The 254,079-nt window shown below is 49.9% G+C and overlaps 4 protein-coding genes across 13 annotated transcripts; 1 reads left to right on the top strand and 3 right to left on the bottom strand.

Annotated features, from left to right (window-relative positions):
* Positions 1 to 1,393: 1,393 nt before the first annotated feature.
* Positions 1,394 to 112,558, bottom strand: INPP5D (inositol polyphosphate-5-phosphatase D). 2 transcript variants are annotated; one of them, XM_032355203.1, is made up of 27 exons: positions 112,205 to 112,558; positions 96,321 to 96,384; positions 65,536 to 65,686; positions 63,220 to 63,391; positions 59,384 to 59,524; positions 50,006 to 50,093; positions 45,725 to 45,805; positions 45,488 to 45,559; positions 44,352 to 44,475; positions 37,218 to 37,324; positions 34,755 to 34,857; positions 32,588 to 32,784; positions 32,015 to 32,132; positions 28,674 to 28,770; positions 28,049 to 28,187; positions 26,665 to 26,773; positions 26,401 to 26,489; positions 22,682 to 22,763; positions 19,921 to 20,010; positions 17,275 to 17,388; positions 15,937 to 16,019; positions 13,330 to 13,417; positions 10,855 to 11,004; positions 9,265 to 9,361; positions 7,538 to 7,804; positions 3,342 to 3,948; positions 1,394 to 2,517 (listed from the first exon to the last, which is right to left on the bottom strand). In XM_032355203.1, the coding sequence occupies exons 1-27, from the start codon at positions 112,336 to 112,338 to the stop codon at positions 2,515 to 2,517; spliced, it is 3,567 nt and encodes a 1,188-aa protein (XP_032211094.1). In that variant the 5' UTR covers positions 112,339 to 112,558; the 3' UTR covers positions 1,394 to 2,514. The 2 variants fall into 2 exon arrangements, with proteins under 2 accessions (XP_032211094.1, XP_032211095.1); XM_032355204.1 differs by lacking the exon at positions 7,538 to 7,804 and having other exon boundaries at positions 112,205 to 112,449.
* A 14,180-nt stretch (positions 112,559 to 126,738) lies between these two features.
* On the bottom strand, positions 126,739 to 195,965 carry NEU2 (neuraminidase 2). Of its 8 annotated transcripts, none has more exons than XM_032355196.1 (3): positions 195,834 to 195,965; positions 131,356 to 131,560; positions 126,739 to 130,045 (listed from the first exon to the last, which is right to left on the bottom strand). In XM_032355196.1, exons 2-3 carry the CDS (start codon positions 131,554 to 131,556, stop codon positions 129,107 to 129,109), a joined length of 1,140 nt encoding a protein of 379 aa, XP_032211087.1. In that variant the 5' UTR covers positions 131,557 to 131,560; positions 195,834 to 195,965; the 3' UTR covers positions 126,739 to 129,106. The 8 variants fall into 8 exon arrangements, with proteins under 8 accessions (XP_032211087.1, XP_032211089.1, XP_032211090.1 ...); XM_032355198.1 differs by lacking the exon at positions 195,834 to 195,965 and adding an exon at positions 154,029 to 154,307; XM_032355199.1 differs by lacking the exon at positions 195,834 to 195,965 and adding an exon at positions 154,029 to 154,307 and having other exon boundaries at positions 131,356 to 131,532.
* NGEF (neuronal guanine nucleotide exchange factor) lies at positions 146,317 to 244,580 on the top strand. 2 transcript variants are annotated; one of them, XM_032355191.1, is made up of 15 exons: positions 146,317 to 146,494; positions 173,524 to 173,857; positions 177,003 to 177,117; positions 209,243 to 209,385; positions 215,294 to 215,607; positions 232,963 to 233,123; positions 234,352 to 234,504; positions 235,729 to 235,858; positions 238,002 to 238,076; positions 239,876 to 239,965; positions 240,977 to 241,140; positions 241,408 to 241,563; positions 242,251 to 242,330; positions 243,031 to 243,135; positions 243,611 to 244,580. In XM_032355191.1, the coding sequence occupies exons 2-15, from the start codon at positions 173,590 to 173,592 to the stop codon at positions 243,799 to 243,801; spliced, it is 2,145 nt and encodes a 714-aa protein (XP_032211082.1). In that variant the 5' UTR covers positions 146,317 to 146,494; positions 173,524 to 173,589; the 3' UTR covers positions 243,802 to 244,580. The 2 variants fall into 2 exon arrangements, with proteins under 2 accessions (XP_032211082.1, XP_032211083.1); XM_032355192.1 differs by lacking the exons at positions 146,317 to 146,494; positions 173,524 to 173,857; positions 177,003 to 177,117 and adding an exon at positions 208,219 to 208,520.
* Positions 244,581 to 246,446: 1,866 nt separating this feature from the next.
* SNORC (secondary ossification center associated regulator of chondrocyte maturation) lies at positions 246,447 to 253,229 on the bottom strand. The gene is made up of 3 exons (XM_032355202.1): positions 252,941 to 253,229; positions 246,694 to 246,876; positions 246,447 to 246,607 (listed from the first exon to the last, which is right to left on the bottom strand). The coding sequence occupies exons 1-3, from the start codon at positions 253,167 to 253,169 to the stop codon at positions 246,498 to 246,500; spliced, it is 522 nt and encodes a 173-aa protein (XP_032211093.1). The 5' UTR covers positions 253,170 to 253,229; the 3' UTR covers positions 246,447 to 246,497.
* Positions 253,230 to 254,079: the final 850 nt, after the last annotated feature.

Raw genomic sequence — 254,079 nt, 5'->3', positions numbered from 1 at the left:
AATGGTGGGGAGGGTCTGGACATCCATTTCAGGTGGGGGCCTTAGCTCCAGGTTTATACTCTTCCTGGGAGCGGGCCGCTGCTGGTAGCCCCCCCTCCACGCCGTTCTGGCAGCCAGTGGGTTCCCCAGGAGCCCCAGGTATCATGCCCAGGTCTTCAGCCACGGGGTGATGCTTACAGGGTGGGGAGTTTGACCAAAAGGCTGTCTGGGTGTCTTCCATTGTCCTTCTACCCCAGTCCTTAGCCTAGCGAGTCAGCAGGCAGGTAGCTGTTGTTTCTGTGAGGAGCAGAAAGTGTGCCTGTGGGGTGCGGGGGGGGGGGTGTCCCACCTGAGTGCAGCGAGAGGGGGCAGTCGCAGTGGGGTCCCTGCTGCAGGGCCACGAATAGCTTGTAGCTTGTTCCGTGGCTGCTAAGAACATCACTCCCTCGAGCTCTGCCTCGAGTCCAGGCCAGGCGTCCGTGAAGCTGAGCAGAAGCTGAGTGGGCTGAGGTGGTGGGGACAGCAGCCCGGGCCAAAGCACCCTGGAGGTGGGGCCCAGCAGCCCCCACACTGGCCCTCTGGGTGCAGGCTGCTCCTGGGCCCATGGGCAGTAGGAGTCACTCTTGAATGCTGGGAGCTGGAGACCCACAACGTGGGTGTTGTTTACATGTGTTTATTGTCTCCAGAGCAAAGCAGCGAACACTTCATATAAACGCCAGGAGGAACGTGTGCTGAGGACAGCAGGTGGTGATGGTGGTGTGTGCGTGGGACGGGCGTGATTACATCAGCGGAAGTTGGCTGGCCACACAGTGCCTTAGAGTCCACGATGCTGTGTGGCCTTTACTGCTGTTCCGGGTCTATGCCAACTCCTTTTTTTTTTTAAAAGATTTTATTTATTTGGGGCACCTGGGTGGCTCAGTGAGTTAAGCCTCTGCCTTTGGCTCAGGTCATGATCTCGGGGTCCTGGGATCGAGCCCCGCATCAGGCTCTCTGCTCAGCAGGGAGCCTGCCTGCCTGCTTGTGATCTCTCTCTGTCAAATAAATGAGTGGAATCTTTAAAAAAAAAAAAAAGATTTTATTTATTTGACAGAGAAAGCAAGAGAGGGAACATAGCAGGGGGAGTGGGAGAGGGAGAAGCAGGCTTCCCACTGAACAGGGAGCTGGACTTGGGACTTGGTCCCCGGACCCTGGGATCATGACCCAAGCCAAGGGCAAACTCTTAACGACTGAGCTACCCAGGCACCACCAATGCCAACTTCTAACTGGCCCTACAGAGTCCCCTCTAGTCAGAGGACCAATCAGCCCATCACCACCACAAACCCCAACCTTTTCCTCCCCTGCCTGCCTCTGCAGGCCCAACAGCCTAAGTGTCTGTGGCTGAATGTCAGGAAAAAAATGCCACATACCTGGGAGCTGGTTGAGAAAGGCACATTTATTGGTCACGCAGACAGACACACATGGGGATGTGGGGTGCGTACCCATTTTCCTGCACTCACACTTCTGGATTTGGTTTCCTATGCTAATTCTGTATGTCAAAAAGCAACACGAGAAAAGACATTGCCAATCTACTCTCCTAGTAACCAAGGAAGTGGGGCCAAAAGCCACGGAGTTTAGAAAGAAATGCCTGCACTGTTCTGAGAGCTGGAACCGAGAGGCCTATCTCCCCGAAAGCCTCGCTTTCAGGAGCGACAGCAGAGACTTTTCTATGAGCACATTAAGTGTTGGGGTGTTTGGCTCCAACCGTGGCCTGGTGATGGCTGCCCCCCTCGAGGAGGGCCTGGGAGCCTCTAGCATGAGTCAAAGCCGGATCTCTCCCCTGGAGCAGGAGCTGATTTTCCTTCTTCCAGCTAAAGAACTGAGAAGACAGGGAGAGAGCCCTTCTCTCTGCACCAGCTCTGCTACAGCCCTGGGGCTTTAGCTAAAGCAGCTGGCATCACTGAAGCTAGACAAGGCCAGGTTTGTTGTACCCTAAGTTAACCACTCACTCAGCTCCCTAGAGCCCGAGCCCTGTTTCACTCCAGGAAGGCACTGGCCTTCATTTTTAATGCTTTGTCCAAACCGCTCAGGACACACACGTTCTGAACTGGGCGTCCGGAAAGTGGTTTTGGTTGGCTGAAGAAGATCAGCTCGTGTTTGTAAAGCACTTAACACAGTACCTGGCACGTGGTGAGCGTTCCAGACACATAGCAGTTATTATTATTAATATTATTATTATTGTTTTATATCTCCACCTGCGAATCAGCGCTTTAGTTCCGTTCTTCAAAATGATGACCGGAACAAGGCTCATGGGTCCCAAGTACCAAGATCAAGCTAGGGGCCCAGGTCCACTTTCCCTTCCACCCTTAGCACTTGGTGCCAAGTTTTGCAGTCAGGGCATTCTGTTGGCTACACAGAAGCTAGGCCCTCTCCTGAAAATTAGGAAGCCCTGCACCGGAAGCTAGGTAGGAGGAGCCAACAGGGGGTCCTAGGAGAAGGTCTGAGTGGCTTCACGCTGTTCCTCTGGGTTCCGGTCTTAGTGGCAGCTCACCAGGGTCTTTACTGTGGGACAAGAACAGAAGACGGTCAGTGCCAAATTCTCCAGCAGGCCAGACTGAACTAAAGGTGCCTGCGTTCCTACACGTCGTGGGCTAGATCAGGCTTCCTTCCACATGGTGGCGAGAAGAGCCAACACACTGTTCTAAGTGCTTTCCATATATTTCAGTACATACGCACATACATCATATGCATATGTGGTAATTAAAGTACATAGGAGAAATAAAATATGCAATGTAAAACATAATAGTTTATATGTAGGTTATAACATAGTAATAATATATAATGAAATTTCATCCTTCCTATAGACCTATGAGGCAGATTCCGTGAATAACCCTTTTACAGATGAGTAAACCGAGGCTCAAGGCACAGAGCCAGGAGGTGGGAGAGCTGGGTTTCAAACCCAAGACAGTCTGGCTCCAAGGGGGAGTTTGTAAGCACTCTTAGTTTTGCTCAAAAAGAAATCTATTTTATAGGAAGGAAGGGGACGGTGCATCTGAAGTCTCTAAAATGTTGGGAAAATTTTAAGTATTAATGGTAATGATGATAATGCAAGGTATATGATCTGGGCTGTTTACTTAGGGTTCCTAAGTTCCCCAAGTTCCTATAGGGCGGACACCAGAGGGCTCAGAGGGTTTACCCCAGTGCCTCATTTAAGTCTTTCAGTGTAAGAGTAGGGCCTTTGGGGGCAGACAGGTGTAGGTTCAAATCCTGGGATCTGAACAGGGACGTGGCTCTCGTATCACACGCATGCATGCGCCCAGTGCAAGCCCACGGGCCCACGGGGGTGTCCCGCGCACGCGCTCACACGCACATGGCCCCCAGCGCACCTGCATGGCCGCCCGGCCGAGCGGGGCGTCCTCTGGCCGGTGCTTGCCGTGGTGGGGCAGTTCGGCGTTCTCGCGGTAGTCCCGGCCCTTGGAGTGCTGCAGGTGCAGGACCGCAGGGCTCTTGACCGGGAGGGGCGGCCGCTGCGCCAACGGAGGCGGGGGCGGGGCCTGTGAGCTCAGTTCCGACCTGGAGGGCTTGATGGGCCTCTTGGCGGGCACCTGGGCGTGGAGGCTGGCGGGGGCCTTGGCTTTCCCCTGGCTCTTGTCCCCGCCTGCTGGCCGGCCCTCGGCAGAGGACGAGCAGGTGAAGGAGCGGAGCCGGGGCGTTGGGCTGAGGAAGGGCGTGGGCGTCGGTTTGCCTGTCCCCTTGTTGCCCTCGGCCTCCTGGGCTTTGGGGAGCAGGATGCTGGGCGACACGATTCCTGGGTCCGGGCAGGGCAGGGCCTCCTTCCTCAGCATTTTGGGCGATTCCTGCTCTTTTCTGGGAAGCGGCTTAGGGAAAGAACTCACGGACCCATACAGCGGGTTCTCAAACATCTCCGGCTTGGTCAGCTGCGCGTCCTCTGGAGGGGAAGGTTCCGCGGAGTTTTTGCCCACGTCGCAGGACCTGAGGGTGGCAGAGGGGAGACACGGAGAAGCAGCACATTTGACGAACGGCTGCTTTATCCAGAGGGGGTTTTCTTTTGGGGCGATCAGAACGTGTGGAGTCAGAGGGAGGTTGGGGTTGCCCAACTTTGTGATTGGACTGAGTGCCACCGAACTGTTCACTCTTGGGGCGGGGGATGGGCCAGATGGGTGACGGGTATTAAGGAAGGCACTTGTATTGAGCACTGCGTGTTACAGGTAAGGGATGAATCACTAAATGCGACTGCCTGAAACCAATTACACTATCAACTAACTAGAATTTAAATAAAATTTTGAAGGAAAAAAAAAGCATCTAACAGTGATTTTCTTAGAGTTTCATTTAAGAGACTTCTTTCAATTTTGTTACAGGAATTTCACTTCAACTAAACAAAAATAAAAAATGAGAGGAGCAGGTACTGTGTGGCTGAAATGTTGATGATCTCACAGGTAAGCCCACTTCTTGCCTTGACCGTCTCCACCGTAAAAACTGCTGACACCAGAGCACTGGTAAGCAAGGGGGACGTCACTGAAGATTTCACAGGAGAAAGGGGCAAAGGAGCTCACTAACGTGCCCAATACCAAAACCACCTCTTCTGTCCTTGTAGGAGAAGCCTGCCCTCCACAGCCCCTGCTCCTCAAGGCTGCTAAAAGACCTCCTCTCCTGTACTCCCCTCTCCCTGCGGAAGGAATCTGCAGCCTCTATGTTGTCTCTAGCAAATTCCATCCTGACTCCCAGGAGAACAGAAGCCTGCAGGGGACCAGACCCCCTCAGTGACCATCTGTGCTCTGTGAGGGCCCCAGCTCAAGGACCCCCACTTAACAGACACGTCAGAGACCCCTATGTGTGAGCTGCTGCCCCAGGCACAGGAGGGGGTCACGAAGCAGACAATATCTGTGCTCAGGGGCCCCGCGCTCTCAATTCACACGGTGTTCCTCACACAGTCCCCTCCCTGGAGAGCTCCTGGGGACTGTGCTTTCCTTCCTGTCCTCACACAGACTGGGAAAGAAAGAATGGTTGTCATGCTGAGGATCCGAGGGAGCCTGGAGAGAAATGAGCCAGCACCAGGAAGAGAAGCCCGCGGCGAGCCAACAGGCCTGCCTGACACTGGTGGTGCAGGATTTCCAGGCTGCAGCTCAGAGGAGGTAAGAGCTGCTTTGTTTCTGTGGTTCCGGAATTACTGCTGCTCTGATGCAAGGCGATTTCCTGCTGAGCGGATTATAACCAGGAATGGGAAGACGTTTAACTTTCTGGCCAACAGCACAGTCTTCTGGGGGAGTGTTCTGGGTTCTGCTTTCTGCAGAAAAAAGGGAAGCAGGTCCCTGGGGACCCACCGCAGTGTTCGGACAGTGACGCCTCTTATGGATGCAATGTGCGCTGAAACACTGTTGCAAGTTGCTGACCAGCCAAGGCTAATAGACTCTTCAGGGACTAGGCGTGGGCTCAGGGGACAGAGGCGTGATGTCATCCTCACCCAGGTGCCACTGAGAAGAGAGGACGTGGGTGTGGGGGAGGGGAGCCTCAGGGACATGCAAAGGGAGCTTGACTGTTGATTTGGTGTTTTTGCTCATTACTCTTTGGAAAGACCTAGAAGCAGCTATATAACCAGAAATGTTGGGGCCTTTGAACGAAGACTTTGGAAAGCTGTCCCTCCACCTTAGGCCACCCTCTGCGTCCCTGTCTGGATCCTCAGAGACCTTTGTTATGAATTAGTGTAGGGAGGAAAGTGCAAGAAAGTCCAAGTAGCACTGATTAGAAGTTTCTGATGAAAGGAAAGAAGTAGGAAAGGAAAATGCATGGCTTGATTCCTGGCAGCCCAGTGAATGAAACCAGAGGATTAGGGGCAGCGCCAGGAAGAGACCCCGAGGTACAAGCATTTTGGTGATTCCCAAGCTCCTTCTCTGGGAAAAGAGCAGGGAGATGGAAGCAGGTTGTCTCTTCTGTCTGAGAGGGGAACTTCTGTTGCTCCTAGAGAGGGGACGTCTTGGTGGGGGTGGGGGAGACTGGGGTGGGGAAACCACACAGAATTTAAAAAGTCCCTGACCACAGGTAACAAGAAACCAAGTCCCATAGGAGGCCATGGCTGGGGAATGAGTGTACCAATATCCAGGACAGAGTTAATTTTTCTGGTAAAATAGCCCCACTTCTCAGATTCCAGGGTCTTCCTTTCTAAGGTTTCGAACCCCACTCTGGGGCCTCTTGCCTAAGAATTTCCCTGTTCTGAAGCTGTCACCTGTGGAACCAGAGGGGACACATTTCCACCCAGTTCCACGCCATGTGCTTGTCGTGTGCAAGTCATTCAGCACAAAGATACACTGACTTTGGGAAGTTACAAACATTTCACTTCAAGAATCTCCTTGTTCTGGGATGCCTGGGTGGCTCAGTGGGTTAAGCGTCTGCCTTCAGCTCAGATCATGATCCCAGGGTCCTGGGATCGAGTCCCATATCGGGCTCCTTGCTCAGCGAGAAGCCTGCTTCTCCCTCTGCCTGCCGTTCCCTCTGCTTGTGCTCTGTCTCTCTCTCAAATAAACAAATAAAATCTTAAAAAAAAGAAAAGAAAAAAAAGGTGCTCTTGTATATACTCTCTCTCAAATGAATAAATTAAAAAATCTTAAAGAAAGAAAGAAAGAAAGAATGATAGATAGATGTTTGACAATGCTTCCTTCCCTGGCTCCTCAGACAAGACAGACACCAGCACTGAGGAACACAGTTACCTCACAGGAAGCAAGGGCTGGAGCAGTCCCCCTTCAGTCATTCCAAAGACAGAGACCAAGGAATGACAAAGCTAGTGATATCTGGTCCATCTCCTATCACTGTTCATTGGGATCTGCACTTTTAATTTTCCAGTTATGCTGTGCTTACTGGAAAACTCACAGGACTCCCTATCTGGCATTTCCATGAGGTGCTCACAGATGGGTTCACTTGGGACGTGGCCCCTGTGAGAAGGGGCTGTGGCTTTGGCTGCCCGGCCCACCCCCCTACCCCCCAGGCTCTGTCCTAGCCCATGCTGCCCTGACTGGTTCTAGGTACAGGATGACTTTCTCTGGGTTCCTGGCCTTTCCCCAAGTTTCTCAGCCAAACCCCTTCTCCTGCAGGCCAGCTGCTCTCCTGCCCTTCGCACTCCCCCATGGTGGCTGTGTTTTCTGATTGGCCCCACAAGGAGGGACAGAAAGGTTGTAGATGGGAACAGGAGCCTTGCAGCTGAAAAGGCAAAGAAAGGAGGAAATCCCCACCTGTTCCTTGAGAGACTGCATGAAGTTTCACTAGTTACAGAAATGTATTTTCCAATAAATATAGTTTTTATGGGAAGCTGTTTTGTGGCAGGGGGCGGTGGACAATATCTTTAAAATTTCATATTTTTAAAAAAGTCTTTCAAACTTATACCAATAGGGTAGGACATGGAGATTCCCTAGGCATTTCTCGAGTGCCTGCTGTGTTCCAGGCCCTGAAGAGGAGTCGATGGTCACAGTGAACACACAATCCTACTACCCTCATGCAGCTTCTAGTCTAGAGTCCGGTTCCCCGGTGGTGAAAACCCAGAGAAGGGAGAAGGCTTGATGAAGAGGACACTTACCTTGACTCCTGTGTCCTGGGGCAAGGGACCCGCGTTGCTGTCGAGGACGAAAACTTCTTTGGGGATACGGGTGGCTGGGAGGGTGGCGTTGGGGGGCTGTCTCCCCTCCCGGGCCCCAGGGAAGAGTCCTTGAGTGGCTGGTCATAGCTCCAGGCTGTGGGTTGCTGGTCAGGGGACAGGGACTGCTTCATGTGCCCAAAGGGTACCACCCCAATGTAGTTGGGGTTGATGATTTCAGTGATGCTGGAGCTACCGCTTGAAGGGACCCTGGTGGGGAGAGACACCCGAAGTCACACCCCGAAGATTCCTTCCCTCCTCTAGGTCAGCACCATGAGGACAGTGTCCTCTGCGGTCCCTTGGGGCACCCCAGGCCCTCTGCTACTCCTTCACTTTTTGGACAATGGACTGATTGATTCATACAACAGAATAGTTACTGAGTGTCTAGTAAGCAGCAGGCCTCAGGCTGGAAGGGAATATGGGCGTTACCAAGGCAGGCCTGGTCTCTGTTCTCATGGGATGCTTGATGGATAGAGGTTGGCGAGGCCAGGCTGAGTGGAAGTGGAGAGGGCAGGGCAGGGCTGGCGGGTAAATGAAGGGCTCCATCTGGGATATGTCAGCTTGCACATCTGTGTGAGCATCAGAATGGAGATGGCCATGCAGGTATTTGGAGAGGTGAGTGGGAGGTCACAGAAGTCAAGGCTTGAACCTCAAATGTGGGAGGGGGTGATTCAGCCTAACACCGTGGAGGGGATGGCCTGACCACGGCGGAGGTGACAGGAGTTCGGGTGCAAGGGGTAGGGCAGGCATGAGGGAGAGGGCTGGCGGGACAGGTGGTCTGGGGACCCAAAGGAGGGGATGAAGTTGGGCTCTACACTAGTGTTAGGGATTTTGCTTCGGCCAACTGGCACCAGTTGCCCCTAGTTCCCCCTCAGTAGGCAAATTGCCATGGAGTCTGTGACCCCGCCATCTGGCTTGATTCTAGGGCTTGGGACCACATCGGTGAGCCGAGGTGACCCTGCTGTTGGGGACTGCTGTCCCCTAGGCATAGAGACTTTAATGTCTGCATTATTTCCAGTGAGGCTCTGTCAAGAGCAACCTGGGTGCATTTTCCTCAATGATTTTTTTCATTGTAACAGGATGGGGTTCCTTGACCACAGAGTCATGCCTGCTGCGGTCTCTGGTCCCCAGAAGACACAGGAGCCATTCCCTCCCTTCAGCCATTCCCTCCTTCAGTGTCTTCCTGCTAGGCTGAGGGTGCCTAAGTTAGGGCTGCACCAACTTTGCCTCGGTTTCTCCAGAATCTGACACACACCAAAGGCTCAGCCAATGTCAATGAACTGTTCTTTTTTTTTTTTTTAAAAGAGACAGTGAGAGCAGGGGAGGGGCAGAGGGAGAGAGGATCTTAAGCAGATGCCACGCCCAGCGCAGAGCCCAACGTGGGGCTCCATCTGTCCTCAGGATCATGACCTGAGCTGCAATCAAGAGTCAGACGCTCAACTGACTGAGCCACACCACGTGGGCGCCTCCTGAACTCCTTTCTGATATGGAAGCATCTCCCAGGTCTCGTACAGGCACACCTGCATCCCTGGAGCTGGGCGTCCGGGGCCCGAGCTTCCGTTCCCTCTTCGTCCTTGGTTTCTCTGCACTCCATTCACCCTCTCCTGGGTCCTGGGCCCACAAAACCATGCTAGTTTGCAGCGAAACCCTGGCCGATCCCCCTGTATTACCTGTTGGCTGGTTCCCACTGCTTCATGGGGTCGTGGCTGGTGAGGCTCTTCAGGGACTTTGGCCCACTGGATTCATCTCGCTCAGTCTTCACAAAGTCTGCAAAGAAAGAGCCAGGAAAGAGCCCCTGAGGCCTTGTTCCTAGTTTGGGCAGGATGGCAGCCGAAGCTGGACAGTGACTAACGGCTGGCAGGGGGGTGGGCTAAGCAAGATCCTGAGGCCTCACACTCATTCGGTGATTGGCTTGTTATGCCTGCCATGGTTGCAGAGGGAGGAGAGCTGGCATGTGACCCAGAGTTATCATTTAATGGGACATTTTCAGCTTGTTGGTGTCACAAGGGATAGGCGAATATTTCTTGGTGGATCCGAATAAAACCAAGAGAAGCAGGGGCTCTGGCAGAGCATTTGATACCAAAGCCCATCCAGTTTGAAGGGAGGGCAAGGAATCTGGAGCAGACTCCTCACAGAGCATGAAGGCTGATGCGAGGCTTGATCTAATGACAACCCTGAGTTCGTGACCTAAGCTGCAACCAAGGGTCAGATGCTTAACCAACTGTGCCCCACCAGGCGCCCCTCAAGCAGAGAGGTTTTAATTCACAGATACAACTGCAGACAGCATGTTCATTTCTGAGTCTTAAAATTTTAGGCAGGATCCTCAGAAAATTAAATTTGAGTCTAAACACTTCCTCATGTTCCCTATTAGTAGGGTCTCCGCTTTAAGATTCCCCAGAGGATCCGCAATGGTTCTTATCTAAGAGATGAGGCATCTACACCTGCCTACTGGGAATCAGCAGGGTCTCCCCTGGGGACAGACAGGAGCTGACTTCCCCAAGGCTGGGATTTCACGGGGGGTAAGGAAACATCTCCAATGAGTATTTATTCCCGAGTGTGGCTGCACCGGTGTCATTTCTGAGAGCCACGACGGACACCTCCTCCCAATGGCTAGCAGAAGGAAGCAGGTGTCGTTTTGCGGGACACACAGATTTGAGGTCAAGTCAGAAGAGGTGCTGGGGGGCTGGTTGGTGTGTTTGATGTGTGAAACAGCCTAGAAGGCCCAGAAGCCCTGGGAAACACCATGAGGGCAGGGTGTGTACAAGTATGTACATGTGTGTGAGCTGCACAGCACATGGGCATGAAGAAGAACAGGGGCCACACAGGATATTCTGGAAATTCTCAATCTCAGCTGTAGCCAGCGCCTTCGCCTATAGCCTAGAAAAAGCTATTTGGGATCGGGCAGGTTTCCTGTGTCATCTTAGTCCTCCGGTGGAGGCGCTAACAGGGAACGACAAGGCCTAAGAGCTTAATCAAAGACGAGAGAGAGCCTGGAACATTCACAAACTTCACATCCTATCAGATGGAAGGTGACTGGGGTCCGGGAAGGATGATGTGCAGATGGTGGGGCGGTGTGGTTCTACAGGGAAATTCTGGAATCAACCCAGAATTGGGCCAGATCGCCTCTCATAGCCCTTCCGATGGTAGATTTCTGCTCTGAGGCCACAGCAGAGAGAACAGTCAATGGCTGGGCTGAGAGACAATTCATTTCACCCCAGCAGCACTGAAGAGGGAGCTGGGGGGTGGTCGTGCCTACTTACCATACAGCTTCTCCCTCATCTTGCCTTGGGAGGTCTGCAGCTTAATCTCCCCCCGGAAGTGGCCCGTCATCTCTCCATGGTGGGTGAGGGGTGTGTAGATGGGGAGCTGAGTTTCCGTGGCCTCTAACCGTAGAGCGATGCAGCCCTCTCCTGGGGAGGTGGGCACAAGGGTCACATCAAGAGCCTGCCTTTTCACAAGAGAACCTGCATTCTGCCTATAAATTTAACTCCCTCACCCCAAGATGATCCTTTGAAACAATGTCCAAGGCAGGGATTATCGAATTAACCTCTTGGAACAACTTGGGAAAACATTTCAAACCTTACAGTGAAATGAACTACATGTGGATTAGTTGATGTAAAAAAAAAAAAAAAAAAAAATTAATCATAGAAAATCCAGCAGAAAAGCAGACTTAACTACTAATCTGATTGCGGGAAGGGAATGATAACTTCCCAGGGTTTGAAGCAATGTAAGAAATGGCAAAACAGACCGACAGATAAGAAGATACAAAAGCTTAAAACTTCTGCACAGAGGAAAAAAGGAAAATGGGAGAGACTGACGGCTTCACAAAGAGGGTGTTTTACCTGAAGCCCACAAGGAACGTCTCAAAATCAAATCCCAGCAGATAACTGGGCACGTATCCCAAGTAGGCATTTCACACAAAAACAATTCTAGGTTGATTTCAATACATGGAAATGAATTCAGTCTTCCCAGCCATCCAAAATGCAAATGAAGGCAGCACTCAGGGACTCTCTCACGGATAGGAAATAAGCAAAAAGTGGAAGGAAAGAAGATACCCAGTGCCAGCAAGGATCTGGGGACCCCTAACCACTTGGACATGGCAAGGTCACCATGGCAGGACACAGCCTTTACGGCAATAGGTTGGATACCGAGTGTCAAGAATCACCAGTCTCTCTATACCCTTTGACCCAGCACACATGGGAACTTATCCTCAAAAAACGCTCCAAAAGAACTAAAGCTGTAGCTGAAGGGGGATCACAAATGCTCACAAAGATCCATCTCAGCTTTAGTGATAACACAAACAGAAACAGCCAGAAGAAAGCCCATGGAATATTAGGAAGCCATTAAATGCCGCCATCATGGAGGCTGTGTGGGAGGAAGATCCTGGAAAATGTGTCTCACCCAACCTGTCTCTCATTGGGTGAGGGAAGCAGAATAGAAAACGGAATCCCTAAGATGGTTATAAATATAGAAATCTATGTATGCCTCTGTATGAGGAAGTATTAGACCAAAATAAAAATGGTGGCTGTAAGTAGGGGATGAGACCGTGGGTTGACCTTTTTACTGTTATTATTAGGATATGCTGTTTATATGAACACCAGGGTAAAAAAACAGGGAGAAGAGAGTTTTTAAACAAGAAAACGGAACCATCCTTCCTGTGTGCCTGTGGCCTGCCACCAAAGCTTTAAACACCTTGACTCTACACAGATCCCTTCTGCCTGGGCACAACAGACAGACTCTCCCCAGCCAAGGCCAGTGCAATTCCCAGGCTCAGAGACCCTGTTCCCGGTGCTGACCAGGAGAGGGTGAAGGGCAGGATTCTGGAGCTGGGCTGCCTGGGTTCCAGTCCAAGGCCACCTCAGTGGCCATATGACCTTGGCCAAGTCACTTCATTTCCTCACCTGTGCAATGAGTGTAGCAACTGTACTTGTATCCCTTTTATCCCTGTATGGCTTTTGGCAGAGCCTGAACAGTGGGTAGCCAACACACACGGCACCTTTTGTGTCTACAGCCTTCTCCCATGTCCTGGCTTCCCTGAATCAGCATTAAGCACCTTCAAATTCTTCCACCCTCCCCAGACCCAGATTCACATTCTTGCCTGTCTTATGCAAGGAGCTGCTCCACCTGGCACCTGCCTCCAGCCACTCTCTGGCCACCTGCTCCTCTCACCCTTGTGTTCTAGTCACAATGAATGTATTACGTTCCAGGGTAAACCTGACACTGGGCTGGAGCCAGGGACCGGCTGAAGACAATGTCACAGAAGATGATGTCTCTTTAGTAGGATGATTGGTGTCTGCCCAGGAGGGGCCCTGAGCAATGCCAGGCAGACCTGGGTTCAAACTAGGGCTCAGGCAATTACTTCTACTCCTGTGGCCTTGAGCAAGTCCCTTAACCTCTACGAGCCTCATTTTACCCTACTGATTGGGAGACTAGTATCTGCTTTACAAGACCTTGTCAGGATCAAATAATCCTCAAATAATCCGCACCTGGCCACAAATCTGACACAGGAAAGACCCAATAAACAAGAGGTGTCGTGGCTGCTGGCTCTTCCTCCCAGAAGCCTGCGGGGCAGGAAGGGTGACTGACTAGTACCTGTCCCTCTGGCAGTGGGAGAGGAAAGGCACGAGAGCAGGATGGTGGGATTTCCGTGATGGAGAGGCCACCGTCCCCCTACATCACAGGCCACCAGCTGAGAGCAGGTGCAGCGCTGACAGCACCTGTCCGGGGACCCTTACCGTAGGATTCGTCGCTGTCGGAAGACTTAATGCTAATCAGGATATGCTGGTCCAGCAGGTACTCGGGGTCAGAGATGATGGGCTTCAGCTGCACAGGGAAGGCCACAGGGTTAGAGCTGCCTGCTGGGGGACGGGAAGGGAGAGGCTGCCAGCCCAGATGAGGGGCGCGCCTGAGCAAACAGGACTGCAGGTGTGCTTAGTAATCAAATTTGAATTTCTGCTTTCCATGTCCAAGATAGTAGGAAGGAACCACATCCACCCTCCCCAGGATGCAGGGTTCACTTCTTCCCTGTCTCCCTCCAATCATACTGCACCCTAGGAGAGAACTGGACCCCAGGTGTACCCCACCCCACTACTTCCCTCTCCTCCTTTCCCCTCCCTTGCATACCCCAGCATCATGGGGGCGGGGGCCAGGCTAACAAGAAAGAGGTAATGGGACCAGGAAGTGGGTCCAAATGCACCCCACTCCCCACCCTAGGTGGCACTGTAGGCTGTACACAAGGCCTGCCCTCCATCTGGACTGCAGGGGAGCTCCTGGGGTGTCCTGCAGGCTGCTGGAGGGTGGCTCAGCAAATGACAGGCACAGATCCTGGGTTCCAACCCTGCCCCCTCCTCCTGTGGCAGCGAGGGACGGCTAGCTCCCAGTTGCCCTGCCGGTCTGGCTCAGGCAGGGCACGTTTGTGTCAGGTTTTGCACAGGGGAGAACCCGAACCTCAGCAGCGTAGGGCCACACCTGTGCAAGCACAGAGAGGAGCTTCATGTGTGCACTATCCCCTAAGGCTGGTCCTCTCACTGACAGGGATGCTGAGGAGCCTGATGAAGAGGCCATACGCTGCCCCAGGCTGGCCCTTCCTTCCCATCCAGATGCTGAGAGATCCCTTGTGCCAGCCTCTGGGTGCCCTGTTGCCAGACGGGACAGACTCTATCTCCATTCCAAAAGTTCTAGAACAAATGACTGGAAATCACCGTGGGTGCTTGTGGGCACTCTCAGGTTCCTGAGCCACAGCAAACGCTCAGTTCACTGACTTGTAGTAATGGCTGGCTCCAAGTTAGACCCCGGGCTGGACGCTGCAGAGGCAGGAAAGGCTGCCCTCTCAGGCAGCAGCAGGAGCAGGCTGGCGGATATCTGACCAGAGAAGGTCTGTGAGGGACGCGGTTACCATAGTGGGAGTGAGGGTAGAGGGAAGGGAGCCCTGGTGGGACTAGAGAGGGCACAGAGAGGATGCCATCAGGAGACGGACTTGTGGAGGATTAGGGAGCGGGAGCGGGAGCAGGTGAAGACCTGGAAGCACATGAAGCAGGAGTGAGGAGGGGGCCTGGATGCTGAGGAGCCTGGGCTTGTTTCATGTTAACAAAGCTGGGAGTTTACCAGATAAAGAGGGGGATGCCAGGATCAGACGGGCATTCTAGAAAGATCCATCAGGCTTCGGGATGCCTCAGCAAGAAGGCAGGCGGGATGGAGACCTCCTGAGAGAAAGCACTGGGGTGGAGAGGAGGGACAGAGGCAAGAGGAGTAGCAGGTGTAGGCAGCGGTGAGGCTGTGGGTCAGAGGTTCCTTAGAGTCCCCTGAACCAGACCGGGATACATGCGCAATGTGGACGGGGAGGCTGCCATCTTTCCCAAGTTGACCCAAGGAGCAAACAAGCCATTTGGGGCTGCCAAGAGAGGAGGAATAGAAGGGTTGAGTGGGTGGGTGAGGCGGGATGTCACCTTAGAGCCCAAAGCCGCCAGGTTGCAGGTAACCTAAAAACAGCCCAAGGATGGGGACTTCTGACCTAGGCCCTGGCCTTGTGGAAGACCACATTAGGAGACTCTGCGATGTGGGTATCTGCCTTCTCATGTGTGGCCCAAGCCTGGGTTCCAATCAACAGTGCTACTGTGGGTAGGCCAGCCCCCAAAACTGCCCATGTCCCACCCCAGACTTAGGAGAGGATGGGTCCTTCTACCTGTTTACGGCCATTTTTAAAGCTTCCCTTGGAGGTCCCCTCTAAGGGAACCTTCCAGGAGAGCCCCTGGGACCCCTGGATACGTGACAGATCTGCCTGGCCGTGTCCTTTCATCTCTGTACCCTTTCCTCGCTGTGTGACTGAGAAACAAGGTCCTACTCCACTGTGCACCTAGCACGAACACTCAGGGAGGCCCACCGTCAATTCAACATCACAAAAGCTGTTTGGGATCCCAGGGGGGAAACCATTTTTTCTTTTCAGCAAGAAAGATGAATGTGTTCCCACTAAGGTCTGTCTTTGCGTTTTCGATTCCACCCCCTACCCTCATGGGGTCATGGACACATCAAGTTCTAAGTCCAGTGTTTGGATAGGAGCCAGTGGACTTCCCCCTCTGCCCCTTCACTTGATCCTCCAAGCTGGGGCTGAGCAGGTAAAAGGGTCAGGGTCCCAGAGCCCAGGGCCTGTGTCTGTCACTGCAGCTGTGTGATGGTGAACCGCCTCGCTGGGATCTGCCTCAGTTTCCTTCTTTGAAAAGTCACATGGTCGGACAAGCTCATCTCTAGATCTCTTCCGTGATCCATTATGGGAACCGAAATCCATTTAGGAATATTGGGGCCCATGGGGCCAAGCTCTGCCTGGCTACATCCTGTTGTTGATTTACCTTTGGAAGGGTCTCGCCAAACTTCACCACCAACTCTCCTTCACTTCCTTCTTCATTTTCTCCCTCCTGACTCTTGACGAAACCTGTCAGAGGACAAGAGGGCTGGTTTTCAGAGAACAGAGCAAGAGCCAGACAGAAAAGCCTCCTGGGGTCGCCCCACCCAGACCAGGGGAGATAGTCTCACTCTTCTATCTATAGGGGCCACTCCTGTTTGGGAGTCAGGCTTGCGGGGGACTCTGTTTTGGTGCAGGGGATGGTCATTTGCCAATATGGTTGAATTATTTTTAGGAAAATCTAAGAGATTCCCCTCCTTTTCAGCTCTTTTTTTTGCAACAAACCAGGCAACAAAGAAATCATCACATCACAGGCAGAGATTAGGAAACATGACAGCTCGTCCCACGCCACTCAAGATAGCAGCCTTTTGAAATGCTAATTTGAGCTTCCTAATATGCTGTTTCCATAGAAATGTATGCAAATGTCTTGATAGTTTATTAAAAACACCCGCATGAAAATCCATCATTTTTGGAAGTGCCTTGCCCCTGCTTGGTGACCGGGACCCTAGAAACTTCACGGAAAAGGTGGGTCTGTTGCCAAGACTGAGCCCGGGCTGGGTGGGAGGAGCCAGGGGAGGGGAGGGGGCAATCCATCTGGATTTCTGGAAGGAGTCGTTATCCCATCACAAAATACCTCCTTGGGTGGCGTTGATTTGGCCCTGCACCCCCACCTCCAGACCATCTCAGCAAAGGGAGCTGGAAACCACACAGATCTCGCCATGGAACAGCTTTAGACAATATGCCTACAAATGTCACCCAGAAAGGGTGTTTGCTAAACACAGTTTGTGCTAACTGCTGCTGGCTGGGAGGAGGCTGTCCATCTCGAGCTCGTTTGGGGACACCCCAGACAAGCTGAGAAAGCTGCCCTGTCCTGCAGGAAAGAGCAGAGGACCCCAGGGCAAGAACAGGCCCCCCAGTGGCCTCCTCATGCTCTGGACCTTCGCCCAGGATCCTCTGGTTGGGTCAGAGCCCCAGTTGTGGCGGGGGGACCCCCAAATGGGTTACACTCTGTCCTGAGGGGCAAGGAGAGGATCCAGTGTCTCAGTCACCTAGACAGGTCCACGCGACAGTGGCTGTCCCTGTCTCTGAGGCTGCAAGGGCAGCATCACGGGCCAAGGGGGATGCCCCCTAGTAACTGAACCCCTGAGCACTCTCCCCCAGGCCCCCCACAAGCCCATCTGTAAATCCTTCCCAGAGAGAGAGACGTGGTGCAATGCACTGTCGATGAAAAGGCACTTACAAGAGTCCTGTCTGCCCGGCCAACGGCAGCTCAAGGCCCACTTACTCTCTAAGCAGCTCGAGTGGAACTCCAGGTAGAATTTGGTCTGGGACTTGGTCTTCAGCGTGGCGAAGCACCTGAGAAACTCAATCTGCCCTTGGCTGTCGACAGTGCCGGGGCCTGGAGTGGGTGACAAAGAGATTTGGCTCCACGATGTGCCCAGACATGGAGCATTTCCAATCAGCCCTCAACACCAGGCTCCGGGGAAGGCAAGGTCTGGGTGAAGGCGAGGTTTTCCCTGAATCCCACTACCCACCCTGAGCATCCCTGATGATGGGAACGTCCAGGCCGCGGAAAGCTGGGTGGGGAGAGTGTTCAGGGAGCCAGGAGCCCGACTCTCAGCTTTGCCGCTGAACAGCAGGGGCCCTGGCAATGCCCTTAACCTCTGTGCCTCAGTGTCCCCATTTGTTCTGCCTGAGAGAACTTGTAAAAAGGCTCAGTGCCTTAATACCTAAATCTGTCTCGTTTCTAAGTTCAGGTAGCAAGGGATACCGGCTCTTCCTTCCTCAGGCCGACTTCCCTCCACTGCTCACTTACCCCCCTTCCCACCCTTGTGTCTGGCCCGTCGTGGCATTCGCTGACAGGATGCATTGGCGAGGCCTTGAGCAAGTTCTGGCCTTCCAGGTAAACTTCGAGCCACACGACCGCCAAGACAGACGTTCCCGTCCCCTCTCCCACCCAGCCTTTCCTTCTTTCCTTTCTTCTCCTTTTTCCCAGCTTTATTGAGGAGGAGCTGGCAAATGTAATTGTACATATTTACAGTGTACAACGTGATGATTTGACACACATGTACACTGTGAAATGCTTACCAAGATCAAGATAATTAACACATCCGTCACCCACATAATTAACTGGGGTTTTTTTTGCCTTTTTTTTTTTTTTTTGGTGTGGTGAGAATGCTTAAGATCTGCCTTTAGCAATCTCAAGTGTATGATATTGTATTACTATTATTATTACCCAGGGTCATCATGTGGACTATTAGCTCCCCAGAACTGATTTATCTTAGAACTGAAAGTCTGTACCCTTTGACCTACATCTCCCCATTTCCAGCCCCCTCAGCCCTTGGCAACCGCCATTCTCTTCTGTTTCTATGAAATTGGTAGTTTTTTCCAAGATTCCCCATATAAGTGATATACCATACAGCTATGGTATGTTTTCTGTCTGGCTTATTTCACTCAGCTTTCCTCCATTTCCTTAAATCCCACAGCACCTAGGCCGGGTTCCGCTTAGGACGATGTTCAACCAACGCTTGATCCAGGTAATGGGTGTTTGTGAGCACCGTCTGGCGCTGAGTCCCAGTGGAGGGTGGGCAAGCCTGATGTGCTGAAGGTCCTCACTGAGGGTGTGATGACATGAGCCACCCCATTCATGCTGCAGGAGCTCAGAGAAAGGGGAGATGGGTGGGAGCCCAGGGAGAGATGGAAGGTTCTAGAAAGACAGTGCCCAGAGCTAGCACCAGGTGGTGGACTAGGGGTTATGTGGAAAGGAGAGGTCACACTGCCAGAGCAGACATTAGACCCAACAGCATGGGGAAGAGTGTGCTAGAAGACAGTATTCTAGCCTCCCCTCTAACCCTCAGGGCATGAAAGAAACAGCAATACAGGCTTTTCCTGCCTCCACTGCCCCCCCCCCCCCACCAACTGCCCCTCAACCTTCCTCAATTAGCCTGGGCTATCTGCTGAGCACAGAAATGGGGGATGATCAGAGGAGGTGACAACATGGCTCCCCAGTCACCTAGATGGAGGCTGGGCATGCCACAGAGAACACCAGGCCCATGCTGGGACGAGCAGGGCCCGGTGAGCAGGGCTGAGCTAAGTTATTTGAAAACATACCTACAAATCTCAGTATTATTTACTCCAGCATTTCCCAGACTCAGTCATCACATCCCATCCTTACAATGTTTACCATCTCCACCTACCACACACCCACACTAATACTGACTTAATATTTTCTTTAAATAGACTTTTTGAACTTAAGTAAACATATTTAAATAAGAAAGTACATCACAAGACTAAGTGGAAAACCAGCCCTGCTTGCCTTACACAGAAGAGACAAATGTGAAATGTACTACCAATAAATGCATTACTGATAAAGGTTCATCCATGTCCCACCCAGAACTGCCTTTGGGGGCAGACACGCCACACCCTGGACAAACACTCATTTACTCCATTTTAAAGACTGAATTAAGGGACGCCTGGGTGGCTCAGTTGGTTGGACGACTGCCTTCGGCTCAGGTCATGATCCCGGAGTCCCGGGATCGAGTCCCGCATCAGGCGCCCAGCTCCATGGGGAGTCTGCTTCTCCCTCTGACTTTCTCCTCACTCATGCTCTTTCTCACTGTCTCTCTCTCAAATAGATAAATTAAAAAAAAAAAAAAGATTAAAAAAAATAATAATTAAAAAAATAAATAAAGACTGAATTAAAACCGAGGCTTAAAGGCTGACATATTTGCCAAAAAGCCCAAGAACGTGCTCTGCTCCGAAATCGTGATAGGACTCAGAGGCGAGGAGGGCCCCTGGATGGAGTGTGGACTTGCCTGGAATGATGAGCCTCCGTCTATCGGAGACAATGTCCTGCTGCAACAAGAAGGCGGGAGCCCAAGGCCTCCTGTCTTCATGGAGAACCAAGGGACGGATGCTGCCTGCCACTTACCATTCTTGGAGACAAATTGGGAGGTGACTCCTGCCTCAAAAGTGGCGAAAACAGGGCTGTGGTCACTGGTCATGATGTCACTGGTGCTACCTGCAGGGGAGGGAAGGCATTTCTAAGTAGGGAAGGAGAAACCCTTCTGGTCAAACCATGGATGGCAAACTCATGGCAGAAATCAACCTCTGTTGATGGAAGCTTCCAGAAGTTTCACGGTTTTGCACGTTCCCCTGACCTTCCACAACCCCGCTTAAAAGTCTCAGTGGAAGTGTGTGGCACTCTCTCCTCCACAGCAAAAATGTGCCTGAGCTAGTTTTTCCTAGAGACACACGGGTTTTCAAATAGATCATGGGATGTGAACTGTGGACACTTTTCTGGTCTTGGCACTTTGTTGCACTGATAAGCTCATGGCCCAAAGCAGGATGGAAATATAGGTCACCACAATGCCTCCTAGGACTGGGAGAGAGTAGAAGGCGAGAAAGGGTAGACATGGAGTGTAGACATCTCTTTTAAGGACCATGGGGCTTGGAGAGAAGGTAGCAGGGCATATTTGGAGGATGTATGGGAAAGAACGTTCTAGAGATACTGAGTTCTCATAATCGAGCTTATGATGGAGCCATGTGCTTATAACAGAGCCATGTGCTTATAACCGAGCCATGTGAAGACATCTGGCTGGGTACTCAGGGTTGGAGATTTCTCTGTGTTTCACGATGTTAGATGGAAGCAGAAAGGATGTCTGCCACAAGGATGTCTAGGCTCCCCAAGGGAGGCACACGGGATGCAAGGCCAGGCCACACGGACCAGTAAGGGCCAAAGAGAAATAGCAGAGGAGACCAAGAAGGCAGTAAGACAATTGAGATCATTTTCTATAAACCTCCTATTGATCAGCAAGGAAAAGATAAACAACATCCTAGCCTTCAACCAACCAAAGGAGATAGGCAGAAAATTCTAAAAGGAATACAGATGGCTAAGAAACATGGGAAAAAATGCTCACTGGCTCATGACCATCAGAGAGACAACTGAAACATCGAGTCAGAATAAAAGAGAGCAAGAAGAAGGAGAAAAGTGGGGGTCCTGGGGGAGGAGCTGGGGCTGGAGTAGAGGGCCCTCACTCCAGAGGTTAAAACAAGGTTAGCCGGGAGAGGAGGGGGGAGGACATCCCTTCTTGGAGACAGGAGGGCAAAAGGTAGGAGAGGCACCAACCTAAGTCACGTTTGGATGTGGGCAGGAAGAAGTCAGGAGGGTCCAGTGGTGACTGAAACAGGAGAGGGTTGGGGTGGAGGGAGTCCACTGAGGGCGATGTGGCGATGGAAGAGGGGGAGTTCCAGGGAGAAGTAAACAGGTGGACAAGCAGGGTTTTAAAAATGTTCTTAACCACATTTTATGTCAAACATAAAGCACTAGCACTATGGTGCCTGTGCCTTAAAAACTAGGAGGGCAACAGGGACCTTGATGTAACCTCTGTAACCACAGCTTGTACGACGCCTCCCACAGTGAGACTGGGCCTAGCTATGTGACTTCCTTTGGCCAACAGGACATTAGCAAATGTGAGGCAAGCAGAGACTCAAGAAGCTCTTCCACATCTGGGACTTGCAGATGTGGGATCCCTGGGACCCAGAAGAAGCCTGGACTAGTTTGCCGGATGATGAACAACACGTCAAGTTACCACCATCACCCCTGCTGACAGCCAGCCAACCAACCAGCCGGCCAGCCCCTCATCTTGGGGGTAGGGGTGGAGGCTCCTGGCCTGAGTGTCCCCAATTAACAACAAGCAGAACGGAGATGAACAGACCCAAGTTCGACCCAGAGAACTGTAAGATGTCAAGTTTCAGGATTATTTGTTATGCAGCCATAGGTAACTGATACATCCTATTTCTGCCAATCACCATTAAGACCCAAGCTCCTAGTTTACCCCGCTTCCTGAGCTTTGGACATTCATTCCCCGTCTTTCCCAAATTTCTTGCTCACCCCCAACCTATTAAACCCTTCCACTGCATCCTCTAGCATTCAGGGAAATATCACTGGCAAAATTCCCTACATTTTCAGCTTTGCCTTCATGTTCTATACCCAGTCCTTCCTGGAAGACATTGCAGCCTCTTGAGGGAGGGCTGATTTTCTGCTCCCTCCCTCCTAGGTGGGTCCAGAGTGGGAAGGTGTGTCCTCCCTGCTCCTCAATGCCACTTCCAGAGCAATCTCCCTCTGTTTTCCTAAAAACCTTCACTGGGGAGCTTTTGTGAATGCCAAGTTTAGGTTCAAAAGGCAGTAATGGTACAAGCCAGCACCTTCCCCTAAATCTCTGCAGAACGCCTGCTGCAGAAAGCATCTGGTGGAATCTTCCAGAGATGAGAACTGGCAGGACTCATGGAGTTGCAGGATGTGGGAAAGAAAAGCATCACTGAGAAATGGGATGGTTAATGGTGGGAGGGATATGGGCCTTTGTAGGTCCTGAAGGCTGTGGCTAGGGGTTTGGGATACCTTTCCACCTATCTAAAGGTGTGACATTTGTCTTGGAAAGTCACTTCTGGGAGATAGAGCTCAGGTGCTAGGAGAGTACACGTGCATGCATTCCCAGGGTTCTTGTGCTGGTCACTTCTGAGCAGCAGGAGGCATGCACACAAAAAAAGGAATGGATATCAATTCAACTTGGTGGGACCATGGTCACCTCCAGGTCACCTGTCTGGGGTCACTGGGACTTCTCCCATTTTACAGACAGACAGACTGCAGCCCATTAGTTCCGGGCACCCAAACCTCCCAAACTGCTCCTCACCATAGGACTGACACACCACGTGCACCAGTGGGTAAGATTTCCAGAGGACTCGGTCACACCAGGAAGGCAGGTTGTACTTCATCTGTAAATCAAAGTCACGAGATTTGTAAATGCCTGTTAATTCTCTGTATCTGGAAATCAGTGTAAGAAGAGATTGACTTGTAAACCCTGTAATCCTTGAATTCATGTGCTGTTGGGTTATTAGAGATTTGCCCCATAGGTGGCCTTCAACCTGTTTCATTTGCCTTAAGTCCTCAGTCCTGAGAGATTGGGTTGAAAATGCACGTTGTGGGCTTCACCTGGGTCAGTCTGCCCACCCACCCACCTACCTGCCGATCCACCATCCATCCATCCAACCACCATTCATCCACCCATCTGCATATCCACCTATACCTATCCGACCACTCAAGCAATATGTATTAAGACAAGCCCTCTCCAGGGGAGCCTGGGTGGCTCAGTGAGTTAAAGCCTTTGCCTTCAGCTCAGGTCATGATCTCAGGGTCCTGGGATCGAGCCTTGCATTGGGCTCTCTGCTCAGCAGGGAGCCTGCTTCCCCACCCCTTCTCTGCCTACTTGTGATCTCTGTCAAATAAATAAATAAAATCTTAAAAAAAAATAAATGACAAGCCCTCTCCAGGATACAATGGAGAGCAAGATGCTCACTGGGCGTGACAGACAAGGCAAACTGACAATATCCTTTATCCCTTTAAGTTCTAGCTCTTTCTCTTCTGCCTATAAATATAAAGGTACTCATTCTAACAGAGCCTACCCCTCCCATCTCCTGCAGTTACTTTTCTCTTTTTCCCAATTTTCTTTCCAGAATTTCTTTCTAATTTCATTGCCTCTACTTTGGGATCACCCATTTTGTTTTTTAAACTTGAGGTGCAACTTACATATAGTAAAGAGTACTCATTTTAAAATGATACTTAAGTATATACTTAAGTATATAGCTCGAGGAGTTTTGATATTCGTACATACTCATTTAACCCCAACAGAGGAAGAGAAAAATCTCCCGCACCTCAAAGGTTCCCTTGTGTTCCTGTGTCCATACTACCACCTTGCAGAGGTGAACATGATCATGCCTAATGCCTCTCCTGACGCATTCTGTCTAACCTTGAACTTACAAATAGACTCGCTTGGTATATATTGTTTGAGGTCTGGCTTCTTTCACCCATGTTGTTCCCTGAAGTTCACTCGTCATCCAGCTGTGGTTGTATTCCACTGGACGTACACACCGCATTTATCTAGTCTACTATGGATGTTAGTAGGGCTCTTCCCAGTTTTTGGATGTTGTTCACGAAGCAGCAATAAACATACTCATATCTCCCTTTTGGTGAACACAAGTACTAATGCCTCTGGGGCTCCCCCAAAGTGGAATTTTGGGTCCCAGGGTAAGCACACACTGTTGCCATCCTGTTTCTCTTAACACTGCAGTTCTCAGCACTGGCTGCCCTAGGAAATTACGGGCGGAGCTTTGCAGATATGGAAACCATGGCCCACCCTGGGTCTCTTGCATCAGAGCCTTGGGGGATGAGACCTGGGCATCCGTATTTCTGGAAAGCTTCTCCTGGCTCACTTGCACACACTTGGTAAAGAGCCACTCTCATCCACCCCGGGGCTGGATTTCACCCAAGACTACGCAAACTGCTCTTTTAAAGCCCACCCAACCTTCTGGACCACATATCCAGCTCCTTGTGCAGGGCTCATGCACAGGGAACATGTTCTCCTAGACTCACATTACACACGGGCGACCGCTAATCCTGACGGTGTCTCACCCCCTGCTTCTGTGATGCCCAGCTGCGTGGTTCGTTGTTCTGCCCACCACCCACGATAGCACTCATGGCCTGCCTCCTTTGTCATGTCTGCCTCCTCCTCTCACCTCTGAACAGGGACGGCCCCCAAATCTGCCCACAGCCTTTTCCTTTGCCTCTTCCACTCACTTCCTGCCAACGTCACCTACGCCGGGGGTGTCCGTGTTCTGGGCGCACACGACTCCCAAATCTATGACCCAGCCCTGTTGTCTCTCTCTAGCATCACCTCATATTTTCAATTGCCTTCTGGATGTTTCCTCTGAGGTATTCCACCAATATTATACAGTAAGTCTGAAGACAAGCTCTATGTTCTGATTGGCACTTTTGTCCACAGCAATCAGATCTATCAACGCATCCTGCTTTCCTTTGCTTCTGCTTTGTTTGTTCCCAGTTCTGACTCAGGCCCCAGTTTCTCATCAGGACCCAGCACACAGTCTCCTCAGGGGTCCCCGGCACCCTCCTCACCCTCTCCACAGACGCAGACCCACCTTCTCTGCCTATCACTGCTGTGCTGCCAGCCCCAGTAGAACTTTCAGTGGCTTCCCTGTTTTCCAGCCAACAGGTCAAAACCTTACCCTGGCATCTAAGGCCTCCCTCCCCTCAGCTCAGCCTCTATGTCCCCTGATACTCGAGTCAACCTGGACATGCTCTCAGTGTCCCCACATATTCCCATGGACCTGCCCAGATGGTGCCAGAGGACCATAGCCATACAGCAGCCTGTGGACGCCGCCCAAGCAGGTGTCTTGCCCTGGAGGTCTCTCCGTCTCCTTCCTCTACAGCCGACCTGGATCTTCTCTCCTCCTCTGTCTGGTTTTCTCTGTTAGTCCCTGCCTTGTTCTGATATCAACCCCTCGCGGGGCCTGACCCTTCCTCCTGCACGTCTCTGCTTGCCCTGAGCCCTCAGGCAACGGTCTGAACTGTTTTCCATTTCCTTAGGCCTCCAGGAGCCTAAGCTCATCATTCCACACCTCTAAGCCTCAGGGCTTCCTGAGAGTTCCCTAGAATTTCCTACTTCCGTATCTGTTCCAGCAATTCTTCCAACTGGAAACGGATCAGCCCCCTCAGCCTTCATCCTGTCCTCTTATTGATAGCCAAGATGTCCCTCACAGCACCACAAGTGGGCCCTCTTTGAGAAGACTCTCCTGATTTTTCCTTCCCTAATGGTTATATCCTCTTTAGGCTCCTCAGTGCATCTGGAGATCTCATATTCCATCTCTGATTAGTTAGCTGTGTGTTTGTCTCCTCTTTCCTTCTATAAACTCCTTGGGGCTCATCTTTGATCTCCTACCACCCAGGAGAACATCTAGCTCATCACAGGTCATCAGTAAGTACCTGTTGAACAAGAATGAATGAAAGCTTTATGCAGCTTCCCCCCAAACACTGTTCCTTGGAAGCCAAGGAACTTCATAAGGTAATAATTAGTGTTCCATGACTAACTGAGTTTGGCCCAGAAATTTCCATGTGGAGAACCATAATGCTCATAAACCTGTAAAGGCTCTGATAAGTCCTGTGGTCAGGGAGCTTGTTTAATGATGATTTACTTGGCAGATTAGCAAATAGATTTCATCACAGGACTTAAAAAAAAAAAAAAGCTTCAGAACCCAGTTAAAGAAATACTTTAAATCCTCTCAGACTCTTAGACTCTCTGGACAGAAGGGAAATCCTGTATCAGAGTCTAGTGTCTTGCAGTGGGCAAGTGTGGTTGCCTACCCTCTCCTTAGAAAAAGTTTTTTGCTCAGTGATACAAATCGACACGTGATCTCTAATTCCCCTTCTTTTTTTCCTGTGGCCTAGTGGATGAAGATGCCCTTCACATCCTGTTCACCCTCATGGGAACGGACACAAGAGGGGTGATGTGCAGGGGGCTAGAGACGGAGGGCCAAGGCGATGCCTATGAGGAGAACTCACCCCTGTGGCCTTCTGCTTAGTGTAGGCATACTTGTCCCGAGTCAGTCTTTCAAAACGGTAGGTGGGTGCAAACGTGATTTCTTCCTCCTCTGAAAACCAAAAAAAAAACGCTGGTTTCCGCTTTGACTCCCCAAGCTTCACATGGGCGACATTTCTGTCTTCTTCAGGCACAGTCCTTCCCCTCTCCACTGAGGATATTCAGGGAAAAAAGGAGACAGCAATGGCTGGAGGGGGTCCAGGAGCAGAGGGACACACAGTTCTTACCAAAATGCAGGAAGACCTTCTGCTCCTTCCTCTCCATGAGTAGCTGGTCGTGGGACAGGAGGTCTGCATACTGCTGCTGCTTGATCTTCTGGACGATGGTTTCTGCCTCCTGGAGCAAGGAGACGGCCAGGCCCCCAGTGAGAACCCCCTACCCCTGCCGACATTCAAGAGGCCCATTACCACCTGCCGGCCCATCGCCTGGGACCCAGAGCCCCAGAGGCTGCACCAGACCCTGGTCCCGGGGCTGCCCGGCTGGGGCGTCTTAGCACTCAACTATTTTATAAGGAAAACCCTGCAAAAGTCATCAAACATCAAACTTTACCTGTTAGTACAAGTTTTGGCTGGTCTAGATTTGCAGAGGAACCTTTTACTTTTGCTCTGACCTCTAGTATTATTCTTATGAACACTCCACGAGCAGGTAGCTATTTCTATTATTCTCTGTGGGAACTGAGGCAGCTTGCTGTGAGGCCAGGGAAGGATCTCAAATCCCAGCCCCCTGAATCCGTGGGCATCGGCAGGGAGGTGTCGGTGCCCTGGACCCTGCGGTCTCCCCTCTGCTCTGGTAAACACCCTTGGCAGACCTCCTGCTGAGGGAACAGCCACCATAGCCCCACAGACCGTGAAAGGTTGGGATTTGTGGGATCCCTGTCCAGCTCTCTCCCATATACTGCAGGGAGCCTCTAGTGAGGGAGGAAGTGGTGGGGAGGCAAGAGGGGTACAAAGGGCCCTAAGCTCTTCCTCGGTCTCTGCATAGCAGCTGAGGCAGCAGGAGTGAGTGGCAGGCTGCTCAGGGAAACAGGAAGAAAGGGAAATGAGAAGGTCTGGGTTCCAGCCCAACTGTCCATGATCGGCAATTGACCCCAGGCCATTCCTTAGCCTGCCTGTGTCCCAGGGTTCTTGCCCCTCGGTTTCTGCCATCCTCCTTTCTCCCCACACAGGACGCAGAGTGAAGGTTCTACACACCGGTTAGGGATGTACAACCTGTACAACTGCACAGCTCTGCTCCCAGGCCTGTCCACCCTCCCTTCCTGGGAACCCTCTGCTCTCCCTGAGAGAGCAAGGCCATGTCTGTCACATGGGCCTTCGGACTGCGGCTCAGCGGACCATGCCTGGGCACCTGACAATAGCAACGTCTTCCTTAGCTGTCCAGGGACCCGCCATCAAGACAGAAAATTGGGCCAGTCTCCTCAAGTATGTGGGGACCAAGTGTGAACAGAGGTTAACTCTAAAGGCAGGGGTTCAACAACAGAGCGGCATCAGGTCCCAGAGGGGGCACAGTGGCCTCGGCCCGGCTCAGTTTGGGCCCCTGTGTCCCCATGTCCCGAGCTAACTTGAGGGAGCCTCTGTCCCGTGCAGCCCTTGTCCTGGGGGGGCAGCCCCTTACCCAGGTGGGCAGCTCCACGCGGTAGTTCAGGTCCCCGAGCCAGAAGAGGTGGGTGAAGCGGTGAGTGATGTTGAAAGGGCTCAGCTTCTTGTCCCCCAGAGCCAGAAACCGGAGAATGCTCATGTAGTTCTGGTTTCGCCTGTTTCAATGAAGAAGTAGCCACCTAGCATGGGGTGGCTGGTTCCCTACTTCGCCACCATGGTGGGAAGGCGAAGGGAGCCAGCAGCGGGGAGAGGGGGTGGCGGAGATGTAACTCTGGGCCCCTGGTGCAAAGGGACTTTCAGGTGGAAATGAGAGCACAGGACAGGGGCCCCCAGAGCTTCCATTCAGCAGGGAACTGGCATCATGGTTATTCTAGAAAGAGGTCTTCGTGACCAGGCCCAAGGGGCTTTCATCTGTAAGGCTGCCTGGAAGAGGTCTTTCCGTTTAGAAATCATCTAGCAGATCGATGACATAAGAAAGCGTGTGTCCTGTCCTCCCAACAAGATTCACCCACATGAGCGGTGGCTCTTGTGCCATAGGTGCCGGTAAAGCTGGGGCTGCACGTGGCTGTGGCATTTGGGGAGGTGAGGTATCTCTGGGCAGACGAACCTATTACATGCTCTCAGGCAGGGAGCTCCATTACCTGAGTTTCTTCTCACTTCCGGAAGTCAAGTGGCTGTTAACAAATCCCAAGGAGGTTCCGTTGAACATAAACGACACCCCCACGGCTCCCTTGTTCCCTAAAGGGAGAGGGGAAGCAAGAAGTGAGCACAAAAGGCAACTTTGGCCAGGGGCAGGAAATCAAGGTGGAGCACGGTTATTCCTTAAGAGGAGATCGAGAGAAGCGCAACAGCTTCATCTGGAGCGAGACAGAGCAGTGGCAGGGACTCAGGGTGGGGGACATTCCTCCAGGACCAGAAGAAAATGGGGTAAATGGCCTGCATCCTTGGGAGTCCTCTGTGGGGGAAGGATGGAGGCTGCTGGTCTAAGTCATCCTGTTGTCCCCCTCCTGGGGTCTCATCAGTTACCCCACAGGCCAAGCAGGCAGGACCACCGAAAGCAGCCAGAAGCCTGGGGAAGATTTAGACAAGGGAGCCCAGGGCTGGGTGGGCTAATGTCCCCCCAGCTAACCAGGCTCCTGGTGGGACCAAAATCCCCACTGAGACCACCTCTCAGATTCTGAGTTTCAACCTATACTAGATTAGTGGTTCTCCAAGTGTGTTCCCCAAACAGCCACAGCAGCACCTGGGAATGGTTGGGAGGGCAAGTTCTCAGGCCCTACCCTGGACCTGCCGAATCAGAAATTCTGGAGGCGGGGCCCAGGAATGTGGGTGAAACAAGCCCTCTAGGTCAGGGGTAGGCAAACGCTGGCCTGATGCCAGGTGAAGATGATTTTTACATTTTTAAATAGTTGGGGGGAAAAAATCAAAAGAAGGTTTTGTGACACATTACAACGGTATGAAATTCAAATAGGAGCCCATCAATAACATTTTATTGGATCACAGCAACGCCCACAGAGTTAAGTAGTTGCAAGAGAGGCTGCACGACCTGTAGAGCCTGAACTATTTCCTGGCTGGCCTTCTAGAGACAAAACTTGGCAAGCCCTGCTCGAGGACATTCTGACACACACAGAAGTCTGAAAGCCTGCTCTGGTCAACAGCTTGAGCATATGCACTAGGCACTTGAAATGTGGCCGGTCCAAACAGAGGAGGGCTCTAAGCATACAGATGCACCCGAGTTATGACTCAGTTAGAAAAACAGAACATAAGGGGAGCCTGGGTGGTTCAGTGGGTTAAGGCCTCTGCCTTCGGCTCAGGTCATGATCCCAGGGTCCTGGGATCGAGCCCCACATCAGGCTAAAAAAACAACAACAACAACAACAAAAAAAACAGAACATAAAATGGTTAATAATTTTTATATTGAACACCTACTGAAACTGTAATCTTGAATAAATGATGTTTGATTAAATGTTAGGAAAGGACCTCAAAGATCATCCATTCGGTCATCCACCCTCCCTCCTCGGGACTGGGGCCCCTAGCAATGATGGGTGGTCCTGCTCCCCTGTCCTGGGACAGGGGGAGGGGGCCTCACCTTCTGGCTTTCTCTCCATCCTGCAATATGACCTCAGTTTAAATCCCTGCCCACCACTTGGCCACTGGGCCTGGGACAAGTTAAGGAACATCACTGATGCCCCCAGCATCTTGTCTGTGAGTGGGACCAACAATGGTCCTTGCTCTTCCACCCCCACAGGGCATTTCTAGTAAATGGGATAATCTCACAGAGCATTTAGCTCTCAGTGGTGCACATGTATGTTCTCAAGGTCTTGGCTCTTCTAGGGATGATGTCCACCAGCATGAGCCAACCAGTGTTCACTGGGCTCTGTCCCATGTTAACATGGCTGGGAGCCATTTGGAGGGAGGGAGAAGAGGGGAAGAGGGCAGCCCCAGGTTGGGGGAAGGGAGGAGCAGGTACATGGGATGTGAGCGGGCTGCTGCCTGCATAGTTCACTTCTTCAGTGCCTAGCACCGTGCGGGGGCGGGGGGTGGGGGGAGATGACACATGGTCAGCTCGGTCACAATGTCATGAGAATGAGAGCTGGGGGAGCAGCCAGAGGTGAGGTCTGGCTGTGGGGTGGTTTTGTCTTGTACTGGGAGGTCTGAGTACCTTCCATGCTGTTGGAAAGGGGTTGGGGGCAGGCAGGCGGGCAGCCCAGGCAGGCAGCAGCAAGGACAGACAGAGGTTCCTGGGCAGCAGAAGGGTGTGGGCTTTGACAGGGCAGCTCCCGAGACAGGAAGGAAGGGGGCAAGTGGGTGTGGATGCGGGCAGTTTGCGGTTTGTCAGCAGAAAAGCCGAGAGAGTTCTTCACGTTTGACTGCAGCAATTCTTCTGTTTCCTGTTGTCTTGGGGACTCTGTCCTGTCCCTGACTCCAGCCACCAGAAACCATTGGCCTCGCCGTCAACCCCACCCACGGCCTGCATGGTGCACCTGCCCACATACACTCAAGCCTCACATATGCGCTCACAGACTCACACACACGCTCACAGACAGACCTGCACATGTACTCACACACTCACATATATGCTCACAGACACCTGCACATGCACTCAAACTCACATATATGCTCAGACCTGCACGCATACTCACACACATATATGCTCAGACACTTGCACACACACTCAGACTCACACACGTGCTCACAGACCTGCACATGCACTCACACTCACGTGCCCTTAGACAGGCCTGCACACACACACACACAGACCCACACACGCGCTCAGACAGACCTGAATACACACTCACACAGATGCACATGTACTCGGACTCAAACACAGACTCTCATGTACACTCAGACGCAGAGACACGTGAGCCCTCACGCCCAGACAGGCTTGCAGAGACCTCCATGTACACAGACACACATGCTTGGATTTGCATATGCAGACTCGCACACACACACTCACAGAGTCGCACATACAGACGCACAAGCATTTCCACCCACACCCACACAGACTCACACTCAGGCAGTCCAGCCGTCCTCTGCTCGGAGTTCAATTCTCGCGGGTGCCATGATGGGTCCCCCAGCTCCCCGCTAATGCCAGGATTTCCGCATCCATCCTGAGTCGCTCTCTTTCTATACCAGGGTTCCCACGAGCCAGATGGAGCCCCCACCTGTGTCTGTAAGCAAAGCTTTCTGGAATACAGCCACTCGCATTCCCGTTCATGCTCTCTGAAGTTCCTTTTGTGTCGTGGCACGTAGCCCACAAGCCTAGAATATTTACTCTGTGGCCCTTTACAGATTGTCAACTCCTGTCCTAGGTCCTTGATTCTCCCGGTGGAGGTCTGTGGGCCAGCAGTGCTGGTGTGGCCCCAGGGTGGGTTGAGGCTGGGGGAGCCCAACATCTGGGTCACCCAGGACTGAGGGGAGCCCAGGAAGTGAAACCCAGTGACGTTGCAGTGCACAGGAGTGTAGCCCCCTCCCTGCTCACCCAGTGTGTTGGCGATGCCCGTCTTCACGTTGTCAGTGCAGATGTGACTGATACGGTTCTCATGCTCTGGCTTGGCCAGCACCACAATTCGGATATTCCAGAGGGTGTGGATGGCAATCTGGTGGGGATGACAACACAGTCACCCCTGGCCAGGGCACAGTGCCTGACCACAGGGCACGAGATCCCCCCGCCAACTCTGACTCCCAAGATGGAGGACCCCATTTGTAATCCCTAAACTTCAGGGGAGCTTCTAAGGATACCCCGCATCTTAAAGATGAGAGCCAGGACAGGCCACATTTCAATGAAGTAAGGGTGATCTACAAGCAGAGGCAAGGACAGTGATTTTCAGCAACGCCCATAGACCCCCAATCAATTTCAGAAGTCCCAGGCATTCCCCTCCAGCCCTGGAAGGTAGAGATGGTGGTGCTGGGGAATGACCACAGAGCACCCCGGGCCTCTCTGTTAGGTGAGAGCTCACAGGCTGAGCCCACCCTTGCCCCTGAGATGCTCCTGGCCAGCCTCATAGAGCCCACTGCCCCGGGGTCCCACCCAGCGCCCTGGCCAGCGGCTCACTGTTTTAAAAGTCATGCTGGTGATTTCCTGCAGGGAGTGTTTGAGTATCTCCAGCCACTCCTTCTCTCCCAGGGGGTCCTCCTGGGTGCCGATCACATAGATGTCATGGGGGATGTAATCCGCGGAGTCATCCCGTGTCTTTCCCTGCCCCTTGGAGAGAAACCAGGACGTGATCTTCTTGGGAGGGGGGGCGTTACCTTCAACAGCAAAACCCAACACCAAGTGAGTCAAAGGTACATCAGGAGAATTCAAAACACAGGTCGGGGTAAAGCGTGTGGGGCAAGAGGGCCACCCCATCAGAGAAAATCATTTGGGCCACCCCATGAAATGCCAGAGATGGGAGAATTAGGTACTATTATTCCCAGGATGTCAGGAAGGGTCAGAGCACAGTTAAGTTTCTCTTTAAAGAGAACATGAAGTTTCAGAGACTTGAAATACCCAAAGATTCCATACGGTGACTTGAACTAGCTATGTGAGAACATGAGATGTCAAACACCATCCTAGCCTTTGTGGCTGACTGAGTGACCAAGACCCTCCTCCAGGAGTTTATAGCTTGTTGGCAAGGACGCCCCAGCAGGCGGACAGGTTTGAGAGACAACAGGGCTTCCTTGCAAAACAGAGAGATCTCAGCCGCAAACTGAGAGCCGAAGAGACAGGAAGAGCGTGGACACCTCCTCCATTCTCATTTCGAAAAATGAGTCAAAGCAGCTTAATGAAGATAGAGTGAAGGATTTACTTCTAGGGACACCCCTTCAAGGTTGAGTAAACCTCTCCCCCAGAGAGAAAACCTGACGGTGGCCACTCTGCTCGCTCTGCTCCCCACTATGGTTCACAGTGGAGCGAACGCCCTAGGGGCTGGTGGTCTCTGCTTGGGGAGACCCTCCCAGCCACCCAGACAGCGCCTTCCATGCTGTCTTCTGTGTGAAGGGCGCCCCCTCCAGGATGGACTTCACTAGGTCCAGCCAACTCTAAGACCCCCATACTCACAGTGGGAAAAACAAGGGCAGTGTACCCCCGGGGCATGAACCCCTGAGAGGGACAGTTGATAAAATCAGGTGGCCACCAAGAAACACGAGAGGACAGAACAGGATACAGGACCCCAAGAACACCTGGGCATGAGTGCCTGGGGAGGGCTGGTGGCTTGTGGAATCGGGCTCAGGTGCTCTGGTTGACTCTCCACAAGTAGCAAATTACGTTCTCACTTCCAGACCACTCCTTGCCCCCCCTTGAAGGGCTGTGCTCACCCTCTGCCTTGCTGCCGGCTGGCTATCTGCTCTGTGAGAGGGTGGGTGGGCCTGACTCTGCTCTGGACAATGTGAGGTCAGAGGGACACCCAGTTATAATTAAGTTTCGGATAAACAACACACAACTATTAGAAAAGGTATGTCCCGTGCTGTATCCGTTGAACTAAAATTCAAATGAACTAGACATCCTGTATCTACTTATTTTTTTTCTAGTTGAATACTTTCATGAAATAATTACTTAGTATAATTTATATGTAGTGTGATATATCTGGTATGTAAATATATATTAGTATATAAGTATACGGTATATGGTTGGTCCAATATATATTTGGTGTATATTTAGTACTTATTTCTAGCTGAATTGTTACACTATTTGCAAAATTTATATTCAGTACATTTATTAGCATAATACAGATCAGTATATAAATACATGTAGTATACATTTAGCATTATCATTTCTAGCTAGATACCAATCCTCAAAAAACTCTGCTGTTTACATGAAATTCAAATGTAATCTGGCATCATCTCTTTCTCTTTCAATACATCTGGCAACCCCACCCAAGGAGGGAATTCTTTCTTCCAGGCCTGAGGTTCCTTGGAGACCTGCCTAAGGCTGGAAGGTACCCAAGAGCCTCTTCACCTATATATCCAGACTGTACCTAGAACTTTCCAGTTTAGACAGGCAAAGTAACCAAGCCCAGTTGCTACTGGGGTATGAGAATCCCAGAGCTCACTTCTCTTGATTGTTGTCTCAGCAAAAGTATAGAATTCCTTAGAAAGGAGGCTGTGTAGATAGGTTGGGGGGGGCGGTTGGGAGGAAGACAGACGCCCCCACCCACCATTTGCAGATGTTGGAGGCAGCAAAGCAGAACCCAAGAGGTAGTGGTGGGAGGGAGTGGGGGGTGGGGCACATATGGACCTACCCATGTTCCAGGTGCCAATGAAGATGGTGATCATGTCTGGTTCCGGCTGCTCCGAATGTTTATTCTTCATCTGCTGGAGAAGCTGGCAGAAGCCTTCTCTCTTCTAGGATTGAAGGGCAGACAGACTCAGAAAGGCCTCTGCCTCCCTGCACATTACACTCTCAAAGGGCTTGGTCAGCTTCAAGAAAACTGAGAGCAGCGCAAATCAGTACGAACTTGCAGGAGCGCAATCTGGAAAGAGGGTCCGAAGTCTTAAGCAAGTGGCTTCTTTTTGACCTTGCCACTCCTCTGCAAGGATCTGAGCCTAAGAACCACCAGAACACACAAAGGCCCAACCATTTTCACGGGGACTGTCGCATGCACTTTAATACCGAAAAAAACTAGAAACAACCTTAATGTCCAGTCCTAGGAAGCAAGTTAATAATCGTAGCACGGGTCAACCACGTGCCACAATATTGTAGGGTTCACAAGTTTTGATTCAGAAATACCTTCTCAACAAGGACAGATGCCCAAACTATATTGTTAGGAGCAGAAAGCCAGTTGACAAAACAGTATAAATAGTATTATTGCTTTTTTTATTAAAAACACAAACAAGGGGTGCACCTGGGTGGTTCAGTCGGTTAAGCGTCTGACTTTGGCTCAGGTCATGATCTTAGGGTCCCGGGATTCAGCCCCATGTTGGGCGCCCTGCTCAGCATGGAGTCTGCTTCTTCCTCTCCCTCTACCCCTCCCCTCCACTCATGCCCCCCCCCAACTAAATAAAATCTTGAAAGAAAAAAAAGACACCCACTTTTTGCTTATTTGTATTTGTTACTTTTTCACCAATGAGAATAGATTACTTATTTAACTAAAGAACATTTAGATCAAAGAAACCAAAAAGAAGAGAATACAGGGGGGTGCCTGGGTGGCTCAGGGGGTTAAGCCTCTGCCTTCAGCTCAGGTCATGATCTCAGGGTCCTGGGATTGAGCCCCGCATCAGGTTCTCTGCTCAGCAGGGAGCCTGCTTCCCCCCCTCCCCCTGCCTTCCTCTCTACTTGTGCACTCTCTCTCTGTCAAATAAATAAAAAATAAAATCTTAAAATTAAAAAAAAAAAAGGAAGAAGAGAATACATGAAGGCTGTTAGTCTCCTGAATGGTCTTCACCGGGTTGTCCTGGCTACCTGGGCACATGGGGCGGGGGGGCTGGGGGGGGCTGAAGCAGAGCAGCCCTCTCTGAGATGACAGTCAAGGGCAGGCTGACCAAACAAGCACCCACACATTTTAGGTTGTACCATATGAAATTAACAGTTTCGCATCTACGGAGATGGCAATTTCATACGCTTCAACCTAAAAACTGCAAACCTCAGTTAATCAATCCCCTCTGAAGAAACCTGCTCACAAAGATGTTACAATGACAGTCACTACCGACACCGGATGGCTCAAAATGCAGTGCCTCAGTTTACTGCCATGTCTCAATCTTTCTGAGCTGGTAGCAATGGGCAGAATTGGTTTTTGGATCTATGTCCATGTACCCAGAATGATGTCTGGCCAGAGGTTCCTTCTCTCCACCTCCCCCACCACCTGTCTGGCCCCAGCATCTTTGTTTTTCCCAGGCCCTTCTCTGTCATTCCTCCGAGTCCTGCCCACCCCCACCCCGGCCAGTTCTGGGCACCGCCTGGCCTCCTGCTGGCCTCCCAACAGCCTCCATTCCCCCACCCCTGCCACATCATCCATGGTACAGGTGAAAGAAGGAAGGTTCTGGCACTTGATGGGGGCTGTCCCTGTAGGTCTGAGCTGGGAGCCCTTGTCCCTCAGCCTTGCCATGGAGCTATGCCTGGCCAGCTAACACCTGATGTGATGAGAGCCCCTTGTGCACTTCCTGGTGTGAGCCATTTATTAAAGGATAAAGAGTAAGGCCAAGATGGAGGGTCTCGGGCCCTGGTTGGCATGTCAGGGGGGAGTGATCAGATCACAGAGAACACAGCCTCTGGCTATACAGAGACTCAGTGCAATGTCCAAAGACCCCAAGTATTTCCATTGGCCCACACCACCTCCTGCTCCAAGAGCCACTCCTGGTGGGGCATCTCACTCCTGCAGAGTGGGGCAAAAGGTAGCCATGGAAGGAGTGTTGGCTGGTATTCAGATTTAAATCTGAGGTGCCCCAGAGGGCTTGTGTCCAGCCCAGAGAGGCTAAAAAGTCTTCCAGTGGGGATCAGGGCTAGATAAGACACAAGTGATAAAGGATGGACTTTCTCGGGGGCAGACAATGTGGCAGAGGCGGCGGAGGACGGAACTGCAGCTGTTCAAATCCCCACTGACCCAGAACGTGTCCCCTAACTTCCCTGAGACTGGTTTTCCCAGGTGGGAAATGGATGGTGAGAATTGAGCAAGACAAAGTTACAAATTTCTAGGCACAAGCAAGCCTCCAAAGACATGTGTCCCTCACTCCTCTCCAGACCCATTTAAGTAGTTTTCCTCACTTACTTTGGAGTCAGCAAAAACATATTCTTTCCGCAGGGTCTTCTCCTTCTCTGTTTCCACCAAAATCACCAACTTGTTCAGGAACTTCTGAGACTTGATGAGCTGTAGGACTTAAGAGCAATGAAAGTTCATTTACTCATTCATTGACTTATCATCCAATACGTAGTCTATGCTATATTCTGGCACCTGATCATCAACAATCCTGGCTTCCCACCCCCAGAAGAAGACCCAATTTGTGCCTAGTATCCTAGATCCCTTTGTTCCTGGCTGTATTTCCAGAGAAGGGCTCATGCTTGGGAACGGTCGTGCCGGAACAAGCAAGAGGTAGCCTGGCAGAGCAGTGTGAATTTCATCTTCCTCTCTCTCTCCCTTACTTTCTTTTCTTCTCCTCCCCCCACCTCCATTCCTTCCTTCTTTAGCTTTGCTTTTAGTTCATATCTAAATAGTTCATATCTAAATCAAAATTGTTTACTTCTATCAACAATCAAGACTCGGGCTGTTCTACAAGATTTTTTTTTTTTTTTTTTTTACAAACAATAGTATCGTCCCTAGTTCCACCTCTCTCCAATATCCTTCTACGTACAGGCAATTACGTTTAACTCCTATGTCCCCTCTCATTATCCTCTCCTCCTACCAAAATATAATTTCAATCCCTCGATCACCTTCCAATAATAATATCATCATTTTGGTCAGGTTAAGTATTCAGTGTGCTATGATTATGGTAATGCTACTGACAGATAAGCCTGGATTGCTTCTCTTTTCCTACACAACTTTCACTTTTTTCCTGGAGTTAATAATTGCCATGCTTTTACATTGGTCCTAACTATCTTAGCTCGTAACTCTTTTCTGTGTAATCAAGCACTTTCATCAGTTTTACCATCCAGAGCCTCTGGGTCCTCTCTTCTCTGGACTGGTGACCTTTAGGTCTCATGCACAGCCATTACCTTAAGGCCTTCCCTCTTCTTCGTTCAGGAGTTCACCTCTCTCGCACTGGATCCAATTTCTCAGATATCAGGTCTTCTTTCTTGTTTAATGCCCACATTTTGGTAAAGCAACATCTCTAGTAGTTTTCCAAGCAAGGGAAATAGATACCAAATTCTGGAGGCCTTGCAGGCCTGAAAACCTACCCATATACCTCACTGACAGTTTGAAATAATTTTCCTCAGGACCCTTCCTTAGGAAAACTTGCCCCATCTCTACTTTTTGGCATTGCCGCTGAGAAATTCAATGTCATTTTGATCTACCTGTCTGCATAAGAGTTAACCTGGAAAGCCTGTCTGTCATCCTTGGAAAAGATGCTTATAAGGTGGTCGTTGATTAGCCTCTGGGAATTTGGATTTGGGGAGGGTCCACAGCATCTCCTGAACTGATAAGAGCAGCTCAATATCCCTAAACTGTCTATATCAACAGTGTGGTTTATGTTGAACACCTGCTTTCCTCCTGGAAGTCTGGAATTTCAGTATGTGCCATACAGAGGGTGCCTATGTGACCAGTCTCCATGAAGAACGCTGGGTGCCAACACTCTAATGAGCTTCCCTGGTAGACAACATTTCGCATGTGCTGTCACAACTCACTGGGGGAGCAATAAGGCATGCCCCGTGTGACTGCCCTGGGAGAGGTGTCCTGGAAGCCTGTGCTTGATTTCCCCGTGGAATTCCTCCCATGGGCCTTTTCTTTTTGCTGGTTTTGCTTTGCATCCTTTCACTGTAATACATCATCGCTGCATGACTTCATGCCAAGTCCTGGGAGTTCTTGGTGAATCGCTGAAATAGTCTTGGGGAGCCCTGACACAGTCTGTAATCTAACTTTGGAAGATCTTAGGATCTTTTCTTTGACTCCAGTGTGGTAAGACTTTCCAGTGTTGTGTGTGCCTCACAGTGGAACAATTTTCTTCCGTCGTGCTGGGCACTTTGTGGGCCAGTTTCAACTTGGAAACTGGTGTTTGGTTCTGAGTTTCTCTCATTGTTTCCATTTTCTCTTACTGCCTTATTTTGGTATTGGATGTCTTAGACTGGTCTAATTTTAAATAATCTCTTCTCTCCTCTTTTCCCTCTCTTTATCCTTTTGTTGTACCATCTGGAACCCTTCCTCAACTTTATCTGGTCTCCCTTCCATTCTGTTTTTATTTTTAAAAAATTTCTGCTGTAATATTTTAATTTCCCCTTCCCTACCCTCTTCTTCCCCTTTCTTCCTTCCTCCTTCTTCATTTTTATTTTCTTCTCTGAATGCTCCTTTTAAAATAGCATTCTGTTCTTGTTTCACGGTCCAATTTCTTTTAACCTGCATAATTTGCTCCCTCCAATTTTTTTTTTTTTTTTTTTGTCTGTTTCTTTTTTTGCCTTGAGCCTCACTACCCCTCCCAGGCTTCCCTTCAATGTCCGGTGATCCTTGGCTATGTGTTCCAACGGTGACAGTGGGGGTCTGTCAAGTGAGGCTTCGGCCGATGGGTGGTCTCATGGGCTGACTCACAGCGAACCCCCTGGGCTGGTTACATGCTCCAGAGAAGACTTTTCCAACCTTCCGCCTGCAGGGTGTAGGCCTGGCTGGGCGGTGATGAAGGTTATGGTAGGAACCTTCAGAAGTAACCGTTATTTAGTCCTGTTTCCAGTGGGTTCCTCTGTCCTTACCAGGCCTGGTGTCCCCCCAGCCCTTTACCTTCTCCAGAAAACGAACATCCTTGAGTCTAATGAGTGAGGGGAAGCAGAGGGCAGGCTGTGAGGAGTGAGAAAGATCTGGTGGGTCTTTTAAAACAGATTTTCATCCAATCCTGATGTTTATAATCTCACCTTTGCCACCTCTAGGGGCCCCCGACAGTATCAATTCCTGTACCCTTTGTGGGTTCTGTGGTATGAGTCAGGTGTCTCAGTTTTTCCTACTACATGCTTAACATTGAGCCTTTTGGGTTCCTTTAAGTTGGTTATCATTATCCATCTGCTTTTCAGCACTTAGAATTTTGCTGCCATCTCACTCTCTTGGTTCCTCTGAGTTTTGCTTTTAGGAGGGGAACTGACAAGCGTGTATGTTCAACCGCCATCTTGACTGGAAATCTTACCCAAGGGAAATTGCAGGCGTCTTCTGTGCTCAGTAATCCCATCAGCCTTGTCAGCAGCAGTAAATAACCCATGGTGTGATTCCTACTGCTGCCAACCGGGATGCCCTGAGACTCTCCCCAGTCTGCTACTATGAGGCCATGTCTCCTTCCTTCTGAACATCTGTATTTTCCTTGACCTCCATTTGTAGGATTGTGAGGCTGCTTCCAAGATGTGATATCATGCTTGGTGAGGATTAGTATTCTATCAGGGCTGGTTAGGGGCCCACTGGCCCCCACACCCAGCTAAATAAAACTAGAAGCTCTTCGTGGCTCTTTTCCTTGCGACTCTCCATGTCACCCATGAGCGGATATGAGCCGTCAAACCTTCCAGACGTTCCCAATGCCCATGTTTCCCCTTCTCAAGCCACTACCACCTCTTGCCTGATGACTGCAAAGGCCTCCGAATTGATCTGTCTCCCCATTCCCTGCCATAATTTTTTTCTCAGCAGAGTGCCCAGAGTTCATTTTAAAGTGGGATCATACCACTGCCTTGTTTAAAATCTCCTAACAGTGGTTCACTGCTCTTAGAACATTCTCGGGGCTCACCAAGCCCAGGACAGGTGCCCAGTCTCTACATCATCCGTGCTTCGGCCACTCGAGGCTCATTCACATGACAAGCCCGTCCCCATCTCGGAACCTCTGCCCAAGGATTCTTCTGTGGTTTTTGCGTGGCTAGCATCTTCCTGACAGGCAGATGTCGGCTCCAATGGCAGTCCTCCATCACTGTCCTAACATCCTCTCTACATTCCCAGCCTCAAGCTCCCTCACACCCTGACACTTTCCTGGCTCACATTATCTGTGTACTTGGTTATTTTCTCCTTGACTCTTACTTGCACGGGACCTCCCCGAGAGCCAGGACCCTACCTGGCTCATTCGTCTTTGCATCCCCAGGACCTGGCATGTCGTGACCGCTCAGTGAGTGAATACATTATGATTTCCTGATACAGCCACTGGCTTTTCCTCCACATAGAAGACCTCAATGCCAAGCTATTCAAGAACATGGGGACAGGAGCAGGGAAAGGAACTCCCAACACCTGCCATCAAAGATTTCCTCCAGATGACCAGCACTTACAATAACCATGATTGGAAACTGATTGTGTCAGGATGGGCTAATGGCATGATTTATGCCACCAGTGCTCATGAGTCTCTCAGGAATCCATCTGATGGATGTGGACACAGAGGCTCTGAATAGTCACTAATTTAAGGTCACACCATGATCAAGCTGTGAAGGCAGCGATAAATCCAGTTTACCCGGAGCCCCTCGCGCACAAGCACACTGCCTCCAAGGTTGGCTATAAAGAGGGCACCCTGCTCAGTTGGTTAGGTGACTGCCTTTGGCTCAGGTCATGATCCTGGAGTCCTGGGATCAAGTTCTGCTCAGTGGGGGTCTGCTTCTCCCTCTGACCCTCTCCCTTCTCACGTTCTCTCTCTCTCATTCTCTCAAATAAATAAATAAAATCTTAAAAAAAAAAAAAGGGCACCCAAACACATAGCCACTTGGACTGTGTTTCTGCATTGGCCTTGAATTCATTTGTTCATTCATTCATTCATGGATTCATTCAGTATATACTGACTGGTCACATACTATGCCCAAGTGCTGTTCTAGACTCTGGGGACTGATTTAGCAGATAACAAAAAAGATCCACTTCCTGGCCCCATGTATTTGGTGGGGGGGAGCTGGGGATTTATGAGCAACACTGCAAGCGCCTTAGTCCATCGGCAGTCCTTGAGTATGCACCTGCTGAATACCAGGTCCCGTGCTAGGTCTACAGATTGCAGAGCATGTGAGATCAAAACCCGGCCCTTGTGAGGGAGGGAACTTGGGGACAAGTAATCGTGTTCTGATGTGACAGAGGCCATGGCAGAGGGTGAGCTGGGCTCCACAGCCTGGAGAGAGGACAGGAAGCAGGTGGGTGTCGCCTGCAGAGTCTGGGTTGGCAGGATCTGGGCATCCATGCTTCTCTTTCTAAGGGCTTGTGAACCCCCACTGTACAGTGTATCTCGACTCGAGCTGGGGTCTCTCAGGGCACCTCTTCTCCAGCTTGGCTCTTTCACCCATCCCTGATTTGATGGCAAATTTCACACCGTCCAGAATTCCACAAAGGAATATATTCACCCTCCAGGCGGTCAACCCATCATCATTGCTGTCCATTCCATAGAACATCTCCAACTTTTACTTTGGCATTCAGGGCCCTGTCCACATCTGGGACCCCATGCCCTGCTGCTCCTCCCTTTGGGCCACAAGGGACATGGGATTTCCCTAACAAATCTGCTCCAGCACAGGCCATTCTCAGTCCCAGGGTCCTCCCCTAGTTTATGCTTGGTGAACTCCTATTCACCCTTCAAAGCCCTAGACAGAGCCATCTGTGGTGTGAAGCCTCCCTACACACCCCACAACAGAGCTAATCAATCCTCCTTCTAGGCCAACCTCCCATCTGACACACAGTCTAATACATGCTCACAGGTCAACTCTCCCTTCTACGACACTACATCTCTGAGGGGCTCTAACTTAGGGTTGGTCCATGGAAAATACTCCAAAGAGAAAATGTCCATTGAATTAAATTGGCAAGGGTTCACAGTGCTTCCCAGTACCTGGGAGGGATTTCCTGCAGTTCAGAAACCTTGAGCTGGTTAGAGCAGTCAGGCTCTCTGGCACTCTGTCTCCTCATCCTCGGCTTTGGTTTCCTCTTCTCCCCCTTTCAGCTGTAACTCATTCTGTGTGTGACGCGTGAGAGGAAAGCATGGCTCTAAGTGGATCACTCTCAACACACCATCTCTTGGCCCAATGCGGCAGTGGATGAGGGAGCCGTCTCAACACTGATCTCAACTATGCATCAACAGGACAGCTGGTCACTCTCCAGGGTCTACGGACTTCATTCCCTGGTCCCTCCTCGCTGCTCTGTGCTGCCTTACCTTGGAAGGATCATTACAGCGATGATGGTGTTTAATTGAGCACCTACTACCTACTGTGAAGTTTATCTATTTAAGACTCAGGGCTGCCATGACAAGAGTCATCAAGATCCTTTTGACAAGAGTACACTGAGCGTCAGAGACATCTGGGCTCTAGACCAGGGTCACAAGCGGCCAAGCTGGGATATGAGGCTAGACTCTTAACTTCCTCCCTGTGCTATTTACGCTCTTCCCCTCCCTGAATGGAGCTGGTCCCCAGACTCCCTCTCCACCTGCTGCCCTGAGAGCATCCCTCGGACTCTGGGGGCACCGCCCAGATGGGACTTGGCAGCAAGAGGCTGCAAGATGGGCCATGCCCCTGGGGGGTAGACCTCCAGTGCGTGGCCTCTGCCTGGACACTCTGCCAGGGTTCAGGGCTGCGGCAGGACATAGAGGGGTACTCTCATATGCACTAGGTCCTCCACCTCTCACAACAGGCCTAGGAGAAATCCATTATGATGATGATATGATTCCCATTTCACAGATGAGGAAAATGAGGCCCAGAGAGCTTAAGTAACCAGGCCAACATGATCTTGCCAGCCAGTGGCAGAGCCTACGTCTGAACTGGGCAGCCCAGCTGCGAGGGCTACCTGCACGCTTATCCCTGTCTTGTGAGGCCCCAAGGTGGCACTTAGTATCTGGTCTCCCTTCCCGCCCCTCTGGAGGTCCAGCCATACTGGACATTATTTGTAGGGCTCGGCTGTCAAGCCAGTAGCTGCCATCTGAATAGACAACCCAGGTCTGGCGTTCCTGATGGGATGAGGCTGGGGCACGTGAACCTGGGGACTGTGGGTGTCTCCTAGTGGGGAGGCGTGTCGTCACAGAGAACAGCCCCCCAGGGCCACGCCTTTAAGCTCACTTCCCCAGGGTCTGGTGGAAGGAGGCGAAACGTATGGGAAGGCCTCGAGAAGGAGGGGTGTGTGAGGTGGGCCTGAGAGCTGGCTCGGGGTTCCACAGACAGGGTGAGGGGAGGCGGTGAGAGCCTAGCGCAGGGGCGGATGTGGCTGGCAGGACTCCTCCTCCGGCTGTTCTGTGAAGAGCCGGTCCACGAGGAGCAGCACAGCAGGATGAGAGCACCATGGTGGCAGGGGTCTTACTCTTGTTGTGGGGGTAGAACTTGTCCTCGGAACCGTCCTTGCCCTTCTTCATTATCAGCTTCCCAGACTCAACATCGACTTTGAGCTGCAGTTTCTGAGGGATCCCCAGAGACTCCGACTTGACCTGCAAGGAAGAGCGGGGTGGGGAGATGTGGTCATCCTCGCTGTGCGTGGGCTCCGGGGTCCAGCCCGGGAGTCCCCTGCCTGTGTGGCTGGGCGGCCCCTGGCCAGTCCAGCCCTGGCATCCCAGGTGGTGCCATCGGACTTCAACCTCTGAGCATCCCTCACCCCAGAGCCCAAGTCCACGTTTCTACAGGCAGCCCCCCGAGAACCACGGAACTGTGCAAAAGACCCCGGCTATGCCTAGTACACCCATCGCCTGTTCTGCCAACGGGTTTGGAGCAGGGAGCAGGTGAACTACTGGAGAATAAGTCAGTCTCACCTCCATGTGACAACACTCATTCATCTGATGTGCCGTCGACTTCCCAGAAAGGATGTTAGTAACAGATTTCAGCTCCTGGGCATTGTTACAACTAACCATTGAACGTTTACTGATAATAATTAGGAAAAAGACAGTTGTCTAGCAGGCACACTCAGAAGCTGAAGACATAAATATAGAATTATCATCAGGGCCAGAAAGGCCTTTGGGTGGGGGGCATCTTGTCCCGTGTTTCTGAATGTGGGACCAGGGCTAGGCTGCCTACCTACACCAGGATCTCTGTGGATTATTAAGAAAAACAAATTTCTGGGCCTGAGCTAGGAGGTTCTAACTCAGTCACTCTCGGGGAATTCATGGGAATTATATATTTTTCCAACTTCTCCCTTGAGGCACTACTTTGCAGCTAGTTTCAGTGCGGGGGGAGGTGAGGGGGTGCTGTCTGATGTCACTCACTGCGCCCATTTGGAGAAGGACACAGTGTGCAGCATCTTGGGCTGAGAAGGCCTTCTCTGGGGAGCCTCTCCTGAAGGTTGCACAGACCTGTCTGGGTGCCCATTCTCCACCGGTGGCTCTGCCAGCCACCACCCTCAGTGTTGGGCTCCTTGCCCTTGGACAGCTGAGCCAAGATCTGTCCTTCCACAGGGACAAGAATGGTCCCCAGCCTCCAACTGTGGAATACAAGGACACAGCCACTTACCTCAAAGGTGACTGGAGGGATGAGGGAACGCCGGTGGGGAGACTCGGCTCCTTCGTGCAGCAAGGCCTTGACCTGTGGATGTAAACACACAGGGCCCTTCAGGCGGGGAGGGGCAGGGAAGGCAGATTCCTTTGGAGGACAGGGTCAAAGGGAGCCTACAGCCTGTACCCTTGGGCATTGTCTAAGCAAAGAGAGGGCCAAAAAGAAGCCAAGAGAAGCTGCAGGATCCCTCAGTACCTTATCTTCAATGGAGGACAGTAGACTTGTCAGTTGGCTGAGCTTGGCCACCATGTTGACTGGATTGGCCTCACCAGGCACCTGAGGAAAAGGACAAGTAAGGACAGCAGTCACAGAGTGTCAGCCACGGACAGGCGCTCCGCTGGGCCCTTTCCACACTCCAGCTCATTTCGCCCTCTCCGTACTATGATAATTCCCCTTTGCCGACAAGGAAATTAGAGCTACCTATAATCACCTCAAGATTATAATGGCCAAAAAGCAAACCTTCATTTCATCTCCCCTCTTAAACCTGCTTCTCCAACTGCTGCATACCTCATCCACTCAGGTGCTTAAACAAAATTCTAGGATTGGCCTTGATCATGACCTTTGCTCCCCCTTACCTCAATTCCAGTGCTGCTTCTCCTCTACTTCTAAAATACAGCCATCTCACTGCTGGAACCCACCACTGGGAGAAAATTATCCATGCTCCTTGCCCTGCCCTCTAAGACTCTGTATGATAACCCGTCATCCCCAGCCACTCCCATCCTCACCTCTGACCTGCCTGTGGCCTTGACCTTATACTCCCTGAGGAATTCCCAGAGACACGGAGGTCACCTGGGGAGACCACACTAGCAAAAGTAGCCATGAGGGCATCTCTGTCAAACCATCCTGCTTTGTTTCTTATCAGTCACCTTGGTCATGCATTTGTTCATTGTGCCTTCCCTGCTGGAACATGAGCCCTGTGAGAACTGGGACTGTGAGGATGGTGTTCAGTGCTGTGATCTGGGTGCTCGGAACAGCGCCTGGCCAAGAAGGTGCTCGGTCAAGTTCAACCCACACAGGAGTCCCAGAGAGCTGAAGTTACTCGCCTGAGGACACATTGCTAGTGAAAGGCAGAGCAGGACTTGAATCCGTGACTGTCTGGAGACCCGGTCCACAGTCTCAAGCATCTACTCCCAGAACCAGTATTTACAAAGCATCTACTCTGTGACAGGTGAGTGGTCACACATGTGGAATTAAGGACACCATCCCTGCCTTTCAGAAGTTGGAGGATAAAATCAGACATGTGTATGGAACAGAATGAGGGTTATCACCAACCCTGTGAAGTCCCTTTACCCCAGCCCTTGCTTAGAAAATCAGCCAGGCTACACTTGCCTCTGACCTCAAATTTCCACGCCTTCCCCCACCACTTGAAAGTACTACGGGTACCAGCCCCACCGGCTACCACGACCACCCCCAACCACCACCACCATCACCCCTTGCAACTGTCCTAGCTTCGTCAACACTTCAAACACATCAGATTTGCAACACTTTCTCCGATTATTTTGGTTTTGCCCTGCTGCTCAACAAAGCTCACAATCAGCCTGTGCTTATTATCATCGCTTATCATCCATGAGTGAAAAGCCTCGAGGTATGGAAAGGAAGGAGATATGGAATGGAGGGAGAGACATGGGTTGGGGGGGTGGGGGGTGGAACAGACTGGCTGGTCAGCCGTGGGGCAATTCAGGATTCCTTTGCTTTGGGTGGTTTTTCTCATAAAGAATTGAAGAGATCATAGATTCAACCGCTTCTTTTCCCTCTCAGACACTTGGATTAGTGACCCACTTGCCACCTGGGGCAGTCACCCTACAGTTCGAGGCTGGTATCTTGCCCTCTCTTCTGAGTCTGTGTCTTATTATTAACCAAGTGTAAATGAAGTTATTGACAAACAGGGAGCCTGTTCTTGAAACAAAAGTTATTAACATGATGGTGAAGCTTTGCCTGCCGGTCTGTCTCCCGGTGGGAAGAACATACAGAACAGGATGTGTTCTTCCATGACGCCAAGCACGTTTTAAATGCATCCACTCATCTAATCCTCGTGGGAACATTCTTCTAATCCTTGCTTTTCGGAGGGGAAACTGAGTCAGAGTGGTGCGTCAACGTGTCCAAGGTCACACAGCTACTGGAGACCTGAGACGTGAATGTAAATGTAGCCCCGGGTTCTCAGCTGATGGCAATTTTGCCCACCAAAGGGCATTTGACAATGTCTGGAGACATTTCGGGTAGTCACAGCTGAGGGGATGCTAGTGGCATCAAGCCAGTAGAGACAAGGAGGTGTTAACATGCTACGACGCACAGGATAGTCCCCCACCACCAAGAATAATCTGGCCCCAAATGTCACTCAGGTCAAGGCTGAGGACATAATTCACAGCTTAGCCTAGAAGTGAGCGAACTGGCCTGAATGTATGATACCCATAACCGGTCCAGTTATTTTACTTCGGTTTTTAGTTGCCCTTTGAAAGGGAGGATGTGGGTTCCAAGGTTAACGACTCTTTCTCACATGGGGCAGAGCCATGTCTCCCAGCCCTTGAGGTCCGCAGTCATGGTTGATAATGTTGCATTTGCCCCTCCCATCCGTTCTCAAATTCTACACGGGGGCCCGGGGGCCCCAGCCGGTGTCGCCAACCAGAGGGGAAGGGCCACATGTCAGTGGAGTAGGGCAGTCAGTTGCCTCATACAAGCGATTTCAGTCACTGTTTCACAGAACCCTGCGGTGGCAGACACGCTCTGCCCATTCCACAGATGCGGAAAACAAGCACCAGTCGGGGGGTGGGGCCATTACTGCACTCAGCTGTTTCTCATCTTGGGGACAGTGTTCCTTCCTCGACCTCAGGCAGCCTTCCCACTTCCTCCTCTACCTGTGAATTTCTGAAGGCATCAAGAATGACCTCTCTGCGATTTTTTTTATGAGTCAGGGTCTCGTAAGGGAGAGTGGGAACAAGAACCCTTTCTCTCGGTCCGTGTCTATTGAATCCACCTTGTCCCTGCTCAGTCTTGTCACTGAAAGTAAACACCAGCTGGCGGGTTGGCTTAACTCTCTGGGGGCCTCACCCTCTTCTGATCTGTTTCAAAGATGTGGGTGTGTGGTCTTCTGTTCAAACTATTTAAATGTTAGTGTCTGGCAGGGCCCCTGATTTGCCTAGATTTGCTTTTACTTTCCCAGAAATTAACGTCTCATCGTTCACTTCAAGGAAAGCAAAATTACCTTTCCAATTTCTGGGTGACTTTTTAAGTTCACAATAGCACATAGACCTTTTCTCAGTTAAAAAATCTCTAGCAAACAGTCTGGTCAAGGCTGAAGTCCCCTTGGCCTAGCCTCTTCTCCCTCATCCTAGCCCTCCACGTGGTGACCAGAGGAGCCCTTTGGGTTCCAGTCTTTCTGGTCCGATGTCCACACATGTATCATTTATCGACTATTCTGCCATTTGCTTTTTTCTGCCCCCCAGTATGCCTTGGGGAATCTGTCCACATCAGTGTGCCCACCTTAGAACAGAATTCTGGGGCATACTTTAACCAATTCCACATTTGGGTGGTTTCCAAGGTTTTTTGTGTTTTTAGAGACAAAGCCACAATAAACATCTCTGCCCAGTAGACAGCTGTCTACATATAGAACTGCTTGCTTGAAGGATGTGTGCGTTTTAACATTGCCACTGCAGGTGGACAAATGGCTTTTCAGAAAATCTCCCTTTTTAAATTCACTCCCAGCCACAGAGCAGAGTGGTGACCCTATGTGAGTCCCTGACCCCAGAACCCCGAGTCATAAGGTTGAACTTCTTTTCATGTATATATATTGGTCATTCCTATCCCTCTTCAGTAACACAGCCTTTCTTTATAACCTCTCCGCATTTTAAAACTTGGGTTTTTCCTTCATTATTTGGAGGAGGTTTTGTTTTTGTTAACATCTGAATCCTTTGTCCCTTATATCTGTTGCATGTACTCTCTCTGGAGATATGGCTTTTGCTTTTTTTTTTTTTTTTACCTCTCCTGGTGACAACCTCTGGATGCACACAGCTTTGCTCAGTGGATGACTTGGCCTTGGCCCCTGCCAGACTGTGAGCCTTTTGGGGGAGGGGCAGGGAGCACTTTCGCCCTGCTCTTTTTGGGGCAAGAGGCAGGATCAAGCATTTAGGCACCTCACATTCTTCTTTCCCAATAGTTTCCCAGGAGCAGTGATTTTTTTAAAAGGCTCTTCCCGGCTTCCCTATTTAGCACCTACTAGTTTCTGCTGATGGGTGAGTAATTTGAATTTTTTTTCCTTAAATCAAAATCAGGCAGCAGGGAAATGCCTTACCGGAGGAACAGAGTTTTGAGACTCCCAGCCCCCCTCCCCATGTTCTGGTGGTCTAGCCAACTCCGGGCAGGAGAGCACAGCAGAGGTGGGGGCTCCCTTCTGAGCCCTCGCGACTCCTGCTACCTTCTCCCCCACCCCTCACCCCCACCCCGGGTTTATCAGTCTCGTCTTTTCAACCCCGAAGCCTTTACCTGAGGCCGTGGACGGAGGCCTGGGGAGAGCTGCTGGTCAAACAACCTTTGCAGAGACTCCAAGGAGGGGAGGGTCCGGAGGACTTCGCTGGGAGCAGGGGACAAGGTGAAGGTCAAGGATTAGTCAGGACCCAGATGAGGCATCGCAGGCTTTAGCTGGAGGCACGGTCACACCCCATCTGGCAAAGGCAGAGATCCTTCCCAGAAGGACAAGCCCAGGCAAAGATCCCAGGCCTGCCAGTGTTGGCCCACCCCCACCCCAGCCCCCCATCCCAGCCCCCCACTTCTTCCCATCCCCCATCCCGGGCCGAACTGAAGTCATGATGCGTAGACCTGATTTACCTCTGGTTAGCCAGACTCGGAGCCTGCAAGTAATTGGAATCTAGAGTCACGAAACTACTTTGAAATCACTGAGTAAGCCATGGTTCCCGACCTTCGGTGTTTATAAGAATCGCAAACACTTCGGAGTGTTAAAAATGCAAATTTCTGGGCCCCAACCAGATTTGGTCTGGAATCTGCATTTTAAATGTGTGCCCCAGGGGCTTCCAGTGCCGGTGTTCTGAGCATTCTGGTTCAAATCCCCTGCTCACTACTGAGGTGGACACCTGGAGAGATTTTTCAATGTCTAATTCATCCACGACTCCTACACCAGAGCTACCCATTCTTCGTTCCCGTCATATTGGTTTATGCTAGGCAGCAGACAATTTTGAGTTCTATTTCTCACTTAGGATTTCACCCAAAACTTCATGTATTTACCTGCTTAACATTCTGTCGGTTTCCAAATATTCTATTGAGAAAATGTGCCAAAATGAATTGCTAGATATCTGGGTTATTTTGAGATCTTGTTGATTACAAATAAAGACTGCTCTGAACAGATTGTCCCTACAGCTTTTCTTATTTTCAATTACAATTTTATGATGAGTGATGGTGTCCAATCACGGGCCTCAGGTACTGTCTGAGCCTACTCATTTGAGGTAATGTCTGCCTTCTTTCTGTGATCTTCTCCTTTCTCTTTTAGTGGGTGTAACAGTGCATTTCAGTATTGATACATTGACAGAATGTCTTTAATTTATTGTCTTTAAACATTTTTCTACATGGTTGGTTTCTACTATATTTCTCTTTGTATACACTGCTTGTGTCCTTTGTCACTGTCCTGTTGGAAATTTTGTTAGAATTTTTAGACATTGGTATAAACTCAGCACACCGCTTTGCTTTATATTTAATCTAGATGTTGTAAGGATTTTTTCCCCCATTCTGTTATTGTCATCCTAGGCAGGCTGGATCTCATTGTACAATACCTGGTACCTAGGGGTGCCTGAGTGGCTCAGTGGGTTAAAATACCTGGTACCTTTTTATTGTTCAATTTTTCATCTTTTCCTTGGTAATTCTTTGCTTACCTTTGTTAAGAATGTATCATCAGCAATTATTTGCTCATTTTTACGTTGGTTTCTCACTTGCTTTTTTAGAGTTATATATGGCTTTTTCTTGTTGATATTACACATTCATTCTTAATTTCTCATCTAGAATTTTTTTTTATATATATGTAGTGGAATTAATTCATCTTTCTCTGTCTTGCTATTCAATCCCACTCAACAGTGCTCACTCTTTTTTCCATCATTTCCTTGAGTTAGTCCATTGCATAAGCTCTTTTTTTTTTTTTTTTTTTTAAAGTTTTTATTTATTTATTTATTTGACAGAGAGAGATTACAAGTAGGCAGAGAGGCAGAGAGAGAGAGGAGGAAGCAGGCTCCCTGCTGAGCAGAGAGCCCGATGCGGGACTCGATCCCAGGACCCTGAGATCATGACCTGAGCCGAAGGCAGCGGCTTAACCCACTGAGCCACCCAGGCGCCCGCATAAGCTCTTCTTGAGCATGGAAGAATTTGTTTTTAGGCTCTATATCATTCATTTAACCAAAAATCCAGAGCTTCCAGCATGCACCAGGTGTGTCACAGATTTCAGATTTAGGATGTCTCACAGCTTGGGGCCTGGGGGGATGGTGTTACAGCCTTCCGACTTTGAAGGAGGTCACACAAGGCTTTCCCTTTGGGGACCAAGGATGGGGGGCAGGGAGCTGACTTGCGGGGGCGGGGGGAGGGCAACTGGGTTTTGGGTTTCCCCACCCCTTCCGCCAGAGCTCCAGCATCGGTGTACAGTGACACTCCCTTTAAACTGTCATTGTCAGAAAAGAATTCTGGGTTAAAAACAAAAAACCAAAATTCCAAGGCACTAATTCAGAATACACTTTAACATCAAATAGATCTCCCTCACTGTTTTCCTTTTTCAAAATGTTATCTTAAAAACACAAATAGACATACAGAAGCTGAATCCTTAGGGCTTTCTAACAGTGATGCTGGTTTTCTTTGTATTTTTAAGCTTTGTAAATGTTTGAGAAAACTGACTGGCTCCCAGATGTGTCTGGGGGTGTTGGTTAGGGTCAGAATGACAAGTGACACATTGTGACTTCAGCTGGAAGGCTTCAGAAGAACTGGCCTTGTCATACAGAAAGGATTTGTCTGTGGACGTGGAAACCATGAGCAGGGTCCCTGGAAAACCTGTCCAGTATCAGGTCATCAGCTCAAAGGAAGCCAGGGGACCAAGACTGAGAAGGCTGTGGTCCTGGGGTAGGTCACACCCCAGAGACAGTTCATTAGGGACTCAGACCCACTGTCCCAGCCTTCCCAGAGTGAGCATCCCGTCTCTACCCTATTCTCAGCAAGTTGGCTCATTTCCCCAAGCTTCCTATTTCAGTATCCAGCCAGAACATCCAGCACGCCCCAACCCAGAACTCCAGACTCAGAAGTACTGCTCTGACTAGATGTGGTTTTCTTAACTTTTGCCTTCTCTAGTCTTTGCTTCCTTTTCTCATCTTTCTTTGGCAAAAAATTTCCACACAGTGTGAAATTAGGTGATAAAGGGCATCTCTTTTTCTTTTGTTCAAATATTTAATGGAATGACTGTATTATTTCCCTACCAGGTGTAACTGGTTTTACATTGACATCTACTACATTAGTAAGAAGGTACCCTTCTATCCTTTTTTTTTTTTTTTTTTGTAGTTTTTCTAAAAATTAGAAATTACTTTTTTGTGGAGGCCCATGGATGACTCGGTCAGTTAAGCATCTGATTCTTGATCTTGATCTTGACTCAAGTCATGATCTCAGGGTGTGGGATAGAGCCCTGGCTCAGGCTCTGTGCTCCGTAGGGAGTCTGCTGGAGATTCTCCCTCTCCCTCTTCCCCTCCCTTCCTTCTCTAAAAAAAAAAAAAAAAGACTTCTTTTTTCTTTTTAAATCACATATTGTTAGAATGCCTATGCAAATGATTCTTTCATTTTTAAAAAAATATTTTATTTATTTGACAGAGAGAGAGAGAGAGAGCTCACAAGTAGGCAGAGAGGCAGGAAGAGAGAGAGAGGAGGAAGCAGGCACCCCGTTGAGCAGAGAGCCCGATGCTGGGCTCCATCTCAGGACCCTGAGATCAAAACCTGAGCCGAAGGCAGAGGCTTTAACCCACTGAGCCACACAGGTGCCTCAATTCTTTCATCTTTTAATCTACTAAATTATGGTGTTTTCTTTACATTGACTCTTCTTTGAAGTGAGTTCTTAGATAAAGCCTCTATTTTTCTTTCTTTTTTAAGAATGCTTCATGCCCAAGGTGGAGCCCAACACGAGGTTTTAACTCACGACCCTGAGATCAAGCCCTGAGCTAAGATGAAGAGTCAGACACTTATGGGGGGCGCCTAGGTGGCTCAGTGGGTTAAAGCCTCTGCCTTTGGCTCAGGTCATGATCCCAGGGTTCTGGGATCAAGTCCTGCATCGGGCTCTCTGCTCAGCAGGGAGCCTGCTTCTCCCCCGACTCTCTGCCTGCCTCTCTGCCTACTTGTGATCTCTGTCAAATAAATAAATAAATAAATAATCTTAAAACAAAACAAAAAAAAGAGTCAGGCACTTATGGAACCATGGGGTGGTTAAGTGGGTTAAGTGTCTGTCTTTGGATCAGGTCACAATCCTGCAGTCGTGGGATCAAGCCCTGAACAGGGTTCTCTGCTCAGCAGGAAGACTCTTTCCCCTTCTCCCACTCTCCTGCCTGTGTCTGTCAAATAAATAAATAAAATGTTAAAAATAAGTAAACTAAAATTGTAATTGATTTTTTTCCTATTTCTGGTTTTATTTTTACCATCCCAACCCTCCCTCCCCAGCTCTTTTCCTTGCCAGTTGTTGTTATTGTTTATTTGCTCAACAGAGATTTCTTAAAGACTCTGTTCTGTTCACTGCAGTATCTCCAGCCCCTGGAATAGCAGGGGGCGGCATGAATCCAGCGCATGATCTTGGTGCGTGAACACGGAATAAACAAAATGTTTCGGATACTGTGCTGGATGTGGGAACTATCAAGGCAATGAGGACACAGCCCATGATACCTTCAAGAGACTCACAGTCTGGATTTAGGTTGTGTGTTTGACTCATTATTGTCCTCCCTTTTCCATATTGGAGCATCTCAGGCTATGGCTTTTCCTCCAAATCATGCTTTGGCTGCATTGCAGAGTTCTGACGACAAAGGTTTGTTTACTCTGTGCCCCCCCGCCCTCCCAACCTACCCATGTAGGCTCTCCTTGTGTCAGTTCCTCCTTTAATTCAGCTGCTATTCAGGAGGCGATCTAAAAGCATCCAGGTGGTCGGGTGGTTGTGGCTAGTGTTCTTATTTGTTTCTATTTTCGTCACATCGTGTTCTGGGCACATAGAAATGAACACTTTCACTTTGGGTGTATTCATATCCAGCTGCACAGGAACCTGCTGGTTTCTTCTTTTGAAAATCACCAGCACTCTAAGATTTCAGGGGGAAAAAATTCTCGGATCCTCATTCAAGTTAACCCCCTGTGACTAGAACACTTCCACAATTTTTTTTTTTTTTTAATCTGCAAAGACTCGATGTGCACCTGAGTGACACCCAGGTTCAGTTAATCCGAGGTTCGTTGTCTTCTCCTTGGAGATACCTCCTTTGGAATTTATATCATCAGACCGTGGGAATAACATTAAGTATTGTAATTTTTGCTGTCTGTAATTACTTACTTTCTGAAGTCATCTTCCCTTGTGTTTTAGAAACTTTATCGGAAGAGATTTAGATGGTGCTATTTGGTTATTCTGCTAATTGGATCTTTATAAGGCTTCTCAGTACTTGGATTTAGGTCCTTTACAAGTCCAGGGAACTGTTTTCTTATCTATATTCCCCAACAATTATGCATCATTTTTTTCCCTTCTTTCTTGAGAGCCCACCTGCCAAATCTTAGTTGAATCTCTATGCCCTCTTTCCAAAAACTATCCATTTTTTTTTAGTGATACGCATTCTTCACCTGTGCTTAGTTAGCTCTCCGGTGTCTTCTATAGATACCTCTCTGACATTCTGCTCTGTTTTGTGATTTAATTTTCAGATTTGATTTGAAAGCTGTGGTTTGGTTTTTATGGCCTCCAATGAAGTAGTTATAATGCCAGTGAAGTATTTTTGTTTTGAGTTTATTCACCTATTAAAATCTTAACCAAGGGGCGCCTGGTGGCTCAGTCGGTTAACCATCTGACTTTTGGCTTCAGCTCAGGTCATGATCTCAGGGGTCATGAAATCGAGCCCTGCACTGCCTCTGTGCTGGATGAGGAGCCTGTCTGGGATTCTCTCTCTCCCTCGGCTCCCCATCCCTGTTGCATGCCAGAGTGCTGTCAGGAAAAAAATAATCTTAATCCCACTCTCATTAATAGGCAAAGTATTCTCTTCCACACTCGGACATTTTACTTTAGAATTCCACCTGGGGTTCCTCTCATTTCTCTATTTCAAGGGTTACCAAATACTTCCAGACTCTGGGGACCTTGTTCTCTCTTTTTTTTTTCCTCTGGAAAATTCTCTGTCTGGTTCTAGAAAATATAACTCAGGTCCCAAATCTTGGTTAAGCCTTTATGCTGCAGACATTCAGACACACATAACTGGCGTGACATTTGACAGGGGAGGCTCTTGAACTGTTTCTCACTCCTCGGTTCTCTGTGACCTTCCCAACTGGGGACGTTCTTGTTGGACCAGGTGGTCTGAGTGGATGGACCCAGTAACCTCTTCCAGCTCCTTCTCCTGCACCCCACGTCAAAACGTCCAGCCTGGACCCCATCTCCTTTCTCTTTCCCCCTGTGGTGACCTCACCCCACTTGTCTCTCGGCTTAAAGTGCGAACTGCAGGCTGATGAGTCCCAGATGGAGACCCAGGCCTGAGGTCTTGGGGGCTCAAAAGTTCTAGCATAACTTCACGGTTGGTTGGTGGTTCAGTTGCTGGGTTGCCTCAGAGCTCAGACAAAGACCTCCCCCGGCTCCACGTCCTCCCCCTCGACCTCTTGTTTTTTAGTAACTGGCATCATCACCCATTTGGCTGCTTTCACCAAAACCCAGGGTTCACCCTTCATTCCTCTTCCCCAGACCCTATATCCACACAGGCAGCGAGTATGGCCACTCTACCACCCACCCATATGCCAGGTCACACCACACTCAGCACCTGCACGTCCACACACCCTTGGGTCATCACATTTAACTAAGATCTATCAGCCACTCTCCTGTGTCAGGCATTGTCCTCAACCCCGGGACTCAGCAGGAAGCAGAACAGACACAGATCCCTGCCTTCCCTGCTCACGAGCTGCCCACATGTCACAAGTCCCAAGTTCGGAACTGCTCTCCCTGCATTGGATCAGCCTCCTGAAATCCATGCTCCACCGCCAGCTTGGATCATGGCACGATTGTCTAAAATCTCTAGAGTCTCATGAGGTATACATGTGGTGGCTCCTGCTTGACATTGCCAGATAAAACATGGGACACCTAGCTGAATTTGAATTTCAGATAAAGATGGAGCATCTACTAGTATAAGTATATCCCAGCTGCACATGGGATATACTTATCCTAAAAAAAAAAACCCTTTTTGTGATTTATCTAAAACTCAGACTGAACTAAAATTCATCCTGGGTCTGGCCCACTCTATGCCTGCCTCTCCTCAGCCTCTGCTCCTAACACTTTCCTTCCTTTATTACGCTCCAGCCATACAGACTTTCTCTTCTTTGCAGGCTGGCCTCATTCCTGCTTCAGGACCTTTCTTCTTGACATCTGTCTGCTACAGTGCTAGATGGCTAGCTCCCCTTTATCCCCAGGGTCCCAGCTCCAACACCACCTCAGAGAGGCCTCCTTAACCCACAGAGACACTGGGAACCTCCCACCCAATGTCTCTGTCACTTGAGCCTGTTTTATTTTGTCATAATGTTTATTAAAATTATCTTTATTTACAGACAATCTGCTGTTGTGCCCTTCACTAAGACATCTGCTCCAACAAGGTCTAAAAGAACAGAAATCTTGTGCATTGTGTTCACGACTATATCCTAGTACCTAGCACAGAGTTCAGAGGAGGCATACCTATTTGTTAAGTAAATAACTGAAGGAATGAGTGAATGAACTGAACCCCTGTTCCAAACAAAGTAGTTTGAAAACAACAAGTTCATGGTTAGGGATTGGGAGACAGAACTGCCTCTATGTCAGATTTTCTAAAATTCCAGTCCCTAGTTAACCAAGTCTCCAAGCCTGGCTATGCTTTTGCCTATAATGGTGAGGACAGACGGACATTACAGTGTCCCTAATTCTAGCTAGAAGTTAACTCTCCCATAAATAGAGATGTGGAAGAGCAGTAAGACAAAGGAAGCTTTTCCCGGAGCACAGAGAAGTAGGCCACTGGGGAAGCTGCTGTGTCCATAAAATAAGGTGTCCCGATCCAGTAGCACAGGTGGGGGACTGCAGAAGTACCTTGTGAGTGGGGGAGGCCAGTGGAAAGACCAGGAGGGATATTTCCTCCCAAACAAGGAAGCAGCAAAAACAGGACGTCCATCAGAACACAAATAGCTCGTTCTGTCTTCATGAAACTGTTTCTCTTAAAAAGAAAGTGCCATGTGTGTGTGTTTTCCCTCGTGATACATGATTTATAACAACAGCATCAAATGGGAAAATAGCTCTCCAAGGAAATCTCTAAAAATGATGGCTCCAGGTCCAATTGGCTGAGACCGTGTGAGCTGAAAGCCAATTCACTGAAATGAGACCTGACTGGCCAATTCGATGAGTGCTCCATTTACCAAGGAAATTATCTGTTACCAAACGTACGGATTGTGCTTTTGAAGGAGGAAAGTTCAATTGGATTACTGATGATGAAAGATTTGTTTTTGGATATTAACTAAGCCAAGATGGATACGGCTGCAGAGAAACTGACAAGAGAGTTCTGAGGCTGCTGTACATTTATAATAAAACACAACACTTTATATAGTCTGAGAGTCTCACCCACAGAAAATGCTATTTTTCCAACCAAAATGTTGACCCTTCATTTATGATGGGATTTTTTCGGCTCCTTTGGATTTCTCTCAGATGCCTTTTGAATGGGGTTTTCTATTTTCAAGCATTTTTTTTTTTAATACCCTTTATTATTTATTTATTTTTTAAAGATTTTATTTATTTGAGAAAGAGAGAGCACAGCGAGAAAGAGAAAGAGAGAAACACAGCGAGCGAGGCAACACAAACAAGCGAAGTGAGAGAGGAGGAAGCAGACTCCCCACTGAGCAGGTCGCCTGATGCTGGGCTCAATCTCAGGACCCTGAGATCATGACCTAAGCCGAAGGCAGACACTTAACCAACTAAGCCACACAGGCGCCCATTTTTCAAGCATTTACAATAGCCTTCTGTCAGTTCTTCAGATAGCACTGCAGCCTTAATTTTGCCCTTTTCACAATTAAAATGTAAATAAACTTTAAGTTAATCTTAGCTTTCAATAAGGTAAAATGAAAAATTCTAAAAATCTGAAAGACATGGGAATTTCTACCAATTGGTCATTCAGTGAATTCAGCGTCAGAAAACGAAAGTTTTGGTGCATTAGCTCGCTCTACCAAACTGCCATCACGGGCATCAGCCTCCCCGGCAGAACGTCGGCTGCCTTCAATTTATTTCCTCTTGGAGTGCTCATGGACTTGTCCAATGTGCCAGCTGCAGCAAGAAGGCAGACTTACTGCTGGATCTTGAGCAAGTGTAAAAGGGCCAGCCGTGTCCTCCTACTCACCCCCTCCTACAGCAACTGGCCTCAAATTAACTTTAGTTTAAAAAAAAAAGAAAAGAAGAAGAAGAAAAGAAAGCCACAGTTCGAATACCATGAAAACAAAACCTTGCAACAACCACAAAGATTTCTAAGCTCTGCCAACTGCCCAATTATTCTGAGGACATCAGAGGCATCTGGAGAGCTAGGCAGAGGGCAGGGGTCACTCTAATGAGCTGCTTCTCTCACTGAGGCCTGTCCCCCCAACCCTCCACATCCCTGGGGGCCACCTGACCCACAGAGCCATTACCCATAAAGCTCCTTGCACAGGAGCGTGGTCAGTTTCTTCAGATGAGGGAGGCTGCTGGAGCCCGTCTTCACAAAGTCAGAATCCAGGGCAAGCTGAGTGCTTAAATAATCTTGGATGGCTTTAAGATGCTCTTCTGGAAGTCTGAAAATAAAAGAAAGAGAAACATGCCTCTTCTGTGCCTTTGGCCACAAACACCAAAGTGAAAGAAGAAATTTCATTGTCAGTGTCTCCGGCTGAGACACTGTCCTTCAGGAGAACATGGGCATGCTCCCGGATGGCGCCCCTGGTCTCACCGAGGGCTAGAGAATCAGTCCAAGCAAGGTTAAATAAAGGATGGGGGAGGGAGGATGCCTCTTCACCCACCCATAAAGTCTTTTTCCCAAGCCCATACTTAGAAGGAAGAGATACTGGCTAGAAATGCTTATCCTTTTTTTTTTTTTTTTTTTAAGATTTTGTTTATTTTTTAAAAGATTTTATTTATTTATTAATTTGACAGACAGAGATCACAAGTAGGCAGAGAGGCAGGTAGAGAGAGGCGGGAAACAGGCTCCTTGCTGAGCAGGGATCCCGATGTGGGGCTCAATCCCAAGACCCTGGGATCATGACCTGAGCCGAAGGCAGAGGCTTTAACCCACTGAGCCACCCAGGTGCCCCTAAAAATGCTTATCCTTTATGAAGGAGACAAAGCAACTTGAGAAACTGTCAGCAGACTTGTTTCCCTACCTCATTTACTTCTAAAGACAGCATCTGGGGGCTGAGGGATGCTTAGTGGAGAGATGGCAAATGGCTCTAGGTCACATACCAACTCCAGAGTCATGGCCGAAGGCCACCTGGAGCTCTGTGCTGAGGACATTCTGAGCTGTCCTGGGGTCCACGGGGAAGTCTGTGTGGTGAGTGATGGGCTGGGAATATGGTAGTGGGCCCAGGTGCCCTGCCCTTGCTCTCAGGGCTCTGGCTCAGCCCCTTTGGTTCCTGGGTGGGCGAGGCACACACGGGCAGGGCAAGCTCACTGCGCACAGTGGCCCCCAGGGAGGCAGAGCCCAAGCTGGATGGCACCAGGGCTGTCTTGGAGGTCTGATGGTCCCTCTACGTTCTCTTGCCATTTTTTTGTTCCAGGTAACTGTGAGTGAGTCTTTGTTCCTGTAGTGACTGCAGTCACAGTCACAGCAACTATTTCCTGGGCATAACCCTACACTTACTCTGCTAAGCACCTCATGCCCATTTCCCCTTTAATCCCCAAACTAACGTTAGGACGCAGCTGTTATGATCCTTCTTATTTTACAGATGAGCAAACTGAGCCAGAAGGTTGTAGATCTACCTGGGTAAAAAAACTATTACAAGCTTTAAAAGTCTTTGCTCTAGCCTTGACATTTAATCAAGTTGGAGCTGGAGGACACAGGTTTTTTCCCCCAGAGGATCCCTGAAAGAATGAAAAGCTCCTGCTCTCCAGACTGAAAGGGCCATTGACCATTTTGACTTCTTTAGATTGGAAACAGTTTACATGCCCATCACCTTCCTAACACTGAACGTTAATCTACGTTCATTCCGGGTCTTGATGTTCTAAAAATCCAGTTTCTGCCCAAGTCTATTTCTGAAAAGGACAGAGTCGCTCCCATGGTATTAACATACGTATTTTAACAGTTCTAGTGACTATTGACTCTTAACTCTGAGACCACCAGTGGTTGAAGCAGGAAGCTGTCTTTGTTAAGACGTTCATTGTAGGACAGCAGTGACATAAAGATGTGGACTCTGTTCATCAGAGAAGCTTGATTTCCTCCAGCAGTCTTGCCATAACTATTAACTATGACCTAACTGATTAGATGTAATCAACTTGCACAAAAGACCGGGCAGGTTATCTTACAATTAAAAAGAATAATCTAGGGGCCCCTGGGTGGCTCAGTCAGTTAAGCATTTGCCTTCAGCTCAGATCATGATCCCAGGGTCCTGGGATGGACAAACCCCTGCTCCCCTCACCCTGCCATCCCCCAAGCTTCCTGCTCAGTGGGGAGTCTACTTCTCCCTCTGCCCCTCCCCCACTTGTGCAAGTGCACGCACATTCTCTCTTTCTCTTGCTTGCTCACTCTCTCTCTTCAAACACAAGGCAGAATCTGGGCTTGTCAGGACCCAGAGGAGCACTGAGGACAAGCACTGTGTCGCTGCTACCCTTATCCCCGTCACCATGCTCCATTTACTTATGCCAAGCTCTGGCCAGAGGTTTTAGGAGGTTTCCACTGCTGTATATGAGATGAGGAGCCCGAATAGGGAGAGCACACAGGCCCCCACCTGCCCCTGCCCCTGCCCCTCTCATGAGGCTGCACAGAGGCTTGGCTGCCGCCCCAGAGAACCCCTGTCCCTAGAGAGGAGGGATGGTGGGGAGGCAGAAGGAGGGGTCAGACGGGGCCCTAACTGAGCATCCTTGCTTATTTCCTTTGCTCACGCTCTAGAGCACCTACCCCTGGAGAGAGGTGGAAACTCAAGGGAACTCAACAATGGGAAGAGTTGAATAAGGGTTTGTTATTTACATATGTCTATAGGGTAATCATGGCAACACACCCATGTCTTCAAAACATTGGCTGCTTAGCTATTTGATAAATAACCCAAGTATTGCAAGGAGTGTGCATAGAAAAGGACCTGGTGGGCCTAGAGAAGAATCAAAGGATATTCAAAGCAGAATTATAAAAACACCAGGTATCTTAGCAACCAGCTGGCTTGTGTGTACTTTCAGGCATTTCCTTTGTATTTCGCCAAACTGGATGGTAGGAGAGAAGCCCTAAACTGGAGATGTTGCATTAACCACTCCCCCAACCCATTAGGATATTCTCGGTGTGTGTGTGGGGGGGGGGGGGGGGAGGTTGGGTTACTTTTTCTCACAAAGAAAAAACAACTAAAAAAACTTTGTAAATTTTTAATGCACGGAAGTCACTGCATACTAACTTATTAAGTCATGCAACACACATCGGGAGGGCCTACTCTGCCAGGCGATGTGCTCCTGCTCACGGAGCTCCCTTCCGGTTGCAGCCATCCCCCTGCTCCATCTCGTTTTCAGGGCCTGTGGTGTGCAAGACAACTAACACCCCTTCCGGGTGACAGTCCCATGTGCCCCTCTCAGGCCTGCTCAGAGAGAAACAGGAGTACACAGCAAGAAGCTGCCAGACCCCTGGACATGGACCAGCAGGAGCCAGGGTGGGCCTACCTACGGGAGGAGATCCGGAGAGCTCGGGATCAGAGCGAGGAAAACCTAAAGTAGCAGAATGACTGCGTCTCCCATGAAAAAAGGAGCGTGTTGCGGTGTAGACCATAGTCTATACTACACACGGAAATACTGCTCTGGCCTATTTCTGGTGACAAGGAAGGTGGCTCCCCCGGCAGAGATCCCAGAGCAGGACAGGGCTGAGTGGCAGGTACAGGCTACAGTGTAGGCCCCTCTTGGCCTTGGGTCATCTGCCTCAGGAGACCCCATGGCAGTAGAGTAATCTGTAATGGGGAAGGATGACACATGGAGTTCTCAGCAAGCCCCAGGAAGGGGATCCCAGAAGAGGCGGCCCCTAATCACAGAGGCAAGGCCACATCTCTGCAGCCGAGAACTCTAGGTCATTCCAGAACCAGCTCCTGCCAGGCAGAGCAGCTGAGCCAAGCACCCTATGCCCAGGCAGCAGAGGGGTGACCCGGGGCTCCTCAGAGCTAACGTTTGGAGCCTGGGGGCGGGTGGGCAGGTGCTCCAGAACAAGCTGTTCTAGCAAGGAGGTGGCATGCTTGGGAGCGAGCACAGAGGGAGCTGCCCAGGGGTCGTGGCAATGAAGGTCGGCCTTGGAGAGGCCCGCCAGGTGGGAACTCACCCACTGGTGTCCATGCTCTGCAGCCGCTGGAACAGTGTTTCTGAAAGGCTTGGCTTGCTGACCTCGGTGGCTCTCACATTCTCGCTGGAGAGAGGGATGTCTTTGGTCTCACATGGCCCAGCAAATAAAGGGATGTTCCTTGGTGGCAGCTCGGGTGGAGACAGGACACCTTCTACCCAAGGGAAGAGCAATGATGCCATTTGGTCCAAGCACTAGCTTCTCTCAGTAACCCCCACCTACCGAGGGTTCCCTGGTGGAGAGACCCCTCCCCGACCTGCGAGGTCCATCCAGGCCACTGTGCCCAGTCACAGACCCCGTCTGTGCCTGCGCTGTCCCTCACGTCTGCTCTCCTTGACCAGATGGGAAGCCGGCTGAAGGCAGGAACCTCATCTTAGTGGTCTTTGGCCCTGGGGTTTTGTTTGTCCCATGGAGGGGCTCAGAAAACACAGGCCAGCTGGGCTGTTGGCCTTGGACAGGTGGAGCCAGTGGCCCCAGAAGGATGTCCAGCTTTCAGGTTGATGCAGAGGCCCTGGAGGAGGCAGAGGCCCAGTTCCTGAGATGGGGGAGCAAGGGTGGGGAGCAGGCAGGCCGCAGCCACGCTGCTCCCCTCTCTCCCACCCCGGCCTCCCTTTCCTCTGCTTTCCCTCCAGCCTCTGCTGCTCCTTCTCTCCCCGCCAGACCCTAGGAGACAAATAAAGGAAAATGAGGGCCCCCCTTCACACAGAGAACTGAAATAGAAAACAAACAACTTGAATTCGGCCCTGGAGAAGGGACCCCTGCCCGCTTGCCTTCAGACTTCTGTCCTGCACACATGACCAGTGGGTGCTGAGCCTCTTGGGTCCACGACCTCCTGCCCCAGCCTCTTGATACCCCAAATGGCCACGCCAGGGCCCCCACCACAGGGCCGCCTGGGGACATCCTCTTTAGAGGACAAGCTCTTCACCTCCTCCCCTGGCCTGAGGTTCTTGTGATAGCATGAGTGTGTTTTGAGCCCTGTGGGGGCCGGCAGTGCCTTGAGAAGACATGAGCCAAATCAGACCCCTTGAACCAAGGGGCAGGGTGGGGGGTGACAGTCACACTGGTCGAATTAAAGCCGACAGCAGCACCTCCTTTGGGGAAGTGGAGCCAGTAGTCACAAGACTGGGCTTCTCTTCCCAGCCCTTAGGGAAAGTTCGGGGGCTTTCTCCAAACGCCTTCCAGAAAGGCAGCATAGCCAGGCCAGCAGGGGGTGAGGGAGGGGAGAGCATCTCTGCAGCACCAAGACCAAGGCTTGGGCACCTGGGGACAGCTGGGGGACAGGTGGCCACAGCACAGAGCCAGTGAGCGACCCAGGCCCCCACCGCCACACATCAGCTCTGGCTGTTTCGGAGCAGGGATGAGAAGAGGCAGGGGCTGCCTAGGTCCCTCTCAGCCTCCACGGAGCTGTGGTCCTTTTGAAACCCTCTGCCTGGCCCTCATGTCTTCCACACAGAAGCCGGGCCCTCAGTGTTCGCCCTCTGCCCAAGCAGCCGCTGGGCTTCACATCCACTCAGAAGGGGTCTCTGGGAAGGCGGGAGGAAGGTACACCGGGCTGGAGTGGCCCGCAAGGAAGGGAAGGGCAGGCACCAGCCCACGAGGACCTCGGCGTGTCTGGGGGTGACCCTGGGGTGGGGGACCTAACTGTTTCCAGGCCCTGGGATTTAGGAGGAGCCTGACCAGGTGAGGGGCTCAGTTACATATCTCAGGGTTTCTGTTAGGAAGGGAACTTCTGAAGGGAGAAGGCCACCATCAAGGCAGGGGGTCTGGCTATCATACTCTCCTCTGCTGGCCTCTTGTTTAGTTGCTCTGTGGCCCCCACTGTTTTAAGGAGAGACTTGACCCTCACATCCTTTCTAGGGGGCTCTCTTCCCCTTCCAGTTAGGTACAAGCATTTCCTCCTTCATTCTCTTTACAGTGAAATGCAGCTGATGACTTTGGTGAGGACACAGCCACATTTATTGAGCGCTTCTTGTGTGTGAGGCTCTGGGCTCTACATTCGGTGCCTCCCGGGACGAAATCTTGAGAGGTAAGTATTGTGTTTAGTGTCTCTTTAAGAGAAGTCTGTGATTCAGAGGAGTGAAGCAATTTACCTAAGGTCACACAGCTAAGAAGCTGGGGAACAGGAAGTCCAACCCAGGTCTGTCTGACCCCAGAGCCAGCTTTCTTGGCCACCATGTCACCCTCTCTCCCTCTGATAATCAGACCCACTTAATCTACAAGCACTTGTGCTGAAACACCGCAGGACTACCCTCCTCCACCCCGTGCCCCCCTCCCGCCTTCCCTTCCATCTCTTCCTACCCGTCTCCTCCTCTGGCTCATCGCCGGCTTCCTCCTCCTCCAGGGGCACGGGGTACTGCAGGTGGGTCACCAGTCCCATGTTTTCTTTCTTGTAGAACTCGATGAGCTGGTCCAGCTTGGTGAAGAACCTCATGGGGACCCCTTCGGATGCCTGAGGACAGAACCCCAGACTGAAGTACATTTCAACTAGCTGGGACATCACCTAACCACAGAGGCCATCTGCAGCAGAGACCAACAAGGCTGAGGGAGTGACCTCGATCCAGAAAAAGCCCTGGGCTCCTACGCAGTGTCTGTCCACCACACCCACACCCTCCCGTCCTGTAGCCAGCAGCCCAAGGCCAGTCTGCAAAAGGCACAAACAGTTTTAAAGATTCTTTCCTTTTTTTAAAAAAACTCTTATTTTATTTTTACTTATTTAAAGATTTTTATTTGTTTATTTGAGATAGAACAAGAAGCGCATGCAAGCACAGGCAGGGGGAGCAGTAGAGGGAGAGAGAGAGTCCGATGCTGGGCTTGATGCCAGGACCCTGAGATCATGACCTGAGCAGAAGGCAGAGGCTTTAACCCACTGAGCCACCTAGGCACACCCACTTTTTTTTTTTTTTTAAGATTTTATTTATTTACTTGAGAGAGAGAGAGCACACAAGCAGTGGGGAGGGGTAGAGGGAGAGCGAAAAGCAGATTCCCTGCTGAGCAGGGAGCCCACTGTGATGTGGGACTCCATCCCAGGGCCCTGAGCTGAGCTGAAGGCAGACACTTCAGACGCCTAACTGACTAAGCCACCCAGGCTCCCCTCCAGCAAGAAATTCAAGGTGGGTCCTGGCAGCCAGCCCCACCTCACTGAAGCTCCACCCACTGAGGCCCCGCCCCATGGAGGCCCCGCCCACACCAAGGGGGTATCAAATTGCAGGGCAGGACGGGAGAACAGCAAGGAGGAGACTCCCCTCACAGATGATGTACCCTCCAGCTCCTAACCCAACATGCCCCAGAGCCCTGTCCAGTACCTCGCCTGCTTCTCCTTGTGTTCCCTGTCTCAAGGAATGGTACCATCATCTCCCTACTGGCCTTTGCAGAAACCCAGGAGCATCTTGGATCCCTTTGGAGGGACCCATCTGGCACAGAGGGCAAAGTGGGCAGTGTGGCAGGTGTTCTGCCTCACAGAAGAGGATGAGTGGGGTGGCAGCCCTGGGTGGAGGGGAAGTTGTAGCTGGGCTCCAGGGAGGAGCAGTGAGCCTGGGGCAGCTAGATAGGAGAAAAGGATCAGGCTGTTGGTGGGTACAGGGATGGGACAAAAGGACCCCCCCTTCTGGGGAGGGCTTCCCTGGCCTCCGAGGCCAGCGGTTCTGGTCCTCCCACTAAATGCCTGATTCACCTGCTTTATCATCCCAGCCATCTCATCAATGGCAGTTGTACAATTTTATTTTTTCTTGTTTTTTTTTAAAGGGATATCTACACCCCACTTAGGGCTCGAACTCACAACACCAAGATCAAGAATCTCGTGCTCCTCCAACTAAGCCAGCTAGGCGTCCTGGCGGTCATGTAATTTTAAAACGAGTTGAGAAGGTGCCATCATTGGAGCTGGAAGCCAGAAGTCCAACTGCTCCCCTGGGGGCTGCCAGGTGCCTTCTCGCTGAAGGGGCTGGGATGATCACATGTGGGAAAGAAGGCCAACAGGCAAAGAGGATGGGGGTTGGACAGTCCACCAGGTTGGTGAACAAACAGGGTCTGGGCTTAGTGTGGCTGCACCGTCCTGACGTGCCCACTTTCAAGTCAGACACCTGTTGCTCCAGTGTGGTTAGGACTGATGTGAGAGGCTGGGATAGTGCCTTGGTCTGGGTGTCTTCAGGGCTCCAGGTAAGTGGGACTGGGACAGCAAAAGAGGCAGGATGACCCAGGCTGGGACAGACCCAGACATGTGAGAAAGGACCAGGACTCAGACCTGTCCCTGAGCCCCTGTTCCTGGTGGTTAACCCCAAGTTGTAGTGAGGATGCATTTGCCTTCGGAGAGTCCACCTGACTTTCACCTTGACACAAGGCTCTCCACTTGGCCTGTCTCTCCAAGTGTGTCTGTGCGTGCATACGCACAGCACACATGTAAATCTCTACATGAGGCTACATATGTGTGTTTGACTCTGTGGTTTAAGCTATTAGGTAAATGTATAGAGTTTAACAACTTTTAAAAAAAAATTCTTTCCAATAAATTCCTTATTGTCACAAAGCCCCATGTTAAGCAATCTCTTTCAAGTATTATTGAACCAGAAATATTCGAGCAACAGCAGCCAGGCCTTTTAAAAAGTAACCAGAATAGGTTCAAACCCAAAAGTGAGGAGAATAACAAAAATAATTTGACATGACCCAAGATCGATGAATTAATTCCTTTAAAGTAGCTGTGATAAGTATCATCTTGTCAACGAATTTACAGCTCATGGATGACAAGCCATTAGGCATATGGGAAAAGGATATGAAACCATCGAAGAAAGTCAAAGTGAAACAGCTCATGTGTGAGTCTGAAAGAGGGTTCCCAGCCAGGAATGTGTGTTTGAGGCAGCCCATCAGATGTGGGAATTTAAGATACACCAAAACTAAGACCCACGTTATTACATGTGACCTGAATAGCTAAAACAGTTAGCTGAAAAGCTAAAACAGAAAAACTAAAACAGCTAAAACAGGACATGCCATTCGGTGTGGACACCTTTTATTTCAGAGATGTTGAGTGAGAAAAAAGCAGCATCCTGGACTTGATGAAATACATGGTGTCTTAAGCTTGCAGACGAACAGGACCCTTGACCATGAATCCAATCCCTACAGATCCAGCAAGCTGGGAGGTGGGTTGGGGGGGACCTGGGAGCCAGCAGCAGGTGGTGGGCACTGTTAGGAGACAAAGCTGCTGGACCCTGTTTGTGCTTGAACTGTTCACAGAGGCCAGGGAATCAGGGCCTGGACAATAAAGGTTGATTTTAGGGTCCCCAGGTCCCAGGAAGGTAGATGGTGAGGGTTGAGTCCAAACCTCAAGAACGATGGGGCAGCCTGTCTTGGGGGAAGAGGTGGGCAAGTCAGTGCCATGGCCAGTTACTGAAAGGTGCTGCCTGGGGAGGAGTGCCTTCCTGCACCTCCCCCACTGCTCACGAGAGGGATGCACCCAGGAAATTATGGGCTACTCTCCAGAAGGCAGGGTCTACATGTGTAGGTCCCACCTGGAGTGAAGACTCACTGTACACAGGGGGCTCAACAGGCAGCATGTACAGACGCAAAGGAAATGGGGAAGGCAGGGTACCAATTAGACAAACTTAGGGTCTCTTTGACCCTAACTTTCAGGAGCTCTTCTCATCAGTATTTGCTCTTGAAACTAAGATTTGAAGGGGTTTGCAGAGATGCCTATAAGAGCTTATGTTCAAAGCACATTCTAGAATAGAAACAGGAAGAGAAAAAGGTCAGGGTGCCCAAGGTTATATGAGTTCTTGCGGTGGCCCAGGCTTGGGGTGGAGTGAGGGGGTGAGGGGGTAAAGGAGTGGGAGGCTGATGGGGTAAGCAGTGTTTGGACGGGCAGGGAGAGGTCCCACCCGGCCAGGAGAGAAAGGAGAAGCCCAGCAGTGGTGTTCTCATTCCTAAGCTAGACCAAGAAAGGCTCTCTGTTAAGGTGGAGTGGCCAAAGGGGCAGGGTGCGGGGCCAGCAAGGGTGCAGGGCTGCTCAAAGAGCAGCCACACTTGGGGGAGACCTCACAAACCCGGCCAAGTCAATACCAGGAGTAGGGTTTGGGTGTCGGGGCTTCCAAGGAAATGGGGCCTTGACTGTGGCCAGCAGGAACCCTGAGGTCCTTCGGCGTAGGTGTCTGGTCAAGCCCATGTCCACATTACTATGCACCCTGTGGCCAGGGGCCAGCTCTGCTTAGTGCTTTATCCTCGAACGGGGCTGCAGGGCCTGACAGTTGGAGGGTCTCAGCAAGAGTGGCTGGATGGACTTGTGGGGAGTCAGGATGGGAGTCGGGGGAGATGGTCAGAGAGGACCCTATGTAGGTCTGGGACGGGTGATGCAAAGAAACACTGAGGATGGGTGCTGGCAGCCGGGGACCACCCTTGCCATGACCCTGGACCCCAGGCCTCATGGTCCCTTTTCAACAACTTCCAAATGCAAAATGTTGACAAGAAGATTGGTGTATGTATCAGTCCGGTCCTGGCAGGAACCAGATGTCATGTTACACCAGGGGATCTGGGGATCACGTCCTGGGCAGGGTGTAGGGATACCAGTGAGAGAGGAACGGCGTTCCAGAGCCAGCAGCAGCAGAGAGTTACCAGCCTGGGAGCAGCACAGCGGAAGGGCAGACCCTGGAACCCCAGGAGGGCTGTCTGGCAGGAGCTGGGGCCTTCTGTGGCTGCTGGGAGGGGGAACTGGCCACGCTTCCGGGGAAGGGGGGCTGCCCTTCATCCTTAACTGTTGGGGCCTCCAGACTTTGTTCCTCATTCCGTGGCCACTGCCTTCCTGAAGAGATTTATCAAGTCATTTTGAAACAGAGAAACCCTGCAGCCCCATGTCACACTTGCACCGTGAACGTGAGCCCACGCGCTTAGAGACCCTCCCCATGGTAGGGCCTGCGGACAGCTGGATTTCTGCTCTGCAGCTACTCTCCGACCATCAGGAATGAGCTCCTTCTCTCTTTAGTGGATACCTAGAGCACATCATAGACCGCTCGATTTTAAAAAAGCAAGGAGCAGCATTTCCTCTGTTAAGTCTGCCTGTCGACTTAATGATACGTGGGCCCAGAACAATCAGCCTTTTGGGATTTGTGGAATCGACATGAAATTAGGTTCGTCACCAAAAGTCATACAGAAAAAACATGGTAGGGCTTAGTTCATATTGTGAAACAAGAGACCTTTCTCTTTTCCTGTCTCCATCCAGATCTCCAGATGTATGGAAAGATTAGGGTGCTTTCCAGCACTAGCATTTCCACAAAGCCGTTCCCCACCACTCCCAGGGGTGCCTGCCTTCCCACAAGTTTCCAAGTCCAAGAAGGAAAGGGATCCTGCTTGGCTTTGCCTCATACAGTCCTTGAAGCCCCTTCAAGGGCAGTGGCTTGCTCCACTCTGGGAGACGGGTACAGTGCATACAACAGGCCTCACATCAGAAGAATTGAAGGAAGGGCCCTTTCACTCTATCATGTGGCAGCGCGTTCACCCAGGTTCAGAACTCCTGGGGAAGGTCAGAGTGAGGGAAGACGGCTGGCCCCAGTCCCAGCCCCAGGGCTCTGGAAGATACCACCACCAAGGTCTTCACAACAAAGGGAAGCTGAGCGTCTGGTCTATTAGAGGCTCAGGGTTGTGCGCTCTGAGAAATGGGGTGTTTCCAGAAATAGCTGTGACTTTCAGACACCCTGCAGAGGAAGGGCGAGCAGGGCAAGGAGGCCAGAGCACTGGACAGACTCAACTTTCCCAGGGGGCTACTCTAACTTCAGCACTGTCTGGGATCTAAATGGGGAACTGAAAGAGGTCTAGGCACAGGAGGTCAGCAGGGGTGGGGAGGGTGGCGAGGGAGAGCTGAGCGGGAGCTGAGGGGGTTAGGCAGGAAGCCTGCTGTAAGGCACCCTGTCCTCAAGCTTCTGCCAGCCTGTGTTTGAAATGAACAAGTATATACAATCAGGGTGGACATTTTACAAATGATGAAAAAGTATTAAGCAGTGGAAAACAAAAACAAAAACTAACCCATGCTCATTATTCCACTGTGGCAAAGCATTTCAAGTAAGTTCGATGAGGAAGTCACTAGAAGGTCTGAAGCAGGGTGAACATGGCATTTGGGGGCCATGAAGAAATGGCCAGGAGGGCCTTAGGGTGGCCGGTGTCACTGTTTCGATTTTCCTGGGGAGGGTGGAGGAGTATCTGAGAGCTTAGAAGTGGGGGTGGGGACAGAGAGAGATTCAGCCCAGGCCTCTGAGCCTCCCAGACGCAGGACTGCCATGTAACCACTGAGGCACCGTGTTGATAGAACGGGGTCAGGGGTGATATCCAGTTCCCAGGCTCTGTGTTCTAGAACCTCACCTCCCAGCCCCAGAGGCTTGGGAGCTCCTGAGGTCCAGCACTGATGCCCCCTGTCTTGTCCTCTGCACACTGCCAAGGGGACCCACCCCCTTCCGGCCCTGCCTCGGCCCTCCCCTCTCCCTGCCAGCCCCTGAAATGCTTTCCTTGGCTCCCCTTCTGCCCTCGGGTGGTTCTCAATCCTTTCCACCTTCTCCCTCCAAAACCTCTTTCTAAGAACTGCAGACCTCAACTTCGACAAAGAAGGGAGAAGGGGAGAGGCCAGCTCATGGATCTCTTCAGCCTCTGGGGACTTGCAGAGTTGGGATTTTGCTCTAAAGGTGACTTGGAGCCATTGAAGGCAATTCAAAGTGCATATGCGCGTGAGGCGTGTGTGTGTGTGTGTGTGTGTGTGTGTGTGTGTGTGTGTGTGTGACTTAATCAGACATGTATTTTTGGAAATACCATTTTGGCTGTGTGCAGGTCAGGAGAAGTGGAGGTTGCTGGCAACCCGACCCTGCACTGGGGAGGTGCAGTGGAGGGAGAGGGACCAGAGCTGGCCTGAACAGACAGGGAGGGGCCAGGGAGGACACCCCCAGATCTTTGGTTTTAGCGACTTGGTTAATGAGAGAAACAGTAGGGACAGGCAGGTTTGGAAAGTGCTTTGGAGGCCAGCTTGAGATCTAGAAATCTTTCTTCAACTATATGGCCTAGGAGGGACCCCAGGATGTATCTGCATAAAAGCCCATTGGTCTGCCCCTGTTCTTCCCTCCCCTTCTCCTCTTCTCTTCGAAACCTGTTTATTGGTTCGCTTCCTTTCCCTGCTCATCCTCTGAAGGTCATGGGGCTCTGGGGGCAGGGGCCAAGGAGGTGATCAGCAGGCAGAAGATGCAGGTGGGAACTTGGAAGGAGGCCTAACGCAGGGGCCCAGGGGCAGCAGAGCGGGAGACTGGCTAGATCCAGGGAAATGTGCAAATGCAGAGAAATAAGGAGAAACGGGAGCCAGGCTTCATCCTGGGAATGCAGTCAGGCTAGAATGAACTGTCCGTAGTGTCCTATTGGATGGGGACAGATCAGAGGGCAATCAGGTACATTCACCTGTACCCAGGTAAATATGGATGCATGTGTGATCATGCATGTCTGTTCCCCACACGTGTCCTTTCTCTGTCCACTGACAGGAGCCTGGGAGCCAAAACAGATGCCCGGGTTGCCACAAGCACACTCAGAGCTCGGGTCTCGGTTGCTAAAAGCACTTAGCTAAAAAGACCCAGGTTCCTGGGAGAGAAGGCTGATTCCGAGACCTGGCAGGAAAGGGATCTGGTCGGCCTAGAGCATCCACTGGCCGGGGAAAAAAGGAAATGCTCAGAAAATGATGGCAATTATGTGAGCACCATTTGAGCACCAAGATAAATAATAACACTAATTATAATTCACAGAGTAAAGGAGCAGCTGATGAGTCCACCCTGATGTGAACACATGAGAAGGGAACGCTCTCCCTCACAGGAGAACACCGGCTGACAACAACCGTCAAAGGGATGATGGACGTCATCACCGGCCGCCCAGCGTCACAGCAACGGGGACTCAGGCGAGTGTGGACAGATGCTAAAGATGCGGACACCAGCGGGAGCAATGTGGAGAAGTGGGGTGACTATGCATCTCAAAATGTCCCCCCACAAAACGGTCATTTTAAAGGCAAAGATAGGAACTACGCAACCTCGTATTAACTTACCCTTATCTACACGGTGGCTACACAGAAACACTTTTTTGAGCTATCCCCAATAATTAAAACGTTTCAAAAATTAGTTTATGCAACCTAGCTCATTTAATTAAAACACACACAGACACACAAGCATACACACTCCAAGGAGAGAGGCTTCCAAGGCATCTTGCCTAAGAGTGTCAGGTTTTTTAACAAGTGGTATAGAAACGTTCCTGCTGTAGAGACGCCTGGGTGGCTCAGTCAGTTAAGCGACTGCCTTCAGCTCGGGTCATGATCACAGGGTCCTGGGATCAAGTTCTGCATCAAGCTCCTTGCTCAGTGGGGAGCCGGCTTCTCCCTCTGCCTGCTGTTTCCTCTGCTTGTGCTCTCTTGTTCTCTCTGATAAATAAATAAACTTAAAAAAAAAAAAAAAAGCTCCTGGTCTCTATGCTTCTGTTGGTTTCTGTACAAAGACGACATCTTGGAAACATCTTTGATGCTCAGATAACTGTTAATGATACTAACGGACCAAGAATAGAAAGACAACCACAGAAGGTCACACGGCACAAGAGGATGGAGGAGGCAGGGGCGGGGAAGATTGGCTCGAAGTGGTGAGGACACAGCTCCCCACGGTGCGCCCTGTGCCAGGGGCAGGGGAGGGGTCCCTCTGAGGAGGGGACTTCTGGAACCTCTCTGGCGTGATGCCCCACTCCCCAAATGGAAGACACTGAACTGGGCCAGGTACAGTAGATCGAGCATCACAGGTGGGTGCTACTGCTCCATTTTACAGCTGAGAAAACAGAGTCTCAGGTGGTGAGCGACACGGTCGGAAGAGCAGCACCCACGGGAAAGCTTGAGGATGGGAGGTGGTGGGTGGGGACCCATGGACTTTCTAGCTAGACAGGAGGGAGGACACCAGACACAGGGAGCTGCCAGCTCAGGGTGGAACCAGGTGGTTAGCGATTCTCCGATTCTTGGGCAGGCTTCAGCCTCCAGCGGCTCGGTGGGTGGGATGGGTGGTGTGAAACCCGGCGCGAGGGAGGAGCTCGAATCTTGAATCCCGAATCCCAGTGGCAGCAGGCCTGCCCTCCCAGCTGCAGTAGGCGGGGATGGGGGTGGGGAGGCTGGCCTCTCTTATCCGTGGCCACAGTCCTGTCTCTACTAGCCTGCCCCCCGCAGAGTCCCCCAAATCACATGTTTGAGGGTGCAGGAGGCATGAAAGCCAACACTAGGCTTGTTCAGGGTCTCACATGTGCAGAAGGCAATAATGTGGCAGCTACGAGAGGAGGCATGAAGCTCCAAGGAAGAAAAGTGGGGATTGCCAAGCCTGCCCCAGCCCCATACACACCAGCTGTAGCCAGCGGGACGTCAATGCTCCCAGCTCACGTGCTCATGCCATGCCTCACCCCCAGCTCCCCGGCAAGCACCAGGCTGCCCACTGGGCCAGGTCAGCCTGAAACGGGTTGTGGAGTGGGGGGCAGTGTTCTGTTTTACTCCCCGCCGGCAGGCTGGGATCTCCCATCTACCTTGTTCTAACCAGTCCCCCCTTCTTGAAGCTGGGTTCTTTGGCTTTTCTCTTGCCTTGTTTTGGGCAGACTTCCCAGAACAACTTGGCGTGGATTCTGCTCACCGCCAGTCTGCACTTACTTCTAAATCCCTGATGCTCAGAGCCAACATCTCTGTTTCTCAACCCATGCCCCTTCCCTGGGCTTGTACCCCTCCACCCGTCCAGTTCCCCGGTCCTGCCCCTCGGGCTCCTCCTGCCTCCTGCTCTCTCCTGCAGGGGAAAACTCAGATGCCAGATTAACATCCCACCCCCCTACGCCCTCACCCCCACGCTTTATCACTTGTGAGCTGGGATCCCCACTGCGATCTGAGATCGTGAGGTCGCAAATCTCTGCCTTTCACTCTCAGCTATCTGTGCAGTGGAAGCATGCTCCGAGCCCTCCTCACAGACTTAAACGGCTTAGAGAGTGCTTTGAACCTCTCACATCAAAGCAGCTGCAGGCTAGAGGGCAGAGAAACTGACACCTCGAGCTGGTACTGAAATGACAGCTCTAGATGTGCCCTCTGAGGTCTCTCCCGGTGCCACCACCGTGGGAGCCAGGGTGCGGGCAGTGAGAGTGCTCCATCCGCCAGCTTGTGGTCTGGGTGTTTGGATCGTGGCATCCCCATCTGGGGACCGCAAGTCCGCAGTGAAGGCCCTGGGACAGGATGGGTCCCTCGTCGGCAGTCACAGCCGAAAGCTAGACACACGGCACCACACCCAGCATCTCAGTGAGGTTGTCAGGGAAAGCTTTCCCGCTTTCTCCGAGAGCTCACATAAATAGAAGCCTGGGCTTCAGACTTGGGGGGGAAGGAGGACTGGTTCCCTGCTCTCGGGTTCATAGCCACACCCTCATCACAGCACCCCACAACATCTTGCCCTAGCATGTGAAGAATTTACTTCTTTGCCCACTGACGTTGGGTTTGGCCACACAACTTGCTTTGGCCAATGTGGGCCAGTTCTAAGTGCCAGTTCAAAGTGCCAGTTCTAAGCTCAGGGCTTAATGGACAATGTGGGGTTCTGCTCGCCCCCCTGGGTCCTGCAATCTGCCATGAGCTTTGCTGCTGAAGGCTTGACCCTGCAACCTCACCTGATTCTCCTAGAGCCCTAGAGTTGCCTCCCTCTACAGAGATTCAGGAGAGGCGGGGGAGAGCTCTACATTCCCGTGCCCACCAGAGGTGCCAACATGTGCCTGGAGTGTGTGTGCAAAAGCCCAACTCTTTGTCTCCATGCGGGAAAAACCACGAGATGTGACTCATGCTCCAGAGTTCCTCGGAGGGTCAGGCTGGGTCTGAGACTTCGCCTGGCCCGCACCTCTGCTTGGCTGGCCCATCTCTGGCCTGCATCTCCCAGCCCCGTACAGGTTTCTCCTGCGAGCTTTTCTTGAGCGAGTTGCTGGTACTCAAGGTCCAGGTCTGCTTCTGAAAGATCTTGATCTGTGATGCTCAACTGCCCTAAACTGGTCCTCATTCATCTTGAGCCTTCCCTCAACAGCTGATCCAAGAATTCTCCCTCAAGCCCTCTACCCAAGTCCCTCACCAATAGCAAAGAATTTGGACCTCTTCCCCCGCCATCCCCCACTTAATGGAGGAGCTGATCAGACTGGAAGCCCTTCGCTTCCTCTTCCTCCCACAAACACGGCCACCCATGAGGACCACCACACCTGTCTCTGCTTCCTCCCTCCTCTCTTCCCTCGGGCTCAGCACACTCTCAGTGCATAAGCTGCTCCACTTTCTGCACAGACAAGTCCAAAACCCACTCAGGCAATTGGGCCTCTGGTCCTGTGCGCCCCTGAGCCAGCTAGACATAATGCCCTAACAAGACTGAGCATACTCAGAAACTCAGCATTCTGGTGACAAAATGTATTGCGTATTATCTGAGCGCTGAGAATGCAGGCAGGAAGGGACAATATGTTCCGAGCACCCAAACAACTTTCCTTGAGTTTCTGTTCGTCTTCCCATTTTACAGAGGAAGAAACTGAGGCTCAAAAGGGCCAAATGCCTTGCCCTCTAAGTGGCACCACAGGATCTGAGCCATGTCTCGGGTCGCTTACATGAGGTTCTAGGCTCTTGGACTCTGAAAGGGGACTGTCCTCCGATTTTTCTGCCTGTGTGTTCTGGGACCTTTGGTAGGAGGCAAGTCTGTTTTGAACTCCATCCAAAAGACCTTATTTGCTAGTGGATATTATATATCTATAAGCCCTTTCTCCCTCTACTCCTCCTTCAACATCTGTGTTATATAAAGAATCAAGGAGACCATGTTGCTGTTCTGGAGAACATCAGACATAATTCAGGCAAAGTATATGTGTGCTGTCTATGAGCCAGCATTTTCACACTCGCACATATGCCCTCAGGCTCACACGGGGCCACCTATTCACATGGCCATCACAGCTTCGAGGTGGCGGCGATCTGGGTGTGCCCATCACTGGGAGAGTGGAGAGGCAAAGTGCAGTCAAGGTACACATGGGGTGTCCCACAGCAACCAGAAGCAAAGACTTCATGTGTAAGATACAACACGGAAGGATCTTAAAAAGATCCTTTGGTGAAGAAAGTAGAAAGTACATAGAGAGCTATGATATCATTTTGGCAAATTAAAATTGAACAAGAATAACAATGTACATTTGGTAAGAACACATTCAGATAAAAAGACACCCACCCAGGGGTTGTCCTATTCGAGGAAGGGTATGCGAGTGCATAAAGGACAAGAAGGGACCAAAGCAGTGGGTAAGACGATACTGTATAGTGAGAATGCACTGCGGTTTTGATCATGGAGCCTGATAGCAAAAGATGGGTTCTTCCCTGTGTTGTGGCCTTTCTGATTTGACCTGAATTAATTACCCAAATCCCCTGTGTCGCAGTTTTTCTCTTGGTCAAGTGGAGAGGAAGAAGTGGCAAGGGGAAGTAACTGTTAGTTAGAAAGCAAAGGGGCCAGGGGTACCTGGGTGGCTCAGTGGGTTAAAGCCTCTACCTTCGGCTCAGGTCATGATCCCAGGGTCCTGGGATCGAGCCCTGCATCAAGCTCTCTGCTCCGCAGGGAGCCTGCTTCCTCCTCTCTCTCTCTGCCTGCCTTTCTGCCTACTTGTGATCTCTGTCAAATAAATAAATAAAATCTTAAAAAAAAAAAAAAAAAAGCAAAGGGGCCTGTAAGTAAAAAGCACAAAATCTGGATTCTGATGCAAGTGAAGCAGACAGGATGGGAGACACTAGGGAGAGGTGGGGACTGTGGCACATTGGAAAAATGTCCTTTTGAAGGGATCAGCTTCACTTATATCCAATTCTATCCGCATGGGGTAACACAGGCTTAAAGTTGCCAGAACTTCAGAATATTCAAGGGAAGGTAAAAATCCAGACTCTTGGATGAAATCTCAAGATTTTTTAGTGCTTGCAACTCATTTTAAAAACACCCTGCATCAGTTACAAATTCAAATCTTAGCTCCACCACCAAATAGCTGTATGGCCTGGGATATGGCATTTAACTTTCCAATCTAAGCCAATTTCCTTGGCCATAAATGAAGATTCTAAGATCTCCTCGGCCATGCACTGAAATGAGCCAAGCCCAGGGCATGGCTCTGTCAGTAAGAGCCCTTATCATCACGGAAAACCTGCTGTGTTGAATACGCTAATATATTATCAGCTCCTATTTTCCAGGTGGGTAAACTGAAGCTCAGAGGAGTAGAAAATTAAGTAGAACAGTCAGGTAGGGGAAAAAAAAATCTTCCCCAAATGTGATTTGAAAAAAAGGAATGGGTAAAACTGATAAATAAGGTTTTGGGGATTAAAAGAGCTCTACGTAAAGCAGAAGTGCTTAGTAATCTGGCTGACCTCTTTCAAGCCACAGGAGTCTCTAATAAGGACATCCACTGGCACAGACAGAGGTGCTCAGACCTCACGGGGCAGTAACAGGTGCATATTGGTAACACACAGGCCAGGGCTGTGCGGCTGCTGCTGTCTCATGACAGCTGTGCTAACTCATCCTGGCTCAAAACCCAGTTCTTCCGGAGCCCCAGGAGCTGGTTATTCAATGTGCCACTGTGGTGGGAGTCCTGGTGAGAGGTATTTACACCACAGGAATTGGCAAACACTGCAAACCAGGGCGTTGCTTTCTCCCCTGGAGAACTCAGCATCAAATGTTTGCCACTACATGGGGTGCAGCAACACTTACAACTTTGGCAAAATCCTCCCTTTCATTCTGAGAGGCTTCATGTACACGCTTGCCCTTCCCACCACACCGCGAGATGCAACGAAGAATGAGCCCTCTGGTGCCCCCTTTCTGGGGATGAGAGGCTTAGTGCAGTAGATAGTAGGAGACTGGCGGTTCGGGGTAAACACCCTGCTCTGTAGAGGAACTGAAAGTCACCGTTTGCAGGCTCCTGCTGCTCTAAGGAACTGACGGAAGCACCCTTACACCATGGCCTGAAGCCCCAGACAAAAAAGGGGAATGCAGCCATACCTGTTTCAACAGAATCTGAGCCTTCCCCAGGGGAGGAAGCGCACTCTGTGTGGGGACTTGACCATGGGAGGGCAGAGCAGAGGGGACAGCCAGATGCCTGTGGGCAGGTCAGGTGGGCTGTGATTTTCACAGTGGGTCAGGTGGCTTCTTCTGTCATTGACACTTTAGTGAGCTTTGTGTCCATTCCAGGCAAGCTTCTAGATCAGATGACTAACAGCATGATTGTAAGAGGTACCAAAGCAAGCGGCGATCCTGGGAACTAGCAGGAGTTCATCGGGAAAAGACCAAGTCAAGTGAACCTGGTTTTCCTATTTTATGTACACAGAAGGCCTATATATGGTTGCTAGCCTAATGAATTAGTTCACTGGCATCTGATAGCGATCACAGCTCTGCTGCCTGCGGAGGCTAGCCGGGTGGTGTAAGCAAGTGGAACGGGCTGGGACTGAGGCAGGAGGAAGAGATGGGGACTTCGTCCCATCAAAGGGAAATACCACACCTTCCGAAAGGGGGACGCTTACCCTGGGGTGATGCAGGTCTAAGCTGATCACGTCTTTAAATTTTTCAAGGGAGGGGCGCCTGGGTGGCTCAGTGGGTTAAAGCCTCTGCCTTTGGCTTGGGTCATGATCCCCGGGGTCCTGGGATCGAGCCCCGCATCAGCCTCTCTGCTCAGCAGGGAGCCTGCTTCCTCCTCTCTCTCTGCCTGCCTCTCTGCCTACTTGTGATCTCTGTCTGTCAAATAAATAAATAAAATCTTTAAAAAAATTTTTTTTTTCAAGGGACACTAAGAAATTCAGAATGCTTTATAAAAAGTCTAGGAATTTCTAAAAATGCTCTTAGCTGGTTCGTAATTTTTTTTTAAAGATTTTATTTATTCATTTGACAGAGAGAGATCACAAGTAGATGGAGAGGCAGGCAGAGAGAGAGAGAGAGAGGGAAGCAGGCTCTCTGCTGAGCAGAGAGCCCAATGCAGGACTCGATCCCAGGACCCTGAGATCATGACCTGAGCCGAAGGCAGCAGCTTAACCCACTGAGCCATCCAGGCGCCCCTGGTTCATAATTTTTAAAAGCATAATATCATCTAAAAAGAACACAAAATCCAACACGGGGTGGGGTTGTGTACCAGTTTGTGATCTTTGCTATAGTATATATAGTTTCAATAAAGCATTTTCTCATATTCATCCATGATTTTTTTTGGTTGAGATCTGCACGGAGGAAAATGGGCAAGGAGGGGAGTAGGCCACCGATGGTCAACCTGGATATGGCCTCTGGTGCTGCTGGGCTCTCCCTCTCATTTACACCAGTGATTCAAATTAGGATGCAGGAGGTGATCTCACCCATGTGTGGCTACCTCTAAGCTAGCAGGAGTCTGGCTCAATTATGCTGGGTGCTGGACGCAAGCGGGTGGAAGCAGAGGTCTGTGAGGTGGGACAGTGGGTGAGTCAAGTGGAAGGCCCAGTGGGCACTGGCCACCTGGTTTTACCCAACTGCCCGTCTACTCTGCCACTCCAGTTTTGGCCTTGTTTGGTGGATACCCTTCTCCCGGCATTCCTACTGTATTCCTTGTCTTTGATTTGCATGCTCAGAAATCAGAAGCAAGACAACAGCAACCACCATGGCCCCGCCATGGACATCCTTGCGGCTCCCCGCCAGCAGGGGACACCTGAAATGGCTCCCATCCCCCGCAATCGGTCCTCTCAAAAAGAAGAGACGCATTTACATTACTTGCAGACAAGATGGTGTACTCCAATCATGTGGCCTCTCTAAAGACCAAAGAATACATTAAAGAAACAATGAAAACGCACGAGATAATTCAGAAACAGAGATGAGAACAGTCCCCAAGCCCCACGACTTTCCCAGACATCACCAGAGCCTAACCAGAAAACGCCCTGGAAAAGACAGATTCTTCCTGCCAAGGTAACTAAACTCCATCACATGTAAGGATGTAAGATATAAGAACCATACTGAGAAAATATAAAAGACAGCATAAAACAGACATCAAAGGAAATCTAAGAGATATCTGGGTGGCTCTGTCGGTTAAGCATCTGTCTTCAGCTCAGGTCATGATCTTGGGTTCTTGGGATCGAGTCCCCCTTCTGGCTCCCTGCTCAGCCTTGCCTGCCACTCCCCCTGCTTGTGCATATGCTCTCTCTCTCTAACAAATATATAAATAAAATCTTAAAATATATATATATATATATAAAAGGAAATATGAGCAAACAAAAGGGATGCTATGCTCCCAAATGGAAGGACCTGATAGGGCAAGGTTGTAACTTCTTTTCTAATGAATCCATATATTCAGTGTAATTACATACAAGATTTTTTTTTTTAAAGATTTTATTTATTTATTTGACAGACAGAGCTCACAGGTAGTCAGAGAGGCAGGCAGAGAGAGAGAAAAAGGGAAGCAGGCTCCCTGCTGAGCAGAGAGCCTAATGCAGGGCTCAATCCCAAGACCCTGGGATCATGACCTGAGCCAAAGGCAGAGGCTTTAACCCACTGAGCCACCCAGGCACCCCCCCTCCAACAGATTTTTTAAAAGAACTTGCAAGCTGATTACAAAATGTGCCTGGGAAAGAAAATGCATGAAAACCCCCAAGGAATGAAGAGACGAGTGAGCAATGGAACTTAGTCCATCAGATGGGAACACACACGACAAAGCCAGGTAGTAAGGATTTAGTGTGAATTTAGTGTGTGATAAGGTGGTTGTTGTAAAGGATGTTTTAACATATGGTGTGGCTTTCCATTGGGAGGACGGGCGTATAGTTCCTATTTTATAACAAATGTAAAACATAAAGAGATAAAAAGCTTATCATGAAAGTGTTAGGAAAAAAATAACATCTTTCCTGGATAAATAATATTGAGAATAATTCATAAAACTCAGAATCCATAAATGAAAATATTTGACTACATAAACACTGTTAAAATTCCACATGACAAATGAACCATAAACAAAGCTTTAAAACATGACAGGTCAAAATTAACATGCAAAACATATAAAGAGCTTTTTTTTTTAAAACCAGAAAGATTTTTTTTTTTAAAGAGAAAAAACTAGCAAAGACTGTAAATAGGCAAGTTACAGGAAAAGAAATACAAAAGGCCAGTGAACATAGGAAAAAATGTTTATCATGAAGGCAATGTAAAATAAAATACCGAGATTGCATGTTTTGCCCACAGCGTGGTGAAAATTCGAGACCCTGACGATGTCTAGTATTGAGAGGATGTGGGGACATGGTTGGTGGGCCCCAAGTGACATCGGAGGGAGGGCCACTTGGAAGGGGTTTTTGGATGAAGAAGCTGTATGTAGGATGAGAACATGTGTTCCTTCACCCTACTAAGACCGTTTTGAATAGAACTTGCTGCATGTGTCACGGAGGCCTGCACGAGCCCGCTGATTTCGGTGTTGGTTTTTTGTGCTAAGGCAGACACCTTAGGCTCAGGTCATGATCCCTGGGTCCTGCTCCATGGGGAGCCTGCTTTTCCCTTTCCTCCCTGCTGGTGTTCTCTGTTTCTTTCTTTTTCTCTCTCAAATAAAGATAAAAAATCTTAAAAAAAAAAAAAAAAAGAAGAAGAACAGATAAGAAAAAGACAGGAAAATAAGAAAGAAAGGGAACAGGGGCGAGAGAACAGGAACAACTTTTTACACGGGTCTGGACGCCCACGGAAAGGGGCATAAGGAACTAAAGGTAATTAAAAAAAACAAAAACAAAAAACAAAACCAACAACTAACTTCAAAATTATTATTCTATGTGTCTGGGGTTTTATATTGGAATGGATCAGAATGTCTGGAAACTCCACAGAGATAGTGGTCACACAATACTGTGAACCTATGGGATGTCCCAGAATTGCTCATTTGCAAACGGTTCATTTTGTGTTATACACAACCCACCCTGGCTCCCCGCTGCCCGCAGAACAGTCTCCAAAATCCCCAGCCCATCGTCTAGCCCTTCCTCAGTCAGGTCTCAGACTTCCTTTCCCCAGGCTCTGCGGGGACTCCTGGGAGGGACAGGCAGCTACCGCATTTCTGAACCCCAGATTTTCTGAGACGATCCCATTTCCCATCACAATAATTTTAAAATAAAGGCAAGAAGTGAAATATTTAAGAGGAAAATAATTATTATGGAAGTGACACCTCAGCCATGGTTAAAACAATGAAAAACATTTAGACTAGCTTCAACCCAAGTACTTGTCCACATGTGGCCAGTGGCCACCTCATCCCCAGAGCTAGAGAATCTCTTGGGCTCTACCAGCCGGGGCACCAGCACACCACCTATTTCTAGAGCCCAGGAAGCAGCACAGGGCAAACGGGGTAGAGGCAGAAGAAACACCTGTGAGACCATTCTTTGGCCAAAGGGGGTGCGGTCCGAAGCCTTCTCAGGATGGGTAGCAGTAGGGAGATCCAGACGATGGCATGAGGACTCCAAGCCACGATGCTACTATTAACATTATCATTCCTCTCTGCTCCCAGGCAACATTTCCAATAAAATTCATTTTTCATATGAAAAAAATTGAGCTATAACTGACATAACATCATATTAGCTTCCTGGGTACAACATAATGACTTGAGTTAGACAGGTATATATTGCAAAACAATCACCACGACGTGTCTAGTTAACTTCATCAACACGCAGTTACTAAGTATTTTTTCTTTTATCAGAGCTTTTTGCCATCTACCCACTCTTTGAGCAACTTTCAAATATATAATGCCCAATCATTAACTACAGATAGCGTGTTGTACATTACACGCCCAGGACTTACTGATTTTCTAAGTGGATGTCTGTACCTTCCGACCACTTTCACTTTTAAAGGGTACCACAGCGCGCTGAAAATCGTGCCATTTGTCCTAAGTTGACTGGACTTGATGCCGCCCGTTGTCAAATTTTTGCAAACCTCTCCCCTGGATATCAGAGTCGACTTTCAAAAGAATGCTTTCGTGAGTGCTCCAAGGACTTCCCACAAAGTCTTTAAGACTATTTTTGAACTGGCAAGTACGGGACGGGTTCTAAAGTTAAATTTTAGAGAAACCTATTTACATGGACAGTTTCCCCAGAAGCAAGGCTGTGTTCAGTGGCTGGGGATTTTATCTCTACTGAGTATTTTCGGTTTGAACTTCCTCACCCCCACTTACTATTTTGCTAAGAGAAAAAGCAGAGATAATAAATATTGACCTGCAAGAAACCCTCTTAAGGAAAAAAAAAAAAAAAGAGAGAGAGAGAGAGAGGAAAAGAAAAGAAAGAAAAGAAGTTAGCCAGATGGGTAAGGGAGGGAGTGGGCATGGCTGGGCTGTGTGAACTGTGGGGCCTCACGCTCGCTGCTCTCAGATGGAGAGGCTGCTTATTTTCTCATCTCTCTCAAGCCCTGTGATTTATCTTTCTCCTCCTTCCTTGGTGACCATTTGCACCATTGGGGTGGAAGTGTGTTCACGCCTCCCAGCAGGAATACATCCTTTAGGTGGGAAGCGTGGGGTTGGGCTGAGGGATGCAGAGGGCCGGAGTGGGCGTGGGGACCCAGGGGGAGGGTGGTGAGATGGGCATGTGCTCTGTATCCTGGCTCCTTCCGGCTCAAGACGGAAGGGAGGGAGATGGTGGGGGGCAGGGGGTTGCTGCTGGGAGCCCCTAAGTCCTCCTCCACCTCCAGGATTCAGCAGTTGCCTCCAGAATCACCATTTCCTTCTGCTACATGCAAAGAAGGAAGCCCATCTTCTCCTTCTCTATGTCCATTTCCCCTTTTTCTCTCGCCCCAAGCAAAGGTTCTGTATTTAACAAAGCTGCACACTTGGAACTCCTCGCGGTGAAGAATGTAACCATGTGGTTTGTGGTGCTCTTTGGAGATAGACGGTGTCCGTAATCGTGCAAGCTTATCCATACCAAAAACCTGTACCAATCATTATCTTTCAAAACCCTTCATGGCTTCGCTGGATCAGGGGCATTTTCTACCTCCCCTTTGCTGGGAGCTTGGGAGGGATATTTTTATCCTTAATTACACAGTCCTGAGATGATCTTCTTTCTAGCTTGCTTCATTTCTCTTTGTGAAACTCTCGAGGTACTTGTTGGGAGACAGAAATGACAGCTGGCAGACAAGTTCCACATCCTCAGCCTGGAGAGGAGCTGCCTCGGGGAGGTGCAGCCTGGGGCAGCTCCCTGATTGACTCTGCTGCTTGCCCCCACACTCCCCTGCTGCCTTCCCTTAGCCCCAGACCCAGTTCCTGCTGCTTTTGCTGCAGAGTCCGAAATGGCTGCTCCCCTCTCCTAAACCTTGGTCAATGTCATTGTCATAGAAGGCATCGTAAAATTTTAGAACACAAAGGCCTCTGGAGGTCTCCATTGCACTCCCCTCCTTGCAGAGATAAAGAAATGGAGGCCTTTCCTCCCCCACTCATATTACAAATTTACCCTGTCGTTCAACCATTTAGCAAATGTTTATTGAGAAGCTCCCATGGGCCACGTGCTCTCCTAAGAGCTGCAGACACAGCCATGAGCAAGAAGGACGAGGTCTTAGCTCCCCTGGGTTTCACATCCTCAGCCTCACAGTGGACACAGAGGACAAATGAGCAAGTTAATAACAGATAGTCACAGTGGTGGGAAGAAACCCCTCCAAGAAGTCTACAGCCTGATCCCTGAATCCCAGAGGTATGTTTATGGCATGGTGGTTGGTGGGGGGAGGGAGGTTTAAGATGTAGAAGGAACTGGGCACCTGGGTGGGTGGCTCAGTGGGTTAAGCCTCTGCCTTCAGCTCAGGTCATGATCTCAGGGTCCTGGGATCAAGTCCCACATCAGGCTCTCTGCTCAGCGGGGAACCTGCTTCCCCCCTCTCTCTCTCTCTGCCTGCCTCTCTGCCTACTTGTGATCTCTCTGTGTCAAATAAATAAATAAAATATTAAAAAAAAAAAAAAGATGTAGAAGGAATTAAGGTCTCCAATGTACTGACCTTGAAATAGGGATAGTGTTCTGAATTATTCAAGTGGGCCCAATCAAATCCTGAGGGTCCTCATAAGGGAAAGAAAAGAGTCAGAACCAGAGATGTGGAAAGGGGAGAAAACCATTCCTGGCTCTGAAGGTGGAAAAACGGGCTATGAGCCAAAAGGCAAAGACTGATTTCCCTCCAAGTCTCCAGAAAGGACCACAGTCCTGCCAACCACCTTGCTGTTAGCCCAGGGAGACCCATTTCAGACTACCAACCCCTCAAACCGTATGATAATACATTTGTGGGTTTTTAAAAAGATTTTATTTTAAACTAATCTCTACCCCCAGTGTGGGGCTCAAACTTGCAATGCTGAGATCAAGAGTCACATGCTCAACCAACTGAGCCAGCCAGGAGCCTCACATCTGGGTGATTTTTAAGTCACTACATTTGCAGTAATTTATTACAGCAGCAAAAGAAAACTAATATATTGCTGACAGTGTTAAGAGCTATAAATAATGAATACAAATAATAAATAAAACAGGGTCATAGCAGAATGACTGTCAGGGCAGGGGATGGCTTTAGAGAGGGAGACCTGAGAGTAACTTTGGGGCAGTTAGCTACATGATAATCTAGGGGTTAGAGTCCCAGGCAGAGGGCAGGGCAAGTGCAAAGATCCTGGGGCAGGGAGGAGTTTGGTGTTGGTAGGAGAGACTATCCCCTCGATGCCTTCTCACAAAGGGAGAGCTATTCTGTTGTCTGGTTACCAGAGCAATCAACAGTTTTTCTTGGACTTCGGAGTAACCTTGAAATCCACTTGTTGTGAATGTCTGGTTTCCCTCTTTAAAGCCTGGGACTATGTCCTTGTGTCCTGTCCTTGTCCCAGTATGAGGTACTATGGCCTCTTTCCAGGATCTTAAGAGTGGATATTTACCAGAGATATTGGATTGTGGAAAACACAGTTCTTCATTTCAAAACTTCAGAACCTTTCCTCCCCAAGTCACGAAAGAGAGTAAATACGGTGGAGAGACGGGCAGGAGCTCTGATGGCCATCTGCCCCCTAGGGACTCTTCATTTGGACTGTCAAGAGCAGCTGTAATGAAGGGACTCTGAGAACTTCCTACCCTCTAAGGGTGAATCTCTTTGTAAAAATGATTAACGGTGGGGCACCTGGGTGGCTCAGGTCCCAGGGATCATGACCTGAGCCGAAAGAAGCTGCTTCTTTTGGCTCAGGTCATGATCCCTGGATCCTGGGATCGAGCCCCACATCGGGCTTTCTGCTCAGCAGAGAGCCTGCTTCTTCTCCCTCTCCCTCTGCCTACCTCTCTGCCTTCTTGTGCTCTCTATCTCCCTCTGCCAAGTAAATAAATAAAATGTTAAAAAAATAAAACTTAAAAAAAAAATGACTAATGAAGAAATTAGGATTTTTCTATCTCAAGCCAAGTCCAATTGTTAATGAATGGTTATGAATTCTCTGTCCTATGTCAGGCTCTAGAGGAGCGGCAGAAGCAAATGAGTCCTCATTCGTGTTCCCAAGGCACCCGCAGCTCATGGGGTTGGAGAGGTAGGGGAGACAGACACAGAGCTAAGGGTCACCCACATGGGAAGGGCATGGTAGGGGGAAGAGGGGAAGTGCTAGGGGAGCACAGAAGAGGGAGTAATGATTTTTTGGAGGGATTGGTTGGGTCATTCATTTCCTCCCACATGAGGGGAGCTCCTTTTGCTATGGAAATACCTGAAACACCTCTACTTCTAGATCTACAAATCTGGGGCCCAGGAGATAATCTTGACGATTGCTTGTCATCAGTCTCTAAACCGAATGTCTATCCCATAAGGGCAAGGACACAGTACAAGGTTGACTAACTATTGTACCCCCAGTGCCCTAACCAAAATATGCTGAATGAACAAGGAGATGAACACATGGGGAATCTCTGAGCTAAGTCATTCTAGAATGACAAGTCATTAGGGACTATGGTCAGCAGATAGGGCTCTAGCGCTGACTGGACTTGGCTTGAGAGTAGGGTCATCCTGAGCTTCATTCGAGAAGGTTATAGATTCAAATGCCATACCACTCACAGCCGGTTCCATTGAGAGGGTCAACCTTAGGTGGCCAGGAAAGCCAAAGTCAGTAGCCAAACATGGCGGCAGCAGCAGGCTCAATCTGGCCTTCCAGGCAGATGCCCGGGTTGCAGAGCACCTTGGTGACTAAGAGCCAAGCCAAGGAGAGGTAGGGTGGCCTGGCCCTTAAGCCAGAGCATGGCAGATCGAATAACATCCCTATCCCACCTCTGACTAGTTGTATAAACCCAGCAAACAATGTTAGCCCCTTAGTTTCCTTGTATTTCGGATGGGAATAATGATAATGATACTCCTTTCTAGGATTCAGTTAAAGGACATAGATCAAGTGGCTGGCTCCAGGAAGGGCTCAAAGAAATGGGGGCAATGGTGAGAAAGGACGAGAAGGTGGGGCCCAGGGGGAGTAAGGGGACCCTCCCTTGGATCCATCCCATATCCCCAAGGCTCTCTCTTCCTGCTGTCTCATGGGACCCCAGCCACCAGCCCCTGCCCTGACCCCCTCCTTCTGTCTTCCCACTTCTCCAAAGCTGCGCTGACATAAGCCCAATGAGCAGACACAGGACCATCACAGTTCTTGAGTCAGTTCCCCATCCAGAGAGGACAGAGAAGCCCAGACTCGGCACCTCCTACTCTTCTCTGCTCCTGGGCTGTGATCTGGCCAATCAGGATGCCTGGCCGCTCATTCTCCTTTCCCAGCCCCCTAGACTGTCTTGTCCCAATCCCAGGACTCCTGAGTCTGTTTTGTGCCTCCAAGTGTGCGGACTTTCGGCCTCTCCTGCACCTGGCACCCTCAACCCCTGGCAGGCCTCGGCTTCTGCCTGGGTGTTGCTGAGCTAACTGGCCTCCGCACTTCTCTCCCCTGTTCGATGTCATTGCAAAACGGTCATTTACTAAGCCACATGTATGTCCAGCACTGAGCCGTGTGCTCCACAGAAACCATCTCCTCCCATCCCAGAAACACGCCTACGAGAGAAGGACTGCCTTTACCCCAATATTTCAGAAGAGGAAACAGAGGGTCGTCAGAATAGGACCTGGAGGAAGCCGTTGCTGCAGGAAGTAGGAAAACACCAAGAGAAGTATCTCAGGTCCTCGCAAGCGTAAAGAAGGCAAGGCCTGTAAGAGCCAGGAGTGAAAACCCACGAGAAGAGAACAGAAAAGACCAACAGACAACGGGCCAGTGAAAGAAGGAGACCAGCCAGGTCAGGCAGGCTTGGAGCAGCATGAAAAACCCAGCGGTGAAATTCAAATCCACATGGGAGGGGGTGAGAGCAAAACGGAGACCGGGCAGCAGGGGACCCTGCCTGGAATGCGGAGGAAACTGGCCAAGGCATGACCAGCAAGCGTGAGGAGTCAACAAACAGATCAGGCACGTCCTGTGGAGACCCACTGGAGGGCAGCTAAGTGTGGCAAGAGAAAAACAAGTCACCACGGTCGCAGAAACATGCAGCTCTTTCTACATGCTTATGGGTGGCAGCAGACACCAGCCGTTTGAGAAGTAGTTACCAAGTGGCCCCCCCATGCCAATAGGGACCATTCTAGGACAGACAATAAATAAATCAAGGAAAGCAGACAGTTACAAGTGTCACAGGGAAGATACAGCAGCATATGGGGATGGAGGCAGGTAGACATTTTTATAGAGTCATCAGGGAAGGCCTCTGGGGGCAGGCATATTTTCTTAAAGGAAAGAATCCCTTCTGTTGGGTGACTTTAAGTGGCCTTTTGTATATGTGAAAGCTAGACCCAGAACATCACCTTGAAAGGCAATCCCAAGCAAAGAGGTTAAACCATCAATAGGAAGCAAGTAATGGAGGTGCCTTCCCAGGCAGAAATGGCTGGTGTTTGGACTTTCTGTGGTTACAGTGGGACAAAGGGACACTGAACTCCAGGATGTCTGGCACAGAGATGCAGCACAAGGCATGTTGGGGGCGGGGGGGCGGCAGGGAAAGGGAGCCAGTGAGTCCAGCAACACGGCTCAGGTCACAGTTTCAGAGAAGGAAGAGTCAGAGACCACAGGGGTCTGATCACGGCTTGGGGGCGCTGGAGGCAGTGAAACTTGATGTTCAGTTTAAAGTTTTCATTCTCTGCTTTGAAATTCCCCTAGGACAACCCAAACTTCTGCATGTTGGGACACTTTGAGCTGCAGGTGACAGAAAACCCCGATTCAGTTACTTGAACAAAAACGAATGCTCTCACAAACAGGAAGACAAGAGGCATGGTGGCGATCACGTGGGCTGATTCTGTCCAGTTCATTCAGAGGCATCCTTGGGGACGCAGGTTCATGGCACCTGTCTGCTCTGCCCTCCGCATACCCGCCTCCCTCCCCAGCCGCCTCCCCTTTGGCTTGCGAGATGGGAGCAGTAGCCCCAGCTGCTGCACACTATAACAGCTTCCGAAGGTAGAAAAGGGACCATTTCATCCTTGTATCTCTTTCTAAGACAAACAAACTTCTCCCAGAAGCCCCACACGGAGCTTCCCTTCACATCTCCTTGGTTACAATTACATCCTAGTCTCGTGCCTGAGCCCACCCCCCACAGCTGGTGTGGGCCCCCTGTGAGCTCTGCTTTGGTAGCTAAGAGCAAATGGGTCCACTGGCGGCGGGGGTGTGTGTGTGTGTGTGTGTGTGTGTGTGCGCGCGCTAGGAGCAAGGCAGACCAGCAGGCTTGAAGCAAGGACCGGCAGGGACAAAGTGCACAGGGATGGGGTGCGGAGGGGAGGGCAGAGAAAGCGGAGACGGTCATCTGGAGGTTCCATTGTCAAAGAAATAAAATAACGACAAATAAAAGTGGGAAGAGCTGGATTAAAAATGTACTCCAGGACCAAACAGAAGAGCAGTCTGAGCTGAAGAAAGACCCACATTTGGAGACGGAACGGGCTGCACACATTTTCAGGAACTACCGACAAAAGGAAAATGACAAGAGTAGGAAAAAAACTCCCACCAGCTTCAAAGCAGGAAAGAAAAGAAAAGAAAACAAAAACAAAAACACAAAAACCTGGTTCCGTATATGAGAACCAGCACCAGGCTGGCCTTGGGTTTTGTATTTGGGGCTGGTTGTAATAGCGCGCTTCTGAAGGCAGCAGAGCGATGCCTCTGGAGAATCTGGGGGCAACAACAACAACAAAAAACTTGGTCCTCAACAATTTTTATCTCCACCAAATTCCCTTTCGAAGGCAAAGGAAACTCGGGATGTTTGCTGCTGCCCGTGTTCAATAGCAGATACAAATAAAAAAATAAAATTAATTTTAAAAATATGCAGGCTTCTAGGGGTGCCTGGGTGGCTCTGTGGGTTAAGCCTCTGCCTTTGGCTCAGGTCATGATCTCAGGGTCCTGGGATCGAGCCCCGCATCGGGCTCTCTGCTCAGCAGGGAGCCTGCTTCCCTTCCTCTCTCTCTGCCTGCCTCTCTGCCTACTTGTGATCTCTCTGTCAAATAAAATCTTAAAAACAAATAAAAAATAAAAAATATACAGGCTTCTAGATCATGGCCATTGGGGTGTGAAGGGACTGCTGGGTCCCCGCAGTCCCCGCCCAGCCCAGCGCCCACCTCGTGGCCATGGCTGAGCCGGTCTTGCAGGGCGGGTGGCCCTGCATGTCTCCTGTCGCCTGCACCTTCGCGGCTCCGTCCCGTTGTGCAATGTCAGGAAGTGTGTGTGAGAGCCACATCCTTTGCCCGGGCGGCTCCGACGGAATCTTTACTTCACTGGGTGACCACTCAGAACAATAACAGCTGCCACCCTCTTCCTGAACCTAATAACAATGGCTCAGCCCTTTACCCTCCAGAACCCTTATGACAACGGCTTTTAGAAAGTTGTTTTCTTTTCTGTCTCCAAAAGCCACACTTGCCCCGGTGACACAGCCACGGCCACTGTCAGGGACCAGGAACTGAGTCAGAGCCTCTAGCCCAGGCTGCTGGAGCCTCTGGGCCTTTCCTCTAAATGGGGAAAAAAGACTGAAAGAGTCTGTGAGGCGGTTTCGAACTCCCTCTCCACCTCAACGTGCTGGGAAGCTTGTGTGTGTTCCTGTCTTAAACACTCAGTATCCTGGACGCACAGGAAGTTCATGGCGAGCCCTGACGTGATAGTCCGGGGCAGCTTTTATTTTCGGCTTTGTTCTTCTTGGTAGGAAGGATGTTAGAAAGAGAGCAAGGGTTGAGAGGTTGTAGGCATACAGCCAAAGGGCCCTATTTACGTGGGTTTGGGGGCAGTCCCTTCTGTGATGTGTCTGAAGGCTGCTGTTCTCGAGTCTCCTGCCGGAGTCCGCTCCTACCCTTCGCACTGATCCTTACCTTCCCAGGGAGGAGGGCCATTTTGAAAGGCCCAGAAGCCCAACAGACTCCGGAGGAGGGTCACTTCCCTTTCCAAGTCAGAAAAGGAGTTTACAAGAAACGCAACTCTGAGCATGGGAAACTCAGCCTGAGGGGTAGAGCGGACCTGTCTGCCCCTAGCTGCCCACCCCACAAGGACCAGAAGGTTCTTAGGATTGGGGGGCCAGAAAAGCTGTTGATCAACCAGTCCCATGATAATTCTGCAGGCTCCTGAGGTAACTGAGGCAGAGAAATCCACAGCCCAAGGGGCAGAGCTGAGAGAGACTGATGCCCACAGCACCTGCCCTCTTCTCGCCACCCCTAGGCACTGCCTAGAACCTTCTAGAACATTGCTCCCACCATCACCCATCTCTACCCCTCCCTCCTCTCTCGTTCCTCTTTCTCTTCTCATCCATTTCTCTTTCCTTCTTTCCTTTCTCTCCGTTGTCTTCCTCCCCTTCCCTCCATCTCTTTGTCCTCCATTTGTCCTTCCCTCCCTCACCTGAGCAGGAGGTAGGACTGACTTATGGGGGTCAGCAGACGTGGTTGTTTTATTTGACATCTGTTTCCTCCCAGTGAAGAAAGACGGCAGAGGTGGAGGTGGTGGTGGTGGGTCCCCCCGCCAGTCACTCACCCGGGTGGGTGTTTTACACGTCGCAGGCTTTCCTGCCTTTGTTCCAGGTACCTCACTGATCAACCGCAAGGGCCAGAGGTCACTTTGGACCAGAGGCCATTGACAACCGTGGGAAGGAAAGGAGGCCTCTCTCCTCGAGAGGTGACACCTCCCTGCTTCTGTACCCTCCTAGGGTACAGTCCACCCTTCCCAGGGATCCAACACCCAGCCAGGTCTGGACACACTTTCTGGGGTGGAGACCTGGGGGTGAGCTCCGCCTTCTGCAGGCCTCAGCTACCTTCATACTCGCAGCAGGGGGAGGGGAATGAAGCTACAGCCTTCCCTCCCCCTCTCTGAGTTCCCCGAAGAGAGAGCAAGGCCCTGGAGGGTCAGGATCGCTCCTCTTCCTGACCCAAATGGGGTGGTCATGCGCCATGACACACAGACCCACTGCCTGAGGTCCTTCTGTGATGATTGGAGGTGGGGTTTTGTCGAAAAAAGACAGAAGCCCCAGCGAAAAAAGCGGAGGGAACTCAGTAACTCAAGTAAGAAAGCGAGTCAAGCCGCCGGTGCTTTCTTTGGACAAGTTTTTCAAGCCAGATTCTTATTTTAGGGGCCCCACACTGGTGGCAATAAGCAGGCTCAGGTGTAAGGAATGAGTTATTTAGAAACTGTGGCTCGACTCAGAAAAGAGTATGAGGTTTTGCCTCGACATGAAAAGAGGAACCAGGGTTAAAAATAAGCAAGAGTGGGTCAGGTCGGAGAGCCGGTCGGATCTCTGATTTCACCTCCTTGCACACGAGCCTCAGCGTGCTACCCTGGAGCCTTCTACTTCTGTGATCTCAGGAAGGTGTCGTGTTTTTACGGGAAGGTGTATCCTTCGGAGGGGAAGCTTCCACAGACTGCCTGGGCCCCACAGATCCCTGCACCCTGGTTCCCTGCTGTGGGCCACCCAAGAGGCCACAGGCCCAGGCCTGGCCCAGCCCTCTGGTCCAGCAGGGCCCTAGCTTTTCTACGAAGACTGCCTGCCCATCACTCTGGTTGAGCATGGCCTCAGGTCACCAGCTCTGTCCTCATGCTCTGACTGTGGGGGCGGGCAGCTGCTTGGGCACCTGGCTGACACGCCAGCCTGTGGCCCCTGAGTGGCCCGTGCAGAGAAAGCTGTTGGTGGCTGAGCCACCCAGATCCCCTCTGGGGACTAGTAACTGAGAAGGACACCTGTCTCGGGGAGAAGAACAGACGGGCAAAGGGGGGCTGAGGCATGGCGGGGCACACTTGGGGGGGCCTCTGGTCCCAGGCCAGGCCTTTTCCCTCACAGGCTGCCCACTCCTTACAGGGGTCAGTCAAAGCAAGGCTCTGCTCTTTGATACCCCGAAAGCCTGATGAGGCCCCAGATTCTGAAACCACCTCGGGACAGGGAGCAGCTCCCGGGAATGCACAGCCACGGTGACAAGGACGTGAGGGTGAGAGGGGGACATGCCAGGCTCAGTCAGGGCCTGTTTGCAGGCCGCGGGTACAGCCATGCGCACAAGAAGCCACAGAGTTATGTCTTTTCCAGCTCAAGGCCTAGTCATACTTGAAGTCGTCTTCACTTTGAAGGAATAGAAGAAACCACAAGGGGAAAAAAGATCAAAAGCGTTGACCAACTTTTAACTTAAGAGAGTTGAGACTCCTTTCAGCAAACCGCCTGTCAAAGGTGCCAACCCGGCCAGGAAAGCTCACAGCATCCTAGACTCACACAACACCGCGGAGGCTGTGGGGGCCCATGGCCCGCCTCACACAGGACTCCCCTCCGGGGAGACCACCATGCCCATGACAAGCAGCTGCCAAGGACCTGAAAGGACCGCCTGATGCTCGGGGTGCCGCCATTCATCGCTGGTGACAGGGCTGAGATATGTGGGCGCCCCAGACACACGAGAAACATCCAAATGGATATTCTTCAGATCCTGGTGCAGACACCCACCAGGAAGGATGAAGCAGCCCAGAGGACTCAGCCTGACCTCTATTGGGTGGGGTGACACCAAATGAGCCCAAACTGGCATCTCCCAGAAGCCCCTGCCTCAAAGAGCCCCAGCTGCCCAGGCACGCAGCTTTGAAAGCCCTGGGGTTGGTTTAAGCACCCCCTTAGGGTCTCATTCTCTGACTTAGTGGCTCACTGAAGCAATCCCTTTGGCCCCTGTCATCTTCCCAGAGGTGTTCTACTCCACAGGCCTTCTCCTCCTTGAGGCATTTCCAATGACAAGTGTCCCCAACACCTTTCTGGTGTCCTGCCCTCAACGGCATCCTAGCTCTGGCCAAAATGTGTCGTTCCCTTCACATTTTGGAATCCGTGATCATCCCCAACCTCTCCTCCACTTGGACTTTCTTTTCAGCTAAACCCCACAGGCCCTGTGGCTGTCCTCCATGACATGGCATCCGAACCCTGGTCCATCCCTGCCCTTTGCTGGGCACGTGGGTGCAACTTTTTTTGGTGCCTCTGACCACAGTCCGGAGAATGGAGCGTGACTCCTCTGCCCCCACCCTGAGGACATCTCCTTTGTTCTGACACCACCCCCCACCCTTAATGCAGCCAGATAAAAATAGCTCCCTGGGCCTCCACACCACTCGGTCTTCATGCCTTGTGGTCACACAGAGCCCATGACGTTTGTCATGCAAACTCTGGGGGGTGGGGTGGGCTTTTCAGACTTAGCCTTGGAAAGACTTGCTGCAGCCGATTCTTTGTTAATGTTTAATAGCAAGTTTTACACACTTGGGCTCTACACCGTGCCACCAGGTGCCGCGAGCTTCAGTCAGCCTTTGGCAGAACAGGTGTCTACAAATGGAAAGCACTGTTTTGTGTTGACCCATTGGGCGATCATCTAGGCCCTCAGATAAAACTGGTCTGTTCTCCTAGAAGTTCCTCTCCTCTCTCTCCCTCCTGGACCACCGACCCTTACTCAGTTGAGTTCACTGCAGAAAATAAGCAACAAGCTACAGTCCCTTTCCATTGTCTCCAGGAGCCCTTCCCCAGTGGAGTGGGGTCTCCGCTTACCCACCAAGCCACCCCCACCCGCAGACTTCTGGGGAGAAAGAGGCTTAGCCGGGCCCTCATGTCCGTGTGTTTGGGGCACATCCTTTCTTTTCTGTCTTCTTCGTCTCTGGCCCTTTCTCTGCCAATACCAGCTCTACTCAGGGCCAGATGTCCAGCTTGACAAAGGGCTTACCTGGACAGTGAATTTATCATCTTCATTGGGCAGAATCCTGTACGTGTAAACACAATTCCGGTATCTGAAATAGACCAAAGGCTTCGTTAGAATCCATGTGAGGGAATGAATTTCTCTGGGAACTGAAAAGACAGGAATCCCTGACATGGCTCGAAGAAGCTAGGCATGACTCTGAACTTTGGAGCTGACCATTCCGAGGTGGAGATCAGCCGTGACATCAAGCAGCCCCCGTCTGAGGACCCTTCCCTCTCCCCCCTGCCCACCACTCAAGGAGCTCCAGGAAAAGCCACGTGGAATCTTTTTTTTTTTTTTTTTTTAAATATATTTTATTTATTTCTTTGATAGATCACAAGTAGGCAGAGAGGCAGGCAGAGAGAGAGGAGGAAGCAGGCTCCCCACTGAGCAGAGAGCCTGACGCGGGGCTCGATCCCAGGACCCTGAGATCATGACCTGAGCCGAAGGCAGAGGCTTTAACCCACTGAGCCACCCAGGCGCCCCAGCCATGTGGAATCTTTTGGGCATGATTTACATGGGCACTTGACAGCTGTGTGGTTTGATTTAAAGGTATCTACCCTCAAGACATAACTTCAAGAGTATTTAGCCCCTCCAGGGTGTCTGGCACTTGATTCAACATTTGTATGTGTTCTTTTACTAGATTTTATTTTATTTTATTATTTTTCAATGTGGGGCTTGAACTCATGACCCTGAGATTAAGACCTGAGCTGAGATCAAGAGTCAGCTGCTTAACCAACTAAGCTACCCAGGTGTTCCTCTTTAACTAGTATTTAAAGTTATACACTAGTTTAGGGACACTTGGGTGGCTCAGTCGTTGAAGCATCTGTCTTCATCTTAAGTCATGATCCCAGGGTGCTGGGATGGAGCCCCGCCTACCTGTGATCTCTCTCTCTGTCAAATAAATAAATAAATCTTTAAAAAAAGAGAGAAAAGAAAAAGAAATGTCTCCTTCCCCTTCTGTTGAGCCCTGCTTCTTCGATTTACTATTCCTTTTTGTAACTCATCCCAGAACTCTTAAATGTACACTCAAACTTATATATATATATATCTTTTTTTTTTAAGATTTTATTTATTTATTTGACAGACAGAGATCTCAAGTAGGCAGAGAGGTAGGCAGAGAGAGAGAGGAAGGGAAGCAGGCTCCCCGCTGAGCAGAGAGCCTGATGCGGAGCTCGATCCCAGGACCCTGAGACCATGATCTGAGCCGAAGGCAGAGGCCCAACCCACTGAGCCACCCAGGCGCCCCTATATACATATCTTTTTAAGTGCACATAATATCACCATATATATGTTGTTCTGACATTTGCTTTTCCCACCAAAAAACACATTTTACAGGTCTCTCCAACTCACATCCCACCATGCGGTTATATGATCATTTATTTGACTGGCCCATGAAGACGGCTGGGTAATTACTTTTAGCTTTTTACTCTCCTAAACGGTGTTGCAGTAAGCCTCTTAGTGCCTACACCTCGTGGGATGGCTGAAGTCACGGATGCAGCCTCCCCATCAGTGCAATGGGGACCCTAACAACCCCGGCCATCTGTCGCTGCGTCCACTGAGTGAGTTAACGTGGGAGGAGCATTTAGAATAGTGCCTGGAACACGCCGGACCCTGCACGTGCTGACATTTACTAGCGGCTGTGGGGAGATCACCACCAGGAGAAGAGCCGCACGAAAGACGTGGGCTTTGTGTTTTGAGAGAGACTGACGGGACTGATGATCACCGCCCTGCGAGGCTGTCTATGTCACTTTTCTCTCCCACTAACCGGATATGTCTGTTTCCCCACGCCCTGCCAACAGGCTGCTATCAGACATGTTAATCTTTGCAAATCTGAGAGGTTAAAGAAAAATGAGTACTCACTTTAATCTGCCTTTCTTTATAAGAAAGGCTGACTGTGTTCCCATGTTTCACTATTCGTCTTTCTTTTTCTGAGAATTTCTTTTCATGTGTTTGGCTTACTCTTTTTTTTTTTTTTTAAATCACCTTTTGCTTATTTATCTGTAAGACTTCGATACATGCCGCAATATATTTTGGAATTATTTATCGTTGACGGTGTTTGTGGATTTTTTTTTTTTAAGGCTGTGTAGAGATTAAATGATTTTATGTGGTCAAGTTTTACAATCTTTTTTTGGCTTTTGAACCAATGGATGTTTCAAGAAAGTTTTGGAGAATATTTTGGGTAATTTCGCTTCCACCCGGCTCTTCATTTCTCGCAGGGAAGTTTCTTTTTCTGTCTTTGTCTCGTCTCTGAATGCTCATCACTGTGTACCCTGTCCTGTGTCCACAGCCCGAGCGGAAGCCACCACTGGCTTATTTCAGAGTCAGCAAGGATGACTCTCTAGGGCACCGTCACCTCACCTCCTGGAGATGTCCCAGAAATGGTGAATCGCCCCAGACCCCCTTCTCCCCCTTCCTCCCCCCCAGCCTCAGCCCCCTTTGCAGAGCCCTGGGGTAGCCCCCCCCTGCCCGGCCCTTATCTTCCACTGCTTGTTCTCATGACACTTCCGCTGGTAGATATGCAAATGAGACCAGGCCTAGAACAGTCTTTCTTGGCTGAGGGCAAAGAAGGGGAGCAGGCCCCAAACATCAGCCTTTCAACAAAAAGAAGAGGGTCACCAGGAGAGGGGCAGAGACAGCTGCACACAACAGGAAGGCCCTTGAGTTAATCAAATGTGGCAGACAAGCCCTTCTGGCTTTTTCAGAGAGGTTCTAGGAACACTGAAATGTGAAGGGGTTCCAGTTCCATGTGACTCAGACAGATCAGAACTCAGAAGCGAGTACAATAGAAAAAGAGGACACTCTCCCTTAGACAGTGACATCTCAGCAGCCACCACACATGGGGCTGGACACACTGTCCCTGCAGCTGGGTCAGTTCACAGTCTGGGAGGGAAAACGTACCGCGTCACCACGCCCTGCACGCCCCGCCCACGGGAGATGGGCTATTCCAGACTGCATGAGGGGGAAAGGGGGCTCTGCAGGCAGGTGAGGGGGCTCCCCAGCCCTCCCCCACCACTCCTCAGCAGCTGCACTTTACTCTGGTCCCAGACGCATAAACATGTACAAATACACACACATACAGACAGAGAACACACATGTATACATGTACATACGGGTGCGTACACACAGATGCGTGACCTACATGTATACACACAGGCGCACAGTCTTACACGTGGCTTGTTTAGTGAAGGGTCCACAACAAAATCCTCTTTGACAGCAGCTGCCCTACAACGTAATCCAGACGGCGCACGCACTACGACAGTCTCGTACAGCCCTTCCCAGCTCTTTGTGGGGATTTAGTAACAATTTAGGGGGCTAACCCCTTAGGTCCTCATTGCTACTCCTTCCAGGGACTGGGTTGCCTTTCAGGGCAACCATGTCAGGAAGAGCCCCCCCTGGAGACCGAGGTACGTGGGACATTGTTCCACTCTCAGGTGAAGTGGGGCTGAGAGCAAATTTCCCACGTGACCGAACAGCTTTCCATGATAATAGGTGCCCACCCTGTCCTAAGTGGGAAGAGGCTTCCTCTGAGCAGCACATTTCTAGAGCAATCCTAATATGGTTTGGGAAGGTCTATTCAAGCACAAGAGGGCAAGCCAATGGAAGCAGAAAGAAACACTGTGGCATTTTTATTCTCTTGGATACATATGACTATTTCTACATGACTACTCTGGGCCAAGTGAACATGGACAAGTGGGCCCAGAAACATCTTCTACCATGGTGAGACTCATGGGGGTTGGGGGTATGAGGGGACAGAGAAATCAAACTCTAAAATTCAAGAACCTGGGGCACCTGGGTGGCTCAGTGGGTTAAGCCTCTGTCTTTGGCTCAGGTCATGATCCCAGGGTCCTGGGATTGAGCCCCACATCGGGCTCTCTGCTCAGAAGGGAGCCTGCTTCCCCCTTTCTCTCTGCCTGCCTCTCTGCCTACTTGTGATCTCTCTCTGTCAAATAAATAAATAAAATCTTTTAAAAATTTTTGAAAAATAAAAAATAAATAAAGTTCAAGAACCTCATTAGTGTCTCTGTCTCGCTCTGTCAATCGGCTTAGTGTGCTCTATAACTGTTTTTAAACCTGTTTGTAATTCTTATAATATATCAGTTCTAATTTCTGGTGTTGTTTGTACATATTTTTTTTCTGGCTTAAATGTTGTAGACTTCTGGACAAGATGGGGTGGGGGAACAAGGGGTGGAAACCCTGCATTCAAAAAGCCACTTGGACTGATAAAGAGACAAGGGAAAATGTATGTCAGCCCTAGGAACCAAGGGTGTTCACTACTTACCATCAAAACCTCAAAGAATCCAGAGAGAGTCAGAAAATGGATGAATTATAAGAGGCCATTAGTTCAGAAGAAAGAAGGTGAGAGGAGGCCATGTGGCCAAGTGAAAGGTGGAGGGGAGGCAGCCAGAGTGCTGTTGGGGGGTCTATTGAGTACCTTGCCCCAGCAGCTGGGAGTCCAGCACATTGTTCCTTGTATGAGACCCCTGGGAGGAAACCCACCTATCTGTGAGTCACACCACCCCTCATCACTTACCTCCATCAGCTGGATCTCAGATTGGGGCTCCCACCCCCATTCCTGCTGGTCTTTTATGTCTCTAGGAAGAGGATTTGGGCAGAAACCCACTCTGTTCTCCAAAAGAATCTGTTCCAACTTTTCCCAACAGTTCTTTGTCAGAAAAGAAAAATCGCCAGACTTACGAAAACATTGCACCACTCCAAAGAAGGGCATCATTTTCCTAAGGACTCAAAGGTGTTCCTTCCATGTTTCATAGAATCACTACACAAAGAATAAAAGACATTTGGGCGAAATCTGACTTGAGAACTCAGTCCGCCATTGCATCTCCGGCTCAGGAAGATTGATGGTAAAGTCTGAGCAGCGTGAGACGAGGAAAAGCGATCAGATGGGAAAACCCAGGAGTTCCCGAGTCAGCACGAAACACCACAGCTGGGGCGATAAACAGCAGCTCATGTCCTGGAGAATGCTAACAAAGAAGAAAAACTCAAGAAAGTCGGTACAGCAAGAAAAGACAGGGAGGGAACAAGAGAAATAGAGAAGACAGAGCTCTGTCCTCAAACATAAGTAGAGGTTTCTGGAAACAGAGATAATTTTTTAAATAAAAATAAAAAACAAAACAGGTACTGAATCTAAGAGCATATGACTTGAAAAGCTGAAAATTAAGTGGCCAACCCTCGGGCAAATTGAATAAAGGAAAGAAAAAAATGTTTACCTTCTTCCTACCCGCCATCTAGACTGGGCCCATCATTTTCCATCTGCCTTGTGTCTGGGAGATGGACCGTGTGGGCTGCCTCACACAGGTCTGGCACAGGCAGAGTGAGAGGAACACCTGATGGAGGCATTTGGTCCCCTGACCCCACCCTACCTCCAGCAGAAGGCCTGATGACAGCCTGTCCTCTGGCTCTTTAGGTATGGGAATGGGTTCCCCAGGTTGCTAGTTCCAGGCTGTGCTGCCTTCCCTGTCAAACCTCTGGATTAAGCCATCTCTTCCCTGCTAGGAGCCCAGCGAACTCAAAGAGGAAACAAAATCAAAAAGAGAAAAAGAAGAAAGAACAGTAACAAAAGAGATATCTGAAAATTACAGAAAGCTATGCACAACTGTGTGTTAGAAAACTCAAAAAGCTCAACAAATGGACTATTATCTGAAAAATAAAGATAACTTACTGAAAGTGAAACAAGAGATAGAAAACAAGAATCAATCAACACCAAAGAAGAAACTGAAGCAAATATTTGAAAATTATCTCTGGGGATGCCTGGCTGGCTCAGTCAGTGGACCATGCAACTCTTGATCTTGGGGTTGTGAGTTAGAGCCCCATGTTGGGTGTGGAGATTGCTTAAAATTAAGTAAAAATAAATAAATAAAAATGGTCTCTGTAAGTGGCTCTGAGGAAAAGCACCTCTGCCAAACTTTTTTTAATATTTCAAAAAAATCAGATAATAATGATGCCACATAAATGTCTCCATGTTTTGTCATTTCCATAGCTCTTAAACCTTTTTTTTTTTTAAGATTTTTAAAATTTATTTGATAGAGATCACAAGTAGGCAAAGAGGAAGGCAGAGAGAGAGGGAGCAGGCTCCCTGCTGAGCAGCGAGCCCGATATGGGGCTCGATCCCAGGACCCTGCAATCATGACCTGAGCTGAAGGCAGAGGCTTTAATCCACTGAGCCACCCAGGCGCCCCCATGGCTCTTAAACCTTAACTTGACCAAAATCATATAAATCAATATCACCTACGAGCATATATACAAAAATTCTAAATAAAATTCAGAATACCAAAAATATTAATATAATCAAGAACAGTTCATTTTAATTCTGCAAAAGAGGTTAATGTTAGGGAGTTTACAAATTTAAGCTATTATGCCAGTAAATGAAATAAGGGAAACAACATAATCATCTCAATAGATATTAAAAAGGCATTCAATCAAATTAAATACTTAGTCATTCAAAACTTTATAAAACTAAGAAAAGAGGGGTCCTTGTCTGACACGACAAAGAGTGAAAATTCACTTTTATCAAGTGCTAACTTCGTGTGGATATTATATCAAGTCCTTCCCAGGCAGTGTCATGTTTGACTCTCACAGAACCTCCTGAGGTACATCTCTTCTCTTCCCAATATCCTCCACTGCAATGTTTTAGAAATACTGGCCAATGTAATAAACTATGAAACCTTAATCAGAGTTCTAAGTACCTGGAAAGTAGGCCACAAAATGATCACAATTTATATATAACATGATGGTCTCTCAAGAAAATCCAAGAGAAGCAAATGAAAAACAGTTTGAAATAATGAGGAGTAAGTAAAATGATAGAATAAAAGTTAAATTTATAAAAACCTATAAATTCCCTGTATGTTATCAGTTACCACAAAAGGGTAACTGGAGAAGAAAAGGTTTCATTTACAAAAGTAACAAAATTATAAAGTAATCAGACGTAATCCTAATGAGAAATAGAAAGGATCTATAGAAAGAAAACTACAAGATTTTAAAGAAGGGAATGTGTACTTATCATTAAGACTAATACTAAAATATTCCTCAGATGTCTGGGTGGCGCAGTCAGTTAAGTGTCTGCCTTTGGCTGAGCTCATGATCCCAGGGTCCTGGGATCGAGTCCCAAATCCGGCTCCTTGCTCAGCAGGGAGACTGCTTCTCTCTCTGCTGCTCTCCCTGTTTGTGCTCTCTCTGATACATAACTAAATAAATAAATGACTAATACTAAAATGTTGCTTTCCACAAGTTATATTATGGATTTCCTGCCATTGGAATTGAAGTCCCAACTGTATTTTTTCCAACTTGACAAAATTCCTAGCTGGTTCACCTGGAAGAACACTCAAAAACAACAGATAAGAAAATCCTAAAATAAAATAACTTACAAAATTGTGGTGATGTATTTGGCATAAGAAAACCAGACCTACGTGGAAAAGGGTAAACAGGCAAGAAAGATATATATAATACTTAATATACAGGAAAAGAAGACTCAGAAAAGGCATAAATCATTCAGTCAAAGTTTCTGAGAAAGATGATTGGTTACTAAAAAAATACACATACACCTTTGTCTTACACCATTCATTGAATCACTGATTTAATTCCAGAGAGATTAAAGTATTCGATGTAAAACAAAAACAAAATCAAAAACAAAAACCAGAAATAAAATCCAAAAAAAGCCTATCATTCTTCCATCTGTTTTTGCCAAATACCTTGCATGGGATATACACATTTGTTCAATCCACCGGCCGCCACTACTACGTAGCCATTCTTAGCCCTGCTTTTCAGATGAGGAAACCAAGACCCCATAGAATTGCTGGAGGCTGGACAGGCACAATCATCCTTAGCCCGAGTCTATCAAGTTCCACAGACCCTGTCCTAACCCTCCCACCTCCCAATGGGGACAGAAACAAACAAACAAAACAATGTGAAGTGCATGGACTTGAAAAGCAAAGGAGAAAAAAAATCACAAAGGAAAAAGACTGATAGACTTCATGAAAATTTACAATATCTGAATGTCAAAGAAATCATAAAGTTTAAAGGCAAACCACAGTGCAAATATTTGCAACAAAAGTGATCTAAGGGACAGCTGGGTGGCTCCTTCGTTAAGCTTCTGCCTTCGGCTCAGGTCATGATCTCAGGGTCCTGGGATGGAGCCCCACGTTCAGCTCCCTGTTCAGCCTGCTTCTCCCTCTCCCACTCCCCCTGCTTGTGTTCCCTCTTTGGTTGTCTCTCTCTCTGTCAAATAAATAAATAAAATCTTTAAAAAAAAAAGTGATCTAAGGTCTTCATGCAAACAGGTACCAGAAAAACCACAGCTTCATAAGAAAAATGGCAAACAGAATACACAGATCATTCACCAAAGACAAATTATGAAGGTCAACAGTCCTACCAAACAAGTTTCCTGGGACTGCCACAAAGAAATGCAAAGAAAAAGGAACAGAAATGAAACACTTTCACCTTGCAACTTAATAATTTTTTTTTTAAATTTCTTTTCAGCGTAACAGTATTCACTGTTTTTGCACCACACCCAGTGCTCCATGCAATCTGTGCCCTCTCTAATACCCACCACCTGGTTCCCCCAACCTCCCACCCCCCCCCCCCCCGCCCCTTCAAAACCCTCAGATCGTTTTTAAGTGCAGATATTTTTAAGTGCAAATATTCAGTCCAGGAGACCGGAATGAGGTGAGCACCCCTCATACAGCCGGCCAGAACACAAAATGGAACAAAATTTCTGGAAAGTGATTTGTCCTTCTGTATCAAGAGACTAAAAAACTTTTCAGCTCTTTGATCCAGTAATTCCACCGCTGGGAATCTGTAACCAGAAATGTCACATCTGCACTGAGCCCTTCATCACCATCATGTTTGTAACAACAAAACGCTGCTGGTAACTTAAATGTCTGACAATACAAGACTTGCTTCAGAAGTTACAGCACATCATGTAATAGAATTTTGGCACCCGTTAAATATGATATTTAGGGAAAAGAATTTTAACTAACCAGGAAAGGTTAGCATTGCTAAAAAACACAAACCAAAATGACACGGTTAGAGCTAAATATATAGTACAGAGATTTATCTCTCTCTGGGAGAAAGAGGAATGCAGAGAGAGAATATACACCCACGAATTAACAGTATTTATGTTGGTCTCTCGGCAATTGGGTGATTATTTTCCTCCTTTACACTTTGTACCCTTCACATATTATATTTAATGGTGTATTTTTAAAAAAGATTTTATTTATTTATTTGACAGACAGAGATCACAAGTAGGCAGAGAGGCAGGCAGAGAGAGGAGGAAGCAGGCTCCCTGCTGAGCAGAGAGCCTGATGTGGGGCTCATCCCAGGACCCTGGGATCATGACCTGAACCAAAAGCAGAGGCTTTTGGAGCCACCCTGACACCCCCTTAATGCTGTATTTTTTTTTAAGTTACTTGAAAGGGACACGGCAGTGCTTATTAGCAGATCTAGTTCTACGTGGCCTCCAATGCCAGCAATGGCCTCACAAGCTGTCTCCTCTTCAGAGGCCAAGTGCCTGGCTGGTAAGTGAGGAGGCTAGAGCAGCGGACCATTTTGGAGTCAGCCCTACCTGAGGTTATTTTTAAAAAGTAGCTGAACCCAAATTGTTTGGGTGCTGGTACTTGTTAAAACTATATATATATATATATATATATATATATATATTTTTTTTTTTTTAATCTTATTTTTTTAAAGATTTTTGTTTATTTGACAGAGAGAGACACAGGGAGAGAGGGAACACAAGCAGGGGGAGTGGAGAGGGAGAAGCAGGCCTCCTGCTGAGCAGATGTGGGGCTCGATCCCAGGACCCTGGGATCATGACCTGAGCTGAAGGCAGATCTTTTTTTGTTTGTTTGTTTTGTTTTTTTTGAAAGATTTATTTATTTGTCAGACAGAGATCACAAGTAGGCAGAGAGGCAGGCAGACAGTGAGAGGGGGAAGCAGGCTCCCTGCAGAGCAGAGAACCCGATGTGGGGGCCTGATCCCAGGACCCTGGGATCACAACCCGAGCCGAAGGCAGAGACTTTAACCCACTGAGCCACCCAGGTGCCCCTGAAGGCAGATCTTAACAACTGAGTCACCCAGGTTCCCCAATATGAAGTTTTTCTACTTAATGGACAAAGGGGGTGTGACGTGAGCATGGGAGAAAGGAAAGATCTGGTCCCCAGAACTGTGGGCTTGTTCTCCCCACTTCCCCCCAGGACAAGGCCTGCTGCAGCTACCCGCACTGATCTCCACCTTATCTACAAGCTGGGCTCCCTCTTCAGAGCCTTAGGACTTCTGCCCCCTCAGGATCTCCCTCCTAAATGGAAACTAGTTAATCACTCTTAAGATGGCCGCCATTCCTTCTTGACTTTCTCTTCAATCTACCTGGTGCTTCTTCCTGGCATCCGTGCCCCATACCCCTCTCTCCCTCAGGCTTCTGGGCACTCAACCCTGGCCCCAGCAGCCACTGGACACTCATGCACCGTTCAAGTGTCCTTCCTGCCTTATCTCTTTGAGCGCTTCCTCCGAGGAGGCCCCACATGACAGCTCACTGTCTCCTGGAGGCTCTTACAGGCCTCCAGGAAGTTCTTGAAGTGACACTCAGGCCCAAGCTCTCCTCTTTCCTTCTGCTGCGGAATTTTCTTCACAGACGGCCCATTCTCCCCTGCATCTGAGATGTCACTACTCACTCTATCACTTGTACGAAATAATAGCCAGTGGATGCTTATCACGTGCCTTGCCTTGGGTCACACACGTTGCCCACATTCTCCCATTTTACCCTCCCAAAAATCCAATGACAACAACAGATAGACAGATAACCCTATCTTTTTAAAAGGGCAGAGGACCTGAATACATATTTCTCCAAATAAGATAGAGAAATAGCCAAGCAACATGAAAAGAAACTCAACATCATTGGTCATTACGGAAACACAACTCAAAAGTCGCAACAAGAGGCCACTTCACACCCACCCTGGGATGGTTATTACCAAAAAGACAACGACAAAGCTGGGTAAAGATGTGGGAGCATCAGAACCCTCACACACAGCTGACGGGGACAGAAAACAGAGCCGCTTCTGTGAAAGCAGGGTGACAATCCCACAAAAAGCTAGAATTACCATAGGACCCAGCAATTCCTCCCGAGACCACCGAAAACACATGGTCTTTATGTTCACATAAAAACTTGCACACATGTTCACAGCAGCAATGTTCACAACAGCCCCCAAAATGGAAACAACCCACATGTCCATCAATTGATGCATGGACATGTACAGTGTGGTCTATCCACACAACAATTTTTTAGCCATAAAAAGGAACACTCAGGCTGCCTCACAGGTGAAATTAAACACATTGCGCTGGGTGAAAACAGGCGGACAGAGGTGGCCACACATTATATATGATTCCATTTATAACCCAAGGACTGGGCATGTCACCAGCGACAATGCAGGGTGGGGACAGGGAGGTTAGTGTCTCATGAATAGAACTCACACCAGATATGGCCAACCACAGAGAGCCTCCCCCTTAGGACAGTGTCTCAGGGCAGGGATTTGGGCAAGAAAGGTGGGCTTCCCCTCACTCCATCACTGGGGCAAGCAGGAAGGCCTGGTCAGGGGCACCAGTGCCATTTCTCCACCATGCTTGGGCTCACACTTCAGGAGCGGGGACCACTCAACGAAGAAGCACCAGGGTCTGTGCTCATGTGAATGTAACCTGTCAGGTAGGCCAGCTTGCAAAACACACAAAAGCCAGAGCCTGTTTTGGTTCCAGAATGCTGGGTACGGGTCCAGAAAACCTGGAGACACTTGACTGGACCAGGCTCTTCTGAATCACTTCAAACAGAAGATGCCAGTGACCCATTCAACACACAGGCCTTCACAGGCACACCACTCCTGCTTGCCTTCAACCTGGAGAGAAGACTGAAAAGAGTAGCCTTGGACAAGCTCTTACGTAAAGGGGATTTTAAGAGCCCGTGATCCTTTAGCTCTGGCTGCTGGCAACTGTCTGGGCCAGCATTTGTCCTCACTTTCCGTCAACACCAAGTATGAAAACCAATAGTTCTTTGCATTGCACAAAAATAAGCAATGAGCAGTGCAAACCTGACTCAAATGTTGGAAGGGGATTGGAGGAAGGGGGTTCAAATGTTGGAAGGGGATTGGAGGAAGGGGGTCATGCCATGCATTCTCACCACAGGATATGGCGTTACACCTCTCCTGGACATCAGTGCCCTCCCACGACCCTTTTCTGTGCCTCTCCTTTCCAGGCCTCCCTGACCCCACGCACACCTAGGCTGGCTGGCTCCCCTCCTTTTCTCCCTCCTGAGAATGACCTGAGTTCAAGTCCTGACCCTGCCTGTTATCAGTCCTATAAACATGACAGGCCACCTAACCTCTCTGGGTCTCAGCTTCCTCATCTGTAAAGTGGGGATGATGGGAGTCCTTCCTCCAAAGGCCATCAGGGACAGTGAGTTAATCCAGGTAAAGAACCTAGAATAGGGAGCCGGGCACACAGTAAGCCTTCAGGAGTCTTTTGGGTTATGTTTTGACAGAAGAGGTGAGCAACCCCCTTCTCTTAGGGGAACAAGGCTTAAGACTTACTCTACCTCAGTGGCCCTATCACATTCTGGTGTCCCAACAAGAAGAATGCATTCTCTGAGGGAACTTTTGGTGGCTCAGTGTCCTTCTAGTGCTTCTTTATCCTAGGGGCTGTGCTGACGAGGCCTCCGTCAAGGCTGCCTGGTACACTGTCCCTGAGAAGGCAACTGTGGCTGTGCCTGGGCACCTCGGGGGCCAGAGGGTTGTTGTCCTGAGGAAACCAAGACCACTTCTCTGCCCCGGCCGCCTGGACAGGGTGCTGGTTCCTGACCCAAAGGCTGTACACGCCTGCTCTTCCCCCAGGAGGAAAACCAACCTTTTCTAGTGCACTGTGGTGGGAAGGCCACCCAACTGGGCTTGTGGTGTTCCCAACGAGGCTGGGCCATCATTCTAGTTCCGCCTGTGCGGCCTGAGCAAGAGGAGGCTGACCCTGCTGACCCCAAGCCCCTTCCATGGAGGGACACCCCTACCCCCACATCCCCAAAGGTATATCTCTTTTCTGCAGCATAAGCACCTGAAGGTAACACTGACCCCATGCGGACGGGCCACCCTGGCAGGAGAGGAGGGCGTGAGCTTGATACCCCTTCATGTCCCCATCCCAGATGGGTCGGACGCCCCCTCTAGGTGCCCCGTGGCAGCTTTGAGTCGGGTCAGGGGAGGCTGACGCTAGCCCCATCTGGACAAGCCCGCCGTCCCTCATGTTTTCAAGCCCCTTGTCGCAAGATGGCAGAGCTAGACTCAAACCACGTGGCCAGCTGCCTGGGGTCTTCCCCCTCCAGCTCTCTGTGCCCAAGAAGGGCTTCTGGGATCTCCCTCCAGCAGGGCTCTCTGAGCTGTGGAGGAAAGGGCTGAGCTTTCCTGCCCAGGGGCAGGTGGTAGGGCTGACCTCTGGGGAGGAAATGTGGGTTTTCGAGGCCTGGGGTGATGGTGCGCTCTTGTCACGTGGGCGGCCCTGAATTGCAGCCTTGTCTTTCGGCGTCTCCCTCCCCCCTCCCTCATTTCATTTAAATAGTCAAATCCTGTTCTCTTTCCTGGGCACCAAGGCCACCAGGGAGAAGGTGTACACAGTTCCTGGTGCTCCCGACACAGCAGCTTAGCTTCCCTGCTGTCCCCTCACTCACTGGCGGGCAGTGGGGAGAGGCTCCAGCCACTGGGCACAGGCAGAAGGAGGTCTTGGCATGCCTGGCCAGGAAGCCTTTTCCCCTGGATGTTTCTAGAGAGGGAGGGCAAGCTCCTGGTGGCTTCCTTCTGCAGGCCTGGCTCCCCGGGATCCCTGCGCTCCTAGCTGACTTCCAGACAGACAGCACTTGGGAAATGGAGGAAAGCCCAGCTGCTTTTCACCCTGTCAGGGTTCCCAGCACTAGGAGGAATCCAAGCGCTGGGGTCTGGACCTAAAAGGGCTTTGAGGATGGGAGCTTATGAGAAGAGCAGACATCTGTGGGCACCACGGGCACCGTCCCTAAGAAATAGACCCTGTATCTTCGCTGCAACTCTGAGAGTAATTCAGTGCAGATGGGCAGAGGGGAGGAGAGAGGGAGGAAGAAATATAGAAAACTAGGCCCGGACCCCAGCCTGCCACCAGCCAGCAGGGCAATGGAGCCAAAGGCCTCCCCTTTCAGAGCTCCTTCCACTCACTCGCAGTCTGGGGCCGAAGGACAAGAGGTTCGCAAGGGCCTCTACGCCCAGCCCTAGCTCTGGCTTGCCAGCGCGGAGTCAGAGCCTGTGTCTGTAACCTGTGCACAACCTGAGCACCCTGCCAGAGCACCCTGACCAAAGGGCCGCTGGGAGGGTCCTGGAAACTCTCAGTGGAGGCTCAGCCCACAGCTAACACCCACTAGCTTGAGCCGTCCACAGGGCAAGAGAGAGCCATGGGGGCCCAGTGGAGTCAGTGTGGAGTGTTCACATCCTTTCCAAGGCCCCGCTGGCAGGTGCCCACAGAGGCAGTGCCTGCGGGGAAGTCCTGGGTCCCTTCCCCTGAGTGCAAAAGTGGGGGGTGGTAGGGGAAGTTGGCCTTGGGAGATGAGCCTCTGGTGCAGTCAGCATTTGAAACCACTGGCCAGCTGCATCCTTGTCAGCACCCTGGCTTCTCTTGCTGTCCCCTGGAACCCTATGTTCACACTTGGCCTGACAGCGTTAGGAGCAGGGCAGCAAAGGTCCAGTTACCTGGGTGCGTGCAGCCTCTGGGGGCAGATGGCCCTGGCTTTGACGGTCATCAGTCTCTGAGCCCATCAGAGCCTCAGTTTCCTCATCTGTAAAGGGGACTGACAGGGGGCCTGCAGTTCAGGTTGCCATGAGGATGAAATGGGGTAACAGCAAGACAAACGCTTACACTCAATGCTCAAAACAGGTCTGCGGTCAGTGACTTACTTCCCATCCTGCCTGTTCTGAGGGAAATTTCTGCAAGTCCATGGATGCTACCTGAGAGGAGCAGGGGGACAACCTATCCCCAACAGTGCCTTGAGGGGTGGTGAGATGACAGGCCTGCAAGCGTGAGGGCCTTTTTCAGACATAGGTTAAACAAGGGTGTTTTAAAAAAAGAACCTTCAGCAAGTGGCTGTTTCCTCCGTTGTTAAGACAACTGGAGGTTTCAGCAATATCCCAGAGCTGGAAGTGGGGTGAAGCGGGGGTGTGGGGAGAGTTGATGATGGCCAAGAGGCAAAAACTGGCTGGGGACACAGCCCAGGGCTGAGGACACAGCCCAGGGCTGGGGTGTGGAGAGAAGAGGCTCTCCCTGTCAGAGATGGTGACTTCCTCTGCTCTCAGGGCCCCGAACGCAACTTTGGGGTGAACTGAGAGCTCTTTCTGGAGTGAACCCACCCCATATTCTGATACCCCGAACAACAACTTCCTCCAGGGACCCAAAGCCTAGGTTCCAGAAAGGTTCTTTCTTGCCTCATCTGTTCTTCCACGAGGGTTTCCAGGCTGGGCATCTTAGACCAACACCTGAGCTGACCAAGCCGCTTTCCAACACAGGCACCCGCTTCGGATCCCTGAGCTTCTGCCTGCCTCCCAGAACCTGGAGACCCCCGGCCCGGCCCCTGGCACCACCGCCCCTGGATAGCGGGCAAGGTTGACCAGGTCCCCGGTGGTCCTAGGGAGCTCCTGGGGCAAAACCCTGAGCTCCAAGGCCCCCCAGGGCCCACAGTGGGCCCTGGCTGGACCCACCAACAAATCTGGGCAACAGGCAAGACAGGTACATGCATCCCGTGCATGAAGACAATTTGTCCCCGCGTGGGCGCGAGGCCCCAGCCGGCCTCCCCTCCCCGGCCAGGGCGGGCGCCGCGCACTTACAGCACACACAGCGCGTAGGCCCGGGAGATGGACTCGCTGGCGCGCACGAGGAAGCTCCCGTCCTTGCCCGTCCTGGACAGCAGCTCCTCGGCCTTGGAGCGGGTGATGTTGCCGTGGTTCCAGCAGGGGACCATGGCGGGCACGGGCCTCCCGGGGCGGGGCCGGCGGCCACCGCAGGACCGACGCGCCACTGAGGGTCGCCGAGGCCCCTGCCCTGGGAGCTGGAGCCGCCGTCTGTCTGTCCCCTCTCGGCTGCCCCGCTGCTGCCACCAGCTCCCTGACCGACTTCCTGTTTCAGGAGCTCGGCGGGGGAAAGGAAGCCAGCGGCCGCGGAGAACTTCCTCATTGCGGAGACCAGCCGGGGAGGCCGCGCTGCTTCTTCCCACCCCGCCCACCCGCCTGCCGCCCCTCCCCACCGAGGCCTGGGGGGGGCAGCTGCTCTGGGGTGGAGAGGTCCACGGCTGGCTTCTGAAGAAGGGTGGCCTACCAGGTGTGGACCGGCCAAAGCAGTGGCCACCAGCGGCCTGGCCTGCTGTTCACGTGGGAGGGCCACGCCCGGACTAGATTCCTCCGCCCTCGGGCCTACACTGCCCCAGAGCTGCTTCTCTGACCCCGGCCTGCGCACCCGGAACCTGGCAAAACTGAAGGGTGGGAGCACAGTGGAGCCCCAGCCCCACGTGAGAGACTCAGGGCACCGCGCAGCCCTGGGTGCTGGGAGGACCTTGGATGACACCACCGAAGGGCTCCAAGGGCCCGGGTGACAGCTCTGTGACAACCTTAACCCTCGTCCCCAGGGGCCTGTGGGTGTGAAGGAGCCCTGCTCTCCAGGGCCGCCCTGCTTAGTGACACAAGAAGGGTGTAGAGGGCCCGAAACATGGACATAGCACAGGGCGAACACAGGCTGGGTTTTCACCTCTGGGTCTTTCCAAGATGCTGGGGAAATCACACTTCGCTCCGGGCTTGCCACCTGGCCAAGGATAAGCAATGGGTCTTCCAGTGTCCCTTACCTCAGTGGAGTGGGCATGGCCTGCAAGGCTGTGGCTCTTCCCAGTCTGGGCATGACTGCACGTGCCGGTGGCTCAAAGGAGAGCTGACTCCCAGGGGCCACCACCGTAGATCAGCACGTTCTGGGGGCTCCAAAGCAGACACCCAGGCCTGGGGTGCACTCAGTTCTTGGGTCAAGCCAACCAGGGTGAAGGGTCACTGTGACCTATTGCACAAGGTGTGCTGCCCCTCAATCCTATACCCAGACCTTACCCCAACAACCCCCGCCCAACCAAGACCTGACAGGAGACCTCCCTCCACAGGCTGGAGCTCAGGGAGCCTCCATCCGAAACCCATAGCTCTACATCTGCATTTGAGCTGCAGGAGCTGCCAGACTTCTCTCTGTCAGCCCGTTTCCTCTTTTCTACCTTGAGGAAAGTAGCTCCTAAGGGAGCTCACCTGCGCTGTGGTGCCCCCAGCACCTCCTCTTCATGGACATACTCCCACATAGCAGGTGTTTCTGAACAACCACACTCTGATTCTGAGGCCCAGAGTGTGGCCCCTGGGCTCCAGGTGAAGTTCCTTCTGGAAACTCCAGCCCAGTGACCTCCCCAGTCCTCTCTCCCACCTCCCCAAGTCACTCTGAGCTTCCTCTCCCCTAACCACTGCCCCTCCCCCGCTCCTTCCATTGGGCCAGTGACTCAGCTCCCAAATCCTCAGAACATAGGAAGTGTAGGAAGCGAGGGTCCTCTGGGCAGGTCCTAAGATACTCATGGGGAAATGATGGGGACAAGGGCTAGCCTCCACTCTCTGGCCTTCCAGAAGCCAGCAGATGGATCCTCTTATCACCCACTTAGCACTGGTCTTGCCTCCCTGCTAACCTCCGCCAGCCTCCTCATTGGTCTCAATCTCAAAGCCCCCTGGTCTCTCTAGGGCCCATCAGGAGGACCCATCTGCAATCCTGGCCCCTCAGGACTTCGACAATTCATCCATCACAAATGGAAGACTGACTATTCCATTTGTAACTATCTTCTTGCCATACTCTCCAGCTTCCCGCCTTCCCTCTCTCAGGCCTCCAGCCCCACCAAATCCTGCCTCTCAGCAGAACTGGGTGACCACTGGGACTGCCCTTGTCCTTCGACTCCACTTCCTTGGACACACATGACACATACATGACACATATGTTTCCCTAATTTTTAGGGCCCATCCCATCTCTACTTCCGCCCAACGCAGTTGCCTGAGCCATCTGACATGGTCCGCTTCCTGGTCCCCCATCCTTCTGCTCCCCATGTTCGAAAAACTGCAATACTTTTTTAAAAAGATTTTATTTATTTAAGAGAGAGAACACATGGGGCAGAAGGAAAGGGAGGGAGAGTCCTAGGTAGACTCCACACTGGGCACAGAGCCCTCCAAGGGGCTCCATCTCACAACCCTGAGATCAAGACGCAAGTGGAAATCAAGAGTGGGGATGTTTAACTGACTGAGCCCCCTGGCGGGGGAGGCTTGGAAAACAGCAACATTTGGATCAGGACTGCCCTTATGATGGGTGGGTGGGGCCTGGGTAAATATTTTTTGCAGGGACCATGTCTTTATACACAATGTATTAAAAATTGTGGACTCATGTGGGGTATAGTGATTTATCAATGAAGATTGAGAATAATGGCTAGAGAAGTGGTGATTTTTTATACCTTTCGTATCCAGTCAGGGCACTGGAAGAGTCTGTGATGTCCAGGCTCTTGCTTCCTGTCCAGATCCCATTTTTTATTGTCTTGTGTTCACAGAAGCCCTTTGCTGGGCCCCAGGGCTCCCCACAGCCCCCCCAGCCTGGGCCAGTAGAGAGGTGTCACCCACTGACTCCTGCTGGAGAACAAGGGAGGGCAAGCGTTTATGCATGGAGTCGCCAAAGGCAAAGGGAGTTGTGATAGTCAATTTTCGGTGCAAATTGGTGAGGCCACAGTACATAGATATTTGGCCAAACATTATTCTAGTTGTCTCTGTGGAGATATTTTTAGATGAGATGAGTATTTACCTATTTTTATGTTTTATATTTTTTTATGTTACACTAGTCACCATCCAGTACTTCATTCGTTTTTGATATAGTGCTCCATGATTCATTGTTTGTGTGTAATACCCAGTGTTCATTGTAATATGTGCCCTCCTTAATACCCATCACCAGGCTCACCCATCCCCCCACTCCCTGAGATTAGTATTTAAATCAATAACTCTGGGGGTGCCTGGGTGGCTTAGTCAGTTAAGCTCCGTCATGCTCTCAGGGTCCTGGGATAGAGCCCTGCATTGGGCTCCTTGTTCAGAGAGAGGCTTGCTTCTCCCTCTCTTGCTCCCCCTGCCTGTGCTCTCTCTCTCAAATAAATAAATAAAAATCTTAAAAAAGATAAAATTTAAATCAATAAACTCTGAGTAAAGCAGATTACTCTCCATATTGCCAGTGGGCCTCATATAATCAGCTGAAGGACTTACTAGAAAAGACCGAGGTGCCCCAAGAGGAGGGAATTCTGTCAGCAGACTGCCTTTGGCTTGAACTGCAGCCTCAACTCCTCCCTGGGTCTCCAGCCTGCCGTCCACCCTGCAGATTCTGGACTTACCAGTTTCCATAATCATACAAGACAATTCCTTACAAAATAAATCTGTCTCATTTATGTACACACTCACGTACACACATCCTGTCAGCACTGTAGCTCTGGAGAACCCTTACTAACACAGAAGGAAGTGTTTGAAATCTGCTCACTAGCTGGTATCATCAGAAGTGAATGTCCCCCCCCCCCCCAAACCTGATAAAAAAGCATCTTGGGCTGAAGAAGGGGAGGGAGTGCCCACTCACAGAGGTCCGGGCTAGGACCAGGGGACCTGAGCTTCCTGTCATCAAGGAGCACTGCTTTCAATGTCAGGGGCCCAGGGCAGGTGGGTTGCTCCCCCATCTCCTCTGTCCTGAGAATTTACCCTGCCCGCATGGACCCCTCCCATATCAAAGGTCAAGGATCTCAATAACGTTACTGAGAGGGGGGAAGGGGCTCACTCTCTGACCAGAGTGTAAGTAGCCCACCCAGTGGAGATCTCCCGAGATCGGGAACACCTCCATACATAGCGAGGATCATCATACCTCTGACCCTCCACCAGGAAGGAAGGGTCCAGTCCCTCCTGCTTCAGCCCTCTCTCTCCCAGCCTCACCCCCATAATTTTCAAGGGCAGTCAGGATGCCTGGCTGCACCTGCCTGCCTTCTCACAGTGAGTCTCGGCTTCCCTTCTGCTGTGGCAGCTTCAGGTTGCCTTTCTAGATCCTCTCTCCAGACCCCTGCAGACACGAATTCGACTCAGCAGTCCTGAGTGCTGGGCCGGGTTTCTCACCCTGGGCGAAGCCTCCCGGAGCCTGGCGCACCGTGAAGGGTGGGAAGGCAGGGTCCCTGTTCACAGCAGGCACACACTCTTTCCCCTGCAATCCCTGGTTTCAGAGCTGGAGTTCACACACAGGGGAGCGAGACCCGATCTGAACCCCAGCTGGGACCCAAGATCCAGCATCCAATCCTCGTTTGTGTCTCTGGGAAGTGGGTAGTAATATCTCTGCTGGAGAGTGTCTGTGAGATTCCTAAGTGTCTGGTGTAACATGGGGGCTCTGGGATGAAGAGGATGAGGAGGGCCATGGTGGCCCTCCTGACTGATGCCTGGACGACAGAATCTGGGTGGGACTCCAGCCAGCAGCCACTGCCAGTGACCCCGGCCATTGGTTTAACAACCCTGGTCTCAAAGAGGCCAGGATTCTATAAAAATGCTCTTCATCTACAACTAAAAATAACCTAAAATGGGTCAGATTCAGAGCCTGTGACTCCCCACCACCAGGGGGAGCCTCCAACGCTTGCCTCCGGCCATGAGTTTCTGGGTGACCCTGCACAGCCGCTGTGGATTTCCTAGAGCCCCGCCTCTCCTGTTCCCATAGTAACAAGGCCATCAGGGCTGGGGGCGATTTCCCAAGGCTTCCCCTACCTGCCCCCCAACCAGGGCTGACCGAGTCCATAATTGTGCTCAAGGATTTCCTTCAGACACCAAAGGCCTGGCAGCTGCAGTCCTCCCCTTGCCAGGAAATCAAATAGCCCTGAACTGCCACCGGGAGAATGGGGCTTGATTTGGGGAAAAAGTGGGTAAGGGAGAAAATCACATCCACAAAAATAACTTGTGTCTTTCGCCAAGATTGTTAAGGACACAGGAACATATTCAAAATAAAAACACCAGGAAACCAATTTGAGGCTACAGTATGAATCCAACTACAGAAAAAACAAAAACCAGAAAAACAAAAACAAAAAATGTTATCTTGGGAAATCACCGCATACGAAGGCTAGTGAATTAGGTAGCAATCTTTTTCCTCCTTCCACTTTCCCAGATTTCCTTTGCGACCACATACTATTTTTCTGTAATAAAAATTAAATAAATAATAAGACAACTCGGGCTTCAGAAGGCATGGGTGAAATCCTTCGGGAAGGCTTGGCTTTTTGTGGCAAGCTCGTGGCCTCCCAGGAGATAACCTCCTCCAACACACAGCCCTCCGGATTCATAAGGAAGAGACAGACTTTTTTTCTTTAATCCTTTCTTTTTAAGTAAAAAAAAAAAATACACGCCCATAGTAAAAATTCACAGGAAAGTATGTGTTCCTACCAGCCCAGACCCCCAGCCCCAATGCCCCATGGCCAGCAGCTTCATATTCTTGCAACACTATCTATGCTTGTGCAAGCATAATTTTGCAAGGCCTCGTTTAAAAAAAAAAAAAATCCTGTTGTGCAGCTTACTTTTTTCACTTCATAGTATTTCTGAGCATCTCATGGAGCTTTTTTGTATCTACCGCATTCTTTTAAAAGCCAGAACTATTACACCCCATTAGAGTATCATGCATTGTACCAATCTCCTACTAGTGGACCCTGAGATTGTTTCCAACATTTGCTCCTACAAAGCAGAGTCAGGGTATCTGCCAGACAGGTCCCTAGAAGGGTGACTAGGCTCCAAAGGCTGTGCACATTTTTTGTTTGGGTTCATGATGCCGTATTGTCTTCTAAAGAGGTCGCACCAATTGACATACCTACAGTGCCTGGGAATTGGGTCTTTATATTTCCTCCAGCCCAGAGGGGCAATTCTGATGTCCCATTTAAGAAAGTGACATGGATCCTACTTAGGAAATCGCTTTTTAACAACAGTCCTTGATGACTTGTGTTTCAGAAGGCTTCTTGATTTTCATTACAGGATTCATTTAAAAATGAACTGTCCCTTTGCATTTACAATACAATCGGAATTTTTAGAAACTCGTATGCTCCCTTTCCCAGAAAGCTGCCTGGGTGTGTTTCCTGCAATGAACATGAACGTGTGAAGGGCTGACCCACGACCTTGGAGGCCCCCGCGGCTTTGCATCTTTGTGGCACCAAGCAAAGTACCCCAGTGATCTCGTTCAGGTAACTGCGTGGCCGTGGCAAACACCCCTTTCTGGTTCTTTGCCCCCAGAGACAGACCTGCCAGACTCTGGAGCCAGCAACTCTGGGGCTCTGCGTCAAGACATGGGCCAGCCCCGGTCAGCCTGCTGAGGCCACTCGGCTGCCACTGACACGTGCTGGGGAGGCCACTGTCGCCGCTGGGCCACCTCCAGCCTCTGCGCTGACCCCGCGCACTTCCCAACCCTCCCTTGGCTGGGCCTGTTACTGCTTTCATTTCCTAAGTGCATTTTCTGCCAACAGCCACCAGCTCTCTGCGGCAATTACATGTCAGTTCCTTCCCAGCCTTGAGCTCTGTTCCTCTTCCTCTTTGCTTCCACAGCCCTCAGTTCTCTTAACGAACACTCCAGAACAAACAGCAAAACCACGCTGTTGGTTCCAGCTGCAACCCCATCAGGATCTTCTGCCCCTCTGTCCTCTTGTGGACTTCCTCCTGTGTGGCCGTCCCTGGGTGCGGGGGAAGCTGTGAGTTTTGCTGACTGCATCCCTGCTAGCCAATGGGCTCCCCAGGCTGCGTGAAGGTCACCTCTGAAATGCCCCCCACCCCGACATTGTCCTCCCCCGTGGCCTCCCCTCTCTACGGGACTGAGCCAGCCTCCAGGATGCTGAAGCACGGTCTTTTTCTGACCTTCTGCCCAGTGTCATCCCTCCTCTTGGCGTTGGCCCCCCTTGGGAGGCACAGTTTTGCCTGCTCTTTGCTCAGAGTGTTTTCCCATCACAACCAGCCCCTCTCCTATCCCCTCATTTGAGCATCACCTCCCTGCACCGTCTGGGATGCAGCATCTGGCCCCCTGGGTCACTCAGCTGCCACAACAAAATAGCACAGACTCAGGGGCTTCGACGATAGACATTTTCTCACAGCTCTGCAGGCTGGAAGCCCAAGATCAGGGGGTCAGGGTGTCCAGTTCTACTGAGGACCTTCTCCCTGGCTTGCCGATGGCTGCCTTTTTGCTGCCTCCTTTGTGGTTCTTCTTCTTACCTGTAGGCAGCACAGAAGGCAGATGGTGGGGGAGAGCTTTTTCTCCCTCTTCCTCCTCTTATAAGGCTATCAACCCTAGAAGATTAGGACCCCATCCTTAGGAACTCACTTAACCTTAATTACCTCCTAAAAAACCTATCTCCAAATACAGTCACCGGGGGTTAGGGCTTCAACAGGTGACCCTGGAGGGGAAGCAGTGAGGTCCATAGCAGTCTGTGCTAAATATTGCTGAGTCATAGCAGAAGCTCACATCCACCTTTCAGTTGGTCTGTGTGAGATACTGGCTAACCTATTGGCATGAATTGCTTCATTCAATCCTCACAAGGCCCCATGGGCGTCTTATTACTATCTCCATCTTACTGACAGAGAGATCGAGAATGAGAGATGTTCAAGAAAGAATTCATCTTCAAGTTAGAGGCAGATCTGAGACTGCGGCTCATCTCCCCTTGACCCCAGAACCCCTGAGCATGCAACACACTTTGAGTTAGATGAGACCAGAATTCTGCGCTGGACTCTGACATGCTCAGGCCAGAGTCTCTGCCCCGTTCTCTGGATTGCTCCCCTGCTTCTTTCTGGAAGCGTCTTGGGCCCCCATTGTTGGGAATGGCACAGATGAAGGAGTAGCTGGGTTCCAGGCATGGGTACTGGTGCCCTGCCCACAAGAGTTTCAGAATTCGACCCAGTTGCTGGTGGAACAGAGGATGGTTCTTACCTGATCCTCCGTGTTTCCTGTTGTAAAATCAAGGAGGGTTTATGACCACTGGGATGCCGTGCAGGGCCCTCTGATGCTTGCTAAAGCTGTCACCCTGCAAGTCCCTTCCCACCAGGAGGTCTCTTTCTCCTTGCAGTGGTGACCTGGTTGATCTCCCAAATCCGCGATTTCAAGCTCTTGTTTGCGATCTAGACTGCAAAGAACGTCCAGGCTCATCTTCTTAAAGCCTTGGTTTGGTTTTTGGCTTTGCCACTTCCCTACCGAAAATCTTCAAATGGCTCTTGGCTGCCCCTAGGACAAAGCCCCAGATCCTGTACTTGCAGAGACGGTAATCTGGTCACCAGATGAGCCTGCCGCCCTTCTTCTTCCCTTGGCGGGAGCGCTCCTTTCTCCACATCTGGAGGGGCATCTACTCCCACATCTGCTCACTGGAGTGGCCCCTCTCGGAATGTGCACACCCTGAATCTTGACCTCTGGATCTTGCTCTGTCCCTTGGACCACCATCTCCCTCCCTTCCTTCAGTCGGAAGCAGCGCTGAGGCTAGGCAGCCCTACTGCTCCCAACATGCAGGGCAGCCAGGCTCTTGTAGACACGCCCTCTACCTCACTGCGCCGGCTGCACTGGCTCTGTGGGCATTCTTCACCTCCCCAAAATCCTCAAAGCAGCTCACCCAGAAGCCAGAAGCCATCAAAAAATAAACCCCTCCCTCTTCTGCCCACTAATAGTAGACGGGCCTCCTAGGTCACGCTCAGATGCATCGATGTCGGCCTCTATCCCCTCTGTTCTTTGGGGTTCCCGAATCAACTCGCTGGGATGGCTCCTGAAACCACCCCGACCCACCTGGATTTTCTCCCTCTCCTCCCCCTCACTCCACAAGGAAGCTTAAGATTTTTCCATCTTAAAAATAATATCAACACCTACCTTTCCTGCCAAGGTTTCCCAGCCTTGGCTGTGCCTGTGAAAGGCCCCACATCAGGCCAACTAAAAGGAAATCTCTCTGGACGTCTGGGTGGCTCAGTCGGTTAAGGCTTCAACTCTTGATTCCAGCTCAGGTCATGAGTTCAGGGTCCTGAGACTGAGCCCCGCGTCCACTCCACTCAGCGTGGAAACTATTTGAGATTCTCTCTCTGCCCCTCCCCTGCTTGTGCTCTCTCCAAATAAATAATCTTTTTTTTTTTTTAAAGGAAATCTTTCCAGAGGGTCCGGACACCCCCTAGCTGGTCCAGCAGGCAGCCAAACCTGAGAACCTGGCCCCCACCCACGTCCTTCTTGGCTGGGCACTGCCCTATCTCTTTGCCTCAATGGATGGTCTCTTGAACAAAATGTCCTCACTCTGACGACGTCACCACTTCCCACTCAAACTTCCCTGTCAGGACTCCCTTCCAGCATTCTCGCTGAGGCATGCCACCTTTCTGGAATTCTGACTGACTGCTCTCCCAAGTTCTCAGCTTTCCTCCCTCCTACCCTGTCTCACCCCACCCCCCCATACATGGCTTCTACCCCCACTTTTGTTCCTGGTCTTCTCCTTTGTCTATCCCATGCTCTCCCAAGGCACTGTCCCCACTGTGGCTTCCAAATCTGCCTTCCCAGCCCAACCTCCTTCTTGAGTCCCCTCCATATTCCTGCTGCCCACAGGGGTATCCTATGGATACTTAAGCCTGACCTCACCAGAATTTTCCGGTTTCACGCTGAAAGCCTGTCTTCCATGTGGTCACCTATTGGGACGACTGTCCCCCAACCAACCACCCAGTCTCCCAGGCCAGAATCCAGGTGACAGCTTCAAACCCATGCCCTCTCACCATGCACATTTGATGAGGCACCCAGCTGCAGAACCCTCTAGAATCCACTCTGCTCCATGCAGCTTCTCTGGCCCTGGCTTCATTCACCCTTGCCTCATTTGCCCCCTGTTCAAGAAGACTGTCACCAACCTGTCCTCCTTCAGGCTTCCCCCACCCCTAGCAACACACACACACACACACACACACACACACACACACACACACCCCTCACTCTGTCCTCCAAATTTCTACCAAACTCTCATTCTGAGATTCAAATCTGAGTCTGCCTCTCTTCCAGCTCAGATCCCCTGTTGCCTTCGCTCTATCATAGGATGAAAGGCAAGGTCCCCAGCATTCAAGCCATTCAAGACTCATGCCTCACCTGTCTTGCCGATCGTCTCCTCCCTGTCTCACTCACTCTGGGCTCCAGATTGACCAAATCAGTATTTTGATGTGTTCATTCATTCATCCCTTCAACAGATATTGACTGAGAACCATATACGTAGACACTATCCTAGACCCCAGGGATGTAGCAGGGAACACAGCACAACCCCCCTCCTGGCCTTGTACTCTGGGTTGGGACTTCTCACCCTGTGCTATGACACTTGTTCATGGCTAAACTCCTCCCCAGCCCTCATTCTCCTTTGGCCAGGCAGGAAAAGGGCAGACTCGGGAACCTGACCTCCTAGCTTGACCTCTCACCAGCTTGTAAGAGATTCCCCAAATGGCTTCCTTTACTGCTGCCTCAGTTTCTTTCTCTGTACAATGAGGATGACAGCAGTAACCTGCCTCCTAGGATTGCAGAGAGGATTATCCGTGAACACCCGCAAAGGGTGTAGAATAATGCCTGGGACACAGCCAGGCCCCAGGAGACATTTATTCTCGTTTTATGCCTTCAGCTCGGTGCCTAACCCATAACAAGCATGCAATAACCCTGACTGGATTAAAGAAGAAAAACTGTAAGTAGTTAGCATGTTGGAAGTTTGGTTCTCATTGGAAACCAAGAGGCCCAGTGTTCCAAAACCACACTGCCACTGAAAGATCTAGAAAGGGGGCGCCTGGGTGACTCAGTCATTAAGTATCTGCCTTAGGCTCAGGTCCTGATCCCAAGGTCCTGGGATCAAGCCCCATATCTGGCTCTCTGCTCAGCGGGAAACCTGCTTCTCCCTCTCCCACTCCCTCTGCTTGTGTTCCCTCTCTTGCTGTCTCTCTCTGTCAAAAAAATAAATGAAATCTTAAGAAAGAAAGAAAGAAAGAAAGAAAGAAAGAAAGAAAGAAAGAAAGGAAGAAAGGAAGAAAGAAAGAAAGAAAAAGGAAGGAAGGAAGGAAGGAAGGAAGGAAGGAAGGAAGGAAGGAAGGAAAAAAGATCTAGAAAGAAGAGTGCTACCCACGGGGGAAATAACACGAGTCGGTAACAAGACTGAGCATCCACTGACCCAGAGCCTCCTTGGGCAGAAAGGAGGGCCTGAGTGCTCAACCAGTGACCCTTTGGGCCTGAAGAAAAAGGAAAGGGACTGACAGTGGTCTGGATTCTACCTGCTTTTGCTGGGACCCTTGAGCTTCTGATCCAGGGCAGTGGGTGGGAGGTGAGCAGGCAAACAGGGGTCTGTGGGCAAGTCACCTGACCTCCCCCAGGCTCCTGCTCTACCCTCATCAGATGAACAACATTAGACCAGATAATATTCATGGAGGGCCCGCCCTTCTGACCTCTGTGATTTTGTATGTGTGTCTACCCCCGGTCTTTAACCTAGATGATAAACCATATAGGGAGAAAGTCAGGAACCGTGGCTTATGAATTAAGGAACGAACGCATGACTTAATCAATTGGTCTAGGAGCTCAGGTATTTAAAAATTATAAAAGAAGAAAGCCATTTCAAGACATTTTCATTCACAACGGAGGGTTGTACTTTATATTTGCAAACAACACATTCCAAGAGATTGCAAATGTTCATCTTCGATCAGTAATTCCTTTCAGGGGATTCAGTTTACAGAATAGTCCCAGAGGAGGACCAAGATTTACTCACAAAGATGTTCATCTCAGTGTTTGTGTAACAGAAAAAAAGCAAAAGTAACTTCAGTTTCTAATACTCAGGAATGATTACATAATTCGCGGGTGTTTCTTTGACATATTATCTTTTGCAAGAATGTAACATGGAGGCAATACTTGAGCTATAATGTCAAGTGGGGAGAAGAAGCCCCACCTTGCCTTGATTCTGCAGCATGATCTCAGCAAATTTCACAGATAACAGACCAGAAGAAAATGTGCCTCTGGTTAGTGGGATTACGGGTGGTTTTTTCCTTGCCTCTTTATATTTCCAAATGTTTGGCATCTATTCCGCTGAAACCCTCCCCTAAAAACAGTACAAAAATGGAACATGAAAAAGAGACACCTTGCCAAAAGTACAGTCAGCTTTCTCACCTTTTGGGCAGTGTGATTAAAGCATCACATTTAAGTACTGAATTTCTTCCTTTCTTCTTCACGGGATGGGGATTTGTGCAGGCGGCGGTGTGGTCCCAGTGCCGAAATCTCACAGCACAGAGCAGGGGTGTGGACAGCTGAGCTCTCCTGACTACTCTTGGCTCTGCATGAGTCTCTGCCTTCTTAGAAGGTGCCAGCTGGCAAGTCCGCAGACCAGAGCTGCCTTCTCCCCACCCTCACTGGGGAGGCCATGCCAGGCAGGGAGACCTGGCACCCAGGACTAAGGGCACAGACTCTAGAGACTGGCCAAGCAGAACTCCATGTCCCAGAACCTCATCGTACAGACCCCTTTGTACTTCTCGGATGGTCAGATGGGGACAGAAGAGACAACTGAGAACAGATGCGGGGGCACTGGTGAAGGCTCAGAAACCAAGTTGCTCTCCTGGCCCTGCCACTGACCTTGTGGCCTTGTGTGAAGAAGTCTTGGACCTCATGGGACCTGCTTTCACCCCCTTTCAACTGGAGGCTGGACTTCACAGACTTCAAGTTCATGTCCATCCCTACAGGCTAACATATTATATCTCGTGACGTGCGGGCTTACTTCTAAGAATGGACAAGTTCCAGTTACTCTATGTGGCCGCTGTGTTGATCTCACTGTGCAGGGAGAGGGTCTCTCCTGAGAGGGGCGGATCTTCTCTATCAGCACCCCTGGGTTTAGCAGACCACCCTGCCTGCCCTCTCTGCAGGGCCAGGCTCTGGTCCTTCCAAGGTGACCACCTGGGACGTGCCCCATGCCCTCTTCCCTCCCAGGCCTCACGAGGTGAGCGGAGGGGCTCCTGGAACTGTGTGTCAGTCTGTGAGTATGTGTGTGTCTCCATGGACACAAATTATAGTAAAAATTCAGTTTCACTAAATGTACTAAATATATCCTGGATTGGATCCTAGAACAGGAAAAGGACATTAGTAGAAACACTGGTGAAATCTGTATAGAGTCCAGAGTCTAGTTAACAGTAGTGTGCTAGTATTAATCTCCCGGTTTTGACAAATGTACCAGAGTTACATAAGATGTTAACATTAGGGAAAGCTGGGCGTAGGGTATATGGGAACACTCCATACTATCTTTGTAACTTTTCTGTAAATCTAAAATGATTCTCCCCAAAAAAGTTTATTATAAAAATTTAGTTCCAGAGTTTTACAACCCAATGTAATATACTGATTTGGACATTTAACTAGCAAATCTACTATTCAGTTCAACTTTTATTTTTCATCACGGCATAGCCTATGGTATGGTAAGGTACGCAAATCTTATGTGTGCAGCCTATTGAATTTTCATGTATGGGTTCAGCCTCCTACTAGCACCAGATCAAACAACAGAATATTTCCAAGCATCCAGAAGATTCCTTCTAGCTCTCTGTGAACAGCTCTCCTCCACCAGAAATAGCCCCTTTCCTGACTTACCATAGATTTGTTTTGCCTGGTTTTGGAACTCATGTAAATGGAGTCATCAAGAAGGTAGTCTTTTGACTCTGGCTTCTTTCATTCAATATACAATGTCTGTAAAGCCATTCATGTTATTGTGTGCAATAGTGGTTCATTCTTTTATTATTCTGAAATATTCCATTGTGTGAATATTGCCCAGTTCAGATAACCATTCTATTTTCGACTGACATTTGGATAGTTTCCACTCTGGGACTCTTAGGAATGAAGTTACCAGGAACATTCTTATACGTGTCTTTGGCAGTCAAACACATTCATCTCTCTCAGGTGCGCACTGCAGAGTGGAAGAGCGGGGTCATAGAGTATTTACATGTTCATTTAATAGATACTATCAAACAGCTTTCCAAAGTGGTCATACCAGTTACACTTCCTCCAGACCTGCATGAGTATTCTGGTTGCTTCCCATTCTTGCCAATACTTGCTGTTGTCTGTCTTTTTCATTATTATCATTCTAGTGGGTATCTCATAGTTTTAATTTGCTTTTCTCTGATGACCATGTGTTTAGCAGGCTTTATGATACCCTCTTTCATGAAGTGCCTATTCAAGCCTTTTGCCCATTTTAATTAGACAGTATTTTTTTAATTGGTTTGTAGGTGTTCTTTATATATTCTGGAAGCAAGTCCTTTGTCAGATATAAGTGTTGTATTCCTATCATCTATGGCTTTTCTTTTCACTCTCTTAGTGGCATTTTTCAATGAGTAAATCAGTTCAGCTTTAACCAAATCAACTTTTTTTTTTCCATTCAAATCAGAAGACTTGTATGTTTGTATACATTTAGAAGTAGAAGGAACTTTAGAGACCATCTGTGCCAGCAGTTCTTGATCCTTATGCTCACTAGAATAACTTGAGGAGTTTTTGAAAAAACAATACTCATCTCTGGGTGCCACCACCAGAGATTCTGAATCAGTTGGTCAGGGGTGGAGCCCAGGCATCATCACGGTGTAAAAGCTCCCCAGGGAATTCTAATGAGCAGTTAGAGTTGAGACCCACTGGAACTGAGACCCACTGACCTCTGTGAATGGACAGAGTCTATGAGAATAATGTTCGGAGCTTGGCAGTGTCCAGATGTCCTATCCTATTCCCAACTCACATCAAGACCCTTAATTGATTGACTCTCCCAGGGTAGTTAGCAGAGGCCAGATCCTGATACAATCTTTAATGGGTCTTTCTCTCTTAAAGCTCTCAGTTTGCCTGGGATAGTCCTGACTGATGTCCATCGTCTTGGTATAATTATTAATAACATCCTCCTTTCACTCTCAAAAGTGTTCTCCTTTGGATCATACACTATCAGGCCTTAGTACCTCTAAACCTCTTGACGTTGTGCTGCCCCTGGCTGACATGCCCTTGTCCTCTCTCTCTTGGCTAGGCCCTCTGCATAGCTAACTTGCAGGGTTTAGAAGACAGCAGGTGGCTGTCTTTCCACCCCAGCAGGGGCTTACTTTCCATCCCAGCAATAACCAGGCCCTATTTCCTTATCCTTCCAGCTGGATTTCATAAATCCCCCCGCACAGAGAGGTAGCACTCAGGTAGGAGGCCAGTGCCAGGAAACACACCCAGAACAGAAGCCATATCTCCAGCTCCCTGCACTGTGACAATTCCATTTAACCACTGCTTGGCCACCTGGAGACATGGCTCAACTGCAAGAACCCATGACTATTGTCACTGATTGCTGCCACCCAACTATTAGATTGATCTAATTGGTAAGAGGGGCTTGATGGGGGCAGGGGGCAAGTCCATTCTTCCACAGGGACATATGACAAAGGCCCCTGAAGACCCCAGAGATCAGAGATATGTCAGCCCTGTCTGCCCAGGACTCCCCTCTCAGGTTATCACCCTCATGACAACTGGGGAGTGGCCTTCTCCCTGCTTTTTCTATATGGCAAGGACTACACAGGCACAGGATCCTCATCACTCTTTCTTCACCTCCACGTGGTGGCATCCTTGTCATCACAAAGACCGGATGCCCCAGAGAAGCTCTGTGCCACAGACACACATCCAACAGCCCAGCCCCTCCTATCCCCTTCATTCTTCTGAAATCTGAATTTCATTCCTACTTTTGGCCACATCACCTGTACCAGAATCATTTCTGATGCCTTTAGTGGATTGAATGGTGGCTCTGAAAGATAAATCCACATCTTAACCCTTAGAATCAGTGAATGTGACATGATTTAGAAAGGAGGCTTTGCAAATATCATTGAGTGCAGGATTATCCTGAGTTATCTGGGTGTTCCAGAAATCCAACGACCTGTCTCTTGTAAGAGACAGAAAAGAAAACACAGGAGAAGGGGAGACAGCCACCCAAAGACAGAGGCATTAAAGGGAAGTAGGTAACCATGAGCTGAGGAATTCCTGGGGTCACCAGACACTGGATAGGCAAGCAAGGTGTCTCCCCTAGGACCTTTGGAGGAAGTACAGCCCTGCTGACACCTTGATTTTTGGACTTCCAGCCTCCAGAATTGTTGGAGAATAAATTTCTGTTGTTTTAAGCTACCAGGTTGGTATTGATTGGTTATGGCAGCTCTGGGAAACTAATGCAATGACTTAGATTATCTGAGTTTTCCTCAACCTGCCTTACCTCTCTGCAAAGCTGTGCCCCATGCTATCTCCTCTGACGCATCCCTGAGAAAACATGTGCATGTGTGTATGCGTGCGCGCGCACACACACACACACACACACACCCCTCTGCTAACTTACATCTTTGTCTCAGCCTTTCCCCAGGAACCTGATGAGCATCTAGAAATGGGCTGGGCTCCATCATTTATCAAGACCCGCACAGAGCTGGGGCTGGCAGCAGGCAGTCGGAGTCCTGCAGGGTGACTGCTGTCCTCACCTTCCCCATCGAGGGGCTGTGGAAAGCCAGGTTCCTTCAACTTCTGGGGTGAGAACTGAATCCCTTCAAAGGACTGAAACATCAAAGGAGGAAAAGGGCCAGCAGGCAGCGTCTGTACGCTCTCTCTATGAAGAGAACAAAGAGCTGGTCTCCAGAGCCCAGAGGGTCCACCATGGGCCTCTCCGTCTGGAGCCCTTCCTGGTCTGCACCCCAACTGGCTCACTGAGACAAAAATTCTCCCGGGAAGGCTTGTTTCAGGGTGAACATGAGGAAGATGACCTCTTCATAATTAGATGATTCATACAGACACCCAAACTGGGGTGACCCATCGGGGCCACTACCCATGCTCTGGAGGTCTGAGTAAGCGCAGCTGCCCTTTGCCAGGAGAGCGGGCTCCGACCAGGTGTCAGGGCCTGGGAGTCCCTTGTGGAGGTACACACCCAGATCAGCTCTCTGCTGCGGGTTGGTCGGGTGAGTGTAGAGCAGCCATTTGTCTGAGGCTCCTGAGCCTGCATGAGGGTTGGGAAAACTGACGATGCTCCCATGGCAGCCATGGGGAGGCTCCACAAGCTTCTTCACAGGTTGGGCCTCCTTGAAGTCGAGCCCCTCATTGGTACTCTCGGCCTGGACCCTGGCTCCGAGTGGGCTTCTGGCATTCAGATACACCATCCTCTGCTTTGCGCCCCCAACTTCAGCCACTTGGCACTCTAGGGTGTCCTGGGCCACAAAGTTCCCTCTCATCCATGTGTGCCCCTGGTCATGGCTGATGAAGCAGAAGGCAAATGGGGAAGGCCTCTGGAGGGACTGAAGGATCCGGTAAGCATAGGCAGGCACCACCAGACTCCGGGTGTCATTCTGCAACTGCAGACAGTGGCCTGGACCCACTGCAAAAGTGGCCCATTCCTTGTGGGCTGCACCGATGGCGGTGTCAGTGAGGTCTCTGGCAGGGCTCCAGGACTGCCCATGGTCCATGCTGGTGACCTGGCACAGCCGAGTCATGTTGACCCTGGTGTGGAGCTGATGGTGCTCGGACACCTGCCCGGGGACAGCAATGAAGAAGAGGAAGAGGGTTCCTGTCTTCTCATCATACAAGGGACTTGGGTTCATGGACCGGTGGCCCTCCAGCTGGGCTTGAGCCACCACTTCCTGAGCGTGCCACTGAATGTGAGGGGACAGAAAGGAGGAGAACAACTTTGAAATGGCCAATGCCAGTGCCATGGCCAGGAACTGCAGTGTAGGGGGAAAGTGGTGTATCTCAGAGGGTAAAAATCAAAGGTCACTGAAAAGAGCTCTCCAGACAGCACTCATTCATCTGCATAATGCCTCCACTGAGCAGCAGGAGCCAGGGCCTCCCTCACTCCCTCTATGGCAGTGCCCTCTTCATTTGAAGAGCAACACACATTACAGGGCACCTGGCATGGGCTAGACCCCAGTGTGCAAAGATGATTCAGACATGAGCCATTCCCAGCTTCATCCCTCGACCTACCAGCCCAGTCCAGCTTCGTGTTCTTGACAAATAAAGCCCTGGAGTAATTACAACTGTTTCACCAGTGCAGGGCAGAAGAAGACCATTACCTCCTGTTTCTACACATCAGAGTCTATTAATGCAGCCAGGGAAGGGCAGCACCATAGCACCAAGGACTCACACTGAGCTTCCACAGTCTCTGAGTCTGAGTCATATACACTGAGGCTCTGTAGTCTATCCCCATCCATTAACAGCTCTCTACCGATGGATGATCCTAGGAGTAGGTAACTGTGCTGAGTGCATGATGTCTGTTGTCTCACCTAATGCTAACCCCTAGCTCCTGGGGGACAGTTCTTACTAATTCCATCTCACACCTGGAGAATGAGAGGCTTAGATGGGGTCGATAAGTTGCCCAACACTCTATCCTGGTAAGTGCTGGAACCAGGACTTGACCCCAAGTTCATCTGCTTCAAACCCCATGCTCCGGATAGCTACTGTATAATAATGACCACAAGGTAATGATAATAATAATATTAAGCCCTTCATATGTGATAAGCCAGCCTTGGATGTCTTCATCAAAATTAACTACTTGGTCTGCATGCTGGAAACTCAAGACACCATCACTCTGACCTTCACCCTGCTCCCCAGGTTAATTTTACTAAAAGGATACAATCCCCCCTTCCCCAGTTAGGTAATACTACATTCCCTTCCCTTAGGTTTTCAGGGATATAGGAAGTTTTCCAAACATTAGTTTCCTGGTTAACTTGTCCCTTCATGCAATAAAGCAGATATCGCCATGACAACTGGACTTGTTCACAGTGATCCCATGTGAAATCTAGGTGATCACCTAGGGACACTTTCTCTGTGTGATCCCTAATAGGTCTCTGGGTCCCTCTTGGGATTCAGTGCATCTCATCCCTCTGTTCTCCAGGCCTCAGCCATTTAAGGATGGAATGGTCCCTGTGCTACTCCCAGGAGCACTTGTAGCCTCACCCTACCTTACCTGGACATGGTGGGTGGATGCATCATAGCTTCCTCTTCGCAGGACAATCAGCTCTGCATGCTCATCCTTCTTGCTCATCCGCTTTTCCACAAAGGCCAGTAGTGTCTTGTGCTGAGGCAGGTAGAGCAGAGCGGGAATTCTGTAGGCATGGGTTCCGGACTGGAACATTCTCTCTTTCTGCAGGACAGGGAAGGATGCCATGGGGCTTGGGGGTGGGCACAGGATAAGAACATGAGTCTCTTGCAGTCACATCCTGGGATGGGGCCACAGCCATCCTCCCAGACAGGTGCTGCTCACCCCATGGGCAAGCCACCCAGAGTTGGGGTGGCCTGTCTTCTCGCTGCATGCAGTTCACCCCCTGTGATTACATTCCAAGAGCCTGTCTACCAATTGTGTGCACACCTCCCAGGGATTCTGGCAGAAATCTGTCCATGAGACATCAGAGAGAAGGTATTTGGAAAGGAGTATTTTGTGCTGTATTCTTATTATAAATTAACAAACCTTCTTACGACAGATTTGCCATAACCTTCAACTGCTTTTTCCCAACCCAAGTCATCAATCAAATGCTTAAACTTGGGTAGGAAGGGACACCTGGGTGGCTCAGTTGGTTGGACAACTGCCTTCAGCTCAGGTCATGATCCCGGAGTTCCCGGATCGAGTCCTGCATCGGGCTCCCAGCTCCATGGGGAGTCTCCGTCTCCCTCTGACCTTCTCCTTGCTCATGCTCTCTCTCACTGCCTCTCTCTCAAATAAATAAATAAAAATAAAATCTTTTAAAAAACAAAAACAAAAACAAACTTGGGTAGGAAAGGAGTGCTTGCTGAGCAGTGCTCTGCTGTTGTCCAGCTGCCAGAAAAATGACACATGAGAGGGTTTGGGTTTTTTTTGTTTTGTTTTGTTTTGTTTTTAAATAACTGCAGAGCCCTAGAAATTTGCCTTAGAAAAAAGAAAAAAAGGTGGGGGGAAAAAAAAGCCTTGATTCTCAAGGCTCTCCTCTCCAGGCTGCTTAGAGCTAAGGCCCAGCTGCACCCACCCTGTGGGCTCCACCCCTGGGGCAGTGAGGGGACATTGGGGATGGAAGAGAGGAACTCCTGGCAGCTCATGCGGGCTGGGAAGGTCTTCCGGACGTGTAAGAAAATAAAAAGGGCACCTGGGTGGCTCAGCTGGCTAAGCTACTGCCTTCAGCTCAGGTCACGATCCCAGAGTCCCGGGATCAAGTCCTGCATCGGGATCCCAGCTCCATGGGGAGTCTGCTTCTCCCTCTGACCTTCTCACCTCTCATGTTCTCACTGCCTCTCTCTCAAATAAATAAAATCTTAAAAAAAAAAATAAGAAAAAGAAAAAATAAATATTTGACCAACAAGGGCAGAGAGAATTGGAGAAGACTTGGGAACTGTGGATGACAGTGGTCTCCGTGCTGGGCCACCTGGTTCCCACTGCAGGTAGTGCTAGCTGCACATCAGGAGGGACAGGACTGCCATCTGAAAAGCACCAAGACTCTGGCTCTCTTGTCCTACCTGGGACACTCTCCAAGGCTGGCCCAGCTCCAGAGCTCCTGTGGGCTCAGCTGAGGCTTCCCAGAGACCCTCCTCTGCCCACTCCTACCACCCTCTGCTCCCTTCCATTGAGCTGACCCCAGGGCACACCACCATCAATCTCCTGTCCTGGTTCCCGACCCCGGTTCCTGGGGACCCCCGCCTGCAACACACTTTCAGAGAGGGGAAATGGGAAGTGGAGTGAGCAGTAAGAACCACACCTCTCCTCTGTCTCCCCTTCCTCCTTCTTGCATCTCTTCCTACCATGGATATGTATTACCTACTTAAAACTTAATTTAACATTTTGGAGACATTGTGCAATCTATCAGTATTCTATGCAATGCATAACGAGTATTATTGTTAGGCCAATCTGACAAAATACAGCTAAGAAGGGCTGCACAGGGTAAAAATGTGTGATTGCCTCAACGTGAGTGGAGGAACTAAGTCTTCCTGGCAAGATCTGGACCTGCTAGCTGGACTCGAAGAACGCAGAGGTTTGCAGATGTAAGGGCAGCAAGGTTGAAATTTTGTTATGAAATGAAGATCAGAAAGAATCAAGTATGATTACAAATAAAAATGAAATAAGGGAAGAGGCCGTTTAACAGTGTTCCCTTAGAAAACGGTTCAAGGGTTTATTTAAGCTCGTGTGTATTTATCTAGGAGCGGAGTTCCTGGGTCACATGGTACTTCCAAGTTTAACTTTTTGAGCTGCTGCTAGACTTGTTTTCTCCATCTGTGGCAACATGTTACATTCTTGCCAGCCCCATTGTAGAAAGGTTCCAATCTCTCAGTGACAGCACTGCCTGTTGAGTCTTTTTGATAACAGCCATCCTACCAGGTGTCAAGTGCTATCTCAGTGGGGTTTTGACTTGCATTTCCAGATGACTAACGCTGGCAGTTGGAGGCGGATGTTAGCCTAGAGGCAATGGGAAGGTTTCACATTTGTTTAGGCAAGGGAGTGATGTAATCTGATTTATTTTTTTAGGAAGTCCCTCTTCTGGCTCCAGGGAAGTAGTGGGGGGCGCATGGGGTGCAGCAAAGACAGAATAATTGAAAGAGGACCCAGGCTCTTAGAAATGGGGAAACAAGGGGGCGCCTGGGTGGCTCTGTGAGTTAAAGCCTCTGCCTCTGTCTTGATCCCAGGGTCCTGGGAGGGTCCTGGGAGGTCCTGGGAGGGTCCTGGGAGGGTCCTGGGATCGAGCCCTGCGTGGTCGTGGTCGGGCGCTCTTCTCAGCGGAGAGCCTGCTTCCCCCTCTCTCTCTGCCTGCTTCTTTGCCTACTTGTGGTCTGTGTGTCAAATAAATAAATAAAATCTTAAAAAAAAAAAAGGAAAGAAAGCAATGGGGAAACAGGGGAGCCTGGGTGGCTGTCAGTGGGTTAAAGCCTCTGCCTTCGGCTCAGGTTATGATCCCAGCATCCTGGGATCGAGCCCCGCACCTGGGATCAAGCCCTGCATCAGGCTCTCTGCTCCCCGGGGAGTCTGCTTTCTCCTCTCTGTCTGCCTGCCTCTCTTCCTAGTGGTGATCTCTGTTTGTCAAATAAATAAAATCTTAAAAAAAGAAAAAAGAAATGGGGAAACAGCAAAATTAATTGAATGTGGAGGGCAAATTAGGGAGGAGCTGGAAATGCCCAGTTTAAAGGATTCTTTCTGAATTGATTTCCAGAGCGTCTGTGGCTGGTCTCCAGATTCTTTCCCAAGACCCTGCTCTCCTCTGGGGTGCGGGCAAACGTGGTCATTCATACAGCAAATGTTTATTACGTTCCTCCCTTGTGCCCTGCCTTGTTCTAGACAGTCGGGATGCTTTGTAAATAAATGAAAGATCCCTGGACTTAGGGAGTTTGTGTTCTAGTTAAGTTTATGGTCGCATACCAAACAATGCTCGCTAGGACCTGGACCTATCTGAGCGCTTGATAGGGACGGTCTTATTTGACCTCGCAAATGCCCTGCCCTCTGAAAACCTGTGGGGCTGAGAGCCGGGGCCCTGGGCAAGAGAGGCCGGCACGCAGGGGGAGGCCATGGACATGTGCTAACCCAGACCCACATGGCGCTGCTTGTCTAAGTATTTGTCACACGTGTATGCAGAGCGAACACAGGCACAGGAGGGCAGATGTAGAGGAAAAGGAACCCCTATGTGAGCTCGAGGGCTCCTTTCTAATCTCAGCAACTTGGCACCAGCCCAGACTGGGCCGCCAGGTGACAACACCGTCCCTGACTGTCTTCGTGATCATCACAACCAACACTTACACGGCCTTTATGAAGGGCCAGCCCTCTTCTACTGTATCTCTAAAGGTTTTTTGTAAATTGCATTCATACATTTTGATGTTTATAATACAAATTACAAATACACATTCATTTAATATCCACGACACCCCCACGAATGAGGCACTGTTTTTAGCCCATGGTACCGATGAGGCAACTGAGTTCACGAACCCTTACGTATCAGAGCTGGGACTCAAGGCACCTTCTATCTCCCTGCAGTACTGGCTCTGGGACGAGTTCTGGGAAATGCCATCTTCCCACACCTTGTTACATTTCTGGTAGCCCTTGAGCACCTCGTGCAAGTGGCTGCTCCGTCTGCACCCAGGCCTGCCTCCCACTGTGGCAGTGGCTTGAGACCAACACAGGAGGAAGAAAACTGAATTAGGAGTCCAAAAGTTAGATTCTAGTCCCAAGTCCCCTCTTTATGTGTCTTCAGGCAGGAACCCACATCCCTGGTTTCCATCTCCTCACCAAGCAAGCAGGGAGCTGTAGGGGGTGACCGTGCAGGCACCTGTCTCCAGTGCGGGGTGACCCCTTGGGGGAGGGGTGGGCAGGGGCCTCAGTGCAAGCCCACCTTGGGCGCCGGCATCCAGGTGGTCTCCTGGGTGACGCTGTCAGGTTGAACCGTGAGAGGCCACCCTTATGTAGGTCAAAAATGGCTTAATAGCTTCAGACGGTCCACAGCTTCAGACGGTCCCCTCAGGCGACAAGCAGCTGGTCTTGTGGGGCCTGGGCCCAGAGCGAAGTGTTTTCCACAAGGAAGCTCACTTCTCCCGCCCCAGTGCACGAGGCTGGCTGGCCTGCTGCCATCTCAGAGGTATGGAAACTGAGAAGTAGGTCAGGGAGACAGGAGGTGACCGCCTTGAGTGGATGGTGGAAGTGGGTTGGTGTGAGGCTGGAGCTACCAGATTCCAGAACCCCCAACCCTCACCACTGGGCTCTCGTGTTGCAGGACCCACAGCTGAGACTCAGATCAGAAAGGAGGGGAAGAGGTACACCTGGCAGTTTTCTGAGAGAACTAGCCCTTGCTCTTGGGGTTAGTTTTAGGTAGAACATTGGCCTGTGGGGTACAGTCTTGAAATGCCACCTCTCCAAAGAGCAGCCAAGCAAGCATGCAAGCCTGAAGCTTGGCCAGCTTCTTTTCCCAGGAAAACCCTATTTCCAATGGGCTCAATCACTCAGTTTGCGGCCAGGGCTTTGCGGGGATTGCTACCCCAGGGTGAGAGGAGCTATCTTGATCCCCCTACCAGTACAGGACCACGGACCCACCTCTGGGAAGTTCAGACCAGCAATAACATGAGAGCAGAATGAGTATTTTTCCTGAGCGACCGACCGGAACCTTCTCCACATCTTTCCCCATCCGGCAGGTACTCTGGGCACCCCAAGAAAAGATTGGGTGCCCTGTCACCCTTTTTAGAACCACAAGGTCTAAGACATTCCCAGTATCGCCCCATCGCTTCATAATTACCTCGTACAGAAGAGCTCTTGTTCCTGTTAACAAGCTGGTCAATTCCAAGAGAAGAAGTTCGTCACGGAGAGTGATCCCAGAGGGATCCTGGCACCCGGGGCAGGGGGCAGGGAGTCAGTGTGCGTGGCAGAGGCAGTGGGAACCTGCCACTTCCTGACGGCGCACGGGAGAAGAATGAGGCACAAACAAGTCAGCTGCAAGAGGCTGCTGCCCTGAACAACTCCTCAGTCCTGCTTTAATTAGATATTAGACAGTAATCAACAGAAGAGTGAAGAAGGCTAAGCATTAATCATATGCTTGTAGATAAACAAGAAGGAAGGCAAGATACGTCTAGTCAAGCAATATGAAGTTTATAGTGGAGCAAGCACATTCAAAGGACTTATCTAATTAGCTACAGGTGCTCTGAAGGGGGGTAGATTATGGAAAAATGAAGCAGGCGGGGTTCCGCCCTGAGCGAGCCGGGCATCCCCAGCTGCTTGGCTTCAAGGCCATATATCGTCCTCTCCCCCAGAGGCCTGTTGCCAGTCTGTGTTTTTCTTGAGGCTCTATCTAAACGTGCTTGGTAACTAGTAAAATTTCCCAGGGGTTATATTATAAGTAATACATTGTTCTGAGGGACAGTTACAGGAACCCAGCTTCTGGAAGAAAACTGGGGCTCCTGCATTCCTCTGGGCTAGCCGTGGGTCCCAGGGCCCTCCTCCATCACTCCAGCGTCTAAATACCTCTCACGGACGCCCTGGATTCTGCCACCCACTCATCTGCCAACGTGCTCCAGGGCGAGGCCGGTGTACAAGCCCAGCCTTGGCTCAGTTAGGATGCTGGTACTCATTAACCGGGAGGAAGTCTGTCCAGCTCCCTGTACAGTCATAGTGATTCAGAATGAGCCATGGGCAGCCTGAGTCAAGCCTGCTTCTCAAATGGATGCAGTGAGCAAAAGATGTGCAGGGCAGGGAACAAGATTCCAGGGGCTGGGACAATCCGGAAGTGGGGGGAGGGAGGGAGAGAGGGCAAGGGCAAGGGCAAGGGCGAGAGCCATGCCGGACTCAGCTCCTTTCCTGGCTCTGCCAGGACCAGCTGGGAAAGGAGGGCCACTCTCTTGATCTCTTAGACCCCAGTTTCCTCCTCTGAAAAAATGGGAGAAAAAATATCACAGTAGACTCCAAGCTGCAGGAGAGCAGAGACCCTCCGTCTCATCTGCTCCTACAACCAAGAGCGATTTCTGGTGCCTCACTGGTGCTCCATCAATGCTCAACAGTTGAGTGAATGGGTAAGGCTGCCTTTTCAGGCAGAAGCAATGTCGTGAAGATCACACAAGAGAATCCCATAGAAATCTCTCAACTCAGCCTCTGGCACGTGGCAGGGACTCAGTAGATGCTCGTACCTGGCAAAGAGCCCTTTTCTTCTGCACCTACCAGAACCAGACCTAAGGCTCCATTTAGGCCAGAGTTTGTTCCCAGGAGGATAAGACACTGTCTGGCACACATCCAGAAAATACAGAGCTTCCTTGACTTTTGGTGGGGTTACATCCTGACAAACACATCATAGGTTGAAAATATCATAAGTTGAAAAGGCATTTAATACCTCTAACCTACTGAACATCGTAGCTGGGCCTAGGCCACCTTGTATGCACTCCGAATGCTGGCATTAGCCTTCAGGTTGGGCAAATCATCTAACACAAAGCCTATTTTATAATAAATGGTTGATTATCTCATGGAATGAACTGAATACTGTGCTGAAAGTGACAGACAAAATGGCCATTGGGACATGGAAGGGTTGTCTGTGTATCCGGGGTTGACCCTGGGAACTGCTGCTGATCCCGAGAGGACAGACTGAGCAGCGCTAGCCTGGCACAAGATCCAAATTCCCAAGTCTGCAGATGGTTTTTACTGAATGTGTACTGCTCGCACACCCTCTTAATGCTGAAAAGTCCCAAGTTGAACCACGGTAAAATGGGGACACCCTCCCTGTCACCACAGCCCACCACCAGACAGTGTGGGTGAAGCTGAATGAGCTGGAAAGATCAAAAGGCAGTCCGATTCAGCTGAAAGTGCCCTTCTTGTCATCGTCTAAGACCACGGAGTGAGGGAGGCCTTCCTCATTCGTTCCCTTTCCCTCAGCTGGACAAAGTCCTTTCAAAGGACCTTCAGCTCCAGACTGATCAGATCTGGTAGCTAAGAGGCAGGTATAGACCTGCCTTGGCACCTCTGTCCCCATGGTCTCTTGGGCTGCCTCCCAGTGGAGTGTCCCCTGGATGGTTGGTTCTAGGTTCCCTGTCCTGCTCTGGTCTAGAGCTCTCTCACTGTTCTCAGAGAGACGGTCACAGTCAGCCCTTGACAGACTTTTTCCCTCTCACTGTTCTCAGAGAGACGGTCACAGTCAGTTCTTGACAGACTTTTTTCTGAAAGCCCCACCGGAAGGCCAGCTCACGTAAAGGCCCGGGTTAACCCGGCCCCCCAGCTCTGACCCACACCCCCTGGTGGGAAGTTTGGGAATTACCTTGAAGCTGATACCTTGCCTAAACTCTTCCTGTCTTCTAGCTAACTCACTGGGTCACAGAAAAGGTTTCCAAAAGCAGGTTCCCTAGGGCCCCCTGGGTGGCACAGTTGGTTAGGTGTCCAACTCTCGGTGTTGGCTCCATTGGGGGGGGTGTCTCAGGGTCATGAGACTGAGCCCCGCAAGAGGCTCCAAACTCCGTGTGAAGTTTGCTCAAGACTCTCCCTCTCCCTCTGTCCCATCCCCCAGCTCTTGTGTGCACTTGCTCTCTCTCTCTCTCTCTCTCTCAAATAAATAAATAAATCTTAAAAAAAAAAAAGTGGGTTAAGTGTAGCGGCAGTGATTGGTTAAAGAAATTGTGGCCCATCCATAAAATGGGATATTAGGCACCAATTAATTAAAATCATGTTTCAAAGATTAGATAATATGCAAGAAAATACTGGGATGGTTTGAAGTTTAGAAAGCAGGATACATGATGGCACACAAGATAGGATCCCACTTTCGTAAATGTGTATATTATACACTCAAGAATCCATGTAAAAATCGGGGCACCTGGGTGGCTCATTTGGTTGAGTGGCTGCCTTCGGCTTAGGTCATGATCCTGGAGTAGCAGGATTGAGTCCCGCATCCAGCTCCCGGCTCCACGGGGAGTCTGCTTCTCCTCTCTCATGCTCTCTTTCACTGTCTCTCTCAAATTTAAAAAAAAAAAAAACTATATAAAAATAAACAAATATTAGGGGCATCAGGGTGGTTCAGTTGGTTAAGTAACTGCATTTGGCTCAGGTTATGATCCTGAGGTCCTGGGGTCGAGCCCCCTGTCAGGCTCCCTGCTCCTCGGGGAGCCTGCCTCTTCCTCTCCCTCTGCCTGCCCTTCCCCCTTTTTGTTTTCTCTCTCTCTCTCTGTCAAATAAATAAAATCTTTTTAAAAAATAAAAAATTTAAATTTAAATTTAAAAATTAAAAAATAAACAAAAATTATATCAAAATATGCATTGCTACACGCCCAAAACTTAGCAGTGTATAGAACAAATTTAATTAATTTAAATTAATTTTATTTTATTATTATTCTTTAGAGAGAGAGCATGAAAGATGGGGGTTAGGCAGAGGGAGAGGGAGAAAGAAAATCCCAGGCAGGTTCCATGCTCAATGCAGAGCCCTGTGCAGGACTCAATCTCACAACCTTGCAACTGACCTGAGCTGAAACCAAGAGTCCAACACTTAACCAACTGAGTCACCCAAGTGCCTCAGGAGAGAGAAAAAATTTTTAATGTTTATTTACTTATTCGGGGAAGGGAGGACAGAGGGAGAGTCCCAAACAGACTCGGTGCTGAGCGAGGAGCCTGACTCAGGGGCTCTATCCCACCACCCCGAGATTAGGACCTGAGTGGAAACCAAGAGGCAGAGGCTCAGCCGACTAAGCCACCCAGGTGCCCCAGAAAGAGAGAATCTTAAGCAGACTCCACACTGATTGCAGAGCCCAGCGTAGGGCTCAGTCTCATGTCCCTGAGATCACCACCTAAGCTGAAACCAAGAGTCAGAAGCTTAACCACAGACTGTGCCACCCAGACCCCCCAATTTTATTTTTTTTAATTTTTATTTTTTTTTTAAAAGATTTTGTTTATTTATTTATTTATTTGACAGACGGAGATCACAAGTAGGCAGAGAGGCAGGCAGAGAGAGAGGAGGAAGCAGGCTCCCCGCTGAGCAGAGAGCCCGATGTGGGGCTCCATCCCAGGACCCTGGGATCATGACCTGAGCCGAAGGCAGAGGCTTTAACCCACTGAGCCACCCAGGCGCCCCGGGACCCCCCAATTTTAATTAATTTTAGCTAGTGTGATTACAAGTGATATTTACTGACTTCTTTGTATTCTTCTAGGTGCACATGAATATTATTAGTTTAAAAAGTATTATTTTAAAAATAATAGTAAGTAATACAATGAAAATGTGGCTTAAGGGTACCTATTAACTCTATCCTGGCCAGATCACTGAAATACAGGGAAATATGGCTTCAATAGGGCCGAAAAAGCTTATAGAAATGGTCTTGAGTCAGCATGCAAATTTAAATTCTATTTGACTCAAAGGGATCCATTGGTTAACTCTTCAGAAGTACTCATTGAATATCCATACTAACTTGGGGAGGAGATGGAGAGAGATCAAAGATGGGTTCCCAGAACTCCAAGAGTTGATTATTTCCATGGGGTTGGGTTGGGGGGAAGACAAGCACATGATCTACAGAGGCCAGAGAAGGCAGGCATATTGTCCAAATGACCAAATTTAAAGTTGTCTAGTTAAGCAGTTTTTTTTAAAGATTTTATTTTAAAATAATCTCTACACCCAACATGGGACTCAAACCCACAACCTAAAGACCAAGGATTGCACACTCTACTGACTGAGCCAGCCAGGCACCCCTGTAGCTAAGTTTTTTTTAATGCAACATTTTTTTATTTCTACAGTTTCTATTTAGTTCTTCAAAACTACTTTTTTAAAAAAATTATTTTCCTCAGTCCTAAAAACAAATGCGCTATCAAGCCATGAAAAGACATGGCGCATATTACTAAGTGAAAGGAACCAATCTGAAAAGGCTCCATACTGTATGATTCCAATTCTATGACATTCTGGAAAAGGCAGAACAATGGAGAACAGTACAAAGATCAGCAGTTGCCAGGGGTTATAGAAGTGGGGTGAGTGAGAAGGGGAAACACAAATGACTTTTAGTACAGTGAAAACACTCTGTAATATACCATAATAATGTATATATCATTATATCTTTACCCAAACCCACCAGGAGTGACCATCCCATGTAAATTATGGACTTTGGATGATAATGATCTATCGACGTAGGTTTTTTTTTTTTTTTGTAACAAGCATCGCACTCTGGTGGAGGATGTTGATAGTGGGGGAGGCTGTGCATGGGTTGGGGCAGGGAATAAATGATAAACCTCTGTACCTTCCTCTCAGTTTTGTTATGAATCTAAAACTACTCTAAAGGGGTGCCTGGGTGGCTCAGTGGGGTAAGCCGCTGCCTTCAGCTCAGGTCATGATCTCAGGGTCCTGGGATCGAGTCCCGCATCGGGCTCTCTGCTCAGCAGGGAGCCTGCTTCCCTCTCTCTCTCTCTCTCTCTGCCTGCCTCTCCATCTACTGTCAAATAAATAAATAAAATCTTTAAAATAAATAAATAAATAAATAAATAAATAAAATAAAATAAAATAAAACTACTCTAAAAATAAAGTGTTAATTTTAAAACTTAGTTTCCTATTCTTGTTTCATATATTTTACTACTTTACCTAAGCACTGGAAACAGACTTTTTTTTTTTTAATGTTTTTTTATATTATCCTATTGTTTCTATCTCCTCATATGTCAACTCCCCCATTTTTGCGGAATGCTTTTCTTCATGTTGTACTTCCTCAAATGTTTTGATTTGTAATACTAATGTTTTAATCATTTACATTCATGTATATCCTTCATATTTGTCTTCCCCAAATGTTTTATAATTTCTGTGTGTGAACTCATCCTCATTGGAATAAACTTTAGGGTTTGGTGGTGGAGATGCCCTGAGTAGTGCCCCAGATGGTGGACCCCCCCATAGTTGTTTCTACCTCAATCTTAAAAGTCCACAGTTTCTCAACTTTTTCCCTCAATTTCCATCTTAGAGTTTCTGTGCTTCATGAGCAGCAAATTTTGGAGCCCATGTACAAACCTAGCTTGTTCTCTATTTTCTTACTGGGGATTCTGCTTCTGCCCATTGCCTGGGACACTTGTTTCACTTCTGAGCCTTTGAATTCCTCTCCAAACTTCCTGCTGTGTTCAGGTCCAACCTCTGGCCATGTGTGTATAATCCCTAATAAACTAACTCACCAGGATAGGTATAGAATTATGGCATCCTGGAGATTTTCCTGTCTTCTTTTAAGATCAAATATATATATTTGATATATATATATATAACAAATATATATATCCTATATATCTTCCTATAACAAAATACCATAGGCTGGCGGGCTTATAAGCAACAGAAATATTTTTCTCACAGTTGGGGAGGCTGGAAGTTCAAGATCATGGCACTGGCAGATTCACTGGGGAGAGCTCTCTACCTGGTTCGTTGACGGCCATAGTGGAAGGGCAAGTCTCTTTACATAAGACTCTATAGGTCCCTCATAGGCAGAATCCTCATGATCTAATCATCTTCCACAGATTCCCCTCCTCCTAATACCATCATTTTAGGGGTTAGTTTTCAACATACGAATTTTGAGGGATACAAACATCCAGTCCATGGTCATCAGTATCATCCCAGAATAGTCTCACAGCAGAGCAGTAGATGGTCATTAAAGAGTGCAGGACTCCAATGTGTGCAGAATTGGAAAATTATCAAGACAACACAGAACAGTGTATACATGCTGCGACCCCATCTGAGGAAAATACAGGGCTGTGTATGTTTGTATGGGTGTGTGTGCGGCCATGTGTATGTGAGACAGAGAGAGAGAGAGAGGTTAGGTACAGAGAGAACATTTCTGGACCAATACTCATGAAACTGTTCACAGAGGTTATATAAAATGTTTTTGAGCAAAAAAGTGACAAGATCAAGGCTGTTAGCAGACTCACATGGCATACTGAGTGGGATGGAGTGGGAAGGACTGGAAGCAATTGAGCCAGGAGACCTATTCAGAGGCCGTTGCGCTAGTCAGGGTAAGAGCTGCCGGAGGGCTATTCCAAAGCAGTGAGATAGAGTGGAGGAGGAAAAAAGAAATTAGATTCACCTTTGAGATACTCCCAATGGCACCCCCGGGGCCTAGCACAGTATCTATACCTACCAGGTGCTTACCAAAGCTATGAAATCAATGGTCTCCCATATGGGAGATTTGACCATTTCTCTCCCAAGATATCCACTGGCCACCTCAAGGTGTAAATCCCACAGACGTCATCAACTCTCTTCAGAGCTCACTCACTCAGTACTGGGGTCAGGAGAGGGGGTTTATAAGCAGGTATGGCTGGGGCCCACATTTCCCTTGTTGTCCACTGGCCCTGCCCATCCAGAAGCATGGAACCTGTTCTGCTCTGCCCCTTTTCCCACTCCACCAGACAGGCACTCTACCAGCAGTCTCCTTTACCGCAGGGACAGCTCTGAGCTGGGCACTGGGCGTATGTGGCAGGAGAGGTGTCTCCAAAAAGCTTCGGGCCCACTTCCTTTGGGAACTAAGGGAAGACAAGAAAATTGCTAAAGAGGAAGGGGGAATGCATGCCAATAAAATCAGCTATAACCTTACACACACACATTCGTGCACACGCACACAAGCATGTCCCAGCTAACATGACACTTTGCACTCAGGGCTTGCTTAAAGTATGGGTTTTACATGAGTGCCACAAAGAAAGGAGAGTGAGCAGGAGGAAAAGGAGTTGCAGAAGCATAACGTATGAGGACCAATTGAAGGGAAGGTGCTCCTGAAGAACCGCTCATTAGGCAGACCCTCCCTGCAACACCTGTATCTATGGAAGCTCAGTGGGGAGCCTTTGTTGGTGGGGGACAAGGAGGGCAAGTGGGAATAACTGCATTTATTTTGGTATCTTCTGAGCCTAATATGGAGTCTGTCTTATAATGTCCTGCTCAAATGTTTGTTAAATGAATGAAGGGATGTTTCGATGGATGATAGGAAGGATGGTTGGTTGGTTGGATGGATGGATAGATGGATGGATGGATGGACGGATGGATGGATAGTTGGTTGGTTGGATGGATGGATGACAGATGAATAAAAGACTACTTCCACCTGGCTTTCAGAGGCAAAACTGAAATCAGTGTTTTGTGGCAATCAGGTGGCTGTGGTCTATAGTTCTTCAGAGAGGGCCCTCAGCAATCCCTACCTCCTGGCATTCATGCCTTTATGTGATCCCTTAGCTTTGAGTGTAGGCCATACCTGATGACTTTCTCCCAGCAAGCCGAAGGAACAAAAGTGATGGGCTGTGACTTTTGTGAATAAACTACAAAAGACGATGTCCATCTTCCTGGTGACAAGGTGTCACAGTAAAGAGGCCCATGTGGTGGCCAACAGTCAGAGAGGGGGTGAAGCCCTCAGTCCAACAGCCCACAAGGAACTGAATGATGTCAAGAACCTCATATGCATGGAAAGAGACCCTGGATTACAGCCCATGTAAGACCCTGAACAGAGAACCCATCGAAGTCATGCCCCGATTCCTGACCCACAGAAACTGTGAGATGGTAAATGCATGCTCTTTCAAGTTACCACGTCTGGTCTTAATTTGTGACCAGCAAGAGAGAGAGCAAATACAATGGCTGATTTGAGTTTATAAAAATGGGAACATTCTGATAATTAAACTTGGCAAATAGTGGTAGTGGTTAAGAACCCAGGTTCTGATACCCATTGGCCTAGTTTGAATCCTGGATCCCCAATATACTAGCTTTGTGACCTTGGGCAAGACGGTCAACTTCTCTGAGCCTCTCTTCCTGTATTCTTAAAATGAGTATAATCCTCTGCTCAGAGATTACATAGGATTACATAAAGTGCTTAAATAAAGTACTTAGCCCAGTACCTGCCACCAAACAGAAGGTGGCTGTTAACAATAATAATGATCATAGTAGGGGCGCCTGGGTGGCTCAGTGGGTTAAAGCCTTTGCCTTTGGCTCAGGTCGTGATCCCGGGGTCCTGGGATCGAGTCCCGCATCGGGCTCTCTGCTCAGCGGGGAGCCTGCTTCCCTTCCTCTCTCTCTGCCTGCCTCTCTGCCTATTTGTGATCTCTGTCTGTCAAAGAAATAAATAAAATCTTTTTTAAAAAAATAATGATCATAGTAACAGAGCAGACTCCTTCACAAAGCAGCCGGGGTCGTACACCTGCAAGTGACCAAGTTGAGGCATGATGGCAAGGTGTGAGGAGTAAATGGAGCCCTAGAGGAGCTCAAGCCCGTTCCCAAGTCTCAGAATCAGGTGCTGTACGGCTGCCTGGCTGGTGCAGAGGGGTGAGGGGTCAGATGTGCCGAGGGAACATCGGGGCTACCTTGCCCCAGGGCATGGTAACAGCTGTTTCCGGCCTCGACTGTGGGTAGCTCCTGCATGGCCTCTGGGTCAGGTGTGTGCAGCTTCCTCCCGGTCTGGCCCACGGGGCCCAGGAAGGTAAACACCCAGGCAGGAAGTGATTGTCATGGGCATGGGGCCAGCTCTGGGCTGAGACGGGTCTGAAGGTCAGGAAAGCTTCCCCAGGAGCCTTTTCTGGGAGAGGACAAAGCGCTGGCTGGAGGCTCCCTGGGACGGAGTGGAGGGTGTGCAGATCTTGCTGGGGACACGGCAACCTGCTCAGGGGAGCCCTGAACGGGACAAAGGACAGGAGAAGAGCCATCATCCGGGGGGGAGCCCAACCCCCAGGAGCACCTCACTGGCAGGTGAGCAGTTTTGGTATTCTTAATGAAACAAGAGGAAGTAAGAGATGAAACGGGGGTTGCAGCCGGATTGGAAAGACTCCAGGCGGGTGTGTGGCGGGGAAGGAGGCCACCATGCGTCCACTCATTGAGAAAGAGTCCCAGGAGAGAATTTCACTGTGGAGACCTGAGTCTAGTCGTGGCTTCACCATTCCCTGCCAGGACTCAGTTTCCCCATCTGTGCAGTGGGGTAATGATCCCATCCAGGCCCCTCTCCTGTCATAACTATGGGGACCAGTGAGATTGCACCTAGGACTGGCTACGTCATTGGCAGGGTCCCATGCAAACTAAACACGTGAGGCCCTTTGTTTGAAATTGGTTAAGAATTTTAAGAAAGTAGAATTTCAAAAGTATTAAGAATGGAACAGCAGAGCGTTAAACCAAGCGAGGGGCCCTTCTGCATGTGGAGTTCTGGGTGACCACATAGGTCACCTGCCCATGGCTCGACCCATAATGAAAACTGTGTGTGTAAACTGTGACATGCCAAACAAACCATGATCACTATGTGTCACGGTCCCAATCTCCGCGTCAGGAAGCACACTGGGGGCCCAGATGTCTCAGCCCTAGAGGAACAGGCCACCGCAGAGCTGCGCCCTCCCACTGCCCCTGAGGCTCAGCGTCCCATCTCAAAAGCACAAAAGGCCTGCCCCCTCGGAACCTTCCAGGCAAGTACACCTGCCTGGCATCAAGACAAAGCCTGGTGTGACTCACACATGGGGGACGTGCTACTCGTGGATGTGGTGGGCAGGCTCTTCTTTTCTATCTTGATTTAAAACTTGAGTGTTCTCACAGTCACCGGCAAAGCAGAAGTAGGACTTGGGACTCCTGGATTTGTGACCATTCTGTCATGTTCTGTCAATGACCCACCCGGTTTTGCCTTTTGGAAAAATGCTCAGGTTAAGGCAGTAAGACCATTGGTGGGAGTGTCCCAAGCCTGTCACACCTCTGTCCTCTGTTCTACTCCGAGTTTCTCTTCCGTGTTCACTCCCGTGCCTTCTCCAGTGCCCTTGGCCTCACACAGCCTGGTACCAGTAGGAACCAGCATCTCCAGGGCTGTCTTAAGCTTTCTGGGAAATCAGACAACAGATAATCTCCCCAACCACACTCTCAACCCCACCGCTTCCTGGAGTCCAAAGTGTCAGGGCTTGCAAATCCCTCCCTTAGAGAGACCCCCATGGGAAAGGGACAGTGACAGCAAGGCAGTGGGAGGCAGGGGCCAGAGATGGAGGGAGACAATTGCTTAAAGAACTCCTCCTTTCCTGTGGGAGGCCCCTCTGGCCTCAGGGGTGCAGCCCAGGGGCCTTCCACCAGTGGACAGACCAGCCCTGAGGCTCAGAGGAGGTGTGTTCTAACAACCCACTGCGAGCCTACCAGCTCAACTCCAAATATCGCCTACCTCAGGGCCCTTTCTCCACCTCCATGAGGGGGGGCACAGAATCCCCTCCTTGCTCCAAGGATGGTTATGGACTGTGGGACCAAGAGGCATTTTGGCGGGCTGAGCCACAGGGCTCTATCTCCGAGCCTCCCACGCATTGCTTTCCAGAGCTCCCCCAGGGCGTCTCAGGGAGGTGCGGAGGCAGAGCAGCCTGGGCCTCAGGAGGAATTATTTTTCTCCTCCCCTTGGGTTCACCTTCCCCCATGTTTGGAGCTGTAGTCTTTTGGATGCAGAGGAAACACCCATAGGGAGACTGGCAGTCTGCACCCCTTTCCCTGGCTGGCAGCAGTCCTAGCTTGAGTGTCCCTGGGAGACCCCCCCTGGGTCAGGGCAGAAGACTGAGCACTAAAGAGGTGGTGTGCGTCTGGAACATTTCTTAGTGGGTTTCTTTGGGAGAAGAGCTCAGGTAGCAAAATAAGAACCTGGGTGTCTGGGAACCTAAGTCAGATTGCGTCTTTCGCAATCTTTCTACCTCCACTGGCCTTGCCTCTGGGATGGGGAAAAACATCACGTGTTCGAAAGAAGGGGGAGCGGGGATCATCAAAGGGGCATCAAGGAGGCCTGCGTGGAGGAAGTGGCCTTTGAGCTGAGCATCATTAAGCGGTCTTACATCACTTAATTGCTTACAAGAGAAGAACTAATGGGTATGGCTTTACGTTTCTTATAAAGCAAGGCTCTCTAACTTGAAAATAAGGTAGTATTTTCATGCTTACCCTATTGAATGATCCAAGTCCTTTGAAGAGCACACTTTGGCAGAGAGCACATTTTCAGGTGGGGTGGGAGCCCCGCAGGGGACAGAAGAGGCAGAGGTATGGACCAGGCGAAGCACGAGGCCCATATAAAGGCTGCTGATGGGATGGGTTTGCTGGAGCAGAAGGAAGGTGGTGGTGGCCTGCAGCCTGTGATGCCTAGACCCCAAAGCCTCCCGGAGATCCCAGAGGAGGTCTGTATTGCCAACCCGCCTCTCGGGGAGCTCACCCCACACTCCTGCACTCCAGCACTAGCTGTCTTTGCCCCGGTTACCTTCACTTTGGGCTGGAGGTTCATGCCCCAGCTCCAGCGGCTCCCATGGCTAGAAGCTCCACCCATTTATTATCCAGATCTTTGATGGGTTTAAAAATGGGGTGCTGACTCATTATTATCTAATGAGTATGTTTCCTCCAGAGACCAACCCTCTAGAACAGGCTCTCCAGAGAACAAGCAGCTTGGATGATGTCTTCCAAGGCTCAGAGACGCTTGGGAGCCTCTGGGGCAGGGACCAGCAGGGAGAAGGGAGGAAGGAAAGCTGGCCTGAGGACCTTGACCACCAGGTCTTGTCTGGATGCGGCAAGGGTCTTTTCCTGGCGTTGACTCGGGAAGCACTGCTCAATCCCAAGTACAAATTCATCCAACCTTCTTGTGTCAGGGTTTCAGTCCATCACAGCACTGAGTTCCTGGCGTGTCGACTCCTTTGCACCTCATCTAGCCAGTGTTGGCTGCACACCTGCCCTGGGCCAGCAGTGGTAAGATGTGATGAGACGGAGAAACTTCTGCCCCTTTCCCAAGGCCCCTCATTCCCTCTGCCCCCCATATGGCTGTCCAAATAGGAAGGTTAGGAAAATCCAATTTCTCCCTCATAGCTGATTCACTTGACATCCATGAGCCCAAACAGATTCCCATGAAATCCCACTAATGGGACAAAAAACTTTCAAGTATTTTAACTTTATAAAACCCTGACATAATGAGCTTTATTTTCCATGATGCTCTATAGACCTAAGTCCACTCATGAAAATGAGTATATCTAGCTATAAAGATACATATATCTTTTTTGCTCTCATCTGTGTGACAAAACATTCCTTGGTGGATTCTTATGCTGGAGGAAAGCCTTCTTTTCTCTAAGTTCCTTTTTAGGAAGTCAGCTTTGAACTTTGAAAGGATTGTAAGGTTTTCTGTTTCTGGAGTGAAAAAGCATCTGGCACACAGACAATTTTTCTTGGTGCCTGAGATATCAGAGCTGCTCCCGGGAACGTGCTTTCCACGGGGTTCTGGCCTCTTTGGAACCCATTCAGAGTCAAGATCAAAGTCACTCACAGTTTGCGAACTTGGGTTCCAAGTCAAGGGTGAGACATGGAGAGATTCTAGCTTGGGGTCACGATGAAGCCATCTTGATGTTCAATCTAAGATAGACTGACCCACCTAGGTCATGTTTGGGAAAATATTATTACAGCTGATTTGTGTCTTCACTGGAGAAATATCACAGAAGTTGTCAAAATAAAGGAGCCTGGGAAGATGGGCACACATATTCTAACTGCGGGCCCCAGGCTCAGTCACTGTGTACTCTTTCTCTCTCTCTGAATTCTCTGTGATCTTCTAAGGATGTTTTCTCAGGAGAGGCTGTTGGCTTTCAATCAGAAATGTCCTAAATTCAAGGTGGTGAGGACGAGTCTAGAGATCATGCTGTCTGCCAGGCCCAGGCTGCCTTCACCACGTGCTGCTGTGTGGCCTGAGCTGAGTCAGTTAATCTCTCTGAACTCCTACGTCCTCCATCATACAAACAAGGATGGTAACGATTGTTAGGATTGCCCTGAGTGTTCCGTGAGATGATGGATATAAAGGGTTTGGCTTTCACCGTTATTATCTCAACAGGGCTAGAGAGGGAAAAAAAAAAAAAAAGATGTTCCTTTCCAGTATAAATGCTGACTTAAAAAAAAACAGATTTTATTTTTTTAAAAGATTTTATTTATTTATTTGACACATAGAGAGAAATCACAAGTAGGCAGAGAGGCAGGCAGAGAGAGGGGGGAAGCAGGCTCCCCGCTGAGCAGAGAGCCCGATGTGGGGCTCGATCCCAGGACCCTGAGATCATGACCTGAGTCAAAGGCAGAGGCTTAACCCACTGAGCCACCCAGGTGCCCCATAAATGCTGACTTTAAGCAACAGAAAATTTAGCAGCTCGCATCGAAAGTTGAGCACTAAGCATGAACATGTACATAGAAGCCTCAAATGTACAGAGGACGGGTATCCGCAGAACAATTCATCTAACTGGCTCCAAGTGCTCTGAGCCTGGCCAGTTTTGGGGAAACTCCTTTCCCTGCACAGTGCCATCCAGGCCCAGGGACACTGCACTCCCGCCCAAGGTGTCTGCACATTGGACCCAATGATTATGTCCCTTCAGTGAATATTTCTTGATAATTGAAGGCATTTTTTTTTTCTGGCAAAGCCACAGTGCTCCAGTTTTTTGTTTTTTGGTTTTTAAAAATATTTTATTTATTTATTTGACAGAGAGATCACAAGTAGGCAGAGAGGCAGGCAGAGAGAGAGGAAGAGAAGCAGGCCCCCTGCAGAGCAGAGAGCCCAATGTGGAGCTTGATCCCAGGACCCTGGGATCATGACCTGAGCTGAAGGCAGAGGTTTTAACCCACTGAGCCACCCAGGTGCCCCCAGTGCTCCAGTTTTTAAAGCCGAGTCTGATCCCTGCTGGCATGGGAAGAACCTGAGGTAATCAACAAAGGGTGAACCAGACGCAGGGCTCCGTCTGTAAGGGGAGTGGATTAGCTTCCTGTCGCTGCTCTAGCCAATGAGCACGTGCTTAGTGACTTCACACCACACAGATGCCTCGTCTCCCAGTTCTGGAAGACAAGGGTCCAAAATGGGTCTCACTGTGCTCAGGTGTTAGCTGGGGCCACTTTTCTTCTGAAGTCCCCAGGGGAGAATGTTTCCTTGCCTTTTCCAGCTTCCAGGCGCCACCCACATTCCTTGTCTTGTGACCTCCTCTTCCACCTTCAAAGCCAGCAGTGGTAGTACCTTCGGATCTCTCTGACCCTCCTGCCTCCCTCTTAAAAGGACCCCGGTGACTGCATTGGCGGGGTGGGCACAAAGCAGTGGCCAAGTTAGGGAGCAGCCCCTGGCCTGACCTTGTGATTTGAGCATCTGTGGTGGAGCACCAGGCTCTGCAGGATCCGAGAACCTCACCAGCGTGGAGTGGGGGCTGGCCAGCTGCTGCCCAAGGACATCTCAGCTTGTCACATAGGCAGGTGCTGTGACCATCAGACCCACTTGTCAATCACCCCAGGGCCAAAGGGCATGCGGGGGCTTGGTATTTGCTGGATAGAGGAAGGGGTTAGTGGATGAACAGAAGTCTCTGTGGACGTCACTGTGGACTGAGTGGGTCCAGCCCTCCAGGGAGCAGGAGGGTGGCACCAGGTGGGGCACTGGCACAGACCCAAGGGTCACTCTAAGCCAGAAGCCACAGCTATCAGGAGAAATGAAAGGAGAAGCAGAGCTGGGCAGAGAGCCCAGACTCAGGAGAGGTCAGAAATACACAGAGATCCAGGCTCTAGGGAGACAGAGCCCAGTGCTGCTGTGATTTGGGGGTCCTTGAGGGTCTCATCGTTATGGGAAGGTCCCAGATACCCACCAGCCATTCCGTACATACTAGATATGCCCCGCCAATGGCCCGGCAAGTCTTGGGTTATTTATAGTTAAAGCCCACGGATTCATGAACGCAGCGACAAGTGGAACACTGGTGCTATAAATTGGCATTACATGAAATTCACCACTTATTTTCATCCTAAGCATTAATACCTATGAAATCACAGGTTTGCTGGACTAATTGGAATTTTTCTGAAGTCTATAAACTATGTAACTATTAATTTTTTGATGTTTGATGTGCTTCCAAAAATCAGTTCACAGGGGCACCCGGGTGGCTCAGTGGGTTAAACCTCTGCCTTTGGCTCAGGTCGTGATCTCAGGGTCCTGGGATCGAGCCCCACATCTGGCTCTCTGCTCAGCAGGGAGCCTGCTTTCACTCTCCTGCTTCCTCTCTCTCCCTCTGCCTGCCTCTCTGCCTATTTGTGATCTCTCTCTATCAAATAAATAAATAAAATCTTAAAAAAAATTCAGTTCACAGACACTGTTCAAATCCCATGCTGCTAGAAGAACAAGGCACTATCCAGATTCATCGCAATTTTCTGGATACTTTAGGTGGGAGATATTTGAAAGAAACCAATACCCCTAAACTCTGCCATTATTGCTGTCTTTTTTTTTTTTTTTTTAATCTCCCTCTTGTAGCACCTGGGTGGTTCAGTTGGTTAAGTATATGACCCTTGATTTCAGCTCAGGTCATGATCTCAGGGTCGTGGGATCGAGCCCCATGTCCGGCTCTGTGCTCAGTGTGGAGTCTGCTTGAGGTTCTCTCTCCCTCTCCCCATGCCCCTCCCCATGCTTGCAAGCATTCTCTCCCTCTCTCTCTCAAATAAATAAAATCTTTTCTAAAAAAGTTTTTAAAAAAACTTCCTTTTGAATCACTCACTCACCAAAAGCAACACAGAAATCCTAGCCTTTCTGCCCATTAGCTCACAGCGTTACCATCTTCCATAGTCTTCCAGCATTCTGTTCTCCTCGGCTGTTCTAGTCCCCTCTCTGCCAGGCACACACTACGGGTCTTGAGCTTGACTGTGCTGCATGCCTCAATAAACCCTAGTTTACCTAACCTCCTTGGTAAACCTTCCTCAGGGCCTGAGTCACCTCCCTTCCACCCATAGGTCCCTGGGGAGATCACAGGATCTCACCAGGAGGCATGCAGAGGCATTTGGAATGCTTCTAACACTGCACAGATTTGAGAAGTTTGTAGAAGGATAAGAGAAGTCAGAGGAGTCATGTTTGGGATGAGGAGTCACATCAGGGAATTCCCTCCTGTCTGCTCTGTGGGGGCCCAGGGGCCTAGCACAGAACAGATGCATCTGTGCTCAACGTGTGGGTAGACAGAAGCCACCCAGAACACGAGGACTGAAATGACCAGGTCATCCTCATGTCCTAACCCAGAGAGGTGACAGCCTAGAGACACCACAAATAAGAGATGCCAGCATTGGACCACTGAGAAGTGATGCCTACAAACCCCTTCAAGCTAGAATAAGAAAAAGATTTTAAGAAATGTTACCGGAAAAATACAAGGAACTGAAGGGCACAACTAACACGCATCCTGAAGAGGACTGAGAACCAGAAACGAGAGACGGGAAAGCTACATCTCTCCTCCCCCGACAGCCACCCAGTCCAGATCTCCCTGCTAACTGGCCTGGTCCTCACCTCAGTCATCCTTGGGAGAGTGAATCCGGTTGGCTCAGCCCAGCCTCCAGCTTGACTCCTCTTGGGTCAAAGGTCCACTCTTTTCTGGCCAGCTGTGGCCACAGGGCTGGGGCCAAGGGCCTTTTGGGTCCTCCTCTTCCATGGCTGAGGATGGAGCAAAGTCCCTAGCAGGGGGCTCCGGAACTGGAGGGAAGGTTGGCTGCTTTCTGGTGAAAGCACTGGTTCCGGGCACCTGGGTGGCTCAGTGGGTTAAAGCCTCTGCCTTCGGCTCAGGTCATGATCTCAGGGTCCTGGGATTGAGTCCTGCATCGGGCTCTCTGCTCAGCAGGGAGCCTGCTTCCCTTCCTCCCTCTCTATCTGCCTGCCTCTCTGCCTACTTGTGATCTCTCTCTGTCAAATAAATAAATAAAATCTTAAAAAAAAAAATTAAAAAAAAAAAAAAGGACTTGTTCCCCAGAGCCATTTTGAGAAATCGGGTTGGGATTGGAACATTCCCAACCACCAGTGCAAGAACCCTTTCATTCCTTCGCCGGTTGTTATGAACGCAATATTATGTTCCCCGCTAAATTCATGTAAAAGGTCAAACCCCCAATGTAAAGGCATTTGGAGATGGGGCCTCTGGGAGGGGAGTAAGGGCAGATGAGGTCAAGAGGTAGGGGTCCTCATGATGGGATCAGTGACCTTGTGAGAAGAGGAAAACCTCTCTCGCCCTCCCTCTTCCCCACTCCTGCTCGCTCTCCTGTGCACACTCCAGGAAAGGCCGTGCGAGGACACACGTGGAAGGTGGCTGTCTGCGGGCCAGGAAGAGGGCCCTCACCAGAACACCACCATGCTGCCCCCTGATCTCACACCTCCAGCCTCCAGAACTGTGGGAAAATAAATCTCGGTGGTTGAAGCCACCCGCTCTGTGGTATTTTGTGAAGGCAGCCCGAGCTGACTAAGACACCAGCACTGGTCTTGTCATTTTTAGCAAAACTTTTTATAAACGCTCTAGAATGTGGGCTTGATAGATGAGTTCACAGCAACTCCGACAGCGAATGGCCCCACAGCTAGAACTCCACAAAGACCCAGTGTTGAGTGTGCAACTTCCTGTGTATAAATATCTCTATTTGGCTCTGGAAACGACATGCCGGCTTTTGGGTAGTGTCTGTTCTGCCCTGGGACTGGGAGCCGGGCTGCCCTGGCCGGCCTCCCTCTGGCTGGGTCCAGCAGACCTTGGCCCACAGGCAGGCGGGAGCTTGCCAAGGGCGGTGGCCAGCTGAGGCCACTCACCCAGAAGGAGTGGCCCTTGTCCCCAGCTCACTCTCTCCTACCGCTCCCAGCCTGCCTGGGTTTGCAAAACTGAAAGAGGGCAGCTTTCATTAATTTGGTAGAACCTCGGGCTTCACTTGGAGAAAGTGGGTTGAGCCCTCTCCTCCCCCATCCAGCCAAGAGTGACGGTTGTCACCAATGTGCCCAGAGGGGACAGGGCGCTCGGGAACTGCCACCAGCCAATCCCCGAGGACAAGGCATAGATTTCACTCGCTAGGATGGAGCCAAGGCTCTCTGAAAACCCTTCATTCCTTTGTTTCAAACCTTATTATTATTTTTTTATTAACATATAATGTATTATTAGCCCCGGGGGTACAGGTCTGTTTCAAACCTTATGCCTACTTTTTTAGATTGAGCATTATACACACTTTACATCCTTGGATTCTTTTTACATTAAAGAGTAAAAACAGGGGTGCCTGGATGGGTCAGTCAGTTAAGACTTTGACTCTTGATTTGGGCTCAGGTCATGATCTCAGGGTTGTGGAACGGGACCCTTGCTCAGTGGGGAGCCTGCTTGTCCCTGTCCCTCTGCTCCTCCCCCACTCATGCTCCCTCTCTCTCTCTCTCTGTCTCTCAAATAAATACATACATAAATAAAATTTTTTAAAACAAAAAATCAAAGGTAGAAACAATTTAAACAAGTGGATCGTTTACTGACCTGCAGAGAGTAAAATGAGTAGGGACGATCTCTCCTGGCGTGCACAAGGGATGCCAGGCACCCTGATCCCATTCAATTCTTGCCTTTGCACTGCACAAACGAGAGATGATTCAGAGGGAAAGAGAAGCTCTCGTGGCTGGGATGATGGGAGATGTCAGAAATGGACCTTGCTTGCTCTGCTGGGACTCCAAGCAAAGGGGCATGTCTGTCTCTGGACTCTGGGCCCCGCTGAGAGTCAGACAGAGCTGCCCTCCACGAGTGAATAAAAGGAGGCCACCGAGGCCACGACCGACCAGTTCAACCCTGCCTGGCTGAGGACCCAGGCTGTGTCCCGGGCCCACGGAGACCTACCCCAAGAGCTCTGACAGGGCAAGCTGGGAGAGCACACCCTGTCGTCCCCTCTGCTCCCAGGTCCCATGGCTTTAGCCTGACTTGGACTTCAGGGAAGGGAAAGGCCACTCAGCATTTGTCGGGCTGCCCGGGAAGTGAGCTGCTAGGAGGCCACCCACCCCCTCTCACTAATATGCCTGGGCCTGGCCATCGTTCTCACCAGGGTAACCAAGGGCCACAGCCACTTGAGGGAGGACCCCCTCCCCTGGTTGATCCCCTTTCCCCTAACTGCCCCGGGGACCCCATGAAGGGGGACGGGGGTGTTTGCTGAACAGGATCAGCCCCCAGAGGAAACAGGGCTGGTCTGGCCTTGTTACTGGTTTTGTCCCCTGCTATGTGCTCTGTCTGATCTCTGCTCACTGCTTTGTAAGGAGGTGCTTGGCCTTCCCCTGTGTCCACTGAAGACTTTCCTCTTCTCTCAGCAGCAAGGCAGGGCCCTGAGGCCTGTAAGACCTGGGTTCGAATTCTGCCTCAGCTGCTTACCAGCTGTATGATCTCAGGCAAGTGACTGAGTTTCTCTGAGGAGGGCATGGCCAAGAAAGGCAAGCTGTTAGACCCTGGAAGCCCCGAGAGAGGGAGCGGGAAGGCCCGGTGCAAGACCCAGACTGAAAGACCAGCAGGTCGGGGGCTGGGGGGCAACACAGATGTGGGGTGCTGGGGGGCCTCTCCTGCATGAGTCTAAAGCCAGAAGGTTGTCAGACATTGGAAAGAAGGGGGAGAAAAGTGAGCCCCCTGGTGCCGTGTGCAGCTGCGCACTAGACGCCAGTGTCTGACCAGTGTGTGTTCTAGAAATCCCCACCATCTCCTGCCCATTCCTGCGGGAGCCAGAAAGCCCTGGCCAGGCCACAAGGACTCAAATCGCAGCAGCCCCTGTCAGGAGCAGGACAGCAGAGAAGCTAACTCCTCTCTGACCCTGGCCACCGACTCACCATGGAGGCCGGCGTCAGCTCAGGACGCTGGCCTGGGTTCCACCCTGGTCCTGGAAACCAGCTCAGGCCTCCACACTGCCCCATTCCCCCCACTCCGCCGGCAGGTCAGTGTTGCCCCTCAGCGGATTTCTGGAAGCTGCAATAATGACAAGCCCGGACTCCTTTTCCAGAGGAAAGGAAATGGGCCAAAGAGGTGGTTCTCAAGGCTTGCTCTCTAGACCACCAGGAGCAGCAGCAGCAGCTGAGAACCTGCTAGAAATACAAATTCTTGCGCTGCCCCTGACCTCCTACCACAGACACTTTGAAGGTGGGAAACAGCAATCTGTGCTTTAACTCCCCAAGGCCCGCTCCCGGGCGAGAACCATTGCTTCACAGCCCTGAGAACAAACACTCCAGTGACCACGTAGAACAATGTGGAACAGAGTGGATGGCTCTCACAAGCCAATATCACGGGAAGAAGTCAGACACAGAAGAGAACATCCTGAACTATTCCACAAAGCCCCAAAATAGGCCAAGAGTCACCCATGCTGTGAGGTCAGAGGTGACCCTAAGGGGCAGGGCATGGGAAGGGGCAGAGAGACTCTCCAGAGCCGCAGTGACCTTCTCCTTCTGGATCTGGGCGCTGGTCACATGAGGTATAAACATCTGGCAATCTGTACACTGAAGATATGGGCACTATCTGCATTCTACTATACTTATATTAAAAATTTTGTTTTAACTCTATTCAAGGGCAAAATAGAAATGCCACCTTCCTCCTCACTGTCTAGCCTAACACTTGGTTGGAATCACTTGGGCATGGCCGGAAGGTCTGTCCCTTGGCTCTGGAGAGTACAAAGTCGGGTATTCTTGGATCCTTGGCCAAAAAGGTTTTATGAATTCAACTTTTATGAATTCAACAGACGTCAGGACAGGCAGGCTAATTAAAACCAGAAAGAACATATCCCAACGGATGCTACCATTTTTGGTAAATGCTATTCTTCCCACCTTCTCTCGGGTTTAGAGAGAATGTTTCCAGAGAACAAGCCACCTCTTCCAATTACCTTGGTGGGTCTTTTACAAAGGGTTGATCTTGGAGGGGATACCAGGAAGTCTAGTTGTGCAAGGAGAAGACATTCTGTAGATGTTTGACTTCAGTGTTGGGGATGGGCAGGGAGCCGAAGGAAGAACTGCACCTCACCTGCCAAGGAATTTTCCAGGCCAGAGGTTTCAAGGCCTTGACACAACAGAATGGAGCCTTGTGGCTCCACTTGCCTACCTTCCTCTGGGCTAGAGAATATTCATAAAAACATTCCCAATGAGGAACATCTTGGCCTGCCTGGAGGGAGACTGTGGCTCATTTTCCTTAAGTACATCCACTCTCCCCAACCCCCAGTTTACTCCAAGTGGATAGTAGCTAACAGGCAACACAGACCAGCCACAACTATGGAGCTCCATCTCAAAATGATCCCACCAAAACTTCACCAATCTCTCCACTGAGAAGAAAATGGACAGGCCATGTCTCCTTCCAAAACCCTTCTAGGACCTCCCAGATCAGGCTTCTGCCAGCTCTGTGTCACCCTGCAGAATGACTGGTGTTTGGTTGTGTTTTTGTGTGATGCCATCAGCCTACATTGAAGGAGGCACAGAGGATGAGGCTTAAGAAATCTGTTCACGCATGTGTGTTTGTATGTGTGCACACTCACGAGCTTTGTGGGTCCGGGAGAAAGGTCACCCTGCTGGATTGGATAGACTGGAGTCCATGCATCACATGGAGCTCTCTCTACCATGCACGTTCCTGGGATCCACTTCAGCCTTACTCAGTCCAAAATCTGGGCATGGGGCCCGGGAATTCATATATTTAACAAGCTCTTGAAAATTTAAAAATCACCACACTAAAGCTCCTTCTTCCATAAAAGCCCTCAATAGAAAACACTTAGCTAGTCCTAGTCTTGGTGCAAATTCTCCTGAGCACTTGGTCAGTTTTTATCCTTGATTGCAGTAGAATGAGTCACTGACACATGTCCCCTTTTCACACTGGCTACTAGGAAGCTCAGGCATAATTTGACCACATCCATAGTGAAAGTCTTTGTTATGGGAATTTAAAAAGAGGACACCAAAAAGAACAGAAAAGATGGGGATACCTTTTAAACCATCCTTTCCAAAATGTTCTGTTTTCTGACCCCTGACAGAGGTGGAGGGGCAGATCCCCACAATGCCTTGGCCCAGTTTCGGCCTTGTGTATCTTTTTCTTATAGTAACCTGAATGTCTCTTTCTCTAACCAAAAAAGAGCCTAACTTAAACGTTAAAATAAAATGATGAAAAAAAATTAAATAATAATAAAATAAAGGAAATATAAATGAAGTATTAGAGAATATTATGCAAATATTAAAGCGGGGTGTGTATGCCTAGTTCATCGAAATACAACATTTTCCAAAACACATTTTTTAAGGGGAGGGAAAAGTAATAAAACCATACATAAGTTTTTGTGTGTGTGTGTGTGTTCTAGAGTTTGAAGAAAATATTTAATGCTTTAATTCTTTTGTTGTTTATTGAGGGAATTTATTCTGAGGCTCTGAAAGCAAATATTTTTCCCAAGCTGCTTACCAGCATTCCAAACTTCTATTGATATCCCCTCCTTTTTTTAATAACAATTTTATTGAGATGTAATTCGCCTTGCACACAATTCACCTTTTTTAGAGTATGCAATTCAATGGTTCTCGATATACTCACAGAGTCGTGCGACAATCACCCCAACCAATTTTAGAATATTTGCATCATTTCCCCCTAAAGAAATCCTAGCTGTTCCTCACCCCCATTCTTCAATCCTTCTAGCCTTAGGAAACCACTGATCTGTTTCCCACCTCTATGCACTTGCCTGTTCTGGATAGTTCTTATGCATGAAATCAGACAGTATGTGGTCTTTCACGACCGGCTTTTTTCACTTAGCACAATGATCTCATGGTTCATTCATGTTAGAGCATGTGTCAGTATTTAATTTCTTTCTAGGGCTGAATAACATTCCATTGTATGGATATACCATGTTTTATTTATCCATTCATCAGTTGGTAGACATTTGGATTGTTTCCACCTTTTGCCAGTTATGAGTAATGTTGCTGGGAACATTTGTGTACAACTTTTTGTGAGGACATATGTTTGCATTTCTCTTGGGAATACACTCAGGAATGGAATTGCTAGGTCATATGGTAATTCCATGTTTAGCCTTTTCAGGAACTGCCACACTGTTTTCTAAAATGCCTGCACCGGGTGCCTGGGAGGCTCAGTCAGTTAAGGTCTGCCTTTGGCTCAGGTCATGATCTTGGGGTCTTGGGATTGAGCCCACATTGGGCTTTCCACTCACTGCTTCTCCCTCTCCCTCTGTGATCTCTCTTGCTCTCACTCCCTCTCAAATAAATAAATAAAATCTTTTTTAAAATGCCTGAACCATTTTACATTCCCATCAGCAGTGTAGGAATGTTCCAATTTCTCCATGTCTTTACCAATGCTTGTTATTATCTGTCTTTATTCTTACCACCATTCTAGTAGATATCAAACCAAACCTTACTGTCGTTTTAATTAGTAGTGGTGTTGAGCACATCTTCATGTACCATTTGTATAACTTCTTCGGAGAAATGCTACTCAAATCCTTTGCCGTATTTTGGTGTCATCTAAAAAACCATCTTCTAGTCTGATGTCAAGAACATTTACACCTATGTTTTCTGCTATGAGTTTTATAGTTTTAGTTCTTAAAATTAGGTCTTTGATCCATGTTGAGTTAATTTTTGTGTATGATGTGAGGTAGAGATTCAAATGCATTCTTTTACATGTGAATATTCAGTTGCCCCAGTACCATTTGTTGAGAAGACTATTCTTATCTTAATAGCCTTGGCACCCTTGGGACCTACTGTCAAAAATCAATTGACCATAGATGTATGGGTTGATTTACAGATTCTCAGTTCTATCCCATTGACCTATATGTCTGACCTTGTGTCAGTCTTGATTACTGTGGATTTATAATGAGTTTTGAAATCAGGAGATGTGAGTCTAACTTTATTCTTTTTTGGGTTGTTTTGGCATGGGTCCCTAGAATTTACATATGAATTTTATGATCTGTTTATTAATTTCTGCAAAGATGCCAGCTGGGGTCTTGATTTGGATGGTGTTCAGTATGTAGATTGATTTGAGAAGTAACACATCTTAACAATATTAATTCTTCTGATCCATGAAAATGGAATGTCTTTCCATTTATTTAGGTCTTCTTAAATTTCTTTCAGTACTATTTTATAGTTTTCAGAATATAAGTTTTGTGCTTTTTTTGGTTAAAATTATATCCCTATTTTTTGACATTATAAATGGAATTCTTTTCTTAATTTCACTTCTCCTACGCTCATTCCTACCATGTAGAAATATAATTGATTTTTGTATATTGATCTTATATCCTAAAGCCTTACTGAACTTATTTATTTCCAACAGGTTTTTAGGGGATTCCCTAGGATTTTCTAAATATGAGATCATGTCATCTGCAAATAGAGTTTAACTCCTTCCTTTCCAATCTTTTATTTCTTTTTCTTTATTAATTGCCCTGGCTAGAACCTCCATTACAATGTTGAATAGTACTAGTGAGAGTAGGCATCCTTCTTCCTGATTTTATAGGAAAATATCCAGTCTTTCATAATTAAATACGGTATTAGCTGTGGAGTTTTCATAGCTGTCTTTTATTCAGTTTGAGAAGTTTTCTTCTACACCTGGCTTGTTGAATACTTTTATCATGAAGGAGTGTTGAATTTTGCCAAATGTTAATGTCAAATGCCTACTGAGATGATCACATAATTTTCTTCTTTATTTCATTGATAAAGCGCATTATATTAATTTTTTTTTAGAGAGAGAGAACACATGCATGCAAGGAAGTGATGGGTGGGGAGGGGCATAGGGAGAGGGAGAGAGAGAGAATTCCAAGCAGAATCCTCGCAGCCCAGAGCCTGACTCGGAGCTCAATCCCATGATCCCGAGATCATGACCTGAGTTGAAATCAAGAGTTGGACACTTAACTGACTGAGCCACCCAAGCACCCCATATGAATTGACTTTTGAATGTTAAACCAACCTTGCATTCCTGAGAAAAATCTACCTGGTCATAGTGTATAATTCTGTTTATAGCTTTATACACTGAGCCTGGGTGGCTTAGTGGGTTAAAGCCTCTGCTTTCGGCTCAGGTCATGATCCCAGGGTCCCGGGATCGAGCCCCGAATCGGGCTCTCTGCTCATCAGGGAACCTTCTTCCTCCTCCTCCCTCTCTCTGCCTGCCTCTCCGCCTACTTGTGATCTCTCTCTCTGTCAAATAAATAAATTTTAAAAATAAAAAAGTAAAAAATAAAAATATAGATCAGTTTTCTAGTATTTTGTTAAAGTCTTTTTCATCGATATTAATAAGAGATATTAGCATATAGTTTTCTTGTGATGTTTTTGTCTGATTTTATTACCCCTCCATTTTTTTAATATTTGTGATGCCTCTTCCATAACATAACATTTTTATAGATAAGAATCCATTTCTGGGCTGGCCGTTCTATCTCCCAGATTGACTGCCTCGGAGTAGTACCACATTCCTTGTATTAATGTAGTATTTCATGATATTTAGGAAAAGCAGACTCTTCCTTACATATATTACTCAAAAAGTTTGAGATAATCTTCCCTATCTATCCTACAGATGAACCTCATAATGATTTTACCAAAACATGCAGATGAATTTTTTGATAGGATTTTTTAATTGGGATGTCACTAGAACTATATATTAACTTGATGGGAATTTTTATTTTTAATTTTCCAATCCAAGAAAAACCCATGTTTTGCTAAAGATGTGAGTCTCCTTTCATTGCTCAAGTTTTTCTTTCACATAAGTTGTTCACATCTATATCCTTTGTTTTCGGGTTTTGTTACTCCCATGATTGAAATCTCTCTACTTTCTTGCTATTGTTGACATGTGGTGACTCTATCTTGTTCAGGTCCTACGCTGAATTCTCTGTAATTCCAACAGTTCCAATTGGTTTTTTTGGGTTTTCAAGGCACACAAATCAGTTCACCTGCAAATTATGATTATTTAGTTTTCCTTTCTGATACCGTTTGTTTTAAGTCCCATATTGGCCAACACCCACAAAACATGTTAAAATGATGAGAACAGGATTCTGCCTGATTTGCCAGCATCACTCTATTTTTGATGTGCACAGTACTCTTTATCGCGATAAGTTTTCCTTCTCATCTCACTTTTAAAGGTCTTTCCTGGAGATTGGTATTTAATTTTGTCCCAAACCTACTGATGTGTTATATTGTATTAAGATTCCTTACTGATTATGAGATTGCTTCTAAATCACTAAGAGCATTTTTTTTTTCAAGAACATTTTAGTTAGAGAATTAAAACATCTCACTTAGCAATTCATTCTTCTTTTGTACTTAATTTACTGGGTGGAAAATCTGGATTGTTCTGAAGGTATAAATATAAACAGCTTTTTCTTCCGCATCAGTGTAACCTCTCTCCAAACTCACACCCTGCCATATAGCAGGGCTCTTGGAAGTCACTTAGGCAAATCCCATAACTTCTCTGCCTTCCTCATTTTTAAGAGTGATTTGTTTCTACATTTAAGATCTATCCTACTCATTTTTTTCTCAAAAGATTTATCTATTTAATTTCTGAATAGGTGAATACATTGACATAGTTTTTAAAAAATAAATATGGAAAGGTAGGTACACTAGAGTCTCCTTCCCTCCCACTCCCATTCTCCACCTGTCCCGGGCCCCTCCTCTAACTGACTATTGATGCTCATTTTTCATAATTTCTTCTGGAAGTTTTTAGGCACGTCCAAATAAATTTGAATCTGTTCCCTCTTTTACCCTGATAAAAACTCAATGCATACTGTTCTGACCTTCTTTTTGTTTTCTTGAGCTATCACAAGATCCTTTCTTGATCAGAATTTAGAACTTTTTCTTGCTTTTGCCACTGAATCTTAGTCTACTGATGGAAATGTGTAGGACAATTTTTTTTTTTTAGGAGGGAGAGAACACACACCCATGCGTGCTAGTGGGGAGGTGGCAGAGGGAGAGGGAGAGAGAGACTCCCAAGTGGGCTCCATGCTCAGTGCCCAACCCAAAGAGGGGCTCGATCTCATGACCCTGAGATCATGACCTGAGCAACAAGCAACAACTGGATGCCCAACAGACTGAGCCACCCAGGGACCCCAAATGTTTGGCAGTTTCTAGCTGGTATGACCCATTCCTGATGGAGAGACACTGTGGTGTCTTCAACCTCTTGTTCTCAGACACACGGACCAGTCCTTACACCTGCAAGCATATCTGCGGGCCAAATTCCTGCGGGTGGGACAGCTGAGCTAAAGCACGTTTGCATTTTACTTCAATAGACACTGCCAGCAACGACGGGGGCTCCCCCTCCGCTTCACCAATCACTTACCAAACTTTTGATTTTTTTACCACCGTAATAAGTAAAAAAAAAAAGGGGGCGGATCCCAGTGTGGTTTGGATTTCCTTTCCTCTCCTGAGACATGAGATTGAACACCTTTCGCAGGTGTTTGAGAGTGATCTGTATTTCATTTTCTGTGAACTGTTCTTAGCCTTTGTCCATTTGTCAGGTTTAAATCTTCCCAAGTCCAACCTCACACTAATCAAAGTTCCTCTCCTCTTTCTCTAGTGCAGGACAGAATATTTGGGGGGATGGGTGGGAGGCTTGGCCTGGAGAAGCCTCCCCCTCCTCCCCTTCCTCTGGGTGGGGAAGGGAGCAGGGGTCGGCAAGCTGAGCTGTCCTTCCATGGCTGGCTCTGTGTCCACGGTAGGAGGCATCCCTCTGGCTCAGCCTGCCTTGCTTGGGTGCCTTCTCTGATGGGTTTTTAAGATTGTCCCGGGCTAGCAATCGTCTGTACCTCTTCTCCTTTCCCTCTAACGCCTGCCCCAGACTACCCCTCCCAGAGAGGGCACCACAGCTCCTTCTGTCCTAGAGGTAAGTACAGGCTCCCAACCCTTTCTCCAGGTTGGCGGCCCGTGGCTTGACTATATGGCCATCTGGGCAGCCCCCTACCCCTAACACTTGTTAACCTCTGAGCCCCAGGGAACCTCAGGGATTTCTAGGTTCTTCTTTGCAAGAGCTGCTCTGAAGGCCACAGGGAGCAAAGATAAGGTGGGAGTGCCTCATCTTCTCGGGCCCACCAGGCCACAGTCACTTCAAGGCCCACAGCATGAGGTCCCCCAGCAGGCCCCGCCTTCAGAAATCCTCCCACCTGAAGCCAGAGCTGGTGCCATGTTTGTATCCCTGAGCCTCAGGAAGCATGCGGGAGGGCAGCAACAAAAAGGACGAGGCTCCGTTAGCCTCTGCTCTCGGAACTCTCTCCCGGGAGACTTGGGAGTGGGCCTCCGGGTTCCACAGCGCTGTGACTCCTGGCTTGGAGCCTCCCATCTTTGCAGGAAGCCAGGGCTTCTCCAAGGCTCCCTGGGAGCCACTGCCCTCTTTGCCCAGAACATAGCACCCCTAAAATCCAAGCCCCTCCCCACTTCCTCCTCTTCATTTATCCAGGTGGGGTGCAGGGAGGGGGTACACCTCCCTCAGTAATCCCTTGGGGCTGCTGACGGACCCCCCCAGCTGTGTAAATTCTGTGACCCCAGCAAGCTCCCAGCCTCTCCAGCAAGTGGGGCCAGGCTGGGGGAACCCGGGCACCCTCTCAATCCTCCCCACCTACTCTCCCTGACTCTCACGTCCTGATTCCTTGCTGCCTGCTCACACCGAACACCTGCCGCCTGCAGAAACGGGGAGCCCCTCCCAATGACTGAACACTTACTCTTGTTCTTGGAGCCCTCTGGTTCCCTGAAGAGCTTCTTTAAAAATTCCATCACCCACAACTTTTCCCGCAATCTAAAGTCCAAGCTTTACTTATTGCTTTTAAATTCGCCATATCTGAGGTTTTTCTGCCCTCCCTCATGCCTGCCACCACCTGCAGTCTCCTTCATCTGAGGTCCTTGCAGACGACCTCCCCTGCCCTCTGTCACCCCACCACCGGAGCTCAGTCGTGTTGTGGTCTCCACCATCTGGGTTCCACTCTTGATCCTGCCTGGTGCTTGTCATGAACTGGTTTTCGGCCAACAGGAATGTCCAGTTTGTCCTTCTGGCCTCTGGCTTTCTTTTCCTTTTATGGGCTTTCTTCATGTTGCGGATTATGTAGATAGACAGACATACAGACAGACAGATGTATCACAGGTGCATAGATAGATGGATACATAGTTGTATCCCACACTCTCTGGCATTATACCTTCCTGTGAGAAAGGAACAAGCTGAAGCCTGCTAAACCACTGTCTAGTTCCCAGGTTGACAATGAATTTCACTCATTTCTGTTGCCTCCTCAGGAAGGGGTGCTGTTCACACTCGATCTATCACGGTCAACTCCATCTTGCGCATGAATTCTGTCACTGTGTCTACCCGCTCCCTGTCTTCCGCATGAGTGTCCCAGGCCACTAGGCTGTACCTCTGAGGGTGGCTCCAGAGGACTCAGGGCCCGGCTGGCACTCAGCAGCTGTGCGCCCTAGAGAACATTCCCTGTCTCGCCATGTTCTGGCCTCTGAAGAGATGTTGCTTGGATTAGAAACTTGATGCTCAGGGAACTAACCTTCCAGGTTCTGGTAGCTTCAGACCCTGCTGCATCAGACCGTGTTCCAAATGCGCCCCCTGTCTCTGACCTCAGGCCCCACTTCTCCCTCACAGTCCTGCTTCCTTTCCCACTGTATCAGTTCAACAGCCCTGGTGGATAACCGGGGTTCATCTTTACTTTTCTCCCTCTTGAGCCAAAAGCAAGCCAACAAGTCCAGTTTGGAAGTTCTGCCTTCCTGTCAGCCTCAGGGCCTTGCTCGCTGGCCTTCCTCTCAGAGAGAACACCCGACGTACATCACGCGGCACTAAACAGAAGTGCTTATCTCTTTTCAAAGTAGTGTTCTCATTTTCTTCAGGTAAATACCCAGTCACGGAATTACTGGACCAGAGGGTAGTTCTTGTTTCCATTTTTTAAGGACCCTCCATTGTGTTCTCCACAGGGGCTGCCCCAATGCGTATTCCCGCCAGCGGGGCACAAGGGTGCCTTTTCCTCCACGGCGTCACCAATGCTTGTTTCAAGCCTTTCTGACAGGTGTGAGTGGATATCACACCGTGGTTTTGATTTGCATTTCCCTGATGATAAGCCATGTTGAGCATCTTTTCTTGTGTCTGTTGGCCATCAAAATGTCTTCTTTGGAGAAATGTCTGTTTGTCTTCTGCCCATGCTAATCAGATTATTTCCTTTTTTTGCTGTTGAGCTGTGTCTAAGTTCTTTATGTATTTTGGATACTAACCCTTTTTCAGGAATATCATTTGCAAATATCTTCTCTTATTCAGTAGATTGCCTTGTCCTTTTGTTGACATTTTACTTTGCTATGCAAAAGCTTTTTATTTTGGTGTAGTCCCAATTGTTTATTTTTTCTTTTATTTCCCTTGCCTCAGGAGACAAATCTAGAAAAATGTTCCTATGGCCAATATCAAAGAAATTACTACCTATGTTTTCTTCTAGGAGTTTTAGGGTTTCAGGTCTCATAGTTAGATCCTTAATCCATTTTGAGTTTATTTTTGTGTACTGTGAAAGGAAGTGGTCCAGTTTCATTCTTTTGCACATAGCTGTCCAGTTTTCCCAGCACCACTCGTTGAAGAGACTGTCTTTTCCCCATGTCTATTCTTGCCTCCTTTGTCGAGGATTAATTGCCATAAAAGTATGGGTTTGGGGGCGCCTGGGTGGCTCAGTGGGTTAAAGCCTCTGCCTTCAGCTCAGGTCATGATCCCAGGATCCTGGGATCAGCAGGGAGCCTGCTTCCCTCTCTCTCTGCCTGCTTGTGATCTCTGTCTGCCAAAAAAATAAATAAAATCTTTTTTTTTAAAAAAAGCATGGGTTTGTTTCTGGAATCTCTATTCTGTTTCATTGATCTATGTGTCTGTTTTTGTGCCGGTACCAGACTGTTTTGGTTTCCTCCTCAGTTATTTCTATCTCCCTCCCCCCTCAGTTACTTCTATCCCTGTTACTTCTACCCCTCCCTATCAGTTGCTTCTACCCCTCCCCCTTTGTTGTTTCTGTCCCCCCTCAGTTGCATTTCTCCCCCTCCCCCCTCAGTCACTTCTATCCCCTCCCCCCTTGGTTACTTCTCCCCCTCCCCCCTCAGTCACTTCTATCCCCCCCTCAGTTACTTCTGCCCCTCTCCCTCTACCCCCCTCCCCCCCTCAGTTGCTTCTATGCCCTCCCCCTCAGTTACTTTTATACAGTTATATTTCCTATTCAGCTATGGTCTGGGTTGCAGGTACCGCCAGGTACCTGTCATTCCAGGTCCTGGCTCACATAGATTCACTACATGCCCTGGAAGATTCTTTCCTCTAGCACTTGCTTCAGCCCCCCTTGCCTGTCCCCTGACACCCCCTCCTCCCGCCTGCCCCAGTTCTGCTCTCCATCATGACTGTCTCGGACCAGCAGCGGACATGACCCACCCTGGCCAAAACAAGGGGCAGCCTGGGGCTGAGGTCTCTGGAGGCTCCTGTTCCCACAACTGCTAAAGGTGCTGTGGTCCTTCTCCGCAAGGCTCTTGCTCGAGGATGGTCCACAGACTCACAGGGTTGGCATCCCGGGCCTCGCCCTGGATGTCTCAAGTCAGAATCTGTCTTCACAAGAGCCCCAGGTGACTCCTCACACGCACATCTGAAAAGCCCTGGTCTAGGGGATACACCTCTCCATGTCCACCCCACCATCAGCCCCCCGCCCCAGCAGCTGGCTTGAGTCGCCACAGCTGGGCTTGCAGCCAGCTCTCCTCTCCCCTCCTCACCAGCTTCTCCCATGTGCCCTGACCTCCCAGGCCGCTGACTCATGCAGGGAGGTCCCCTGGGCCTCAGCCAAAAGCCAGGAGCTTTAATAGTCACTCTTGGCTCATAGGCCTGAAGCCACACAGCTAGCACAGAGAACAGCCTAGATCCACTCCCCCTGACTCCTGCCTCTGATTCATCCTTGCCAGCCTTCAACCAATCTTTACAATGGCATCTTTCAACCACATCACAGGGATTTCAGGTTTTCCCCAACAAACAAATCCAACAGGTAGGGTGTGAGCCTCACCAAACCATGGACCAGCTGTGTGATCCCAGGCAAGCTGCCAGGGCTCTCTGACTTGCAGCTTCTTTATCTAGAAAATAGTGGTGATTATCACATGGACCTCAGGGAACTATGCATCCATTCGTCCATTGTTCCAAACAGCCAGTGGCCTTCGTGTGCCCAGCACCAGAGAGAGCTCCAAACAAGAGACCCAGTCCTGCCCTTCAGAAGCTTCTGGAGGGAGAACTGGGGGCAGACGTGGCAGAGATGTGTCCGCTGCACCCACAGGGGCCAGGCATGTAGAGCACCCTGGCGGTGCTCACTGAGTGAGTGGACGGATGGCATGCAAACGCAGCTTCCAACCGCACACGTGCCCCGTGCCTTTCCACTCCAAAGCCATGTGGAATGGAAACACGGGGGCTTCATGCTACTGAAGAGTTTAGAAAAACATGAGGAGATGGGAGGAGGGCTGCCGGGCTCTCCAACAGTTAATGGATTTAGAAGAATTCAAGTGATTATAAAATATTTCAGATGTAGAGCACAGTTGCCTGAAATAGGCAATAATTGAGGTGGAATTAGAGTTGCTGTTCTGAGAGTTTCGCAAATTGTGTGTGTGTGTGTGCTGTCTTAAAGTTGGAATGCATTTTCTCAGGGTTTCAGAGAACCTTCGTGTAAAGAAAATGATAGGGATGGTTTGAGAGCAACCTCGGGGCTCTCATCAGGCCACGAGGTTCCCTCTGAGGGTCTCTTCCAACTGCCCTAGATCTCAGATTTCGAGAGCTAGCTAAGCATTCCATGAACACCCACCTACTGCCATGTTTTCTGCATGAGACACTGAGGCCCATACTTGCCCAGTGTGAGTAGGTGATTACAGGTAGCAGAAAGTGGATATTCAAACCCAAGTCCCCTGCCTCCCAGCCGAATGCCCTTCACCATATATCACACAGGCTTCCATGATCTCACAACAATGCACAGTCAACGCTGGCGATCAGCACTCACCCAGGCGGGCAGAATGTCAAGTGGATCCCGCCAACCAAAGGGAACCAGATGTTGTGTCATCCCATCTGTAGGACGGCCCAGAAAAGGCAAACAAGGAACGTGTATAGAGTGATAGTCAGCAGATGGTGCAGGAGGGGCTGATGACAGCGGGGCACAGGGAAATTCTGGGGTGCTGGAGTGGCCCTGTATGTTGATTAGGGTGGTGGTTACGTCAAACTGCATTCGCCAAAACTCAGAACCACACGGCAACAAGAGCAAATTGCATTATATGTAAATTGTACCTCAATTTTTAAAAAAGCAACCTAAAATAATCCTAAACCTAAAATAATAAGGTGATAATAATAATCACCTTCAATGCCAAAACCCAGTCTGTGTTCAGGGCTTCGGTCAAAGATGTCCAGGAGCACACACTCCTCCTGGGAGGTGCTTCAACTGTACGTCCTCAAATCAGCCTGTTCCAACCCGGAGAAGACTGCCTGACAGGCAATGACAGGCAATGGCCTGACTGTCACCCTGGCCTGTGGCGGGGATGGCCCCTCCCCGCTCAGCCCCAAACCACCGTGTGTCGCTGATCCTGTCATTCCGCTTGCACATCTTCCCTGCCCCAGCCCCTACCAGCCACACCTGAGTGATACCTGCCCTCTGGTCTTGGGGGCCCCAGCCCAGTGGCCCTCCCAGAGCTTCTGGGATCCTGCCACCTCCTCACTCACCATCATCAAGGATGCGGCTGGGACTCTCTGACCCAGTTCACAGACCTCCGAAGACTGGTCCCAACACACAATTAACTCCTGACTTCCCAGCTCCACCCTGCACCCACGGGACCTCTGCCCACCTGTCCTCTGCCCCCAGATCAAAGGTATACCCTTCGAAGGCACAAAGGCAAGTGAAACAGGAGAGAAAGGGATGTTGGTAGGTAGGTAGTCATTGGTTCTTAAAATCAAGACTCTGTCTGCTGTCAGTGACAGGGAAGTCACTGCCTCTCAGAGCAGCTGCTCTGCCTTTGGCCAGCTCTGAACCCCAAAGCTGAAATCTATCCTTGCCTATGGTCTTAATCCACCCCCTCCATGCCCCAGGCCCCAGAGAGCAGATTTATGATGACCTTGACCTTGGCCCTCCTGGGTCTTCCCTCCCCGTTCCCAACCAGAGTGCAGGGCAGAAGGTCCCCCCTCCATCTGGCCGGGATAGAAACCTTTCATTCTCTCTCTGGTTTTCATCCCCTTGCTGACTGGGATTCAATTTGGTATGAATGGAAACGGCCCCTCCTGCCTGCAAGCTGTGCATTTCTTGCCACGTTTATGAACTTTGCCCTGCCAGGTAGTCCTGTGAGGGATTCCCCTCAAATGTGACCTCTTGTCCTCTATGTGGTCTTTCTTGGCCTCCTGAAATCACAGCTTTACTCTCTGAAGCAAAGCATTAGCCAGGAGGACAGGGCCTCTCCAGTAGATCCCACAGGGCACACCCCAGCATTTATCGACCAGGACATGGATGCTGGGACTACCAGGGTTTGCTGGGGTCCCAGAGCTGGCCATGGTGCTGAAGGAGCTCCTCAGCTCCTCACAAACTGGGCCCAGCTGCCCCAGGGCAGGCCCTTGTCTTATTGCTCCCTAACCTCTAATACTTTAACACTTGTTTCTGCTTGGCTGATTATTTATAGGCAGGGTCATCAATGGACTACCACCAGACCTGCAGGCAGGTAGGAAAGGAGGCAATACCCCAGGACAAACTTTCTGTTTCTGTGTCATTAGGTAGCTAGTTCCAGGAACCAGAGCAGTCCTCAGTCCTCAAATCTCCCTGACCAGAAAGTCCAAATTCCTGCCTTAGGTAAACAAAGATAACTCTGCCTGGAGCAAGGGAAGCCACCCTTCCTGCATGTTCTAAGGTCACCTGCCCAACTGCCCTGAAATGTTTTTGGACGGGGGTGAGGGTAAGAAGAGGGAGTTGGGAACTCACCCATGAGAACTTGAGGGCAGCACCTGGGGTCGCTAGGGCACCTGCTGTAAGCAGAGGGGTGCGGTGGGATAGGGGGAGGGGTGCCTCAAGTCCAGCACCATCCTTCACATTTTTTTTTTACAGAAGAAAACAGAACCAGATAAGAAAATCTTCCCTAAGTCTCTAAACTCTTTGAAAGCATAATGGAAGTTCTGCAGCTGTAATCAAGAAAGATATATTCACATAGATACAACCTCTGCATACACTGTATATACCCCTTACATAGAGTCCATGGGAGCCCAGGTTCTGAACCCTCAGATGGATGGGAAGCCACAGAGAGCCTAGCATAGCTCTCCAGTCTAGCACGCCATCTCACCCAGCTTACACTCTACTCAAGGGTCCGTCCTGTCCTTCACCACTCCAAAAGCCCCTACACTGGAAGGCTCTTGTTGGGAAGGAAATGGGGTTTGCCTGGACAGTGCTGGTATAACTTGATTACACCCCTTTTCCTGTGAAGAGTGCCTGGGTTCCGATGCTATCCACTATGGTCACCCCAGAGGGAGGCAACCATTCTGCTACCCCAGCTGGTGGGGTGGGGAAGGGCTCGTTCCCACAGCTTCTGTAAAAAATCACCCTATCAGAGAGGCCACAAATCTACCAACTCAACCTAGCCACCAGTAGGTGGTGAGAGGTATGTCCCCAGAGGATTCAAGTCTTCCCACTTCTGAATTGACTGTTGTATGACCGTCTCTCGCTGCTAGCGTCTTTGAGTCTCCCCAAGACTTTACTTTTGGGTATGTCTGTACATCTTCCCTTTCCTTACTTTGGTTTCCCGGCATTCTCTTCACTGTTTTTGCTACTCCTTCTCTTGAATGACTCAGAAGATGTTTACTTGAAAGCTAGTTATACAAGCCGCTTTAAGCATTTTCCCCAAAAGTGCGTCCTATGAATAGAATAAACAAACTTCAATTATAAAATGATACATGAATGCATCCAAATTGCAGTGGTTAAACTGTAATTTCCATTGAGAAAGATGCGGTCGCCCAGATGTGCAGACTCTTCCAAATATCATTAGATCTCAATGGGAGTGGAAGACCAGACTCTGAATGGCACATTTAGCCTGATGACCCTAACAGAAAATTGTTCTCTTTCTATTCCAAATCACTCAGGCTGGTGAAGCTGGAGAGGTTACCCATCTCCAGTCGCTCTGCTGAGAAACAACTGGACCAATTTCCATGGAGACCAGGGGATCTGAAGGTTCGGAAAATCCCTGGAAGGAATTGGTGAGCGGTTCCCAGGAGACTGACGATGGGTGGGACAAGGGGAGACCTGAGTTACTCTCAGAAGATGAGAAAACACACCATGCCAACCAAGGGACTCGAGACAGAGAACCTGGCCGCTACCTCCCAATTCAAAGAAACTCCATCTTCAACCGCACCGTGAAACACAAAAGCAAAGTCCAAGCCAGAGATGCTCCAGAACAAAATACCCCCCACCAGGCAGGTGAGTACCAGGGACAGCTGGCACCGCTCTCCACTGCTAGCCAGGTGGAGTCATCAGGACTGAAGGGCCCCAAATAAATAAGAGTAAAAGGCCTTGAAGACTATCAAGGACAAGTCTAGTAAAAGAAACACTTTGAAGCTGTTATCTAAAGGATTCAATTCCCACAATATGATGACATGGGCACTTCAGGAGAAAGTGTCGACCCAAACTGTACAGTAAGACTGGCTTCTATTTAAAAGAAACATCTTGTTCCAGGACTCAACAAAACACCCCCAGACGTCCATGCCTTCTAGCAGGGAGGCTTGGAGCTGTCCACATTTGGGGATATCTGGGAACATGAGTTTCCTGAGTGCCGAGGTCCTATCTTTGTTCTCTCTCATGGTTGCTGGGATGGGCAGAGTTTCTGCTGCACTGGAAGTATCTGAGATAAATACCTTGGCAATAAGAGCTTTGCAGCTGGGTCCCTTAATCTTTTCAGTGAGTCCCTAGCACATCTTATCTGCTTAAAGTATATTCCTTGAGCAGAATATGGTTCAGAAACTTTTACAAATGGTGGGGGGCTGTCAGAGCTGCAAATTCCTTTCTTTGTGACTTGCCCACATGCCTGAGTGGGTAGCACGCTGGGGGTGTGGACTAGGTGCTAGTTTCTTAGCCCCTGGGGTATGGCACCGGCCACGAGACGGTCTGTAATCCTCCATTTGCTGGATGTGGCATGAACCCATGAACTCATTCAAGACATCCACTGAACTCTGTATCGGGGAGCCTTTTGCCACATAGGAAATCACCCTCAATATATAAAGATAAAACTATAATATTTATTATTTCTTGTGATTCTTGGGGTTGATCGGGTGGTTTTTCTGTCTGGACTGCTTGGTCTCACCTCTGCAGTCCTCTGGTGGCTCATGTGGGCTTGGAAGGTCAAGGAAGTCTCGCTGCGCTCACTGGGGGCTAGTGAGCTGGTTGATCAAGGTGGGTTAGTCTCTGCTCAACCTCCAGCAGGCTGACTCAGACTTGTTCCCAATGCAGCAGGGCTCCCAGAGGTCAAGACTCCCCCTGCTTGATGGGAGAGGTGGCAATCTGTGGGTGTTTGCTATCTACAAACACACAAAATTACGCATCAAGGACCGAATTAAGAGCAAGAGAAATACGATGGAAATGCTATACTTGTGGAAGCTGGGAGAATGTCTGTCATACGACCCTCTCAACTTTTGGGATGTTCGAAAATCTTATGAAATGAAAAGTGAGAAACACAATCTTACACAAAGAAAGTTGAGTCTCCGCCCTTGAGGGACCCAGCAATATTGTAATGATGTCATCGACAGCCAGCAATGCCTCGAGGTTTACAGGAAAGATAAAGGCGAAGAACAAGACCCCTCAGGAGTGGTTGGGAAAGATTCCCCAAAGGAGATGAAGCTTTAGCGGCGTCTTGAGGGGGACATGGCCAGAGAGAGACAGGAGCTAACCTGGTATTCAGTGTTAGCTGAGCTCTTGGAGGTATTCAGTGTTATGGGTGTTCTTACCTTACCCATTTTACAGATTAAAAACAACAACAACTGAAACAAAGAAATTGAGTCACTTACCCTAAATCATATAGCTAGTGAGTGGCCTGGAGTTCAGATCCTTCTAGTCCAAAGCCCGTGCAGATGGAGAAGGAGGTTAGGGAGGCTCTTTCTAACAGAAATATAATGCAAACCGCATATGTTGTTTCAAATTTCACAGCGGCCACATTAACAAAAGTAAAAAGAAATAGGTAAAACTCACTCTAACAACATGTGTTATTGAACACAAAGCCTCCAAAATATGATTGTACTGTCATATAGTCAATAACTGATATAAAAAGTTCATCATGAGACATCTTGCAATTTTTTTTGCAGGATGTCTTTGAAAACTGTGGAATATTTTTGTTGGAAATATTTGATCTGGATTTAGGATTCATAAAATGTGCAGTCAGAAAAGCAGATTTGCATGCCCAGACTGTTCCATATAGCCTTAAAAGTCTTCCGGTAACTAAACTGAGTACTGGTTTTTACATTTAAATTTAAATTAATGTAAGTTAAAAAGAAATGAAGAATTCATTTCCTGAGTCATATCAGCTACATTTCAAGGGCAGACTAAGCCGCATGTGGCTAGCAGGGCCCTATCGAAACTCTCAGGGTTAAAGCATTACAAGAAGAAGGAAAAAGAAATACAGCTGCCCAGGGGTCAGGGGTTGGGGGTCTTTTTGAGCCTGAGAAAAGGCAGGTGTGGGACTAGTTGGAGATGAGCCTGGAGAGGGAAACTGAGTCAAGGGGGAAAGAGTGCTTGACTTCCCAAGCCAAGCCAAGAATCCCGACACCGGTGTAGACTAGAACAAGGGTCACTTCACTTCTTGCCATCCTCAAAGATGCCATTGATGTCCAGACCATAAATACTTTCATCAGACTCAGAGTTTTATTTTTAAAGTGACTCCCTGTTTCACTTCCCTGGAGGTAACTCCCTCGACCACCCCAAGCTTCCTGCTCCAGAGTCCAAGGAGAAAACTCCCCCCCAGCTCTGTCCCTAAAGGGGCAGACAAGACAGATCAGCTGGCATCCGGCTTCCTTGGCCCGCTCCCAAACAAAAGAAGATTTATGCTCTGACTTCTCTCTGCTAAAGGGCTGCCTTTTCAAAGTCACACTACAATGCGGACTGACGTCCCAGGGTAGGGAGCTTGGCTCATTATTTAACAGCGTTTAGATCTCGGACATTGTCAATTTAGATGTTAAAATTTCGATAAATTGCAAATGATTTTAGTCCAGTAGGAACACTAACACTGGTAGTTCTGCTTTTATTGGCCTCTAATATATTGACCAGTTTTTTTTTATCTAAGTTGCAATCTCATTTCTAATCTTCTCCCACTCTGTGTGTGTGTGTGTGTGTGTGTGTATAAGCAAGGGAAGTTTCTTACATAGTAACCATAATTTTTGTAGAGATGGCATCCCAGGTCACCAAATTCATGCAAGCCGTGGCAAATTCCCCTCGAGGGGGCATGACAGGAAAAGCACCCCTCTTCATTCCTCTCCCTTCCCCCCTGGGGGAACTTGCTGCTGTCCCTGTCACCAAGAGAACTGCCTGAAAGCGGGGAGATGCACATTTTCTAACTCTCTGCCTTTCTTAAATGTCACAGATTCACTGGAAAATGGACAGTCTGTAAATGAGCCCCTGACCTTGAATTTCCCCCAGAGCAGAATGTCTTGGTGGAAAATCCCAATACAGCCACACCCAGGAGCCAAGAGAACAAGGTAAGAGAAAGCAAACGGACCGCAGGGTTGGTTCGCCACCAGAAGTGGCAGGGATCACTGCGGCAAAGTTTTGACAGGGCTGCAAGCGTGTCTCATGGTTCTTTAAAAAAAAAAAAGTCACTTTTTGTTGCCCATGTTAAAAAAAAAAAGCAAAACTCCACCATCTCCTTTCTAAAAAAAAAGAAATAACAACCCATTGCTACTCTTTCATCACAAAACTAGGAAATTGTAGATATTACAGATTTCAAGAAGTAGAAAAGGAAAATCTCTATATTGTACCACCACCTGAAAGGTTTTAATGTAACTATTGCAAAGTTTTTTTTCCCTGTATGGTTTATGTCCATTTTCTCTTCATAAAATAGGATCTTACTATATATCCTGTCTTCAGACTTAATAGTATGTCACACAAACACTTCTGAATGTTACTAAATATTTTTCTACACAATTGTTCAATGGCTATAATATAATCTAAATAGTATGATTGAATTATAATTCATTAATCATGCTACTGTTGTTGGACATTTGGGTATTGTATCAGCTAGGACTAAATTTAGCTGCTTGTAACAAAAAAACCCAAATGACACAGCTTAACGAGACTGAGATCTATTTGGGTCTCGAGTGAAAAAAGCTTGGGGGATTGCGACAGTAGCTCCTTCGTACCTCCAGGAACCCAGTCTCCTCCCACCCAGCTGTCAAGGTGATTGCCAGAGCTCTGGCCATCACGGCCACGGTTCAGGTAGTGTGAAGGAGGAAAGCGGAGGGGAGTGGGGGCACATACCAGTCTATTCTGTTCTCCTATTAAGGAGCTTCCTGAAGCCCACTCAATAACTGGGGCTTATATCTCATTGGCCCAAATTAACTGAGTCACGTGGCCACCTATACGTGCAAGAGAAACTAGAAAATGTAGGTCTCTTTCAAACCAGGTCTGTTTCCACCCCCTGGTGAATGGATGCCATAATAAGAAATAAAGGAGAATGGATATGGGGAGGCAACAGCAGTCTCTGACCCAAGGAAGTTTCAATTTTTTGCTGGTTTGTAAGCCACCCTATGAGGAAGTCTCGCTGTAGCAAAATCTGGACACCTGTCTCTCCCTATTTCCTTAAGTTCCTAGAAACTTCATACTTTCTACAAATCCCTGGATGGTTGCAGGAAAATAGCATTCCTGTATTTGTACAGGGAAAGTACGGGCTAGGCATCTCGTCCCAGACCAGGTGACAGGCAGCCTGTTACTTCGTGATACTACTTTGACCATCGGCCATTGATTTTATATATTCATATATATAATTTTTATACATCTGATATACTTACATATAGAATTTAATAATTTAAATATGTAATATAATATAATTTAATAATAAAATGAATTTATATATACAAATAAACAAGGCCCTCATTCACTTACATGGAATTATATATTAAAGTCAGCTGCTTCCTGTCGCCTCTGTTCTGGCTTACGAGCCAAAAATCACCACTGTAAATATCTGCCCACCTACACTGGGAGCTCCAAGAGACAGTGCGTGAGAGGTCAACCTTAGCTCACCCCTCACGTCCAGGGATCAGCAGGAGTGACAGGACAAATGTTTGACAAGCAGGACCCAGCATTCTACTAAGGGTCCCAGAAAGGTAGAGGAAGGGCCCTGGGAGCAGGGAAAGGAAAAGGACTCAGGACAGTGGTCATCTCCCAACCAGTACACAAATGTTTCCATATAAAAAAGAGAGTAAGGGGAAGGAGACTGGCCAACTGTGAGCTGCCCACTCCTTCCCAGGGGGGGATCCCCAGAAAGACAAAACCAGCAGGACATGGAACAGGTGTGGGGAGCTCATTGTAAGGAACCAGTTCACAATTGTGGCAGCTTGGTGAGTGTAGAATCCTCCGGATGAGATTGTGGCTGGATACTCAGGGAATTGCTTCATAATTCTGTTCTGCTCGGTGAGCTTACACTTTGCTCTAGCAAGGCCTTCAACTGTTTGGATGAGGCCCACCCACAGGATAAAGTGTATTCAAAGTCCTTCAAAGTCTCAAAAAACATCTTCACAGAAACAGCCAGAATAATTTGACCACATGTCAAGGCATCATGGCCCAACCAAGTTGACATCTGAAATTAATGTCATATCTCCCATCTTTGCGGGGTCAAGAGATCCACTTGGAAATCTCTGAAATCTGGGGGACACACAGACCAGAACCTGGCTTGCTCCTGGAAACATCTAGATATGAGCCGGCTGACAGCTTCATGGGAAGGGAGGGGTAAGGGCTGAGCCGGGGGTGAGGGGCAACCACACCAAAGGCAAGGCAGAGGAACATGTTTTCTTGGAGCCCAGTGTGGACCTCAAGGAAGGGAACTGGCTATGAACCACCCAAGATGGCTTCTTGCTAGGGGCAGGTGGACCTTGGCCGAAAGAGGCTGAGAAACTTGGGGAGTCATAAAGTGGCTTGAGAGCTTGGCACATTCCACAGAACTCTGGTCAGAGAACGCCACAGGTGCCCCACTCTGGGGCCCAAACAGCTCAGGGGGCAGGAGATATGGAGCAGCGGGTAGGTAGAGGCTTCCCAGCTGTGGCAGGCCTGTGCTGGGAGAAGAGGGCTGCTGGTACTTTGCAGCAAGTTCAGGGTGCTTTTCTAAATACCTAGCAAAAGAGACTGTCTGCTTGTAACTAAGAGTCACCAGAAGAGTGCTGTGTGTGGTCTGCCTGAGATCCTGAGATCCACGCACAGCCCAGGCAGCTGGCATCAGCCACAGGCAGGTGCAGGTGGGGACAGGAGAGGACGGCTGGGGTCCCCTCCCGTCCGCACCCTCCCCAGGCCAGCCAGCCCTGGGCTTAACTTTGGTCTTATGGCCTAGCAAGGACAGAGGTTCTAGAAAACTTCTTCAGGTCAATCTCAGGATCCCCATTGTGATCATTGTTTCTATTACATCTTCTGAACTGGATTTCCATGGCAGGGTAAGTCACAACACACCTGTTATGGACAAGTTTTCTAGAGAAAAAAAAAACCTCCTCCCAATGGCCCATCAGGCTCCCAGGGCTTCGAGCTATTGCTTTTAAAGGTAAAAACCAAAATATTAATTTCTCTGGGGAACGCAGGAGCCACGGTACATCAGGGTGTGTTTGATGAGACACATCTGGGGTAGCATTAGTGTGTCCCATGCATGCGAAGCATCCGTTCTCTCTCTTCCCTTGCTCACGCTTCATATCATTAGCACCTTGGCGTTCGGAGTCTCAGACCTCTATTTGTGTAAAGAAATGTAATCCCTGCTCTGGCCCCCATCCTGTGTCCCCACCTTTGGGGGCTGTGCCCCTCATTCAGAGGGCCGCGGTTGAGTCCTAGCATCTCTTGCTAAATTTCAGTCGTCACTTTCCCAGGGCCCGTAGCCCTCCACTTCTGTTGGAAATTCCTCTTTTGCTCTAAGCAGGGAAAATAATTCTGTCTGCTAGATTTGTGTGTGGAAAAGGCTCCATGATCCAAATGGAACAGAACAGAGACAGAGACAGAAAAAGAAAGGAAAGAACCCTCCACGGTACAAAGACTGGGAGCAGCTGAGAACGACATAGAGTGTCCCTCTCGCGCAGGCCCCAAAGAACCTCTCCCTCTTTTTTTGTCATTGTCCCTATGGGCGGTTTTCATCAAGGTCATTTGAAAAGGACTTACTGAAGGAAATTTTACGTGACAACAAAATGTACACATTTGGGGCAGGACAAATGTATTAGTCAGCTCAGCGGCCATAACAAATACCACAGTCTGGGTGCTCCAGCAGCAGACCTTTCTTTTCTCCTCATTCTGGAAACTAGACATTGGTGATCGGGACGTCAGCACGGTCAGGCGCTGGGAGGGCTCCGTGCCTGGCTTGCAGACAGCCTCCTTCTCAGTCATCCTCAGATGGAGGGAGAAAGCAAGTACCCACCTCTTCCTCCTCCCAGAGGCCCGACCCTCCCAACCTCATCTAACTAAACCCATTCTCTTCCGAAGGTCCTACCAGCAAATACCATCATGTGGGGGTTGGGGCTCCGATATATTAATGGGGGGGGCATAATTCTGTCCACAGCAATAAATATGTATCTCTATATACACCCACCTGAGCATGGTTACATAATAAAAATTTTAACTGAATAATTTTAAAGATCTAACCGGTTTTATTCATCCATTCATGAATTGGGTAGCACCCCGTCCAGCAGGTAGAGGGGAGCTCCAAAGGGAGACCCAAAAGAAAGAGGTTTTCCAAGACAGCATAATATCATAAAGAGAAAAAAAAAATGTTGATTTCAGAGGAGGTCACCTTATTTGGGGACACAAAGGTTTTAGTTGGTGGAGAACCTCATCTTCCATTAGGGGACCAAGAGGGTTCCTGTGACAGATCACCTTATCTGTGCTGATCCGAACATTCCTGACTGACTGGGTGTAGTTTATTTTCCTGGGCTATTGAAATGGTACTTAGGTGAGCTGTTAAGAACTGGTTTACTGACTTGGTGCTTTACCCTAAGCGATGCCATCTTGGGCCTGTGGTTTTCTTTTTAACACTATCAACCAGACCAAGAAACAAAACATTTCCATTGCCCCATGAGGCTCCCTGAGACCCCTTTTTTTTCAGTCAGTATAAACCCTCTCAGACGTCACTATCCTCTGCCTCTGTCACCATTAGCTTAGTGTTGCTGGTTCTTGAAATCAACCCCACAGTGTGTACTCTGTGTCTGACTTAGTTTTCTGAACATAATATTTCTGATGTATGTATATCAGATTGCTCTTTTTATTGCTAGGAAAAGTACCACAACTTGTTTATCTTTCTGTTGGATATTTGGACTGTTTCCAGTTTTCAACCATTATAAATAAAGTCACTACAAGCGTTCTTAGACAGTCTTTCTGTGGGTGTGTCTCATTATTTCTCCAAGTGTATACCCAGGAGTGGAAGGGCTGAGTCTTATGATAGGTATATGCCTGACAGTATTAGGAAAGACCAAATAATTTCTCACAACAGTTGTATTATTCCACACCCCTACCAGCAAGATATCAAAGTGCCAGTCACTCCAGGTCCTAGCCAATGTTGGGAAATGTCAATCTTTGTACTGCCTCTGTTCTAACATACTGTGGTTTCTCCCTATAGTTTTCATTTGTACTTTCTTGATGACTAATGACATTGAGTACCTTTTCATACATTTATTGGCCCTTCATGTTTCTTCTCTTGTGAAGTTCCTGTTCAAGTCTTTTCCCTAATTTTAACATTTTTTTTAAACTTGTAGGAGTTCTTTACATATCTTGACTAAAAGTCCATGATCAAATATATCTATTGCAAATATCTCCTACCAGTGTGGCTTCTTTTTTAATCTTCCTGTCTTTTAATGATCAGAAATGTTTATTTTGATGAAGACTAGTCCTAAAGATATTCTCCTATGTTTTTCTTTTCTTTCTTTTTTTTTTTAAGATTTTATTTATTTATTTGACAGAGAGAGAGAGAGAGAGACCACAAGTAGGCAGAGAGGCAGGCAGAGAGGCAGGCTCACCGCTGAGCAGAGAGCCCGATGCAGGGCTCGATCCCAGGACCCTGAGATCATGACCCGAGCCGAAGTCAGAGGCTTAACCCACTGAGCCACCCAGGTGCCCTTCCTATGTTTTTCTTATAAGAACTTTATACTTTTAGCTTTCCCGTTTAGATCTAGGGTCTATACACATACAAGTTGCTCTGTCATCATTTATCATTTTTTCTATCATCATTTATTAAAAGATCTGCTCTTCCCCCAGTGAATTGCTTTGGTGCTTCCCCTCCCCCCCAATCCACTGACTGCAGACATCTGGGTCTTTTCTGGACTTTTATCCTGTTTCATTGATCTAAGTGTCTTTCCTTATGCCAATATCACACTGACTTAAATACTGTAGCTCTATACTAAGTCTTAAAATCTGGTAATGCAAGCTCTCCTACTTTGTTCTTTTTAAAGATTGTCTTGGCTATTTTAAGTCCTTTGCATTTCCATATAAATTTTAGAATCAGTTTGTCAATTTCTACTCCAAAAAATGTCTGCTAGGATTTGGGTTAAGATTTCATCATCTATATAGGTAAATTTGGATATCACTGACAGCTTAATATTAACACATTAAATTGCTCAATGTAGGGGCACCTGGGCGGCTCAGCTGGTTAAGCATCTGCCTTTGACTCAGGTCATGATCCCAGGGATCGAGCCCCATATCAGGCTCCCTGCTCAGCAGAGAGCCTGCTTCCCCCCCTCTCTCTCTGCTGCTCCACGTATGTGTGCTCTCTCTCTCTCTCTATCAAATAAATAAATAAAATTTTTTTAAAAAGAGAAGCTTGAACATTAAAAAAAGTAAATTGTTCAATCTATGAACATGTCCTAAACTTCTTTTTATTTAGATATTCCTTAAATTAACCTAGCAATGATCTATAGTATTTAGTACAGAGGATTTACATATATTTTAATTATATTTGTCCCTAGGTATCTCGTGCTTTTTATCCTATTTTAAATGCCAGTGCTTTTTAAGTTCACTTTTCAATTGTTTATTGGTAGTATGGCCAATAGTACCTATGCCACCTAGTATCCTATGACCTTGCATGGCCACCTAGTATCCTATGACCTTGATACATTCACTTATTAGTTCTAATTACTTGTATATTTCTTTGACTTTTTTCTATGCACACAATCCTGCCATCTGTGAGTAAAAAGTTTTAGTTCTTTTTTCCCCAATCTTCATCCTTCTACTTGTTTTTTTCTTGCCTTATTGCACTGGCAAAGACTTCCATTACAGGGTTGAATAGAAGTGCTGTGAGTAGATATCCTTGTTTTAGTTCCTGGTCAAGAACACTTTGACTGCAAAGATCAGAAGCCTACTTCAACCTGTTCAAGTGAAAGAGGGATATTGTAAGGATGCTGAAATCCCAAAGAATTCAAATAAAAGATATGAAGCCCGGCTTGACAGGGATGGAAAAACCATTAGGAACCAGAGCCACTTTCTCATTTCCTTGAAGGCTGTGGGCTCTACTCCTTTCTACTTCTCTCTATGGACTGTTCTATTCTCCTGCTCTCTCCTCAGGGCAGCTTCTTCTCACTGCCTTTCAGCTTATGCATAACCCAAAATGGCAGCCATAGATAGAATGACCCTTCGGGTTGGTTTTCCACAACAAATGGATACTTCCTTTTGAGTCTCTAACAGAGAAAGAATTTCTAAAGAAAAGAATCTGGTTGGCTAGATGTTTATCTCTGGGCCAAGTGGTTAAAAGAATAGAAGGTAGGATTAATGGGGCCATTCCCACTTCACTGGTGGGAGCCATGTTTCGGGTTATCTGTGAGATGTATGTGAAGGATAGCCAGGCACTCAAAAACACATCTAGTATGGTAGATTCTGGGTCTCCTGCACAAGAGAATGCCATAGGGGACACATTTAAGATAAGAAGCAGCAGAATGCAAGCAGGAGCTGTAGAGACTGGAGTAGATTAAAAGACTGAGGTCCCCCCAAAACTCGGAAAAACCCAGGAACAAGTCCTCTAGTTTATAAGCAGCTTGAGTGGTGCTGTTTTGGAGTTTGTAATCTTCTTCTTAGTAGTCAGTGTCCACCTCCAGAGATTCTAGAATTGTCCACAACACACCCAAGTGTGTTCTGCAAAATCTTCTTCCATATGCCAGCAACAGGGGTGTCACAGTACTGCTGGACAAGAGGGAAGTACAATTACCACAGACAGATGTGCTATACAGAGGGGTACAAAAAGGGAACTATAACTGTTGAGGGCCTTAACATGTGCTATCTCTTTAAATTCTCTTATGGTTATCCCTATTTCACAGACAAGAAAACTAAGACTCGGCAAAAGTTGGTAACTAGGTTGTTTGAGGTTGCACAGCTAGTGAGACAACTAGACCATGAATCCAGGGGCTCCAACTCCACACCCCATGATCACTCCCCAGGCTGCTGAAGGTGAAGGTGTTCCTAGAGTAAACTTGGCTGTGAGAAGGAGAGTGTTCTTGTTAAGCTGCTCACAGGAGGCAGAGCCCAGAGGCACAGGGAGCCTCCTAACCCAGTCCGTTGTCAGGTCCCTTTGGAGTCGTCTCAAGTCAAGGTGTTGCACATTGGGTCTTTACTATAGATGCAGTGTCATAAGTCAGGGTTCTAGTCCCAGAAATCATTCCATATCATAAAAAAACAAATTGAGGGGCACCTGGGTGGCTCAGTCTGTTAAGCGTCTACCTTTGGCTCAGGTCATGATCCCAGGGTCCTGGGATGGAGTCCTGCAGAGGACTCCCTGCTCAGGGGGGAACCTGTTTCTCCCTCTCCCTCTGCCTGCCACTCCCCTGCTTGTGCTCTCTCTCTGTCAAATAAATAAATGAAATCTTTCAAAAAAAAAAAAACCAAATTGATAAATATGTATATATATATACATGAAAGAAAGAATAAAACTCAAGCATAGGCTTTTATAAATGGACATTTCTGCATAAAATTAAACTATATTACAAAATTTCATGTTGGACAATTTTTCTGCATGAACTGAGCAGGCTGATGCGTAAAATATTTGTCCACTGAATGTCCAGCTGAAAAGACCTTTGCTTTTCCTGGCAGTGCTGGGGGAACTGCAGGAGTTCCTTATTCCATGGATGGTCAACCTGCATTAAACATTAGAATCATCCAAGGGCTGACACTCAGAGAGAAGACAGGGGTAGCTTCACTGGTTAAACAACTCTGCTCCAGCTGGTTCAGCCAGACCCTCCTGACCATTAAATATTGTGACTATCAATCCTGGATCCTTCTCCAGAATAGTCATTGCCATGAAACCCTTCATTGACCCCAAAGACTCAGGCATGGCCCTGTGAGTCTCTGAATGCTGATGTAGGGCAAGGAACGACTTCCATATTGGGAACTGTACCTGTTTCCAGGGAAATGTGGAAGTCCCACATACCATAATCCTGGGGGCAGTTTGTCGGGTGTTCATAAATGCCAGTTTGGGTTGTTACTAGGAGAGTCTCAGAGTCCTTACAAGATCTGTAAGTGCAAGATGTAAATATTGAGTCACTGCAGGTTTGGGGCTGTTTCCTTTATTGAAGGAAACTATTTTCAAGGATTGCCATTAGTCAGTCATTTGGGGCAACACAGGTGCTGAATAGATACAGGCTCACTGTAACCAGCTTCTAGATCTACCGAACTACGAGAAACACAGGAAAGACAGAAACAGGTACAAGAACATGGTACACATACATTCAGCAAAATCCAAACAGGGAAATGGGACAAATGACCCAGTTTCTCAACAAAGTGCAAGGAGAAAACAAAAAAGGATTATTAACCAGCTGCAACAGACCTCATTGGAATCCAGTTTCAAGCACTCTGGGAAGGAAAGTTTCAAAAACAATCATGTGAATTTGAACACAGATCAGATATTCGGTGATGCTAAGAAATTACTGTTAATTTTTAAAGGTGTGTTAATGGTATTGAGGGGTTTTTTTCCTGGATCTATTTAAAAGATTTTATTTTTTTATTTGAGAGAGAGAGTGACCAAGAGAGAGCACAGGAGAAGGAGCAGAGGGAGAGGGAGAAGCAGATGCCCCCACTGAGCAGGGAGCCCCACTTGGGGGAGGTCATTCTATTTTCTGTCTACTTTAGGATGTGTTTGAAATTTCCCATAATAAACAGTTTGATTTTCATGTTCATTTTTTGAAAGCTTATTTTTTTAAAAAATAAAAAGGCAGGAGCTAAAGTAAAGAGACCCTTCAGCCGCACCCCACCCTCTACCAACGTCCTGTCTTCCAGAAGGTGGAGCAGAATCATCAGTGCTCACTGCTGGTCATGGTGGCCTGGGGGACATTAACTGCAGGGTCCTTGCAAGCAGGAGATGCCAAGTTTTGTTCCCTCCTGAGTACCTAGCACTTCTCTGACACACCAGAAGCACTCAGTATTTGCAGAGAACTGATGAGACTGATGAACGAACAAATGAATGCAGATGTCCTGGGCAGAGGTTTCTACCCAGAGCTTGAAGACACATCTGCGCAGCCGGGTGCAGCTGGAGCCCAGGGACGTGCAGACTAAGGCTTTTGCACAGCACAGAGGGGTTTGCCTGCCCACCTGCCTTTTGGAAATAACCCACTTTCCCACCTCCCCCAGTAAGAGAGGAGGCCCAGCGCCCTCAGCACTAAAAAAAATGCAAATAGAGCTTCGTAATTAATTTCCTCCCTGGCTTTCCCCAACCTGGGCACTGGCCCCGGGGTGGCCCACCCGGTCTGCGGCGCATAAACAAAGGACAGGAGAGCCTTTGAAGGATCTCAGGCCACTTGGTCGGGGCGACTGAAGAGGTTTGAATTTTCTATCTCTGAAATTGTTTCTATTTTTACGCTGTCTCAGAACAAATATAACTGTGGCTTATGTTTCACAGTTTATGCAGCTAATTTCATAGACTTCTAACAGCTATCTTATTCTCAGCTGTTCTAAACTTTTTTCCTCCGTTGGGCAGTTGAAGGGGCGTGTTCCTCCACCTCCCCACAAAACCTTGTGGGTGTGGATTGCGGGGCACGTGGTGGGGGCGGGGCTAGATATGGGCGTGGCCCCCGACTTCTCTCCTTCTGCCCCGCCCAGAGGTGACGGACAGGCTCAGGATCCAGTAAGGAGCTCAGTCCTTAAGGGGTCAAGTGGGCAGCCTTTTGGACTTGCTGTTTCCTTTAATATTTAAAATAATAATAACAAGGTGCCTCTAGCTCAGTAGGTAGCGCGTCAGTCTCATAAAATAATAATAACAATAATAATAATGGCCTTTGGACTGTGCTTGGAGCATGGGTTTTACCCACTCATAATTACATCGTTAGTGTTTTAAGCTGCAGACCCCTCCCCCTTAAATTGCCCCCTTGGGTTAATTTTGTTTTATTTTGGTTATTCTGGTTTATCTTAGCTATCATTTTTTTCATTTTTTAAATTCCATACTTTACCCTTTTATCTTCCTTCTAATTTCCCCCTATTTTAATCACCTTTAAATGTTTTCCTTTGACATTTTACTTTTATAATTATTACCACTATTCAAATTCAAGGCTTCTGGATCTGCTTCAACGCCAAAACCTTTTTTTCCCCTTCATTTTGTTTTATATTACTATTTAAATCCCTAAGCCTCTGTGGGTTTGTTAGCTTTAACTTATTGTTTTATTTCCAATTTCATTTTAACTATAATCCTTCATATGCCCTTTTGTTTGCTTGACTGATTCCCCAACTTTTCAGCAACCTAATTTTGGTTCTTAAATTATTTTATTGGTTCAATCTATCCTTCATGCATAAATGTTAATTATTCTATTTCTTTTGTTAGTCATGATCCTGTATCTTATTGCTTGTGGATTTTCTTCTCTTTTGAATTCTTAATTTAAAATTTTTCACCTTACGGGCTGGCTCTAGGGAAGATGCAGAAGGAGTGGGTGAGATCAGGACCCAGGAAGCTGTTTCTTTGAGTTTCAAGACCCGACCTATCTAACCTTCAGAGGCCCAAAAGGGTCCCCACACAGGCAAGATCAGAGAAACTCAGAGCAGAATTTGAGTCCTGGGTCACCCTCATACCAGCACGTGGTGCTGGGTAAATCAATCCTTCCTCTCCCCACACCTCAGTCACCTTCTACCTTCAAAGAGGAAAATCAAGGACAGGTCAAGCACATACAAGCATGTGACCAACTCCCTCTGAACCTGGGACAGGTCATAGAAGGTTATAGAAGAATACAGACAATGTGATTTTGTTTTTGTAAGATTCAGAAGCTGCCAAACTACACAAGGTAAGCTGCCCAAAATGCAAAACCCGAGTCTAATCACAGAAAACGTCAGATAAATCCAAATCAAGAAAACATTCTACAAAATAACTGGCCTGAAATCTTTGTGTCAGGGTTACAAAAACTGAGCCAAGACTTCCAGACTGATGGAACCCAAGGAGGGCAGACACCAAAATGCAATGACTAACACTAGACTGGATCTTCTTGCCATAAAGGACATTATTGGGACAACAGGCAAAATCTGAATGGAATCTGAACATCAGTTGCCACTAATGTATCCAAGCTGACTTCCCGATTTGGGTGTTTATATTTTGGTTACAGAGGAACTAGTCTTTGGTTGTGGAAAACACACACTAAGAAGCATTTAAGGACAATGACACATTAGATCAGCAACAGACTCTCCAATGGTCCAAAAGTACAAAAAAAGTTCTTTGTACTGTACTGTTGGCCCTGGAAAAAGTCAGGAGTTAAGGACACCAACCCCCATGCAGTCAAAAACTCACATCTAACTTTTGACTCCCCCCAAATTAACTACAAATAGCCTACTGTTGGCTGGATGTCTTATCAATAACATAGTTGATTATCACATATTTTGTATACATACTATCTATTGTATTCTTACAACCAAATAGGCTAGAAAAAAGAATATGTTACTAAGAAAATCATAAGGAAGAGAAAATACATTCACATTGTTATATTGTAATAAAAGATATCCACAGACAAGCAGACCTACATGGGTTCAATCCCATGTTGTTCAAGGGTCCACTGGGCTTGCAACTTCTGAGATTCTTTCAGAGTATAAAAAAGAAAATAATTTAAATACCTTAAAGGAAAATAAAGATCCCCAGGTTCTACATCTAGACACCCGGGCTTGACTCTAGCTCCATCATTTATAAGGCAAGTTACTTAGTCTTGCTTTCCCTCAGTTTACTCATCTTTATATTGGGGATAATAATGCTTAACTCATTACAGGTTAAGATCTATAAAGTTAATGCCTATAAAGTGTCAAGAACAATGATTGCTACCCAACACACATATTACCTGTTATTACATCTCAATGATTTGTACCTGCTGCACTCCAGCCCCTCCCCCTCATTCTCTGCAATGTTGCCTGGATAGTTCTATTCTGATCCACCACACCTATCCTCACACTTCCTGCTTTAGGCTGTATTAGAAACTCCTCTCTTGAGCTCTTATAGCACCATATAATATTCCCATTATAGGTCCTAATTTATAATTTCCCCACAACTTATTTGTCTAGTCTTTTAGATGATGACTAGCTCAAAAGCTGGGCTGATACCTTTGTTCACTGTCATATCCAGGCCTAAGACAGTTAAAAAATAAATGAATGAATGACTTGGATTCATGCCTCCCTGGTCAGAGAATACAGAATGAGGTACCTCTTTTGAAGTTGTGGATGTTATTCCAGGGCCCACTTCGAGAGAGCACCATTCCCACTGCCATCTCTGTAAAAGGGAGGCTGGAGTTGAGCAGTGCACAGCCTGAGCTACTATACACAGCAGTCCTGACCACAAATGAACATAGTTGCCATCATAGATGATCTGTTCTGTTATCCATATATTAATAGGAAGAATGAATTGCTTTTGTGGTTAGCTGCTCTAAAACAAAAATCATTCATTTTGGTAGATGTTTCACTCATGCAAAGTGCAGGAACCCATTCATTTATACGTTCATTTAATGAATATTTATTGAGTACCTTCACTGTTCTGAATGCTGATTTCTATCAGAAAACTCCTTATTTGGTGAGTCAGGAGAATATTTAGCAACCATTTTCCCTGGCAGCTTCCCAGAAAGCCCCAACATCCTAAAACCCATGGTCCAGGAGCTCATTGTTGGGCCTTAGCTGTGTAGTTCTGATGCATTCTTGCCTGGAAAGGCTTCCAGGCCCCAATCCCCTTAGTCATGCTCCATAGAGGAGACTGTGGCCTTGACCACATGTCTTGGGGTGAACTCAGAGCAGCTCTTTTAGAGAAGATGCTGGCTCTGGGCAGGTTATCCCCAGCAGAGGGCAGGGATACTGAGAATTTTGTCCCATTTCCTAATTTTCATGAAAGGGTCTATGTCAGCCATCCTCTGGACTTATTTATTCATTCATTTGTTCATTCATTTCAAGCATGTTGGTTGTATAGGAGTAGCTGTCTCAAATTTAAATTATCAATATCAAAAGGCAAATACACTAATCCCTTTTCAAAAATAGACTGATCAAAGCAATTCATCATGTTTCTGAGACTTTCTGACAGAAAGATGCCAAAGTAAGAAAACAAAAACTCCTGAAACGTGATCTGGCAAATTACACTATTTCATGTAATTCACAACTAGAAAAATATAGTGATCACTGTGAAAGCAATCAATAGCTCCATTAAAAGGTACTAGATGCTTTGACAGATCATCTTCCAAAAGTCCTAGGACTTATACCTACTGATGGAGAAAGCGGCGTTCCAGACAACACACTGAATGCCACTGATTTTTAAAACATTTCCAAATTTAGAAGTATGACCCACGTCTGCAGCATTGTGTGAAATACATAGGAAAATGTACAGATAACGCTTAAAACAGTGCTGGTGACAAAATAGGTACTTGGTAAATAAGCGCCTATGGGAGTTTGGAAAGCTCGAGGTCCCTCGGCAACTCTGACACAGCACGATCCCTGTGTGCTGTCCTTGGACTTCACATGCCTATTTCCGGTTTTCAGAACATCAACTCAGCTTTATTGTTCAAGGTCTGCTTTAATCACCACACAGAGCACACACACAGCCCAGATCCCTGTCCTCTGCTTGAGCTCTATGCTGTCTCCAGCAGAGCCCTTCTGGGGTGCTTTCCTTCCACCCTTCTGCTCTGGCAGCAAAACCTCCCTGGACATTTCTTCCAATCATGCCTCGGGCTCACTTTAAGTGATGCTGTAAAAAAAAAACAAAAACAAAAACAAAAAAAACTGGTGCTTAAAAACAAAACAAAAAAACTGGTGCTCCAAATTTCCTGTTACATGGACTAGATCAAAACCACAGAGCACGCCATCCTTCACACAGCATGAGAATCCATGGGAGAGATGGCTTGTTCTGTCCAGAAATGATTTGCTGGGACTCCCCCTGCACACAGGGAATCGGATGGGAGGGGGAGTTTTGCGGGCTACAGAGAGAGCAAAGAGCAAGGGATGTGGCCTTCGGCACCCTGTGGGTACACGTGTGTGCCTTGAACAGGAGCGTTACAGCATCTGCTGCCTTTCTTCTCTCCCACAAGGGTAATTGGCACTGTGGGTCTCCTCGATCCTGACACTGCCTGTCAGGCAACTATAAAACCTCCAAATTAAGATCTTGACTCTGCACCAGGAATAAAAGCAAGCTCGATTTGGGCCAAGTTTAATTATCATGCCAGGAGTCTGAACTTCCCAGGTTGCAAAGTCACGTGTCTACCAAGAGAAGGCCTGTCACCCCCCGACTGGGGTCAGAGAGCTAAGACCCCGTGTGTGGGCAAAAGAGAGGAGATGGCTGGATTGGGGCGGGGGGGTGGGGGTCAAGGCAGAAGAACAAATCCCAGGTGGCTCCTTGTACAGACCTGCTCCACCTGACAAGGGTCACAGGAAGTAGCTGGGTTGACGCATGTGTGGACATCCTGCACGGCTGACCCCTGGGGGCGGCAGGAAGGACCCCGTGTCTCCGTCCACTTTGGAGTTTCTGCTCTGGCGAGTGTCACATGCATGAAATGGAGTGGTGGCAATAGTTGTCCTCAGAACTTTTCTGGCAAAAAGCTGAAGGAGCGTGCAGGAGCCCACCTCCAAGATAGCCCCCAAACCCCAGCACCCAGTATTCACACCCTCCCGCTGAATGACCATTTCTAACTGACAGGTGGACATAATGGTTGTGAATTGAAGCCAAGGTCACAAAGGGCAGTGAGCATCAGTCTCTCCCTCTTGGGGATCGCTCACTCCATGTTATGAGGACACTCATCAGGCAGCCCAGGGAAGAGCCCATGGGGCAAGAAACAGAGGCTTCCTGCCAACAGCATGTGAATGAGCTTGGATGGGGAGCCTCCCGGCCTGCCAACAACTGGATTGCAGTTTCATAAGAGACCCTGAGTCTAATCCCTGGGCTTCCTGATACTTAGAAGCCACATGAGAGAATAAACATTGTTGGAAGCTGCAAAGTCTCGGGGCTGTTTGTTACACAGCAATAGATAACTACTTCACTGGGATTGGGATCCAGTTCTTCTAAGCCCACCTGACTCTTTCTCATGTGCCCTATGCCTGATGATTTATCTGCTCTCCCAACACACACACACACACAGCTCTTAGGCAATGACTGCTGCCAAAACATAAAACTCCACCTTCCTTGTCACAGTGGAGACAAACCGAGGGGCAGTTTATGATCCAGAGCCCCATCGGGGCAGAGGGACCCGGGCTCTGCCTGAAGGCACATTCTTGCTTGGCACTCTCCTCTCCCTGTTTTGTCTCCCTGGTCCAGCACACTCTCCCCGGGGAGCTCTTCCTTAACAAATCATCTGCACCAGTCTTTGCCTCCAGGAAACCTGACCTGAGATACCCCTTGTTAAAACCTAGCCTCCTCGAAAAAAAGAAAATTAAAGACATCACCTTTTACTGAACTTTCCCCTTAAAGTGATCAGACTCTAACAGACATTCTTCCATGCCCATAACTCATTAACTTTTAAACCAAGAAACTATAAGTTTACAGCTTTAAACACATCATTTACCCAGCAGTTTTTTAAAAAGATTTTATTTATTTATTTGACAGACAGTGATCACAAGTAGGCAGAGAGGCAGGCAGAGAGAGGAAGAAGGAGGTAGAGAGAGAGGAGGAAGCAGGCTCCTCACTGAGCAGAGAGCCTGATGTGGGGGCTCGATCCCAGGACCTTGAGATCATGACCTGAGCCAAAGGCAGAGGCTTAACCCACTGAGCCACCCAGGTACCGCTACCCAGCAATTTTTTTCAAAAATTATACAAGGCCTCTATTCTGTGAAAGACAATGAAATAAATCCTTTGGAGACCATAAAGATGAAATCATGTGTCCTGGAAGGGTGATCACATTCTCAGTATTTTCTTGTGCAATGTTTTGGGATTTCGCGCAGTGGTCATTAAAGTAGGTAACAGCCAGCCACGCACTTGCTGGGTGTCACAGCGGGTGCTGAGGCCTGACTGTCTTTAAGGCTCTGTAGATAGTGGCTGCTCAACAGTCACTTGTGGAATAAATAAATTACTGAACAGTTGGCAGTTGACACAAATTTGTCAGCTATTCTTCCTTGCATTTTTTTCGGAAGCATGTGGTGAAATCGATCATATGTTAGTGAGAAAAAGAATGAACCGACAGACAAGGCAAGTCTGGCTTTGCTGGTGACGGTTTCAGATCAAAGTGCCTCAGACAGAGGTAGGGGGATAGTGATGGGGGAGGGGGGGTAGTCTCGGCAACAGTTCGGGACTGAGGAGCCTCCCCTGAGCCCCACCCTCCCCACAGGGTTGGGGGGGGGTGGCGCCCCCTTGGCTGTCTTTTCTGTGTCTTTTTATAAAATCATGATACAACTGTCTTGCCGGCCTGAAGGCAGGGGCTGGCCTAGAAGACCCTGTGAGGCTCCTCTCTGTCCCCCCTGCTCATCTTCAGTGGGAAAGTGGAGCGAGGATTTCCAGGGGGGCTGGGGAGGGGGGCTGGGGAGGAGGGCTGGGGAGGGGGGCTGGGGAGGGGGGCTGCAGGGCTGACTCCACAGCCCTCCACTCAGCCTCCATCTGCTTTCACTGATTCTTTGAGCGTTCCCACAAAATGAGCCATTTTTTTTAAAGTTCATATAAACCACATGGCACACTGTATTTAAATCAGTTAGGAAAACATACACATCCTCAAATGCAAACAAGCAAAAGACATGAAAAGATTATTCACAAAAGAACAATACAATACAATCAAAATACACACACACAGACACACACACACAAAAACAAACAAACAAACAAACAAACAACCAAAAACTTCTCTAGGGAAGAAATGGAAACTTGAACAATACGCTGTTTTTCACGTATCAGATTGTTAAATTGCTTAAAATTCTAATACTGACTATTAGAAAGAATGCAGAAGGAGACACTAGTTGGGTGTAAACCAATATAACCATTTGGAATTTCACAATGTATGTGAAAGGCACTAAAAATGCTTTAATCTTTGACCAAGAGTCTATCGTGAAAAAATCCTCAGACATCAGACAAAGATGTTTTTCTCTGAGCTATTTACATTTCATTTCCAGCAGGTGCGTGTTTTGGGGGCCTTTACCATGATCCAGCTTTGTTCTAGGAACTGGGGGTCTAGCAGTGAACATAAGGGACCAAAACCTCGACCTTTGTGGGGCTCACATTCCAGTGGGTCCCCATACCCCGGAGCTCCTGCGTTTGCCAAGGTGACCGCAAATGCCACTTCTTTCCCTTGGCTCTTGTACCGCCCCAAACTCAATATTCTACACCTCACATCGGACCACATTAAAACTTGATCATTCCCATGTTTCTCTAAACCAAATGTGCCGTTTCTCTAAATATTTTTCCTTTCCCCCAACTTTTTATAAAGAAAAAAACTGAACATCCAGAGTAAATGAAAGAAAGAATTTCTATATATCCTCAGCCTAGACTCAAAAAAACCTAACAACCTGCACACCTGTGCTTTCTCTCTCCCTCCTCCATTTCTACTAAAACCATGTGAAAGCAAACTGCAGGCATCATAACACTTCACATTTAAAAAGCCCGGAGTACAGCTTCTAAGAATAAGGCTGTTCCTCTACGTCATCAGAATGCCATTATCACAGCTAAGAAAATTCACAATCGCTCCATAATCTGTCTAAAATCCGATCTCTGTTCTCATTTCTCCTGATGGTCCCCCAAAATGGCTTGCACGGCTGGGATCTGTGAACCAAGATTTCACTAAGTTCCAAGAAGTCACTTTGTTGCTTTGCTCTCTTCAGACTCCTGTCAACTAAAACATCTCCCCACTGTGTGTTTCTGACTGACCTTGGCCGAATCCAGCCTTGTTGACGGTAGCACGGCCCCCACTGCGGATTTGGGTGATTGCCTCCTTTTGCGGTGTTTTAACTTGTTCCTTTTCTGCCTGTATGTTCCTTCAAGGCAAAGTCGGGGCTAGATGCTTCATTGGATTCAGCTGAACCATTTTTAGCACGAATGCCATCCAGGTGACGCGTTTCCAACTGCATCGCATCAGGAGGCACTAATGTCAGCTGGCCCACTCTTCCTGACGCTGAATTTGATTGTTAATTTGGAAGCTGCCAGATTGTCGTGAAGGAAAAGTACCATTTTTCCTTTGGCAACTGTTAAGTTACCTGTGAAACCATGTAAACATCCTCTTTCTAATAACTTGGCTTTTTACCTCCATTAATGATCCTTCCTGAATGAACCATTACCTTGGAATTGCAAAATGGGAATGTTCTAGTGTTCCTTCTGCTTACATGAGGTGATATTCTTCTATGAAGAAGACTCCTCCTTTGTTTTTTTTATTCGTTTTGCTCGGTTTTTGAGTATCAGTCTGGATTCATGATGGCTTTGTTTTCAGTCTGATTTTTGTTTTGTTTCAGTTCTATTAATTTAGAACTATTTGTTTTTGTCCTATTCCTCTTGATGCTCAGACTGTCACAAATGTAACCAGTAGGACCCCCTTTAAGTTGGCTACTATGTCTCTTTGGATATATCCCTTCCCTCTTAGCATTTCCTTCCTTACTGGCACAGCATAATACCTGTGAAAGTATACTTTCTTATACTTTTCTATAGCCTAGACCTGCAGTCAGCTACTTCTCCAAAGAGGTCTGGTTCCTGTTAGTGGGAATAGTACTTAGAAGCCAACATCTGGACACTCTGTGTGCTCATTACTACAGGCAGGTCAATGCCTCTGAGAGGCCTTCGCAGGACTGACAGCTAGGAAATCTGTGTGTGCACGCGTGCTCACATGGAAGCCTTCCACTCCAATCCAACACAAGGCCTTCCTCTTTACTCGCCCCATTCTGTATTTGCATCTCCCTTTGCTAAAAGTGCGGACCCTGGCTGACAACATCCGTACACTGTACGATATTTCTCTTTTCCACAGTTACAGAATTTCACGATGACTTTGTGCCATCACTGACAACAAAGGGAGCGACTTCAAAACAATAGACATTTGGTCTCTCTCTGTTCTGGAGACCAGAAGTCCAAAATCAAAGCAATGGCAAGCCGATGCTCCCTCAGAAGGCTGTAGGGGAGGGTCTGTATGCCTCTTTCCTAGGGTCTGCAGGCTACTGGCAACCCTTGACTTTCCTTATCTTAATATATGCATCATTCTGATCTCTACCAATGTATTCATATGGTGTTCTCCTGTCTGTGTGTTTCTGCATCTCTGTGTCCAAATTTCTCTCTCCTTACTAAGACACCTGCTATTGGATTAGGGCCCACCCTAATCTAGTATGACATCATCTTAAATTTGTTACATCTGCAAAGACCCTCTTCGCAAGTCACGTCCCCTTCATACCAGAGGCTAGGACTTCCACACATCTTTTCAGGGGACACAATTCAACCCACACCATCTACTGAGTAAAGTTCAGAATTTCTTTGCTTTTTATAGTCCCAGAATAGATAGATCTCAGTAATGGTATAGAAATGAAATTCAAAAATTCCTTGAATTAATTTTTTTTCTGTGTGGGTATGTTATCCATCTGATAATTACTTAGGTTCATCCATGTCGGTTTATTTTCAATTCCAGAGTCTGGTTTTTCCCCAGACTTTCAGATTTCTCTTTATTCATTGAATATGTAAAGCATCTACAAGGTTTATAAGTCAAAACTTGATAAAAAAGTACGCCCAGAAAAGTCTTACCCTCTGCCCCACCTCAGGAAGTAACCAACTTTACCAGTTTCTCTGTTTTCCTTCTTGCACTTCTCACTTGAGATGAGAAAAAGAAAATTGTGCGTGTACCTGTGTAATGGAAATCACCCACTGTCTGGTCCCGAATGCCTCCCTACGATCGTGTCTCCAGCTGCATGGTACTCTGTTGTGGGTCTTCCTCATAACGCATTTACCCAGTAAATGGGTATGTAGGTTCTTTCCAATATTTTTCTATTAAAAAAAAAAAAAAAAGACACAGTGAATGACCTTGTGCTTATCTTGCTTCACAGTTCAGGGTAAATTCTTAGAAATGCGATTGCTAGAGCAAAGGGCAAATTGTCTTGGCACCATCAGGCTGCTGTGACAGAAGACGAAAGAACATTTTGTTCCCACAGTTCTGGAAACCAGGAAATCCAAACCCAAAACAAGGGATCTCTCTGGGTTTCTTTTATAAAGACACTGATCCCTTTTTCGAGGACCCCATCCTCTTGACCCAATCACCTCCCAAAGGCCTACCTCCAAAGGCCATCACCTTAGGATTGGGATCTCAGCCTCTGCATTGGAGGGACCACAAACATTCTGTCCACTGCCCACATGTGCTTCTGTAAGTTCTGGGCAAATTCCCTTCCCCACAAGGTTGGACAATTTTGTTTTCTCATCGGCAACGTATGTGAATGCCTGTTTCCCCTGAAGATCTTCAGTTTGATAATAACAGTGGATTTCAACCCAGAAAAGTCAGAGTGTCCTGTCTTTTTTTTTTTTAAAGATTTTATTTATTTATTTGACAGAGAGAAATCACAAGTAGATGGAGAGGCAGGCAGAGAGAGAGAGAGGGAAGCAGGCTCCCTGCTGAGCAGAGAGCCCGACGCGGGCCTCGATCCCAGGACCCTGAGATCATGACCTGAGCCGAAGGCAGCGGCTTAACCCACTGAGCCACCCAGGCGCCCAGAGTGTCCTGTCTTTAAGACAAGTGCGCCATGGATGGAGAGTCACAGGAGGGAGAGCGCTGAAAAGGAGGGCCTTGGGTTAAGGAAGGGACATCTTGTATTTGAAGGTGTTTGTTCTCAAGGGGAAGGAATTTTTCCACTCTGTTCTGTCATTTCTCTGACTCACCGTGTCAAGGAGGTTTTCCTCGCTCCTGGTAAGAATCCATCACTTTTAAGAGAAAACATTCAACTGATGACAGGTTAGAGTCTTTCTTTTTTAAGAACGGATGCTAATTTCGAATGGAAGAATGTCTTTCTGGCGAGCCTACGACCCTCCTCTGAGACCCCTACAAAAGACCTTCGTGGTTAAGAAGAAAAGAGAGACTATTAAAGACTGTCTTTTCTTTTTTTAAGGATTTTATTTATTTGAGAGAGAGAGAGCATGAGAAGGAGCAGAGGGAGCAGGAGGAGCAGGCTCCCCGCTGAGCAGGGAGCCCAGCGCAGGACTTGATCCTGGAACTCCAGGATCATGACCTGAGCTGAAAGCAGTCACTTAACCAAGGGAACCACCCAGGCACCCTAAAGACTGTCTTTTTAACCTAAGCCTAACAGAGCAACAGGCGAGAGACCCTGCTGACTCCGGGACAAATAAAAGCCACTCCGAGGGCTGAACAACATTTTAGCAACAATAATTTAGCATGCAATCTTCACTGCACGGAAAAAATGAGACATGGGTTTAAAATTAAAGAAGGAAGCATCAGCTGGTCAGCTCCAGGGGAAGGGTAAACAGTAAACAGGGAAAGAAACAAAAGGGAAATTTCATTTCTTTGTTGCTAAACTGATGTTCCCCTCCAGGTCTTAATGGTCCTCCCACTCAAAGTGCACTTAACTTTCTAGGGAGTAGCAAGGGAAGGTCTGCAGTTAGTGGGTAAAGGACATGGGTCCATGAGGTGTTTCTAAGACTGTACCTGACTCAGGTGCACTGGGATGATCACAAAGCCTGTCTGTGTGCTTTCCAGCCTCCCCCAACTCCAGCTCCATTCAGCAAATATGTCCAGGGCCTCCAGGATGTATACAATGTCTCTGCCCACACAGCAAGAGAGGTGACATCGATCAGGCTGACTCTTGTCTCCTTGCACGGCCCCATAGGACAGAGAATCTTTAAGAAAGTAATCAAGCTTTAAGAGAAGTTCTGGTGAAGTGCTACAGGAAATCCTAAGAGTGAGGGGATACAGCCGGCTATGGGGTGGGATGAGGGGGAGGGCTTCATGGAGGAGGTGGCATTTGATTTTGATTTGATTTGATTTGATTTGATTTGAGATGTAGCCACAAAGCAGGGGAAGGGAAGGGCTTGGGGTGTTAGAGAGACCTGTCTTTGATGGGAAGCAGTGATTTCTTTGATGACTTCTTTATGACTTCAACTGAAAAGGCAGAAAAATATCCCAGTTAGAAGTCGTACATGTGGGATTATAGAAGGGGAGGGAAATTTCTGGGTAAGGGACTATTTTTATAACCAGGTGGATTAGACTCTCAGGTAAGTGCTTTAGTTTTAGAGACGGCAGGAGGTGATCTACTGTAAAATCTGAATTCAAGATTCCTTGGAAACCGAAGAGCTTTTTACAAGATCTATGTAATGAATTGACGTGTTTCCCCCCACCCCCCACCATGGAAATCTAGAGAATACACAACGGCTTGGCCCTCTTTTTCAAGTTCATCAGGATTCTCCACAGTTATGTGAAAGCTTCAAACCCATGCTCTAAATTTATGCACATTAAGGGATTGATGTTGTTTTTGAAAGTAACTTTTTTTCCCCTTGTTACATAAGTGACACATTTATTGTAGAAATAATTTCAAGCACGAGAATAGAAAAACAGGAAAATTCCCTGAGAATCCAACCAACTACAAGGGCTGTGAAATGATTTTGCGATCATTTTCCCAGTCCTTTTTCAAACATCTATGGAAACCTAAAATTCCATGTCCAGAAGTCTACATACAAACAAAATAAGATCACACTACCATCCAATTTCAGAATCTGCTTTTCCATTCAATATATTGCGGGCATCTTTCCAGATTGTTAAATATTTTCTAAATCATTTTTCATGATACTCCATTTTAGAGATAGGTCCTAATTTAAATAGTCAGTCTCCTGTCATTGGACATTTAGGTTGCTAAAATGTGTCCCTATTAAAAGTAACATGACAGGGATGCCTGGGTGGTTCGGTTGGTTGAGTGTTGTCCTTTGGCTCAGGTTGTGATCCCAGGGTTCTGGGATCCAGCCCGCTTCAGGCTCCTTGCTCAGCAGGGAGCCTGCTTCTCCTTCTGCCTGCTGCTCTCCCTGCTTGTGCACTCTCTGACAGATAAATAAATAAAATCTTAAAAAAAAATTAAAAATTAAAATAACATGACAATAAACATTCTCATAGCTATTTTTCCCACATAGATTTTTAAAGCTTATTAGGATATATTCCTAGAAATAGAGTCTTTTCACCAAAGAGTATGGACATTTGCAGGTTTATGATCTGGGCTGCCGGGTTGCCCTCCAGAAAGGTTGTACCCATTCACACTCCCACCCCCAGAAGCAAACGACTGTTTCCAAGTCTCGGCTAACACTAGCTGTTCATTTTTAAAATGATTTGATTGCTGTGAATCAGATAGGTTTTGGGAATATCTGCTTTCTCTTTATGCTAGCATCCTCTTGTTTGGATCTAATTTGTACACTGTGGTCACCAGTTCCCTTATTAGAGTCCTCAAAACAGAAATATCTAAAGTAGGGGCGTCTGGGTGGCTCAGTCGGTTAAGCAGTTGCCTTCGACTCTGGTCATGATCCCAGGGTCCTGGGATCAAGCCCTACATCAGGCTCCCTGCTCAGCAAAGAGCCTGCTTCTCCCTCTCCCTCTGCCTGCTGCTCTGCCTACTTGTGCTCTCTCTCTCGATCGCTCTGTCAAAAAAATAAAAAATAAAAAATAATTATTAAAAAAAAGAATGAAATATCAAAAGTAGTCAAAACCTTTGAATTTCAGGGGGGACAGGACTATCGGTGAGCATGACGATGGCAGTGGAGGACCAGGCAGTTGATCCGATAGGATATCTTGTTCTCATCCCTTAAACAGCTTTTGCAAAGTGATCGATCCCCACCAAACACATATTGGCCTTTTTATGAGACTCTAAATCCTTATGCTTACTCCTGGAGACAACAAAGAACATTCTCTCTCCTGGATGTTAAGGGTGAGATGACTGATTTCAGCAGAAAATGAAAAGTTGCTGTGCTCCTTATTTCTTGTGAGGGAAAATACTTCTCTAAAACCCTGTTATGTGCAATTTTCAAGGTATAGTCTGTGAACAATTTCTCATTATTAATTTTGTTAACTATGTGCCATTCCTTCAAGGCTACTTTGTTTAGGAATGTACATCTTTTTCTTTCTCATTTTGTACCTACACAATTTTGTTACATTTGGTTAATGGTTAAGGCTATAAATTCTCTATTACAGCAGTGAATGTATCTTAGTGCTAAATGTAGGCTTCCTAAGTGCTAATAACTCTAATAATAATTCCTATTTGTATGGTACGCTATACTCACTATATACAGGACTAAATTAGATCTAACTATATAGTTTATAAGGTAATTTTAAATGAACAAACTGAAGTGGAAGGAGGTGGGTTAGTCATCCCTTTACATTTTGAGTTTCAAGGAAGCGTGTATAGACCCCCACGGCCACAGCCTAAAATGTAAATTACGAGTACTGGGGAAGCTCCCTATTTACTCTAAATTTCAGCCTCCACTTACCTTGAAAATAACTATTTTTCCTTAGATTCCCCCTTATTCAGGATGTTCCTATTGGTCAAAAGTCCATGACATCACCCAGAGCCCAAATTCCTAGACACTATAGGTCCCAGCCTCCTTGGTTAGGAATATTCCAAAGAAATTCATAGCGCGGGTCTTCTCTCATTTCGCACAGTTCCAGATAAAGACACAAGCGTTACAGCTTCTTCTCCATGAGTTATTTTAGGGAGCCAGCTTTGAGAAATACATTTCTATCAAGGCCGTACGATTGTCTGCATCTCATCGTTGAAGACAGGGCCAGCATCTGTCCCAGCCTTTTAAGGACACTATAAGGACACATCAACCATCAGAATGCTTTGGAAATTCCAACATTTCCCGAGCCAGGCAACAGCACCTAGGCTGTCTCCCACACCTGGACAGTGGAGCAAAGCTTGGCTACCTATTTTGGACTCTGAAAATGTAACTGAGCCCAGCAATAGCATTCTGGGGCTAGTAAGCCTGCGTTGGCTTAGCTACTTAAACCAGCCCAGCATTCATACGCACCTCTTCATCCCTCTGAGCTTTTCCCTATTTAACCAACACTGTAACAACTGTCCACCATGGCAACCGTAGCAAAGAAAAAGAAGAACAAACACAAAACACAAAACACGCAAAACACACTCGTCACTTTACCAAAACAGTAAATCCAGCCTAAGTGGGTTTTTGTTTTTGTTTTGACTCACCGAAACATGTCCCCACGACCTCCCCCAAACTTGAGGCAGCAACCCCAGAAGCCCACTAGTTCCCACCAGTTCTCTAACTAGGTCAGTTAGAGAAATATCTTCATTGGCCAAAGAAGGACAAGATGTAACCCCAAGGGAATGCCAACATTACACTCAATGACTCTAGAAGAAGGCCTGGAACCAAGGATATACCGATGTAGCACCCACCAACCTCCCCACAGTTACTCCTTCATCAACCATCCCCTGATGCCTCCTAGAGGTGCTGGATGCTGAGGACGTGAAGATAAGTGACATCTTCCTAGCTTCCCCGACTCAAATTTCAGATGTGTCTGAGGAAAACTAACCTGGCCGTGATGAGGGAGAGAACAAGGCATCATGGAGAGGAAGGCTGTTTAGGGAACATGGCCATTGGCCTCTCAATCCGAGTAGAGCCTGGTGAAATTTGGGGACAGCTTACAAGTCCACCCTCACTTCTCACACCAGCTGCAGAGTTTGAGGGTTCCCAAACCCAACCCTAAATTCGGTGGAAGGACTCAGAACTCACTGAGAGCTGAAATACGTACAGTTATAGCTTCGTCCACAAAAGGCTATGGATTTCAATCAGCCAAGGGAAGAGATGCATGGGCAGAAAAGGATAGAAACGTCCAGAAAAGTTCTACTTGGAATTTCAGTTGTCTTCCCCCAGCAGAGCTATGACTAGAGCTCACACCCCTGGGCAGCAATGTGTGACAGCCAAGAAAGCTCGCCTGAGTCTTGGTGTCCAGAGTTTTCCTTGGGGCTCAGTCACCTAGACCAGGTTGGTCACCAGTCTTCAGGCCCCCGGAGGTTGAGCTATTGTCACCTGGCCCATAGCCCTGCTTATCTGGTCCCAGGTCTCCAGAAAAACAGAGATACTCTTATTAGATAACCCACTCCAGTGGCAGAGAGATCACCTCCCAGGAGCCCAAGGCAAAGCCTAAACCTCTCTTTGGGTAAGGTTAATTCTTCACTCCAGAGAGCTAACCTGATTGCTTTTAATTTATTTCCTTCACATTTACAACCCCATATTTGCAATTTATCTTCATGATCAAAAGGAAGGTGAGAACTCCACCTCCATCTCACCAGTAAAATACTTACATTCGCCCAACAGAATAATCTACTTCTGGAAGTTTCCTTGCCGAGAAATATTTCTATCCATCAGGGATGGATTTTCTGGTTTCTTGGAGCTGCTCTGCAGTGAGAGAGGTACATCTTGTCCTTCTCCTAACTCTCTCCCTGAATTTCGGGGGTTCAGTTAACCTTGAGGCTATAGTCCCTTGTTGGACCTGCCTACATGGTTTAAAAGTGTTGATTTTCAAAGCAACTAAAAAGTCTTCGGAGAGGGACAAAAATAAGCTACTGTCTTTATGGTTTTAGAAGATACAGGTAATTTCATTAAAAGCTATCAAGCCCCTGTTTCTAATGCATACGTTAGGATATCTTAGAGTTTCTAACATATACGTAAGGATATCTTAGAGTTTCTAATGTATACGTAAGGATTATCCTTTTATTACAAAAAAAAAAATCCAAGTTGATTTAAAAATACTAGATTTAAAAATACAAATGTGTCTTAACATTTGAGAGCCCGGTGATGGACCACGTGACCCTAAAAAACACTTAGCATAAGTGAATAGAAATTTGCAGTTCTTTTGTCCCACACAATACAGCCTGATGAAGTCCCAGAACCTAAGTCAGGTTCGGTGGGGTGCGGAGGTTCGGAGCCGACGACTAAAGAAGGAATTCTTAAGACGTTGTTGGTGCAAAAGGTGATTTATTAGAGCACGGGGACAGGGCCCGTGGGCAGGCGGAGATGCGGCTGCACCGGGTTGTGAGGGGTGGCATGTTATATACCCCGCGGTTGGGGGGAGGTGGTGAAGGGATGGGAGATTTCAACAGAGTTCTCACATTTTAGGGAGGGCCTACAAGGTGCCAGGGGGACTCCTTGCCCTTATGGCTTGATCAATGTCGTCTTTAGGTCAGGCATTAACATCAAGATAATTGGGAGATTCTTGGTGGGGTATTATGATCCTGCTGTCATTTACATTCCCTTCTACCTCAGTCTCCTCCAGTTTATGGTGGGAGGGAGACATTAGGGCTTCAGGAACCGAGAGTTATTTGCCTCTGGAAATTTGTGCTATTGATAAGGTAACCTCCCTGTTTAGGTCTCTAGGACATCTGTAGAGCAAGGGAGATTCCTGTTCTGCAGGACTGCGATCCCTGTAAGTTAACTATTTATCGTTTTATGGCAGTCAGGGGTGCCTGAGGAATGCTACACATATGGAGGGGAGCAGGTGGAGAGGGGGTGCAAGGCGCCAGCTTTTGCTCTGTCCTCAGCCAGCCTCCTGCTCCCTCATCACAGCCTACTTACCAGCATACGCTTTAAAACTCTGGGTGATCTTGGGCTTGTCACTGTAACCCTCCGGTTCAGTGGCTTTTTCTGTAAAGCAAAAGTGTTGGATGAGATCGTTTCTAAATTTCCTCTGGTTCTCCCTATTCTTCCTCAGAATAAAGTACTACTTTGTAAATCTAAATGCGGGCTCCTCAAAGCAGAGATTGCTACATAAATAAGAATCCCCTTTGTTTCCAATATTTCCAATATTTACCTATTATAGCCCAAAGGAAGCAATAAAGAATGTTTAGGACCCATAATATAAAATAACTGAAATATTTTTCAAAATATACCATTAATGTCTTAGCAAATCGAATGGGGCACCTACCATGGGCTAATCAGGTATAAATATTTGAAATATTGATCTATCTGTTTTGTGAATGATCCTGAACGAATGTTGGTTAAATGGAGATTTTTAGTAATAGCCCAATAAGCATTAAATCTGACAGGAGAGAAAATGTGCAGGATTTAGCTTAAAGTTATAGGCCTTCAGAAATCAGTGACTTTCTAAACCGATTTTATAATTAGAAGGATATTTTTAGCTTCTTTTTCAATTGGAAGGTTTTATTATGCTCATCTTAATATATGTAATTTCACTTGAGTATTTTCTGATTTAAACACACACACACACACACACACACACACACAAATTTTCTCCCCTTGGTGAAGCAAAGTGTGAAAGTAACAGCTTCCAACTTAGTCTTACATCAAATTTAAGGTCTGGGGAAACCATCCAAAGAGGTAGGTCCTAGAGACTATCCACACAGTGCTCGTCCTTGGGCCCTGATGAAAGATGAGCCCACCCTGGGGGGGCCCATGGCTTATTGTAAGGACGGAGAATTACGGTGCCAGATAATGCTGGTTATTCAAGGGAATGGGCTGGTGGGGACGCTACCTCCCATCCCACCGTGCCTTGACCTACAACCTGTCCTGCGGGAGTGAGGACTTAACCAGGGGAGCTGAGATCTAGCAGAGGGAACAGCAAAGCCCAGAGCCTGGGAAAGTACATGGTGAAACTAAAGCCCCAGAGGAGCCTGCAAAGGCAGTAGCCCCGAGGAAACAGAAAAGGAGTGGCCTGCCGGTGAAGAGCCAGCCTGGTACAGTGCCAGGGGCCGGTGGTGATGGGACTGCCATGCAGGTTATTAAGCAGGAAAGAGACCAACACAGACCGATGATTTAGAAAAGGGGCAGAGAAAAGGATAGACTGGGGAGAGGTTCAATGCAAGGGGTGGGGGGTGGAGGGTACTTCTTTGAAAATGTGGAGTTCAGGAAAGGGTTGTCTGGGCTCTGTGGAATGAGTCAAGGAAGGAAGGAGTTGGGCTTGGAAAATGACCAGGTGGTTGTCATGCAAATAATCTGAGGTCTTAGGAGCAAGACATCAGACCTGTCCATTGTGTCCCCGGAAGCGACCAAGGGCAAAGCAGCTGCTTTAGGGATTGGGATTCAATCTGAGCCCCTTTTCCCAGAGTCAGAACTGGGGGAGGGTCCATGGGCGTTCTCCTGCTAGTGTCTGGGGAGGAGCGTTCCCTTCCAGGCAACAAGCCTCTCTCCTCCAGCTGCTTTCTTTCCTCCCACCCCAAACTCTCCCTTTTACCACAACCTCAGTGTTCAAGATGGCTGGCTAAGGAACCCAAAAGAGCCAACCTACCACCCAGTAACTAAAGACCCTCCCTCCAGGAATATTTGCATCCCAAAAGGAAGAATTTAATTTAATTTAAATGCCCAGTGGAGGGAAGGTGCCCAGCACTATTTAGAGGAGGATTTTCCACTTTGCTCCGCACTCCACTCCCCATGCCCCCTGCATCCTCAGGAACCCGCCCAGGCCTACCAAAAGTGGCCGCTGTCCCGGAGAGCCCATCTGCGGCAGCAGGCAGGCTGGCTTCAGACAAGGACACCAAGGACTAGGCCAGTCGTCCTGCTGGATGAAAATCCCTCTAGATTTCCCTGTCACACCGGATCACTCACATTCCACTGGACTCCAGTTACCCATTTTTGCTGGTTTTGCGTATCCAGAAGTGGACTGAACTAGCTAACTCGAAGGTGCAGACGGCAAGGGTCAATGTGACCAGGCAGGGTAACCGGATGGACGTTTGGGGGCACTTTGTGTCTCCTCTTCTCGCTCCTCCAGGCCCAGCCCCGGCCAGCAGGCCCTCAGGTCTCCGAGGGCGACCAGACCCGCAGGGAAGAGGCCCCCAGCGGGCCCCTTCTCCATACTTTCTGTCAGGAGCAGGAGTGCAGGGTCTCTCTAAGACCCCAGTCTCTACCTCGGGCGCCTTTAGACAGGGGCACCTCTAGTGAGGACGCATTCCACCGAGGCGGGGGTCCCCCGGCCGGTGACTGTGGGGGCAGCAGAGGATGCGCTGCGTGGGCCGGGCGGAGGTTCGAGGCGGCGTGGGGCAGGGGTCACGTGCCCGGTACCTTCCAAGTTCGCGGTGCGAGCTGGTGGGTGTGGGGCGCCAGAGGACGAGGAGGGGGCGCGAGGTGAAGACGCAGGTTGCCGACCCTCACCCATCCCGCCTGCCCCTCTCCCAAGGCCGGGAGCGGCCGCGGCTGGGGAGGGAGGTCCGGTCTGCAGTTGGCGCCCGCGGGGCGCAGGTCGCGCCCAGTCTGGGCTCCCCCGCCCCGCCGCCGCCCGGCCTCGCCCCCGCCGCGCGCACACCCTTCCCGCCTCCCCCCGTTGCCGTGGCAACCCGGAGCCTCCAGGCGCGCGCCCGCCGGTCCGCCCGCCTGCGGGAGCGCTCGGCAGCGGTGGCGGCGGCGGCGAGAGCTCCGGCTCGAGCGGCGCGCGGTGCGACCCGGTTCTGGAGCCCACTCGTCGCCCGCGGCCCGGCTCCGAGCCCCCGGCACGGCCCGCGACCCGGCCCCAGCGCCCTCCCGGCCGCCGGCCCCCATGGAGCTGCTGGCCGCAGCTTTCAGTGCCGCCTGCGCCGTGGACCACGACAGCTCCACCTCGGAGAGCGACGCGCGCGACTCGGCGTCGGGACACCTGCCGGGCAGGTGAGGACGAGCGGCCGTCGCGGCCCTGCGCGCCGCCCCCGCGCGCCTCTGCGTCCCCCCTCCCGCACGGCGGGGGACACCGACCCCCGCGGCCTAGCGCCCGCCCCCGTCTCCGCGGGCCCCGCCGCCCCCCACTCCCACCGGGGCGCGGATCGTGCAGCCTCGGCGCCCGGGGGTCGGAGGAGCGCCCCGGCTCCGGCCGCCGACGCCGGGCTCCCCTGCCCCCGGGCTCCTCCCGCGCCCTCTCCTGAGGCGCCCTGGGCGCGCGCTTTCCTCTCGGCGCCCCCTCCCTGCGCCGCGTGGTCCTGGGACGCGAGGATCGGAGCCCGTAGGGCGTCGGGGGCCGCGGGGTCGTGTGACAGCGAATGGCGCGGGCTGAGCAGCGCCGGCTGGGATCCCGACCGCCGGACCCGTCGAGGCGGCCGGCCGGCGCCGGGGAGCGGGCAGGGCGCGCCAAGTTTCCGACGCCTGCTCTGGAGCTCCGAAAACATGAAGGTTTGGGGCGGGCTGGTGTGGGAATGAATCACCCGGTTGCGCTCTGGTGCGGTGACAGAAGGGGCCTGTGGGGCCCGCCTGGTTGGGAGGGGAGGCGGCCGTTCGGCCTGACCGTCCCGGGTAGGGTTCGGTTGGCCAGGGCCCCTTGTGCGGACGCCACTCGCGAGCTGGCCAAGGTGCGTCGTTGCTTAAAAATAACCAGACTTGCCCCGCCTTCTTTCTGGCAGCGAGTCGTCCTCCACCCCGGGAAATGGGGCCACACCCGAGGAGTGCCCGGCGCTCGCCGACAGCCCCACCACGCTCACCGAGGCCCTACAGACGATCCACCCCATTCCCGCCGACTCTTGGAGAAACCTCATCGAACAAATAGGTGGGTGTTCCTGGCGGCCCAGGCCCTCACTGGGGAAATGCGGGTTCCTGGTGGACTCTGAGGGGCCCCCAGCTCCCGGGATGTCCTTGCATTTCCATGAGCAAAGGTAGCTGATGTGGCTGAGGAAGGTTTTTGACATATCTGGCTGTAAATGGTTCTATAGGCAAAACCGTCACATTTCACTAGTGCTGCATAACTGGGCTTCAGCAGATGGGTTTCTGTCCTGCTCTGCCAGGTCTACCTGTCCAGTCCTTTCCTAGGGAGGGGTCCTCTGTCCTTTGGCGGTTTTGCCGAAAAGGCCAGGGGTGAGGTGCTGCTGGACCTTGCAGGAGGGGGTGCTGCCTGATCCCCCCCCCCCCCCCCCGAAGACCTGGAGAGACAGCAAAGTCTTGAGAATGGTTCGCGCAGAGACCCAGGCTCAGGAAGAGGCCTGGGGGACTTGGCGCAGGGGAAGGAAGGGTAAAGCAGAGAGGAGGCCGGTGTCCAAGAGGCCCCTAAGTTAGGAAGGCAAGCTTAGTTTCATCTACTCTTCCAGGAACGGGGCCTGAGGTGTGGAGCCCAGCCTGTGTGTGCACCCCTTCCACACAACTGCGGCCAAAGAACTGTGTGAACACAGAAAGCAGATCGAGAAGGTGTCCCAAGAACCTAAGCACTTGGATTTAAAAATCAAAAATTGCTAATGATGACATCCAGCTCATTCCCATCATAGTCACCAGAGGTGGCCATGAATGGGTAACACGGGTTCCATTCTTTGGGAAATGGGACCGGCTGCTTAGAAAATCTTTTTGTTCTTCAGTGTTGTCAGAGCAGCCGATGGTATATTCATTGAATTAAAATTCTGGGTTTGGAAATTCCCTTCCCTGAATACATCACTGTTGTCCTCTACCCTAGACGTTCAGGTGGACGGAAGTGTCTTGAGTGGAAGTGGAGCTTCTGTTGCCCCAGGGGATCCAGCCTTCGGGAGACTTCTGGGGCCAGCCCGTTCTTTCCTGGAAAGGTTTTTCCTAACTGAACCCCGAGGGGGGCTGAGGGCTTTGCACAGCCGAGTGGGCTGAGCACACAGCACTGTGCTAACTCCAGGAATTTCGTTGGCATCAGGCTGGCTGGTGGTGGTGATGGTGCAGATTTGCCCTTTATCTGCTGGGGGAACAGAGAGGGGCTGAGCTGAAGACAGAGACTCCTCAAAACCTTTCTGTCCCACCTGTCTGGCACATCGTCCTTTGTGGGGAGGAAAGCCACCTCTGCCGTGGCAGATGCTGAAAACCTTGACTTCCAACCTCTTGAAAGGGATCCTGTGAGGCTCACGTCGGTGTCGTAACTGGGAAGGCCGTGGAGTGTGGGTGGAGAGCTCCCTGCCTCCGAAGGCTCCCCTCTGCATTGGGCATGTGGAGACAGGGCTCCTGGAGGCAGCTGGTCTTGGTAGGCTCCAAGCACAGGAGTGAAGCTGGTAGTCAGGGGCTCAGGGCTCCAACCTGCACTCACGACAGCCATCATGTCCCCCATGTGGCCAAGCGTAGAGACTGACCTTCTGAGTGTTTTCTCCCACTGCCCCCTTCCAGTATCTGCTGGTGTGATTGGTGAGTATCTCTTCCGGGCTCCTGTGCTCAACCCGCAGTAGTTGCTGGGTAGCTGTGATAGACGGATGACAACCCAGAGCTGTCCGCACCGTCTCACTTCCCTTGTCACAGACTTGGGGCCAGTGCCAGAGTCCCACAACAGCCCTCCCTGCTTTAGCTCTAGGAAGGAAGTGAATTCTTTGTCGGGTTATCCGGAAAGGACCAATTCCTACAACCACAGTAGAACGAAACTGGGAAGAAAGCAGAAAACGCATACAGGCGTGTTTGTATACCCCATGTTCGAGTGTGCAGGGCCTCCCACGGAGGCGGGGATGGGACAGTGCACAACTGTCATTACAGACCACAGGCCTTGCGCCCCGGCTGTGGGTTTCGCATGCACATGCACGCTCTTATGGTCTCTGACCTAATAACTGCTTGACACATAGAAGGTGCTCACTAGAAAATAAATGACTCCCCCACCCTTTACAGGCTTGCATTTGAGGGATTCAAAGGAAAAAAATGATTCTCCTTAGAAAGTGAGATTTTTTTTAGTGACTCCGGGGGTTTTGGCCAGAGGAGCTGGGAACTTAACCCTCTTCTGCAATGCATCGCAGCCAGGGCGGTACAAAACATTTTAAGTAGGAAAGATGGGAACTCGACCTTGTATATCTGCATGAAGGTACTATACCAGGTGCAAGACTTTACCGGTCAAGTTCATTTTCATATAAAGTTGTGCTTGCCGAACGTACAAAATATAAGGTAGAAAAACATATTAAGAGAACAATGAGTACAGAACTTTAATCAGCTAACATGTAGTTCCTCGGGTAAAGCTACAGTATTAGTCTGAATTTCAAGACCAATAAAAATAAATAGGCTATGGAAAATGGTTACATAGTGTGTCAGATAACTCTTTGTAGTCACAGTAATGCCAGGAAAACTGGTATTTAAATTCATATTCTAAATACTTCAGAAAGAGGTATAGAGTTTTAAGAAAATTCTAAAATTACTGGTATTGGGAATCTTTGGCTAAAAGTAACAGAATATCCAGCAAAGGTTGACTGTAAACAATGGCAGTGTTTTTTTTTCATTTAGGGGTAGAAAATTCTGGAATTGGTTCATTCAGCCAAGCAGTGACCCACCTCCTTTCCCTCCATCATTCTCTACATTTGTGCTTCATGTCACGAAATGGTTGCCACAGCTCCAGGCATCACATCCCCAAGCAGCCACATATAAATGCAAAAAAGAAAGGTTTTTCTTCAAGTGTCTACTGAGGAGGGACATCTTTTTGGGAAGCCCTTCTCTCTCTCTCTCCACACCCAGCGTGGAGCCCAATGTGGGGCTTGAACTTACAGCCCTGAGATCAAGACCTGACCTAAGAGTCAGATGCTTAACCAACTGAGCCACGCAGGCACCCTGAGAAGCCCTTCTCAAAGATGTAAAATGTCCCCTTACTCTCCTTGGCTGGGTTTTATCATGCTCATGTCTAAACACACCATTGGCAAGAGGGAGGGAAGTATCACGATATGTTGTTGTTTTTTTCCAAGTACTTTTGTTAAATTTGTTTCCTGGCTTTCAGCATTTTCATGAGCAACCTGTACACTTTGAACTCAGAGATTAGGGCTGAGTGCTCTCTGTAAATCTTATAGGGCAGAGGAGGCCAGATTTTAAGGGAAATTTATATTGGATGTGAACATTTATTTTCTAAGCCTTGAACCTAATTTCTGTGATTTTTCTCTTGTCAAGGAAGTCCCTAAGGCTAAGCCATTGTGCTACTGAGACAATGGGAGATCTCTAAAGAACAGTTTCTTTCTTGCTCATTTGTTTTGTTTTTTGTTTTCTGTTTTCCCTTTGGAGAAAGTTTTTGTTTATTTTTTATGTATTTTTATTTTAATTCCATATGATTACTGTACAATGTAATGTTAGCTTCCGGTGTACGATACAGTGTTACAGTAGCTTTTGATCAGTCATTGTTCACCCATGTCCCTGAGCACCCAAATGGGTCAGTGCCCAGAGAAAACCCCTCCCCTGCAAGCTGGGAACCCGGGGTGTGAGGGGACAGAGGAGAGGCAGCCATCAGTGTCTGCCACAGTGTGATTTCAGAATTAATATTTTCAAGCCGGCTATGCTCAATGCTGATATTTTTGTCTCTGTCACCATATGGATTACACTGAGATGCTGGAGATAGTATTTACCCATGACATATGCCCACGATAGCATGTATAAGACATATTTTTGAGGAGTGCCCAGGTGGCTTAGTCACTGGGCCTCTGCCTTTGGCTCAGTTCATGATCTCAGGGTCCTGGGATCAAGTCAAGCGTTGGGCCTCTCTGCTCAGCAGGGAGCCTGCTTCCCCCTCTCTCTCTGCCTGCCTCTCTGCCTACATGTGATCTCTGTCTGTCAAATAAATAAATAAAATCTTCTTTAAAAAAAAAGAAAAAGACATACTTTTGAACCGTCAAAATGATGCCAAATTAGACACTTTGGTGAAGTTTAGAAACAGCACCTTTTCCTAAAGCAGGCTTCATACCCAAGGTGGGGCTTGAACATGTCACCCTGAGATCAAGAGGCAGATGCTCTCCCCACTGAGCCATCCAGGCGCCCTGAAGCTGCATTTTTAAAAGGGGTTCAATTCAACAAATATTTGCATACCTGCTGGGGGGAGACTCATTCACACTGTAAAGTGAATCCAAGTCGATGCAGGGAAACTTGGTTTCTTTAAACCTCTGTAAACACTGAGGATCAGAATCACAGGAGAACAGTTGGTTCACGATCAGCTCAACAGTTGTGTCGTATTAAACCTCTCTCTTTATAGATCTTCAGTCTGGATTACTGCACTTAACAGATTACCTTCATGTTGTATTCTGCCAGACTGAAACATTGCAAAATCACGGGATCTTAATTTTTTAAAGGAAATGCTGTGCTTACCATAAAGGCTTTATAATTTGGCTTATGGAGCACAGGAAGCCCACTAATGAGTGCCCCAGAACGGTTTTAGGGGACTCGCATTCGATATGGCCACATTCATCAAAGCTAGTCTGTTTTTCTATTCTCCCTTTGTCTCCTGTTTAGATATATTCAACAAGGAGGTAAGAAAGGAACAGTTGGGTTGCTGACCTTTAGACTGCATTGTAAGCGAACATGCTTTACAAAGGGTACATTTATCCCAATTAGAATTTTCCTGGGAAAATTATCTTTGTTTTTTTAGGCAGACATGTCCGGGGCCCCTACTACTGTCCCAACCAGTATGTTTGGCTAGCTGCCTGCTGGACCTTTGCAGCTGGGGGCACCTTGGGAGTACCTGGGTCTCTCTGCTCCCCCCACCCCCCAGCACCAGGCAGTCCCAAGGACCCGACTTCTGCCATAACCGTGTTTCCTGAACCAGGCGCGTGACTCTATCCCTCCGCACACACCCCCGCCCCGACATGCAGTTCAGCCCTCCATCATCACCCCCTAGGGAATTAACACAGGATCTCTCTTCCTATCCACACCCACCCAAACATGGAGACCAGAACTGCTTGTCTGAGGTCTCTCGGGGCCTCTGTCTTGCCCATGGGATAGACTGCGACCTCCGTGGCATGGCAGTCAGATAAGACCTTAGAGGCCTGACCCCCTTCCCACCTGGCCCCCCCGCTCCCCTCCCCCCACTGCCTGGGCCTGGATCCCTCCGCTTGCCCCTGAGGCTTCTCTGTTGTGAAAAGACAGTCCCTCCACCACAAAACCAGGATGTCTGAAATGGGTTTTCCCTCCAGAGATCCTACATTTGTGCTGATTCATATGTACCCCCAAGTCTCCTTGGAGACTTAGAACGCATTTATTTTAAGTACATTTGGTCAGGAAAGTAAGTTTGAAACTGTAAAAGCAAAAAAGGGATGTTTCCCTTTTGAATCATAAGGCTGATGAACTATTGGTTTCTCCTTCAAAATGAGAATTTACAAGTACTCCCATTTCACAAATGAACATACTCGAATTTTAATATTGAAGCATTTAAAGCTAGGGAAAGCATCCCGTTGGGACGTCGAAACATAATCAGGACATTTCCGTCAACTGTGCACACTGGTTATTAACACATCAGGTTCTAGACTCTTGCTAACAAGTTTGCCAAGTATGTGTGGGGAAAGGGTATATTTGTGTGACCGGATTCTAGATGCGTTCAGGGATTTCTCTATTTGTTGGAAAGAACATCCATCTGCTGATCATTCCCAAGAAAGAAGACAGTGGCAGTTCACTGGGCCAGGCGAGGGGTTGGCTTTCTGTTCTCAGAAGTGCAGCACCGAAGGTTGACCTAGAGAGTGGAAAAGATCTTCCCCCTGAAATCTTTCCCTTTTCTTCATCACAACTCTATCTGATTTCAGGACTCCTGTATCAGGAATACCGAGATAAATCGACACTCCAAGAAATTGAAACCAGGAGGCAGCTGGACGCAGAGATACACACCAACGCTCATGGCTCCCCAGCCAGCGAGGAGACTCCAGAGGAGGATGAGGAGGAGGAGGAGGAGGAGGAGGAAGAGGATGAGCCAGCAAGCCCACCCGAGAGGAAGGCTCTGCCCCAGATCTGCCTGCTCAGTAACCCGCACTCACGATTTAACCTCTGGCAGGATCTCCCGGAGATCCAGAGCAGCGGGGTGCTGGAAATCCTCCAGCCCGAGGAGATCAAACTGCAGGAGGTAAAGGGCCGCCCCGGGTGGGAGCTCCCTTCGGAAGGGACAGGTGTTCCAGCCAACGGAGGTGAGGCTTCCTCCGGGAGGGGAGGCGCCCCCCGCTGGCTCACCAGAATTCCTGGCAAGGTTTAGCCTTCCAGAATGCGCAGGGAAAGTCACATTATTTTACAGGCGACAAAAAATAGCTTGTTACCTTGTAAGGGAGCTCAGCCCAGTTGCTAGTGTTTGCAGCGGGCACACGCGAGCCTGGGGCCCTCGGTGACGCCGGCTGGCGGAGCCTGTGAAGGAAGTCGGTCCCCCGAGGTTCACATTCAGCACTTTCTTCTGGAAGCCCGTAAAACCTGGGCGCGGGGACCTAGAGAAATGGTGCGGAACTTCCCTGCTTCTCTGGATGGTCCCGGTGGACCCTGCCCATCAGCTCGGCTGAAGCAAGAGCACTGGGTTGCCCAACGGCTTATTGCTAGCGGGAGGAATGATTCATGAGAAGGTTACAGTAATGGAAAGAGGGAGCTCAGAAATCTGCGTGCGCATTCCCATGGGGCATAGTTTGCTTGGGTCTAGAGCGGCGGGAGCGCCTCGGATCCAGGGGAAGGGGAGAGAACGGTGGGGAGGAATGGTGACTGTGCACATGCGTGTTCCCCGTGGAATTCCAAAAGCGGAGATAGAGGGGGAAATGAAGAGATTTGGTTCAGTGCCATGTCCTCGTCCATGTCCTGTCCCCCATACTCACACACCCCTTCAGAGCTGTCCTCGAACTTCTAGCCCCAGGTGTCCTGCTTCTTTAACACCTCTCTGCCCTCCTCCCTCCTGCACTGCCATCTATAGGAACGTTTGCTCCTCTCCTGTATTTAAAAGTCAAAGTAACCAGCGCCCACTGCTCCTGACCAGGACTGAGGCTCCTGCTGACCAGGGTGCGAGTGCTGGCTGTTGGGGAAGACTTGGGGGGCGGGGGCTGGATTTGTGCAGAGCTGCCTGCATGCATCCTATCTGGGAGGGTCCGGAGGGATCCGTGGCGACTTGACTTCCGTGGGACTCGGGAGCAGGGATTTGTAAATGGCTCATGAAACATCTGAGTGAATATGTGTAGTCACCTGTTCCCAATGTGGCTTCTCCTAGTTTTGTACAAAAACCCTGGAGGAGACACAAAGAAGCCACTTGTCCCCCAGCGGAAAGACGCACGTGGGGCACATCTCCACAGAGGCAGGGGGAGCCGAACTGAGAAAAGCAACTGTGTGGAAGGTGCCAGAACGCATGGATCTAGAAGTCCCCGTGCAGTTGTCCGTCCCTCCTGCCTAGGGGCACCCTCAGCTGCTGACAGGACAGCCGCCCCTAACCTTGGCTTTCCTGTAGGAGGAATTAGACAATACTGTTTTGTATTTGGCTTTCTTCACACAGTATTACCCTTACAGGGTGGTTGGTTTTGTTTTGTTTTTTGTTTTTTGTTTTTGTCCCCAGAATAAGGAAAAAAGACTAGTTTCTGGGGGAATACTTCTTTTTTACCTTGATAATTAGAGACGTAAAGATTTTAAGTCCTTTGGAAAGCTTAGAGATAAACCGTAAGCTTAAAACATGGTATATGCCTTCTGTGACATACACAAGGCTAAAAGCAGAGAGAGCAGGGCCTTTGTTATAAAAGCAAACAGTAAAAAAGCCCCTGAAAAATCGCATAAAATAAGGCGGCAGAGTCAATAGCAAATGTATCAGTTGTAAACTGCTTGAATCCTCCATGGAAAGATAGAAATCCTCTAACTGATTGGAAATCTAGACCCATTATATTGTGGGGGGAATCCGGGATAAGTTAATGAAGGGAACGGGTCATTTTGTGTTATTAAAGGTATTCTTTACATTGATAAAGGTATCACTTTATTTTTAAATGTTTTAAAATTAAGTTGCCTGTTAATAGGTTTTTTTTTTATTTAAATGCAGTGCAGTAAATTAAATTAAATTAAAAATTTTAAATGCAGTGCAAACAGGTGCTGCTGGAATTTTCTTGGCTCCTGGCTTCTGACCAGAGGACTCGCCAAGTCTAGCTTATCTCTTCTGAGAAAGGATAGTCATAATGCACCATCTGGTTTTGGGGTTCAGACATTTAGGAAGACTCTAAGATACAAAATCCTTATAGATCTTTACGAGGCTTCCCCCTGTATTTACACTTGTTCTGCTCAACAGCCCTTTGATTTTGATTTTGGTTGTAGCGCCGTAGAGCCTTCAGCTTAGTTTTCATGAGAACTAGTGTACCTTGAGCGCAGGGGCTCAAGTAAGAGCAAGGACAACACAGGCAGCTCCCAGGTGGGGAGAGAAACGTGTGCGGGTGCTGCCTGGAGGGTAGCTGCTGCCCACGGTGCTCAGCGGATCCCGCACAGCTTTGCTGGGAAACCGTGCCCTTGACTCAGCCAGTGGCCATCGGGGAGACTGATTAGGGACAGCTTCGGTGTGCCCAGGGGAAACTGGCTGGTCCAGAGGGAAATGCAGTTTAAATGGTGGACAGGGCACCTGGGGGATGCAGTCGGTTGGGCTAAGGTCATGATCTTAGGATTGTGAGATCGAGCCCCACTTAGGGTTCCAAGCTCAGTGTGTAGTCAGCTTGAGATTCTCTCCCTTTGTCCCTCCCGGTCCTGCCTGTGTTCTCCCTCTCTCTCAGATAAATAAATAAATTTTTAAAAATAAATAAATGCATGGTGGTGGACACTGCCAAGCTGCCACTCAAAAAGGCAGTACAGATTTCATGCGACAGCAAAGCCTCCCAGCCCGGTTAGTTGATTTCACGTTTATTCCCATCTGCCCAACTGCTGGATGAAATGTTTTATCCTGAGGGTTCTTGATGACTTGTAAATTGGGCATCTTTTCATATGTATATTGGCTGTTTCCACTTCTTTGTCTATGAATAGCCTGTTCTTATCATTTGCCCTTTTTCTTTTTTTTTTTTTTTAAGATTTTATTTATTTATTTGATAGAGATGACAAGTAGGCAGAGAGGCAGGCAGAGAGACAGGAGGAAGCAGGCTCTCCAAGGAGCAGAGAGCCCGATGCGGGGCTCGATCCCAGGACCCTGGGATCATGACCTGAGCCAAAGGCAGAGCCTTTAACCCACTGAGCCACCCAGGCGCCCCTCATTTGCCCTTTTTCTAAAGGGTTGTTTATGTTTCTCTTCTTAGTGGATGGCAGCTTTTTATAAATTCTGGCTATTACATTCTTTTAATATGTTTATTTAAAATGTTTAAAATGTTTTCTTTCCTCCAGTAGTATAGGAGAAGTGAGGTAGCAAGGGTTTGAATGCCAGTTGTGCTACTTCTTAGCTGTGTGACCTTGGGTGAGTTACTTAACCTCTCTGTGCTTTTGTTTCCTTATCTGTAAAACCGGGATAATCCTAGTACCTGCATCCCAGGGTTGTGAAGATAATGAGTTAAGAAGATAAAGAGCAGGACAGACTGACTTAAGTGACTTAAGTGACTTTATTATTAAATAAGGAATAAGTACACAATTAATTGAACTCAGAGGTCTGCTCTGAGACACTCAGGGGGAAATACACACAAAAACACAGTCCTAAGGAAAGCAGTTAGGGTGGAGATCAAAAGACACCACGTAAACTGGTGATGAGATGCATGCCTTCCTAGGAAAATAGAAGCTACCAAAAATTGACTCAAAACTAAAAATGTTCTAAACACCAAAATATATACCAGGTAACCAGAAAGATTTACAAAAGAGATGTTGTACCCAGATTGCTGAGTTGTGCCAAGCGGTCAAAGCACAGAGGAGTCCCTTGTCTCTTGGAGTAGTCTGGAGCAACATTGGGCATGTTTTGTATCTGTGTCCCCCTAAGTCACCAGCCACATGTGACTGTCGAGCGTTTGAAATATGGTTGGTGCAGCTGAGGAACTGAACGTTTAATTCTATGTCATTTAAACTAACTTCCATTTCAGGAGCCACAGGTGGCTACTATGTTGGTCAAGAAATATCTAGAGCAGGGATCATCCCTTCTTAAAGAACCTAGCACAGTGTCTCAAGAACAACATTATGACATCTGGGACAGGATCATTCTTTGTCGCGGGGGATGGGGGGTCTCCTGTGCATTGTAAGAGGTTTAGCAACATCCCTGCTAACAGATGCCAGTAGAACCCTATCCCCAGTTGTTACAGCCGAAAATGTCTCTAGACCTAGCTGGCTGTCCCCTGGGGAGCAAAAGTAGTTCCTGATGGAGAACCGCTATCCTATAGAAATAAAAATTTATACAGAAACCTGGACAAGAATGTTTATAGTAGCTGTATTCATCACAGCCCCAAACTGGGAACAACCCAAATATCCTTTAGTAGACAGATAACCAGACACTAGAAGGTCCGTACAATGGCCCAAGACTTAGTACTAGAAAGAAGATCTATGGATGTACGCAGCTAAGGTCAATTTCAAAGGCATGTTGCTGAGCGAAAGAAAGCAGAAGGGTTACACACTATGTGTTCGCATCTGTAGGACCTTCTGAACAAGACAAAATTACAGTGACAGAGACCAGATCCAGGGTCACCAGGGAGGAGGGTGGGGAGGGTGTGCCTGGAACAGGATGGCACAGGGGACTTTTTTAGAGTGATAGACCTACGTCATGTGTCCTGGTGACAGTGTGATTATAAGGATCTATACCTGTGTTAAAATTCATAAGAGCTGTGCATCCAAATGTCAGTTTTACTGCATTTTTATTTAAAAACTAAAACATTATAAAAGGGGAGGGGGAAGGAAAAGAAACAGGTTGACGGTTCTCATTCTGTTCAACCTAATCAAGTAAGCACTCTTTCCCACACAACCCCCAAAATAAAACCTAGATCTGTCTCACTGTGACGTAAGGCAAAAATTTACATAAAACACAAGAAAATCAAATCTGGAGGTACATTAGAAGAATAATGTACGTTGAGAAGCTCTTGGGTGGCTCGGGCAGTTAAGCACTTAAGCGTCTGCTTTCAGCTCGGGTCATGATCCCAGCGTCGGGGGATCAAGCCCAGTGTAGGGCTCCCTGCTCAGCTCGGAGTCTGCTTCTCCCTCTGCCCTTTCTCCTCCTCCCCCATACTCGTCCTCTCTCTCTCTCTCTCCAATAAATATATAAAATCTTTTTAGAAAGAAGGGGAAAAAAAAGAATAACATGCTTTGAGCACCTATGCATGAATGCAAAGACGGTATAAAGTTTGGGGCCAAAATTCATCATATTAATAGGCCAGAGGAGAAGAACACCCTGAGCGTCTCCTTCTCAAAGACCTCTAAAAGGGAAGTAGCACATTTATTTCCATCCAAACAAAACTCAGGATACTTTCTGAAATTTATAAGGAGTGTCTTAGGTCTATATCTCAAGATCACATTTCATGAAGAATTGTTGGTGACAATACAGGCAAGACAGGGAAGCTTGCTAAATGCTGATGTTGGTCTAGAAGTTCTAGCCAGTCCAGCAAAACAAGGAAAGAAATAAGAGATAACCGTAAAAAAGGGCAGTCAGAGACATCCTTACCTTCTAGTGATGGCTCCCTACTTATAAATCTGGAGGGGTTCACAAGTATTGGATCTTTATTAGGCATTTCGGGGAGATGGCTGATTCTAAGATAAATTTGCAAAACTTAGTTGTTTTAAGCAGGTATCAGCAAATCCAGGTCTTGATCAGTTAGTGAGCTCTATCGACAAGAAAGATGAGTATCCCAAAGAAAAATGGACAAAACAATTCTCAGGAAAACTGCAAGTGGCCAGTGATTAAATTTTTAAAAAGGTGGGGGGAAATCAAACTCACTGGTTTAATTAAAGAGGTTCAAATTAAAACAACATTGAGGTATAAGCATTTCAGGTGGCAGAGACTTTTAAATGTAAATATATTTAAAAAGTGGTGTTGGGGGATTTCTCAATGAATATTTCAAACAGTATTTCAAACAGCTGATAGGAAAAAAATAGCAAAATTTGCACCAAACCCTTACGGCAGTATGTTTGCCCACTGTCTAGTGTTACTATTTCTAGAAATTTATTTTGAAAAATAATCAGAAAAATGCACAAGTACTTATTTATTAGGATGTTTATTCCAGCAGAAATCAGGGGAAAAATGGCAGGAAGAACCTGAAATGTGCAGTGATAGGGGAATTATTTAGTAGGACAGTGTACAAAGGCAAAACATGTAATAAGCATGTTTTCAAAGGATAAACTGGGTGAATATGTACACCACATTGAGTTTTTAAAAAGGCAGGCTAGAAGGGCACCTGGATGGGGGATTGGTTGGGCTTCTGACTCTTGGTTTCCGCTGAGGTCATGATCTCTGGGTTGGTAGTAGGCTGAGGTCTATGGTGGCCGGCTCTGGGCTACACAGTCTACTTTGTGGCTCTCTCTCCTCTTCTGCCCCTCCCCCTACTCCCTCTTTCTAAAATAAATAAATAAGATCTTTTTTTTTAAAAAAAAAAAAAGGCAGGCTAGAACATTCCATCTATAGTAGAATTGGCATGGGAAATAGATGTAATAAATTACGTTTTTGTCATTTCCAATGGATCTGATAGAGACATTTCAATAACTAGGGTTACCTAACAATAAATAGAGTCATAGGCAATTACAAGTCACAAGGACACACAGGCTTCCATGTGTCTTGCTCTAAGTCTTTATGGCCTCACTTTTTTTTTTTTAAGATTTATTTATTCGAGAGAGAGAGAGAGAGAGCACGCATACGCACACTCCCCACCCCCAACACCCACGTGAGCTGGATGGGGGTGGGGTGGGGGGAGGAGCAGAAGGGGAGGGAGAGCATCTCAAACAGACTCTCTGCCAAGTGTGTACCTGGTCACAGGCCTGGACCCCATGACCCTGAGATCATGACCTGAGCGAAAACCAGGAGTCGGACATTTAACCCACTGAACCGCCCAGGCGCCCTAGGTCTGATTTTCATGTTTATTTTTCTAAAAGCTTAATGTGAGTGTCTATTTTGTTAATATTTGGCAAGGGACACAACAGTGAGATCTTCAGATTTTTTTGTTCCAAAAAATCTGACTTTTGCATTAGATCTCATTTATCAAAGCAAGTCAGGCAACTTGTTCCCCAAGCTCAATCTGTTGTTGGAACATCTCTTTCTCCTGAGTTACAAAAGCAGCAGGTTGCAGTGAACTACTATTCACACAAGGAAAATAACCCCCAAATGATGGTCTTTTGGTAGGCCCAAGTCTTAGTCAGTCATTGAAGAGTCAGGATTGAAGAATAAAATTGTATGTTTCCCTCCTTTTCTAAGTAAAAATTAGGTAGCTAATAATGGGAACATGTTGTCCTGGACATCGGGTAGGATTTTCTTGGTTTCATTTTTGTTTTTTAAACTTAACTCTGAAGCTCTTGCTTCCCACCCCCTATTTGGAATGGTGTTGGAGTTACTGTCTGAGAACACAACAGTTTGAGAAATAACCAGACATACATTCAAATGACAAGGTTTGGGCGGGAAGCGGTGGTAGAGGGAGTAGGAGAGGGAGTAGGGCGTTCAGTGAGGCCCGGGTGTCGGCGGGGGGGGGGGGGGGGGATGCAGGGTCTCCCCCCCTCACCAAAGCGGTGGACCACAGAATGATCCTGAAAAGAGACTGAAAAGCAAAGAGGAGGGACCAGAACTGGGGGAGGGATCAGGCATCTCCCTGGAAGAAGCATCGGACAGTACTTGATTCTCACCAGCTAATGCCGGGGTCCTGAGAGATCATGGAAAACCTGCAGGGGCTGTCCCCAGCAGGCCCCGGGAGTGGTCACTTCTGCGGCTGGCGTGGCTTGCGTCCCCAGCCAGCACCTGGAACCTGTCGAGGCAAACAGGATAGAACAGACAGACTTGCTCTCTGGTCCCTGATCCTGGTGAGCTGGATGTGCTGGAAAAGTGAGCGGGGAAGGCTAGTTTGAGTATCTCCAAGGAGACAGGGTCACACAGACGCTCCTGTGGGGCAGCCTGCGCAGGCTCGTCCTTACCTGCAGCAGGACAGCCCTGACATGCCCAGACAGGACCTCCAGCTTTGTCCTGTCAGGGACCCTGTCATTATCTGGCACAGGCCAACTAGGGGATCTGTCAGGATCTCCTACAGTCTGAGTCAGCTCAGCCCCCAGAACGGGACAGGTTTTTTTTTTTTATTTGTTTTTCAACCCGTTTTCACAACTTCAAATGTTAAGGTACTTTTTTTTTTTTTTTTTTAAGATTTTATTTATTTATTTGACAGAGGTCACAAGTAGGCCGAGAGTCAGGCAGAGCTGGGGGGCGAGGAGCAGGCTCCCTTCTGAGCAAAGAGGCCGATGCGGGGCTCGATCCCAGGACCCTGAGATCATGACCTGAACCCAAGGTAGAGGCTTAACCCACTGAGCCACCAAGGAGCCCCAGTACTTTTTTTTTTTTTTTTAAGAAAACTATCCATTTTAGAAGAAAATTATGGGTTTTTAATATGATGTACTTTTTAAATTTTTTTATTTTTTTGAAGATTTTTATTTATTTGACAGGGAGGGACACAGAGAGAGGGAACACAAGCGAGGGAGAGGGAGAAGGAGAAGCATGCTCCCTGCTGGGCAGGGAGCCTGATGCAGCCCGATCCCAGGACCCTGGGATCGTGACCTGAGCCCAAGGCGACCCTTAAGGACTGAGCCACCCAGGTGCCCTTCATATGATGTACTTCTCTCTTTTTTTTTTTTTTAAAAGATTTTATTCATTTATTTGACAGAGATCACAAGTAGGCAGAAATGCAGGCAGAGAGAGAGGAAGATGCAGGCTCCCTGCTGAGCAGAGAGCCCGATGCGGGGCTTGATGCGGGCTCGATTCGGGGCTCAATCCCAGGACTCCGGGATCATGACCTGAACCGAAGGCAGAGGCTTTAACCCACTGAGCCACCCAGGCGCCCCCATATGATGTACTTCTATCAAGAAATTAAATCATGAATATTATTTAGCTCACCAGCCTGCGTGGAACCACGCCCTTGTCTCTTTAGGATAAAGCTTAACCATTCCGTAAATGAGTCTGGTCGGAGGGGCAGGGACTCTGCCTGTGATTTAACACAGACAGGAGCCATCACACAGAACACCAGAAAGCTCCTGTCCTATGACAGACACCTGTAACTTCTTCCAACAAAGACATGTTAGCATTTGTCATTTTTTTTAAAAAGATTATTTATTTATTTATTTGATAGAGATCACAAGTAGGCAGAAAGGCAGGCAGAGAGAGAGGGAGAAGCAGACTCCCTGCTGAGCAGAGAGCCTGATGTGATGCGGGGCTGGATCCCAAGACCCTGGGATCATGACCTGAGCAGAAGGCAGAGGCTTTAATCCACTGAGCCACCCAGGCGCCCCAGCATTTGTCATTTTTAAAAGGAATCCTTTGGATAAATGATTTATGTATCTGATATAAAGTGCAAAAAAAAAAGAGTAAATGCTTTACAGTGAAAAAGTCTCCTCTGCGCCTGACACGCCGGGGCCAGCGTCTGCATGTCACACAAACAGTGAACCTGCTATTAGATTGTTCTGCCCCCTGCTTTCTTTTTTAACTTGGTAGAACATTTTGAAAATCTTTCTGCACCAGCCCAAATGGATGCCCATTCTTTTTCCTTTTTTTTTTTTTTTGTTGTTTTGTTTTGTTAGCTTTATAGATCTCTCTTGTCTTTGATGTTCCATAATTTATTTAACCAACCCCCCATTGATGGGCATTTGCAATTAGAAATATTGTGGATCAGGGTGCCTGGGTGGCTCAGTCAGTTAAAGCTCTGCCTTCAGCTCAGGTCATGATCTCAGGGTCCTGGGATCCACCCCCCACATAGGGCTCTCTGCTCAGTGGGGAGCCTGCTTCCCCGCCCCCGCCTCTCTCTCTGCTTGTGATCTCTCTCTCTCAAATAAATTAAAAAAAAATTTTTTTTTTGAATGTTGTGGATCAAGGACATTGCGTGTAGCGTTATTTAAGACTGAAATCCACACAGTGGAGTTCCATGGGAATTGCCAGTGGAACTGTGGAGTTAAAAGTTACCTGCTCTTCTAAATCTGGTGAAGATACCGTCTTCACACTTCCGTTTGAGGGTGTGGGCTCAGCACCACCATTGTATGTTAGCCAATCATTTTGTCTTGAGCAATGAGCTAGATCATGAATGATATCTTGTTGTGTTTTTTTTTTTAAGATTTTATTTATTTATTTGACAGAGAGAGATCACAAGTAGGCAGAGAGACAGACAGAGATGAGGAGAAGCAGGCTCCCTGCTGAGCAGCAAGCCCAATGGGGGACTTGATCCCAGGACCCTGGGATCATGACCTGAGCCAAAGGCAGAGGCTTAACCCACTGAGCCACCCAGGCGCTCCTCTCGTTGTGGTTTTAATTTGCATTTCTCTTACCGGTGAGTGAGGCTGAACATAGTTTCAAGTTTTAAATTTTAACCGACTTTAGTGTAAATTTTTTCTTTTCTTTTCTTTTTTTTAAGATTCTATTTATTTATTTGAGAGAGAGAGAGAGAGGGAACACAAGCAGGGGGAGGCAGAGGGAGAAGCAGGTTTCCCGCAGAGCAGGGAACCCAGTGTGGAGCTCAGCCCCAGGACCCTGGGATCACGACTTGAGCCGAAGGCAGTTGCTTAACTGACTGAGCCACCCAGGCATCCCTAAGTGTAAACTTCTTCATAAATCATCTTACTAAACCAGGTCATCTGGAGGAAATGTAACCGTGGGTGTTTGTGACGTGTGTGGTCCTTGCAGAGGATTGGGTTTGGACTGCTGGTGGTGTGGGCGGCACTGGGCCCCGAGGGCCTGCCGGCAAGCTCAAATTTCATACGTGAGCTCTAGGCCCGCTGCAACAAGGTGGGGTCATTGTCACTATGCCCTGTGATGCTCCCGCCCTGCGAACTCACTCAGCCTTGTCCCTCCCCCTTGCGTTTCCCACACGGACCAGACGTGCAGCAGCCTTGACCAGCTGGTCAAAGCATGGGCTTTGGAATCTGACTTCATCATCATTTGTGGAAGAAAGAGGCACTCTTAGGAACTTGTTCATTACTAAGAGCTTTTTCGAGTCACTTCTGGCCACCTGAATGCCTGTGACATGTGGATTATTGTACGAGGGGAGGGGACCAGCCGGGAGCATGGACGTGAATCTGCCCCGAGGGGGGGCTACTCTGAAGGCCCCAAAGCCAAGAGCAGGTGCGGCCTCTGATGGAAGGGCCTGGTCACCTCTTCCCTGGTTTCTGACACCCCCGGAGAAGAGAGAAGTATGGCCACCTGTGCACAGGGACCGAGCATCTGGAGCATGAGGTCACGCCTTTGGCAGAACAAGGTCCCATCACTCCCTCTGGCATGTTGTGGGACGTGCAGCCTGGACCGTGGGATCCGAACCAAACTGTCCATGGGTTGCGTCCCCACAGCCCTCTGAGGCAGGCTGGTGCTCCAGGAAGGATGCCCCAAGCCCTTGGCCTTAGGGCCCGACTTTCCCTCTGTCCCTCTCACCCTCCAGCTAAAAGCAAACGTACTAAAAGGAAGTAAAGGCATCAGGCAGGTGCCCTAACACTTAGGACTCTGAGGGACAAGGAAGAAAGAAAGGTACTTGTGGAAGCTTTGGGGGCCAGGTCCTCGGTCCCTGCCATGCCTCGTGAGGACCTTTGCATCTTGTTCAAAGACAGGTTGTGTGTGGGTTTGGGGCAAGGCCTGGGGATCTGCATTTTCACAAACGCCTATAGTCAGGGGACCAGGTTGAAAAACATTGGTGTTTCCCTACTTTTGCCTAGCTAACTCTTCTAGTTCTCTGACTTAGCCCCTTCCAGAACCCTTGCCGCTAACGAGGCAAGGCCCCCTCCCCTGCATTCCCCCTTCACTGTCGGGACCACTGATGAGCTGTCATCGGCCATGCTCCAGCTGCTTTCTTGGTGACAGCATGCCTCTGTCCCTCTTTGTCCCCAGCATCGAGCCCAGTCACGTCCTGGAGGTGGTTCTTGGGACATGTTTGTGGAACCAGTGAGCCAAGGTGCTGGGCTCCCTGTGGTTGAGGTGTCCTGGGCAGAGGGTCTCCAAGAGGTAGGGGGTGGGTCTTAGTCATCTCGGGGTCCCCAGTGTCTGGTGGTCCCCAGCTCTTAGCAGGTGGGCAGGAAACCTCTGGAGCATTGAGTTTTCTGTATGAGCTGCTTTAGGAAACCATCCAGGAAAGGAGACGGGACATTGGCCGTCCAGGCCAGCAGAAAGAAGGATGAACATAAGACACAACTAATGGTGTCCTTGTAAACAGATGCAGGCTTCCCTGAGTGTGGGGAGCAGGGAGCCTGGGGAGCAGAACCTTCGTGTGACCTTAGTGCCCACCTCTACCCGGTGGAGACAATCTGGGAGACCTCCAGGGCTGTATTAAGGACCAAGTGAGGGGTTAGTCACCTGTTGAGTGTTGGACTAGCGCCCTGGGGCCCTGGGGCTAATCCTGCGCAGACAAGGTGGAGAGAACAAGGACACTCGAGACCTCTCCATCCACCAGGTGAGGGCTGCCCCCGCCTGTCTGAACAGGAACATAGTCAGTAAGAGAGGAGTATGGCCAAGCATTTTCTGGATTTAGAGAGAAAGATGCCTCATTTTGGCAAGGGAGGGGCAGCAGGAAGATCCCGAGTTCTTGCAAAATGAACTTTCTTGGTGTGACTTTTTGGGAAGCAGCACATGCTGTTTGACAGAAAATTGATGAGGAGTCATCTGTCGGGTCTGAGTGGCCCCGGTGACACAGAGGTCGTCTCCTTTCTCTTGACTGTGGTCCTGGGCCTCACTCTGGTGATTGGGAATAATGCCTGACTTTCCCTGGCTCCCTGAGAGGTGTGTGTCTGGTATCCAGAGGGGGCTTGTGGCCTCAGCCTCCAGTCCAGGTAGGCTCAGCTGGCGAGCGAGGGCGGCCGGGCAGATGGAGAGTACCAGAATTTCTGGAGCTGGATGGGAAATTGGTGGTGGCTTGGCCGGCTTGGGCTGCCCTCACCGACTGCCCCAGACCAGGTCGCTGGACAGCAGGCATGGATTTTGCACAGCTCCAAGACTGGAAGTCTGAAATCAAGGTGCCAGCAGCGCTGGTGTCTGGTGGGACACCTGTCCTTGGCTTGCATCCCTGGGGTCTGTCTCTTCTTGTAAGGACACCAGTCCTTACAGTAAACCTTAATGACTTCTTCCTTGGCCCATCTCCAAATGCATCATACTGGGGGCTAGAACTTCAACATACGAGTTTTAGGGGACACACTTCAGTCCATAACAGGTGGGAAAATGCAGGCTACCTAAGAAGATCCATTTTGCTCCTTTCATCCACTCAAATGGGAGCTCAGACCTGGCCACCGTGGACAGCCTGTCCTGGGAAGAGCCTGGGACTTGGGAAGAGGCGCGCCCCTCCCCCGTAACCCGGGACTGTGGGGGAGGGGGGTGCTTTTGCTTCCTGGCTGTGCCAGTGCCATACCAACGCCCACAGAGGTCGCCCTGGTGACTTGGGCCCCGGGACCACATCGTGATAAAGGGAAGGTGAGGCATCAGACAGCTGTGAATCACGAGCATTGAGTTCCCGGAAGCCGCAAACAATCCCGAGTGGGACAGAACGCCCCACGGGGGGGTGGGGGGGCTTCTCTAGGCCACCCTGAGTTACAAGGAGCTGGCGCAGGTGAAGACCAGGGTAGGGAATCACCCAGCCCGAGTTTTGCCAGTGGAAGAACGAAGGGCCGATGCCCGTAGCCCCCTGGGAGTGGGGTATGGGGGACAGAGGAGGTGGCCGGACCCTGAGGATCCCTGCAGACGATGGAGGACGACACAGGCTGAACCATCTGCAGTCACCCCAACTGTGGGTCAGGAAGCTGAGCTCTTAACAAGCAGTGTTCTCTGGGCCCGGAAGCAGATCTGGGTGCCTCCAGATTTTCTTGGTGTCCCCGCTGCTTCTTTCATCTGCGTTGCTAATGGGCTGGAGTCTCATTTGTTTCTCCAAATTCATTGCTCGAACAGCGTGGCCAGGTGGTCCTAACTCTGGGCACCCCCACCTCCCCTGTGCGGAGATCGCCTGCCGCATCCCAGCGACCCCCCAAGCAGCCCCCGTGGCCCGTACTGCATGAATGAGGGGTCCTAGCTTTGTGTGTCTCTGGAGTATTTTGTGTTCGAGGGGTGCAGTGCTGGTCCCAGGTCCGCAGTCTCACTCGTGACTGGATGGCCCCAGGGAGGGGGAGATGCCACAGGCTGAAGCTAAACTGGGCCGGCTAGTGGGACATGGAGCGGTGATGGTCCCAGACAGGACACAACAGAGAGTGATTTCTCTCTGTTGTTTCCTTTCTTTGGAGAAAAATCTAAACTTACTGAGAAAGATAGGATCCAGCGCCTTCCAGGCCCAGTGGGGTAACCCTGCAGGAAGCCGGACACAGCTTCTCCACAGGCCAGTGTGGGAAGTGAGGTGAACACGTTCCGAGGTCAGGAGCAGCCATCTCAGACTCTGGAAAACAGGGCTGCATGGTTTTGGCCCACACAGCGGGCAGGGGACAGACTAAAAATGCAAACAGGAGCCTGCTGTTCCCTCCGTGGCCCTCTCATGGCCTGGCCGCCAGCCCCCACTGTCCCACCAGGCGCCCGCATCCTTTCTCCACACAAGCATTTGTGTCTCTGGGAATGGGCTTGCTGTCATGTCCAGGGTCACCTTCTAGTACAGACTCCTCCTGACCCCTCTGGCCGGAGCTCCATCCCATGAAGCTCAGTCCTGTGAGGGCAGCGCCCTGATGCCGGCTTGGTAATGACCCTGGGCATCCAGCAGGTGCTTTGAGATGGGCGGGCTCCAGGCTGCAGACCGTCCGCTGGGGACTGTTCCCATTTTGTGCGCCTGCAAACAGGCTTAGCTGGATAAAGCAATTCTCATTCATGGCCGAGGTCTGGCTAACTCCGAGGCAGAAGCCTTGACTGTTCCGCTGCTCAGCTGCCCACCACCGTCCCCGCAACTGCAGAACCACCTAGCCCGGCCCCTCCCACGCGGCGTCCAGAGCTGAGTGGCTCCCGCCCCTTGGAAAGAACCCAGGTAGGAGCGGGCTTGGTAGTGGCAGGGCTGGAAAAACTGGAAGCATAGCCTGAGTATTGGCAGACATCAAACCTAATACGAATCCAACTGAGCACTAAGAGCACCTCTGAGAGACGAGCCGTGATTCAGAAAATCCGGGTCGGTCTACCTGAGTGTTCCCTGAGGCCCAGGGTCTCAGCTGGGGTGGCCTCAACAGCCCGGCCGCGGAGCAGTGGTATTCTCAGGAAGGAGTGCCCTGCGGGAAGCAACACACGCACATGCTTGCACACATTCACATGCACGTGCACATTCTTATGCTCATTCACACACACGCTCGTTCATATGTATATGCTCTCATACGCACACGTACACTTTCTTACCCTCAGTCGTATATGCAGTCTCTCACACACTCACACACACCTCTCCCCGTTTGCTCCGTGGCCTTCCTCACTGCCTGACTGGGACCCACCCCTGGGACACAAGCGCTATGGTGTCAGGGAGTTGGCTGTGCTCACCCCTGAATGCCTGGGGCCTAGACAGGCACTCGGTCAACATGGGAGCAAATGGGAGAGCCAGCAAGTGAGTCAGCGAATGAGTGAATTATTGAGTGAGTAAGTGAATGAGTGAGTGAATCAATGAGTGAACAAGTGTGAGAATAAGTGAACAAATGAGTGAATAAGTGAATGAGTGCGTGAGTGAATGAATGAGTGAGCGATCGAGGGGGTCTGGAGAGCAGACAGGGCCCAGATCCCCGTCAACCCCGCGCTGCCACCACACGGCTTGAATGAGAGTAAGACGGTATTGATGAGGAAAAACAGCCATATTGATGTGGCAAATAACGTGACAGAAAATGAAGAGAAACACAGACTTCACGGGCGACTAATGGCCTGTTTGCGGAGGAGGCAGAGTGGGCGGGGGGCACAGCTGGTGTCCGTGACCAGCTGGTCAGGCCCAGCCGCTGGAGGACCCCGGCACCGGCCCCCACACCCAGCCCAGCAGACTAGATGCAGTGGACCTGGGGCGGTGGGTGGGACCCCAGGTGGGCCTCACGTGCGCCCCGCTGGGAGTCGTGCCTCTGTGGGGCTGCGGGTGGGACACGGTGTTGTTTCCTCTCTGCAATACTGTCAGCTGGGGGCGTGTTTAGTTCTATTTGCCTAGAACTCGAACTCTTCAACGGCCTGACATTTTCTTAGGAAACTTAGACTTAGCAGCGGGACGCAGTTCCATGTCAGTGGCGCTTGCCGAGAAGCCCCCTGCATCCCGCCAGGGCCGCCAGCGAGGCTGGAGGATTGGGGGGGATGTGCCTTCTGTGGCTTTGTCTGCTGAATACAGGCCACCATGACTCGGGGATGATTCCAGAGAGGCTGCGGCCCAGCTCCGGTCAGCCTGGGTCAGGGGCAGAACCCAGGGCGTCTGGGGGGCTCTCTGCTGCAGTGGCCAGGCTCTGTGATGGCGTGACCCCTGGAGTGACTTCCTTACGAACTTTGTCCCTGCTGTTGGGCAGGTGTATGCCACTGTGTGTACCCAACTTACAAACACGTCCCTTCTTTTTTTTTTTTTAGATTTTTATTTATTTATTTGACAGAGAGATCACAAGTAGGCAGAGAGGCAGGCAGAGAGAGAGGGAGAAGCAGGCTCCCTGCTGAGCAGAGAGCCCGATGGGGGGCTCGGTCCTAGGATCCTGAGATCATGACCTGAGCCAAAGGCAGAGGCTTAACCCACTGAGCCACCCAGGTGCCCCACGTCCCTTCTTTTAAACCCCACTCTGCCTGCGGCCTCACAGGGCAACCTGTCCAGCTCTGCCTGTTTTCACACGGCCTCCTCCCCATGCCTCCGTGTCAGACGTCCCTCCTGTGTCCCACACCTCTCTCATAAAGACACCTGTTGTTGGGTTTAGGCTCTCGATCCAGGGTGACGTCCTTGACATCCTTCTGTACAGAACTTGTCCCCAAATAAGTTCGTATTCACAGGCACCAGAGCTTAGGACATGGACACAGCTTGTGGGGGGTCCACAGTTCACCCCACTACACATCCCTTCTGGGCAGCCATTGTGGGGCCTGACCCCGCCCTCAGGAAGGGTCCTTGGTTGGCTTGTGAGCTGCTTGGGGGGGTGGAGCTGAGCCGGGAGCAAGAGCCCTCACTCCGGCGAAGCTCCTTGCTCGAGAGCACAGAGCCTCGTGTTGTCGCGGGGAAAGTCTCAGCGACCAGAAAACAGTCATGCTACGGAATAAGGGTGTCTCCAAAAACCTTATTAGATTATGGATTTCTTTTTCTTTAGTGCGGGGTGGGGTGGGGGACTCTCTGCGGGGCCGTGGAAGCACCCTTCCTCCACACACCCACCTCTCTCTGCGTCCCTAACTGGGACAGCCCCCCGCAAGGTGAGGCCCGGGAGGTGACCCGGGTCCTCCTCTTACCTGTTTGTCCCAACACAGGCCATGTTCGAGCTGGTCACGTCCGAGGCCTCCTACTACAAAAGCCTGAGCCTGCTCGTGTCTCACTTCATGGAGAATGAGCGTCTGAAGAAGATCCTGCACCCGTCGGAGGCACACATCCTCTTCTCCAACGTCCTGGACGTCATGGCCGTCAGCGAGCGGTGAGCACCCCCTGCGCTGGGCCTCATGGGGTCTGGCTTCCAGAAACTTCCCCTCACCTGGGGCGCGGCCAAAGCTGGCAGCGAGTGCCCGTTACACCGGCTTTTGAGTGTTTGGAATTATCTGTAATGAGATAGAAATAAATACGTAAACACGACCACCCGCCCCCCGCCCTCCAGCAGGGCGGCCGGTCACACTCCCCTGAACAGGCCTTCTGCCTCCAGATCCCTTCCCGTTCCACGCATGTGCTCCTCGTGTCCCCCGCTGTCGGGCAGGTGTGCGGCAGGTGTCCTGACCGGGTCCAGGGGCGTCCGTGGGAGCTGGTGTCCTAAAACCCCAGTTTGACGTGTCCCCGACCTCCTCCCCCCAGTCAGATGGTGCTTGTGCTGGTTTGTGGAGGAGGCTTTGGGACTGCGCTTCTGTTTTGCCCGGGAAGGATGGGAGGAGCTTAACTGGAGCGGGAAGGAACAGCCATTCACTGATTCTTGTCAAGAAGGAAAGGGCGCCAATTTCACCGTTGGGTTAGAGCATCTGGCGACCATTTCCCGCTGGGCCATGGAGTCCACGGCTCAAAGAGCAAAACTCAGCTTTCGGGTCCAACAACGCATGCTCAGATGCCAAGCTGCCACGTGGCCGGAGGAAGCCCTCCATTCCCGGGGCGCCCTGGGCACTCCCTCCTCCCCCGCTCGGACACTCACCTCCTCCTGGCAGGCCCCGCCCCAGGCCCTCAGACACACTGCTGCTGAGAGACCCGCTGGCCTCTGCCACTTCACCCCACTGGGGAAAGGGCGTCTTTTTGTGGGTTTACTTACACTTTGCTGTGGAGAATTGCAAACATGCAGAAACAGACGCGCCAGTGCAACGCGCGCAGCCCCCCAGCCCGCACCTGGGTTGGTCTGCGTCCCCAGCCCTCCTCACCACCCACGGGATCCCGCTGAGGCAAATCCCCGTTGTCATCTCGTCTGTGGGCACATCAGTACATCTGTTAAACATAAGGCCTCTTTCTCTCTGTTTGAAAACACTCTTGATGCTATCAGGCACCTAAAAACACAGGACGACTGACCTACCTACTGGGTAGGTGCACCAAAGGTGCCATCGGTGTGGGGCTCATGTCCTGTTGTGTCTGTGGCCTTGTCCGAGCCAGGCTCGGGGGCAGCCATGTGTCCTGAGTGTCCCGGTGCAGGCGCCTTTCACCCGAGCCGCTGCCCACGGCCCCCTCCCCCACCACAGGTTTCTCCTGGAGCTGGAGCGCCGGATGGAGGAGAACATTGTCATCTCGGACGTGTGCGACATCGTGTACCATTACGCGGCCAACCACTTCTCAGTGTACATCACCTACGTCAGCAACCAGACCTACCAGGAGAGGACCTACAAGCAGCTGCTGTGAGTGTGTGCCCCCTCTCCCTTCCCCCTGCCCCCGGGCAGGCTGTCGCTCCTCCCACCGGGACACCGAGCCATGGCCCTGGGACCCCTGCTTTCCAAGGCCGGCACGTTCCGGGGGCTGCAGGGTCACTGGAGAAAGGTTAATCCCAAGACCATCAGCCGTGGCGCCCGTCTGACCCGTGTCTCGAATGGCTGGGCTGAGCTCTGCGGGGCTTAGAAAAGATGGTTTGAGGCCTGGAGGGCCCCTTGTGGCCCAGGAGGTTGGGAAGATGGTTTGAACTAGAGCCAAAGGCAGGGATGAGGCAGCAGGGGGTGCCTTTGTGGCCTTCCAGCAACGCCCTTGACTTTGTCACTCATCTGCCCACTTCTCAGCTTCCCTGGGGTTTCAGATGATGAGGTGATTTTTCCAGTCGATTTGCCTCTTTTGACTCCCTCACACTCCAGTGCTGCGCTTTGGTGACACCTGAACCCATGATGTGTTCTTACCTTCACTGGGGAGCACCAGAGGTCCCCCTGAGAGGTCTCCTCCGGCCATTCCACTCCCCTGGGCCTTGCTGTCAAGGCTAACTGTGGAGGGTTTCAAACTTGAGCATTCGGGGGTTTGGTGTTTGACGTTTGGGGGTTGAAAACTGGGACTCGAGGGAATCAGGATGCTAGTTCGAGGACAGACGTGGCGGTGACAAGCAAGCAGGAGAACGGGGTCCTGGCCTCGCAGGGCTGCAGGTACACGGTGCATCCCTGGAGGCACAGGGTGTCTGGGCCCCAGGGGAAGGCCATGAGCCGGGATCCCTATTGACGTGCCACCCAGGGTCCCTGGAGCCCGCGTCAGGGCAGCCCCCTGATCCCCACTGCCGAGCCACCTGCAGACAGGACGTCCCCGTGGCCGTTGTCCCCGGCCTGCTGCTGTTCCTATCACTACGTGGGTTCACCTTGCTACAGTTCCCTGCTGGGTAAATCACCAGATCCTGCGTCTGAGTCATGGACTTTGCCACATGAGGAATTCTTACCTTCCCACACGGAATACATCCTGTGAAGTTTTCACAGCCCAGGCATGTGAAGCCATTGTTGTCATTTGGCTTGTACATGAGCAGTTTATCTTCCGTTAAAAGAAATCAGCGTGTGTCCCGTGCCCGTGGGATGTCTGGTTCCTCCAAGGCCGTGGATGCGCTTCTGACTCGCGCCTCCTGTGAGCCAGAGACCGACTCTCATGTCTGTGTACCCCAGCCAGGAGAAGGCAGCCTTTCGGGAGCTGATTGCGCAGCTGGAGCTGGACCCCAAGTGCCGGGGGCTGCCCCTGTCCTCCTTCCTTATCCTGCCATTCCAGAGGATCACACGCCTCAAGCTCTTGGTCCAGGTACCAGCCTCTCCCCCCAGCCCCTGCCCTGACGTGTGGAACCGGCTTGTGTGTGCTTCTCCCGCTGCAGACTGTTTCCTTCAGTTCCAGGTCTCTGCTAGCTTTCTAGGAAGTCCGTTTGCTCCACAAATCTTAATGAAGCTACTACTGTGTGCCACGCAGTGGGGGAGTCAGCCCCTCTTCCCAGTGAGCCACAGTCTGGGAATTAGACCAACAGGCACACACAAGCAGGAAGTGGTCATGACTGTGAGGACAGTGAAATGGAGGGCACATGATTGGGGGGTCACTGCCTGGTCACCGCCAGTTAGGAAAGTCAAGAAAGACTCTTAGACAAGTGACATCTGCGCTGAGACGTGGCTGACAGAGAGGAGCCATTCAAGTGACAGATAACTGCTTATGCAAAGGCCCTGGGGCAGCAAGGCTCATAGGAGGGAAGGCCAGTGGTGAGCTGAGGGGATTTGACAGGAGTAACTGCAGAGACGTTGTGAGGCCAGTTGAGGCCCTAAGGGACCAGGCAAGATGCTGGCTTCATGCTTCCGCAGGACAAGAGAGTTGTCTGATCCAACTGAGTGCCCACAACACTGCCTGTGCTGAGTTAGGGGCAGGAGAGCAGGGGTGCAAATGGGAGAAGGAGTCAGGAAGCTGTGGGAGAAAGGCAGCCTGGGCTGGAGGACAGGCGGGGAGCCGAGGGTCGGGGGAAGAGGGGGACATCCTGGAGGGAAATCAGAATTGAGATGCTCACTTGCTACTCCAGGGAAGAGGAAGGAAGAGTCAGAGCTGGACCCGCAGGAGTGATGGTGCGGCCCTTCCTGAGGCGGGGAGACAGGCGGGGGCAGGGGGGCGTCGGGGTTCCAGGGAATCTCCAAGTGCCAAGTTAAAGGGAGAAGTCAGTGCAGGGCCTCTCGGCATCAAGGTGGCGTTTAGGGAAAGACATCATCAAGGAAGGAGAGATGGGTCCCAAGACCCAGCCCTGGGACACAGTGCTCAAGGACAAATAGAAGGAAGAAGGAAGCTTAGGATGGCTGTGGCCGGGGAAGCCTGGAGAGGGGCATTTCCTGAAAGGGGACCCCATGCCTGCCTTGGGCTGCTGGGGTGTTTGGTGCAGCTGGTAGGGGGAGTGGCTTCAGAGGGCGAGGAGCTGAGAGAGTGACCTGCGAGCCACAGTTAGGGTAGCTGAGAGGTCAGACATCATGGGGTGGGCAGTAGTGAGGAGGAGAGGTTGCAGCCTGGGTTGAGGGGAGCGTCAGAGGCCCAGGGACCTGGGACCAAAGTGGGGGGCATCAGAGGAGGTAACACCCCCCACCCCAGGGGTGGCCCAAGAGAGCTCCATGTGACAACTCAGGGAGCACGAACCCGAGTCACAGGACACAGGTCAACAAAGGGTTACATGTGAGATTTTTTTTCTTAACTTGGGAAAACCGAATCAGAAGATAGAGGGGGGCATTTTTAAGAAATCATAGGAAAAGAGCATATATGAATATATAAAAATTTTAACTTTTATACGATGAAAACCAACAGAAGTAAGATCAAGACCTATTTTAATGTGTTGAGGGAGCGTGGAGGCACAGTCAAGTCGATGGCAGCCTGGAGCCCTCAGGAAGCTTCTGAGGAAAGGCCTCTGAGGCAAAAGCCATGGGAGCCTCATTTTGTTAAGTCAAGAAAATCAAACAGTTGGAAGAAAGGGCGTTTCTTCAGTACGACCAGAGTTAATGAAGTCTCAGGGTCACTGGGACTTGGCCACAAACTGGTCCTAGGGGCAGGGCAGGGAAGACCCCTATGCCTGCCCTGAGCATCACACGCGCGTGGAACCAAGGTTGACCTGAGCATGGCTGTCCCCTCACTGCCCCGCCCACCCCGCCAGCAGGAGGTTGCTGGCTTTACTTTGGTGTCCTTGTTAAGCATTTCCCCACCCCTGGGGGTGGGGGGACCTGGGGCTGCAGCTTGGCCTTCATGGTTAACCCCTGGCAGGAGCCTGACTCATCATCCTCACAGAGGCCCCCATGGATCAGAATGCTCGGGCCTAGGCCTGCTGTGTGGACTCCTGCGCCCCACTGGGCTCTTCATTGTGCCACCGCTGCATGGGGGCAGGGCGGGGAGGAAAGGCCACCCGGGATCAAATTAATGCAGATTTTCCTGTGCTCAGAACATTCTGAAGAGAGTGGAAGAAAGGTCTGAGCGGGAGTGCACGGCCTTGGACGCCCACAAAGAACTGGAAATGGTGAGCTGGGCTCCCTCCTCCTTTTGTTCCCAGTGAACCATTTTCCTTGGCCGGACCCCCACCTTGTGGTCCTGCTTCCTCCTCTGTCACTGTGTCTTTGGAAATCACAAATGCATTTTAGCATATGCTTTTGCAATCAAAAAAGGTCATTTGAGGGGTGCCTGGCTAGTTCAGTAGGGGGAGAGCAAGTGACTTGAGCTCAGGGTCGCAAGTTCAAGCCCCACATTGGGCATAAAGATAACTTTAAAAAAAGAAAGGAGGGAGGGAGGGTGGAAAGGAAACATCGTTCAAGTCCCCAAAACAGATAGGTGTGGCCCCAGCTGAGCGCCCAGGCTGTAGCCACGGTGACCTCTACTGCCCCCCAGAGGCCTTCTCTCTCCCAGGCCCCACGCTTGTCCTTGCTGGCTTCCAGTGTCTTCCCTCCTGTGCCACTCCCAAGGATCTGGCTCTGTTTGTGCCCTGACACAGCCCTGCCCCATCCTTTTCTCCGCAAGCCTGGTCCTGTCCCCAGGCCACTCCCCTCCTGTCTACTGGGGGGACTCATGGGTCTTGGCAAGCCCTGGGCTTGCCGCCCAAGAGGGAAGACACCATGTGCATTCCTCACCCTTGGAGAAGCGGTTCCTCCTGGGAGTTGACCTCAGAGGAGGAGACTTGGGGGGGTGGGGGCGTGCTCAGCATATATGTCCCTCCTGGCATGGGTGGCTGCCGGGCATCCTGTCCTCTGGCTGGCCCCTCCTCCTGTCCCTTACCAGTTGGCCACCTGTTAGGCTGGTCAGGGAGGGTGAATGACCCGGGAGACGGGGGACATCTTTCAGGGCCCTCCGCCTGTCTTCCCCCCGATGGGGACTCACACACCTGTCAGGCGGGGGATTCATCCCAGCCACCATTGGGCCCCGGAAGGTGAGTCCAGTGACCATCTGCACCCATGAGAGGCCTGTGTGCCAGGGGCCAGGCTCTCTGTTTCTTAAGTTCCTCTGCTGTCACATCCCTTTTCTTTCTTATACAACGAAAGCTATACTTGTCCTTCCCATAGTTTACCTTTTCCTTAAAGGTGGACTTTTAGGGGCGCTTGGCTGGCTCAGTAGGTAGAGCATGAAATTCTTGATCTCAGGGTTGTGGGTTTGAGCCCCTGTTTGGGTGTAGAGACTATTTAAAAAATAAAATCCAGGGGCACGGGTGGCTCATTCGTTGGGGTGTCTGCCTTTGGTTTGGGTCATGATCCCGGGGTCCTGGGATCGAGCCCCACATTGGGCTCTCTGCTCTGCGGGAGGCCTGCTTCTCCCTTTCCCACTCCCTCTGCTATGTTCTCTCTCTCACTGTGTCTCTCTCTGTTGAATAAATAAATGAAATTTTTAAAAATGAAAAAATTTTAAAAAGTAAAATCCATAAAAAATAAATAAAATAAAAATAAAGGTGGATTTTTTTAAATTTATAAAAGTAACTAATGTTCAGTACCAAAAAAAAAAAAATTGAGCGGGTGCCCATACGTAGAAGGAGGGGGTAAAGATGGTCGGTTATCCCACCCCCGGCTGCTGCCATGGGGCGCCGCCCTTGCAAACCTGCTCGTACAGCTGTAATCTTTGCTAAAGGGGCTTGTGGTTTCCAAGCTGGCTTTGCTCTCCATTTTAGTGCATATAAAATTATTGCAGTTCTTAATCATTAACGCCGTAACGAGGCATGGACCAGCCGGTTTCAGCTGGAGGTGGTGTCTGCGTGCGTTCCGGCGCCTGAGAGGACAGAGGTGGTGGCCGGGAACAGCTGGCTGCCCCTGGCCTCACGTGTCCTCCTTCTTATGCCAGGTGGTGAAAGCGTGCAATGAGGGTGTCAGGAAAATGAGCCGCACGGAGCAGATGATCAGTATTCAGAAGAAGATGGAGTTTAAGATCAAGGTGAGCCTGTACCGGGCTACGTGTCCCCAGCCCAGCTGGGCTGGCTTGGGGCATCTGTCCCCAGTTGGGTTCAGTGACAGGCCACCCTTGCATCTCAGTGCGGTGGCACCTTTCGTGGACATCTCCCTTGGCACCCCCAGCTGCCCTTGCCTGCTACCCGCGACCGTGCCATCACACTGGCCTGTGCTTATCTTCTGAGAGATGCCGTGCCAGGGCCCGGGAGCTGCCTGTTCTCGTTTCTTAGCTGTGAGACCTTGAGCAGTTAGTTGACATGAAGCATGTCACAGGGACCATTCCAGGGATTCTTATACTGGGGAGCTGGGGTGAGGGGGACACTGAAAATCTGACTCCAGTTACCAACCTCCCCCGCCTCTCTGTCAGGCTTCAGGCATCAGTGAGCCCAAAGGGTGCCTGGGGACTGTTTTTGCTGACATGGGCACATGAGCACACCATGCCCACTGAGGGTCCCTGAGCTCTTCCTGTGTTTAGGAACCGAGCACCCTCTGAGGATGGAGAAACAGCCTTCTGCACTCCCCCCATGTCTCCACCTGCCCGGCCAACCACTGAGTGCTGGGAGCCTCCCCACAGCTGTGGCGCGGGGGCCTGTAGACCTGGCCTGCTTGTGCCGTGACATGCAGTTCTCTCTTCTCCCCTATGAACCGGGCTCCCGCTTTGATTCTGCAGGTGCCCACATGTACAAACACACACACACACATACACACACACTCGTAGACACAAGTGCACATAGATACACTTAGACACAAGCACATACACAGCAGACAAATGCACAGAGGCACACACACTTGTGTACACGGGAGCGTGCACCTTCATGCACACACATGCACACACACACTGTCCTTCCTGCATTTGCCCAGGACTGCTCCATCCCCCACCCTCCCTGTACAGCACCCCTGTGCTATTGCTTGGGTTAGCACTCCAGTGAGGCGGGGAGAGGCTGGGGAGCAGCTGGAGGGGCACAGCCGTCCTGATGCCATGCCCCTGCCTGCCCAGTCGGTGCCCATCATCTCCCACTCCCGCTGGCTGCTGAAGCAGGGTGAGCTGCAGCAGATGTCGGGCCCCAAAACATCCCGAACCCTGCGGACCAAGAAACTCTTCCGGGAAATTTACCTCTTCCTCTTCAACGACCTGCTGGTGATCTGCCGGCAGATACCTGGGTGAGCCACGGGGCCCGTGACCCCGGGGGGCCGTGGGTGGGGCGGCAACAGCTTCGGCTTGGGCCAACAGCCACAGATTACCCCCTCGGTCGCCATGGGAGGCGGCAGTCTGGGGAGAGGGGGACCAGTGTTCAGGTGGGGGACTTCCAGAATGAGGTGAGGAGTGGTCAGAACAGTAGAGCCTGCAGGGCCAGGGATGGAGGGTTCCCCGGGACCTTGGGGCCTCCTTGGGACCAACACACCCACCCTGTCACCCTGGGTCCCCAGAGACAAGTACCAAGTATTTGACTCAGCCCCGCGGGGCCTCCTCCGCGTGGAAGAGCTGGAGGACCAGGGCCAGACGCTGGCCAACGTGTTCATCCTACGGCTGCTGGAGAACGCGGACGACCGGGAGGCCACCTACATGCTGAAAGCGACCTCTCAGTGAGTGCCTCGCGCCGCCTGCCCTGCCCCGGACGCCCAAGGGGCCTCCGAGTCTCCTTCCAGGTGGAGCAAGCGAGACTCTGGGGCTCGGCATGTGCTTGGTGACCCCCAGATTCCGTATGTCGGGCGTGGTGTGTGTGTGTGTGTGTGTGTGCGTGTGCGTGTGTCCCCTCTGGGTCTCAGGTTCTGGAAGGGCCTCTCTTTCCTGATGAGATGTAGAACCCTCGGGTCTCGCTGACCAGCACCCCATGTCACTGGGTGGTCCCAGGGCCATCTTCTCACCCCTCTGAGCAGCCGGACCACCTGCTCTGCAGCCCTAGGGCTCTGGGAGGGACAGCCAAGGTCAGGTGGAAACCGTTCTGTGAGCCCCGTGTGCTGCCCTGCACTTGTCCCCACGGGATGGAGCTCACGGGGCACGGCCCCCCATCTCGGCCCAGTTCCTACCACCCAGACCAACGGCAGCCATCCCTGGTTCCGTGTCTGAGAGCCTGTGGCATCATGGGGGGAATTCTCCCTCACCTGCTGACCTTCACACGTGTCAGGGAGATTCTGTAGGGCTCCCCACACCTCTCCCCTGGATTCTGGGCACCCCCCAGCCGTCCTGCTCTGGCCTCGTGGGGGGCCTGGCATGGTGCCGGGTGGGGGGCGTTGCTCCGTGGTTTCGGCATGTCCTCCTCCATGTCCCAGGAGTGAGATGAAGCGCTGGATGACCTCCCTGGCCCCCAACCGGAGAACCAAGTTTGTTTCTTTCACTTCCCGGCTACTGGGTAAGTGCCCTGAGGGAGGAGGAGGCCCCAGCAGGTAGGTGCAGGCAGGTGCTATCTGCGCTGCCAAGACGGCCGGGGCCAGTGCCTGCGAGCCCGCTGTTCCAGACGCCAGCGTGGCTTCCACGGCCGGAGGTGCCTGTGCACCGACCCCAAGGGAGGACATCGGTGTAACCAACTTCACAGACATTCGGATGGTTGATAATGCGATAAGTCACTGGATCTTAGGTGACAGGTCCCACAAGGAAACCAAGAGGAATCTGGGCCCAGAAGGCAAACGCCAGTGTGATTTGGGGTTGCCAGCTCTCTGAAACCTTAGTGACGGCCCACCTGCCTCCCAGAGAAACTTCCAGCCCTGACTGCTCTCCAGGTCCCGACCCTCACACAGCAGCTCCCAGCACCACATCCCAGGGCCGAGAAGCTCCTTCCAAAGTCCAGGATAAGCCCCCCTCCTGGCCTCTTCCTCCCTTTATCCACAGACTGTGACAGCCCCTGGCCGTTTTCACGGTGTTTTCTCTGGAGCCAAGTCCCCCTCTCACCCGGACAGACCCCCTCCAGTTGCTGGGGGAGTTTGCACTGCTCTGTTAGGCGTGCCTGCCCTGTTAACCGAGGAGGCGGGGGTGTCCAGGGTCTGCCGGGTACGGAGTGGGACGGGGGGGGCATGGCGACGGGGATGAGCCACCTCCCTTCCTCCTGCCTTCAGACTGCCCCCAGGTGCAGTGCGTGCACCCGTATGTGGCCCAGCAGCCAGATGAACTGACACTGGAGCTGGCCGACATCCTGAACATCCTGGAGAAGACGGAAGACGGTGAGGCCTGGTACCCGCACGCCTCCCACGCACGCACCCCCTCCCCGCCCCACTGGTGCCCCACACTCTGCACCAGTCCGAGGGAGGAGGGGATAGTCCGCGCCCCGTGTGTAGAAGGAGACGTCACAGGGCTGAGGCTCAGAGACAGGCTGCTTGACAAGGGTGATGGTGGGGGCCTTGGGGTCTCCTGGCTTCATGCTGAGCGGCAGACAGTTGCTGAGGGCTCAGGAATGGGATCCAGAATCAGTATATTTGAGACACACCGTGGCATCCCAGGACACGTTCCGCTGGAGGGGGTCAGGGCAGTGCTTTCCCGGCTTCTGGGGAGAAAATCCAATCCGAGGGTCTCCAGTGGCAGCCGTCGAGCTGGTGCTCTCAGGGCTCCCGAGTCTCCTTCGCTGCTGCTGCCCGGGCTAGGAAGGAGACTCAGCCCTCACCCCCACAACCTGACCCTCCCCGACCCGTCCCTGCACAGGGTGGATCTTTGGCGAGCGTCTGCACGACCAGGAGAGAGGCTGGTTCCCCAGCTCCATGACTGAGGAGATCTTGAATCCCAAGATCCGGTCCCAGAACCTCAAGGAATGTTTCCGAGTCCACAAGATGGACGACCCACAGCGCAGCCAGAATAAGGATCGCAGGAAGCTGGGCAGCCGAAATCGGCAATGACCCCTGGCCGGGTCACTAGCCTGGCGGGAGGACGCGGGCGGGCCAGAGCAGCGCTGGGCTGGCAAAGCCCGACGGACAGCGGAGGGGCTCTGGGGGCAGGCAGGCGCCTCATGCAGGAGCCCGCCCACCCCTCTCGCTGCCCCGGGCTGAGTGCTCGCCTGTCTCAACCCCCTCGCTTGCAAACTGGAGAAAGGGTGCCACGTCTTTCCTCTGCTGCATTTATAAACAAGAAAGCGTATTTTAAACAGTATTCTGCTACCTCTCCCTCTTGTCTCCTGGAGGGGGTGGATGTGGACCGGCATGCTCCAGGGGCCTTCCCAGGCACTGGGAGAGGCCCCCAACCCCGGGGGGTCCCTGGCCGAGGGCAGGCTGGAAGGATTGTCATGACCCCCTGCACACGTCCTTCTCGACCCTGGAAGCCATTAGAATCCACCAGGGGAGCAGACGGACCACCCTTGCCTGAGCTTGATGAGCAGCCTGTGGTCTCCAATCCAAAGGACTGAGAGACCAAATGCCTCTGTCCTCCCCTCCCCAAGCCTCTGCCAGCCTCTGGCTGCACGGCCAGGCCCCGCTTCACGGCAGGCCTACCAGAGCTTGGCTGAGGGCCCATGCAACCTCTGGCTCCCTGACAAGCTGATGTAACTTGTGTCTTCCGGCCCCTTCAGGAGCCCAGGTGTTGTGAGGAATGAATTGGTCACTGCATCCTGTATCGATTTTGGTTCCGAGAAAAGCAAATATCATTTCTGGCTGCATTAAAAGAAGCATCATGTATAAAATAATGGAGGTGATGTGCTGTTCTTTATTGCTCTGCTGCACACAGGAATGAGGTGTTCAGTTCTGGGCAGGGAAAGAAGAACTCCTTTCAAGGCCAATGGAGTAGCATGTCCTGAAGGAAGAGGTTGAGGTGGCTTCCAGGACAGGAAGAAGCAACCAGGGTCAGGACCTCAGGGTGGAAGATTTGGGCCTCGACCTGTGGAAGGATTTCAGAAACCGAAGATGCTATTTGAGGGAGTCAAGGGTGCCCTTCTGCTGCAGTGGAAGTGAGAATGCAGGTTTGGAAGAGCACAGGGCGGCTGAGGTACCTGTGGCTGGTGATCTCAAAGGGGATCTAACACCAGGCACGGGGCTGGGGCTTCCTACCTGACCAGTCACTTCCCACCTTGGGCACTTTGTCCCACTTTGGTGCTAGCAAGTTACCCAAAAGCTGCGGCTCCTCGCCCAGCCCAGGTAACCCTCACAGGTGCTCCACCGCCATCCTTGATTCTGTCCTGGAGCGTAGAGGGCCTGCAATCTGACCCTGCCCAGCCCTGCATGCCTGGGACCACCCGCTTTCTGCCAGGACACTCCTTCCTCCACGCCAGAACAGGCCCTCCCTTAGAAGCCCAGGATTTGGGTCAAGTGGGACTTCGTAGCATCTTCCCACAGGCCACAACATGGCTCCTAGCATTCTTGAGACTGAGAGCCTGTGAGAATTGGATGGGTTTCTGGAACATGTATACATGTGCAACACTCTGGTTTAACAGTGAGGGGCTGATGTTCGTGGGGCCTCTGGGCTATGCGCCCAGGGGGATTACCCACACTTAAGGCCCCCAGCAGTGGGGGCAGGGGGAAAGGGGCCAGTTTTGAGCCCTATGCTGCTCTTGGGTGGGGGGGAGGGAAAACCTGGGACAAAGGGGAGGGGGTGACCATTGGTCCTGGCCCTTGTCCAGCTTATCTTTTTGAGACGGGTAAAGAGCACGCTGATTTGGATCATCTGCTTTAACTAGGGCTTTGGTGACCAGAGGTTACGTGGAATGAAGTAATGTAAACAGCTTCATGAGAACTGGTCGGTTTTAGAACAGTGTTTCACAAATGAAAACTTCGCCCGTGTGTTTTGGGTGAGCGCTCACCTGGAGTATCCAGGAGGGAAAAACTGGTCTTAGCGGGAGCAGGAGTGGTTTGGAGCTCAGGGAAGCGGAGGAGGCCGAAAGCCTTGCTAGAAACAGTGAAAGTAGAGGAGAAACAGCTTCCCTCCACCAACACCTACACCTCGGCCCGAGTATCAAACCATCACAGAGTGTGCAGACGGTCCCTCCTTCAAGCCTCCGTTCTTCTTTTTTTCCAGTTCAGGCCTCTTTCCTGCCAAGCCCTGGGCAGCTCAGCCACTATTTTAAATCCCTTCTCTCAATCACAAAAGCCAGGCTTCCCGGGAAGTGTGCAAAACCAAGGATGTGACCAAGAAAGGAGAGCCAGGGCCAGACAGGGAGTTGGAGGGAGGCTGCCTGGGACTGTGGTCGGGTTGCTTCTGGGGCTCCCAGGGGTGGAGGGGTTCCCAGGGGCGCCAGAGGGACAGGTCTGGCGCTCAGAGCGGCAGATGGCCTGATGACCAGGTCAGAAAACGCCCCCACCCTCCGAACAACGCAGGCTCTGCTTGGGATCCCTGTCCTGCCCGCCCGCCCCGAGCTCCCCGCCGCGCGTCAGTCTGTGCCCCAGCGCCGGCGGCGGGCCCTGGGCACTTCGGGGACAGGAGCGGGGCCGGGGCGGCGGGAGCCAGGGGCGCCGGCAGCCGAGCGGGGTCCCCGCACGCACGTGTTGCGAGTTGTCACCCGCCCCGCTCGCCCCCACACGCACGCGCGGACACACTCGAGACACGGGGGCGCCACCGGGGTTGCAGCCGAGTCGCGCCGTGCGGCGGGGGCGCGGCCCCTTTATTCGCTTCAGGAGGCGGAAAACTTTCTCAGCGCGACGACGACGAGCGCCAGCACCACGCAGGTGGCCAGCAGGGCGGCGATGACGATGGCGGCGATGGCGCCGGGCCCCAGCGAGCCTGCGGAGGACGGAGGGCGGGTCAGCCCCCGCCGCCCGCGCCCGCCCCGCGCCCCCCCTTTCCCCCGCCCGGCCGGCCGCGCCTACCGCTGCCCGGGTCCAGCGGCTCCCGCGCCGTGCTGTCCTCGGGGCCCGGCGCGGCGGTGGGGGCCAGGGGCCCGGTGGCCGCGGGCTCCCGGGCGGGGCTGGTGCTTTCCACGGGGCCCTCTCCCGACGGCAGCTCGGCGGGCTCGTTCCACAGGGTGGGCGCAGGCTCCTGCGGACCCTCGGCTGCAAGGCCAAGGACAGGCGCTGGGGAGCAGGCAGCAGGGCCGGCAGGGACGAGGCCCCCGCAGGGAACAGACTGCGGAGGCGGCGCTGTGCGCGGGACTCTGGGGTCAGCGCTGCACCAACCGTTCCGTTTCACCGGGGCTCCAGGACCTCGGCTGGGGCCAGGCTGCTTCTGAGCCCAGTGAAGACAGACTGATGGGGGCTCGGGGAGAAGTAAGGGAGAGGGGGAGGGGCCCAACAGGTTCTCCTAATAAACAGCGGTGAGCACCCGCCCAGAGCTGGCAGCCCAGCTTCGGGAAGGCCTGAGCGGGTCACTCACCCCTCCCAGCACAGCCCGCGGACCCTCATCTGAGCTGCTGGGCTCTGTAGGCCTGGGTGAGATGACTGACCCTTGAGAGAGGCCCCGGCAAGGCAGGGCAGGGCAGCCTTCACCCTGGAGAAGAGGCCAGGAAGGTGAGGCAACTCTCCCTTCAGGAAACGGGGTCCCTGCCTCCCCAGAGCCCCATGAGGGGGCTGCTGCTGCAGGAGGTGGGGAGGAGAGGCAAACCCCTCCTTTGCTTCCCCTCCTTTGCCCTGGCCTGGGCAGAGCCACACAGCCCACATGACATGGGGTCTAGTGCCCACACGTACCCCATGTTTGAAGGCTTAAACCCCAAGGGGACTCTGTATCCTAAGAAACTGATGCCAGCATATTGTTGTCTCCAGACAGGACAGGGCCAGAGGGACGGCCAGAGGTGTGTGGTCAGTGTAAGGGAAGCCCCAAGAAAGGGACGAGCCCCCCCGACCCCCACAGGCTGGGGCTCAATCAGCCCATCAGTCCCGGTGCATCTTTTGTGCAGAGGCCTCTCTCTGCTCATGGGTTGGGAGTTGGCAAGGTTTGGAGTACCCAGGGGCCGCAGGGAACGGGACAGGCTGACACTGAGAGGCCTGTGTGAAAACCCCAGCCCCATATCCCCACCTCCACCATATCGGCCCATGCCAGTTTCACTCCCCTCCCCACCAAGGATCCTGGTCTGAGGGGCCCCACAGCACTACGCCAACCCCAGACCCACCCATCCTTCCCAGAGAGAAGGCCCCAGCCCCCTAGTTAAAGTTCAAGACCAGAATGACAAACAGTCTCCAGGCTCCCACCACCCACTAGTCCTGGCCATTGGCTTTAGCAGGGTCAGAGCTCCCCAGTGTCTAATCTGAATTGTGATCCGAGGATGCTCAGCCCCCACGCAGTCCCCAGAAAGGGCTCCGCAGGCATCAGGACACCATCTCGTTGACTCCAGCTGCTAGGAACTCTCTTTGAGAAAACCAAGGCTTAGGGGGGCCCGGGGAGGAGCGCTGCTGGGACTCAGAAGCCCCCAGATGATGAAGTAGCAGGATACACTCCCCCAGAAACCACCAGGGAAGTTGTGTCATTCCTGAAGCCCCAGCCAGCCTGCCTGAAGGTCCCTGGGGCACCTTTCTCTCCGAAGGCTTCACCGCACCCCCCCCCCCCCCCACACACACACACAGAGCTCCCTCTGGCACAGACAAGCCCGAGCCAAGCTGCTTGAAAACTCACCGGCTTCCAGAGAGGGGCTGTGTTGGGAGGACACAAAGGGACTTTGGGGTCTCTCCTGCTGACAGTGCCCACCTGGGGCAAATCACGAGGAAACATCAGCGAAACCCAAATTCAGGGTCAGTCTTAAAATAACTGCTTTCAAAAACATCCAGGTCAAGAAAGACAAAGGAAGGCTGAGGGACTGTTCCAGATTAGAGACCCAGGAGGTTGAATGCAGCATGTACTCCTGCCTGGGGAGGGGGACGTTACGGGGTTTAGTAAGGAAGTAGGAATTTGCAGCTTGGATAACAGTATCATATCAATGCCCAGGTCCTCATTGAGAAAACTGACTGGTGATGTAAAGATCCTTGTTCTTAGAAGCATTGAGGGGACAGAAGGCATGATGTCCACAACTTATTCTTCAGTGGTCAGCGTTCAGATAGCTCAAGTGGGTAGGCAGAGACAGGAAGAAGAGCAAATGTGGCGAAGGCGATTCTAAGAGTCTGCTGGTGTTCCCTAGGATTGTTCTTGCCACTTGGAGGTAAACTCAAAATCTCTTCCCAATCCAGCTGTACAGGACTCCCCAGGCCCTGCTGCTGCAGCCTTTCCCAGGCCTAGGCTGGATCAGTTCTGAGGCTCAGCTTACAGGAGGAACCTCTGTCCTAGTCCTCAAGGGTTCCCCAAGCCGGCATCCCGTTTCAGAAAACAGCCCTGCCAAGGAGATCTCCCAGGGGCAAAAGGCCCCTGACACACGGTGTGGGGGAAGCTTCCTGCTCGCAGGGCCTGAGGCCAAACCCAAATGCCGGTGTCTGGGTCCTCCCTGGCCCCCCACCAACTGCGAAGACCACCCTGTGAGGAGGGGGGCAATAACCCTACCAGGTCTCTGTCATCACTGCCTGGGGGGGCAGGGGTCTGCAAGCCTCATAGCTGCCATGGAAGGTGCCAGGCCCTGGGCATGCTCGCCTCAGGCTCCCAGGGGCTAGGCCAGAGAAAGAGTCCGAGTATGTCCGTGGCTGGGCCCTGAGGTCTGACAGACTGCCTGTCTTCCCAGTTAAGTGGACACACCACTGGCCTCCACGGCAGAGAGGCCTCCACAGGGCTGCGGGGTACCAGACTCAGCAACCTGGGCAGCCACAGGGGAATCAGTGGCCTGGAGCTAGCAGCGCCCAGGTAAGCCTCTACCTCTGCCCTTTGCCCACCCCCCCCCGGAGCCAGCTCTGGGGGAGAGGGGGCCTCCTTCTGAGCAGGGCGGTTGGGGGTGCACCCAGGTCTTCTCCCCTTCCCCCCCCCCCAAAGAGCCAGCCTTACTTGGCTGCTCCCCACAGAAGCCTGGATCTTCCCTACCAGACACACTGGCTCAGGCTGCCTCATCCCTGCTCCTACCCCTGCAACACTCACCCAGGCCCTAAAGCTTGAAGGGCTGAAACCACAGGCCTCCAGATCAAAAAGGCTGGGCCCCAAGCCTGGCCCTGTCGTGCTGTCACCCACCCTGGGACCCCAGCAGACTGACTGCACTCCCCCCTCCCCGACGGCACTTCCCACCCTATGAAATGGGCATTGGATCGCATCTCTCTGAGCTCACACAAGTAGCTAACCATGCCATCCTGCTGTCCTGAGCTGCTGCCTTGGCCCCAGGGCCTCCCCGGCCGGACTCGGGCCGGTTGGGTCTGTGTGTTCTGCATTTGCTGTCACTGACCATCATGGGAGACCCCAGAGGCTCATCGGCACCCAAGAAGCCAGGGCCCCAAAGGCCGGCCAGCTCCCTGTAGCTTCTGCAGCCCAGAACTGCAGCCTGGAGTCAGCCGCCCCCCTTCCAGCAAAGGAGGCACAGGGGCCAGGAGGAGGCTCATCCTCATCTACATGTCTCTGTATTTTCTCAATTCGCTGCAATAAAAGGGGAAAACAGAGTTTAAAGGCAAGAATCCGCCTTCCCCCCAAATCCATCTTGGGGACCCCTAAGTGGAAGCTGTTGTCAGGGGGCTTGCCAGCAGGAGGGCCCATCCAAAGAGGCGTGGAGATGAGGGAGAGAAAGCCAGGCAGAGGGACCGGCACAAGCAACGTCATGGAGGACGGAGCCGACGGCCATGGCAGCTGAGCTGTGAGCCCCAAGGGGGAAGTTAGGTGAGGACCGAGAGGCAGGTAGAACTGAGGGGGGCTGTGATAGACCTAAACACCAAGGACCAGAGTTAGCAACGTCCTGCGACTCTGACCAAGGGAACCCAGAGAAGTAGGGGACCTCGTGACACTGCCACAGGCCCGGGCATGGTGGGCTCTCCCCCAGCCCCACCGCCTCCAGCCGCCCTGCCTTTCAGTAAATAGGTTTGTTTAACCCTCGCTCTGACCGCAGGGCCCCGAGGCCAAGCACCCGTGCTCACAGACAGCCTTTGTGCCCGCCATGAAGGGCCTTTTCATCCCTTCCCTGGCCTCCTGCCTGCTCAGCCTGGCCTGCTCCCCCTACTCTGGTAGCTGTACGGGCAGCCACCAGGGAGGGCAGCAGGCTGGGTCCGGACCTCAGCCACAGGGCCACTCCTTCCCTGTCCGCCTGTACGGGACCCCTGCCCACCGAGCAAAGGCAGGGGCCTGCTAGGCCTTGTACACACCTGCTCGGAGCTTCCAGCCCGAGTGGGGTGGCTGAGAGCCTCCCAAACATCCTCCCTCCCAGACCGGCAGGAAGAACGACAGCCAAACCCCAAAGACTGCGGGGTAGAGTGGGCCCGCCTGTTCCTGGTAGGACACGTGGAGGGAGGTGAGGCCAGGTGAGGTCCTAGAGATGCCAAACACGTCCCCAAACATTCCTGTGGCAGCAGACAAAGCCCACCCACCCAGGCTGTGTATCCAGGGCCTCCAGCCAGCAGCCTGGGCTGGAAGAGCTGGGCTACTCAGGGAACAAGAAACTGGACAGGAGCTCCCCTGGTGGCCCCAGAACCTGGGCAGGCCGGCGCCAACACCTTCGCCTCAACCCAGTTTGACCACCAGGCAGGGGTGGAGTGGGGTGTAGGGTGGGGTGTGGGGGATCTGCAAGGACCGCCGTCCCAAGATCTAGTCCATGGAAGATGCCACCTGATGCTCAGGCCACTTTCCCAGTTCCCGGGGTGTCACACCGGGCCCCTGTCTTGCCCAGCCAGCACATCTCCCACATAAAGGGAGGCTGGCACTTTCCCAGCCTATTCGAAGAGGCGGTTCTGCCCCAAGACCACCCTGCACCCAGAAAGGGGGCTGGGGACATTGATTCACATTCCCCAACACTTCCTGAGTGTTCCAGGGTGCCAGGCCCATCCTGAAAGCTCGTGTGTCTAGACTGGGCAGGCCTACCATCCCCTGCACGGGAGGCAGAATTGCTGCCTGCTGTTACACCCATGCTACAGATGAGGAGAGGTACCGAGAGGCTGAGGAACGGTTGGTAGACAGAGCCAGAAGCAAAGCCAGGCTTCTTCCTAGGGCATCTAGAGGCCTGTGCGCCCACAGGTGCCTCACCATCATTTCTTCCTGGTGTGTGTGTCTGAGTGTGTGGCTGTCCCCCCCACAGGCCTCTCACCCCCCAGAAATTCTCCCCAGGGCCATGCTTACTTAGGTGGCTGGCAGCCAGGTGCCACCCCTGTAGATGCACAGACATTCCCCCCAGAGCCCATGCCACAGAGAAGGTCTCCAGGGCTCTCCCCACCCACTCCTTTCTCCAGCTCCAGGACCCCCCCCCCCCCCCCCCCCCCCCCCGCCAACACACACATACACACAGGGGCCTGAAATATTTCTCCTTTGGCCCACCTCACGGTCAAGAGGGACTGCTTTCTTCCGAAGAAAGACCATCCAGGACCTGTCTGTGCTTTTTCTCTCTCAGGCTTTGAAGTTGGCCTGGGCCAGCCCCTCCCAGCAGAAGGCTCTAGAGCCATGCCCAGGACTGGGGCTGAGGTCTGGGGAGCCAGCACCCTGAGTCTACTGGGACCTTCCTTCTCACCGCACCCCAGACCCGGCCATTTTGACCTTAGTACTGAGCCTAAGTCCAGTGTCCTCAGCATGGTTTTGCTAAGGAGTCTCAGGCTCTGTGTTCTCTCTGAAAATTTCCCTGGGCTGGGAATAGTACTTGGGTCCTCACTCTGAAAGGATGTTTCAGAAAGCCAGCAGAAGAATGGTTTGCAGGGTTGAAAAGTGAACCAGCAGGGTTCTGGGGTTTTCTGCCTAGGAGCCAGGGTCTCTAGTCCCTCAGCTGCTTGTCCTGTGCCTGGTGCCCTGTCCTGACTCCCAGATCTGGAAGCCCTCAGATTTCAGCATGCTGGGGTAATCCCCATATCCCCCAATCTGCTGAAGTCCCTGGCCTTGCTCCCTAAATCAACCCTCTGCTTCAGGGGCCATCGTGTCCATGGCTAGCAATTCCCAGGACATTGACTCCTGGCAACCGATCTCACAGAAGCCTTCTGCAGAATCACCCCAAACGGTGGCCTGTCTCTTGGGAAGCCCAGTGGGCAACGGAGAATCCGGCCCACGGTGCTTCTTGGCCCTGGGTGGCTGGTGGCAGCAGAGTCAAGGGAGCACCCTTACCTGTGAGCACTGCTGGGGCCAGGACCCCGGAGAGCAGCAGCAGCGCCATGCGCAGGACCAGACAGAATGCCATCCTGGCCTGTGAGGGAGCGCGGCCGGAGAGCGGGACACACCGAGGACTGAGCTCCTTAACTTCACAGCGGCGGGAAGGAGGTATCAAAGGGCTGGGAAGGGTTTTCATCAATGCAAACTCTGTCCTCCTGGGACACCGTGCCCGCCCCCCACACATAAGCGCGCGCACACACACACACACACGCACACACACACACACACACAGCAGAGCTTAAGAACGACTGCTTTCCTGAACTCTCCAAAGTAGCCCCACCCTCCGAGAGGGAAAGAAAGAGGAAATTGCTCTCTTTCCCTCTTTCCCTCCCCCCAGTCCTCCCTCTTTCCCTCTCTCTCTCTCTCTCTCTCTCTCTCTTTCTCTGACACACACACACACACACACTCCTCAGCCACTGCAAGTAAGATTCTCAAACTTCAGTGTGTAAAAACACTCACCCAGGGAACTTGGAAAAGACAGATACCCCCAGCACTCTGTTCCCGAGGGTCATGGGTGGGTCCAGGGATCTGCAGTTTAGTTCCTATGGCTTTGGCTTGAGAGACTGAAGCCTAGGCAGTCAGCACTGCACAGTCTGCTCACTTTTGGGCTCCCGATGCCTGGTGGGGAGATAGCACTCAACAAGACCTTCTTAATAACAGAAGCAGTTTCTAAAGCAGTTTCAATCCAAACCCTCGGCAGCTCTAGTCTCTTTCCAGAAAAGCTCATGTCATTAGACGCCCTGTTTCTTCTTGCTGTCTCTTCTCCTGGGTGCCTGAGACTCGAAACACCACCTGTGTGCTCCTGGCTTCTATGTCCAGCCCGGGTCTGGGGCAGAACTTCAGCCCCACCGCCCACAGCCTCCCCAGCAGCTCCATGAGTATCTAAAAAGTATGTCCACTTTAATGTGTCCAAACCGACCTTGACTCCAGTGGGTCCTGCTCACTCAGTGGAACCTCAGCTGCTGACCTCCCAGATGTCCTGGCCACGTAATTAAAAGTCATCAAAAGTTTATCTCTCCCTTACTCTTATCTAATCTCTCAGAAAGTACTGCCAACATCCCTTACCTCACAACCTTCGTGCTTTCCCCCCATTC

This window comes from Mustela erminea, chromosome 8, assembly GCF_009829155.1.
Source record: "Mustela erminea isolate mMusErm1 chromosome 8, mMusErm1.Pri, whole genome shotgun sequence".
In the NCBI taxonomy this organism is placed as follows: Eukaryota; Metazoa; Chordata; class Mammalia; order Carnivora; family Mustelidae; genus Mustela; species Mustela erminea.
This window is presented reverse-complemented; position numbering and strand designations above follow the sequence as displayed.

Bases quoted from the DNA above. Each gene is read 5' to 3' on its own strand.
- INPP5D (XM_032355203.1), bottom strand. From the start codon at position 112,338: ATGGTCCCCTGCTGGAACCACGGCAACATCACCCGCTCCAAGGCCGAG. The intron at 22,764-26,400 runs GTGAGTTCTCCT...TTTGATTTACAG, and splicing joins CTAAGCAGAAGGCCACAGGG to ATGAAGTACAACCTGCCTTC. The intron at 3,949-7,537 runs GTAAGTGTCCTC...TGCCACCCTCAG, and splicing joins CCCAGGACACAGGAGTCAAG to GTCCTGCGACGTGGGCAAAA.
- NEU2 (XM_032355193.1), bottom strand. From the start codon at position 148,803: ATGGGCCTCGTGCTTCGCCTGGTCCATACCTCTGCCTCTTCTGTCCCC. The intron at 131,561-148,678 runs GTAAGCATGAAA...CCCACCCCCAAG, and splicing joins GACTTGGATCATTCAATAGG to CCCCATGGCATCCTTCCCTG. The intron at 130,046-131,355 runs GTAAGGTAGGGT...CCTCACATTCAG, and splicing joins CATCCACCCACCATGTCCAG to TGGCACGCTCAGGAAGTGGT.
- NGEF (XM_032355191.1), top strand. From the start codon at position 173,590: ATGGAGACCAGGGGATCTGAAGGTTCGGAAAATCCCTGGAAGGAATTG. The intron at 241,141-241,407 runs GTGAGCCACGGG...CTGGGTCCCCAG, and splicing joins ATCTGCCGGCAGATACCTGG to AGACAAGTACCAAGTATTTG. The intron at 241,564-242,250 runs GTGAGTGCCTCG...TCCATGTCCCAG, and splicing joins ATGCTGAAAGCGACCTCTCA to GAGTGAGATGAAGCGCTGGA.
- SNORC (XM_032355202.1), bottom strand. From the start codon at position 253,169: ATGTGTGGGGGGCGGGCACGGTGTCCCAGGAGGACAGAGTTTGCATTG. The intron at 246,877-252,940 runs GTAAGGGTGCTC...TTGGCCTTGCAG, and splicing joins GGCCCCAGCAGTGCTCACAG to CCGAGGGTCCGCAGGAGCCT. The intron at 246,608-246,693 runs GTAGGCGCGGCC...CGTCCTCCGCAG, and splicing joins GCCGCTGGACCCGGGCAGCG to GCTCGCTGGGGCCCGGCGCC.